The 278006-nt window shown below is 43.2% G+C and overlaps 1 protein-coding gene and 1 pseudogene across 2 annotated transcripts; one reads left to right on the forward strand and one right to left on the reverse strand.

The window, feature by feature from the left end:
* Window positions 1–21205: 21205 nt before the first annotated feature.
* On the reverse strand, window positions 21206–208014 carry HCN1 (hyperpolarization activated cyclic nucleotide gated potassium channel 1). Its single transcript, XM_082241872.1, has 8 exons — window positions 207488–208014; window positions 177906–178329; window positions 95953–96114; window positions 77891–78109; window positions 60756–60902; window positions 49068–49308; window positions 31248–31412; window positions 21206–25655 (listed from the first exon to the last, which is right to left on the reverse strand). Exons 1-8 carry the CDS (start codon window positions 207886–207888, stop codon window positions 24823–24825), a joined length of 2592 nt encoding a protein of 863 aa, XP_082097998.1. The 5' UTR covers window positions 207889–208014; the 3' UTR covers window positions 21206–24822.
* Window positions 208015–253889: 45875 nt separating this feature from the next.
* On the forward strand, window positions 253890–254838 carry LOC309542806 (small ribosomal subunit protein uS5 pseudogene; annotated as a pseudogene). The gene has a single exon. The product of its transcript is annotated as a small ribosomal subunit protein uS5 pseudogene (transcript).
* Window positions 254839–278006: the final 23168 nt, after the last annotated feature.

Consider the following 278006-nt stretch of genomic DNA (forward strand, 5'->3'; position numbering starts at 1 on the left):
CTTCCAGGTGGGGACTTGTTTTCATCACTTCTCATAATTATACCTGCTTATTGGTCCGTGTCCTTTCCCAGTGTACTACTTTTTAAAGCAATGTGAGTTTTAGCTTACATTTGTCCATTTGATTTAGATTAATTAGACATGGTGCTAATCCCTTCCAGATTATGAGCTGAAAAAAGTGCATGGGGAGGGGGTCAGGTTGCCTAACAGCTGCATTTTGTAGGTCCCTGACACATCACATCTGAGTACTGTCAGGTCATTCCATACACACCCACATCTATTGGACTTGAATAGAATCGACTAATTTTTTGAATTGCAAAAGGAAGTACATTTTTAAAATAAATTGGAGTCTGCTGTGTTACACCCCCAGTTTAGTGACAAAAGACCAATTGATTTTCAGGCAACAGCTTAATGAGTTCACCTAACTAGCATGATAAGCTCATGAATAAGTTCCCAGTGAGATAGATGATATATATGTAATATAATAAAATCACTAAAACATTTCCCTACTTACCTGACTATTTTGGGAGTATTTTGATCCCCAGAGATCACGAACTATTTCTGTTTCTAGCTTTGCAAGTGTGGCTGTTTGAGAGGCTCACGGCATGTACAATACATAGATCATCCAGGTTGTAGAGTCCCAAATGTGTCTTATTTTATGTACTAAAATATATTTGCAGGCTTGCAGTTTATACTGCTGAGTGGCTTTATAATATCAAAGGCATGTACATGCAAAAGTTCGATGGGAGTTAATAACTATTGTACAATACACTTTGGGCATTAAGAGATTATACCTTTTCATAAAGAAAAGCACCGTTCTTTCACAGACAGGTAAGCACGGGACATGGACAGCTCTAAGAGCATTTAACTGGCCCCACTGTGGCTCAGTGTATGGAAATGCCTTTCACTTCTTCTTTTTTTATGCATAATTTTTATTAGTTTTACAAAAGTCACAGTACATAACAAACTTTATCAAAACTCATATCTGTTCACTTAAAGAAAATAAGTTGACTTCCTTCAGTCGTTCCACGGATCGTCCAAAATAACATTAAAACAATAAATCCGCATTTCCATGTTTGTAAAGCCATAAGTCATTCTCAATCAGCCATTTTCTTTTGGCCTTACCCTTTACCTCTTACAGAGCTCCTTGGAAACCTACTAGTGTTGTCTGTTCATCGATTAAGCTTTCCAGATATTTCGTAAGACTTTCCCAATTTTCAACAAACCTCTGATCTTTTGTATATCTGATTTTACATGTCATCCTGTCCATCTCCACATATTCTAATAATTTACTTCTCCATTCCTCCGTTGTTGGAATACTCTCCTGCTTCCAATTTTTTGCTATTAGGACCCTTGCTGCTGTTGTTGCGTATTGGAACAATTTGTAGTCTTTCTTCTTAATTTCCTTTCCTACCATACCTAGCAAGAACGCCTCTGGTCTTTTATTAAAGGTATATCTTAACATTTTTTTTCATCTCCTCATATATACTTTCCCAGAATTCTGCAACCTTTGGGCATTCCCACCACAAGTGGTAGAAGGTACCCTCCCTTACTTTACATTTCCAGCATTTATTGCAGGATCCATACATTTTGGCTAACTTAACCGGGGTCAGGTACCAGCGATAGAACATTTTCATTAGGTTCTCCTTGAGTAACACACAGGCCGTAAATTTTAGGTGTTGTTTCCAGAGTTTTTCCCACTCTTCAAAATAAATGTTGCGGCCAAGATCTTTGGCCCAGTGGGTCATTACCGCCTTAACCTCTTCGTCAGCTAAGTTCCAGTCCAGTAAGTACTTGTACATTTTTGATAATATTTTTGTATTGCTCCCCAGAATCTCAGTTTGAAACCTAGAGTTTTTGTCGGCATAGCCTTTCTCTTTTACGTCTTTCCTAAACATATCATTTATTTGGTGATAGTGTAGCCAGTCGTATACTTGGGATTTGACCTGATCGTAAGGCCTCATTTTCCATTTTCCTTCCTCCTTCATGAGCAGTTGTTCATAAGTTGCCCAATTAGTACCCATATTAACCTTTTTAATGGCCATTACCTCTAATGGAGATAGCCATTGGGGTGTTCTGGGTTCTAACATCTCCTTATATCTTTCCCAGACCTCCAACAGGGGCCCCCTGAATATATGATTCCCAAATCCTTTGTGGCCCTTCTTCCGCCCGTGCCACAGGTAAGCGTGCCACCCATATCTGTTGTCATGACCCTCTAAGTCTAACACTTCGCCATCTTCTAGTTTTATCCATGTCTTTATCCAGCATAGACAGGATGCCTCGTAATATATCTTCAAATCAGGAAGGGCGAAGCCTCCCCTTTCTTTCGTATCCGTCAAAATTTTAAATTTTACTCTCGGCTTCTTCCCCTGCCAGATGAATCTGGAGATGTCTCTGTGCCAGGCTTTAAATATCTTAGTACCCTTAATAATCGGAATATTTTGAAAGAGGAACAGAACTCTTGGGAATACCGACATTTTAATTGTGGCTATTCTGCCCCAAAATGACAGTCTTAACCTACCCCACGTTTCTATGTCTTTCTTAACTCCTTTCCATACTGTTTCGTAGTTGTTTTTAAATAGATCTATATTTTTTGGCGTTACCCATATCCCTAGGTATTTTACCTTCTTTGTTACCTCTATTCCTGTTTCTCTTTGTAATTCCTCAATTTCGGCTGCCTGCATGTTTTTAGCTATTATTTTTGTTTTTCTTTTGTTTAATTTGAAGCCTGCTACCTCCCCGAATTGGTCAAATTCTCTGAGTACCTTTTTTGTTGAGTCTAATGGTTCTTCCAATGTTACGACCAGATCGTCTGCGAAAGCTTTGGTTTTATGCTCTTGCTTGCCGACCCTGATGCCTTTAATTTCTTTATTGTCTCTGATGGTTTTTAGTAGTACCTCTAATATCGTTATGAATAACAGTGGGGACAGTGGGCATCCCTGTCTTGTTCCCTTAGTTACTGTTATTTCTTCCGTCTCTACGTTATTTATTATTAATCTTGCTTTTTGTTCCGTGTATATTGCTTTTATGCCGTTGGAAAATTCAGTACCCACTTCCATATATTCCAGTTGTTTCAATAGGAATTCCCAGTTCACGTTGTCAAACGCTTTTTCAGCGTCCACGAATAGCAGTAAGCCTTGTTTATCGCACCTTTCTGTTAAATATTCTATAATGTTTATAATATTTCTTAAATTATCCTTCATTTGCCTACCCGGCAGGAAGCCGGCTTGGTCTCTATGGATGCTGTTTAACAGAGTGGCTTTAAATCTTCTTGCCATGACTCCCGCAAAAATCTTGTAGTCTACATTTAGTAAGGAGATCGGCCTGTAATTTTTAATTTGTTCTAGTTCTGAATCTTGCTTTGGTATTAATGTAATCAATGCCTCCTTCCACGTCTCCGGTATTTCTCTTTCCTTCAAAATATTATTCATTACTTCTTGTAGAGGGTATAACAGAACCGATTCCATCTCTTTATAATATCTACTAGTGAACCCATCTGGGCCCGGGGCTTTCCCATTTTTTAAGTTTTTTATTATTGTTTTTATTTCCTCCACCTCGATCGGAGCATTTAATTTCTCTTTATCTGTCGCGGGGATCTTATTTATATTCTTGGATGTTAAATACTTCTCTATTTCCCTCGTCTTATTCTTTTCTGTATTTCTAAAAAGTTCTCCATAGAAGTCCAAAAAGGCTTTCCTTATTTCTTTGGGTTTGTTTATCTCTTCTCCTTCCACCACTATCCTATTTATCGTATTCTGTTCCTTTCTTTTTTTCAATTGCCAAGCTAATATCTTCCCCGTTTTATTGGCATGTTCGAAGTTCCTCTGTCTCAGTCTTTTAATTTTCCATTCTATCTCTCTGTTTATCAGCATTGTATATTGGGATTGTAGAACTTTAATATTCTCTTTTATTTTCTTATTTTTTGGGTTTTCGATTAATTTCTGCTCGTTCTCTACTAGTTGTTGTATTATTTCTTTTTTCCCTTTTTCCCTTTTTTTGTTCTTAATTGCACTCTGTTGGATGAAAAATCCCCGCATCACCGCCTTTCCTGCGTCCCATACCACCTTAGGCTTTATGTTATTGCCCAAATTATCTTCAAAGTATTCTTTTAATCTGTTTTGAGCCTTTTCTGCTACCTCTTGGTCATCCAACAGATAGTCCTTCAATTTCCATCTAAATAGTCTGCTTTCCTGCTCTTTCAATTCCATTTTTGTTGGGTTGTGGTCTGAAATAGTTCTGGCCTGGATCTCCACCCGTAGAGATCTTAGGACTAACTCCTTCGAAACCCATATCTGGTCTAATCTTGAGGATGAGTTATTAGGTTCTGAGTAGAAGGTATATTGCTTTTCTAGTGGGTACTTAAACCTCCAGCCTTTCACTTCTCACTATTGGAAACATTAAAAAAAGATTGGTGTAGCTTCACTAGAAAAATGGAAATAGCAGAGAAGTTCAATGCTTTATTATTATTATTGCTTTATAAGCAATTATAATCAAACTCTTCTGCTCCCGAAGAAAATCACAGTATAACCAGTATACAACACCCCAGCCAATAAGATATAGCAAACAATATATAAAAAGCTGATGACATATGCAAGAATCCCAACCCACCTCTCACCTGGTGTCAAATCAAGTGCTTGGTTGCATTTGGAAACCTGTGACGACTTTCACGCAGGTGAGTTCTACTTTTAAGTTCTCAGAAATTTAAAATCTAAATAGGAAATAATACCCAAGTCACAGAACAGCCTCCATCCATGCCTCCAAAACCAGCCAGCCCTTTCCTCCAGTCCTTTGTTTTGTTTACAATCTAGTTTGATGAAGAGTTGAATACTACTTTGTAATATTTAGATTTTCCTGAGTAAGGTAGATAGATCCCTAATGTGGGTTCAAGATTTTCTCATATAGCTTAACATAATTGTTAATGGAGGCGGGGAAGTACCGGTATGTTTCTCAGCTTTTGAAGTCTTCGGAACCACTGCCACAGACAATTAAAATGACTATGGGTTATAATTATTCTTTTAATCAGTGAGGCTGCAACATTGCAACAGCAGCTTCTTCTTTGGATTTATTACTGAAACAACATGTGGTCCTTCTTGCTGTTCTTGCCAAGTAATGAGTTCACTGGCAACTTTAGTACATTAAGGTATTAATGAGCTTTCACTGAGCCAAGTTAGACCATTCATTGAGTTCAGCCTCTTGAAATTCTGTGTGTACATTTGGTTGTTAGTTAGCATCTAGGAAGGGGTGGCTTTCCCCATTTCATAGCCCTATTGAAGCATTCTCCATGTGCAGTGGAGGCTGCTCCATTAGGGCAGATGAGGCGCTGCCCCACCAACCTCATTCTGCCCTCAGCCAGCCTGCCATCTTACAACCAGTCCCAGGAGTGGCACTGCCAGCCAAAAACACAGGAAGCTACTTCATACCATAGGCTCCATCAAGTTCAGTGCATACACATTGACTGGCAGTGGCTCTCTAGGATTCCAGATGGAGGGCATCCCTAGCGCTACCTACAGATGCTGGGGAACTGAATCTCTACCACTGAGCTATCACCAACTTCCTCTTCAGTCTCACTTGCAGAACTCAGCAGGGAAGAGCACTTCCTGTCATTGGTTCTAGCGCCACCTACTGTCAGTCTCCCTGCCTTCCACCCTATTAGCCCCAATTAGCATCAGTCACCGCAGCCCATATGTAAGACCTATGCATGGAAAGGGGGGACAGGGAGACTGTGCTGCTGCCACTGAACGATGCCCCTGGCCCCACCCTCTGGAATTTTGATAAGGAAAGATCTTTGCTTGAGCATTTTTGGGCAAGTGGAGCCCCAGGACACATGGAAGCTTATGCATGGTCAATGTTCCCTTTACACTTACCCACATAGCACCTAGTAAGCAGCTGAGCAATATAGAACTGCTACCAAGGATTAATAATGGAAAAAAGTATAGGAACCTAGGAATTCACCTGTTACGTTTAACTTTATTACTCATTATAGAAACAGGCGACAGTTTAAAAAACTGACTATTATCTAGATTTTTTATATATTTTAAAAGAAATCACATTTCTGCTCAAGGCTTTTAGCTTACTTAATGATTCTTCCATTTCTTACCATGTTAAGTGTGATCTCAGAACGTCCCCTTCCCATGAACTATGCAGTAGCACCAAATTTATTTTTTAAAGTCTGTACTTACTACTTGATTAAAAAAAAAATCCCTGTGGCTATAAATTCCTAGTCAATCACTATGGCACTCTATATTTTCTGTGTCTTAAAGACTGCCTGCATGAACTTGAATTTCTCTATTGGAGGATATACTACCACAGAGTGGCAACAATAAACGCCTGTTTGCCTGGAAACCAGGGGATCATGGAATCAGGGGATCCTATCAATGATCATGGGAAAATATGAAGCTGCATTCTGTTGGGTCAAAGGGTTGGTCCTTCTAGTTCAGTATTGTCTACACTGACTGACAGCAACTTCTCCAGAGTTTCACATAGGAGTCTCTCCTAGAACTGAATCTGGGACCTTCTGCATGCAAGACTGAGACTCTACCACTGGATATTAGCCCTTCATTAGGATGAAGTGAATATTAGGTAAATACTCTCTTACAAAAGAGAGTTTGTAGGGCAGCAGTTGAAGAAGGAGCAAAAAGGGTTTTCTTGTGTGTGTGTGTTTCTTGGTGGCTGATTAGCTGTTTTCCCTGTGTAAAGGTCAGAGGGGGCAGGGTTTCTGTTGAGGCAGGGGATTAGCTGTGGGAGGAGCTTATCAGAGTTTGTAGGGCAGCAGTTGAAGAAGGAGCAAAAAGGGTTTTCTTGTGTGTGTGTGTTTCTTGGTGGCTGATTAGCTGTTTTCCCTGTGTAAAGGTCAGAGGGGGCAGGGTTTCTGTTGAGGCAGGGGATTAGCTGTGGGAGGAGCTTATCAGAGTTTGTAGGGCAGCGGCGCGCGCAGTTATACCCATCTTTTAGATTTAGGGGAGCTAGTCTCAAACGTTTGTTGGGGGAGACCTAGGGTTTTTTTTGTGGGGGAAGTTATTTGTCCTGTCTTCAAGCTTTTTATGATGGAGGACCTCTGTAGCCACCCCCAACAACACGATCTCATGATGGAAGGGGAGGGAACAGCTGCAGTCGCCTGCGATTCCTGCGCAATGTTTGCCATCTTGCCAAAGGTTGCAGGCAGCTTTACCTGCAGCAATTGCATGTTGATTGCCCTATTAAAAGACAAAGTCCAGCAACTGGAGGAACGTGTAGCTACGCTCCAAAGAATTAGAGAGCTGGAGCTCTTCTTGGAAGCAACAGAGCACACCGTCCCCACCAAGGAGGAGACAGGGGACTCCCCTGAGAAGGAGGCTTGTTCACCAACACAGGAGCCAGATATATGGAGAAACGTGACTCAAAGAAGTAGGAGGCCCAGGGTCCACTCTGATTGTCTAGAAATACACAATCGCTTTGAGGTCCTCTCCCCTAGCATGGAAGACGAAGAGCAGACTCCATTTGAGGATCTCTCCCTCATTACAGTCGATCAGGTATATGAAGACGAGCAGCAAAGTCAGTCCTCAGGGAATGTGCAGGTGACCTTGGAACGGACAGCTCATGGAAGAACCCCGACCAAACCCAAGAGGAGGCGTGTAGTGGTGATAGGGGATTCCCTACTGAGGGGAACAGAAGCAGTGATCTGTGGGCCTGACAAGATGTCTCGGGAAGTGTGCTGTCTCCCCGGGGCTAAGATCCAAGATGTAACTGAACGACTGCAAGGAATCATAAAACCCACTGACGAATACCCCTTCCTCTTGGTTCATGTGGGAACCAATGACACTGCAAGCAATAGCCTCCAGAAGATCAAAAGAGACTACGAGGCTCTCGGCAGGAAATTGAAGCAACTAAATGCACAAATTGTCATCTCGTCTGTCCTCCCAGTTGAACGACGTGGCCCAGGGAGAGAGGGGAAAATAGTGGAACTGAACAGCTGGCTTCGCAAATGGTGTAAACAGGAACGGTTTGGATTCTTAGATCACGGACTGCAGTTTCTTGAAGATGGACTTCTGGCAAGTGATGGGCTGCACCTCACAACGGTTGGGAGAAATGTTTTTGCCAAAAATCTCAGAAACCTCATCAAGAGGGCTTTAAACTGACTAATGTGGGGGAGGGAGACAGTGCTCCTGAAGGTAGGAGTCTATCAATTAATGAAGATGATCATCCAAATGTCATAGACCAAATGGAGCAAACAGCACGCGGACCTAGTGGTGGGAGGAAAAAATCCTTAAATAAGAGACACGGGGGAATGATTAATGGACTTCAATGTCTCTACACTAATGCGCAAAGCATGGGAAATAAACAAGATGAGCTTGAGCTCTTGGTACAGCAAACTAAATATGACATAATAGGCATCACTGAAACCTGGTGGGATAAGTCCCACGATTGGAATGTAATAATGGGGGGATACAATCTATTTCAGAGAAACAGACCAGACAAGAAAGGAGGAGGAGTGGCATTATATGTCAGGGATGTGTATACCTGTGAAGAGATCCAAGATTTAGAACCTCAAAGCCAAAGTGAGAGCATTTGGGTCAAAATTAAGGGAGAGAAGAATAACAGAGACCTCATTGTGGGAGTTTACTATAGATCCCCAAGCCAAACGGAGGACATAGATGATGCCTTCCTGGAACAGATGGCCAAGCATGCAAAAGGAAGGGAGATAGTAGTAATGGGGGACTTCAATTACCCGGATATTTGTTGGACGTCAAACTCAGCCAAGAGCATAAGGTCAAACAGATTCCTCACTGGCCTTGCAGACAACTTCATTGTCCAGAAAGTGGGAGAAGCAACAAGAGGAACAGCCATTTTAGATCTGGTCCTAACCAATGTTGATGACCTGGTTAGTGGGGTAGATGTGGAAGGATCATTAGGCGCGAGTGATCATGCTCTTCTGAAGTTTACTATACAGCGGAAAGGAGCAGCCAAGCATACTAGGACTCAATTTCTTGACTTTAAGAAAGCCGACTTCATAAAACTTAGGGAAGTGCTGGGTGAGATCCCATGGACAGCAATACTAAAAGGAAAGGGAGTTCATGATGGCTGGGAGTTTGTTAAGAGGGAGATAGTAAAAGCACAACGACAGGCAATACCAATGAGACGGAAACGTGGAAGGTGCCTAAAGAAGCCAGGGTGGCTATCTAAAGAACTTTTAACTGAATTAAGATTAAAAAAGGATGTGTACAAAAAATGGAAAAGGGAGGAAACCACCAAAGAGGAATTCAAACAAATAGCCAGCACGTGTAGACACAAAGTCAGAAAAGCTAAAGCACAGAATGAACTCAAGCTTGCTAGAGAGGTTAAAAGCAACAAAAAAGGCTTTTATGGGTATGTCCGTAGCAAAAGGAAGAACAAAGAAACAGTGGGGTCACTCAGAGGAGAAGATGGTGAAATGCAAACAGGGGACACAGAAAGGGCTGAACTCCTCAATGCCTTCTTTGCCTCAGTCTTCTCCGATAAAGAAAACAATGCCCGACCTGAAGAATTTGGAGCAAATGATTCAGCAAAGGAAACACAGCCCAGAATAACTAAGGAGATAGTACAAGAATATTTGGCTAGTTTAGATGTATTCAAGTCTCCAGGGCCAGATGAACTGCATCCAAGAGTATTAAAAGAACTGGCAGATGTGATCTCAGAACCACTGGCAGTCATCTTTGAGAATTCCTGGAGAACAGGCAAAGTCCCGGCAGACTGGAGGAGGGCAAATGTTGTCCCTATTTTCAAAAAGGGGAAAAGAGAGGACCCAAATAATTACCGCCCAGTCAGTCTGACATCAATACCAGGGAAGATTCTGGAACAGATCATTAAGCAAACAGTCTGTGAGCACCTAGAAAGGAATGCTGTGATCACCAATAGTCAGCATGGATTTCTGAAAAATAAGTCATGTCAGACTAACCTGATCTCGTTTTTTGACAGAATTACAAGCCTGGTAGATGAAGGGAACGCAGTGGATGTAGCCTACCTTGATTTCAGCAAGGCATTTGACAAGGTGCCCCATGATATTCTTGTAAAGAAGCTGGTAAAATGCGGTCTTGACTATGCTACCACTCAGTGGATTTGTAACTGGCTGACTGACCGAACCCAAAGGGTGCTCATCAATGGTTCCTCTTCATCCTGGAGAAGAGTGACTAGTGGGGTGCCACAGGGTTCTGTCTTGGGCCCGGTCTTATTCAACATCTTTATCAACGACTTGGATGATGGACTCAAGGGCATCCTGATCAAATTTGCAGATGACACCAAACTGGGAGGGGTGGCTAACACCCCAGAGGACAGGATCACACTTCAAAACGACCTTGACAGATTAGAGAACTGGGCCAAAACAAACAAGATGAATTTTAACAGGGAGAAATGTAAAGTATTGCACTTGGGCAAAAAAAATGAGAGGCACAAATACAAGATGGGTGACACCTGGCTTGAGAGCAGTACATGTGAAAAGGATCTAGGAGTCTTGGTTGACCACAAACTTGACATGAGCCAACAGTGTGACGCGGCAGCTAAAAAAGCCAATGCAATTCTGGGCTGCATCAATAGGAGTATAGCATCTAGATCAAGGGAAGTAATAGTGCCACTGTATTCTGCTCTGGTCAGACCACACCTGGAGTACTGTGTCCAGTTCTGGGCACCACAATTCAAGAAGGACACTGACAAACTGGAACGTGTCCAGAGGAGGGCAACCAAAATGGTCAAAGGCCTGGAAACGATGCCTTATGAGGAACGGCTAAGGGAGCTGGGCATGTTTAGCCTGGAGAAGAGGAGGTTAAGGGGTGATATGATAGCCATGTACAAATATATAAAAGGATGTCACATAGAGGAGGGAGAAAGGTTGTTTTCTGCTGCTCCAGAGAAGCGGACACGGAGCAATGGATCCAAACTACAAGAAAGAAGATTCCACCTAAACATTAGGAAGAACTTCCTGACAGTAAGAGCTGTTCGACAGTGGAATTTGCTGCCAAGGAGTGTGGTGGAGTCTCCTACTTTGGAGGTCTTTAAGCAGAGGCTTGACAACCATATGTCAGGAGTGCTCTGATGGTGTTTCCTGCTTGGCAGGGGGTTGGACTCGATGGCCCTTGTGGTCTCTTCCAACTCTATGATTCTATGATTCTATGAAAACAAATGCACCTTCGCTCCAATATGGTAGCAATCAATAGCTCTTATCCTACTTCCACTGAAAACTCCCAAGTGTTCCTATTACTATGCTCACAATTTTAAATGAGAATGGTGAAATTAAACGTTATGCAGCATTCTACTGCTTGAGGCAGTAGTACCACCTTGCTGCTGCTGCTGCTTGCCCCACCCAGCCCACTGCCTCTGCCACTGGAAAAGCGGCACCAGCTTTGGTGGCAATTTTGGGCAAGGTCTTGCCCCAAATCAGCAACGATGCCAGCGCCACTTCTCCATAAGTGGTGGTAGCAGTAGGGCAGGCAGGACACCCATGTGGGTGGCATCTTCAGGGCTTCCACCACCTGAGCTGGTGGTCTCACCCCATCTAATGGCTGCACCGACCCTGCTGTACAGAAAGTGTTAAATGATTAGCAATGGAGTGATTGGAGAGGGCTTTTTTTAATGGGAAAGTTAAAAATGGTTCAGCTTTTCAAAAATTGAACCCACTATTTGCCATGAGGAAGACAAGACAAGATGCAGTACAGTCAAGATTAGCACCATCTCTTGTTTCTTTCCCTATCATTCTTCATCAATTAATGAGAAAATAAATTTCATTCAAACATTATCAAAAGAGAAGGCGAAAGTCCTATGGATGAGATGCAGGGCTTCTACTGTGCTTACTTTACTTTTGAGGTGGCTGAAGGGTGCTTCTGAGTGTCCTTTTTTTCATTCTACAAATCATCTCGCTAGTGGTCTGCACTCTGCAGCCTCCCCAGGCGTCTGTGCTTCAGTGAAAGCCCAAGGGAAGATACCATGAGGTATCATGTATGACTGCATCATTCACGCAGGCAGATAGCAGCAATAGGACTAGCCCTGAATGGGAGGTGGATACCAACTTTAGCCTCCCAAACCCCCTATTTACTGCACCTGCATATGGAGAACAGGAGCTTGTTGAGGAGCTCCACCTGTGGAGACCAAGATAACATTGGGCAGCATTCAGTTCAGTTTTAATCAGAGCAGATCGGGTCCTAGTTAGGCCCCATCTGCACAGAACATTCAGGGCTGCATCATACCACTTTAAACAGTCAAATCTCCCCCAAAGAATCATGGGAACTGTAGTTTGTTAAGCTCTTGAGAGTTCTTTGGAGACCCCTATTCCCCTCACAGTTCTCAGAGAGGTTCCTAGGGAAGTCTGGGAACTGTACTTTTAACTACAGTGGTTAAGTACTTAATTCGTTCCAGAGGTCCGTACTTAACCTGAAACAGTTCTTATCCTGAAGCACCACTTTAGCAAATGGGGCCTCCTGCTGCTGCCGTGCCGCTGGAGCATGATTTCTGTTCTCATCCTGAAGCAAAGTTCTTAACCTGAAGCACTATTTCTGGGTTAGCGGAATCTGCAACCTGAAGCGTATGTAACCTGAAGCGTATGTAACCCGAGGTACCACTGTGTTTTCATGTTCACGCTGCTCTTTTATTGAAATTTTATTCCTGTCATTCTAGAAACACATTGTATACTGGCTAAATTTTATTTTAACATGTTGTTGGGTTTGTTTGCTTTACATTTTAATGTTTTATCCCAATACTTTATTATTACTGTTGTTTTCTGTTTATATTGTCTACCACCATGGAAAATGGACTGGGTACACACTGCAACTTTACTATGTATTCTTCCCCTCAAAGAGCTAGTTATTGCTTTTTGGGAATTGTAACTGCATGAGGGTGAAACTACCGTCTCCAGAATTCTTTAAGGTTTAGTATGTCCACAGCCAAAGTCTTACCACACCAGCATGTACCTGTACCAACATTCTCCCAGTCTTCCAGCTGCCTAAAAAGCCATTGAAATGGCGGAAATTACAGCAATCCTTTTCCTCCATGTATGCATGTACTTTCAGTTTTACATGGGGCACATGTGTAAGTCTGCAGATGAGGGAATGTGGCAGCGCTGCATGTTTTAGTCATTCCAGAGTACATGGATATTACGAGAACTTGCCCCCCCCTCTGAAGTGCAGTTGCAGTCCAGTCTAATGGGGCATGCCAATTGGAACTCAAGAAAACACTATTGAAGGAGGCTATGCTAGAAGAGTGATTGGCAGACAAGAGCCTGAGGGTGTAGGAGGCTAGCTGTGACGTCAAATTCTTGTGCCTGGCTGGAATTCACAATTTATTCTGCCCTTGAAAGTCAAATTAGATGGTCCATTAAATATGCAATCGTATGTGAATATAGAATTGTTTGAATAGAAAATATGGATTCAACACCTGCAGCCCTCTCTTCCTTGCAAATCACAGGAGGATGGACAGAGTGGTTAAACCTTTCATCGACCTCATTTTCCTGTTCTTTGCCACAGAAGGCAAACTTCAGAAAATTAAAAATATGCAAATGCAATCAGGTATTTTAACATAGCACCTGAGGATGAAGGAGCTCCATTTGTGCATCAGTGAAAAGAGAGAGCTAAAATCTTGCATTGTCATAGCTTTGGTTCATTTGTTTTTAATGATGGTGTAGTAGATTTACTAATCCAGGTGTACTTTCAGGAGTAGATCTTCAAAAAAGAAGCAGGAATCCACTCTCTCTCACACACACAGCCTTTGGGGGGGGGTATATACAGACATTAACCTATTCTTTTTGATTTGTGGTATTAACTCCCACTGCTTTAGCTTCAAATAAATAACCCCCATGTAACAATATATTGCCCTAAAATGGTTGTTTTTTTTTAATTAAAAAAGGGGAGTGGTGCATGAAATAACTATTCCAGCTGCAGAAAATTCTCTATTCCTTTGCATTTCAACTGCCACTCACTGAATCATTTACCAGAAAAGTCTTCCTAAATATGGTTCCTTGGCATTTGCAGGAGTTTCGTTTTCATTTTTTGTATTTTAAGGTATAAATTGAGTTACGGAAATTCATTAATAAATGATACGGCCAACCCATAAAAAAATATAACATTTCATTTCCATGTTCCATTGATGCTACAGGCTGGTCATTTTAATGACATATTGAAGGCCATTTGCCTCAGGTCAGTTTGGGAATCTCACCAATGCATCCTTTGAATGGACCACAAAAAGGCTGCGTATCCTTTAAATAACTATTCAGATATTTGAATATAATATAATATAATTGGTGTATTGAAAAATGACAGTGTGAGCTATTCATATCAAGAAAGGGCAGAAACATTCAGGGCTTAGTAAGATGTGAAACACAAAGTGTGGGCAAAAGACTTAAAACATACAAAGCCATGAGCAGGTTGCAGAAAGCGATTAAGAACAAATGGTTCAATTTTTTTTTTGAACACATTAATACAAACAGAAGAATAATAAATTGGAAGTCGACTGCTTAAAATTAATGAACCTAATTTCCCCAGTCACAATGTGTGACACTGTAATGAATTTTTGAAATAGGTCTGAGCCAACATGCCCTGTCCCCAGTTTTGGCACCTGATTTCGTGAGCCATGCAGTGCTGTTGGGATCAAGCTTGAGTTGGCAGGAAAAAAATGGTGTGTGTGTGTGTGTGTGTGTGTGTGAGAGAGAGAGAGAGAGAGAGAGAGAGAGAGAGAGAGAGAGAGAGAATTGTGGGGACCTGGGTTGAAGGAGGGTGGGCCTCCCCTTTGCACCCAGACTTTGGAAGGGGGGCAGGGATGCTAGCATAGTGTAGAGCTTCAGCTGAGGCTCAGAAGGCCTTTAATGAGCTCAGGGGTGGCGGGGCACCCAACAAAATATCAAAATACAATAACCTATTAAACAATAAACATTAAAAGCTTCCCTAAACAGGGCTGCCTTCAGATGTCTTCTAAAAGTCTGGTAGTTGTTTTTCTCTTTGACATCTGGTGGGAGGGCGTTCCACGGGGAGGGCGCCACTACCGAGAAGGCCCTCTGCCTGTAAGCTCACTTCGAAGCGAGGGAACCGCGAGAAGGCCCTCGGCACTGGACCTTGGTGTCTGGGCAAAACGATGGGGGTGGAGACGCTCCTTCAGGCATACTTCAGGTATATAAAAGCTTGGTGGGAGGCATGAGGAAACTTGTTGGGACATTGTAGGTGATTCCATCCACTTTTCAAATCCTTACACTGCTCCTGAACTCCTGAATTGTCACTCCTCTGCACTGTGCCTGCTGCAAGAGCTGTGGGAAGCGATATTCACACTGGATCACTAATCTCCACGTGGATCTGTCATGGATGCTTTAGCTGAGATTCCTGCACTGCAAGGGCTTGGACTAGATGACCCTTGAGTCCCTTTCAACTCTACAATTCTATGATTGTACTGTAGGCCAAGGAGCTTAGGGGTAATGTACCACATCGCCTGCTACTGATCACTTTAGACACCGTTGGTTGGATCCAAAGGCTGCATGGGACGTGAATTTCCCCTTCCCCTCACTTCCTCAGAACAGCATACCCAAAAGTTCAAAGTACTGTCCTGAACTGCATGGATTGAGATGGTTTGGTTCAGGTAGAGATGGAGAGGTTTGGTTCAGTTCACACTGAATGGAGAATCTACATAATTCACACTTTCTGAAACAATATGTGAACCAGAACACAGCCATCCTTTCAAATTTTCACTTCTCTGAATTTTGCAATGAAATTCTCCAGCCAACTGATGTTTTACAACAATGCATATCCTAGGGTAATCTCTGCATTGAAATGCACATTAGTGAAATGATATCAAAATGCATTATTGCATTTGGTGTGTAAAATCGCTTTGCAGAAATGCAGATATTGCATAGAAACACATGTCTATCAGGATAAATTCACTGATGAATCTTCATGAGGTCTTTTAAAAAATCATAGTCTGCTATGGAGATGTGGAGAACTGAAGTCTGGGGAAATGAAAAATTGAAAATGACAGATCCCCCCAACCTTAGTCACAGGAGTTGTAGTAGTGGGAGATGAAAATGGCCTCAAATAGAGCAGAAGCTCCCACAAAGTGCCTCCAGTTCCCCTCTCACACCACAGTCCTCGTGTGCTCCAGCCCAGGCTATTCAGGGGTGCACCAACCATCCAGATAGGCTTTTTCAGGGAGATAAGGGGCTGCAGGAGAGAAGATATGGGAAGGCTGTTTGCACTTCTACTGAATCCATTGGCTCTCAACACACATTCCACACACAGATACCCTACATCAGAAACCAGGGAAAATCAGGTTTCTAGAATGCAATGATACTTGGGGTGGGGGGGTGGGGGGGCAGAAGCAACTTTGCATGATGACAGCAAAACAATCCAGTGTTATGGGAAATGGTTATTAGAAAAGACAAATGCTTCCATTTACAACATGCATCACGGTAATGGACTTTATGAATCATTATGTCTCAGTGAGCTAGCTTGGTTCTCAACCTTTCTACCATCCTTCATATTGAAACATCAGTTTTTCCCAAAGATCCCCCAAAACTAAACCTACAGGTGGTGGTGGTGGTTATGATTTTACTTTGGTAGGCTGGGTGCACCACAAAAATACATGAAAATGGCCTTTCTAAATAACCTATCTCAAATTCCAGATATGCTACACTAAGTTAGTATTTTTCTCTCCCATTTTCTATTACAGTGTTGGGGAAATTGTAACCTTCCAACTGTTGTTGAATTTTAACTCCCATAAGCTCTAGCCAGTGTACAAATGGTCAGGGTGATGGGTGTTGGAAGTCAACAGTCTTCCCACCACGGTTATGTGAAATATTGGTTACAATGAGATGTAAGCAGTGAAATTGTACACAAAGTTACAACCAAACACTTGAATTCAGAAAGTATGAGCCAGAGGTAAGCAACAAAGATGTGCAATGCTTAGATGGGTCTACTAAACTGGCTGTTGGCATCTTTTGCTGTGGAGGAGGACACATCTTCTTGTTCATGACCTACTTATACCTGAGCCCTAGGTCAGTAGAGAACATGGTTTGTAAGCAGATGGTCTCATATCCCAGGCAATTATAGATCAATGATCTCAGGTAGTGTCAGGGACTGTGCTGAGGAGGGCTGCACTGGGGAAGAATGGTGGGAGCCACCCCCTCGTCCTGATTCTGAATCTTCCCAGGAGCAGGAGGACAGTATAGATTTGGAACAGTGGTTTGCAGAGGGGCATAGTTCAGAAGGCAGAAGCTGCGAAATACTGGATGGGGAACAGCTAGGAGAAGAAACACTGGAAGAGAGAGAGAGTTAACAAATTCACAGTCTCTGGACAACATTCACCCCCTGTCTCCAAAGTCATGGAGAGCTCAGAAAATGTCAGAACAGAAAGCGGAGAGGCTACAAGCTCAGATTACAAGACATAGGAGTGACCCTTAATTAGGAGTATTGCCATTTCTAGGAGATGTGTTCTTTGTTCTCTTGCTGTGATTATTAAAGATTCTAACCGGTAAGACGTTCCTTTCATTTGATCTTCTTATCTACTGCCATGGGGGGGGGGGAGGAAGCCGATTCCCCAAAGCCTGACAGGTAGCAAGACTGGGGGTGATCTATGTAGCAGCCAAGCATACTAGGACTCAATTTCTTGACTTTAAGAAAGCCGACTTCATAAAACTTAGGGAAGTGCTGGGTGAGATCCCATGGACAGCAATACTAAAAGGAAAGGGAGTTCATGATGGCTGGGAGTTTGTTAAGACGGAGATAGTAAAAGCACAACGTCAGGCAATACCAATGAGACGGAAACATGGAAGGTGCCTAAAGAAACCAGGGTGGCTATCTAAAGAACTTTTAACTGAATTAAGATTAAAAAAGGATGTGTACAAAAAATGGAAAAGGGGGGAAACCACCAAAGAGGAATTCAAACAAATAGCCAGCACGTGTAGACACAAAGTCAGAAAAGCTAAAGCACAGAATAAACTCAGGCTTGCTAGAGAGGTTAAAAGCAACAAAAAAGGCTTTTATGGGTATGTTCGTAGCAAAAGGAAGAACAAAGAAACAGTGGGGTCACTCAGAGGAGAAGATGGTGAAATGCAAACAGGGGACACAGAAAGGGCTGAACTCCTCAATGCCTTCTTTGCCTCAGTCTTCTCCGATAAAGAAGACAATGCCCGACCTGAAGAATTTGAAGCAAATGATTCAGCAAAGGAAACACAGCCCAGAATAACTAAGGAGATAGTACAAGAATATTTGGCTAGATTAGATGTATTCAAGTCTCCAGGGCCAGATGAACTGCATCCAAGAGTATTGAAAGAACTGGCAGATGTGATCTCAGAACCACTGGCAGTCATCTTTGAGAATTCCTGGAGAACAGGCGAAGTCCCGGCAGACTGGAGGAGGGCAAATGTTGTCCCTATTTTCAAAAAGGGGAAAAGAGAGGACCCAAATAATTACCGCCTAGTCAGTCTGACATCAATAGCAGGGAAGATTCTGGAGCAGATCATTAAGCAAACAGTCTGTGAGCACCTAGAAAGGAATGCTGTGATCACCAATAGTCAGCATGGATTTCTGAAAAATAAGTCATGTCAGACTAACCTGATCTCGTTTTTTGACAGAATTACAAGCCTGGTAGATGAAGGGAATGCAGTGGATGTAGCCTACCTTGATTTCAGCAAGGCATTTGACAAGGTGCCCCATGATATTCTTGTAAAGAAGCTGGTAAAATGCGGTCTTGACTATGCTACCACTCAGTGGATTTGTAACTGGCTGACTGACCGAACCCAAAGGGTGCTCATCAATGGTTCCTCTTCATCCTGGAGAAGAGTGACTAGTGGGGTGCCACAGGGTTCTGTCTTGGGCCCGGTCTTATTCAACATCTTTATCAACGACTTGGATGATGGACTCAAGGGCATCCTGATCAAATTTGCAGATGACACCAAACTGGGAGGGGTGGCTAACACCCCAGAGGACAGGATCACACTTCAAAACGACCTTGACAGATTAGAGAACTGGGCCAAAACAAACAAGATGAATTTTAACAGGGAGAAATGTAAAGTATTGCACTTCGGCAAAAAAAATGAGAGGCACAAATACAAGATGGGGGACACCTGGCTTGAGAGCAGTACATGTGAAAAGGATCTAGGAGTCTTGGTGGACCACAAACTTGACATGAGCCAACAGTGTGACGCGGCAGCTAAAAAAGCCAATGCAATTCTGGGCTGCATCAATAGGAGTATAGCATCTAGATCAAGGGAAGTAATAGTGCCACTGTATTCTGCTCTGGTCAGACCTCACCTGGAGTACTGTGTCCAGTTCTGGGCACCACAGTTCAAGAAGGACACTGACAAGCTGGAACGTGTCCAGAGGAGGGCAACCAAAATGGTCAAAGGCCTGGAAACGATGCCTTATGAGGAACGGCTAAGGGAGCTGGGCATGTTTAGCCTGGAGAAGAGGAGGTTAAGGGGTGATATGATAGCCATGTTCAAATATATAAAAGGATGTCACATAGAGGAGGGAGAAAGGTTGTTTTCTGCTGCTCCAGAGAAGCGGACACGGAGCAATGGATCCAAACTACAAGAAAGAAGATTCCACCTAAACATTCGGAAGAACTTCCTGACAGTAAGAGCTGTTCGACAGTGGAATTTGCTGCCAAGGAGTGTGGTGGAGTCTCCTACTTTGGAGGTCTTTAAGCAGAGGCTTGACAACCATATGTCAGGAGTGCTCTGATGGTGTTTCCTGCTTGGCAGGGGGTTGGACTCGATGGCCCTTGTGGTCTCTTCCAACTCTATGATTCTATGATTCTATGATTCTATGCCTCAGGGATTGGAGAGCTGCTTCCAATCTAAGTACACAGAGCTGATCTAGAGGGACCCATGCTCTGACTCAGTATATGGAAGTTTCACATGTATGTTGGGCCCAAAGTCTCCAGATATGCGAGAATGGCATTTTAGGTTTGTTTCCAACTAAGGTCTACAGAGAGCAATCCTATTGATACTACTGCCCATTAATTCCAGTTGGTCTCCTCAGAGCTCTTTGGAGTCTTCTCAGACGGTCAGCCCATCATTTGACAAATACATGAGTGAATCTCATCAGGGAGCCAGAAAGTAGAGCTTCTGCTAGAGCTTCATTTCCCTGGAGCTCAAACTGCAGTATTTTGTTAATGGGAAATAGTAGTTACCCTGTCAGCTACTACCTAGCCAAGTTTTAGCTTGGTAGACCTGCAGGTCCAATTCTCAGTCAGCCGTGAAACATATTAGGGGGCATCTCGAAGGTAACTCAGCCTAATTCATGTTTTAGCACAAAATGTTTCACTAGGAGTTCTTTGAAAGCAAGGTTGCGTGCACTCTGAAAAATATATAGGATACGTGAAAGATAGGAACATGTAAGGTTACCTACTTGTTTCAATGAAGTTATACCCATGTGTTCAAAAGGATTTATGTGCAGACCAGTCCCATCCATTGAAGTGAATGGATATATTCCTTGGTGTGATTTTCAAAGCACCTGCTGCAATTCAGTGGACTGGGTAATTACTTTTCTGATTCTGGAAGTGTTTGTAGGCAGATTTAGATGAGACAAGTGATACTTTCTTAATTCACAATCAGATGTAACTGTTTTAGAACAGGAAGTATTTAACTCAACTTTCAGAGTAAAAGCCATGTTAGTCTGTTGCAGCAACAGTAATCTACACAGGCTTATGTCGTAATATATTTCCTTGACTTCCCATGCTACAAGACTCTTGGTTGTTTTAACTTTCTAAGTTTATGATTCATAACCAATACAGTGGTACCTTGGGTTACAAACACTTCAGGTTACAAACTCCGCTAACCAAGAAGTAGTACCTTGGGTTGAGAACTTTGCCCCAGGATGAGAACGGAAACCGCACAGCGGTGGCATGGCAGCAGCGGGAGGCCCCATTAGCAAAAGCGCACCTCAGGTTAAGAATGGTTTCAGGTTAAGAATGGACCTCCAGAACAAATTAATTTCGTAACCTGAGGTACCTCTGTACATATCTTGTTAAGTATGCATACAACTAGAGTATACAAATTACCCAGGCCTTTATCATTGTAACATGACTCTCCATAATTGAACCAGTTATATTTCCCCATCTTAGGCCACCAAATAACATGTTTTTCCAGGGGTGGGGAAAATCTATGTATCTCAGAAATTCTATAATACAGAATGTGTTTTACAAAATTTGCCACACATTCATTTGACAATGTAAGAAAACATTTAGGTTCACATCGAAATAACATGACATACCTTCGTGGAAACACCACAGATCAAATAAAATATTCATGTTTTTATTGTTTTATATTTTTGTTCAATTTATTAATAATCTTTATATTTATATATATATTTATGGCTTTGAGCAAAGACAAAAGAAAAAAGTCTAACTCATCCCTGATCACACAGTCATTGTAAGAATCAGTTTGATGTATATTGTCTTTTCAGCAGCAACATGATCCAATCTCATCATAAATACATTTCATCCTATACAGATGCAAGGTTCCATATTTAAGGGCTTAGTTATATACAGAGAAAAATAGGTTGATTCTCAAAATAGCAATGGATATTCTTTATACAGTATTACAGAAATGAAAGTCATTTGATTCGTAACCTAAATATATATATATACACATTCATACATACATATATGTATATCATTTTATACCCTGTACCATTTTTAGTTAACTTACAAATCTTAGATTTTGCCCACTCTATTACAAAGTCATTAAAAAGGTTTTTTTTAATGGTTTCACTGAAAGACCATGTATGTTAATGTTTCTTTATAGTACTTAAAATAAAATAAACATATGTATAAAAATAGTTCACTACCAACTCCATTATACTCCTATCAAATGTAAACCTTGAATAGTTTTAAGGACCAGAATATGATCGTCTTAAATTGGATAAAATTTATTATCAGTATTAAAATAAAGTTAGGGTTCTATTGTACCAAAAAATAAATGGTCTTGCAGTTTATCCATAGCGTTACATTCCTTGTATGTGATTCATGACCACTCCCATTTAACCACCATCATCATATTCACGGAATAAATTACATCAATAACTTTATTTCAGTTGGGAACGGGGATTCGCTAAAACCTTTAAGTGTGGTTTATCCATGTAGGCATTTGAAATAGCATCAGAGAAAAGGCATAACAGGCAGAATGACTTTGGGCGGCACTCTCGAAGCTACCCTTCCTTCTACAGTGGCCTCATTGGGGACAAAGAGGCTCCTGTAGAGAAAGGACTCTGTACACTTCAAAGACCACCAACTTTGAACACCATCCGTTGGGGTGTCTTCAGAATAAATCCCATTGGAATGGATGCATCTTGCACAGGGAAAACATTCCTGGTGGGTTGTGTTTTTCACTGGAATTAGGACACACTTAACCTTCAAGTGTATACGAAAGCGCCACAACATACACAGTTGCAAGGTGCCATCTTGTTCTTCCACTGCTCAGTGATGTCAGTACTAATGGGCATGTTCTCTTACCAGGCGTTACCCATTTTGGGCTGAAGGGATGGGCAGTGTTGTTTGCACCGCCATTCAGAATGCAGTTCATTTACGGCATGGTCAGCTTAACGGTGGCCCTCCCCAGGCACTATCAATTTGCTAAGGGGCTTCCTTTGTGGGGAGGGTGGCACAGGTCTTGTACAAGTTCCTCCATGTCTGCTTCTGAGATGGAGGATCACATCAGAAGGAAAGAATGTCCCAGGGAAAAGGATCAAGGGATTTGCTGCAACGGGTGCTCTATCAGATTCTTATATACGCTGCACTTTGTAGCTCCCAGTCTAACTACCTGGATCAGAAAGGATCGACAGAGTTTTCTAGCATAGCTTATGTGGGCAGGCAGCAACACATCAAGCCCTGGTTTACATATTACTTACAGCAACATGATGTTCACCATGCCGGGACAGCTGCTCCCAGCAGGAACATAGGTTCTGTCCTATTGTGAACCAGACTGTTGGTCTATTTAGCTGAGCATGGCTGGCAGCAGCTCTCTAAATCTTCATTCCAGATGTGGGACAATCCTACTCCTGTCTGGAGATGCCAGGGATCAAGAACTTTCTGCTTAGACAGAAGATGCTGAACCACTGAGCTACAGTTGCAGGAATGTCTGCAACTTCTGTTCCACACAATAAGAGAAAAGTGTACTGTTATGTTTCATGCTAGCAAACCCATCCCCAATGCTACAAGCACTAGGAGCGTGGTAGGCAACGTTTGACTGGGGCCTGAATCAGAACACTGGTCAGTTGGAAAATCCTTCCTCTGGAAGCACTTGTAAGTCGTATGTTAACTTGAGAAAGGAAGCAAAGGAAAGAAAAGGTTTACAAAACCGTATGCTTTAACCCTGCCTTCTGTTAATGACTCCCTCCCTTTTGTGCAGACATTAGAAGAAGAAAAAATTAACCTCATTTCTACGGTTGACAATACATGCCATAGTAGAATATGCTGTCCAAATTATTATAGTACACACTGAGCAAGTTGTGCATTCCCAAACAAACAGGATGCTATAGTATACTTATTTCTTGTTTGTAAAATATCGTCACAGTCAACTACAGAACTACAGTGAGGACAGAGAACACACCTGAAAGCCTAACCGAAGCAGTGATTGACAAAATAATTCATTCAAAAAATCAAAACAAATTCACTTTTAGTTATTAACTACAGATTTGAAGTCAGCATTATAGGAAATGAAATGCAGAAACCATCCATTCACATTTATCATTTTCCAAGTTTTAAAAAGACACATTTGGGCTTTTCCCTAAAACGGCTGACTGAAGCGATGAGTTGTACTGGGGTGCAGGGTGCTTTTGTTGTTCATTTTTGTTTGTTTGTTTTCTGCTAAAAATAATAAGAATCCAAGCATGCGTGGAATATTTTCAGACACCACCTAGGGCAATGAAGAAATAGGTGATGGCATTGGTGAAATACACAGAGCAGGATCAAGCATATAATTTTGCATAAAAACACTGCATGTAAAAGGAGCATTGTAGGTCTCAAGCCATTGCATTACAGTTGTGTTGCATTTTATATTTCGTAAAATTTTAATTTTTTATATTTTGGCGTGAAGAGTTGCAAACTAAATTTCTAAACAAATACTTTGCAATGGTACACCACACAGGAGCTATTTTTGTTTTTGTTGTTGTTGTTGTTATTTGGGTCTAAAAAGTTATTTACAGTAAGATTAATGAGTCTCCACTAATTTTACCCCCCAATATGAAGATAGAAGTCCACCCAGCTTTCAGAAAGAGGAGAATGATTCTGAGGTTAGATTTCATCCAAAACAAGCAGTACTGCTAGACCTTTTTCTGTAGACAGGAAGAATTTCATTGATCCTTCAATCGAAAACCTGAATGTAAAAGCACCAAAAAGTAATCTGGACCTCTAAAATGGGAAATGTGTCTCAATTATTTTTGTTTAAGAAAAGTTAAAAACTACTGTTTGCGTATTCCAAGCTAATGGGTGCATTATGTATGGATTTTTATTAGTATTATTATTGTTATTATTATTTCTGTGTGGCTTAGTTCCTGGAATTATTAATACTGCCTTTTAATGTAGAATAAAAACAGGAAATCTCTTCATATTTCTAACCAGGTTAAAAATAAATAACATTACAACCACTGTTTTTAGACTCATTTTAACAATTTCTAAGAAAGGAAGACATGAGAGGCCATTTTGGAGTTCTCTTCTCTCTCTCTCTCTCTCTCTCTCTCTCTCTCTCTCTCTCTCTCTGATGTCCATCTGTCTCTCTGTCTCTCTCCATACATTCAAGGGTTCAATTTGTCCAAAGTGCTCCTTTTCATTGTAGACAGCTGGGATCTATTGGAAATCCTGGGAGTGATCTCAGTTTTATGTCAGTCTCCGCTTATTTGAAGTCTGCATGAATCATAAGTTTGAAGCAAACCGCGGTTTATCGCCCTCTAGTTCCGTGCTTAAGACTGCGGAAGAATCCCTTTGCAGCGTGGCAGCTGGTGGCGTGGGCCCTCGCATAGGTGGAATTGCGCCTGAAGACATCTGGCGGAAGAGGGCCACTCTTTGGGGGACAGTGCCTTTGCTCCCAGCCTGGATGCCTGTGCTTTGGAAACCGGAGACGGGCTGTGGAATGGAGGCTAAAGATTCTCCCACTGTCGGGTGAGGTCTAGAAATCATAGTGGAAACCTCGTGGGGTAATGAAGGCTGTGAGGCAGAGAGGGGTCTCACCTCTCTCGTCAGACTAGCATTGTGAAGAGCTTGCGTACTCTTGTGGATATCACTCTTCTGTGACCCACTCGCCATTTGCTGCTGTTGCTGCTGCTGCTGCTGCTGCAGTTGCTGCTGTTGCTGCTGCAGCAGCGACAACTGTGAAGCTGTAGGCGTTGCATACTGAAAAGTTCGGCCGGCTAGAGGGCTTTGTACCGGTGGGCTGCAGACTGCGGAAGGGTAGGAGCAGGGGGAGAAAACGGCAGCTTGCTGAGGCGTCTGTGTGCTCGGCGTTGGAGAATTCAGGCTCATCACAGAATACACAGGCGGGGATTGAGTCCTCATCTGCATCGAGGGGGCAGTGGTCAAAGGACTCGAATTCAGGGCTGGCATTTGCTGCAGATTTGCCGTCCCGACTGCCTGCACCATCTCCCGGTCGTGTTTCACTATCTGTTTCAAAATTTCGCTCTCCTGGTTGTTGAAGACACCAGTATTGAGATCTTTTTGGAATTTTTGCAGCAGAAGCGAATTCTTCTTTCCTTTGTGGGCGAAACGGACACAACATAGCATGCAAGTTAGCATCTCTCTGGTCACCTGGCAGATCATACCATATCTATCTAGCTGTCTGTCTGTCTCTTGCATCAAGGCAATAAGGGAAATGGTTAAAATAGCCAAAAGACTTAACATCAGCCACATTCTTTTTTTATATTCCTCAGATTACGTCACACTATAAGAAAAATAACATGGGGGGTGATCAGGCAGATAGATGAGGCTATCCAAAATGGGAATAAGCTCAATTCTCAGATGCTAGAGTAACTGGGATCATCACTACAGGGCAGGTTTAGCCCCCTCCCCACTTATGTCTTCCATTGCATCCTTTCATTTCCCCCCATAGGAAATACAATAGCAACCATTCACTTCTATAGTTCAGGTTCCTGGGAAACCCACAAACACAGCATGAAGGCAATAGACTCCTCTTGCCTGTCCTTCCCAGCAACTATGATTCAGTGGCGTGCTGCCTCCTAACACAGATGTTCATGTCTAATAGTCATTAATCCCCACTTTTAAGGAACATGGGTCACTGCTGTGATGACAGTGTCGTGCCCCATAGTGCATATAAAGACACTATGTTAACTGCTTTTAGTTATCTTATGTGTAAATCTCCTTGAGATGGCTATTTACAAGGAAATTAATAAGTCGATGATGCTGTTCATAATACTACTACTCACAGGCATGATGCACATGAAATGAAAGCAAAAACCTGTCTTGCCCTCGCTGACAAGGGTTTGTGTGTGTGCAAAAGTGAGCATGAATGCACAGCCAATTTTGCACAGGGCGAGCAGACACTTACTTATGAATCACCTATAACCATAAATCTCTAAGAAACTTACAACAAAATAAAATACAAAACAGCATACGTCATAAAATAAAGCAGAGTATTAAAAGTGGCCAGATAAAAAAGAATGTTCCGGAAATGCTTGCTGAAATAAAAATGGTGCACCAGAATCCAAACGATGCCAGCCTCTGATTTGCTCTGCATCCTATGAAATGTTTGCATGAATATTTACATGGATTTGAAGCATCCTATGAACTGGTTAGCAGTCCTGTCCCCAGAAAACCACTTAACACACTGACCACCATCGTGATGAGCATTTTACTATTTGCTAACGATAAAGGCCGGTGCCTGCTAATACTTCAGCATTTTACTCCTATTATTGTGGGGACCGGTTTGACTCTTAACGTGCAAATATACTTTGCAATCCAATCATGACAGGTTGCCAGCAGTGGAAAGGAAAGGAAATGAAGTAACTAGGTTGTGTTAAAAGAGTCTCTCTCTCTCTCTCCCTCTCCTTGTTGAGCTGCCCTAATTTTTGAAATGCCCAATGTGTTATGTAAGTTATAAATACATGTGTCCATTTAACACATTTCCTGGAACTAATTATTAAACATTGCTTAAGTAGTGACCACCAGATTGAGAGTAGTAATCTTTCCAAATGGCTGTGAACTAATATGAACTCAGGGGATATTATGTAGTACCTGGTTGTGTAACACAAATCACTGCAATGCAAACTGACTATACTTGGTTTGGGTGCTGCGGAACGTGAGATCTATATCATCCACTGCCCCCAAAGTAAGTCTACAGGCCTCAAAAACAACTTGCATGACTCTTGAAACAATGCCCTACAGCTTCAGTCTAAACAGCAGAGCAAAATCTCATACATTTGAATGCATTTGCAGCAATCGCCTGAATTAATCTGCAGCTTGAATAAACAGCACTGCTTTGGAAACTGAAGATACATTCAGCACCTGAGGGCCTTTTTTCCATGCCCCCTCCAAGGGTGGTTCGGAGGCTGGCAACATGAGAATGAGCCCTTCTTATGAAATGCTCTCCCCAGGGAGGCATTCCTGGCGCCACCACTATCAGCTGGCAAAAATCTTTCTTTTTACCTAGGCTTTCATCCCTTAAACTGGAGGGTTTTAGATTTTTGTGGCCTCCTTTCAGCAGCTGGGATGCATTTGACCTGCCTTTTTAGTAATAACAATTAATACTAATTTTATTATTTGTACCCAGCCACTCTGGGGGAGCTTCCAGAACATATAAAACATCAAACATTAAAAACTTCCCTATACAGGGATGCCTTCAGATGTCTTCTAAAAGTTGTGTAGTTCTTTATCTCCTTAACATCTGAAGGAAGGGCATTCTACAGGGAGAGCACCACTGCTAAGAATGCCCTGTTTTGGGGTTTTCAGTTTGTTTTGGTTTTTATATGCATTTCAAGCTTTGTGAGTTGCTTTGGGTTACTTTTTGTTATATAAAAAAGAAGTAACCCACCAATTGCAATGAATGATAATACTAATAAAAATTCCTACAGGTGGGGTGGGGTGGGGGTTGGTACATGTCTATGAACCTTGGTGATCATCTGGATAATTTGAGGATAGCGAAATGGTGAATTTCCAGCTCAAAATTTGGCCTTGCTGATTGTCTCCATGCTGCTGGTCTGTGGTGGTTCGAAGAATATTTCTGACAAATTGGTGACGTACTGCACAGGTCTGCCACGTTTGCCAACTTAAAAACAGCCTTGATACTGTATTCACTAGGCTAGCCATAATTCACTAAATCCAAGCCATACACAAATATGGTCCTATCATTTTGGCTCACAGACTCAGAGACCCTCCCCCCCTTGACTATCTGTGCAATAATGACCTTTCCTAAGAATGCTGCTGACAGCCTCTATACATGATTAATAAACAATAATAAGCATGACTTCCAAACTTAGATTCTCAGGGGATATGTGAGAGCCTCGGATTACTTAAATTTCACTTACACTTTCTCTTTTATAGCAACACATCTCTTATTCATAAATCAACATGGCCATTTAATGGAATGGAATGGGATAGTGGGCTGCATTTATTTTTTTAAGGTTTTAAAAGTATTAATATTTGATTTCGGCCACTTCTCTGCAGTATCCGTGGCTCTTTATTTAAAACATTTATAAGCCACCTTACTATTAAAAGGAATCAAAGTGGTGTATAAAAGGAACGGAAAAACAATAAGAATGGCAAAAGACAGCAGAATAATCATGACACTCTCATAAAACTTAGCATGCGCTGCACTGCATTGCAGTGATTCTGCTCCTACCTATGGGGCTGTGTCCAGCGGTGACAATTGGGAGCCACTGTTCGGCGCCATGGGAATTGACCTGTGGTGTCCTACAGGGCTCCATCTTGTCACCCATGTTGTCTGACATCTATATGAAGCTCCTGGGAGATTTCATCAGGGGATTTGAAGTGAGATGTCATCAGTATGCTGATGGCACCCAGCTCTATCTCTCTGTTCCATCTGAATCAGAAGCTGTGGAGTTCTGGACCAGAGCCTAGAGGTGGTTATGGTGTGGATGGGCGCCAATAAATGGAAATTGAATCCAGCCAAGATGGAGGTATTGTGTGCCGAGTTCTTGAGTCCGGGAAGTGGAGAGGTGTCCTGTCCTAGGGTTGCTCTCCCCTGGGAAAGGGCAGGTTCATAGTTTGGGGGTGCTCCTGGATCCAGCATTGTCATTCGAGGTGGCCTCGGAGCACCAACTTCCAGCTACAGCTAGTTCGCCAGCTACGACCTTTCCTGGAGAGAAATGACTCGGCAACAGTGACCCAAGCTCTGGTAACCTCCAGACTGGACTATTGCAATGCACGGGGGTGGGGAGGAGAGAGACTCGGAAACTGCAGCTTGTACAGAATGCAGCAACCAGACTGGAATGGCCAACAGAACTCATGTTGAGAGAACGGCACTAGGTACCTCTTTGCTTCTGGGCCCAATTCAAGGTCTTAATTTTGACATATAAAGCCTTAAATTAATTGGGTCTAAAATACCTGAAAGGTTGCTCTCAGAGCTCTGTGGGACAGTGGTGTGGCCCCCAGACTTTGTTACTTGCTACATTTTGCTGTGGGCCTGGCACCAACTCTGCATATATCTGGAGTCATGCAAAAGATTGTACCTTCCTTATTCTCACCCTTACCTCTCCTAGTGTCTCCAATGCTTCTTGCATGCTACTCTTGCCTTTGCAAAATGTTTTAGAGATTCTGCAAAAACTCAAATGGTTAAGATTCAGCAAGACTCTTTTATAGGTCACAAGAAGATCTGAAAGCAAGTGAGCTGTCCTTCCTTGTTTTCATCTTTCCACTGCAACATGCAAACATGTGGGGAGAGTCATGTACCAAAGGACTAGGGGGTGCAGGGGCTGCAGATGCAGAGAGCTGCAGGGTTCTCCTATTTCACCCATTACAACGGATGGCTCATTTGTGCAAGCTGAAGTATGCAAACTAAGCAATGTTGAACAAAGTAGTAATTCATGTCGCCCTGGAGCAGGGATGGATGGACCCATTAAAGTCTGGTCCACATCAGTTCTCCATGGGGACAGAACTAAGTCCATCAAATTTCCATGTGGATTTTTAAAGGGAAAATTATTAAAAATCCACAAAGAAACACAAAGCTGTTTTTTAAAAAAAAGTACTTCCAAGGGTGCTCCATTGCAGTGGCGTAGCGTGGGGGGTGCAGGGGGGGCGGGCCGCACCGGGCGCAACATCTGGGGATTAGGGTTAGGGGGCGCAAATCCACGGGTTAGGGGGCGCAAATCCACGGGTTAGGGGGCGCAAATTACTTGCCTTGCCCCGGGTGCTGACAACCCACGCTACGCCACTGCTCCATTGATCTAAAATATACTTCTTTCCTTTAAACTTTTAAAACAGGTAATCCACCACCTTTTGTGTTTACATGGTGGCAGCCATGAAAACTTCCTTATAATTCCTTCTGAAAGCAACAGAATGTCATTAGGTCCCATTGCTCCCCAGGGGACTTGCTGTATTGTATTCACGGTATACAGCAACAAGCAGCAGCACCAAATGCTAGCCACTCCAGACTGTGTGGAAAGAAGGAGGAATGGAGACCACACTCTTGGACTGCTTCATAGAGGGACCCTCAGAACAGTGGATTCTGAAGTGAATCCATGATCTGATTTGAGTCATGATCTGCCCAGCTTGAATCAGTTGTGCCTGCTTAGAAATCTGAGTTTGGTGGATTCCTCTTCTGACCCTACCTTGGAGCTTCAGAAGGATGGGTGCGGCAGCCAAAATAGTCCTGGGGGAGGGGAGCTTTTAACATGCAGAAAAGTGTGGCTTTGCTTCCTTCCCTCCTCCTCACACACATATACACATGCTATCATGCCCAGTCTTCTTCAAACAGTTATCATTATTGGGTTGGCCCTATTATTTGGCAGAGAGAGGTATGTGCCTCAGATAGCACATGCTGGGAAGTTGGGGAGCGGTAACAAAGTGCGAAGAGGGCAGAGGTGTGTTTGTGCGTGTGCCACACAGTCTGCCTTTACCCCGCTAAGCAAGCTAACTTCCGCTCCCCTCTGGTGCAGTGTATGGGAAAGTCATCTTGTCCTCAGGCCGCCAAATGCCTTGGGTTGGCCCTTATTTTTGCATTTATTTACTGTAGTTATTTATCCCTCCATACCTTGAAAGATACCACTACATTAGTAGAGCACAATGTTTTAGTTTTCTTGACCTAAAAGACAAATACTTCTGTGGCTGGTGCTATATGAACAGAAAAGGGGGGGGGGACACAAAAAACATACCTATCCTATCCAGCCTGTCAATGGCTACTGTTTCAAAGGCTCTTCTCATCATGGGGTATTCCTCCAGAACCTCGTTGAAGTTGTCCACAGAGAGAGAATACAGGCGGCAGTATGTGTCAGCTCTCACACTGGCGGTGCGGCGGCCCTTGGTCAAAAGGCAGATTTCTGGGATAAAGGGAAGAACAAAACACAGGAAGGAAAAGAGATGAAATGGTTTAAAAAGGCAACTGATGAGTGAGCGGCAGCAGCAATTCAAACCCAGCTCCAATATTTCCTGCAGTTTTGTAAGCACCTCATGCCTCTTCACTCAGGCTCATTTCGTTAGGTTTATTTCCTGCCATTTCAATCTAGGCAACGACCAATTTACACATGTCCAGTTGTTGCACAGCCATGCATGCATGCATTGTGACTACCCGGAAGTGGCTGGAAAAGCAGGTGGAATGGGCCATCATGCATGATGACCCAGAAAGCAACCGGGTTGCCTGTATAAAGACATTATATTTTTTTACCCCAGAACAGGGCTAGGAATGTGTGGCCCTTCAGACGTTGATGGACTCCAGTTCCCACCAGCCCCAACCAGCCAAGTCCAATGCTCAGGGATGATGGGAGTTGTAGTCGAGCAACATCTTTCCCATGCATCCCCTTGTATAGAAACAGCAAAGTGCAACATTTTGATAAAATAAAATGCCTGCATGGAAATCAAGATATTTAGTACCTGCACTAAATCAGAAGGCTCCGAGCTTTTTTCTTACCAACCTCTCTCAGTAGATGCAGATCCCATACTGCGCTCAGCCTATTTTGCTGCTCTAGGTGGATGTTCCTCTTGTCACTGCCCTCCTTGCGTTGTCATAAAGGAAGCTAACATGCTCCCTTCCTCAAGGGTCTGCCCCACCAATCACACACCTCTTCATGTGCTCCATACACATGAAGAACGTGTTGGGAGATGGGACACAGGTGCTTTTTGCCCCAGGCTTCATTGCTCTGGGGTGGAGGAATGGAGAAATGTGTGTCTCCCTCATATGTTGCCCTTGTGATTCTGTTGCCTTGGGACTTAACTCATTGAAGGGAGGCTTATTTCCTCGAACCACCTCTTCCTGCTAGCACCATTTCCCACACTATTCTCAAGGTTTCCCCAACCCCCAGCAGCAGATTTCAAGGTTGCAGCATGACTGCAAGGCAGGAGGGGAAGCCCTCTTCCATGAACTTGAACTCCATTCCATTTGTAGGAGGAAAATTAGGAGCTACTGTGTTCCGAAGATGGACACCCACCACATCTCCCTCCAAAGGACACACATTTCCAGGATTTGCACATCTGGACCCAGTTGTGATTAGCATACTTACTGTATATTAAAAAAAGGATTCAGCTAGCAATACAGAGGCATTCCCAAATGCTAGCAATCACATTATTAGCTAGAGATGGCATCCAAATGAAATTTTCAAAATTGGAACTGCGCTGCCAGATTTGAATACCACTCTGGTAGAGGCTCTGGTAGAGGCAAACCCTGCTTAGAACAGTTTATTGACAAGTCCCTGTGCACACAGCTTCATCAACAGAGCGAAAGAGGATATATATATCATTTTGTGAATCGTTAATATGAGGATCACACTAAATTAACTTGAGGTTATCATTTACTATCACTTTGGGAATCCCTGCAGCTGAAACAGTGCTGTGAAGAACCATTGGCTCATGAGCCCTGTGCCATTTCTTGCAGGAAACTTGATCCCACAGGACCAATATAATTCTGTGTGATATTAATGGCCGCCCTCTGGTTCTGGAGGGGGAAAAACATTGCAAGAGAGGAGGGAAACTTCTGGAATTCATATAGAAATCTTTTCACTTTTCTATGAAACCTCTTAAAAGTTTGATCGCGAAAAAAAGTTAAATAGCAAGCAATTGATATCCTGGAAGTGGTTAACTAACTAAAATAGCTACTGTATATGGCTAACAGAGCAATCCTATATCCTTGAGCTGTGTTCCTGATAGAGGGATACAATTGCTTCTAAACCCCTTTGTCCAAGTGGAACACACAATGCTTGAAAACACACACACACAGACACACACACACACACTCAGTTGAAATAATATTGGAGGGACTCTTGTCAAGGAAGATGATAAACTGGACAAAATTCTGTGATCGCTCAGGAGTTGATCTTGCCCCTGACAACAGAGTGACATTATACCTGCAAAATAGATGGTGTTATAACACTAAGTCAATAGAGTCAACAGAGAACACTGGACATCTGCCCTCATGTAATTTTCCGAGCTGTAACATTGTAAAATTCATTCGTCCTTAGTCATTGGCTCACACCACTTTCCTCTGCAAAAATGCTGGCTCCCTTCACAAAGATATCAATACAAGAGTCCATGGTTTAATTTATTTTTATTTTTTTTCCTGAGTGGACGTTCCTAAGTGGATTCAAATTCAGAAGCCTCAGAGTTCTCTTTGTAGACTTCCTACCCATAGTTCCATGAAGGCACCTGGTGATGCGCTCTGTGTTTGTGGGAGACATTTGCACAGGGTTGCATGGCATAAGGAGCCCATTTGACTATCTACACTTGCTGGTTGTTATCTTCCGGGATTGGCTACTCCGGGAGCGCAATCTGTGGCTGGAATTGTGATTAGTGGGTGGTTGAAAAAATTCCACAAATTCCTTGGGTGTATCTGTTGGCATCAGCGCCAGCTCCAGGTTTTTGTGGGACCTCAGTGGCTTTCAGAGGGCTCACCAATTCCTCATTTGCTTGCCCTCTTCCTTTGGGCCCAATCCATATAACCACAATTGACCTTTAAACCACCCAGAGGCAGAATCTGATTGGCTTCATTTATAAATCCTAGCAGAAAATTCAGGCGTATCGTAGGAGAGATTTAAATGAGGAGGAGCTCTCATCAATCTTATCTGACAGCTTAGTAAAAGGCATTGCATGGTTCTTAAAAAAACCAAAAACCAATTAGGGGTGAATTTCTCTCTCTCTCTCTCTCTCTCTCTCTCTCTCACACACACACACACACACACACACTAGAATTTGTGGATAATGAACATTCTGAAAGCAGGACACCTGTGTGCATTTTTGATTAGCCAGTCACCTTAATGATTGTCCATATCATTTTCAACGGTGTTTAATGTTTAGATGTTGTACACCAACTAGATATTTTATGATTTCGTGGTATATAAATACTTATAAATAAATAAAAATAAGCAATGAGTGTGAATGCTAGACGAGACAGAAGATTCAAATGAGAAATATAAAATTATCTTAAATATTTAGATGATCCATTATGTTACATTTTAGGTCTAATGAAAGTATGGGGAGCCCATGGTCCTCTAGATATTCTTCCAGGATTCCTGACCAATGGCTGTGCTGGCAGGGGCTGATGGAGGTCCAATAACATCTGGCGAGTCAAAGGTGCTGTTGGGGAGGAGTCCAGGGTTCCCTTCAGCAGAATGAGCAGGAGGGCCCACAGATGCAGCAGGATTGGCTCACAACATGGTGAAGGGTGCAAAGCATTTCACATTATCATTTAAAGAGGTCATTCTTTCCATTTTGTTGCACCACTTTTTAAATGTCTCTCCCCGCCCCCCCCCACAAGACTGGAGAGCAGAGTCTTTTGTTTAAAATTTAGCTAGAACACCTGATTTTTAAAATATGCTGTGTAACTAATAAACATTGTCACTATTGAATCACACACATTCTCTGAGCTCCCTTCATTTCATTTCAGTTTTGCCTACTAATCATTATCCCAGTTAGGACAATTTTACAATTCTATTTTAGCATGCTAGCAGGGAGTTCTCAGAAGGTATGTAAAATATTTCCCCCTCAGTCTCTTATTTTGCCCTTAACTCTGCATTCTGAGTTCATTCCTTCGTTTGGAAAGGGGAATCTTTTAAAGAGAGATGTATTGGAATTCCCCGTGTTAAACTGAAGCATATCTGACTTTTATCCAACGGGTGCTTATTGTGCTGCGCAGAGAACTGTAATTTACTACAGTGATTCATGCCTGACGGATTGGTTTTTGAGTCTTGTGTTGCATTTCGTGCCTCACCTGCTCTTTTATAGCTACTTCAGAATTAAAGGTCTGCAGGATTAAAAGAGGAGGATCATAGCTCACTGATAGAGCATCTGCTTGCATGTAGAAGCTTCCAGGTTCAATCCCTGGGAATCTCCAGGCAGGACAGAAAGAATCCTGCCACTGTCAGTCTGTGCAGACCATACTAAGCTACATAGACTTAGTATAAGGCAGATTTCTGTGTTTACACAAGGTTTGGTATATCCTGAGTGAAGAGGGCTAGCCAGGAAAATGACTAGGTTACCTAGACCTCTAGGTCTGTATTGTTTGATTATACAGTGGATGCTCGGGTTGCGAACGTGATCTGTGTGGCACGCACATTTGCAAGCTGCAGCATTCACAACCCGCGTCTGCACACGTGCGGCTTGCGATTTAGTGCTTCTGCGCATGTGCGACCGCCGAAACCCAGAAGTAACCCGTTCTGGTACTTTCAGGTTTTGGCAGTCCGCAACCCGAAAAGACACAACCTGAAGCGGCTGCAACCCGAGGTATGACTGTATTTCTAGCTTTCTTTTTTTATCCTGACCCACTTAACTATGCAACTCTCATTAAAATTTGAGCCAAGCTTTTCCTTTTTTTTTTGCTATTGTGGGAACACACTTCTGTTTGTGTGTGCATTTGTGCTCTCAGTTGCCCACCTGGCACTATGTCTATTTCTCATCCAAGTCCTGTACGCCAGAAGGAAACAGGAGGAAAGAACCAAGGGTACGTAGTTTCTTTTTTAAAAGGTTCCAGAAAACTGTGTGGTCCTGAACCAGCCTAGAAGGTGCAGCTCAGAGAAGCTCTTGAGGCCTGGAAAGGAGGGTGTCACACAATCCTTAACAGAGCTTTGCAACTGAGCTAAAGCTGAGACACAGCCCTGTTAGACACTCTACAAATGGCAGCTCAGTCCATGCAACTGGCAAATAGGATAGCCACTGACACATCACCAAAAGAGAGGACAAATGAGGACAGAGATTTATTTATTTTTTAAAAAAACAACCCAACATGTACGTATGCTAGATTACATGTATAAATGCAAATTTAGAAATGATGGCCGTAAGTTAAATAGAAATATATCTCACTGCAGTGGGGAAGGCTGTGATCCGGTGATACTTGTGGCTGCTCAGCCTGCTAGTTGTTGACAGGCAACTTCAAGGGCCCAGGTAGCTCAGCTGGTGGAGCACGAGGCTCTTAATCACAAGGTCGTGGGTTTGAGCCCCATGGTGGGCAAAAGATTCCTGCATTGCAGGAAGCTGGAGTAGATTACCCTTGTGGTCCCTTCCAACCCTACAATCCTATGATTATATATTCACCCTTCTTATGAGTCTTTATATAGAAGATTCCTTCAAACAGAACTCTCCAAGCAGAGAACTGTAAAGTAGAGCACATGGCTATCTGACTGGTCCACCACCTGGCTTATAGATAACATGGACTGGGATGGGGGAGAAAGATTCAGAGTATATGGATGGAATACATTTTGGCTTGCATGTCATCTCAGTTGGGTGGGATCGAGCTTGATGACATTGGTCTTGCAAATTGCAGGGACTGCACAGTGACCTGCCTCAAAAGGTTCAGTGGCTCCTGTTAGATGTTCTGTGAACTATCTTAGGAATGCAATCTCTTGGTGCACTCTCTCTCTCTCTCTCTCTCCTCCTCCTCCTCCTCCTCTTCATTTTCAATGTGATTTACTTAGCCGTTGAATTCAAGATTCTCCTTTGCTGAACACCTGACACGAAATGCAACATCTGACACTAAAACCGAAAGACACAAAAATTTAGCTACGCTCCAATTAAAAATTATGTACTAGCATCATTCAATGGCAGATTTATTTATTTTTTAAGTTACTTGGTCTTTATGAACAACTCCTCCCATGAAAACTGCTTTTAAAAAACAAGAAGGTTGATCACTTTCCTAATGGGAAGAGAAGCATCTGAAGACAGCAAGGCAATGCTAAAAAGCATCAGTTTATTTCCTCAGGCCAAACTGCATAATGACAATTACAGGTTTAATTAAAAGGAAAAAAGTCATGATTCGTGCTGCCCCTAAAACAGATGGCATCACATATCTCCAAAGCAAATTCAGTCATAATGCCTTTGGAATGTAGAATTAGCGTTCAGCTAAGCCTGTGTCAAGGCTTTCAGTAAGAGGGTAGGACTTCTAGAGGTAAGGTAAAGGGACCCCAAACATTAGGTTCAGTCGTGGCCGACTCTGGGGTTGCGGCGCTCATCTCGCTTTATTGGCCAAGGGAGCCGGAGTACAGCTTCCAGGTCATGTGGCCAGTATGACTAAGCCGCTTCTGGCGAACCAGAGCAGCGCACAGAAATGCCATTTGCCTTCCCGCCGGAGCGGTACCTATTTATCTACTTGCACTTTGATGTGCTTTCAAACTGCTAGGTTGGCAGGAGCAGGGACCGAGCAACGGGAGCTCACCCCATTGCAGGGATTCGAACCGCCGACCTTCTGATCAGCAAGGCCTAGGCTCTGTGGTTTAACCCACAGTGCCACCCACATCCCCGGACTTCATCTACAAATCATGAATGGAAATCTGAGGTGCAGAAACTAATTCAAGTTATGTCCCCATCTTCCTCCATATTAAGTTTGACAAGAGCAATACTGAAACTAATGAGAAAGAGCACCATCCCTTAGACTAGTTCCAAGTAAGAAGGCAGGCCAATGGGGGCTAGCTGAGAACAGACTGGGGTTGGTAGGGCCTTTATGGACCAGCCTCCACTGCTAAGCCAACAGACATTACCCTTACAAAACCAGTAATTCCATTTATTATAAAATTTATATGCTGCCCTTTGTTAAAAGACCACAGTTATGGCACAAGCGCAAATGAAGAACTAAAAGGGTGCATGGAGCTATTAATTTTAAAGCTTTGTATAAGGAGAAACATATTGAACGTCATCAGCCCTGGTCCTAGTGGTCATATCAGCCAAAGATACTCTATGAACGCCATCTCAGTCCATGCAACTGGCAATTACTCCATAATGATATTTAAGGAACACCTGAGCTCTCAAATCTGTTTGTCACAGATCATTGCAAAGTTTACCAATAAATAATGGCACGGACAATTCTTTTTTGTTTTCCCCTCCCTCTTGGGTGTTACAGAGCGGCTGTGGTGTGGTGGCTGGACTAGGACTGGAAAGATCCATGTTCCAATCCCCCTCAGACATTAAACTCATGGAGTTACCTATCTAACAGGGTTGCTGTAAGATCAAAGTAGGGTAAAGACCACATAGACTGCTCTGATCTCATTAGAATAAAGGTAGGATATAAATGAAACATAGGGAGTTGTTGTATTTTATCCCAGATTGCTGCATTCCAGGGGGTTGAATTAGATGACCCTTGGGTTCTCTTCCAACTCTATGCTTCTATATGGATTGGCCAGACTGCTATACATTTTTCTGCAGGAAGGTATGTATTTATTGTCCTGCCTCCTCCAAGTGAACCCAGGCCTTTTCTGTCATCTGGTGCAGAATTCAAATTATAGGCTGTAATGAATTATATCCTTCCAGCTGAGGAAAGCTGACTTCAGCTTTAATTTCTCAGCAGGGAGCGGGTGTTTCATCATGTACCAGGCATATTATGTTGCTGTCTAAACGGGCAAGCTGTTTATCTAGGCCATATGGTAGTTTTCAGCAGGCAAAGGAAGAAGAGGACTCAGCCAGGTCTATCTATCAAACAGCCCAGTCTTGCTTCCCATTGGCTGTGGGGTTCAATGGTCAAGCTATAAGTTCTTTGTGGTGGGAGGAGGGAATCTAAGAAATTATTAAATTCTACTGATGTTGAAATCATTTATTGATAATTCTTACGACCCTCCATTTCATTATGGATTAAAGACTCCTCGAGAATTCCAAGCAAACGGATCTCCGCTCACACTAAGTAAATGGCTGGAGGATTCAGTCAATCACTTTTCTAATACGCACATCCTTCTCCCTTACAGAGAAATGCAGCTTTGGACTCCAGCATCTGTCACCAGTTCTCAGCTCTGCTTGCTCATAAATCTTAAGATTTGTACCCATCAACATCAGAAAGGGAGAGCAAGAGCCCAAATGGAGCAGACCAATGCTCTGTCTAGTCCAGAATTCTGTTTCCCACAATAATATGCCATATTTTCTGGCATAAGACGACTGGGCATATAAGATGACCCCCAATTTTCCAGTTAAAATATAGAGTTTGGGGTATACTCACCGTATAAGACTACCCCTCTTCCAATGCACACCAAATAAAAAACAACAACAACAGTCGCCAGTCCGGCTCGTAAATCTGCTCCACTTCCCAGTGGCCGGGGGTGCACTTAATGCTGTTGTTGGTTCCCTGCCTTTGTTGTGAGCCTTTCTTTTCCTTTTACTGTGGGGGCTGCTTGGGCTGAGGCAGCGGCCATGTGTCTAGTTGCTGGGGCAATGCAAGGCTGCCATTTTGGACCACGTGGTCTACTACCAAGAGCAGTTAGGGTCATTCTGTTGCTGATGATTGGGGGAGGGGCTTCTGGGGCCAATTTTCAAGCGTATTTCTGCTTCATCTAGAGAGCTTGGTGCCCTCTGATTTAATTTGCTGTCGTTTTGTCCTTTGGTGGGGAGTTGCTGCAGGAGCTGCTGCTGTAGCCGGCGTATAAGACGACCCCCAACTTTTGAGAAGATTTTCCTGGGTAAAAAGTAGTCTTATACACCAGAAAATACAGTGTGTGTGTGTGTATCTATATCTCTATATCTATATCTATATATATCTATATATAGATATATATAGATATATAAAACAATTCTGCCGAATCAGGCCAAAAGCCCATCTAGCCCAGCTTCCTGTTATCACAGTGGCCATGCAGATGCCCATGAGAACCCCGCAAGCCGGACTTAAGTGCAACAGCTTTATATTGTTTGTATTGCCCCTGGTAGCACATAAGGTGTCCTTGTTTTATCTCATGGAGGTGAGCCACCAGGGCCAACCCTACCATTAGGCAGAGTGAGCTGGCTACCTCAGGCAGCAGATCTGGGGAGTCATGAAAGGGCAGCAAAGACATCCAATGTGTTTCATATAACCGAGCAGTGGTTTAATATGGTCAACATTTCAAACAAAATGAAACACGCAGCCAAAATATAATGTGCTTAAAGTTAACATGGTGGGTCACAGCTTTCGTCATATCCATTTTTGCAGTATGGCAAAGTGTAAAAATACATAACTGTGCAAAGGAAGCCGTGTTGGTCTACCATAGTCAAAATAAAAAAATTCCTTCCAGTAGCACCTTAAAGAACAACTAAGTTAGTTCTTGGTATGAGCTTTCGTGTGCTATCTGAAGAAGTGTGCATGCACACGAAAGCTCATACCAAGAACTAACTTAGTTGGTCTTTAAGGTGCTACTGGAAGGAATTTTTTTATTTTGTGCAAAGGAAGCACAGAATGGCAGATTGCATTACAAAGAACAAGGCAATGCTGAATTTGTTTTCACTAATCTTATGCGTTATGATGTGGTGACTTCAGAGTACACAGAGTCTAATTAAAAGGGATTTTCTCGTACATAATGCAATGTAACACTGCTTCCCAGTTCATAATTTTACAGTACTGATCTAGAAAACAGAGATAGCTGCTCCTCTAAACCAGGGAGGAACTTCATAAGCAGATAGGTCAAAGTCTTTAGCAACCTAAACAGACTGAAAGGCAATATCCTGTTCTGATATGGCTACATTACTGTCAGAAATCATGCAAACACAATAAAAAAATTAAAGATAATACAAAAAGAGGAGTGCTGGTGCCCTGATATACTGCAAGCAACAGCAAAATGCTTAAACTTGGCTCTTTTGCCTAGTCAGCAACCCACACCCAGGCAATACAGTTATGGAAGCAAAGCTGTAATAATTCATAAACCATTCCTTTGAAGGGAGAGGGAATTATGTTGCCTGTAGGTTGGCTTAAACAGTTTGGAGCTTGCAGTGTCCAGTCTTATTTTAGAAATACATTAAAAATCCAAAATTCAACTATTATCCATTTGCTATTCAAGTTTTGTCCCTGTCCTCCTCCGTGCTAAATCCTACAAGGGCAACACTGAGATGGAGAAGGAAGAAGCTGGCAGTCAGTGCCATCCCATTGACTGGTTTTAAGGAGGAAGGTAGAGAGGTGATGGCAGGTTGAGGCTGGTGGGACAGTGCCCATTCATGCAGATGCACCAGCCTCCATTGCCTTTATGTATGGAAAATGTTCCAAAATTACAGTATACAATTCCAGCAATCTACACAAACAGTTGGATTTTACACTAGTTTAGCTTGGTCAATGTCAATTCATCCCCTCTTCTCCCCAAATTCCTAAATCCTGCAAAATAGATTTACCACTTTTTTTCTTTTTCAGACCTGCGTAGAACTGACCGCTGCTTGTATAGGATTGCACTGTTGGTCAAGTTGAAATCTGATGTGATAGGTGCACACAGCTTGTGTGAGCATTCTTGCCCCTGATGTGTACGTACAAAAATGTACTTGAAACTATAGCATTTTGGCTCTTTTTTAAAAACACCACCACCAAACCAACTCACTGCTCTGGTGTTAATTTAAGTACACCCCCTCACATGTAACTGCCATTAGAAATTGAACAAGCAGCAGGAGCTAAACTTTATTAATTACAGATGTAGGTTTAATGACCCAAAGTATCCATTTGCCCAACCAATGAAAGTAGAAGGTTAGGAACTGACCAGGAACAAGTTCTTCTGAAATACTTGCGTTATCCAGAGCAGTGTGTGTGCACTGGGGTGAGGGGATGCAGCAGAAACTGAAAGCTCATACTGAATGAACTCTAAAACAGCACACCATTTAAATTAGCTGGAAAGAAAGGGAAGCAATTTAGATGCATTGTTGTTTAAAATTAATCACACAGCCTTCTCAGTGAGCCATCCATGCATCAAGATGTGATGTAAAGGGAAATATTTAATGGAAAGTCATTATGATGTCTATTAAGATGGAAGGGATCGCTGGTGCAAAGGATCCTTCAAACATTGCATTTCTGCTCTTTTACTTCTTAACTCCATTGTTTATCCAAACATAATTCTTAACTACTTAATGTGTCTACCTCAACTGCACTGTAAAAACAAAACAAAACAAAAACAAAACAAAACGTTCCTCAAACTTTTGTGTAAGGATCCTTTAAAATATCACCGAGGATAACATCCTAAAGACAATAGTTGGGTTGCAAATAAGGTAATCACATAATGAATAGTGGTCTGTGTTCAGGAAGACTTCTGAGATTACAGGTGTTGCACAGTTTCGTTTTTCTTGTTGTGCAAATAAGAATGTTTTCGGCTTAGAATACTTGGCTTAAATATGAGGTGAGAATTGAGGCTCTAAAAGTTCTGCTCTGGCTCAGATTTTAATAGAAATTGAGAACTCCTGCCCCTCTGCTATCAGAGATGGATTTAGGGGAGGGTGCAGAGCCTTGGAGATGCTGCGACTGTTATTTAGAATGGAGCACAAGAGGTGAGGGTGCACTGAATTTTGGCACTGCACAGGGCGCTGCTGAAATTTTAGACCCCAAAGTCAGCCACCACTGCTATCAACACACACACACCTCCAAACTCCCTCTCCCACCCATGTGTCTTTCTTGCTACTTAGATGGTGATTCTGTCTCCTGCTCTCTGCCTCTAACACTGGGATAGAGAACTGTTTCAGCCTGAGATTGTTGCATTTCCTCGCAGGCAACTTTCTGGAGGCTGCGTGCAAGTGGAGAGTAAGGCCAGAGGCCAAGGCAGGCAGAGCAATGAGTGTGACTCTTCGCTTTTTACAGCAGGCTACATTCTAGCCATGCAAAGACCAGAGGTTTCCACATACCTTCATCTCTCAAACCGAGAAAGGTATTATCACAGTTCATGGCGGGAGGGAATCCTTGAAGGTACAGGTCAGGCCTGGAGTGCCATGTGGGAATGTACCAAGGGCTGGTGAGAGGAATGGAAGACCACATTCGACCTCTGAGCAGAGGTTCACCACCCCTGCTCTAGTGTACTGCATGCAGTGAAGACTCTGAGAAGTTCCAGGTACAATGGAAAATATCATTTTGACAGCACTGTTCACATTTGTTTGGAGGGAGGAAGGCATTTTACAGGGGAAGCAAGATTCCCAGTGACCTCAATGGCATCAAGGGCTAAATGTGTTATGATTCGGTTTTGTATTTTCCTGCACCGACCAGGCTTGTTTCTTTTTTAAAAAATTAAAAATCCAAAGTGAAGGATTTGATGCAGTTCTGAATCATGGGATTCAAGAAAGACATTAATACCATGCCTAACTGCCAGCCAAGTCTGAAATTTCACCCAGTAGTTTTGCCAACAGATTGCTTCCTGCAACAGGATGTAACTTAGTAAACATTGTGATAGATTAGCACCCATTTTAAGCTAACCAGAAATTAGCTGTTGTTGTCGGGAAACTCAATACATACCACCCTGTCTAGTGTAACCAGCTGCAATTAGGTAGTCTTTGTACAGACATACATTGAACTTTGAAAAGATCGGATGATCATCAATTAGCAAGTCTGGATAGGAGAAGGGTTACCGTCAACTAGCAAGTCACATATAGGAAAGGCTTGACCAACTGCATGATCCCTTAAGAATAATGATGAAAGTGTGCAGCACAAGAGGTTTGTTCCTTTTATAGCATGGTCCAAGATTAGAGAAGAGGAGATGTCTATTGGGACTTGAGTCATTGTGGCTGGGGGCAGGCTACATTCATGGATTAAAAGACATAGCTCATTCTTCCTTTATCATTTAGCTATGTATTTCTGTATGGATAAGCAAACACTGTGGACTTTTACAATACACTGGGCCTTGATCCTGCAATGGAATCTTGTACACAGAAACCAGACATCTTAGCTAGATTGGAAAGGTGCATGCAGATAGCATGCAGATGTATTCAGATTAAAAAACCTGCAATCCTAAACATCCAACAAGCGTTTTATGTAAGATGGAAATACTGGTGGTAAAAAGGAAGGCCCAACTCGGTGCGGATGCTCAAAATATTGTACTTCTCCTGAAGGAACAGGTGTGTTCTCTGGTAAGGCTCTTTGGCCCAGTTCTGCCCTCAAGTAGATAAGGATGATCTTGTCATTTTGAGATTAGCTTATCCAACACACATTACATGGCGCTGCTCTTGAACGTGCCTAGAGGTTTTACTTGGTACTGAATGCAACAGCCCCATATTCTGACTTCATGGCACCAGTACTTTAACAATTGCACTGGCTTTCCACCTGCTTACAAGCCCAGTCCCAGGTGTTAGTTATCATGCCGATAATGGAGAAGGGCTGTAGCGCAGCGGCAGAAAACCTGCTCTGTATGTGGAAGCTCCCTGGTGCAACCCCCAGCATCTCCAACTACAGCTGGAAATGTCCCCTGCCAGAAACTCTGGAGAGCTGCTGCCAGTCCGTGTGGGCAATATTAAGCTAGATCAACAAATGACCCTTTTGCTCATTTTGGGTTTTTTTCCCTCCCCCCCTTTCTTTCCCTTTTCTCTCCCCTTCTCTCTTTCTCTCTCTCTCTTTTTTTTTTTTGGGTGTGTGTGTGTGAGAGAGAGTTTTTTCCCCTCCCCCCTTTCTTTCCCTTTTCTCTCCTCTTCTCTCTTTCTTTCTTTTTTTTTGGTGTGTGTGTGTGAGAGAGAGAGAGTGGGTTTCTCTTTTTCTTGCCTTTTCTTCTTTCTGACTTTGTTCTTTTTCCAACTAAGTATCTGGTTATCTTAGTCTATTATATTAAAAAAAAAAGATATTTTGTAATGGGTTCGTATTTTTGTATAGCTACGAATAAGTATCAGTGAAGAAGTTATAAAACAAAAACAAAAACAAACAAGTAAGCAAATAATCTGGCTTGGAATGAGGAAGTTTCCTATGTCCCTTCCTATGTTCAAAGCCCCAAACAGTTTGGGTCCAGGATATGGGAAAGATTGACCTACACTGCATGCAGCCTGTAGTCATGTATGCAGACTGTATAACATATAAAACCTGCTTTGTTGGGTTTTCTCTTATAAGAGTCGCTTTCTTCATCTGCTTCCCCCTACATGGGGAGAAGCTAGAGAGGGAGGGAGGAAGTGGGGTGATTTTTAACAGAAAAATAGCTATGGGGAAAGGATTAGCAACAACCCTCCCCAAGGCTGCTTTGGGGTTTTTTAAAATAAAAAAATAGTCAGGTGAAGGATACATGAGACTGCATGTCACATCTAGTGTGGGCTGAAGAAGCAATGAGGGGATTCAGCAGCAAATGACACACAGCGAGGAACAAAATGAAACAATTGCAGTATTTATCCAAAAGCACTCTATACTTGTGGGTGGGTGGGGGGAAAACCAGGGCCTGTTGCTGACCTGCTGGCAAGACTGCTGTTCCGCTGAATTCCAAATCAACATTGCTATAGTTACATGTCTTTCAGTTATTAAATGCAGAGGGATAGGCTCGTATTCATGTGTTGGGCATTTCAACTAGCAGGAAGTAAATGGAAAATGGCTCTTTATCGCAAAAACAAAACACAACCCATTAAAAAAAGACAAAGCAAACAAATATATTGCAGCATATATTGCAGTCCGTGCACTAGAATGCACTTCCATCAGATACAAAGCTGTCAAAGGAAGACACACACACCCCGCCTGCCCCCCGGCCCAAATATACATATATATTTCACTACTTTAGGTATAACTAACTGAAGTATATGTAACTGAAATAATGACATATCCTCCCTTTGTTTATTCCGGCCTCTATGGCCCTCTCCTTTCCCTCAGGTTTCCTTTGTGTCTATTTTTAGATTGTAATCCCCTCAGGGTAGCGACCTGTCAAAGCTATTCTTTGCAAAGTGCCATCTTCATAGATGGCGCTGTACAAATAAACACATACACAAATTGAGAGAGAGAGAAGGAGGCACAGTGAAATTTGTAAATGGGCTAAAAAAACAAGGCAGAGTCCAAATGCATACAAGGTAACAACAGACTGATCCATTCCTAAACAGTCACTATGGTGACTAAGATAAGCTGTGCTTATTGTACTACCTGCACTATGCTAATTTGACATCTCTAGTGGTGAAGACACTCAGAATCCCAAGCGGGAGAAGCTGGTCTATTAAGAGCAAATGGGGCGCTGTCCCACTAAACTCAGCTGGCCTCACCTATCTATCTTCTTCCTTACAACCAGCTCAGAGGGTGGCTGTCAGGGACTGGCTGCATGAGGAATGGTAGTGGGCATTGCCGGCCCAAGAGCCCCCCAGGGATGAAACAGAAGAAGACGACCTAGACCCAGGACAGTAATGGTAGGACACAGGGGACCAGTTCGCAGAAGGGACAAGCTGGGAGATGCTAGATGCAGGAGGGTTTGAGTGATCAGGGAGGGAGGGGGCGTCAGAAGAAGGAGGCCCTTTCAGGGCAGGGTTCAAGGCAGAGAGTCTCAGTGTGAGTGCCGACTCAGACAGGGAGGGGTCAGAGGTTGCCCCTGCTGCTCAGGAGCTGGACAGTCTTAGTCCTGCTGGCTCTCCTCCCCCTCTGACACCCTTCGCTGACATTGCTGAGCAACGGGCCAAGCAGGACAGGCGCAGAGAAGAAGTCCACCCCCTCGCCGCAGTCTATGGCTGCTTGGGAGGGATCAGGAGTGAGAGGCTAGAGGGGGAAGGCGGAGTCAGTGGTCAGTTCCAGCAATGTCTTCAAGCTAGGTGAGATGAGCCACAGGGACTCTGCTGTGTTGTTTACTTTCTGTGAATAAAAGCTAATTGCATTCCATGTCTCAAGTTCTTTCCTGCTCTATGAATGATTTGTATTCGCCTGACAGCTCCTTGACTGCCTATCAGTTTCTTCCTCCCACAGCCTCAGTGTTGCCCTTGTAGAATTCAGCAGGGAAGACGATGGGGTCAAAACTAGATTGGGCACCATGTAGGAGATTATGCTCTAAGGAAGGCTAATATTGTGTGAGTTAAAAATGAAACATACAGTGGTACCTCTATCTGAAGAAGTGTGCATGCACACGAAAGCTCATACCAAGAACTAACTTAGTTGGTCTTTAAGGTGCTACTGGAAGGAATTTTTTTATTTTGACTATGGCAGACCAACACGGCTACCTATCTGTAAGTGGTACCTCTGGTTATCAACTTAATTTGTTCTGTTCTTAACTAGAGGCGTGCTTTTGCTAATGGGGCCTCTTGCTGCTGCTGCGCCGCCGGCACACAATTTCCGTTCTCATCCTGGGGCAAAGTTCTCAACCAGAGGTACTACTTCGGATTAGCGGAGTTTGTAACCTGAAGAATCTGTAACCTGAGGCATTTGTAACTCGAGGTACCACTGTACACTTATCAGATTCATTATCAAAATTGGGCGGTTTGGTGCGTGCGTGTGCTAGATAAGTTATATTGCTCCATTCTCTTAGTTAGAAGCTATTAAAACTCATAAACACAAATGGATAGGAGACTTGACAAGAAATGGCAAGCCTATCTCTGAGGTTTAATAAAAATGAAAGCATTCAAAGATTAAAGCTATTTCCATGCAAAATAATATTATGCTAATTGAATCTTTGCACACCTAGTCTCTCCTAAGGCATGGAAAACATTTATTTGTCATTAAGCCTAAGTATAATCAAACTGAAAGAGAAGTTGTTGCAAGATTGCTCTCTCTCCCCGTCTCAAGAAGTTATTACTATGTTGACGTAGGAGACCGCCAAAAGTACTATCTAAAGAACAGCAACACCTGTAAGACATCTTTCTCTACTGCTCTAGGGAGCTTCCAGATCCACTGTCCTTGCTGCCACACACCAGCATATGCAACATTAAGTATGGTCACTGCATACAAACAATCATGAAGAAGCCAATTGGTTGTACTGAACATCACATGGGCAGTATTATACAGTGGTACCTCGCAAGACGAATGCCTTGCAAGACGAAAAACGCGCAAGACGAAAGAGTTTTCCGTTTTTTGAGTCATTCCGCAAGACGAATTTCCCTATGGGCTTGCTTCACAAGACGAAACGTCTTGCGAGTTCTTGTGAGTTTGTTTCCTTTTTCTTAAAGCCGCTAAGCCGCTAATAGTCGCTAAGCCACTAATAGCCGTGCTTCGCAAGACAAAAAAACCGCAAGATGAAGAGACTCGCGGAACCGATTAATTTCGTCTTGCGAGGCACCACTGTACTTGTGCAATGGAGCTTCCCTTTCTTCTCTTCCCTCTTAAGCCCCTTCAGCTCCCAAATCTGCTCCAGAGAGTCCCCCCCCCAACATTATAGAGCAGATCAGAGGACAGGGAGAGCTTCCTGGGGAATGAGAAGAAGTGCCATTGTGCATGTTCCAGTGGTACATAAAATACAGTTGGAAATAACCCAGTGCAGGTCCTGCCATGTTTCTTTCTGTGCCAAACAGACATCCATGTGCTCTGTGACTGCATATAAAGAGCATCATAGTGAGTTCACGCATGCATTTGTCAGTGATGGCAGCATCAAGCAATGACTTTTGAAGACCACAACCAGTCATTTCGTATCAACCACTGTCCCCCCAAAACACAATGTTTTTATACTTAAACATTTTTCTGTGAACCATTAACCAATGAGCAATCAAAATCCTGTGGAAGTGTGAGTGAACTAGCAAATCAGGACACAGGCCATCCTTCTTGGCAATTTAGCAATGAGTGCAGTAGAAAGCTTTCAGATGAGTTACTGTATCCTGTTGCCACAATCCTCAAGGAAGGAAGAGAAAATATACCCAACAAATGTGCTATGTTGTCTTCATAACCTTCCTGAATCCAAAGGGTTTAATCTGCATTCACTCCCTCTATATATAAACCTCAAGGCATGCATTTCCTTTGTACTCACCTCCAAAGTAAGAGCCATCTGTCAACTTCATCTCTTTACTGGATTTAGTGATAACACCGGCAACCCCATGTTGAATGAAATACATCTTTTTCCCCACAGCCCCTTCTCGGATAATGTAATCTCCAGGCTGGAACACCTCAAACCGCAGCTTGCTCAGCATAGCCGTTACAAAATTTGGGTCAGCATTTGCAAAGAGAGGCATTGTGGCGACAAGCTTCCGGCAGTTAAAGTTGACAATCTCCTAAAAATGGGAGGAAAAATAATTGGGGTCATCACAAAGGCATGTTCAGATGGAAGGAAATTAAATGGAAAAGTGAGAAAGACACAGAATCATGTGGCAAGATCGAGAGGCAATCTAGTTCAGACATCTAGCACCAGAAAACTATATACACACAGCTACTTGACTGGCAAGGAAGAAGTTGAAGTTAAAAACACAATGATTCATTAGGAGTGTCTTCTGTGTACACCCAACAGAAACGAGTGGCAGCTGTGTTAGGAGCAAATATGTGCTTTTGTGCATGCCTTGTTGATTCAGATTTGCCCAGAAGTACTTCCTGGACTGTGTATGTGCAGGCGCACTTATTTCAATGCAGCAACTTTACCAATGAAAATTTTTAAAAAATAATAATTGCCGATCCAAACAAGCAAGTTGTCCAGAAAAAAGGCAGGAGGACCAACAGGATTTTGTCACCTCTGCAAACTCTCTCTTTTAAAAAAACTGCATCAAACAAGCAGCAAATATTACCTTAGCAATTACCACTGTGTGGATAGAAGATAGAAGCAGTCTGGGGAGTGATTAAATTATGATGATGGCTGCATCCCACAAGCTGGTTAAGTGGGAGCAGTGGGACTTCAGTCAATTTAGTCCTTTTGCCTACCGAACAGAGCTAAAAAGGCATAGTGGTATGAAAGGGAAAAGCAGAACAGGAATCAAGTCATTCTAAGCCCAAAATGCATGGCGTTGAGGACATGGAGTTGCCAACAAGGGACGAGGCATGCCACTCATCCTGAGGACATCTACTATGGAAAATGAAGACAAAACAAATTGTTCCAAATAATGCTTCTTTCACAACCCTGCCGCTTGGATAAGGAAGGTCAAGGATAATGTGTTCGTCATGATTCTGCAAACCACAGGATGTGGCACTGGATGCCAGTTTCCTGTGACTCCCAGATTTCATTTTTAAAATAAAAGGACATGCTACAAAGGGTACACGGAATTTCTGGTGACAGCACAGAAACCAGAGGAACTGCTGAATGTGTGGATTTCTAATAGTTTTAGGTTGGGAATCTTCATTCCTTCATTTCATTTTGGGGCACTTCCAGACTGCCAGTTTTTTTGTGGGAGTGATTCAAGCACATACTCAGAAATCAAAGTTTGTGGAATTGAAGTGGATTAATGCAGTCTGCTGCCCCAGGACAACAAATCCACATTAAAATAAAAAAGGAAAAAGGAAACAGACTTTTTTTGCAGGTAGGAAAGTGATAGAGAAATACACCCAAAAATATGGAATCCATGAATTATTAAAAATCCCCATGCAAACTATTGCATACTGCTAACAAATCAGATTGAATTGATGGCTACTAGCCATGATGACTATGTCCTGCCTCCACAGTGAGAGGCAACAATGCTACTGAATGCCATTTGCTGGAAACTGCAGGAGGGGAGAGTGTTCTTGTGTGCAAATCCTACTTGCAGGTTTCCCATAGCATCTAGCTGGCCACTGTGAGAACAGAACGCTGGGCTAGAGGGGCCTTTGACCTGATCCAACAGTTTCTTCTTATGTTCTTCTGTCCTCAGAACTCTCCCAGCCCTCACCAGCCCTGCTCCTGTACTTCAGGAGATTTTGCCTGTGTCCTTCAGCCTTATGAATGTCTCTTGTTTGCTTTGGTGGTGGGTGGAGAGGTGTGTATACGTGGATGGTAGAAGCCTCTGCCTTCTGTATGAATGGAATGTAGCCTATCGTAGAAAGGCAAGAGTCATACAATCATATAATTGTAGAGTTGGAAGGGACCCTGGCAACCATCTAATCCAACCCCCTGCAATGCGGGACTATGCAACTGTCCCATACAGGGGTCAAACCTGCAACATTGGCATTTTCAGCACCACACTCTAACCCAGGTTCTCTCAAACTCGGCTCTCCAGATGTTTTGAGACTACAATTCCCATCATCCCTGACCACTGGTCTTGCTAGCTAGGGACCATGGGAGTTGTAGGCCAAAAACATCTGGAGGGCTGAGTTTGAGGAAGCCTGCAGCCTAACCAATTCAGATCCATGGATCTGCCCACTTTGGCCTTTGTTTCCCCACCACCACCACTGGTTTGTGGCCCTGGAAGTTTGCCTAAGAGGCAATGTGGCCTGGCTCCATCTCCTTAAGTAACTCATGTGGCCAGGGAATCTTAAAAAGAACATTCAAATGACTCAAAGCCAAGACTGGCTAATTTACGGGCCTATTACAGCCTGACATGTCTTTTGTGGTGAAGAGCATTTCAATTACGTTTATCTCACCTAACTTATAAATTAATTATGAGCCGAAGATCATTTCTGTAAGAAATAAGACTCCTCTGCCTTCACCAAGAAGTGGTTTGAATTATTCTGAAACACGCCTGCATGTTAATCACCACTTCTGCGATTCTACCAAAGTTTATTTTTATAATGCCTGAGCAGTCTTCGAGAGCTGGACATGAGGTCTAATCTCTTCAAGCCAGTGACTCAGATGCTGCATATCGGCCAGAATGACAAAGTGCCACCATCTGGCTGTGGAAGGGGGACATCAGGTCTCCTGGTGTCAGCCAAGGTGGAATGATGGCAAACCGTGCGAACTTCCTGCCGGGGGGGGGGAATGCAAAAAATGTTGTAAGTGTCAAGGCACAGTGCACTTAATACTTTGGAGCTAGACAGATAAACACTGCATTCAAATAGAGTTTAACAAAATGATCGAAGCTGCCACCCTGAGCTCTTTTGTGCACAGTGGAAGTCCATTCTGGTATTATTTCCTCCACTAATCAAATTGTTAAAATGTGTGCACTAGAGCAATATCAACACACAGGGGGTCTTCACCTGGAAATCTGGAAATTCTGAAAATCTGAAATTCTGATAATCTGAAAATCTGGCAGGACTGTCCAGTTCTGGCCAAAGGAAGGAATGGCAATGAGGCCAGCAAGAAAGCAGGCCAGAATAAGTCAGATGACACATGCTGACTCCTCTAAAAGCTTTTGGGTCACCCTTCCTCATGTGCATAGTGTCACCCGGACTTTGGAAACCCTTCCCTTATAGTAGATGTGGGGAACATCAGGCCCAGGGGGCAAAGGTGGCCCTCCAAGCTTCTCTCTCTGGTCCTCAGTGTTCTCCTGATGCCTTACTTTCTCTCTTGCCTCTCCCTTCTCCCAAGCCACATCCGTCACTAGCCCTGATTCACACACCCCATTTTTGTCTGGTTGGGATGTGTCTGTGAACACTTCCAACTCTGTGATGCTGATAGTGCCTCTTTCTTGCCTTGAAGGAGGATGGGGAGGGGGAAGAGTCCAGGTAGAAACTAACCAGCTGTGTAAAGTTGAACTGTGTAAAGCCCTCCTTCGTGGGCCTCGTCCTAGAGAGGTCCAGGGGGTGGCGACCCGAGAACAGGCCTTCTCTGTAGTGGGTCCCCGTCTGTGGAATGCTCTCCCCAGGGAAGTTCACCTGGCGCCTTCATTATACACCTTTTGGCGCCAGGCAAAAACGTTCCTTTTTAACCAGGCCTCTGTTTGATTTGATTGACATCCTATGTCCTTTAAAAATGTGGGGGGGGGGAGTTTGGGAGGGAGGGGGGGTCACTGAGTTGTTTTTATTTTGAGTATGTATTTTGTGGTTTTATGTTTTGATTTTGTTCTGTGAAGTTATAGGGCGGTATATAAATTCAATCAGTCAATCAATTTCACATTCATTGCTCCACCCACTTTTGCTTTTGGCCTTGCCTGCTACTGGGATGCAGCCCCTGGAACACTGTCAAGAAAAAAGTTCAGCCCTTGGTCTGAGAAAGGTTGGGTAGCCCTGCCCTTGAGGCACAACTAGTGCCAAGACTCTGGTCATTTCAACACTAGGTGACAAATCCCTCATTTGCCCAGGCTTTTCTTTTCTTTTAAAAAAGTTATTAGGAATTATGTTGCTGCTGCAGATGAGAAGCCCAGGTTGTGCTTCCTGGGTATTTTTAATGCTGCTGCTTGTTTGTTTGCTTTTATAAAGCTGTGCTGAATCCGGCTTCATAGTGTTATCTTTGTTGCTGTTGCTCTTTTATTGCCGCACAATCTGCCCTGGGATCGTGTAATGAAGGACAACCTAGAAATCGTCTTGTCCATCAATGAATAAAATATATGAGCAACTGGGAGAGTTGCTCTTGCTGGGTACAGCTAGCATATGATACATAAATAAGTGAAATCACCATTAAGAAAGAACTTCTGGGCATGATGGGAGTACCACAGGGCACTGGAGAAGACAATGGTGTGGGCTTGTGCATTTTTCAGTTCTCTACTTTTGAAATGGATAATATATTCTACTGCTTGAAAGCTAAACGTATGTTCTGCCAAAACAATACCAAGACAAAGGAAACTTGGGGACAGCTTGACCTTAGCCACACCCAAAATGGGCTAGCAAAACCGAATCTTAACTAAATCCACCCCCTGCCCCACTCTGTGTTCTTAGGAATACTCACATAAGATGAGAGGTTTTTATAACAAATCTCTTTTTACAGTGCACGAAAGGTTGAAAGCAGGGAGGTTATATCCCAAATACCAATTATGTTCTCTGAAAATGAAGTGTCCCAATGTTCTATATTCTACAAGGAGACGTGATCTGTATCTATTTTCAGCCAACGTCTTCTCACACTACAATCTAAAAATAGGCCGGCTCTGAACTTTAAATAATGGCTCAGAAAGGGTATTAACCTCTTTCTCACAAGTTGGGTTTGCTGTGCTGCTATAGCTCTGTCACAACTTGCATTGTAGAACTGCAGCTGTCTCCTACCTTGAAAAAGCAACCGGGCTATAATTTTCTGGGGCTGATCTGATCTGATCCGCAGAGCTACAATGGAGCATGCAATGGCATGCAATGGGAGATGCTGAAGTATCCAGTGTAAGGTGTTCAGAATAGGTCTGCCCTACAATGCTATGTATTAAGGCTTTGTCATGGTGATGCAGAAATAATACCATCCAGCTTCTAGTGTGTCACTTCTTAGGGATGGGGAGAAATTTGATTCAGTTCACATTTGATTTGCACTTTCCAAAACAAAGCGGGAATGAAATACAGCCATCTTTTGAAATCCATTCTTATCTGAATTCTGCAGTGCAATTCTCCAGACAAGTAATTACATAAATGCGTACATTGGGGTAAAGCGCTCATAAACACGCATATATTATTGAAAATTAAATACATAAATGCATTATTTTGGGGGGAACTGCTCTGCAAAAAAAAAAAAGTGCCGTTTTGGCAAAATGGCATGCATACATTTACAAGATAAAGCTACACTACACTAAAATTCTGATGAATTCTCATGAGGACTTTAAAAAAAATCACAGCTGACTTGGAAATGTGGAGAACTGAAGGATAGATAATTGAGAAACCCAAATTGACCAATTTAAACTTCCATAGTCACATCTAACTGTTGATAAGGCAGACTGGATTTTGATCAAAGTGTTGCTTTCCTATTACTTGGACATGCAGAGAATTCAAGTACTGCTTAGAAAACAGAACTCTGCTGGATCTCAGACCCAAGGTGCATCCAGCCCTCAACCCATTTCCCTTGAAGATGGTTTGGAGGCTGCAGCTGGTGCAGAATGACTCTGCTCAGTTATTGAGTGAGTTATTTCCCATGATCTGGGTGCCTATTTGCTATGGAGTCTACTTTAATATACTTGTTTTGTCTTTGTTGTTGTTGTTTAGTCGTGTAGTCGTGTCCGACTCTTTGTGACCCCATGGACCAGAGCAGGCCAGGCACTCCTGTCTTCCACTGCCTCCCACAGTTTGGTCAAACTCAAGTTAGTAGCTTCGAGAACACTGTCCAACCATCTCGTCCTCTGTCGTCCCCTTCTCCTTGTGTCCTCCATCTTTCCCAACATCAGGGTCTTTTCCAGGGAGTCTTCTCTTCTCATGAGGTGGCCAAAGTATTGGAGTCTAAGGATCTGTCCTTCCAGTGAGCACTCAGGGCTGATTTCCTTAAGAATGGAGAGGTTTGATCTTCTTGCAGTCCATGGGACTCTCATGGGTCTGCATGTCTTATGCAGCCCTAAATGGTTTGGGATCCAAGGACCCAACTGAGTGCCTCTTCTAAAATGTGTCAGCCTGGCAGAAAGGATCTGTGGAGGAGGCCCTCCTTATAATCGGACACCTGAGAAGTGTGCAGGGGGTGGGGACCTATTGTAGCACCTTCTCAGACGTAGTGGAACTCCCTGATTCTGAAGGTCCATTAGGCTTCTTCCTGATATTGGGTCTATAGGCTGCTTAAGAGTCACCTTTCTCATTCAAGCCTTTGAGTGCTTGTGGGAACAGCCTGATTTGGTCAACAGTCTGTAAGGAGTATTTTCTTCCTGCTGTTGGTTTCCATTTTCTGTATTTCGAATGTTATTTATATATTTTTGTAAGCCACTCTGAGATTTTGTTATGGAGAGCCATATAGAAATGAGGAAATAAATAAATTTTTCGTTGATATAAATTGGCTTAAATCCAATTTATAGCAACGAAAAATTTATTTATTTCCTCATTTCTATATGGCTCTCCATAACAAAATCTTTAAATGATGATGATCATTTATTAAATTTCTATATTGCCCTTCATCTGAGGATCACTGGGCGGTTTACAATATAAGAACACAAAAATACACAACATTTTAACAAACTAAAACAATATCCACCCCAATTTAAAAGGCCATAGATTGTTTGATAAGCCTAGGAGAAGAGGAATGTTTTTGCCTGGCAATGTGTTATGGACCAGGTTAAGTTTCATTTGGAAAGGGAGATTTAGGATCTGAAGAGCTTTTGTAAGCAATATGTGTAGCTGAAATGGTTTGGTGCTATAATGGCCAGATGCGACGGGGTGTGGGGGTGTGGAAGAGATTTGTTGCTTTCAAGACGGTTGAAGTGTCACTCAGAGAGACCTTTATATTTATTTTAAATGTGTAAAATAGTTACAAGGAAGACTCAAACAATCTGGGCAAACAATTATTTAAAACCCCCAAAACAGGTTACATCTTTCCCCACGTTTCTGATTAGAGGGACAATTCCACCAATAACTTAATGGATTAAACTGTAGTGTTGTGTACTATGCAATAACTATCTTATTATCCGTAGGAACAGTGGCACACACGGTTCCCTGCACAGCTTTGAAGTTTCTTCTTCAGCCCTATGAAACAAACTAATGGAACCAATTATAGCCTGGGTAATAGTCAGGCACAAAAATCTTTCATCATATTCAAAGTGTCAAGACTTTCTGTTCATATTTTTTTTACAGGAACTTGGAGCTGCTTTAAGGAACTGCAAAGAACACTTCTGCGACCGATGCCATCCCACTGCATTACTTGTTATTATCTGCAAGAAGCAAGTAATGATGCCCACGAAACCCCTGTGAGCAAGGTCAGTTAGTAGAATGCTATTCTCCAGACAGTTTAACAATAAGGCACATCGCCGGAGAGAGTTCCTGGCATTTTTTATCCTAGCATTCATGAGTCTGGAAATCTTATCACTTGGCAATGGGGCACTAGTCTCTTATTGTCCCAGTGTTATTTTTTCATGTTCCTCGGAACACAGTTGCTTCCTCCTCCTTGGCTTTTCCCCTTAATTAAAAACAACAACACACACACAAACCTATGGGATTAGCTGTGTGTGATGCTAAATGTGCCACTGCTAATCACATCTGGGTTTGGGTTTCTTTTTTTGAAGGGAGTGAGGAATCTCAGGACCAGCCATGGCCCTCAAGTAATCTCCCAAGACTTCACATCCTGCCTGGACTACATGCCCACTTCGTACCCATCTTGAATGTTTTTGCCTAGCTGGAATGAATCCTTTGAATGCCTCTTGGTGGCACAAAAGATGGAGATTGGTCTCTCTGTGTGTGTCACCTAATGTACAAAGGGAACATTCACATCTGCTCCCAACATCGCCAGCCCAGAAGGGAATATATGAAATAAAAATCTGCTTTTATTTTATTTTATTTATTTTTGTCCCCCAATCCTTTCATTAGCATCAGCATTTATTTAGCCACAATTCTTGGTATGGCATTTTCTGTCAATGCTTGGCTCCGCACATCTGCTGGTACTGAGCCACCCGCAGTTCATTCAACTGCTTCCAACTTGTCAGCATGACCAAGCCAGTTGCTTCTGGGCTCAAATAATAACCTGGGTGTCTCAAACATCCTTTTTTTGTTTTGTTTTTCTCCAACATGTTGTGCAGTTTTCCTCATTTTGGGATAGAAAACAGATTGTTTTTCATCCCCATCCTGTTAAACATCATTGATGGCATATGGAAATTTTAAATTTAGGGAGACATTTGTGCCAGCATTTGTAGGTTGAATTGTTGTTAGAATCATAGAATCATAGAATCATAGAGTTGGAAGAGACCACAAGGGCCATCGAGTCCAACCCCCTGCCAAGCAGGAAACACCATCAGAGCACTCCTGACATATGGTTGTCAAGCCTCTGCTTAAAGACCTCCAAAGTAGGAGACTCCACCACACTCCTTGGCAGCAAATTCCACTGTCGAACAGCTCTTACTGTCAGGAAGTTCTTCCTAATGTTTAGGTGGAATCTTCTTTCTTGTAGTTTGGATCCATTGCTCTGTGTTCGCTTCTCTGGAGCAGCAGTAAACAACCTTTCTCCCTCCTCTATGTGACATCCTTTTATATATTTGAACATGGCTATCATATCACCCCTTAACCTCCTCTTCTCCAGGCTAAACATGCCCAGCTCCCTTAGCCGTTCCTCATAAGGCATCGTTTCCAGGCCTTTGACCATTTTGGTTGCCCTCCTCTGGACACGTTCCAGTATGTCAGTGTCCTTCTGTGTCCTCTGGACACGTTCCAGTTTGTCTGTGTTGTGGCTGCTGTTGCTGTTGTTGTTGTTACCCCACCCACCACCCTTCACCAGAAAATTTCAGGTCAGGTCCCAGTGATGTAAAATACATTATTTAAACAGTTTTAAACAAACTATTCTAAAGTCAGTTCAAGTCCCAATGATTTCAAAGATAACTGAAGGCAACTGGTTTTGGGGGTCTACGCAAACTTTTTCATTTAAAAAACAACAACCTGATGAGGAAATCCAAACTCCTCTTCCTCCTCCTCCTCTGACACTCTCACTTCCCAGCCTGTAGCTTTTCTTCCTGCTTCTAGCTCACAACACAGAACTCTCAACTCAGGACTTTGTCTCTCTAACTACCAGCTAGTCGAGGGAGAGGGACCCAGTCATATGTCCTCTGGCACCAAACCGCTTCCTTTATTCCTTTAATGGCCCATTACCTAGGCTATCACATCACCAGGAAGCTAGCCGTGTTATTTTAGGACTTAGAAGCGGGGCCCAGGCATACAGCCTACCCACCCAAACTCATAACACTATAATACCACACTATCTTAAGAAGCTTTGGGGAGACCCCAGACTGATTGATAAGGAACAGCCCTGTGGAACAGCCTTGTTTGGTGGGAGCTGTTCTTTAAAGGGGGAGACAAGGCTGAGCAGAGCCTCTGTGTTGGCCAGGAACACCCTTCCCTCAGATGGCATGGGGCTTAGGGGGCCTAGGAGGTGGATATCACACTCCTCATCTGCTATTTGTGAGAACTAGGGCTTAATCAGAGATCAGCTTCTCTGTGATCCTGTTCTTAAGTAATGTGATCAATGTCATGCCTGTTCATAACATGCTCCTACAGTTGGCTTTGTCAAGTTTCCACAAACATAATTAAAATCTCCCATCAGTGATAATTATGCATTATCATCAAATGATTGCTGTGGTCCTCAACCTGAGCACAGTCCTGCATTTAAAAGTTTTTATGCAGTGAAATTTTTTAGAACAACTGAAATCATAATGCAATTACAACAGGAACAGCAATGACCTACTGTAGTTAATGCTGCATAATCATTTCAGTTCTCTTGCTCATATTTTCAGAAGCTCACCTCTTGAGTAAAGCATTTACATGTGTTTTTGTTAGCTCACTCATATATTTTTTTCCTAGGGTCAACTTGAGGGGGGAAATATGAATTGTTGCTCCTTGTGTGCAAGAGAAATACAATTTGTTATCCAGTACATGGAAAGTGTAGTTTGGAAAGGTTAAAAAATGTTGGCATTAAGCACTACCAGGCATGGAAATTTTAGCATTTGTCATTCCATATCAGAGCTTAACAATTAATGAGCGTGACATTTTGATAATGCTAATAGCAAATTCATGCTTATAAACAAAGAAGGAATTTATGCTGCAGTCACCATTAGTTGGATAAAATGCAAAAATATTGAGCTTGTCGAAGCTGCGAAGTGCATTATTTGCTGGATAAGTTGAGATGACCCAGTTCCACTTGGTTTGTGACTTCAGAGTCTATTGACCAACCCTGCTAGTAAGAGTCGTCAACAGGCTCATCTCAGCTATCTGCCAATCACCCATTCCCACCACCCTTCTGAGTAATACCCCTCCCCACCTTCTCACTATATAGAAGGATCTGGCAACTTCTGTTTCAGTATCTATATCTGAAGAAGTGTGCATGCACACGAAAGCTCATACCAAGAACTAACTTAGTTGGTCTTTAAGGTGCTACTGGAAGGAATTTTTTATTTTGCCTGCTAGTAAGGTGAGACTTTCTTTTAGAGAAGCTATGCTGATTCTTCTTCAAGAAGGGCTGAGATTCCCCAACCTCTTTCATACATCACTTTTAGCCACCACAGCTGTGCTTAACTGTAGCTTAAAGGCAAATGTACAGGGAGGAAAGAATGGCCATTTTAGTTTTTTCCTGCTCCTGTTGCTGCAGCACTACTGGGAGCTAAGCCATGATTTGGCTTAACATTCTGTCCAAACTCAGGTTCATGGTTTGTCTCCACCAAACAAACCACAAGTAGTAGGCCAAGAAAAAACAGCTTGTGGTTTGTCTGCAGAGAGATAAACCATAATGTGGATGTAATGCTGAGCCAAACCATGGCTTAGTTCCCAGTAGCACAGCACAGAGGAAAAAGCAAAGCAGCGAATATATTTTTTTCTCCCTCTGCACTAACACACTGTATGTTCACTTTTAAACCACTGTTAAGCTTGTAAAGTGATTTGTGAACGTGGCCTATTTTTAAAAAAGAAATCTGGTCTTAATATTGTTTTCTTGGGTACTAGGGCGGAGTGGAGGAACTGGGATGATAAGTTTGCTGAATTTTCCCAGGTTCATGGTTTTTCAATCGTCTTCTTAAGAAGGGTGATTTTAGCAATACATTACATAATAACTGAAATGTCATAACTGAGTTGTTGAGAAGCAAAACAGAACAGTAAACCATATTTTAGATAAACATATCATCGCAATAACTTTTTAGTTTGCCTGTTGTGTCTAATTGGAGACAAACTAGCAAAGTTCTCCCGACCCAAGCGAAATTCAGAAAAACTTCAGGGGCTCTTTAAAGCCCATCTCAAATGAAGGGTGTACTTTTCATGCACCTGAATTGTTCTCAAGCTCAGAATGAGGGAGAAACCCTCGCAATATTGACATCCTTACCTCCCTAAGTGGGTCGTTGAGTTCATTGAGAATGCTATCTTCATCGAAGATCTTTCCCTGGTAACGGTGTTCATAATAATCATGGATCTTCTGGCGCATATCGGCAGGTAGTTTATGAAACGACATGTACTGTTCCACTTGCTTGTACTGGAAAAAGAGGAAATGTAAAAAAAAGTATATTAATGCAATAGGCTTTTAAAATATAATGGGGGAAATCCATAATGAGTGAATTACTAACATCATAAAAGAAAAAGGCAAATGTGTGGCTATTAGCAGAGGGAGTGAAAGGATGATAATAACTGTGGTTTCTCCCTTGCTTTGACACTACACAAATTTTTGAGGGGATAATTCAGAAAAGACTTTTTGTTAGCGCACTGTGTGGTCAAAAACTTCTTTCTATATAGCCTGGCTTTTGAACTTTTCCCCATGTGGGAAACAATGGCCTCTTGCATTGGACCCATGGCCATTTGAATATTTGCCATTGAATGCCAGAACTCTTCACATGAGTCATGTTCATGTTTTAGAGCAGCCACACAGTTCACGTGGGATCCCAGTCACGACTGCTGGGCCTCACTAGAAGTCCAGAAATGACCTGGAACACATGTTGTCTTTTCCGCCAGCTGAAACCACTACAGTGATGGCTAATGTGTTCTTCAAGCAAACGTATCGTCTGTGAGACCTGTGGCTCAATGGGTCCATGTGCCTGGCTGTTAACCAGAAGGTTGGTGGTTTGAGGCCACCCAGGGACAGCTGCAGGTAGGACTCCTGCATTGAACAGGGTTGGGCTGGATGAGCCTTGGGGTTCCTTCCAACTCTGCAGCTCTATGTCAGTGATCCTGGCTGAAGTGATACTTGAATTTGGGGTGCCCTGACTCATAAGAATATAGGAAGGAAGTCAGGTCAAGCACAGTATTGTCTCCATTGGCTGACAGCACTTTTTCTAGGATTTCAGATAGGGATCTTTCCCAACTGCAGATTGAATTTGGGACTCTTCCATGCCACCTATCAACTCTACTACTGAGCTGTGCCTTTCGGCACATACCGCATTAGCCACTAAGCTATACCAGATCTGTATAAAAAGGATAATTACATTCTCATAAATGCATCAATGTATCATAATTATGTAATATAAAAGTATATATCTGGGATAAAATATGTTTAGAAATGTGTATATTGAGACAAAAATGTTGAAAATACACATTTAATCCTTTAAAAAATACATATTTAAATTTAATGTAGAAATAGGATTACATGGATTTGTGAAAGAATTTATTTCTATGGAATGGAAAGAGACTGATCTATCCATTCTTACCTTCACCCAGCGGTAGCTGGAATTAAATGCTGGTTGCAGGTGTAATGTTCGTCATTAAGTCTATGAAGACTGAGGAGGATTATCTGGCTGTTGCATTCAGTTCCCAACCCCTGGCCTAACCGTCCCCCAACATCTGAGATTCCTAATGCCAATGCTGAAAACCATAGGAGGTATGGCATTTCAAGGAGCAATCCTGCTTTAGTCCAAACATTATAGATTTTAGAGAATCAGGGGAAGATCACAAGCAGATCATGTACAGTACTCACTAAAATGATTACTAAAAAATTACTAACCTCACAGAAGGATGCTGTAGAAATGAAAAGGCTAAAACATATTCGTATATTAAAATCTGCATTTTCTGCTGCCTGAAAAATGCAAGCTGTAAACAGCAAACACAGTAGAGCTGTTTGCTGACTCATCCATAATAAGATTTATTTTCAAAAGGGATTAAACCGAAAGGTCATTATGAAGGAAGGTCACTGTTTAGTCCTCAGCACCAGATGTTATAAAAGCAGTATATTTGCTGTCAGGACATTGTGGCTGATATTGCACTAATTACCAGGGGTGGATAGCTGCCTGCTTTTGATTTGTACATATGAGCCATGTTTTGTGGTAAAGGGTTGTTGTTGTGTTTTTTTGTGTGTAGCTAATTCAGGAAGATGAACCTAGTCCTTTGGCAAAACACATGAGACCTACTACCAAGGTTATATAAGAGAAGGTGAAATAACCAAAGGGGTAAGATTTTCATCTACGAGCCCTTCTGTCAAATACCTTTAGCTGAATGCTTTTACACTACAGAAGTACAAAAATTTCCTGTATGAATCAGTTGAGTATGTCCATGTGTCCCTAAAAGCTCTTCATCTATGCAAACAGAGAATGTCCGGAAATATTCTCCTTGAAAAGTTCCTAGCAGTGGCAGCTAGGAAAGGACTGGGTCCTACAACAGCCTAACCCCTAGATCCTTCTGAGATGATCTTCAGCTGGAAAAACCTGCCCCAGAGACTTATCTTTTTATAAACTGCTTTGAGGTTTTTGGGGTTTTTTTGTTTTTTACAATCAAGCATTGTATAGATTTTTATGAAATAAATAAAATAAATTCTCAAATCCACCCAAAACCGAGTCCATGGCAGAGAACTTGGTGCAGTCTGTCAGAGTAAGAATGGATTGTCAGCAGTGAACACCAGACTGGTTTAATATCCCTGAGACATCAGCTCACCTTACTCCTAGGTTTCCAACTGAGGAGTCAGAATCAGACCCCAGAACAGGAGGGGCATAAGTTTCCCCATCCCTGCCTTATAATCTTAGGGAGTTGGGGCTCCAGGTTTAAAGGCTCTTTTGGACACTGCATAGCAAGAGCAATGCTGGGTCAGACCAAAGGCTGAACCTGTTCCCACAGTGTCCAACTAGATTCCTATGGGAAGCTCACAACTGCCATTCAGAGACATACCACCTCTGATGCTGGAGCCAGTACGTTGGCATCATAACTAGTAGCTGCCAATAGTCTTGTCCTTCATGAACATGCCTAAAATACTTTGGAAGCTACCCAAGTTGGTGGCCATCACTATAACCTCTGACAACGAATTCCAGCTTAACTGTGCAGAGTTTAGCGCTGGCCTTCACACCAAGAACGCCACTCTTATTCACAGAGCCCTTGCAAGGAGCTATCCCAGGTACTTCAGACCTTGTCACTGGTTGTTGCGCACGTTACCCTATCCATTTAACAACCCAGCTAATTTTAGTCAAAATCATCTTGCTGCTGTAACCCAGCTACTCACGTCCGGCTCCTTCTACCTATTCCTTCTTGCTTCTGTTTAAGTGTCCATATTGGCGTGCACATGTCTTTTATATCTCAGTATCAATACCCAGGTAGAAAAGGTCGAGCAAAATGCCACCCCAAAGTTTATAGTTCGGTTATACCTGCTTAAAGTAACAATTAATTGATAATTCAACACACATGAACACTTCAAACACATGGTATGTTGAAGAAAATTATTCAATTAGTCTACTGAGCGAGTGAACCACAGCATGAGAACATATAGGACAGGACCAGGAAAAGCCTGTATCTGTTGGTGGAGGTAATGTCTGGTCTAATCACCATGACATTCAAGCTTTGACCACAGAATTAGTGTTTATAACTTTTCTTTTCCTGCTTGGTTCCCCAGAATTTGACCTTTACAAAGCAATGTACGCCTTTTTCAGCTGCACTGGTAGCATTCTAGTACATGACAGTCCAATTAATTGCTTCTGCTTAAGCCATGCCTTTTGTACTCTTATCCACATTTCTGCCTCTTGGCAGATTACTGACCTAAGAGATTTGAATTAATACACTTTAACAAGTTCCAATCCTAGCTTTGACCCATTTCCTTTCCTTATCCTTTGCATGAGTCGGATAGCCAGTCCCCTGTGCATTGATCTGTGATCTTCTGTCACCTGTTCAAATCCTCCTTTGTTGCTTGTTTCTTTGACTGCGCTCTGCTTTGCAACTGAATAGCCTTCGACCCACATTCTTAGGTGAAAGATAAATAATAAAGGTAACAAAGCTTGGAACTAAGTGATTCGACTTGCTGGAGCCAGGTCTCAAAAGACATTTGTAGGTATTATACCTCATTTACTATTTTGTTGGCCAACCTAAAAATCTTTTGATCAGCCTCAGACACTAAGAGTGATTAACCTGAGATTTAATGACACCAGTTTTAGCTATCTGTTCAAAGCCTTTTGTTTAAATTGCTAGGAAAACTAAGGACACTATCTAGCTAACTTGTTCCATCAGTGCAACAATTTCCACTTGATCAATGGAACCCACCCCTACCTTGAAGTCCTCCCTAAATCTGTTCTGGGGCGAGAGGAGGGGGATGGAAGTTCCATTGTGAGTGCATACACACACACACACACACACACACACACACACACACTTTTTACCATTCTCTTAACCAAACTATCTGTTGTTCAGAAGTGCTACATATGACCGTAATCTCCCAATAAGCTTCTATTGTTTTTGATGATTTAAAAAAACCAATTGGTTATGCCCCCTCCCCAATCTGCTGAAGACTAGGCATGAAGGGAGTTGGACTCCAACAACATATGGAAAGCCACAGGTTTGCCACTTCTACTTTAAATGGATCACTATGTTCACAAAGACAAATCAACAACAAAGAGGCTGCACAATCACATCAATAAGTCCAGGTCACATCCTGCCAATATGACCAGAATGTATTGATGGCTAATGACTGTAGTTGCTTCCCTGGTTCATGATGATGGTGCTTTCATTACTTAATACCAAGGTATGTTAACAGCAGGATTTAGGAGGAGTTTTCCAGCCTTCAGTCAATGAGTTTTTGCAGAACACTTTTTAAAGATCAGAACTCTACTTTTTTCCTGCTCTTGGAAGATACAGGATAAAAATGTGAATGCATTCTTGGGTGTATATGCCCTTCATATGCAGCTGTATCTCACTGGATAATTTGTGCTTTAACAAGTCTAGTGTTCACAGAATTTACAACCCATATTCTGTTCACTGGGGAGAGTACTTAGGACTTTAACCAGCTCCCAGTGAGAGCTCAGTATATAGCCTTCAATTGGCTAACAAGTCAGATATTTTAATGCCCAATTAATATCCCTATTGTTCTGTTTAAGAGGTGAACACTGACCCCAGGTATCAGTTAGGTGGGGAATGGAAATAATATCCTGCACTGAAAGTAGGACATGTCACACAGGATTAGCATCAGATGTGAGGCCAGGTGCTGTTGTTGCTGAGCAAATGCTCTAGTATATGTCTCACAAAGTCAGATTATAGGGGATACTAGGCCGTCTCAGGAGATAAGGTGCCCAGGTGGCAATGGGTTGGGCCCTAACATTAGGGAAGTAGCTTCGCTTGTTTTCCTTTTGTGGGAGTTGCCTATTTGGGAGAAATGGACACAAATAGGCAATTTAATCCACATTAGACCCCGGTGAAGAGGCAATTGGGAAAGCAGCGAGTTGTGAGAAAAAGAGAGAAAGAGACTTTGAGTAAGTCCCCTACCAAGCTAAGTCTCTTTCTCTCTTTTTCTCACAACTCGCTTCTTTCCCAATTTCCTCTTCTTCACCAGGATGCTCAAGCTATCACCAGCCTTGTTGTGGCCAGGAGCTAGCCAGCAATGTTCACTGGTAATGTAATGAACAGCATTTGAAACCCAGTATGTTGACCCTGATTACTGAATGACACAAACCCTCATTTGCTTACCTGGTAAGGATCAAATTCATATGCTGTTTGGTAAAACAACAACAACAACCCCAAAAGCCTTATTTGCTAGGTTTATTTGATGTTATATATGTTCAGTTTTTCTCCCAATTCAGGAATAAGGAGATCTGTACAGAGCTGGGCCTAAGTGGGATGTTTTGATTTTATGTGTTGGCTACACACGCTGTGGGTTAAACCACAGAGCCTAGGACTTGCCGATCAGAAGGTTGGCGGTTCAAATCCCTGTGACGGGGTGAGCTCCCCCTGCTCGGTCCCTGCTCCTGCCAACCTAGCAGTTTGAAAGCACATCAAAGTGCAAGTAGATAAATAGGTACCGCTGCAGCGGGAAGGTAAACGGCGTTTCCGTGCGCTGCTCTGGTTCGCCAGAAGCGACTTAGTCATGCTGGCCACATGACCCGGAAGCTGTATGCTGGCTCCCTCAGCCAATAAAGCGAGATGAGCGCCGCAACCCCAGAGTTGGTCACGACTGGACCTAATGGTCAGGGGTCCCTTTACCTTTACCTTACACATAATTTGCAGGTGTTCCTTCTTGAAGAGAATTGAATGTTCAACTGTGGCTCCAAAGTTGTTTCATGGCGGGTGTATCGGAATAGAACCTACAACACCTATTTGCCTGGTTATGGGTTAGAAGACTGTACGGGATCCTGTTGGGTCTGTCTAGTCCAAAATCCTGTTCCCACAGTGGTCCACCAGATACCTATAAAATCCTGCAAGAAGACATGAGCACAACAGCACTCTTCCATTTGTGATTCCCAGCAACTGGTGCTCAAAGGCCTATACCTAGCTATAATGAATAACAGCAATTGATAGTCTTATTTTTCAAAAAATTGCCCGATCCTCTTTCAAGGCTACCCAAAAAGAGGCCAAACCCTGAATTTCAGCTTTGTTGACTGGCCCCAGGAAGGCCATTATGGAAGGTGGGAAAGCTGATAAGGATGATATCTGAAGACACTGCCCCGCTTCCATGGAATTTCAGCATGAGGTGGGGTTTTTTATTACTTCAAAGTAAATTAAGTTATGAGCATTGTCTTCTATATTAAAAAAATAAAATAAAGCAAACCACTGACTCCATGGGAACAGACCGAGAACATGAATCTTCTTCAAAAAATTCACTCAAACTTAATTAATTTCTCAATCATTGTAACGGAAATGAACAATAGTAAGACATTGTATAAACTGGTTATTGAGATGAAATGTTTAATTACTGAGCAGAAGTTAAATGGTATTATAAAAATTCTTGGAAGGTAATTAGTAAGGGGTCCTGGATGAGGGAATGAGCAGGCAGACATGGCAAGCAGAAGACTGCTCACAGTGCTAAAAATAATAACTGCATTTCTCTGTTGAGAAAAAAAAGGCAGTGAGACCATCAAACCACCTTTGACAAACAGTTACAATTATTATTAGCTTGATAGCTCTAAGTATGTGCATAGCCTTCCTGGCAGAAAATAAACCAAGTAAGATGAACCCTTTTGCTGAGGGAAGGGATGGGAAGTAAAGGTAATTTTTTTTGGGGGGGGGAGTACTTGGAGCGCATGGTAAAGGTTCACATATAATGCTAAACCATGCCTAACTATAATGTCGACCATAGTTAATAAACCACAGCTAAAACAGAGACACTTGGCAGACAATCACTTAAACCTTAGCTTTCATCACAGAATAGTTAATAGTACCAATGAGAGCAGCCGAGCCCTGAGAGCAGTTTAATTCTTTTGCCACTCTTCACTCGCATCTCTGTAGCTTTTGGGCAGTGACAGTCCTTCACCATGGTTAAGGAGTAGGTCAGGATTTGCACATAATGCTAAACTATAGTTCACATTAACTAAGCTTTATAAACCAGCTATAAACCTTGGTCGACAAGTGGTTTCTGGCCATAGTATGGTTATAAGCCATAGTAAAGCTGCTGTGATGGGTTCGCGCATACTGCTAAGCCATAGTTTAGTGTTATGTGAGAACCATGCCTTTCTGTGATAGCCTAACTCTTAGCCTGATATGTCAGTGCATCAGATGACATGAAGCCATCTAGTGGGGTGGGGAAAAACATACCTCATTTCACATTCAGTCAGTCATGAACAAGCTGTTAATCAAACCAAGTAGAAGGTATTTTGGTTATACTTGACAAATATCCCACAATTTAAAGAAAATGACCCCTCCTGTGCTAAATATAGGGCCGGCATATGTCCAGAATTTCCTGGACATATCTGGGATTCATCCGCTGAAAATACTGCCCAGGTGGAATTTTCAGAAATTGGTTAAAATGTACAGGAAAATCTAGGTGTATGGCAGCTCTTATTGGAAGTTTTGATTTTTTTGTGAAATTTCTAAAAACATTCTTTTAAAATAGCTCAAAAACTAATTTTTTTTGGGGGAGGAGCTTTTGCTATTATTACTACTAATAAACACCAAGGTAAATAAATATAAGCAACCTTCTTATTTTCCTTTACTGTTCAACAGATGGTACAATTAAGAATCTCAAGGCACAAGCTAAATAACTGTATCTAAATAGCACTGAAAGAGAACACCCATTAAACCCAGATGACTAAAAAAAACTTTTAAAATCATACTGAGGTTTTTTGACATTGATCATGCATCAGCCACACCATGAAATAGTTTTGATTACTCACATTATTTCACCCAGAGTGACATGTACTATAATTTCAGCTATTTCTTAGGCTGAATCAGTAAAATCGTTTTATATGAAGAACTGATTGGAGGACTGTTATCGGCCAAATGGTATAGTTATGCCATTTAACTGTGACTCTCTATGTTCTTTAAATACGGAGTTATACAAAGCAATGGCCTGGGATCCAGACTCACTTACAGTACAATCCTAACAATGTTTGAGGTCCAATCCCCAAAATCTCCAGGTAGGGCTGGGAATTTTTCCTGTCTGAAAACCAGAAGTCCACTGCCATTTTGTGTAGAGAACACTGGGCTACATGGACCATTGGAAAGATTCAGTATGAAGTAGCTTCCTGTGTTTCTAAGCTTTGTCCTCTAGCATTGCTGGGCAATGTATCAATACAACATCTAAATTGGTTTGAAGTCCACATCGTGGTAATGGTTTCACAATATCCAACATGACAATATATCATGAATCATGATGTGTGTGTGTGCAGGGCTGGATTTAGGTTTGATGAGGCCCTAAGCTACTACAGGTAATGGGGCCCTTTATATGTCCAGCTGTCCTTTGTCAACAACAAATTGTCACTGTTTTTTTGCATTGAATATATGCTATATGGTAATTTATGGATCTAATACATATCTAAAGCCATTTGCACATGTTGCCATGCAGAATGTAGGAAGAAGAAGAAGAGTTTGGATTTGATATCCCGCTTTATCACTACCCAAAGGAGTCTCAAAGTGGCTCACATTCTCCTTTCCCTTCCTCCCCCACAACAAACACTCTGTGAGGTGAGTGGGGTTGAGAGACTTCAGAGAAGTGTGACTGGCCCAAGGTCACCCAGCAGCTGCATGTGGAGGAGTGGAGATGCGAACCCGGTTCCCCAGATTACGAATCTACCGCTGTTAACCACTACACAACACTGGCACCCTATATATAGAAATGAGCAAACCAGTGATATTTTAGGGAGCAGGCTAGCAGGCGGGGCCCATTACTTACATCATAGGAGCCTGCACAACACAAAACAAAACACTGTTGCTGTATGTAGGTTTTATTTTATTTGTTTTTTATCTTGTATTTTGGAAATGTACATCTAGGTTTTTTTTCCTTTAATTTTTTTGGGGAGCCCCAAGAGAGTGGGGTCCTAAGCAATAGCTTGTTTAGCTTATAGGTACATCCAGCACTGTGTGTGTGCCAAGTAAAAATGGGGGGGGGGGGAGACGTGAAGCGGGTCATCGTGATTACTGCAGCCCTTGTAGCTTTGTACTATAAAATAACAGTTGTAACGATGAGTTAAAAGTAACTAAAAATGTGTCAGTTTTAGACTGCTAAGTAGTAGCTGTTGCCCAGGACATTTAGCTGGTTTATCATGATGTTGAAAACCAGACATCTCTCAGCCCAGACCAACATAGGGAATGGCAGACTCGTAAAGTGAGTGACTTCAGATATTCTGCTTCAAGCTCACTCTTACAAATGATTGCCTTCTTGCGGGAATACTGTAAACACTACGGTGACTAACTCACAATAGATCTCAGCTCTTCTTCTGTGAACTGGAAAATTGAGACTTGCGATTTTCTGGTTCATGGAAAAGAAAGGGCAATCTAGTGTGAATTAAGTTGCTCTAACATCACACTGCTAATGGAAACAGACCACTAGCATGAGAAGGCATTTTGTGCGATTGGTGCTAGCTAGATTATTGCAACTGATTTGTTGACAGCACTTTCTTGCTGCAGCCTTCGCCCATTTTACCTATTTTTCTTTCTGTACAACTATAACTCACTCCAATCACCTCCTTTATGGATCCTGCTATGTTAGAAGAAATTAGTCACCGTGATTTGAGTCTAGGCCTACCTAAGGTTCCTGCTTTAATGGAAGATACTATTGGCAATGAGTGAGTCTTTGTATGCAGAGTTTTCAGTTTAGAATATTCTTCCTACATGCTTTAAAGAGTTGGTTTAAGATAGTATATGTCTTTAAAGCAACTTTTTCTCTTCCAGGGATATTTGATAGCATTCTTTATAATCACACGTGTGTACCGTATTAAGTGTGGATTGCTCCACTATAACTCATCTTGTCACTTTCTCCTACTTATTAATGAGACACTCTCCTTACAGTAGGGCTTTTACATAAGGGAAACTGCCTGAGGTAATTTATCATAACTAAGCTGACACAACAAACTCATTTGCCTTTCACTTTCTCACCTTCCTTGTATTCTCTCCTTGCATTTCATGTTAATTATAAAGTATTATGCAGCAGTACTTAAGTAAGAGATTGCTTCCCATTGACATTGTCATGTGGCTCAATGGTCCTGGGACCAAACTTCCCACTGGTGGAAAGATTTTAGGGCTTCCTTTGTTTCTGGGTGTTTTACGGTCACCCAGATTTTGTCCACTACACATCAAAGGGCAAATCCCACCAATAACTGTCATTATTTTACAATCTTCCATGCAAGTGTCTCAGAATTTGCATAAGGTTTGGTCCAGACAATATCTAGCATCTGATTCACTCTTCCTAATGACGTCAATGGGACATGACCTCCAGAAATTGGTCATGTTACTTTGCTCACTGTGTTATACACACATACACTGCACAAAATAAAAATAGATGCATCAAAACACTTCCCTGGTAAAAATCTTTAGACTATAATAGAGATAATTTTTTTACACACTGTACTTTTTCAACAAACCTTTCAGCAGATTTCTTTTGCTGTGTTTCCCCCTTCCCCCGCTAAACTGCCACAAATATCAATCATGCAATATTATATTTTGTTTCATCTTGCATCTTCAATAGCATCAGAAAGCTTCGATTCTGCTTTGTAGGAGATAAGGCACAGGCTAAAGGAGTCGTCCACGGAACACTTCTACCGGAAATATTAACTATGTGCTCTCAGCAGTCAACAAGAGCCAGCAAAGCACACCAAGGATCAAACTAATGCTTTGAAATACAGAAGTGAAAAAAACAAATTAATACTTCAGTGAACCCAGCAATATGGATCACAGTATTGCTTTACATGTGCATGGACACTGAGCGGAAAAGGGTAGAGGAAACACAAGATTTTCCACCAATCTCTCAGCCTGCCAAACGACAGCAGGGAACCCACAGAGGGCTGGTTAACACACATGTTTATTGCTTGATGATTGCAAGGTGATGACCTGCATATATGGATCAAGCCTTCAGCGATGTTATCACAAATGTTTTTCTTTCCAGTAACTTGACTCTCATTGTTCGAACATATGCAGTTGTGAATCATGAAGTATACAGTTCTCTAGCATGGAGCAATGAAACGATAGGCATGCCATGTATGGGTTAGAGCTGAAGGCCTCTAAGCGCTCCTTTATTTCTCGGTATTGTACTATCAATGTTCAGGTTGCCTCAGATACCAGTTAATTCCAGACTTTTTCGACCTGAGACCCTCCAGAGGTATGGGACTACAACTCCCATCAGCTTTATAGTGCAGCAAAATCTGAAAGGCACCATTGTAGCTACTCTTGGTTTGTAAACTGAACCCCTGGTTCCAGTCTTAGCAAATGTTTGATATCTGAGCACTCAAGTCTTCTATTTCATTTCTGGCTGGAGAGTTTCAGGATGGACTTTGCTAAAGCATGACGATTAGTATGCAAATATTCAGCAGTACACCAGAGAACTATGTATAGAGTTGTTCACACACTGGGCTACCGAGTTTTCAGCATGTAGTCTCATTGATTTAGGGGGAACTTTGAGATAGCATTGTGTAGCAGTTAGAGGACTGGACCAAGACCTGAGAGACCATGGTTCAAATCCACACTCAACCATGTAGCTAACTTGGTGACCTTGGGCTTATCACTGCCTCTCAGTGTAACCTACCTTACTAAGCCATTTCTCACCTTCTCACCCCTTGCCTTTTCCTGTAAGACCTATTACAGTCGTTAAGAGTCGTCAACAGGCTCATCTCAGCTATCTGCCAATCTCCTATTCCCACCACCCTTCTGAGTAATACCCCTCCCCACCTTCTCACTATATAGAAGGATCTGGCAACTTCTGTTTCAGTGTATCTGAAGAAGTGTGCATGCACACGAAAGCTCATACCAAGAACTAACTTAGTTGGTCTTTAAGGTGCTACTGGAAGGAATTTTTTTATTCTACCTTACAGGGTTGTTGTGAGAATAAAATTGGGAACAGGGAGAATCATGTATACCACCTTGAGCTCCTTGGAGGAAAGGTGGAATATAAGAAGAATAAGAATAATAAACTTTCCATTAAAAACAAATGACCAAATATATGCCCCCAATTGCTCCCCCGCCCTATTAAGAGCTGAAAAATTGGTTCTAAACTCTTAATCACTTTGTATTGCTCTCCCATGAATTCTTTTGGGACCAACATCATAGAATTATAGAGTTGAAGGGACCAGAAGGGTCATCTAGTCTAACCCCTTGCAATGCAGGAATCTTTTTTCCAATGTGGGGCTCAAACCCACGACCGTAAGATTACGAGTCTCATGCTATACCAACTGAGATATCAGGTGGAGATGATAGGCCATCCTTGTCACAAACGCCTCCAATCTCAGCAGCCTGAAACATGGTTTTTTAAAAGCTTGTAATGTGTACTAGAACAGGCTGTGCACACGTAGATCTGCAGGATTGCAACCTTGGGCTTCTTTCATTAGGAATCTCCCAGTAAAAGGCAGCAGGTTCAAGCACATACACAGAAAGATGCCTGCAAAGTTAGATTCCCCGTCTAACTTCTTTCCCACAGAACTGATTTAATTTTGCTATGAAAAAGCTGCTGTCTTCGCAATGAGCTTACTGTGCATTTTCCTGTGGAATACTGTGAGAAAACCACTGCATGTCTCAAGCTGAAAGGACGTTTTACAGGAAAATTCCCATGACAAAGAAAATGGGGTGTGGGGAAAGGATTGTGCTATTTATCATCTCTAGAGCAGGTAGAATCCAGGAGAAAAACAACTGTATTTATACATGACATATGTATTTTGTTTGTATTAAATGTCTATACCATATTTTGGGAGGGTTATTTGGAGAATTGCAACGAATATACAGAGAATATTGGGGATGAAAAAGAACCAATGATCTTCTACAAGAATACCACAAGCATAGCAGAAGTCACTTGCTCACTCCAACAAACTAAGGCTGCCAAGAATTCTGGCTGTTCAGAGCTGTCTATGAAAAGAATCTGAAAAAGCAGGGGAAGGGAGATGGTATGGAGGAATGTTGGAGGAAAAGGGGTGAGCACTCTGCATGGTGTGTGTGTGTGTGTGTGTGTGTGTGTACGCAGGCATGTTATTGTGGCCCACTGCTCCTTTGTTCAGCATGCTCTAGTCCAGTGGCCATTTGAGTTGTCAGCCATTGTCCTTTAATCTGCTTTTGTCTCCTGCAAATTCTGAACAGCTTCCAGCCTTTTGTCCATTCTGCAAACTATCTGAAACCATCTAATTTCGAAAAGTTCAAGCGGACTGTTCAATGGCTTCAAATTACTGAAATATCAGAGGTTGGGAACAGAAGACCTCTGATACCAAAGGGTCCTGAAAACAGCCATCAAAATCTTGGGCAGGTGGATTTTGTTGGTTGAAGCTGTTCGGCAATTCTGACATTTGCATCATGCAAGCTAGCCTACATAAGTTTAATACTAAATGCAGCTGATGGATTATTTCCCTAAAGCAGGTGGCACCAAAGTGATTATTACTATCAGTTTGCTCAAGTATCTGTCAAAGTCGAAATCTATTATGTGGCATGAAATACAAACGCTAAAAAATAAGGACAGAAACAAGACCAGAAAAACAACAGCAGCACTCTTCCTTAGTACATTTTGAAATTATCTGGATTTCAAGACAAGAAAAATGCATCCAGATATAAAAGAATCCCAGCACCCTTTTATCATAGAAATACTGATAATTCTCCTGATGGATTTTATATCCTCCTTTAGTCAAATAAATGTTTACAGGAAAATAAGCCTATTTTTAACATGCAGAAATGTGGTGACAGAACAGGCAGCAAAGAAACCTAGTCTTTGAAACAGCCATTTATCCTCTTTGTAAGCAAAAGAGAATAATCCTTATCAGAGGCTTGCATGATACTCACTCAGTATCATTCAGTGCATTCATTTTTCAGGCCCACAAGGGACACAGGGTGAAACAAAAAGAGCAGTACTAGAGCCAAAGAAACAGGTGATGGCTTCTGTCTATCATTTCAACTTTAATATTTAGTTTTTCTATCTGAACGGTAGATCCCAAGAGACTCAAAATAGATAACGTCTTAAGATAACCCAGCCAAAATATGCACAAATAAAAGGGCGTCCTCTGCAGGCAGACTATGCATTATGTAATTCTGGATTTGCAATCAATGGACATGGTAGAGGTAGTCTGCCCTATCAGATCTTAATAGCAAGAGTCTTCCAGTGCCAGATATCACAGAGGGAATGTATGGAGAAACCTAATACGAACTCCTGGCTCTCAAAGACCTTCAAAAAGCATAAGGGCGATTTCAAACATAAATCTCAATTGCCTAATGATTTACATTTGTTTTAATTTATATATGATAACTTTCCACCAACAAGTGGCCACCAAGGGTTGACTTGTGGAAATCAAAATATTACAGGATTTTCAAAATTCTGGGGTGGGGGGAATACTTATTCACGACAAAGAAAAATAAATAACCATTTAATTCAGTGTTTCCTTTGTTTATGTGAGTGAAACGGGTAAATGAAAATCTAATTTAATGGTTTACTTGCTCTTGTACAAAAAATGCAATTGTTAAATGCTACCTGAGTTTGAACATAAGGGTATTAATTCAGCTTTCATACAAAGTCGGGAAAGCCAGTATTTAGTACCGTTTACTCTAAATAAATGTTTCTACAAATTTACATTTTCTCTTGCACTACACTGTGAACCCACATATATATTGTCAAGTCGTAATCTTTTAAGTAACAGCTGATGAGTATTAAAATTTAAAGAATCACCCAATACTAGCATTCTAAAATCCATGATTTTCTCAAGCCAAAAATCATTTGTACTATAGTATTTATAGAAACATCACATTTCTGAACACTCTCAAATCAAAATCAAAAACATAATATAAACATTACAAGCAACAGAAAACATTTCAAACACTACTAAAACGTTTAAAAGGCCACATAAAAATGTGTCTTGTTAACTTTTCTAAAACAGAGAGGGCAGGAACCAAAGGTAGCTCTGAAAGGAGCATATTCCACAATCTGGGAGGCACACAGGAGAAAATCCTTTCATGCACACCATCAAGAGGGTGTCTTACAGGTAGCAGTATCCTAAACTAACATCTCAAACCGAGTCTCGGAAACACTGGCAACTAGCACAGATCTTTCAATATTGGAGTAATATAATCCTGATGCTGCCTAGTAGTTGAGCAGCTGTATTTTGTACCAAATGAAGCATCTAAACCAGTGGTTCCCAACCTTTTTTTGGCCATGCCCCACCTAAGCATCTCTAAAATCCTGATCCCCCCCATTGACATATAATTCTTATTATTCAAAAAGTGAACTCCTGTTCATGTGGAGGAAACCTAAAAGGTCATTAACTTGGTCTAACTCATTATCAAATTGGCCCTCTTAAAAATCAAATTGACCCCCTGTGGGGTGTGCCCCACGTTGGGAACCATGGATCTAGACACTCTTCATGGGACGGGGAACAATGCAGCAGTCTAAATGTGTTATAACAAAGCATGAATCTGGTCTCCAAGCTTGATTCAGCTCTAGCATCTTCTCCTTTGTTCAGATATTTACTTTGAATGCCAACATCCAACTCAACTACCTGCCATTGACAATTCTACATCAACCCTCTGTCTTCACAAACCCTCATTACTGCATCCCTCTCCCGATGAAGATACTATGATTAGGTTTCATCTGCTGCTGATCAAAATGCCTACTGCTTTAGGTTCTTTTGTTCCCTCCCCATTTAGATCAACTGAGCCTTTTGTTAACAGAAAGTTTTATATTACCTTCCTATTTTCAGTTCATTCCCTCATTGAATTTCCTGCAACCTTGTTGATCGAACAGTATCTGTTGCCTCAATCCCCACCCCGCAGAATCTCCTTGCAATGTATTATAAACACTTTATTCTTTAAAGCTGGTCTTTTGCCCACATTTATTCCCTCTATTTATAAGTATTTTCTACTGTATAACTGACACTAAAGCAAAATAAATTGCAGGTATAATCGTTGGTGGCTGTTTTTCTCCTTCTAATCTACAGAGGGTGACATTCCTAAGGAAGGAAATTACATTTTTCTGATTCTTATACACATATACACTGTTTGTCACAACGTAGTATAGGACAGGACAACTGGATCAAATCACACAGATAATTTCAGTAGGAAGCTGCACACAAAGTTCAATAACTTCTTATGTGTCACAGGATGGGTTTAATAAGTATTTGGAATGTACAATACTTGATTATGAATACTAAGAAATTCTCACAGATGGTATTATCCTCCCTGCCCCAGCATATTCTCTGTGGCCTTATCCTCTTGGTTAGCACATAACATTTAGCCATGGTTTATTCAGATATGGCTGTTTGATCATCCAAACCCTACCTACAGGTTTAACTATATTTTGTTTCCTGTCAACAATCCACGATCTGAAGCCATGATTTGTCATTGGCTTATGAACCTTAGTTTGTTTTAACTATGGCTTGGTGCAAATTTCCTTAACCATAGTTTGTTTGGCTATTTCACCTCAGCAGTTCCCCAAGCTACAAACACGGGAGGCGACAGCAGCTAGAAAATAAGGCAAGCTTTGGAGAAATAAACCACGGTCTACTTGTGGTTAGCTCATGGTTTGGTCAACAAACCATGGATTAGTGTTACATGTGAACCAGGCAATTATCTATCATTTCTCTCTCTCTTTCTTATCTGAACAGATTCTGTGAAAACTCCACCCCACAAGATTTAACACAACTTATTAACTAGAGGCTTTGAAAACAAAAGTCGTATTTCAGAGCAAATTACCTTCTCTTGGTACTGACGCCGTGATGAATCCAAAGACTGAATCAGGGCTGTTGCATGACCCACAAACATGGCGTAGCAGGTGGCCCCCACAATCATACTCAGCATGGTTATCCAGAGATCCGACATACTGACAGGGGCTCTGGCTCCATAACCAATGCAAAGCATGTGGCTCATGGCTTTGAAGAGAGCATATGAGTATTGTTTCCCCCAGGAATCATTCTGCAACAGAGAAAGGTAACAGAGAAAGGGTTTGAGTCAGCTAGGGCAACAAAGGAATCTGAGCCTATGTCAGAAGAAGATAACTTATCTTGAAGGAGCATCCTTGCAATACATAACTCAGAAATGTTAAAAGGGATATTCATTATCACTACATCGTCACAATAATGCCTTTGAGGATGTCAGATATCGATACAATTGCACAGAAAACTGTTTCACACATTGGATTTGCTTACCAATATTGTATTCTTAAGCTCACTGGGTGAAAGGGAAAGAAAAGAATACGTTCAAGGCCTTGGGATCAATGTATTTAAAATAATAAATAAATAAATAGGTACTATTTTGATAACTAATAAGATAGCTTTAAGGGACGCGGGTGGCGCTGTGGGTTAAACCACAGAGCCTAGGACTTGCCGATCAGAAGGTCGGCGGTTCAAATCCCTGCGACGGGGTGAGCTCCCGTTGCTCAGTCCCTGCTCCTGCCCACCTAGCAGTTCGAAAGCACGTCAAAGTGCAAGTAGATGAATAGGTACCACTCCGGCAGAAAGGTAAACGGCGTTTCCGTGCACTGCTCTGGTTCACCAGAAGCGGCTTAGTCATGCTGGCCACATGACCCGGAAGCTGTCTGCGGACAAACGCCGGCTCCCTCGGCCAATAAAGTGAGATGAGCACTGCAACCCCAGAGTCGGTCATGACTGGACCTAACGGTCGGGGTCCCTTTACCTTTACCTTTAATATAGCTTTATCCTTCATAGAATGATAGAACTGCAGAGCTGGAAGGGACCATGAGAGTCATTTAGTTCAACCCCCTGCAACGCAGGAATCTTTTGCCCAATGTGGGGCTTGAACCCACAACCCGGAGCTCTACCAACTGAGCTCCACATTAGCCAGCCTTCCCAAACCTGATGCTCTTTGGATGTTGACAACTACAATTTCCATCTGTCCTCACCATTGTCCATGCCAGCTGGGGATGATGGAAGCTGTACTCAAAAACATCTGGAGGGACCAGAATGGGGAAGGCTGGCAATAAGTAATATGTTCCAAACCTCTGACAGTGCTGATTACATGGCTAAAGATGGAGGGGTGAACTGACTCCCCAGCCCTTCCTTCCTCCTTCTCTGAACAGGGAATTGGCTGCAAAAGCAGATAGCAGAGAATATCTGTTTAGCACTGTGTGCGGAGTCTAAATGCAGCAACCCGGAGTCACCCATGCCTCAGACTGCTGAAGCACAGGATAGGAGATGACCTTCTTGTAATTTACTCAGTCAGAGATCATGCATGGATTTCCACCATGGTGTGCAAAGGATATATGGACGGAGGTTTAGGTAAGTGTGGGTTTTCTATGATTCAGGTGAATACACAGACACATCCCCATACACTTTGGTCCAAAGCAGATGGTTTTTAGAAACACGTAATCCAAACTGTAAATCTTTTATTTCCACATCGACTTTTAAAACAGGGCTATTCTGTTATTTTGTTAGCCTCCTTCCTGCCAAAAGCGCCTACAAAAATGCAGCTTTTTTGTTTTGTTTTAAAATCTCTTCTGCTCCTCAGAGGAGCTGGAGGAAGCATGCCATCTACCTTGGAAAGGGGGCATTTAATTTCTTATTTGACATCGAGTTTATCGCTGGCTTCAGCTTAGTAGTAATCCATTTTAACTGATATAAATAGAAAAACATTAATTTGAGGGGGGAAATAACCTATTAAAGACAGTAATTGTGGCAAATACGAAAGCTGTTTATCCAAGGATTGATTATGTAATAAAGCTTGAGGATGTCAGGAAATCTTCACGTTTGTAAAAAGCACCGTTCGCTGATTATTTGCAATTAGTCTACCAAGTCTAAGCCTTAATTTATAGGTCTTCCTTAGTAATCAGTGTTTAAATACAGTGCATCTTCTGTGTTTAAGGGTCTTTTCTATGCTGCTTAGTCAAGGAATACTGCCTCCCACACAGAGGTCCCACACAGCAAAAGATAACCAGGATGAAGCTAAGATGCAATCCAATATCCACTAACTCAGTGGAGCTTACTTCTGAAAAGGCATGCAGAAGATTTCAACGACTAACAGAGCAAGCAGCGCGACTCAATTAGTTGTAACTGACTTGTTCTGTTGGAAATATGTTCTTTTTACAATAAGTATATTATCAGCTAAAGCGACACCGTCATTTTCCTATACTGTGCCACTTTAAGGCTGCAGGCAGGCAATTGCATGTGCGAACGCTTTCCTGGAACAAAATAATCCTGTTTGAAAAAATGTCTCTGGGTATGTCACTGAGAAGAATAAACTGAATGTTTCTTCCTGGCATGTTAGGTTTCTAAGTTCAGGGAAGTGGGCTTCCTCCAACCCTCCTTGCATGGAAACAAGGCAGCTCAGTGGCATAATAATAATAATAATAATAATAATAATAATAATAATAATAATAATAGTGGTGTTGGTGCTGACCTTTAAAGCCCTAAACAGCCTCGGTCCTGTATACCTGAAGGAGTGTCTCTACCCCCATTGTTCAGCCCGGACACTGAGGTCCAGCTCCGAGGGCCTTCTGGTGGTTCCCTCCCTGCGAGAAGTGAGGTTACAGGGAACTAGGCAGAGGGCCTTCTCGGTAGTGGCACCCACCCTGTGGAACACCCTCCCTTCAGGTGTGAAGAAAATAAGCAGCTATCCTATCTTTAAAAGACATCTGAAGGCAGCCCTGTTCAGGGAAGTTTTTAATATTTAATGCTGTACTGTTTTTAACACTTGATTGGAAGTTGCCTGGAGTGGCTGGGGAAACTCAGCCAGATGGGCAGGGTATAAATAAATTATTATTATTATTATTATTATTATTATTATTATTATTATTATTATTATTATTATACAGGTGCAAACTCAACACTGAGGGAGACCTACGTTTCTGATCAAAAGACTCTCTAGGTTGCTGACCACAGCCTGAGAGAAAGTAGAATTCATTTCCCCTCCTTCAGTATTCATCATAAACATTGGTGTATGATATGCATGGCACCTAAGTGCCCTTTCCCATCCCACCATGCAAAGGGACATGGTTAAACTGGGGAGACAGAAGAGGAAGTGGAGGCCAGGAGGACTGGAATGGCTGAAAAGCACCTCTTTGGCCATGTCTTTCATCTTCAAAGGCAATGCAAATCTTTCACATGGATTAAGGGTCACTAATGTGGCGCCTGCAGATGCCCATGTGACCACCACTACCTCATATGCTGCCTGTGAAAGATCTGTGTAAATGCTCCCTCCTCAAAAATCCACAATACGGAAGAGACAATTTGCTCTTCCTGCTCAGTTCCTGTTTCCAGTGGCTTCACATTTCCAGCATTCCCTGAACATGCTCTCATTTCATTGGATGCCAGGCCTGGCCACTCAGCTGTTCAGAACAGATTGGTGAACCCAGCAGCGGCTGACGTAGCTGCCTCTTCCCTCATTGATGGGATGGCTGACTGGGGAGTGGATAGGATATTCCTGTACCATTTTGTAAGTCCTATTTCATGTGGCAACCATTGTGACACCCCCACAGCAACCATTTTCTGATATTACAGAGAGAGAGCCAGGCAGGCAGGCAGGCAGGCAGACATTTGGGACTGGTGCCCACAACACCTTCTTAAAATTCCAAATGTGTCCACAAACGCCGGTTCCCTCAGCCAATAAAGTGAGATGAATGCTGCAACCCCAGAGTCGGTCACGACTGGACCTAACGGTCGGGGTCCCTTTACCTTTACCTTTACCTATCTTTACCTTTACTACCCTTCATAGAATGATAGAACTGTAGAGCTGGAAGGGACCACAAGAGTCATTTAGTCCAACCCAATGCAGGAATCTTTTGCCCAACGTGGGGCTTGAACCCACAGCCTGGAGCTCTACCAACTGAGCTCCACATTAGCCAGCCTTCCCAAACCTGATGCTGTTTAATGTTGACAACTACAATTTCCATCTGTCCTCACCATTGCCCATGCCAGCTGGGGATTCCAAATGTGTCCACTGGCCTAAAATGTTTGGTGACCTCTGATGTTGTTGTTCAATTGTTCTTTAATCCACAGCCTCACCCTCTGATACCTTTTATTTTATTTTTTTGCCAGGACAGATGGCAAGGCACGCACTCTTTCTAGTTTGAGGATGGATGATTGATTCATCGTCACAGGTAGAAATGTGCATTCGCCATCCTCAAAACTACAAGGCAGCCACCATCTCAGGTAACCATCTGTTGTTTAATGGTGTTTTCAAGTTTTGATGAAGTTATTCCTGGGAGTTTCTCTCGTCAAGCAAATCAGCTCTGTTGCCACACAGCAACTTCGTCCCTTAGGCAAGGCTTATCATCACTCATCCATACACCCACATTTGGATATAAATTGATTCAGAAATTTTGAAGCTTGAAGGTTATTGCCTAAATGGGGCTTTCCTTCTCTTGTTACGCCAGGCTAGTTCCAGCTGTCACAGCCTGGTGGTGCAGGTCTGCAGAATTATTGCCCCAAAGCAGATGCTTCTGCTTTGCAGCAAAAGGGAAAATAAATTATTGGCTGTTTCCAGTGATATTTTGAGCACAAATGCTTTGAGTTTTGTTTTTGCTCTGAACACAGCAGCCTCATTCTTTTCTCACAGAAGGATTTGCAATATTCATTAGCAAAGCAACATTTTAAGGCATACTGGGTTTTCCTTTGAACTGAAGCTGGTTCGGCAGTAGTATTTTTCAAGAAAGTACAGAATAGATATAGATGGTGGCTAACGTGTGTTCACAGCTTTAAAAGAAACAGTAGTGGGTTTCTGGATATAGTGCAAATGGTAACATGCACAGCCTCAGTCTAGAATTCTTCTCTTTAGTAAATTAAGAAAATGAAGTCCCTTATATCTGCAGAATTTTTTCTCCTCTTGGAATTAAAATCCTTCTCTCGGAATGTCTCTGTGACTTGTTAGAAAGTTAGCTTACTTCTCCTTCCTTGTCCTCTTTTGTTAATTAAAATATTGAAAATAGAGCGTCGTTAGTAACTGAGACATTATACAACAGACTACTGCTGACAGATTATGGTCAAGCCAAGTTTTGACTTGGTAACAGTGGTGATCTGATAAGAAAATAAAAACAGATGATTCCTAAGTTTTATATAGTAACAAGTCTTGGAGACAGACAGTTGAAGGAGTGAAGTGATATAAACCTGACTAGCTATTCCACAGCATGTTCTCTCTCTAAGAAGTGCAAATGGAACCTCCAAGGCAATGGAAGCTGTTTACAAAAAAACTGTGGGGGTGGGGGACATCCCTCAGCTGATGCATACTTTCCACAGCAAACAATGCATTTTGCAGAAATACTCGGTATACAATGTGGAAACCACCAAGTTTAAAGCACCTCCTGTGCAGAAACAGTCTTTATGGAAATTTACATTTCCATGCCCCAGGAATTCACAGCAGTAAGATGCTGAATGTAAACATCTATGCTCAAGCCAGTGGATCAGAGGAACACAGGGGCAATCTTATAATCTCAAATTGTTTTTTTGTGAAATTAGCCAAGATGGAAGCATGTTAAACACAAGCCTTGGTGTTTTTATGCATGCTGTGATCCTACCTGCTTTACGTTTTAAATGTAGCCATTCACCTTGTTGTATGTCCTGACTGTTAGCATTGGATGATTGGCAAAAAGAGTTGTTCCCTGCCTTAGTGGGTCCTGAACCACTTTCTCAGGGGGGGCTGTGTACCTGTCCGCTATCTGGTCCTGCCTGGGTGCTGTACAGTGGGTACTCTCTTCCCTTTTCTTAGTGTGTTTTACTCTAGTTATAAGCAGCTCAAGAGGAGATGGACCCTTGGGACAAAGGAACTTGCCTTACACCAAGTCAGACTCTTTGTCCGTCTAAGGTAAAGGGACCCCTGACCATTAGGTCCAGTCATGGCTGACTCTGGGGTTGCAGCGCTCATCTCGCTTTATTGGCCGAGGGAGCCGGCGAACAGCTTCAGATCATGTGGCCAGCATGACTAAGGTGCTTCTGGCGAATCAGAGCAGTGCATGGAAACACCGTTTAGTGTCCGTCTAGTTCAGTATTAACTACTCTGGCTGGCAGCAGCTCACCATGGTTTCAGGCAGGGGACATTTCTAGCCGTACTTGTGAGATGGCAGGAATTAAAGTTAAGACCTGCATGCAGTGCAGGTGCTCTATCACTGAACAATGACCCTCTCCTGCCTACAGAGATGCCTGGAGATTAGCAGAAGTGGGTTCATGGCTGCCTGTGCTACTGGGACTCATGGAAAGGCAATTTTCTGAAATAATTGTGTGTGCTGTGTGCGCATGTTGATTCAGTTGTTTGTCTCCTTGTAGACCTGAATTCATTGGTTACTTTTGTCTGTGGGCAGCAGGGTGGACTTTGCTGGTGTTTCCATGAGTGTGGATCCAGAGTTGGCCTCCACAGTCACTTACGGACTCATTGTTAAAACCGTGTTTATGGAAGACAATCTTACTTGGCTATGAGTGATCGCCAAAGAAGAAGAATACATCTCCTCCCCCCTTCAAATTATAGGCTACAGGATAGCTTGGCCCAATATCCACTTTGCATCATTTATATATCTCAGAGCCAGTCCTTAAGAATTCTACAATAATTACACATAGCATATATGCTCTTTGGGGAATCTCAGGTCTGGTGGCCAAATGCAGCCCTCTAGACCCCTCTTGATACTCTCTCCAGGCTACACCCTTCACCGCTTTACACCCTTAATGTTTTTCACCTGCTTGGATTGTGTCCTTGAATTCTGATAATGCCTCTTTCTTGCCCAGTTGGAGGAGAGAGAGGGATCCTTAGAAACTAGTCTACTATACACAGGCAAATTTACATTTGTTGCTCCACTCACATTTGACTCTGGCCCTGCTCACTACTAACATGTGCCCCTTACAAGGTTGCCTGGAATGTGCCCCCCTGGTAGAAAAAGGGTCCCCTGTCACAGTGTAAATAGCATAATGGTAATGCCACTAGAAAGTGCAGAAATGCTTAGCAATCATTTCAAACACCTTTCTGAACGGAAACATAGCATATCTATTCACATCTCAGCACCAAGCCATGGTGTTCTGATTACAGGATGATCTACAAAATTACTCTGCAGCGCAAATATAGAATCCACCTGCTAGTCTTCTTTAAAGGAAAACTACATTGGGAGTTCTAAAAATGTAAAGATGTTAATGTTGTTGCTTAATTCTGCCATTTCACAGGAAGCAAAAATTGGGGGCAAGAAAACAAGGTAGGGAATGTTTATTCTAAGTATTTAATACGGCTCTTCAAGCATATTCCTATGGCAGTTTTTTTTAAAAAAAGAATAAAACAGATAGCATGTACATAAATAAGTTTTTTAAAAAAGGTAAAAGCCACAAAAACTATACAGGCAGTGATAAATAAATTAATCAGCATGGTTAAAATTGCCCCTCAAAATCTCAGGGAATAAAAAAGGACAATATAATGGATTCCAGGCAATGATCTCTAGGGACTACAAATGGAATGCCCTATCATAGGTTGGAAAATCTCCAGGAAAAATTCACACAGCCTGGATAGCTCAGCTGGTTAGAGAATGGGGCTGATAACACCAAGGTTGCAGGTTTGATCCCCATAATGGACAGCTGCTTATTCCTACATTGCAGGGGGCTGGACTAGATTATCCTCAGGGTGGCTTCCTACTCTACAATTCTATGATTCAATCTCATTCCTAAAGCAAGCACCCATTGTACTTATGCTTCTGTGTTCATGTGTCATTTCAGTTGCAGTTAGTGGCCTGGTTCACACGCTATGCTAAGCCAAACTATAGATTAAGCAAGCATGTGGGTACCGACAAGGAAAATCACAACTCGTTTTCCTCTTCCTCCAGTATTGCTGTCATCACTCTACCAAAAACTAAGCCATGGTTTGGCTTAGTGTTATGGGTGAACCTGGACTTGTGGTTTGTATCACTCCCAACAAGCCAGATTTGTTCCAGGTTTACTGCTCATGGTTTGTCTGGGGAAAACAAACCACAAGCTTAGGTTTGAATGGAATACTAAGCCAAACCATGGCTTAGCTCCAGACAGTGGCAACAGGAAGACTGGCAGAGGAGTAAAGCAGCTGTAAATTTCTTTTTGAGTACCGAAATATGTGCTTGCTCTTGCTAAGGCACTGTATTTGGTTTAGTGCTACGTGCAAACAAGACCAGTAAGTTACTCTCTTTGGTTTCAGGAACTGTGTGTTCTTTCTATTTAAAATGGCATTCTGCTGTTGCAAGGCCTTGGGAGAATTGCTAAACCTGCATTCTACCTACAACTCCCGGGCCTACAATCTAAGGAACAATTCATCATGATGTTGTTTCTGCAAAGCCTCCATTCATTTCAAGGAGACTTGCATAGGAATAGAGTTTTGCAAAATGAGTTCTTACATCCCAGTCCCATGTGTTAGATAACTAGCAAAACTGTTGCAAAAGTAGGTTCCTGAGATACATATGTTGATGCATTTCTCTACAGGGAGCTATTTAGCCATCACTAAAGAAAGAAGAAAAACAGAGCATATATGGAAACTTAGAAAGTACATAAAATGCCAGTTTATTCTCTTTATAGCCATCATTCTGCCTCTTTTACCCAGAGAAAGAGAAAAATGCATTGGAGGGACTCAACTTCCTCTCATTGACAGCAGTGCTATAGCCATTACCTGGGAGTAAGCCCATTAAATTCAATGGCCCTTATGTTTGTGGGGCCAGGCTGCCAACAGCAACAGAAAAAGAGATTGTGTGCGGGGAAGCTAAGCTACTGCAAGCGAGTGTCCCAACCCCGAGAAACTGTTGGAAAGTATATGCTGCTTCTGGGGAATTTCAGCAAAGTTGTCCCAATTTCTCTGCCCCTAAAACACAAAGGGAAATTTTGAGAGGCCATTTGCACACAACTCTATTTCACAAAGCAAAACAATCTTGCTAGCCCTAACTCTGGTGCAAGAATCACTGGGATAAGCATCGTCTCCAAAACCACCTAGTACAGTACTTCCATATAAAAGGTTCTGGTGATGGAAGCCTTGTCCTCTGAACTGATTGGTGCTATTCCCATTACAGTGGTAAAGGTAAAGGTAAAGGTACCCCTGCCCGAACGGGCCAGTCTTGACAGACTCTGGGGTTTGTGCGCCCATCTCACATCTATTGGCCGGGGGCCAGCGCTGTCCGAAGACACTTCCGGGTCACGTGGCCAGCGTGACAACGCTGCTCTGGCGAGCCAGAGCCGCACACGGAACGCCGTTTACCTTCCCGCTGGTAAGCGGTACCTATTTATCTACTTGCCCCCGGGGGTGCTTTCGAACTGCTAGGTGGGCAGGCGCTGGGACCGAGCAGCGGGAGCGCACCCTGCCGCGGGGATTCGAACCACCGACCTTTCGATCGGCAAGCCCTAGGCGCTGAGGCTTTAGCCCACAGCGCCACCCGCGTCCCTCATTACAGTGGTACCTCGGGTTAAGTACTTAATTCATTCCGGAGGTCTGTACTTAACCTGAAACTGTTCTTAACCTGAAGCATCACTTTAGCTAATGGGGCCTCCTGCTGCTGCCATGCCGCCGGAGCACGATTTCTGTTCTTATCCTGAAGCAAAGTTCTTAACCTGAAGCACTATTTCTGGGTTAGTGGAGTCTGTAACCTGAAGTGTATATGTGCAAGATAAATAGGGCTGCTTCTAAAATTCTCCTGCTTCAAATTTCCACCTGCATTTTGGAGATCCACATTAGCTGGTTTTGTTTTTGAAATGAAACAAATGCCTCTGAGATTCTCCATGGTTCCATAACTGAATGTTCACAGAGCACTGGGCATGCTGAGTTTGCCCCACATTTTTGTTCTCTCAGTTCTCTGATAATTGATAATTTGCATGTGTGTGTTACTAAAATACAGCAAACATCAATCGTGAAGTGGTTGGCATCCATCTGTCTCTAGGGTGAAGTCAAACTGTTGGAGAGTTACAGTGCCTGCTGTGGCTGTAGAGACTGATATGAGAGAGACATGTTTCATTGCAGCTGGAGCAGATGAAGTTGTCTGGTTCTGCTGCTGCAGGTGTACCATGGCACTCTCCTCATCATTCTCACACAGCAAGCAAAAAGATAGTCTCCTCATCATTCTCACACAGCAAGCAAAAAGATTAAATAATAAAAAACCCTTCCTTTTTCATATGGAGGAAAGCTATTTAGGGGGAACCAACAACATAAACACCACCAGAAAATGAAAATGGAAACTCTTCCCCACACTTTTTTTTCCACTGGTGGGGGTGAGGGTGAGGAAAGAAAGAAAGAAAGAAGAGCTTTCCAGTTCTTTGTTATGTTCTTTGTTTACTTTGCAGCTGGATCTATGGTTGTCTAGCCAGCTGTGGGGGGGGGGCAGGGTTCCCTCCTGGATTGTTAGCAGGCTCTGCATAATTAGCTGAGCTCTAAGTGGAAATATATGGGTCGCGGGTGGCGCTGTGGGTTAAACCACAGAGCCTAGACCTTGCCAATCAGAAGGTCGGCAGTTCAAATCCCCGCGATGGGGTGAGCTCCCATTGCTTGGTCCCTGCTCCTGCCAACCTAGCAGTTCGAAAGCACATCAAAGTGCAAGTCAAAGTGCACGTCAAAATGTTGGCCACATGACCTGGAAGCTGTACGCTGGCTCCCTCGGCCAATAAAGCGAGATGAGCACCACAACCCCAGAGTCAGTCATGACTGGACCTAATGATCAGGGGTCACTTTACCTTTACCTTTACCTTTAAGTGGAAATATACCAGTGAAGCTGAAAAAAATTGCTGGTTTGTGCAAGGGCTTATCTTCATTTCTTATGGTTAGGAGGGAGAAAGGAGACAGCAAACAAAGCTGGAGACACCCGTGCCTGCAAATTATCTGCAAAGTATCTGTAAAGTATTGGTTCAGCTGAGATACCCCCTGGGAAGCTGTTAAGTCCCCACCTTTTGTTCACCAGTATATTGCCTTGTTGAAGCACATATCACAATGTTATTTCAATACAATTCAACTATATGGCAATTTATTGCACAGCCTTAATATATTTTTGTAAAGTACCATATTTTTCCAAGTATAACACGCCCCCCCCCCGTGTATAAAATGACCACTATTCTGAGGGACACCAAATTAAGGAAATGGGGGTGGGATTGCCCAGGGTTGTTGAGCTTTTTTTGGGGGGCGGAGAGATCACCTGCCTGACCCACAATGCCAACTGCATGCTTCACCGAGGCCACCTATCATCTGCCCGCTTGCTGCCAGCTGCCGCCAATGACCCTCCCAATTGTCGCAGCAGCAGCCAATCATCAGCAGACCTTGCCACAGCCACCAATCACCTGCCCAATCGCCGCTGACAATCTCCTGCTTGCAGCTGTCACCAATCACCCGTCCCCTCTCTGCACTACCCGTGTATAAGATGGCCACATAAAAAAAATTGTCTTATACACAGAAAAATACAGTATTCTGTTTTTAGTGTTCTGTTGGAAGCCACCCAGAGTGGCTGGGGAAACCCAGCCAGATGGGCGGGGTACAAATAATAAATTTGTTGTTGTTGTTGTTGTTGTTGTATCAAGATACTGTTTGCTGTTGTTTTACCAATGTGCAGGAGTAATGAAGGGATGATTGTGTAGGGAACATTTGAAATAACTGCCCTCACATTTTGTAGATATGCAGCCAATTGTTCTATATCAGGTGTGTGGAACCTGTGGCTCTCCAGTTGTTGGTGAATGCCCAGCAGCTCTGGCCATTGGAGCAGGAGAACTGAAGATAGGAGTCAAAGACACATGTGCAGATATTTGCTTGAATGCTGGAGATTTTTTCTGTCTTGTAGACACTGTCCTCATCTGCATGTAGCATGAAGTCAAACTGTGGTTGCAGCTCCTAGTTTATCTGGGGAGAGCTAAATCACAAGCCTGGGTTCAGATGACATACTAAGCCAAACCATGGTTTAGGTAAGTGTAACACGGCACCAGAGTGATCAGAGGAGGAGAAAAGTAGCAGCACTCTCCCTTCCAGGAGTCCACATGCTTTCTGACTTGTGCTAGTCCATGGTTTGGTTTGGCTTATCATTACATGCAAACAGGGCCATTCAATGGAAATAAGTCCCAGTTGTTTCCTTGGCCTTTCACACAAGTCTGCCTGGAGTTGCAAACTGAAGGTTAGACTCCTAGTTCTTACACAGTTTCAAAGGTAGCTGAGCTGTGCCTACTTCTGCTGTCTTTTCTGTGGCTCTTTACTGAACACAATACAAAATCTGCTCCTTTCATTCAGACTAGCTGGTTTGGCAGTGCTTTTGTTCCTTTGGTTCAGGCACTTGGTTTCTTCAGCAGTTCAGCAGGAAATATGCACTTTTTAGTTTCCAATCTATGCAGAGCGGAAGCCACAAAAGCAGCTGCACAAAGATTGCCAAGACGTTCCAGTCAGCAACTCGGTGACCTACTTTTTATTAGAGTAATTACATTTTTGAAGATATGTCACTATTTTGTCAGGAAAGCTGCACTTGTGAAGCGTCAGCAAACATGCCATTTATCATTAAAGATGTTTCTGGATGTCTACAGTCACTTGGCTGTTGTGAGACTGGCATTGTCACAGTGAGACATCAGGAACAATATTCCAAAATAGAGGAAAAAACCAACAACTAGCAGATGAAAACATGCAGGTGCAGAAAACTATCTATTTTTACTCATAACACTTCTTCTTTTAAAAATAATAATGGATGGGAAGAGTTGGCTTGGGGCAATTTGGGTAAACTAATAATAAAACTAGTTTTTAGTTGTTATTGATTGATTTCTAGACATTTATGGCCGGCCCTTCACCCTGAGGGTTACATGCAGGTCAATGCAATTTAACAATGTAATGTATTCCATTCACAAAGGTCTGTGAACAGAGGTGCCTTATATGTAGTAGTAGTAGTTGTTGTTGCTATAATGATCACCATCATCAGGAGGGCTGATTATGCAATTAAATATCCAATCTATAATTTAGTTGGGCTCAGCTCTAGAGTCTGTTGGAAATGTAATGCGAAGAAAAAAAGTCTCATGAGACATTTTCCCAGAGAAAACATTCGAGGGTTTTTTAAATTTTATTTCACACACCCCCCCCACGAAAAAGTAGCTCCCTTTACAGCATTTTATCCACATATTCCCCATCATTTTTGTGCATGTTAACAACAATTCTGCTGCCAACACATAATACCCTGGAACTAGGCTAGGTCCTGGGCATTGTGGAGGACACAAAATGGTGGTTAGGCTGCCACATGTACGTACAACTTTGAAACAAAGAAAAAAGCTATGTTACTACCACTGCTAACGATGAGCTCCTCCCTCCAGAAACTTTAAGATAATCTCCTCTCCTCCTTGGCAAATAAAAGTAAAATGGTCCTGTCTCTTTCCCAACAAATAGGATAAAGAATTTCAAGCAGACATTTTTGCACAGCTCTGTTTTCAAATGTCATGATGATCAACAAGTGTGCATGCCCCTTGGTAACCTCAAGGCTGTATTACTGCAACACACGCTATGTGGAGTTATCAGTAAGGTTGGTCTGGAGGATGTAACTAGCGTCAAAAGTGGCAACTAAGCTAAGCTGGTGGGGGCAATCTGCCAGCATGTAACATCTTGTCAGTGGTACCTGCCAATCTGTTACTGGGCCAAGTTCAAGGCTTTAGTACTAATATCCAAGGCTATCTACAGCTTGCGATCAAGATACTTGAGAGACTACCTTACTCTTTACATGACCGGTTGGCCACTGTGTTCTGCAGGATAGTTGCTTCTTTTAATTAATTAATTAATTAATTTTTATTATTTATACCTCACCCTTCTGGCTGGGTTTCTCCAGCCACTGTGGGCAACTTACAACATATCTATTCAGATGTCTTCTAAAAGTTGTGTAGTTCTTTATCTACTTGGCAGCTGAAGGGAGGGTGGGCACCACTACCAAGAAGGCCTTCTGCCTGGTTCCCTGTAACTTTGCTTCTCACGGTGAGGGAACCACCAGAAGGAGGAGGAGGACCTCAGTGTCTGGGCTCAGTGATGGGGGTGGAGACGCTCCTTCAGGTATACTGGGCCGAAGCCGTTCTCTAAAATGTCAGAAGCCCACTCCTCAGTAGCTCACAGCAGGACTTCCAGTGTGACTGCCTCTGTTCTGTGGAACAGCATCTCTGCTGAGATACTATAAAGACCCAGTGCTTGTGATTTCTGACTAAACATCAGGAAAAACTTTCTGAAAGTGAGAGCTGTTGGGACAGTGGAACAGTCTCCTTCGGGAGGTTGTGGACTCTCCTTCCTTGGAGGTTTTTAAGCAGAGGTTGGATGGTCATCTGTCATGGATGCTTTAGCTGAGTGTGATGGCCTGGGATTGGGACTCAGAGGCTGAACCTGAGGAATCCCAGCCTACACAGGAGTCCCCGCCTCCAGAACCAGCTGAGCCGGAGTTGGGGCATGAGCTTGAAGAGTCCTCACCTGCGCTGGATCCTCAGGTGCAGGCACCAGCTGAGTCTGCTCTGGCCCCTGAGGGGATGGAGGACCCATTGCCTGCAGGTGCTCCTCTCCCAGCCCCGTCAGGGTAAGAGGAGGTTGCCTCTGGGTCTGGTAACCCTCCAGCCTCTCCTGAGCTGCAGAGGCTCAGGGCAGAGAGGTGGAGGGAACTAAGTTCCTGCAGGAGGAGTGCTCGCCTCTAGGCCAGAAGAGGCGAGTCACCAGAGGATCAGGGCCACCCTATGCCTCGGGGGAGATAAAAGCCAGTCAGCCCCAGTCCCAGGTTGTGGGAGCAACGTTGTTGCTAGCCTGTTCCTGCCTGTACCCTGTCCTGCACTTCTGCCAGAGTTCCTGACCCCACCCGACTCCCCGCCTTGGACTCAGCTACAGCTTTGATGGATAACCTCCATACCGGACCATCAACCTCAGACTGGACTCGGACCTCACCTCTCGGTAGCCCCCAGGACCAGCACACTGAGATTCCTGCATTGCAGGGGGTTGGAACAGATGACCTTTAGGGTCCCTTCCAACTCTACAATTCTATGATTCTAACAGAGCAGCAGCAGCAATGGGGCAGGGAGCAAAGAAGAATCTGGTCCCACAATCAATCCCACTGTTTTCTTCTTTTCTTACACCATTACAAAGAAACAAGTCCAGACATCCCCCCTAGCAAGCTTATAGGTCCTCTTCCCAACTCTCTTTCATCTACTTGAAAATAAACCTGACAATGTGCCTCCCATTCCCCTATGCAAGACTTTCATAGCAATACAAACATCCATTGGCAGAATCAGGATGATCATTTGCATTATCTTCAGTTGTCCAAAAAAAGGAATAATTGTGGGGAATGCCCCAATGAAAGAGAAGTTAATAATTTAGCACATTTTGGAAGCAAATGGTTTTTTATTTTTTTTGCAGAAGTATAAAATAATAATTACTTTGTGTAAGAAGGGCATGAACAGTAACATCAATCAGATGCAACTTATAGGGTCATAAATGTTGATGGTTCATAGCACATATGCTAGGCTAAGAAGGCATGTTGTACATTGGTAGCGTACTGCAGAGGCAGGTGAGTTATGGAGATTTCACTTTCCCTGAACTGATCATCCATCACTGATCATCGCTTACAGACAAAAGATAACAGGTTCAAGGCGGTCATTGCTCTGCCCATGGAAAGCAACGTTTCCAGATTACTTCTTATTTGAAAATGCTGAACTTTCTTTTAACCCATTTTTAAAATAGGGCTCATTGTGCCAAAACATGAATCACTCCGCATTTAATCTGGGCACATAAGCATAACTGATTATTAGACATTCTACTTGGAGAACAGCCAGTCTTAGAATTCTTCAAGGATCTCCCCCTACATCCATGCCTTTCATTATTTAGTGTCATCTCCCAGAAATGTCAAAGTGTCAGAAGTACCTAAGGGGGGGGGGGGTGAGATGTATTTCTTTTTTTAAAAAGCTGTATACCACTCAGAGTTTCCTTTTCCATTTTTTATTTTTTATTTTTTTTGACAGCCAAGTTTTTCAAAAGCTGTGTAAAAACTTTTGAGTGTCTTGCATAGAAAACTCAAAACAAATAACACAGGTATATGGGCATCTGACAAGGGTGCCAACAGGACATTTTCTGAACTGCGATGGGTGGATAAACACTCCAAATAAATACACAAACATCCATAACTAAAATCTGAGAACACGCCTTCCATTTCTGGAAGATCTGATGACTGGCTGGGCCTGATCTCTGAGAAGCTTCCAGGTCTACCACTCTATTGGTTCTCAATGGATAGACCTGAGGCCATCTGCAGATGAACCTGACATCCAGACAATATATTTGCACTCACAGCTGGAACCTTCCATTCTTTCCCTGGCTCTCTTCACCTCTGCCCACCCTGCTGCTACAACCAACATCACTGGCCAGCCTGGGTGGGTGGAACAAAACCAGATCCAGAAGTCTCGTTTCTTAGAGCTTGCAGCTGCATGACTCACCAGGTGGCACAGTGGTCAGCAGTTCCTGGGGGCAAGCCATCAATTACCTTGGGTGAGAACACATTTAGCCAAATACCTGAGTCATCTGCTTCTGCAGCGCTTCTCTTTCTCTTCTTTTTTTGCTTTAGGTGCTATAAGTCGGTTTTACAATTGCATCTCTCCACAACCCATTGTTTCCTCAAGTCTATGGGCATCTCTGTCATTCTCAGCTGGCCTCTTGCAACCCAGCACCCACACATCTCTCTTCATCAATTTCCTGGAAACTATATGTCATTTTCATCAGATCCTCAGGAGCTTCAGATTCTTAGAGACATGCCAGAATATTTCACCTTTATGTTTTTGGTGTTGACGATGGGGAGCTTTCAGACAAAAGATCTCCATTTTAATGGGAGGCAGGTGAAGGTTCAAAACAGAGTTGCATTCTCTCGTGGGCAGCCCTCCAGGGGCCACCGCATTGAGTGGGGACAGAAGCAGACATGAGCAGAGTAAAAGATGTGACTCTTACAGTATACAGTGCACAGCAAGCCATGTTTCAGCCACAACAACTGAAGTCTCTACACCCATCCTCCCTCCACCTACGCATTAGGTGCATAGAGGCATTATCAGATTCCAAGGACTAATCCCAGCTGGGCAAAAGCACTCAAGGAGGGCATAGTTGGGTCAGTGAGAGTTATGGCCCAGAGAAAGTCCGCAGGGATGGACAGAATGGACTGGAGAACTGCATTTGGCCATTGAGCCTGAGATTCCTCATCCCTGGTTTAAAACACTTTGGACTTGCTATGAGAGGCCAGGGCAGCTGCATCTATTCTAAAGAGGTTATATCTCTCTCCCTCTCTCTCTTTCTTTTTACACAGTACTTTTTCTGCCTAGGAACAGCAGCCACTGAAGTGCCCTGGAATAGCAGCAGCCGGCAGACAGCTGGACAGCAATGTTCTTCCACAATGCATTGTCAGAATCTCTCTGCATTGCGCCATAACATTGTACCAGTTGCATTGTGGGTGGGAAAGGCAGAAATCGGAACAAGCAGCAGAGAAAAGAGAAGGAGGGAGAAGAAAAGGGATGGAATGGCAGGCTCAGCGGGAAGAGGGAATCAGAACCAGCGGGCAGGTGAGGAAAAGGAAGCAAGACAAAGAGAAATGATGGGTTGACTGACAGGTCTGGCAGATTCCCCTGCTTTCCTCTTGGCTCAGAGGAAACACATGGAAATTCCCAGCATGGTTGCCCAGGGACACATCGAAACATTTCACTGCACTTGCCACTTGATTATCTATTGCTGATGTCTGGTCCCATTATCATCATCATCATCATCAGCCAAAAAACAACCTTCAAAACCTTACTAGCAAACTGTACATACTGTTGAAAAATAACAGGCTCTGAATATATGCCTTCTTCATTACAGCTCTTAAAAGGACGTTTGAAAAAACACAATGAAAAATGAACAATACTTACAACCATACCATTTAGGGACACCCAGCAATCGTGCGGGAAATCCTGGAGCAATGGTACCAAAAACTGAAGGCAACCGTCCCAGTGGCAAAGGAGGAGCATCATTCCAATCAGGTTGAAGATTCTCACGACAGCGCTTGCAAGATCATATGTCATGTGGAAAATCTGTAGAGAAAATTAGAAATTGTATGACAATGGGACCAAAACCGTGCAACTTGGTGAGTCCTCTCTTGTCAAGGCAAGTGATCACTCTGAATCTGTTTCGATTTTCCTTTAGCTTTGTATGCTGCCATGATACCTTGGCAGTTGAAGCAGGGTCTAGCAGCATATTTCATCAACAGAGAATAAAGAAAATCCTCTAGAGCCAGGCAGCTGAAGAGGCCATTCAGAATTCCATTCAGAATGGCCATTCCACCATTCAGAATTTTTTCACAATACTTGAGGTTTCTTTGGTGGACAAATTGGCCTGGAAAGTATTTTCTGTATGCACTAAAGGAGTGATGGGAACGCTGCGACCCTCCAGATGTTGTTAGACTACAAGCCCCAACATCCCTGACCATTGGCCATATGGGCTGGGGGTGAAACAACATCTGGAAGACCACAAGTTCCCTGCTGTAACGAAAGTATGGTTGAATGGAAACTTCCATCTCTCCCAGTATTTAGATGCACAGGTGCAAATGTCAGCATGCTCCATCCACACAGTTCTCCATTTCCGATTTGGGAATGGCACAAACTTCATAAGGGTGCCGTGCGGTCAAAATTTGCTGAGTCGCTACATGGTTGCAACAATACCGGAGGCAGGATAGTGTGCATTGATTCTAAACACAAAAGAATAAGCAGTAGAAGAACAACATTCTATAACATATTTTGTTTTACAAAACATTATGCTGTTATCAAATGTATCACTGATGATTTCAAAGTATTTTTAGAAATATTATTTTTTGTCCTGTGAATTTGCTACTATTGTTGTTGGGGTTTCCTGTCTAACTTCTGTAATGCTACCGCAGTGTAGGTCTCCCTAAGGCAATAGCTAGGTAGGGGCCTGACAACATGCAAATGTTATTTATTAGTTGTACAATTGCGGTTGCCTCAAATTTCTATCCAAAGCACAGTGTTCAGTGCTCAGGAGAAAGCAGCTTGAATGTATCCACACCCTGCCTTCCGAAGGAAAATATAGAGATGCACACACACTGCCTTTATCTTGTTCAGCCCAGCAACAGCTTCACTTCACTAGTAAGTAATATAGCCATTTTGCGGATGAGAAAACTTACTAACAGAGCAATCCTACTGGGTGGAAGAGGAAAGTGTACTGGTGGTCGAGCCACCAAACCCAAATCCCTGCCTGGTAAGCCTGATATTCCTACCCTGCCCCAACATTATCCTAGAATGCAAACCGGCGGTAGGCCCTATGCCATGTCAAACACCGTGAGTGGTGTCCATTAAAGTTTTCGTCATTATAAACCCACTTCAGCCCATGTGTGGTTCTTGGTCCTATGGCTAACCCCATTCCACACAGCCACTTCTCCCTATTAATAGCCTCAAATAACTAAAACCAACCTGTAGGGCAGCAGTCAGAAAGAGGTGAACAGGTAGAACCGAAACAGGTAGAACTCAAGTAAATAAATAACTTCTGAGCCAAGGGTGTATGGTGACCTTTTTCTAATATTTGAAGTGAGGATGGAGGCCAAATCTTTTCTCATTAAAGGGACCCGTCAAGAAGACATTCATGGCCCAAACTATTAAACCTAGAAGCCTAAATGTCTGGTCTGGTCCATTTTTAGGCACTTAACTATAACTGGCTGGCATTTCAGAAACACTTTCCAAATCCAATTTAACTCTAAGTCAGACCCTGCAGGTGGTGAGCACCTTAAAAAAAACAAAAACAAAACCAGGCCACTTATATATAGGTTGTTCAAATCATGCTGGAACAAATCTTGGTTGTTAGCTGTGATGAAAATGCTTCAAATAAATAAATAATTTCATGGAATGTGGTTTTAAGAGACCATTTTTCTTTAATGAAACTCACAAGTTTCTAATTTTCCAAAACGGTCAACTAACTGCTCTATATACAGTTCTATATAACATCGCCATCACTGCCCTAACTTATCGAAACTAAAACATACTCTCAATGCAATGGTGATCAGTATTAAGCAATTGTTTCATCAATGACAGTTTTGAATGGGTTTTGTGTGTTTTTTAATTCTTGAACAGGAGCTGATTGCCATAAAAACATCCCGGTGATAGATAACTCTGTTGCTATAAAATAATCCTACGCTGTTCAGTTCAGCATTACAGTGAACATTTGCAGGAAAAAGAAAAAGGAGGGGGGGGAATCACAGGTTACTTAAGAGAGTGTTAAGATAAATCCTACTAAATACACACACACACACACACACACACACACACACACACTGCCAGCTACACTGAGGTACTCTAATATATTTATTTAATTTGGCTAATTAATTTTTCAAATTGCAAGATATAACTCACATTTGTAAAAAGCAATATAGTTTTTTAACAAGAACAACAACAGCAGATTGGCTCCTGTATAATTCATTACCATTCACTACAGTTGTCAAATATGTCAATCTCATGACAGGCAAAATCTTGGGGGGGGGACTCTAAAGCTGAACCCCTTACATTGTGTTCCTAATACAAACTAGACCTTTCTTATAAACTTAGTTAACTGTATATTGTAACCCCTTTATATCACTTTGCTGAAAACAACTTCAGCAAAAGCTGAGAATGGATCAGCAGTGATGCTGATGGTTATGAGAAGGGATTGGCCTCTGAAGTCAAAGAGGTTCATTGCACTATTATCAGTTTCATTCACACTTGATTAATAATCCCTTTTTTATTCATAGGTATATACTAGGAAGCCACTTTGTGCCTAAAATACTTTAAACATTGCAAAGCTCATCCTGATCGTTTGGCTTCATTTGAAAGACATATATCCTTGCATTAGTCATGTTCCTTAATGACACTGTATGGTTATTCATGCTCAGAGCAAACCCACTAAAATCAATGTACTTAACTTACACAAGTCCCCTAATTTCAACAGGTCTGTTCTGAATATGAGTAATGATGAGCAAAGTCATTTTGTGGCTCCCAATAATTCCATACAAAATTAGTTCAGGTTTTTTTGAGGGCAGCTAAGTGCACTCTTGCACTCTGATGTGGAAACTAACTAGATACATGGAATAAAACATATGTGCATTTTAATTAGTTTTTAACATCTGCACTTTAACCCCCTCACCCCCCAAAAAAATACTAGCACAATTTTGCTGCTGAACATATGAACAATATGCAGAGGGGGGGCAGGTTTATACATGCTATTGTCCCCATCTGAAGTTTGTAGTAGAGCCTACACGTGTTGGAGCAACATCTGAAAAGCCAGATAACTGATTAGCCAGACCATTGCATTCTACTACTGCAGCTTGCAAAACCTCTTCAAGACCTCAGAATCAGTCTTCTACTCCAAGTATTCCTTAAATGCTTAGAGTAGAAGACTGACTCTGAATCAAATCAGCATTACCCTTGAACTATAGTGCTTCTTGTGTTCCACAGTGAGCCATTACATTGCTCATAATGATTGCATGAGATTAGAATGGAGATTACCAGGCTACTAATGGACATATCAATAACAGAGAACGTAGCCACTCCACAATTACTGATCTATGAGTTGGACAGACAAGTTTTAATTTGACAGTTCCGCCTGAGATGCTGTGATCTTGTATGGACCCACCATCTCCATGGGGCCCAGGCAAGTCTGCTACAGGTTCTTTTTATTGTTGTCCAGGCAAGTAGGTAAATCAACACTTCCTATCTCTTTCATGCAGATGATTTTGCTTCTATCGAGCAAGAAGCAGACAACCAAAGAGCAAAGGAGAGACCGTCCAGACATGCCTCTTCTTCAAGGTGTGCTGCAATCGGTCACGGCATGTGCCATTTATGGTATCACACACACTGCAGGTTGCCACCCATGCACTAGAAGCTATAAAAGTTAACAAGGAAACCTCTTAAGCCATTTCAGCAGATTCATCTTGTGCTCTAGATAGGCAGCATGTCAACTAAGCAACTATTGTTGACACTTGTGTTCTCAGCAAAAGATCAATAGCAAACTGTTGGCCTGATTCGACGTCTGTTGAAGACAAATGGACTTCTCTCATTGACGTCAGCAGAGTCAAGTCTAGCCCTATTGCCCTATATAGTTTGTAACTCTTTGCTAGGCATGAAATAGAAGCTGAGTCTGAGAACAAAGAGCATGTAAAACAGCTGCTGAGTGCAATATTTTATTTTACCTGGAAGGCAGCAGTGTTTGTTCAACTGAATCCTTATATATACGGTTAATTTTCAGTATATTTCTTTGGGAAACTAATCTTTCTGCAAAAGAAAAAGTGGGTAGGCATATACAAGACTTTTAAATCTGGTTACATGGTTTATGCAAAGCTGCTAATGAGTTTAGAAAGCTTGGATTCGGCTAAACTAATGATGAAGGGGAAAACACCAGAGAGATTTAATGAAGTGCACACTAATTTTAATCAAACGTGTATCTGGAAAACATGAGCTGAAGGCAATCAGTGTTTTGTGTCCTTTTGAATGTGTTATTTTTTTTTTTCTAAACTAAAATTCAGTGAGTATGGCATTGAGTTTCATTGTGCTGGCCTCATTTATTCCACAGCAAGACTTCCTAACCCCAAATGGACTGTGAACGAACAAACGAACGGATGCACACACACACACACACAGACACACACACACACACACACACACACACACGAACATGCTCACCAAATCCACTATTATTGCAGAGGTAAGGGGAATATTAAGCATGGTTAGTACAGATGCAGAGAGAAGTACAAGATTCATTTAGAAACTAGGTGATCCATTTGGCCACAGGGATACCACACTCATAGAGGCAGTTAATAGTGATCTGTAGAGTTGAGTTCCACATGTTGGCCTCATCTGGAAATAATAGTAAGCAACTCTTCCCACACTCCGCTTCACTGGATGACCCTGGATTCTAGAATTATGAGAAGGGGGAGGACTGCCCACTTTTTCAATACCATGCATTTCAATACCATTGCCTCCTTCACTCACCCTTCTCTACACAGAAAACCCCAAATATTGTGAGCCTCCATCATAGGGAGATCCTTGAACATTTTGGTTGCCCTATTCTGCATATTTTACAGCTCTACAACATCCTTTTTTGAGCAGAATTGTACGTAGTATTCTTAGCACGGCTGCAAAGGTATTATGATTTTGGCTGTTTTACTTTTGACCCCCTCCTTAATGATCCCTAATGTGAAATTCAACTTTTTCACAGAGGCTGCACCCAGGGTTGTATCTTCCATTAAGCTATCCACCATGACCCCAAGGTCTTATTCCTGGAGAGTCACCACCAGTTTGGAACTCATTAGGGTACACTTGAAGTTCGAATTCCTTCCCCCAATGTATATCACTTTATACTTGTTTATATTGAATAGCATTTGCCATTCTAATGCTCAGTTGCCCAATTTTGAAAGATAATATTGGAGTTCCTTGAAATCCCCCTTTTCTTTCAACCACCCACAACAATTTGGTGTCATCAGCAAACATGGCTACTTCATTAATCATCTCTAACACCAGGTCATTTATGCACAAGTTAAAAAGCACAGGTACCAGTACCTATCCTTGGGGGGGGGGACCCCCCCTTGGGGACGACAACTCCCTTTTATACTCATATACTTGCATATAGACAAAATTTTGAAAAGTTCAGTACAGTGGTGCCTCAGGTTAAGTAGTTAATTCGTTCCGGAGGTCTGTTCTTAACCTGAAACTGATCTTAACCTGAAGCACCACTTTAGCTAATGGGGCCTCCTGCTGCTGCCGCGCCGCTGGAGCACGATTTCTGTTCTTATCCTGAAGCAAAATTCTTAACCTGAAGCACTATTTCTGGGTTAGCGGAGTCTGTAACCTGAAGCCTATGTAACCTGAAGCGTATGTAACTTGAGGTACCACTGTACAATAAAATAGCTTAACAGAATCTGCATCTAACATTAAAATACTGTTGTATAACATTCACAAATCCTCGTGGTTTGTTGCAGAAACCTGGCTACTATCTCCATCTTATCCCCATCCTGAATAAACATTAGGAAGGCTGCCTTACAGTACATTGGTCTGATTTCCACTCCCTACTAGCAACCAACTGACTAATAAACTTAGATCAAATTGTCTGATACAAGGGGCAGTGCAAAAAATAAAATAAAAAATCTATATGACTCTGTCCACTTTCCACATTTCTTCACTGGGGAAACTGAGGATTTATTCTGCTTCCTGGTTTTTTAAATTGATCTCAATGAGGGTCCCCACCTGGAGATGCTGGGAATTGAACCTGGGATAGTTTGGAAGGCACCCAGTTGGAGAAGGCTGGGGCAGCTCAGTGGAATAAAACATGTTTTGCATGCAAAATGTCCAAGGTCCAATCCATGGCATATCCAGATAGGACTGAGAAAGTCTCTGTTCTGAAACCTTTGATTGCCACTGCCCGTCAGAGGAAGACCAGTCTTCCTCAACATGGTATCTTCAAGATGTTTTGGACTACAACTCCAGTCATCCCTGATCACTGGCCATGATGGACCAACAGTAAAAAAATAATAATATGGAGGGCACCAGATTTAAAAAAGGATGTACTGAATTAGATACACCAAAGGTTTGTTTCAGAATAAGGCATCTTAACCAGGTAGGACTATATTCTAGATAAAGGAATAATGGATGTAAATATAATATGGGCAATTGCCAGGTGAAGTCCAGTGGTGCTCTTTTCCCTCTCTGTTCTAACTGCAAGGAAGGATGCAGCCCAGATTAACTTTTTACCAGTAGCAAGAGTTCAGGGATGATATTCTTTCCTCTCCCATAGCCTGCGTTTGCTCTCAGGCATGAACAATGCCAACGACTTTAGTGACCAGCACTGCAAGAATTAATTACCCAGACGTCTTGGAAATGGATACATTCCAGGGATGGTTTAAACATGAGTTGCAAAACAAGAAGTCGCTCCAAAAAATCTTATCGGGTGAAGCCAGAATCTAAACAAGTCTACAGGGATCAAGTCTCCCAATCTCTTACAAGGGCTGCAGGAATATTAAGGAACATGGTTCATGATAAATTACCCTGAACATTACTCACTGTGACAATGAAGGATATGCTGGGTGCCAAATGAGCAACAGAGGAATGCCCCTTGTTATGGAGAGTTCCACATGAGTCAACATTTGGAGCGATACAGAAAATAGCCTGTAAACCTTTTAGCTGCCTTCAAAGCTTGGGCTGGCAAGAATTTCATGAATCTAATGTATTTGGCCGAGAATGAATCTAATGATTTTTTTGTACCATTTCATACTTATCCATCTTTCCTCAGTACAAAAAGAGAGCACTTTTTTTGTCAATGTCAGGGATGAGGAACATGTAGGTCTCAGGATGTTGCTGGAATTCAACTCCCATCAGCCTCAATAAGCACAGTCAACGGCCAGGAAAGATGTGAGTTGTAGTCCAATAACGTCTGAACAGCCTCAAATTTCCCAATCTTGCTGAATGCGCTTATCTAAAGAAAATGCTAGTGGCCATAACTTTTTAGATCTGGCTATTCTCTCATTTCCATTAACAACAAAAACTAAGATTACTTAAGGATGGGAACAAACAATAATAACATTGTTTACTTTCTCTGAAGCCATTCATTGTTTTGATAAATTCTGATCATATCAGCTCCTATTTCCCCTCTCTGACAAGCTGTAATCCTTTAAATATTTCCTCATACACAAGTCCTTACATATTTTTAATCATTTCTGTGGCCTATATAGCTCTGATTTTCTGTAAGAAATGAGGTGAGCTGCACTCTCCAGATGTCACCATAGGTTAAACAAATCATTATTCAAGGTTAGAATGCATTCCATTTGTTGTTGTAGTAGGATCAGAAAAGTTGCTCTTTTCATTTTATTGTAACTAGAGGGCAACATAAATCTCGCCATATTTTAATAGGTCTCAAAGTGCATCATAAATCATACATCTAAACCAACAGTTTTGTCTTTAAAATGCCATCTAAAGAAATGCTCAGCTCACATAAAGGGCTTGTGCTAGTTCCATGGAATTTTTGAGTATCCCACTCTCCTCCGAATTGCAGTTACCAATTTCTTTTTAACTTCCTCTCAGGTTCAACATTAGTTTATAACGTAGCATGACAGAGGGGACTTCCACTAGCCTCAGAAGTGTGGGGAATGGTGGTCCAGAATGAACTTTCTCTCCAACACCATGAGTAAGCAAACTAAGGCCTGGGGACCGGATCCGGCCCAATCGCCTTCTAAATCTGGCCTGCGGACAGCGTGTTTTTACATGAGTAGAATGTGTCCTTTTATTTAAAATACATCTCTGGGATATTTGTGGGGCATAGGAATTCATTCACTCCCCCCCCAAAAAAAAATATAGTCTGGCCCCCCACAAGGTCTGAGGGACAGTGGACTGGCCCCTGATGAAAAAGTTTGCTGACCCCTGTAGTTCTCTCCCCAGAGGTGCATCTAGCATCTTCAGTATATCATTTTTGCTGAAGATGCACATATCTGCCCCAGCCTTTGGACAGCTAAAATGTTTTGTTTTGTGGGATGAACCTCTTTTGTTGAATTTTCTGTTCTGTTGTAGCGGGAACAGATTTTTTTTCTATCTGCTTTTAGAATGTCATATTATATGGCTGTAACCCATTCTGGGACCCTTTGGTGAAGGGTTTGGTTAGAAATAAATAAGGAAGGGGAAAAAACGGTAGTACATTTCACTGTTACTAATGTTATTACGCAAGATTATATTGCCTCTAGAAGTATACAGCAGGAATTAAATAGATTGTAAATTTACAATAATATGAATCTTAAAGGATGTTTTTGTATAGTTTAAGTGCTTGGAGAATCTTCTGACTGGCAGTACCCAACCCAGAATCATGGTAGGTAATTCAATAAAATAAAAAAATTATCAGGAAAGGGGTTCAAAATACCTTAATGTCCTTAATCTATCCTTAATCTATCCTTCCGTCATATTTTAAACACAGAGTACTATTCTAGGAGCCCAATCACAAAGAAAGAAAGAAAGAAAGAAAGAAAGAAAGAAAGAAAGAAAGAAAGAAAGAAATTGTAAATCTGAGAAAAGTAGATAAAAGAACAACCTAATGATAAAGGCTTTATTGTTGTTGTTTTTATTTTCATTTACATCCTGCCTTTCCTCCTGAAGGAGCCCTGGGTATTTTCTCCTTTTTTAAAAATAAATGAGCTTGAAGCCTGATATTAATTAATTAATATTGATTCATTATTTTATTTGCTTATTTACTGTGAAGAAAATTGCATCTAGTGGTGCAACTGACACTTATAAAAGCTTTTTGCGAAAGCTGGGCATATTTTATTTTCTAATCAGAAAAAATTGTATTATGTGGAAAGCAGAAATATTGGATTTCATACTTCCATCATTTTATCCCCTTCAGAACATGAACGGCTAAATCTAGAATAACAGCAAGTTTTTATAAATAACCCGTTTTAATCAATAGCTTTTATACAAAGGCACAAAGATCAAATCGTCAGTAAGTTGTTTTCATAAAACAAATGGCTATCGGAACTGGAAAACAAAAATTCTAAAAAGTATTAGACGTGCTTCACATTAATTCATTGCGGGGAGAGGGGTAAATTTTTACTAAATGAGCTGAGCAGAGGGGAACATAGGAAAGTGACCTCCCTGCGCTGCTGTTGGTGAGGCAGACTGAGACGTCAAAGCAGCGATGTGGTCAGTGTGGCATGTTTCCATGGTGCAAACCACACTTTTGCCTTGCTTCTCCTCATCCCAGGACACCACAGCAATGGCAGTGACAACTACTGCTTTTTAGCTCTTAACAGACCACTGGTCCGTGTGGTCCCTAGGGTGGGTGTGTATGCCTTCTATGTTACAGAGGACAGTCATGTATTTGAAGGGCTGTTAGAGGTCAGTCCTTTTAAGGGGTGGCCGATTCAAGCAAAATGTAAAGGTTGAATCTTGGACAGTAGACAGAGCAAATACGCCTGGGCACAGTTCTTCCCTAGAATGGGGAGATGGGTTGCATTTCTGCTTAAATTATTGTTTCTAAATTTGCATATATGTATGTGCATATAAGGGACGCGGGTGGCGCTGTGGTCTAAACCAGAGAGCCTAGGGCTTGCTGATCAGAAGGTCGGCGGTTCGAATCCCCGTGACGGGGTGAACTCTTGTTGCTCAGTCCCTGCTCCTGCCCACCTAACACTTTGAAAGTATGTCACAGTGCAAGCAGATAAATAGGTACCACTCCAGTGGGAAGGTAAACGGCATTTCCATGCACTGCTCTGGTTCGCCAGAAGTGGCTTAGTCATGCTGGCCACATGACCTGGAAGCTGATTTTAAGTCCTTCTTTCAAATGCATAAAACGCTGGTGGTGAGTCCCTCCCGCCCCAAAGACATGGGCATTGCACATTAATATCCCACTCTCTCCATGTAGCTACACAGAGCAGAGTTGTTGACTAACAAGAGAATTCACTTCTTTTTTTAAAAAGGACACTACCTAATCTAGCAATATGTCACTTTAGAAGTATGTTACTGTAAAGGTAAAGGTAAAGGTACCCCTGCCCGAGCGGGCCAGTCTTGACAGACTCTGGGGTTTGTGCGCCCATCTCACATCTATAGGCCGGGGGCCAGCGCTGTCCAGAGACACTTCCGGGTCACGTGGCCAGCGTGACAAAGCTGCATCTGGCGAGCCAGCGCAGCACACGGAACGCCGTTTACCTTCCCGCTGGTAAGCGGTACCTATTTATCTACTTGCACCCGGGGGTGCTTTCGAACTGCTAGGTTGGCAGGCGCTGGGACCAAGCAGCGGGAGCGCACCCCGCCGCGGGGATTCGAACCGCCGACCTTTCGATCGGCAAGCCCTAGGCGCTGAGGCTTTTACCCACAGCGCCACCCGCGTCCCTTATGTTACTGTAGCTGCAGTTTAAAAAAATCATCACTGAATTTCATTGGAGGGAGTTTCTAAATGATTTTAAGTGTTTAAATAAAGTTCCTTTAGCGTCTAGTAATATTTACAGCTGGAGGGACGCGGGTGGCACTGTGGTCTAAACCACAGAACCTAGGGTTTGCTGATCAGAAGGTCGCGGTTCGAATTCCTGCGACAGGGTGAGCTCCCATTGCTCAGTCCCTGCTCCTGCCCGCCTAGCAGTTCAAAAGCACGTCAAAGTGCAAGTAGATACCTACCGGCGGGAAGGTAAACAGCGTTTCCGTGTGCTGCTCTGGTTCGCCAGAAGCGGCTTTTTCATGCTGGCCACATGACCCGGAAGCTGTCTGCGGACAAACGCCAGCTCCCTTGGCCTATAGAGCAAGATGAGCGTGCAACCCCAGAGTTGTCCACGACTAGACCTAATGGTCAGGGGTACCTTTACCTTTATGTGCATATATATAAACACACCAAGAGACATATTAGCATATGCAAATGTACAGTGTGCATCTGTACCCTCTTTTCTTCCTAATTTGGTGCTGCGTTTCATCTTTTTTTTGCTGGTGTGTGTGTGTGTGTGTGATGTGTCCAGGCTCAGCTGCTCAACTTTACCCTCTCCAAACATGTGAAGGCCAGAGGGAGAAGATGCAGCATCCACCTTCTCTAGCCTTGCCTTCTCCTTCTGGACAGTTGTGTCAACTACGTTGAGCAGAAGTAAAGGTAAGTGAGGGGTTGCCAGGGGCCAAATGGGGCCCTTCAGGTTCTCCCCAGGCCATACCTCTCACTGGCCCTACTTTTACCTTGTGGTAATTCCTTTCGCTTGCCTGGACGGAGGGATGCCTGAGTCTTTGTCAAACTCGACTGCTGTACAAAGGTCAGATTTACATCCTTAGCTTCACACACGAAGGGAAAAAAGCTTCCTTATCCCCAAGTTAAGTGAATGAGTAGCAAATAATTGTAGAGTTGGAAGGGACCACAAGGGTCATCTAGTTCAATCCCCTGCAATGCAGGAATCTCAGCTAAAGCATCCATGACATATGGCCATCCAACCTCTGCTTAAAAACCTCAAAGGATGGAGAGTTCACAACCTCCTGAAGGAGACCATTCCACTGTGGCAGTCGCAAAGAGGAGATGGGCCCACTTAGAGCTTTTTTGCCCAAAGTCCCTCCAAAACCTGGAGCTGGCACTGCCTTAACATATATACCTCAGGTTTACTCTCAGCCTGCCTTTATCTCTGAGAGCCAGTGTGGTGTAGTGGTTAAGAGCGGGAGACTCATAATTTGGGGAACCAGGTTCGCGTCTCTGCTCCTCCGCATGCAGCTGCTGGGTGACCTTGGGCCAGTGACACTTCTCTGAAGTCTCTCAGCCCCACTCACCTCACAGAGTGTTTGTTGTGGAGGAGGAAGGGAAAGGAGAATGTTAGCCGCTTTGAGACTCCTTTGGGTAGTGATAAAGTGGGATATCAAATCCAAACTACTACTACTACTACTATTCTTCTTCTTCTTCTTCTTCTTCTTCTTCTTCTTCTTCTTCTTCTTCTTCCTCCTCCTCCTCCTCCTCTCCTGCACAGGTGCTGCAGTTTGGGCTGCATAAGCTCAAGGCTGGGAAGATCTGAATTGGTATTTGTATATACAGTAGATGCAGACAAAAGTGGAGCAAGACATTCTCAGTTCATCTTTGAATAACATATTAGTGAATAACTGGCCTGCTTCTCCCCAAATGAGAAATGTACCTAACCAGTGGGATGCACTGCATGTCCCCAGAAATGGTTCAAAGCTAATTTGGGCCTTTCTTTCTTGCGTCTTGACTGGACGATTCTAATGCTCCCTCAGCAGATCTGCCAGAAAAGCTGATTAACAGATTCCAAGTAATTCAAAACCTGCCTGCTAGTCATATAACTAATACCAAAAACCATATGCACATAATTCAATCCCCAACATGCTGCCTTTTCTGCGAATTACCTTGTGCATTTTATTACTTTGCAACAGTACAAAGAACAGAGATTTTAAAACATTACATTCATTCCCCCCTCAGGTATTTAATCTTTTTAATATTTTTTTTACTGCACTTTTGGGATCAAATATTTCATTTGGCTATATGTTATGGTGATCAACTGTAATCACAGCGTAGAATAACATCTGTATGTAGATACAAATAGGAAACTTTTCTGGGAAGCAGAAAGTAGATGTTAAATTTTTGATTAAAGCCAGATCTCAACACATATCATTGCTTAGGACCCCTTATGATATTAAATTTTGAGATATAGGTGTTTAGAGAACTTCAGCCAGATGTTTAATAATGATTCCTTATATTTAGCCAGATGTTTAATAATGATTCCTTATATTTATCATTTGTAGAATTCTATTTTCTGCTTTTAGTAGGATGCTTGAAAGAGGAAACGGACCATTTTCACATGCGCTGGCATTTAAACTGATGTTTTGTATTCAGGTATCTGTACCAGATTAAATAAAATAGTGTAAAAACATAACATGCTGACTTGGCAGTTGAACTATTCCTCCATCCAGCCCAGAACTGCATTCTCTGACTTCCAGTGATCTCTGGAGTGCGATCGATCCCATAAACTGGAAATGTTAGAGATTGAAGCTGGGACCCTATGTTTGCAAAGCATTTATTCTACCACAAGCTTAAAGATCCTCCCTATGCCTTCACTGCTGATGCATATGGTTTTCTTCTTTTTTAGGAGGAAGGACATTCATTGAATGACTGTAGACTTCCATCTTTGAAGGGTTCAAGACTTTAAAGGACTGGACAAAACACATTAGGCAGTCCCAACGTTTTCTGCCTGACTGCACTCACAAAATATAAACCTTTATTGTGCCATGCAGTGATGAAAAGGTAAATTGCCGCAACAGGAAAATTCATTTTTCCCTTATAAGACTACAGTTTATATTCTGTTTTGGGCTCCCCCCCCCCATATATATTTAAACAAGCTTGCACCAATTCATCCAATACTGTGAGAGGGCTGCATGCTGTTTTGCAAAACTGTTCAGAAATTGATAAGATGATGACGTACGTTCACAAAAACACTGAGCACGATACATACATTAGGCAAAAACTTGTGATGATTATATGTATATATAAATTGCTAAAGTTACTGATTACACAGTAATATTGCTGTGCTTAAACCAGACAAAGCTAGAGTCACTTCACATGGATATTATGCCGTGCCATGCTTTTGGAAATCAGCTGACAACTGCAACACTGAATGCCTCTTTACAAAGCTGATCATGTGCACATGCCACCACATACCAGACTAGACTTAGTTTGTGTGTGCAGAGTCAAATGCTGCCTCTTATTGCAAGCCACAATGCTTTGAAATCTGGTACCTGCAAACAATTGCCTCACTATGAGCACAAAGTCCTAGCATGCAAGATGCCAACCAAGTGGCCATAGATTATTGCCTGTGAAACAATCCATAGTTTCTCAGATAAACAGTGGTGCTGGGTGGAAGTGAGGGGTGTTGAGCTACCATATTTTTCGCTCTATAACACACACCAGACCATAACACGCACTGTCAGGGGTTCAGAAGCAGAGACGCAGAGAAGGGTGGAAACAGAGAGCGAGGGGGAGGAAACCGAAGGGAGAATGAGTGATGATGACGACCCGAGATCTCCAAGCCTAAGCAGTGAGTCAGAGGACTCCCAAAAGGGAGCCCCAGTGAGCAGAGCAAGGGGGGGATACGGGGGGACACCCCAGGAGGAAGGGAACAGAGGAGATTCAGAGAGCAGCAGCTGGAAGTCGGGACCCACGCTCAAGACTGAGAGCAGCAGGGAGGAAGGCAGCCAGGCATCGGGTTCCGGAGGCCGTCAGCAGGAGGGAGGGCACGAGTCAGGGGTGGTCACGCCCTCCTCAGAGAGCGAGGCAACGGTCAAGAGGAAAGTAGAGAGTTGGGCGCGCGCGCCAAGTTCAAATGCAGCGGAAGCTGGAGCAGTAAGCAGCCCGGAGAGTGAGCCAGGTCCCAAAGCCCGCCGAAAGGAAGCGGAAGGATCAGGGGGGTCAGCGTCAGAGGAGAGTAGAAGGGAGGAGTCCCAGGGGGGCAGAAGGACCCAGAGACGTAGGGAGAGGCGAAGGAGGTGGAGCAAGGCTAGGGTATTAAGCTGGTGTGCAAGAGGCGGGGACTCAGATGGGTCTTCGCCGACCTAGGGCAGAAGGTGTAGAGCTGCACGCTGCAGTTCGGAAATGAAACCTGTAACTCAATAAAGACTTTTTTAAAGTGGACGCTGTGTGGCGTGGTCCTATGTGAGCTGGGACCTGGCAGCAGCTCTGACAGTAAGACCCATCTCATCAAAGCTTCAGAAACCTGAAACCTCGCAGCGGGAGCAGAAGCCGCTAGGGGAGGAAGAGGGGTGTCTGTAAGCAAGCTCACAAAGGTTAGCAAGATGACGGAAGAACAGAGGATCTCCGCGCTGCAAGAGGCAGTGACCCAGTTGTCCTCAGAGGTATTGGCTTCCAAGAAACGGGAGGAGGAGACTACAGCCGCCTACAGAGACCTACACGCCAGGTTTGAAATGCTTGTTAAGCAAGGGCAACCGGGACCCAGACCGGAGGGCGTGGGATTGGCACGGAGAGCAGGAGGGCTTGTGGCTCACTTCGATGGGACTTTGCAACAGTACCCTAATTTTAGAGCAGACGTAATGTGCGCACTGCAACTGCTGGCAAAAGACTTTAGAGATGAGGAAGAGAAGGTGGGGTTCATATTGTCCCATTTGCATGGGGATGCCAAAGCCTGGCTGCGCAATTTGTGGAGGGATAAAGATCCGGCGCTTCAGAATGCAGATGCCTTTATCAAAGCGATGGATGCGTGTTTTTTGTCTACTATTGATGTGGATCTTGCCAGACGGGAGATTCATGGACTAAAACAAGGGAGGGCGAGCGTCCGGCAGTATCACGCCCGATTTTTTGCGCTGGTCAGTGCTTTAGAATGGGATCGGGATTCGCCCCCTGTCAGAGACCTCTTCTGGGAGGGTCTAAGTTCTGCGGTTAAGGATGAAATTGCAAGGGGGGAGAGGCCCCGAAGCACGCAGGAGGTGGTCCAAAGGGCGCTGACTGTGGGGGTGAGGCTGGAAGAACGTCCATGGTGCAGAGATGAAGGACGTGGAGGGCGCGAAGCAGCGAGAAGTTTCTCTTTCGTTCCGAGGGAAGCAGCGCGTGCGCAATCCACACCTCCGCCAGGAGGGGGAGGGGAACCGATGGAGGTTGGAGGTGCAAGGGCTCAGTCAGCAGCCAGAGCCCTAGCACCGGCAGCAGTGAAAGCGAAGCCTCCTAGAGGGAACAGGAAGTGTTACATCTGCGAGGATCCAGGCCATTTGGCGAAGGAGTGTCCCCGGAGGCTCCACAAGCACACTGCAGCCTCAGCAATGGTGACTGCAGCAACGCAGCAAGGAGAACCACAGCAGGGAAACGACGATGTCTGGCTGGAGACGGAGGCACTGGGGCCCAGCCAGACGCATCTGTGAAGCAGTCCCCAGCGATATTGCAACCCACGGATCCCCTCCCACCCAAACCAGTAGTGCAGCTCACAGCGTCTCTCCAGCTACCCAACGGCGTCACTATCGAAGTGCCGCTTTCTGTGGATTCTGGAAGCAACGCAGACTTTATAGCGCAGAGCTTTGTGGAGCAGCACGCTATACAGCTATTGCCTGCCACTCTGCCCCTGCAAGTCGTCACAGTGGATGGCAGAGAGTTGCTAGGGGGGCAGGTGGTGAAGCAGACGCCACCAATGGTGATGCGCCTTGGCAACCACAGGGAAGTCATCAGTTTTAATGTCACCCAACTGTCGGACACGCCCATTGTGTTGGGCATGAGTTGGCTGGACAGGCACAGTCCGACACTGGCTTGGTACCAGAGACAACTGATCTTCGGCTCCTCTTATTGCGCAGAACACTGCATCCTGCCCCGACGGGAGGGAGAGGAGGAGGAATCACAACTGCAGTTGGGAACGTTGCAAGCGGTCCCCCACAAATACGCGAACTTTTTGGAGGTCTTCTGCGAGAAGGAGGCGGACAAGCTACCCCCTCACCGGCCATATGACTGCAAGATTGACCTCCTACCGGGGGCGACGCTGCCGAAGGGGCGGCTATACTCCATGTCTGAAGATGAAATGCAGGAACTCAAACAGTTCATCAAGCATAATCTGGAGCGTGGCTTCATCAGAGAGTCCAAGGCAGTGGGGGGCAGTCCCGTTTTCTTCGTGAAAAAGAAAGACACGCCCCAAAAAAGACTCGTTGTGGACTACCGCCTTTTGAACCAGATGACCAAACCGTCTGATTACCCCATGCCCAGGATTGACGACCTCCTCGCGACGGTGCGCAAGGGACGCGTGTTCACCAAGTTGGACCTACGAGGGGCGTACAATCTCATCCGCATGCGGGAGGGCGATGAGTGGAAGACGGCCATGTTCACACCGCTGGGCACCTACGAGTACAGGGTTATGCCCTTTGGATTACAAAATGGCTCTCACTGTTTTCAAGCTTTTATGCATCACGTGTTGGAGGGACTCCTCTACAAGACATGCGTCTGCTTCCTGGATGACATCCTGATTTTCTCGGACTCGCAGCAAGCTCACGACCGAGACGTGAGGGAGGTGCTCAGCAGGTTGCAACAACATAGACTGTACGCCAAGCTGGAGAAGTGCCAGTTCGACACGACGGAGGTGGATTTCCTGGGATACAAGTTGTCGGACAAGGGGATAGCCATGGACAGCACCAAGGTTCGTGCGGTATTGGATTGGAAGAGCCCGCGCAACCGGAAGGAGGTCCAGCGGTTTGTCGGCTTCGCCAACTTCTATCGCAAGTTTATCAAGGGGTTCGCGATGCAGACGGCAGCAATTACGGACACGCTCAGCTCCAAAAAAAAGAAATTCATCTGGACGGAGCAGGCGGAGCAGTCCTTTCAAGCGCTCAAGCATCTCTTCGCATCGGAGAAGCAACTGCTGCATATCGACCCCAGTAAACCGTTGAGGGTAGAGACAGACGCGTCAGACAGAGCCGTGGGAGCTGTTCTGCTGCAGCGAGACCCGCAGGGGGTGTGGCGGCCGGGAGCGTTCTACTCCAGAAAGCTCAGCAAGTCGGAGCAGAACTACACCATCTGGGACAGGGAGTTGCTGGCCATTCATGCAGCTTTCAAGGCGTGGAGGCACTTCCTAATCGGCGCCAAGCACACGGTGCAGGTCTGCACGGACCACAAGAATCTGGAGCACTGGCGCACGGCTCAGTTCCTGAACCAGAGGCAGATACGTTGGGCGGAGTTCTTTGCTGACTTCAATTTCCGAATAGAGTACGTCCCAGGCGACACCAACATCATGGCGGATGCACTGTCCCGAAAACCGCAATACCTAGAAGAGGTGACGCCAGCGGCGGCCATGCACATCTTCGCACCGACGGCGTGGGCGTGTGCCTCAGCTACAGTAGACCTGGATGCGGTGCGACGTGCATTGCGGGACGACTCATTCGCACAAGACAAGATGGCGGAACTGCTCAGAGGCACGGCTACCACGGACGAGTTCCAGGTGCGGGACGGCTTGCTCCTACGCAAAGGGGCTGTCTATGTACCAGGAGACGACCTTCGCGCCAAGGTACTGCAACAGTTGCACGACGCACCCACGGCCGGTCACTTTGGCACAGAGAAAACGATGGAATTAGTCGCGAGAGACTTCTGGTGGCCCAGGCTGAGAGGGGAGGTCGCGGACTACGTCGCGAGGTGCGACACCTGCCAGAGGGCCAAGCCGGTACACAGACCACCGGCGGGACTGTTAGAACCGCTGCAAACGCCGTTTGAACCGTGGGAGAGGGTGGCCCTGGACTTTGTGACGGATTTACCCAGCTCGAGAGGCAAGACAGCTGTGCTAGTGGTGGTGGACTTGTTCACCAAGATGGCACATTTCATTCCGTGTGCGAAGGTGGCCACGGCGGAACAAACCGCCAAACTGTTCATAGATCACGTGTTCAAAGTGCATGGCCTGCCACGGTCTATCCTGTCCGACCGCGGACGCCAGTTCATCTCGTCTTTCTGGCAGAAGCTGATGGGTTTTCTAAATGTCAAGGTCAATCTGGCATCAGCAAGACACCCGCAGACCAACGGGCAAGCAGAGAGGGTCAATGCCATCATGCAGCAGTACCTGAGATGCTATGCCAATCAACAGCCTGCGACGTGGGTGGATTACCTGCCGCTAGCCGAGTTCGCTTACAACAACACGAAGCACGTGTCCACAGGAGTGACGCCGTTCTTTGCCAACAATGGGAGGCATCCCAGAACCTTCCCGGGACTGGAGAGAGTGGGGGAAGGAGAACCACAGACGGCGGACGCGTTCGCGTCAGAGCTGCAGGCGGTCCACGATCAACTCAGACGGCAGCTGGAGCTAGCTAAGCACGCCTACAAGGTGCAAGCTGACAAGCACAGGCGGGTTGGCGAAGTGATCCAAGTGGGAGACTGGGTCTGGTTGGCAGCCCACGCAGTGCCGACCAGGTCACTTGCCAAGAAGAAGTTGGGGCACAAGCAGATCGGTCCGTACCAAGTCGAAGCGCAGATCAACCCGGTAGCCTTCCGACTGGCGCTGCCGGAGGGTTCCAGAATGCATCCGGTGTTCCACAGGTCGGTGCTCACTCCCTACAAGGCACCTCACAGGTTCCAGGAGCCAGGGACGGCGCCAAGTCCGCTCCGGGAACGGACGGAGACGCGGGGGGTGAAGCACCAGGACCACATCAACGAGGTCACGGAGATTTTGGACTCCAGATGGGGGGAGGAGGGAGTCGAATACCTCTTAGCCAGAGAGGGCACCCGGGCCAGCGCCAATAGCTGGGTACCAGACTACGCTTTGGAGGAACCCCTGCTCAAGGACGAGTTTCATGCCCTCTTCCCACACAAACCCATGCCAGCGAGCTTCTTCGACGACTGGTTGTTCACACCCACACTTTCTTCCAGCACGTTCCATGGATTCGACTCAGAAGGGGAACCCGCACGGAGCACCCGTTCCCCAGAAGGTTCACCGGCAGGTTCGGCATCAGGCATCTCGTATTGGTGGGACGATCGACCAGAGGAGCAATGGCGCAGGAAGTGGCGGGAGATGCCAGGTCGAGCGACCGACGCAGAGACTGACATGGACGTGTTCGGGGAGGACCTCGGGTTCGAGCACGGCGGTACAGAGATGGAAGAGCAACAAGTCAACGTCGACGACCGCGAGGGGGAAGACTCGGAGGTCTTCAGTTGGCGGCCACCCACGGGGAGCGACCTGTATCCAGCATTCCCTCCCATGATGATGGAGCACCCAGCACCCACACCTGACAGCGGGGAGGGGGGAAGGGGGGGCTTCGAGGGGGGGATGGATGTCAGGGGTTCAGAAGCAGAGACGCAGAGAAGGGTGGAAACAGAGAGCGAGGGGGAGGAAACCGAAGGGAGAATGAGTGATGATGACGACCCGAGATCTCCAAGCCTAAGCAGTGAGTCAGAGGACTCCCAAAAGGGAGCCCCAGTGAGCAGAGCAAGGGGGGGATACGGGGGGACACCCCAGGAGGAAGGGAACAGAGGAGATTCAGAGAGCAGCAGCTGGAAGTCGGGACCCACGCTCAAGACTGAGAGCAGCAGGGAGGAAGGCAGCCAGGCATCGGGTTCCGGAGGCCGTCAGCAGGAGGGAGGGCACGAGTCAGGGGTGGTCACGCCCTCCTCAGAGAGCGAGGCAACGGTCAAGAGGAAAGTAGAGAGTTGGGCGCGCGCGCCAAGTTCAAATGCAGCGGAAGCTGGAGCAGTAAGCAGCCCGGAGAGTGAGCCAGGTCCCAAAGCCCGCCGAAAGGAAGCGGAAGGATCAGGGGGGTCAGCGTCAGAGGAGAGTAGAAGGGAGGAGTCCCAGGGGGGCAGAAGGACCCAGAGACGTAGGGAGAGGCGAAGGAGGTGGAGCAAGGCTAGGGTATTAAGCTGGTGTGCAAGAGGCGGGGACTCAGATGGGTCTTCGCCGACCTAGGGCAGAAGGTGTAGAGCTGCACGCTGCAGTTCGGAAATGAAACCTGTAACTCAATAAAGACTTTTTTAAAGTGGACGCTGTGTGGCGTGGTCCTATGTGAGCTGGGACCTGGCAGCAGCTCTGACACGCACGTAGTTTTTAGAGGAGGAAAACAAGAAAAAAAATATTCTAAACAAAATAGTGAATATATGATTTTTGTGGTTCATGCTGTGGCCACAGACATGTAATCTGACAGTGAGTTTGGAGTAGCCCAATGCAAAAACCCTGAGGATCCATGTGGATCCATGCTTTGTAACCACGGAGGAGGGAAGGAAGGGGAACCATGGATCCTCTGCTCACGACTGCAGCAGATCCCCCCCCCCCGCCACCCTCAGGCATTCGCGCCATAACACGCACAGACATTTCCCCTTACTTTCTAGGAGGAAAAAAGTGAGTGTTGTGGTGCAAAAAATACGGTAATTACCTAGCGCTACATGGTGACTAGGAAGGACCCTCTAACATGACTGGAAAGGCTGATTGATGGAAGCAGAGGCAGCAGGTGGGCCAAAGGCAGGGTAGCGCCACCCCATGATGTGCCCACAGCAGCCTCTTAGACGAATAAGTGGCGCTGCCGACCTCCTCCCGCTCCTAGGAAGGAAATGGCGGAGGCTCCCCTCTGGGGTCTCCTAGGCTCTGCACCAGTCTGGCACGATTCATTGTGGGCCCATTTTCTCCCCGTGATGGCCTTTGATTCCCACTTCAACCATCAGGTAAGGTTGATTTGATTCCCACCCTTGTTCCCAATGTAGATTTTCACTCCCCGCTTGCTCCCAGTGTAAATCCTCCTCTTGTTCCTGATGCAGATCTTCACTCACTCCTTCCTCCTTGGTGGTGGTGGGACGTTTTGTGGTTGGCCTCAGGTGCCAAAACATCTTGGACCAGCCCTGGCCAAGGTAACTGGCTAGTAGCTCCCCATGTTTACAAAGCTATGTTCTCCAGAAAGAGCAGGATTCCATGTCATCCCAGTCTCTACAGAAGCGATGGAGAAGCTATTGCCATCCAGAAATTGCTGGATTACAACTCCCATCATTCCTGACTAGGGCTGATGGGAGTTGGATCGCAACAGCAACAACTGGGGAGGGGCACAGGTTCTGCACCCCTTCCCTAAGCAGTAGCCAGAAGGTCCTCCCCCCATTATGCAAAACAGATCTCTTCTGTGCTCATGTTCCACACACAAAAAAGAAATATCTGCTTCAACCAACCTGAAGTTCAGAAATGCCCAAGTTTCTGGGAGCTCATCTGGACATGTAAGGCAAAAAGCACTGACACCCCCAGGAAGTGGACAGGCAGGACCAACAAATTCTAGTTTTGCCCTCTTCCTCATCCCTGCTCAGTTCTACAGTGGCGGCACAGAAACAGCACAGAGGAGGAAGCCTATTGTTCTTGTTCTTACTCTTATTTCATTTCACTTATATACTGTTTTATATTTTAAATAAAACATCTCCAAGTAGTTTTACAGCACATTAAAACATAAATGAAACAATCCAGAATAAAACACATTCAAGCTTCAAGGAAAATATTTCAGATCCTTCTCTAAGTGACATTTTGCTTTCCCCAATTCATTTACCTACTAAATTTATATAGCTACATCATAGTTGGTTGTACAAAAGTAGGCAGGTCGGGGCTGCCTGAGGATAGTCTGAGGCTGGATGTAGACACATCAGGAAAGCGTTTCAGACAAATGCGTTGTAAACCTCAAAGTGAGAAATCACGTTGGCGAAAGACGGAACTCCACAGCGCCATCTGGTGCCACAGTGTTATAACGCATATAAAACAATTTTTTTTTGCTAATGTAGCTGAGTCCTGAGGTCCCCCCATTCGCCCTAATGGACCAGACTGCATTGGATATTACCCCACCCCTTTTTTGTATGCCTGGTAATGCCTAGAATCTTTCCTGCCCTTTTAACAGCGTGGAGGAGCTATGCTTTAAAAACTGCACAATGCCTTCACCGACACATTTATACAGGTGAATGCACTAAATTGTAAAACACCCGCAAGCGCTCTGCCAGGAACACTGCTGCATAGTCAAGGAGATGCTTCTGATGATATAGGAGATCTATTCCCGCCTCGAAAATCTATGAAACAGCCTGTAGTTAATGGCTCTAAACAAATTCAAAAGCAATCTGATTTGAGCAGAGAATCACGTTAAGAGTCTGCCAGCATGTGCTCCAATGAGCTTGTCATTCTAGCATTCCAGTTAAGGGAGTACTGAATCTAATGCTTGCATAAAAATATATAATAAATCACAGAATCTTAAAACAGGCCACCTCACCCAGCACCCCAGAATTGCTCAATATCAGGTGGCTTTTAGTGGAAACTCTTTCCCAGTTAGTCCTTCCAAACATTTTGGGACACAGGAAATGGTTACAGCTGTGTCACCCAGCCAGGGCCGGTCCACACACGAGGCAGGGAGGGTAGCTGTCTCGGGTGGCGGAAGTCCAATAAATAGGTGGCACCCTTACAGGTGCTCTGCCTGCCCTGACACCAGCAGAGAAGCAGCACCCATTTCTGGTGAGATCTTGCTGAGATCTTGAAAAGTGCACAAGATCTCAGTGAGATCTTGCCGGAAGACAGCGATTCACAGGTGCCGCTATGCAACACAGGAAAGGGATGCTCGCCTCAACCAGCAAAACAGGCTGTGCTATCCCTGCACTCTTTTTCCATATGACATCTGCTAACAGAATCCTTTTTTAATAAAAATAAAAATAAAACAAAAATAAGGAATTCTCTCTGAAATTTCAAAAAAAACAACCCATTATTTAGGATGGAGAATAAACTGCAATGTTTTGTTGCTAGTCCCACATATACTAGCAAAGTTATGGTGCTACTTATTCCCTGCCTTTTATTTTGCTTTTTGAGTTTTGCTGCAGTGGAGACGACATTTTTTTTCTTACTGAAATTACGCACAGAGACTATTCTCTCCCCCCCCCCCGCCCAAATATCAAAAGCACTTCTATAACAAGTTATTCTTGCATATTTATAATGGAAATTATCCCCTTTAATGTGTTGCTTATCAAGGCAAATGGCTTTTTATTGAAAGGAGGTGGGTGGAAGGGCTCAAACAAAATCTACTGCTATAAATGGTATAGCAGGTATTTTGATACAATAGTGGAAAAAATAAGCATGCAATCATTCATGAATATTTTACATCCTGTAATGTCAAATAGTGTCCTGCAGAATTCTTGAGCTTTACACTGGCCACATTCATCCTCCCCGGTGCAGGCTGGAACCTATTTTTAGACACAAAAGAGTTCAAACTGAAATTATCCTCCTGTGTCTGGGTTATTTCAGGATATATAATTGGTGCCCCTGCCATTTCATTTTTAACCAATTTGTATTTAAAGAACCATAACTGCTTATATGCCAATCTCTTTCTCTCCACCATAAAGGAAGCTTTACGGTGCTATCTCTTTGGAAAGATACAGGTCATACCCGAACAAAGAAGTTACTCTAAAGATCTCACATCTATGAAACAGTCTTAATATTACAGTCTTAATTTCACAGGCTATTACTCGGCCATAATAATAATAATAATAATAATAATAATAATAATAATAATAAATTATTATTTATACCCCGCCCATCTGGCTGGGCCTCCCCAGCCACTCTGGGCGGCTTCCATAGAAACCAAAAATACAATAAAATATCACACGTTAAAAACTTCCCTGAAATATCGTTGAGCAGTGCACCATTCTGCATAGACGGCAACCTCTCTTTGCAACTGTGCTCATGAAGTGGGAAAAGCCACAGCATCCCAAAATACGTGAGCTTGCAACTACAGACACATTTAATGTTTAGAGAAGTTAGCAAACATCTTCAGGTATATCCTGTGTTAAATTAGGGCCAAGATAGAAGACCACCTGAAAAAGGCGCTCCCATTAATAGTTTGCTTCTTGGGTGTCACAAACACTTGTCTACCTCTAATCCTTCTCTCATTTACACACCTGACCTCAACACGATACAGCCAGATTTATTTATTTAATCTTTAGCAATCATTTTCTGCAGTGAGCTCAAGAAGAAGAAGAGTTTGGATTTGACATCCCGCTTTATCACTACCCGAAGGAGTCTCAAAGCGGCTAACAATCTCCTTTCCCTTCCACCCCCACAACAAACACTCTGTGAGGTGAGTGGGGCTGAGAGACTTCAGAGAAGCATGTCTAGCCCAAGGTCACCAAGCAGCTGCATGTGGAGGAGCGGAGACGTGAACCCGGTTCCCCAGATTACGAGTCTACCGCTCTTAACCACTACACCACACTGGCTCACACTGGCATGCACACTGGTAGCATACTTCGTTCATTCTCTCTCTCTCTCCCCCCCCCCCCGTAGAAATATAGCATGGGAGTTGAATGCATGTGAGCTGTGCCAAAGCAAGCAAACAAGCATGCTCCAAGCAAGCTGCCGGCGAGCTCTGCAAAGGCTCCTTTTATTAGCAGAAGTCAACAATTGGAAACAGTAGCGAAACCACCCTGAACTTAACATATTTGCATCAAAGCACATTTCCAGCGTTAGCAAATACACATGTCAGCAGGTGCTTCCCTCAAATGTTCCCCTGATGCTTGATAATGTCAGTTTCACCTGTCCTGCTCCAGCCAAACAACATGTCTAAGCAAACAGTTTGCGAAAAAACAAAAGGTCAAGGGGAAAACCCTGTCTTCTAGCCAAGAAGGCAAAAGGTCAGAGAAAGGAAGAGTAATGCTCCTCAACCAACATACTGTGGCACATGTTTGTGCAATGTTTGCAATATGGAGTGTTACCCCTACACACACTCCCTTTTTACAGCATCCCTTTGATGTGGGATGGTGGCTGGCTCAAGGTCACTCCAGTGAGCTTCCTGGCTGATACTGCAGGGTTCTTTCAACTGCTCAGGGAATCTCCTAGGCGTGGAGGGGGCTCATGGATCTTGGTCCTCAAACTCATGGAGGGCTCTAAACTGTGTAGAGGTGACCCTTCTCCTTGAGTGTCGGCTTGCATGCAGGGAGACTGAACTCCCCAACAGGGCTAATGCGCTTCAGAGGATACAGGTTGAATTCATACCAGCAAAGAAAGATTTCAAGTTTCCACACTACTGACTTCTTCTCTACTGCGCAAGCACTGGGATCCATCAGTTTCAGTTGCCACATACTGCCCCCAGGAGTCCTGTGTACCCAAATCTTACTGCAACTGCACATTCAACAATAAATAGAACTTTTTTTCTTCTCTTTTTGCACTTGCAAATGTGAGGTGATTCGTGAGGAACTCTAATTTCAGCTGTCTGTTAAACTGGGAGGACTTTTGCTCGTTTACAGAAGCGGATTTAAGATTGTTAAGATAAGGCTCAAGCAGCAGAAACTCTCGAAGGAGAATGACATTAATTTTGCACCATGATGTTACATAATGTGAAAAGCCTAATTTAGTTAAATCTCTTTCTGAAACAAAAAGGCAGCATTTTTTCTTTTCTTTCACAGAAACTGGCAGCATTGGCTTAAATGCCATAATTTGCCTAGTAGGAAGGGCCTGTCTAACTTAGACCAAAGGCCCATCGAGTCCAGTATCCTGTTCTCATACTGGCCAAGCAGAAGTAGACAGGAGGTGGATTGGGTCCTCTGGCCCAACAACAAAAGAGCACACAGATTTGCATCCAATTTGCTTATGCTTTATATCATAGGCAAATTCGTACCCTCTTTGAAGGAGAGGAAGGCAAAAAATAAATTTCCTGAAAGATATAATATGACCAGGTTTTCCCATAATTGTATTTCCATCCTATTAAAAAAAGTTAGCCTGTTGAATTTATTCTTGACACAAAGCTGTCTAAGTCACAAAAGTCGTGATCCCTCCAATCAACCTACATCAAAGTCCAGTTTGGAATCTCTGCACTGGCTACAATCTTCTTTTCCTAAATGCCTAGCCTAGAGGCATCTGGGGGAAGAACGAGGAATTACACGTGCTGCACACCTGCCCATCTGACAATGGAGTCATTGGAGATTAAATCTAGCTATCCAGTTATAAAGAATATGCATTTTTGATGCAAGCTGAAGTGGGTCCATCAAAGTCCAAGGGCCTTGGCATTTGCACAGCCATGCTGATGATGCTGACTGGGCTTGATGCTTCAGTTGTACTTTGAACAGGAGAGAGAGAAAGGCATTAACTCTTTATGAGATGTTCCTCTAGCTGTTGTGGCCCCGTCCAAGTCCCGTTGTTAAATAAGGAGGAGCTAGGAGTCTCTGAGGAACTCTTGCCTGATGCTCACAGAGTCCAGAATCCAGATGGAGAACAGGAAGCAAGGTTGGGCCAGGAACTACAGGCATTGTTTCCAGCATCTGACTGCTGCTGAGAGCTCTGTTTAAGGCAGCCACTTCCAGCTGGTTTTCATCAATGCCTTCTCCGCTGTGAAGGCTGATCAGCTGCCTTCTCCCCCTTCAGACTGCTGTTCAGCAGTCGTAGCCAACTCCTGGCCCAGGACACTAGTCTTGAGTCAATTAGTTCAATGTGGCAGAAGATAACATTGCCAAAAGGCCAATGAAGATCAAAGACATGTTTTCATTACCCATATGTGAAGGTGTATTTCACCTCTCCCTGGACACACAACTGATTCAGGAGCATGTGCCCGTGAGGTGTCTTGAGGAGAGTTCTCCTTTTGAGGATTCCTGGTACCCTTTCATAACTACCTCTCGAAAGCTATACTTATCACATGTTTTCCAGTTATCCTCATTGTAATCCTGCAGACAGACAATGCATACAATTCTGCGTCTTTGCCAATGGCAACACAGTTCTGGATATGCTGATTAAGAGCAGGAACCATTTAGGGCAAATTGTGACCTTCTGAATCTTGGTGAGAACTTTACCATGGGGGAGATGCATGAGTCCTCTTGGCAGTCATTAGTGGATAACAAAAGAGTGACTCACTGCTGCTTTTGTGTAGCATGTAAACTGCTGTTTAGAGGCATGGTTTTTTAAAACACACACACACACAAACAAACAAAGGAGTTGACTTCATCAGCTGAAGCAAGTGAATCATAATTGATCTTTAAGGTGCTACAGGGTCCTCTGTCTATACAGTGGTACCTCTGGTTACGAACTTAATTCGTTCCGGAGGTCCATTCTTAACCTGAGGTAGCACTTTAGCTAATGGGGCCACCCGCTGCCGCCATGCGGCCAGCACATGATTTCTGTTTTCATCCTGAGGTAAAGTTCTTAACCCGAGGTACTACTTCCAGGTTAGCAGAATCTGTAACCCAAAGTGTTTGTAACCCAAGGTGTTTGTTACCCGAGGTACCACAGTATATACCCACAAACCTAGAAGAAGAGTTTGGATTTGATATCCTGCTTTATCACTACCCTAAGGAGTCTCAAAGTGGCCAACAATCTCCTTTCCCTTCCTCCCCCACAACAAACACTCTGTGAGGTGAGTGGGGCTGAGAGACTTCAGAGGAGTGTGACTAGCCCAAGGTCACCCAGCAGCTGCATGTGGAGGAGCGGGGAATCGAACCCGGTTCACCAGATTACAAGTCCAATGCTCTTAACCACTACACCACACTGGCTCTGCCTATGATGGCAATGCTAACTTTTAAAATGCATGCTCCATGACACTGAGTGACATTGTCTCAAAAACAACAGAATGTGAGCTCAAGGAAAAAGTTACAGCTCATGTGGCAAGATACCCACTTGCCATAAAGCAATAATAGCTCCTACCTGCCTGGGGCTATATTAGAACACTCTGACTTTTGAGCGGCTGGAATATAGGCTATTCTACAAAGGTTAAGAGCCTCATCCATTGCTTCACCCACTTTTAAGGTAAAGGTAAAGAGACCCCTGACCACTAGGTCCAGTCGTGGCTGACTCTGGGGTTGTGGCGCTCATCTCGCTTTATTGGCCGAGGGAGCCGGCGTACATCTTCCAGGTCATGTGGCCAGCATGACTAAGCCGCTTCTGGTGAACCAGAGCAGCGCACGGAAACACCGTTTACCTTCCCGCCGGAGCGGTACCTATTTATCTACTTGCACTTTGACGTGCTTTCGAACTGCTAGGTTGGCAGGAACAGGGACCGAGCAACGGCAGCTCACCCCGTCGCAGGGATACGAACCGCTGACCTTCTGATCGGCAAGTCCTAGGCTCTGTGGTTTAACCCACAGCACCACCCGCGTCACCCACTTTTACCCCTGGCCTAATCCAGCCAGTGGCATGCAGCTCCTGGATTTGCAAGTTGAAAAGTGTCATTTCGTGAACTTAGCACTTCACAACAGTCTCAGAATCTACAGTCCTGCAATACAACAAGAACTGGATACCGATGCACCATGGCTATTCTCTTCTCTGCAATCCTCCCAGCAGTCATTCCTCCTCTGGTCACTGCTAACGGACTGTGTGTCTCCAGGCACTGTGGTCATCTACAAGGGATTCCCATGTGGCACGTCTTAAAAGTAAGTGTCTAAGATTTGTAAATGTGGAGATACCAGGCAGCCACTATTGTTTTGCTGTGATGAACCAGCCTGATTCCACTTCCAGTATTTTACTGCCTGCCCATGCACCTGGGGGTGTGGAGAGTCATTTGGATGCCAGTAGCTGTGACTCCAATCTCTCACCAAAGCTGCTGCTTGAATGATTTGGATGTTAAAGTTCAAATTATGAAACCAAGCAATGATTTTGGTAAGGAATCAGTTTGGTTGGCAGCAGCTACAATTTAATATTCATGTGAGTAATATGCATAGGGGCTAATTTATTGGGACAAATTTCACAGCTCCAGTATCTACTCACTAATGTCCAAAAAGTGGAGAAACAAGTATTTTTTGGACTTCCATGGATTTCATTTGGAACTGACAGCATTCATAGCTGATTATCAACATCCACCAAGTTTTGGACATTCCCATCTGCACCGAACCTTTTTAGTTTGAAACCCTGGAGGCAGAGCCTTCGTTTGATACAAGACAATAATGTATGAAAAACAGGATAAAATCAAATAACTATCAAATGAAGAATGTTGTTCATTAAACATTTAGCTGTATATTGGGACTGAGCAATACTGAGCAGGAATAGCAAACATATTACACTGCGATTACACTTTTCAGTCAAAACCACTCCTTTCCTTCCTTGTCACAAATTGTCAAAGCTCTGCATTCTCACTCTGCCCCTTGATATCATTTATGAATGATTTGAAAAACTGATTCCCGCAGTAAAATATCCAGCATTCTGCACTCAATTCAGAAGACTCTGCACTGGCTTGTATAATGTGCATCCTATTCCCTCTATTTCTGAAATAATAAGAACGGTGGGTTTTTTTATTTAAAAAAACAGACACACAGAGATGTAAAGTAAGGGCACGGTGTCGTGGAAACATCTGAAGGATTGCTGGAGATTTCTGCCACAAGTACCTGAGTTTCTGCAAATATTTCAGCCAAAAATCACTTTGTTAGACATGGACTTCATTCACTTAAGCACTCTAAATATTTAAGTTCCCATAAGAGTTTCTAATATTGGGACTAGGGGTGTTACTTATTTTTCTTTCTGGCACATAAAGGCAATTTCAAGAGGCCAAAGCATCATGCAGAACAATGTACAGACATTTAATTTACAGAAACATGCACATTTATATTGGCATGAACCTACTTTCAACACAATGGGAAACACCCATTGTCTTTTATGAAGATGTTGAAAAGCAATGGGCGTAGGACAGAACCCTGTGGCAGTGTGGCACCCCACTTGGCACTTAGTTCCAGGTTGATGAAAAATCATTAGTGCACACTCTTGGGGCTCAGTCAGCCAACCAGCTACAAATCCACCTAACAGTTACCTCATCCAGCCTGCATTTTACCAGTTTCTCCACAAGAATATCATGGGGGACTCTGTCATAATCCTTACTGAAATAAAGATATACTCCATCCACAGCATTCCTGATCCACCAAGCTTGTAGCTCTACCCCCAAAAAGAAATTAGTTTTGTCTGGCATGACTTGTTTTTGACAAACTCATGCTGGATCTTAGCAATCACAGCATCCTTTTCTAAGTCCTCACAGATGGACTGGTTAATTATTTTTTTCTAGGACCTTTCCTGGTATCGACATCAAGCTGATCAGTCAGTAGTTACCTGGGTCTTCCTCCTCCTCCCTTTTTGAAGGGGGGACAACTACATTTCCTCACCTCCAGTCTGCTGTGGGGACCTCACTTATTCCCCAATAATTCTCAAAGGTTATAGACAGAGTCTCTGAGATTACATTCACAAGCTCATTCAGTAACTTTGGGTGCAGCTCACCAGCCCCTGGAGATCTGAATTCATTTAAAGCAGTGATGGCCAAACTTGGCCCTCCAGCTGTTTTGGGACTACAATTCCCATCAACCCTGACCACTAGTCCTGTTAGCTAGGGATGATGGGAGTTGTAGCTGGAGGGCCCAGTTTGGCCATCACTTATTAAAGCAACTAGGTGTTCCCTTACCATCTCTTTTCCTATCTTGGGCTTCAGCTGCCTTCTTGCAACATTTATTCTGTTATCGCCAGGTTGGGCATTGCTTTCCTTTTGGTTGAAGGCAGAGGCAAAGCAGACATTAAGCAGTTCCACCTTCTCACTGTCACCCAATAGCATTTTGTCATCCTCTCCACGCAAAGGACCTACTACTATGGATGAGCTGCTGTTTTGCTTTTTCAGGTGCTTTGATTACTGTGCATAGTTATTGCTCATATTGTGCATTAAAATTATTGTGCATACTTTTCATCAAGTTGTGCACCACCCTGAGAAGGAGGAAGGCAAAGCAAGGGAAGAAAGAATATGTAAATAAACTCACCAGGACAGTTGCAAACTGCTCAGAGGCAAACCTAGACTATCTTTTAAAAGCCGTACATGAAAGCCTTCTGAGTGCATCAGATGCTACTGGGAGGTGCTGCCAAGATTGGGTTCATACAGGTTAAGCATTTGCTGGATCTTCTCCAAGGCTCAGGGGCAGTAGCAAGATTGATGCACTAGGACAGGTACAGTGGCATAGCAAACTTCAAGCGGGGTCGTTAACCTGAACATTTATTTGACTAGATCAAGATGCTCATGGAAGGAGCAGAGGCTAGTTAAGGTCAGGCACTAAGAGCTCAATCAGCCAGCAAAGTAAGTGGGCAGCATGCGGGAGTAAAGTGCAACAATAACCTTCTGCACTGGCCATACCTGATAGCTGCCCTTAGAGCAGTATTGTTAGTCAATGAACTGCAAGTATGGCGAGGGAAAGGCCAGGGCTATGGAGTGCCTTTGCTGCTGAAGCAGATATATCTCCCTAGGAAGATCTGGGTGCCGGGTGGTGCAAGAGATGCCAGTGGTCTTGACTCTTGGTTCACTGTCCACCATCTTATTTTGGTGGCCATGGTTTCTTCAAAACAACAGCACACTGGATGTTGGTTTCCGCTATGCTCATTTTTCAAAGTCTCTGTCTCGGTGCTTTATGCCTAATTATTCGTTGCCCAATATAATACTGAGCATTAGCTCCAGCAGCTTTCTATTGAAAAGAGCAGAGAGGGCTTATGGAAAGCCACAATTTGGAACTGCATGATAATTAATCCAAAACGGCCAGGGAAATAATGCAATGGAATCCTATATTCAGAAGTGCCTTGCTTTCAAAGACTTAGGTCCACTTCATGTATTAAAACTCCACATGGAGGCCACAAAAAACACCTTCACATTGGTGCTCCATGCAGGGTTTGTAACAAGTAAGTCTCACTCTGTGCATCATCCCAACTACGGAGAGTCTTTGTGTCTCCACCACATGCATCTAATGGCTGCTTCTGCCAGCATTAAGATTTTATATGCAATTTTGCCAGGGAAACATTTTAAGAATCTTACAAGAGCACAATGTAAAAGTGCTTTTAATAACAGCCATAGACCATAATGTATGATGCAGTCCTTACTATAGAAACCGAGATGGAGGATTGAACAGATAAACTAGCAGACTCATACCTAGTTAAATGAAACAAATTCTCTCTTCAATGCACCTTCTGGGGGGGGGGATCCCTTTTATTTCACATCATTTTTTAAAAAATAATTATTCCACTTTATTACAAAGTTTATAACCCACTTCTCATCACAAGTGATCCTGGATCAGTCGCAACAATGTAATATACAACATAACAGTTAAAATTCACCAATGCAGCCCTTTAACATCACTCTGCTGGGAAGAGCTGCAGCTCAGGATTAGAGCAACTATTTTTATATGCCGAAGGCCCCAGGGTGCAATCCCTGGTGTCTTAAGAAAGACCCCTGCCTGAAAGCCTTGAAAAGCCAGCCCCAGCCAGTGCATGCAATACTAGAGATGGGCTGACTCAATATAAGGGAGCTTCCTATCACCATCATCATCCTGATCCTCATCAAAATTTATTATTTCTACCCGCCCACTTGGTTGGGTTTCCCCAGCCACTCTGGGTGGCTTTCAACAGAACATTAAAAACAGAATAAAACTTCAAGCATTAAAAACTTCCCTAAACAGGGCCGCGTTCAGATGTCTTTTAAAATATATCATAGAATAATATAATTGTACAGCTGGAAGGAACCCTGAGGATCATCTAATCCAACCCCCTGAAATGCAGAAATATGCAGCTGCCTCAAATGGGGATCGAACCAGCAGCCTTGGTGTTATCGGCACCATGCTAACCAATATCTGCCCAACAAATTCCCATCTCCAGAAGGCTTGTTCAAAGGCCAGAAGTAAAGGAACTGTCCTCAGGCAGTGCTGAAAGATAAACAGACAAAAGAGTAGGCACCTGCCAAATTTCTGATGGATGGCTGTTCCAGAACTGGGATAACATGGGGAGAAAGCCCTCTGGTGGGTGATGGATTTCCTGATCTCAGTTAATGGAGTCACTGCCAGAAGGGGAACTGATTTTTTTGGGTGAGAAGAGGAAGTCAATACAAAAACACATGTGTTTCGGAAATATTAGCAACATCAGAATACTCAGCATGCCGAAACTACAGTATATAACTAGCGCAATATGAAGAAGCAAGGTCTAATGCTGTCACAGTGGAACTCGCTGCAAGTAATTCACTTTGCTGTCAATTATTCTCCCCGTTTGTGCAGTTCAGTCACTGCACAGGGAATCGTGAATTAACAACTATAGCCTTGAAGTGAAACAAAGCCTACCTTCAGGCATGTTTCAAAAGGACTTGTCAACTAATTGGTGTTTGTCTGATAGGCTCAGGATGAAAGTTTAGCCTTGCAGCATCCATTGGCCTAATCTCCTAAAAAGCAAAGGAACACAGGAGGATCCAAAAAGGTGATATCCAGAATTTATTTTCTATATGTGCCAAAATAGTAAAGCTTAGAAGAGGAGGGGTGAAGAACTCTTTTCAGCCTGAGGAGGTTCTTACGCCTTCCGGGAGCTTTCTTCCAGGGCCTTCTTGGTAGTGGCGCCCTCCCTGTGGAATGCCCTCCAACCAGATGTCAAAGAGAACAACTACTACCAGACTTTTAGAAGGCATCTGAAGGCAGCCCTGTTTAGGGAAGCTTTTAATGTTTGATGTATTACAGTATTTTAATATTTTGTTGGAAGCCACCCAGAGTGGCTGGGGAAGCCCAGCCAGATGGGCGGGGTATTAATAATAATAATAATAATAATAATAATAATAATAATAATAATAATAATAATAATAATAATTGCCAGTGATGGATTAAGCCAGGGGCAAAAGTGGGTGAAGCAATGGATGAGACCAGGCATAGGCAAACTTGGCCCTCCAGATGTTTTAGAACTACAACTCCCATCATCCCTAGCTAACAGGACCAGTGGTCAGGGATAATGGGAATTGTAGTCCCAAAATATCTGGAGGGCCAAGTTTGCCTATGCCCGGATGAGTCTATTTTCTTTGTGTGGCACGCTATGGTCCATCCATTCAAAAACCAGAGGGTTCTAGCACACCCCTTCAAACACATTCCTCCATCCAAGCAGATAAGAGGGTCACAGTTCAAGGACACAGACAAAAGCATTAAATGAAGGCTGGGGAGAGGGGCTGTGGTCTAGGGCCATTGAAAGAAATCTAGAGGCATCTGTCCACTGCATTTCCCCAGTGCTGCCTTTGAAGGAGGTAAATAATATTTAAAGTATGCATCTTCTGTATTACGCTATTTGTTTTTGGGCATTTTAATAAGGTCCTGTTGATGCCCCAAAATGCTAATGAACTTTTCATGCAAAAAAAGAGAGGAAAACTCGCTCACCAGGCAAATTTGTCCCAAATTCCCTCAGCTCTGCATCAGTGGGGCTGGGTTCTATAAATATCTTTCTTTGCGAAATGTATCACGTTTCAGACTGCAAAGTCAAATTATTAAACCTGACATTCCATTAAGTCCGCTGGTGCCACAGTTCCTGTTTAATATTGGAGTTCTCTTTTCTAAGTTGCAATCTGTGGAAACACTGCAGCTTTCATCTCTGAACTCAAATGCATCAGGGGTGCTCCTATATGCTAAAATTGTCAAAGCAAAAATCACTGGAACTATTAAGTGATCTGCGGCAAATGGCATTCATTTTCTGCAGCGTGACTTATTGTCACCATAATAACATGATTGTGCAAAATGAATATTCAGACAACTCCCAAGCTCTCTAATATTCAATATTACCTCCAGAAGCTTACAAGGCTAATAGAGATAGATAGAGATAGAGATAGAGATAGATAGATAGATAGATAGAGATAGATAGAGAGAGAGAGAGAGAAGAGAATTTCTTCAAAATATGTGGACATTATTATTCAAGCACTATGGTAGGCTTTGGCAAATGGGTGCCTTCTAGATATTCTAAACTACAAATCCCATGAGCCCCAGCCACCATAGCTGGGGGTCATAAGGGAAAGGTCATAGCATTTCATATGTCAGTGCACTGAGAGTAGGTGGTCATTTGTGGAACAGAGTTTTGCAGTCTTTTTCCTTCTGCTGCATTCCCTATTAAGTCAAAATTGTTACTAAAGGTCTCAGGAATGCTGTGAGAAGTGGGGCAGGTGAGGGCAACCCAACTACAGATTTTCCACCTTGTCCCTATTAATAGTGGTGGGATGGAAGGCAGGAAGACCAACAGTAGGTGGAGCCAGAGCCAATAAGAGGCAGAACCAACCCATTCTAGTTCTGCCATCTTGTTCCCCCTGCTGAGTTCCAGAATGGCAACTAGATCCCTCTTCCCTGGACCTTATGGCTGGGAGGTTGCCTGCTCTTGATGCGGTTATACTCCCACTCAAGGAGCTGGTATGTAGCTTGGGGGTACATGCTCATCGGACCAAGATGGCTTCAGCATATTACACAGATCCTGGCCCAATTGCGTTGGCTGCCCATTGGTTTCCAGGGCCAGTTAAGGGCTGGTTTTGACCTATAACGCCTTAAAAAAGCTCAGGATTGCAATACCTCAAGGACTGCCTCTCACCATATGAATTGACCCAAACCTTGCAATCATCATCTGAGGCCCTTCTTAATGTGCCTCCTCCACAAGACATCAGGAGGGTGGCAACACAAGAAGGAGCCTTTTCTGTGGTGGCCCCCCATTTGTAGAATGCTCCCTTCATTGCATATCTTTATTTGCCAGATGAAAACATTTCTTTTGGCTTATTAAACCATCTATGGACTTTTAAATGTGTTTGTGGAAGGGGGTGTATTGGTTTCTTTTTACTTAGCTTTCTGTTATGTATTTTGTGTTCTTATTTCAGATTTTTGTGTTGTGAACTGCACTTTGATCTTCTGATGAAGGGTAGAATTGAACAAATTTAATAATAATAATTATAACTTTGAGGCTGAGGAAGAAAGCTTACAGGCAGTTCTGTGAGGAATGCTGCATGGGAATCCAGTACAGTGGTACCTCATGTTAAGTACTTAATTCGTTCCGGAGGTCCATACTTAACCTGAAACTGTTCTTAACCTGAAGCACCACTTTAGCTAATGGGGCCTCCTGCTGCTGCCGTGCCGCTGCTGCACGATTTCTGTTCTCATCCTGAAGCCAAGTTCTTAACCTGAAGCACTATTTCTGGGTTAGCAGAGTCTGTAACCTGAAGCGTATGTAACCTGAAGCGTATGTAACCCGAGGTACCACTGTATTGCAGAACTGAGCAGGTAGATAGACTACATGACCTCCAAGATCTCTTGCAGCTCTAAGATCTTACGATTCTTCAGTTCTATCAATTCCCCTTCTTATCACGCAGTTCTCCATCAGTACTCCATGCCAATGCCCAACAGGGCTTGTTATGCATTTCTAAAGGTACACGGTGTGATCAAATTTAGGAAGAGAGGTAAATTATGTTTTTTTCCTCACTTGCTTGACATTTTAACATTGGCTCACAGCATTAAACCTCCGTAGGGTTTTAATGCATGTAGCATTTAAAAAAATAAAAAATAGCCCACCTTAAATTCTAAGTTCTTCCTTAGAGAACAGATGCCAGTGACCTAAATTGAAGTTCTGAACTTTCATTTAATCTTCCACAATTTCATCCTGCCTGCAGCTTGTCTGAATACTTATCTTTACTTCACTGCATATAATTCCAGAATTATAGAGCAGCTTTATAGAGCAATAAACACACACGCTTTGGTAAATAAAAATAGATTGATAGATAGATAGATGACAGCATATATAAAGCAGGGGATCAGATTGACAGCAAAGGCCAATTGTTTTGCAGCACTGCAAAATCTCACACTGTTTGGCAGCCGATGGAAACAATACAGGACGGGACCTTTTCTTCTTTCTAAATTGCATTGTCCCCCCATGAACTAAATGGAAACGTGCCGTACATGTCAAAAGAAAGCATTTGAGCCATTTGTCATGTTGCTTAAAAAAAAAATATCAATGCACAGTCCAAGTTTTCATTTTCCTAGTACTTTTCAGCAAATGACTGGGTTTTTTGTGGAGTTTTTTTTTTTTTTAAATACAAAACACTGACCTTCAGTCTCAATTGTCCAATGGGTTCCTATGTTTTGACTGCACTATAGAAAGTGCCATGGTCACAACTGTAATGAAGGCTGCATTTGGGGACTGCCTTTGAGCTCCTGTTATTTGATTTTCAGACATTTAACACATTTTAATCCTACATTTGGGTTCTTAAATTTTTCTGCTTACACAATGCAACATCACCTCCTACTCCCCATATCATTCCCAAATCAGCTCTGGAAGACTAGAGATGGGACTTCCAGAACAGATTTAATGGGTGCATAGGGAAAGTAGATGGGGGCAAGGGCCCATTCATTGTGCAGCCAAAATCCTTATGCTTGCCAAAATTTTGTTGGATAGCATCCTAAAAAATTAAAAATCAGTGGTTAAAATGTGTGCAGTTTTGGATTGTTCAGTCCACCATCTTGATTCAAAATGGTACCCAATTGTATTCAAACATAAACCAAAACTTTGACCATATCATGCAAGATTTGTTTAGAGTATCTCAAGAGGTCTCCAAACGCACAGCAAACAACTTTCCAAAACATGGAATGTATATGATACACCCACATACAGAAGCGTTAGCGTAGCCATGTGTCCTACTTCACAGTCACCAATATGAAGGACGTTCACTATTTTTAGAGGCAAATGGAATTCTTCAGAAATGCTGCCATTACAATGTCCATTGCAACTATTTATTTGTTTGATTTATCATGATTTATAAACTTTTTAATCAACAGCAACTAAAACCCTCTAAACAGTTTGTGCAAAATTATATAAAAGATTTGTAAGGAAATGCCACAAATCAACAGACTTTAAAAACAAATAGACATAGTGGGACAGTTTCAACTATCACTACCTATAAACTTCCCACACCTCCTGCTCCTCTGAGTAAGTTTCAGGCTGTTCCTGGAATTTATGTCCCATGTACTGTTGATTGTTTCAATTGCTTTTATGTTATTTGGTTATGATGGACTCAAATATGATTGCAGGCCATTCTAGAGGAGGATGAATTCTTTTGAATGTAAGAGTGGCATACAATAACTTTATGAAGAGAGAGAGAGAGAGTTCTGTTACAATGATCTCGGTTCCATTTTAGCTGTAAATATTAGTAAAGGTAAAGGTAAAGGTACCCCTGACTGTTAGGTAGAGTCGCGAATGACTCTGGGGTTGCATGCTCATCTCACTCTATAGGCCGAGGGCGTTTGTCCACAGGCAGTTTCCGGGTCATGTGGCCCACATGACAAAGCCACTTCTGGCGAACCAGAGCAGCACACAGAAACGCCGTTTACCTTCCCGCTGGAGTGGTACCTATTTATCTGCTTGCACTTTGACATGCTTTCAAACTGCTAGGTGGGCAGGAGCTGGTACCGAACAACGGGAACTCACCTGATTTGAACCGCCGACCTTCTGATCGGCAAGCCCTAGGCTCAGTGGTTTAGACCACAGTGCCACTCACATCCCTCCAGCTGTAAATATTACTAGATGCTAAAGGAACTTTATTTGAACAGTTAAAATCATTTGGAAACTCCCTCCCTCCAATGAAATTCTGTAAATTTTATTTTTTATTTTTACTGCAGCTACAGTAACATACTGCTAAAGTGACATATTGCTAGATTAGGTAGTGTCCTTTTTAAAAAAAGAAGCGAATTCTCATGTTAGTCAACAACTCTGCTCTGTGTAGCTACATGGAGAGAGTGGGATATTAATGTGCACTGCCCATGTCTTTGGGGCGGGAGGGAGTCACCACCAGCATTTTATACATTTGAAAGAAGGAAAACATGACCTATGATGTAGTCTTAAGAAAGGAATATATTGGAAGAAATAAGAGTCCCTTGCTGAGCAAAGAAGAAGAAGAAAAGAAATAGCTCTCTGCCTTGGTTAAAGCTGCTCTTCAGTGTCCAATAAAGAAATCAAAGAAGGGGGAAACTGTAAATGGGTTTATAGATGCTAGCAGGCATAGGCAAACTCTGGCCCTCCAGATGTTTGGGACTACAATTCCCATCATCCCTGACCACTGGTCCTGTTAGCTAGGGATGATGGGAATTGTAGTCCCAAACATCTGGAGGGCCAGGGTTTGCCTATGCCTGCTACAGAGCCTTTTGTTGTTGTTGTTGTTTAGTCGTTTAGTCGTGTCCGACTCTTCGTGACTGGGTAGAGAAGGGAGAAAGGATCTGGGTGCAAATGCTGCACCCACATTATGGGGACACCTCTATTCATTGAGTGTGGCTGCTTCCCTTCCTCACCCCCCCCCCCGCTATTACTGAAGATCTTTTTTTATTCTAGCAGGCTTTCATTTTATGATGCAGATAAAGATTTTTTAATGCTGCTGACCCTGTCTCTTTGTTCTAATGATTTTATATTGTTTCTCTACAGTGTGGTGTTCTATGCTACAAGTTGCTCTGCATGGTGTTTTTACGCTGGTAGGGAAGATAGAAATTGTTTTAAACAAACGAACAAACACTTGGTGTCTGCCAACCTAAGGCCTGGGTGCAAACCACAACAGAAATGCTAGGATGAAACTGAAATACCATGGAGCATTACACCTACGCTACATACTAATGGGCTGCTGTTGACTGACCTCTATATACCAACTGGACTTGATGCTCCTACGAGGATGCTTAGTATTGCTCAAGACCTGATACCTTCCTGCAAAGGGGAATATTCAGGGGGCTGTATAACTTTCCACCAGCAATCCTCTTACCTTCAGAAAGGGTATGGGGAGAGGGCTTTCAGGACATCTCACAAACCAAAGTTTCAAATTCTTTTTATTCCCCAGCAAGGAATCTTTGGAATGGCTTTAGAGTGGGGAGTACTGACTCCACAAACCCAATCTCCCAGTTTCTGAGTTTGGCCAATCCTAACAGCTTCCAAAGCCTCCTTGTTCTGCTTAGCATGCACACCACAGAAAAGAAGAAGCTGTGGTTGGTATTTGTTGGCACAGTAGAGCTAAGTTGTTACTGGACTATTGGATCTATGGCAGTGCAACTGGTTGACCAGCACTGGGTGTGCAGCTGAGGAGGGTGCCTTCTCAAAGCCTGTGAGGGTCCTAGAATCTGCCTTCCTTCTTCCGAAAGTTGGGCTTTGGAAATGAGGTGGAAGAGCTCTAGGACCTTGCCAGAGTATTGTGTCTCCTTTCCAAAGCCCAGCTTAAGCCAGCACTGTGAGGGCTGGGAAGGAGGGCGTCAAATGTTGACCTTGCACAAGATGGCATATTAGCAAGATCTGCTCCTGCTTGCATCAGAACTATGCTTCAAGAATCTGCTCACAGATGAGAGTGGGATCCAGTGGAATGGAAGGAAGGAGAAAAATTTTATTGATTCCCTCTCCTCCTGCTAGGGTGGCCATGTGCTCTACTTTACAGAGGACAATCCAAAATTTTGAAGGGCTACCAGGAGACAGTCCTCTATTGGAAGGTGTCCTGTATTTGACAGCTGGCTGGTCCGGTTCTGGTTTAAAAATAAGGAACCATAACAAGGGCAGAGCAGAAGACATTGTTTACCAACAGCAACCACTTGTATTGCTGTTTCAGTTATAGTAATTCTTTCCAGTGGTGGCTGGTGTTCATTGGAACTGGTGGGTCTAGCAATAGGTGCAGCCAGAGCCAGTGACAGGAAGAGCCAACAAATTTTAGTTTTCTCCCCATCCTCCTCCTTGCTGAGGTCTACAAGGAGGTTGGGGACAAATCTCAAACTAATTGGCTCTGCCTGTCATTGGCTCTGGCTCCACGTATTGCAGTTGAGACTAAGGAGGAAGAAGCTGACAGCCAGAATTACCCTCTGGACTGTTCTAAGGCAGGCAGGTGAGAGATACTTGAGTGCCCTACTTGCCCCAATGAAAGAGCCTCCACCAATCATTTTTAAATTTGTATCTGTACAGTGGTACCTCAGTTTAGGGACGCGGGTGGCGCTGTGGGTTAAACCACAGAGCCTAGGACTTGCCGATCAGAAGGTCGCGGTTCGAATCCCTGTGACAGGGTGAGCTCCCGTTGCTCGGTCCCTGCTCCTGCCAACCTAGCAGTTCAAAAGCATGTCAAAGTGCAAGTAGATAAATAGGTACCGCTCCGACGGGAAGGTAAACAGCATTTCCATGCGCTGCTCTGGTTCGCCAGTAGTGGCTTAGTCATGCTGGCCACGTAACCCAGAAGCTGTACGCCACCTCCCTCAGTCAATAAAGCGAGATGAGCACTGCAGCCCCAGAGTTGGTCATGACTGGACCTAATGGTCAGGGTCCCTTTACCTTTACCTTTACCTCAGTTTAAGAACAGCCCTGTTTACAAACTATTCGGCTTAAGAACTCTGCAAAACCGGAAGTAGTGTCCCTGTTTGTGAACTTTACCTCAGTCTAAGAATGGAAGTCAAATGGTGGAAGGGCACCGGTGGCGGGGGGCCTCATTAGGGAAAGCGCGCCTCAGTTTAAGAACGGTTTCGGTTTAAAAACGGACTTCCGGAATGGATTAAGTTCGTAAACCGAGGTACCACTGTGCATATAAATTGCCTCATGCAAATGGGTGTCTTCTTCTGCCCTCTTTTTTCACGATGCAAATCTTTCCCGCCCACCCCCCTCCATGGAGAACTGGCCACTCTACCGCCTCCAGCTATGAACACTTCCTCCATCCCTCTGAAACCTATTTTCAGGGAGTACAATGGGCAGCAGGGAGAACTGGTGAAAATCATCTCTCCTCTTTCTGCAGGTGGGAGCATCCTGTTTTTCACACACAAAACCGAAGCCATGTGAGATTACCACACATGGCTGTATGTGAAGGGCACCTATTTTTGAGTGGAATAAAATTGGAACTCAAAAAGAAACTGATTTGTCAAATTATACTTGCCTAAAGAAGCAGTCAGGCAAAAGAGAGTAGAAGTGCGTACACATTGTGCAAATGTCACATGCGTGCAGACTCATGCTGTGGTGAATTAATTGAAAAACTGCAGCATGCATTAATGCTGGCTCTCCCCCCCCCTCCTAGCTACTGTTCAGCATACTTATCACAAGCCCCCATATAGTTTTCTAAAGTAATTTGCAAATGTTTATTATTCCTTCCGAACTGGGCATATATGAATAATTTTCGTTAAATGTCTTGCACTCCCTTCTCCCAACCTTTGTTTGTTTCTTCTTAACAATTTGAACGATGCAGCTGGGACACAGGAAACTTATAAGCAGCAAGAAAGGAAAGTGGGAAAAAATCCAAACTTATGGCCAGCACCAGAGGAGAGGCAATCAGAACCCTCTCAATCAGAATCTTGCCTGCCCTCACTTGCCACCTCCCAAATTACTGGACTTATGCCATTAACATATAATGTTATTTTTCTTTTAGTGATCTTAATATATGAGACATAGCTCAATCAGAAGTATACTTTGGCCCTTCTGTGCAAACCCCACCCCTATTATTTTCCTGGTGTGTACTGTTTCCTAAACTAAACCATGAATATCCCATAACCAGCAATTCCTGGATTCAGATCCAACTGTTAATGTAAACTTAATTGAAGGAAATTTGCACAGCAAATCTTTGCCCCGCCTCCAAAATCAGCATTTGGCAAATTTCCTGCTCCCTGAATTAGAGCTGAGAATCATTATTATATAAATTGTTGTTGATGTTATTTGCTAACAGTATTTTAACTGCTTTTCTGGCCTCAAGATGATCTACAACATAAAAATAAACAATGACCAGGTTTGCATATCACAGTAAACAATGGCTTAACAGGACCTTGTGAATGTGCTAGCTTATGAATAGGCGCTCACATCCATTTTGCTCCTTCCTGGTCCTTTTAGATTGTTATGGTGGAGCAACTAACCAAGGTCTGGCTTAGCATGTGTTCCAAACCTGGGGCCATGGTTAAGTTCTCTGCTTTCTAACCATGATCCATTAGGTGTGCCGCCCGGATAACCAATCATTTGAATTAGGCTTGTTTCAAATAAGCCAGTATGTCAGGTTCAGATGAGATATCAAGCTGTGGTTGATCAAATTCAGAAGTAAACCTTTCCAAAATCCTCTTTGTGGCTGCACCGAAGAAGGAAAGGGAGGAAGAAGAAACAAGCACAAGGTTCACTGCACACTAAACTATGATTTAATGTGGTGTCTGAACATAGCTAGCAAGTAAGACAGGCAGGTAGCATAAGCCGTTCCCAAGAATTCAAAAGCTGAAGAAGTTTTCAGGATAACAGGAGCCAGCACAGGACAAGGAGCAAATTAAAATTTGGTTTGCATGAAGTGCAAATTAGCAATAAAGTGTGCATCAAGACGATTTGGGCTAATATTTCAAGCAGCCCTTATCTGCTGGCATTCAATTTTCAGAGGCAGGGTACTGTTTACACAGTTTTGCTTGATGAGCTGAAGTACATACTGAAAAACTTAGAGACCTAGGTAATTACAAGGCAAACGAAGTATTTTGTGGCACGAGGAACAGAGGCATTGGTGAAAGGTATTATGCTGTCCCAGACGTCTTTGTTTTACACAGATATTTGATCTTCTAATTACAAAAGGGTAGGTCTTGTGCAAATATCAGAGCAACCATAATCCATCTTCTTTCTTAGTAATTTCATCTACTGCTAAATCTGACCTGTTTGTTTTTATTATTAATAATGCTATTATTCGTTCCAGTTCTCTTGCTGGCTGGAAGCTAAGTGCATCAGATATCCAGATTCTTCTTTCAATAATTCATTGCCCTATTTACTAAACATCCACTTGGTGCAGGAGAGTCCAAATCTACCTGCCTTATCAAGGCTGTATGGCAGCACTGTGCGATAGATAAGACTTGTGAAATTCCCGCAAGCCTGCCAGTTATTACTGTTTGATCATTAGACTGGTGGTTATTGGGAGCATGAAGTTTCTTTATCTTAGCAATTCCTTAAACTGTGGCAGTAGCAGATGGCATGGCAGGGCAGTGGCGCTCCCATATCAAGGACTGATTGGATGAGGAACAGTGGTGGGAGCTAATTTGTATGTGGATTGCTGTTTCTGCATGCACCTTCATCTACACATCCGTGCTTTCAGTTTTATGCCTCTGAAATCCATCCTGGGTGTTTCCCATCTATGCTGGTAAGCAGCAGCGGAGGAAGCCACTCCGGTGCCTGGGGCATTGCAAGCTGCCTATAGGGGCAGGTCGCAGCTCAGGGCCTCCGGAGTCTGTCTGCCTCCTCCCACTCAGCCGCCCTACAGCTGGGGGGTGTGTGTAGGCAGCAGGTGGGCCGTTTGGGCAGCACAGAGCCTGTGTGCACCCAAGCCACCACATCTTTCCTAGGAGAGATGCGTGGCACGGTCGCGCTGCAGGCCCCGCGGTGAGTGTCATCTGGCATTTTGTCACCCCCCCTCAGTGGTGACACCCAGGGCGGCCCACCCCCGCCACACACCCTTCCCCCGTCCCTGCTAGTAAGCAGTGCTTGATGGGATGAATTTGTCCAATGTGTGAGGGGGGGGGGGAAATTGTATAAGAAATAACAATGGAAATACAGTTGTTTTTTGGCATACCATACCAGATTACGTTGGCACCTCGGGTTACATACGCTTCAGGTTACATACGCTTCAGACTCCGCTAACCCAGACATAGTACCTCAGGTTAAGAACTATGCTTCAGAATGAGAACAGAAATCGTGTGGCGGCGGCGCAACGGCAGCGGGAGGCCCCATTAGCTAAAGTGGTACCTCAGGTTAAGAACAGTTTCAGGTTAAGAACGGATCTCTGGAACGAATTAAGTATGTAACCCGAGGTACCACTGTATCACAAAAAAGCAGTAAAATTATAAGGCTGTGTATCACTCCAAACCAGAAGAGGATTTCAACTCACTCACATGATCGGCTACGAGTGTCTTTCTTCCCACCTCCTGTACCTACAAGGGCAGTTTTTATTCTGATTTTTAAGAGCTGCTTTGCGCAAGAGCAAAATAGCTGTTTAAAAGATTAAAAAGTGTGCCTCCAGCAACAACTGGTGGAAGAAGGCAGGCTGCATCTTTCCCTCTGGGCTAATGGAAACAAAACGGAAGTGAGGGTTTTGTACCCAGAGAAGTGTCACCACACAGGAATAAACTTTGCCCACGCGATGCACTTTAATGCATCCACAATCAGGTAGCATGCAATTCTATATTGGATTTTGTTCCCTTATTGGATTATCGGGGAAATCCAAATTTAGTGGGGGGGGGAGTGCAGGCTGCCACTTGCATCATGCGGATGAAGAAAAACCAATACAAACACAAAAAACTCCAGATCCACATTAAACTCTAGCGTGGATGAGCCCAGGGATTTCTCTCTCACTGCATTCAGATTATGGAACGCCTTTCCCCACGAACCATGGGTGGACATCTCCCTCACTATTTTGAATCAATTACCAAACACCATTTTATTCCAGCAAGCTTTTTTAAAACAACAACATGTCAGATAATGGTTTTACACAAGATTTTAGATACTATTCCTGTCTCCTTGATTGGTGGTTTTACATTATGTGTGTGTGCAAGCCTTTTATAAATAAATAAATAAATAAATAAATAAATAAATAAATAAATAAATAAATGAATGAATGTATGTTTTAATCAGCACTGGCCATTCCATCAGGCTAATTCGAACCATTTCCATTCTAGCTGGTCATGGTAAGAACTGTAACTTTTAAGAACTGGTGCTTGAATTCGCTTTTCCCCACCCCACCCACTCTTTTAAAAAAAAAATTATTGTTGTGTCTTTTAGACCATAAGCCTAAGGGCAGGAACTGCCTTGGTTTATTTACTGATCTGTAAGCTGGGAGCTGGTTTGGCTGAAGAATCACAGAATTGTAGAATTGGGACAGGATTATATTAGCTGTATGTTTTAGGAAACAGACTGGATTAGGGGGGGGGACTGGTTTCATTTAAGCTATGATTCTATGAACCCATTTTGGTCTGTTAATTAAATTTTGGGCCGAGCAAGCTAATAAATAAATAAATAAATAAATAAATCTCTGCCCTTTAGAATTTTTATTCCAGACAAAGGCTAAACTGCAAGTCAGCATGAGGAGAAGAAGCTACCCCAGAACGTTTGGTAACAAGCTGTATGCTATATGAGTTCTAAGACAGTTTTAGTGTAAAGTATTTAAATATGCAATGGATAGGAGAGTAGGGGCAAGAGCATCTATGAAACTTGCATAAGGCAAGAATCAGGCTTTTTAACAGAATGGGAAATATTTAATGTGCTCTTCCTTCAATATTTTAAAAAGCAAACGTTGGGTGGCCTCAGGCCAGCCAATGAATTCACATGGCTGAGCTGAACCATATTATAGTGTATATATTATAGAAATGGAAGAAAGAAGAGAGTTCGAAGGCCAACTTCCTTAAACGGCTCAGGACTGCAATATCTCAAGGAAGGCCTCCCCCCACATGAACCAACCTGGACCCTGAGATCATCATCTTAAGCCCTTCCTCGTGTGCCACAAGAGGCCTGGAGGGTGGCAACACAAGAACAGACCTTTCCCGTGGTGGTTCCTTGCTTGGGGAATGCTTTGTTCAGAGAGGCTCATCTGCCATCTTCACTTCATACATTTAGACGCAAGGCAAATGCTTTTCTCCATAACCAGACCTTTGGCCTTTAACTATCTGTGGCCTCTTAGAAGAGGACAGGATGCTTTAAATATACCCCCCCACCCCCACACACCCAACCTGCCTTGGTTTTATTGTATCTATATGGGGTTTTGTTTGCCTAGTTGGTTGGTTGTAAGCCAGTATGGTGTAGTGGTTAAGAGCAGTGGACTCGTAATCTGGTGAACCGGGTTCGCTTCCCCGCTCCTCCACATGCAGCTGCTGGGTGACCTTGGGTTAGTCACACTTCTTTGAAGTCTCTCAGCCCCACTCACCTCACAGAGTGTTTGTTGTGGGGGAGGAAGGGAAAGGAGAATGTTAGCCACTTTGAGACTCCTTCGGGCAGCGATAAAGCAGGATATCAAATCCAAACTGTTCTTCTTCAGGATGCTAGATGACCCTCAGGGTTTCCTGCAACTCTACAATTCTATGATTCAAAGATAAAGCGACTAACAAACTTAATTAATTAACTAATTAATTAACTGACAATTCCCCAACCCTACTAAAGTACAAATGCCTTATGCCATTACATTTCCTGAGCTGAGTCAAATCCTGGGCATTCAGGCAGATGAAACACATTTGCCATCTGTTTTTATAAAAGCCACACTGCATTGCTTAAGTGCTTTTTTCTGGGGGGGACGAGGGGGGACGCATACCCCTAAACATTTTGTGCATCCAAGTTTGGCCTCATTGAGGAGAAGTATTTCAATAGTAGGAAAATGAGAGTACCCCAATCATTTTTAGGGGGGGGGGAGCACTGATTGGCTGTATGAGATCAGACCCTCCAAGCGTCCCTATTTTCCAGGGATGTCCCATGTTTACAGAAGCCATCCTGGTTTCTGTTTTGATCTCAGAATGTCCTGCTGCTCCTTAGGGCATCCCTATTTTCACCAGAGAAATGATGGAGGGTATGGAAAGACATCCCTATTTTCACTGGAGAATTGTTGGAGAGTATGGAGTTTTCCGACCCCTGAGCCATCTGAAGGCGGCCCTACACAGGGAAGCTTTTTTATGTTTAATGTCTTATTATGTTTTTATATATGTTGGAAGTTGCCCAGAGTGGCAAACCAGTCAAATGGATGGGGTATAAATAGTAAAATTATTATTAATACTACTACTAATAATAATAATAATAATAATAATAATAATAATAATAATAGGAATGGGACGTCCCTATTTTCATCAGAGAAATGCTGCAGGGTATGTGAGATCTTCTGCTTATGGTTAGGAAATGTGGTTTTGTTTGTCTGCTTGCTTGCTTACATGACTCCACTTGTCCCAGCCTGCCCAGAGTTCAGTCAGGGGAAGGTGTCTGCTTGCAGTTAGCACCCCTCAGGCAGGAAAAAAATGCTTTGCATAGTCTTCTCTCTGAAGTGCTAGTTCATGTGGCTATTTATGTGAAGGAGCATTCAAAAATCTGCTCCATGCACACCTCACCTGTAGTTTGAAACGATACATATTTAGATTACCACCACCCCATTCTTGATGCTACTGTATATGCCTCTCACATTTGCTAAGACTGTGATAAATAAAGAGGAGAAAGAAAACCACCAGGTGAGTTTTATTAAGGCAAATATAGACGGAAATGCTGAAAGCAACAGAAAACTGGCAATCCCCGCTGTTTAGAAATCCATACAGCAAGTAGTTGCTGCTGTACAGCTAGACGCTATGGCTTAGATCAGGGTGGTACCACCTCTCAGACCAGGTGGGCCACAAAAAAGTACCATATTTTTCGCTCTGTAAGACGCACCAGACCACATGACACACCTAGTTTATGGAGAAGGAAAAAAATAAAAAAAATCTGAATCTCAGAAATCAGAACAGCAAGAGGGATCGCTGCGCAGTGAAAGCAGCAATCCCTCTTGTTGTTCTGGCTTCTGGGATAGCTGCGCAGCCTGCATTCGCTCCATAAGATGCACACACATTTCCCCTTACTTTTTTAGGAGAGAAAAAGTGTGTCTTATAGAGCAAAAAATACGGTATTTTGACAGAGACTCCACGGGCTACACTTTGAATTAAATTTCTATATCATTAACTAAAGTGTTTGCAATATAGTTAATATTCGTTAATATACACAGTATATATATAATTAAAAACACAATTTAATATATTTATTTATTAAACAAAATTAATGCATAAACTTAAGGCGAGTCCATGACAGATAGATGCACAGCACGGAAATGTGGAAGAATTCAACCCCTGGGGAAGTTGGAATGGGAGCCAAAGTGATCCCATGCTCCATGCACATGAAAGCTCATACCAATAACAAACTTAGTTGGTCTCTAAGGTGCTACTGAAAGGAAGTTTTCCAACTGCGCTTAACACAAAAATGTTCTGAATATAAATTTGTTAGAAGTCTGCGCCACTCTATGCAGCGCGAACTCCTACACTGTATGCACCATCTGTGAAGGAGTTTGCAAGTCGTAGAATCCCAGAAGTATAATTGAAGACCTAAGTAATTGAAGAGGCTCATGGCATTAGGGGATCTTTGCCTGATGTGTTACACGGTTACTGGGAGGATGATCTTAGCGTGGGAGGAGATTGAAAGATGGCCAATAAGCACCATACGCCAGTTTACAAATCCCGAGACTTACATAAGTTGATGAAGACAGGCTCAGGGAGAGGAGGAGGAGGGAAGAAAAACAGTAAGCAAGAAGAGGAAACGCTACCCATAGAGCAAATTACTTGTGGAAGGGGAAATTGCTGCTTTTCCTTGAAATTCACAGAAGGGAGAGCATGATCCTTTTTCTGGTTACTGATTCTCTCTCTCTCTCTCTCTCTCTCTCTCTCTCTGTGTGTGTGTGTGTGTGTGTTCACACAACTGATGAGGTATGTTTGCACTGTGCTGTCAAGCAGCTATACTTCCAAGAAACAAACCTAAGCTGTTGAGGGGTGGAATAATGTTAAGAAATGAAGCCTTTAGACTGTGATGGGAAATCTGCAGCACCACAAACACTGTTGAACTCTAACCAGCCCCAGCTAACATAGCTAATGGCTAGGAATAATGGGACTTGTAGTTCAACAACATCTGGGGTTCCCCCATTCCCACCCACTCTACACTATGCACAAAGCAAGTGCTAGCCCAGCTGTAGGAATAAGTGGATAGAAGCAGAGAGGTGTGAAGGAGACTTCATTGGGAAATAAGTCCTTCTGTGTATGTGTGTGTGTTGAGCACATGTACTGATGCATATCAATATTTTGCCTACAATACCCAAACTTCCAAACTTGCACTACAACATCCTTCCTCAACCCAATGCCTTCCAGATGTTTTGGATTCTGTGGACAGGGTTCAACTCACTAGCCCCACCAGCATAAGCCTGCAGAAAAACTTACGCCAGGCTTCCTCAACCTCAACCCTCCAGATGTTTTGAGACTACAATTTCCATCATCCCTGACCACTGGTCCTGCTAGCTAGGGATCATGGGAGTTGTAGGCTAAAAACATCTGGAGGGCCGAGGTTGAAGAAGCCTGACTTATGCTAGTGTACTGGGACCCCCCCCTTCCACACGTATGCCCCCATGCCCCCCAAAAATACAATTGGCTCACAGGTGGAGCAGAAGGCATTGTTCACTCAGGCAAACAGAAATGATTGCTTTTGATGGGACAGTCTGCTTAGCACTGCTTTGAATTCCTCCCCATTTCTCATCAACTCCAGCCAGAATAGTCAATCGTTAGGGAAGATGGGTGTTATAGAATCTAAAGCATCTGCGTGGCACCAGGTTCAGAAAGTCTGCACTACAGTTTATGATTTTTTTAAAAAAAACCCAGCACATATGCAGATGTCTGCATTCACTTAGGTTGAAAGGAGAACACAGAAATGGGAGTTTGACAGATGTATGTCTGAGAGGCGTTTGTTAATCAACAGTCCCACCAGCTGGAAAATAAAAGTATCTCAGACAGTACCGTATGGAAGGAATATCACAACTGTTCAGTTTTAACAGCATATTATTTTAATTAAATATAAACTAATGGACAATTTTGCAAGCCATAACACAATGTCATGGTAGGGACAGAGTTATACATAGAGAAGGACATTCTGGATGACTGCTCTGAGAGAACACTAACGTTAAATTATTGCTGAAAGGCTTTTGTTTTTCAAGATATAGTCTCAATTATACCTATCAAATTGCTAATGCACTCTTTTGTTGGTGGATAAAATGAAACATGGAAGCTGTCCAACATTAGCAAGCATGAAAAGGTGACCATGGATAGTGGTAACACACTTTGCTAAAATTGTTCTGTTGGGCAACTAAACTCTCCTTTTAGTTACCTGGAGGGGGAACCCTCCCCCCACTATTAATGTGAGAAGGATTGCTGTTATTGAGAGGTGAGAGGGTTATTTTAATTGTTTTGTACTCATCAGCTATTTAATTGCACATGCTGTATCAACATCTATTAAGGGGCAGGTGAGCACAGAGTGAGCTAATAGACGTGAACCCCTTTGTAGCAGCTGCAACCAAAGAAACAATTTTAATTAAGCCATATCCTGATACGATGGCATCATGCAAACTGGTCGCCTCATTTGCAGACAGAGAAGGGCCACAGCTCAGTAGCTGAGACTTATGTCAGTTGATGCTTTTGCATAGTTTCCCAGCTGACCCACATGCTTTGCATATACAAGGTCCCAGGTCAAAACTTCCAGGTACAGCTGGGAGAGGCACAATTTTAAGCTGGATGGACCAATGATCTGACTCAGTATACAGCAGGTTCCTAGTCTTATCTATCCTGTGAAAGAATATGAAATCTAGTGTAACAGTGCTGGCAAATACTGGGTCTTAGATCAACCCAATTACCCATCTGAGCCAGCAGAACTTGCATGTACTTTAAGCAGTTATCCTCCTCACAAATTCCTCCATCTGATACCATACCCTCTCCTTTTCCTGTGGAATCATGGGGAAGATATAGTCAGTCCCTTCTTCCTTCACTCTCTGTAGGCACCTCTTGAAAAACACCAGGACGCACCACTTAAAACTCTGCCAATCTCCCTTCCTCTACCTTCTTGTGCAAAGACACACATCCAACCATGGGCCTTTAGATGCTTTCATTCTGCTACATGAAAGGAATCTTCCTCCACATGTGGTGATGGCACTATGTATCGTGTGTGGCATGACAACTCTGCTTTAGCATAATAAAAATCTTTGGACTTTCTTCAGAGAGCAAAGTTTAGACTAGACTTCATACTAAAAAAAAGAATGTATAAAAAGCCCTCTAGACATTTTGAACAGTACAAAGTTACAACACAGCATGTGGGCATTGCAACAACAACAAAAACGGAAGATTTGAGTTTTCCTTTATTGCCCACAGTCCATCCTTGGGTTTCTTCTTCATGTGGGCAGTAAGGAAGAATATGGTTCCAAGAGACCTCACAGATGGGTAGCATATGTTTATCTGGGTACCTCCCCTTGCACTGACCCAAATGAATACATGACTACATCCATCATTCGTGCTATTGTGAAGCTACACCTCCATTATCTCCCCCTAACTTTAGGCAGTACAAGTTGAATATGTAAGTGTTGTTGGCGATGCTGCTTTTGCACAGCAAAGAAGAGGAATGAGTATCATCATAATGTCACCTCATCTCATCGAGTTGAAAGGGACCCTAAGGATCATCTAATCCAAACCCTTGCAATGCAGGAGTATGTAGCTCTTCCTTACCAGGATCGAACCTGCAACCTTGGTGATGTCAACACCATGTTCTAACCAACTGAGTTATCTTTACAGCTAACCTAATTGAGGAGATTCTATGGGAGCCCAGGGCAGCTTTCAGTTCCACAGAACAAACTCCAACCATATTCTATAATCACAACATTTCACAGGTTTATATTTCTTCAGATTCTCCCATTTTAAGAAAAGAGTAATAATAATATGGGTGGACCTCAACTAAGTTTTACTTGGATCAGGCCCACCAAAATTAATGATCTTAGCTATAGCCTTTCTCACCAAGAGTTTAAGATTATTCTTGTTTGTTTTCATTTTGAAGTAGCAAGTTATCATCAGCTCCCATCAGACATGCACTTAACCTTCATGGAGATATTTGAGTGTGAAATGCCAAAGCTGAAAAACTTCCACACAAGTCTGCACTTATTTAACCTGTGTGTGGCTTTTACAAAATCAAGAGAGACAGAATAGCAAGACATCACTGTGATGTTATGATCTGATCAGAGCTGCTTCACTCCTCCCTGCTAGCACTGGGGAGAAACAAACCACAATCTCCAGCTTAGAACTAGATCCAAACCAGAGATCACTGTTTGTTTGGTCCAAGATCTTCATCCTTACAGGCCACAATTTGATATGGTCAGAATTTGATTCTGTGCATGCAATTTATTTTTACTCTGGCTTGTATTCAATACAGGGCTCTCAAAATGATGTTCATGCAAACAAAGTGTGTGTGTTGGGGTGGGAAGAAATCACAGAAATCACCTGTCACTTATTTTGATGCCTGCATGTCATGTGACAGGCAGCTGTTTGAGGGACTCTTTGAAAAGTGAGGTGAGGGCAGGGTTGGAGAAAGACATACGGTAGTCATCCTGTTGTAGCTGTGTTTCTTTTGCTGCCTGCCAGCATGTGGGGCACACAGCTACTTAAGAGGGGCCTTAGTTGAATATGAGGGTGGAGAGAGGATATGGTAATGTTTTCTTGTTTCTGCTGCATGCCATATAGCAGGAATTGTCCCAAAGTTGTTGGGGTGTGTTCTGAGCCATCATCAGCATCATTATATAAAAAAATAAAACCTGATTGTTCCCAAGGATTTTGCAGGGTGGGGGAATCCATTTCAGAGGCATCGTTATTACCATCACCTTTTTCTCCAGATTGGTCCACAGCACTCTGTTTTTGCGTGTGTGTGTCCAAATTGTGTTAGGAGCTGGAGTCAAGCATAGGCCAGCAATAAAAATACAGTGAAGTTAACTCTTTATTCAAAGCAACCAAAACAACTTAGGCCTAGTGATCACAGCAACTCTTCCTAGTACATCTCGCCCCAGTGAGGCAGTTAAAAGGACTGAAGGAAGTTAAAAGGACCTTCCCACAGCTACCTAAGTCCCCTCCTCTCCAAGCAGCAGTAGACTGTATCTGTGCACAGCCAACCTCTCCTCTGCCCTTTTCATTTCTCTGTGTTCTATGAGACAAGGATGGAAGGAAGTTGGTTGCGGCAGGAAGGGGAGACTCCCTGGATTCTTCAGCAGCCAATCTCATCACTGCCTCTTGGCCCCCTCTTCTCCAGTCTTCTCTTCTGCCCCTGAGTCTGGACTGCTCTTTGCCCCCAGCCTCTTTCTACTCACTAAACCCTCCAGTCCCTTCAGCTTCCAACACCTCCTCCTCCCAGACTTCTCCCTCTTCACTATCTGACTGATCATCATCATTCCACCACCAATTCCCGGGCTCTGAGCCTTCTTCCCTTGGGGGTTTCCCAGCTGATGCTTCTCACTACTCCTCTTCATCCAGCCAGTCCTTGACAGTTGTTTGGGGAGGGACAGCACAGTACAAAAGCAGAAACATTAATAACACCATGCCTTCATACACCTCTAATTTTGACATAGTCACATTTGTTAAGTTAAATGAATAGCCTCCTCTCCAAAAAGGCCTGTACAAAGGAGCCTGCAGATCATAAATTCACCACTGCTTGCAAGAAATGATAATGAGATAATTTGCTTTGATCCAGCAGCTGCTGATAATTCAACACTGCCTACCTTTTAATACAGTGTGTTTAAGTTTCAAAAGCTCCCCCTTCCCAGGCAGGTTAATTACTCTAATGTGTTTATCTAGTTCTCTTAACCATAATACCCTGGTGTCACGTGGCTGGTATCGCTTTAAAATAGAACAGATTAAACAAATCCCTTTACTCGCCCTATAAAAATAGTGGTTGTGTGCTTTTGTAAATGTGTGTTTAATGGGTTACCTATTGAAATCCAAAGGCCTGTGTTTGCATGCTTCTTGATGAAGTGCAAGATAATTTAAAATGAAAAATTTAAAAAGTGCCTTAACCAACTTGCAATGGTAAATGCACGTTTTTAAACAACAACAACAACAACAACGCACAAATTACATGTTCAGGTGATACCTTTATTAAAGAGCAAGCAAAATGCCACAAAATAATGAGCAAGCTTTCAGTTCCTCCAGAATTCTGCATCAGTCCAGACGTTAAACAAAGCAGGAGTGGGGTTGGAGAGGGAAAGGGTGGCTGGAGGCTGAAACTGCAGAGTCTGCAGTTAGTCTCTTAAAATAGAGTGTGGGCAAAGAGTGCAGGCTTAACTAGATTAGGCTTTTGCATGGTGTGTTATGCAGGTTTCAAGTTGCACCTAGAGCTGCCCCTAGGATTGTTGATGATCCCTCATTTTGAAAATATAAAATCCGTATGTTACCCAGTAACTTAGCAGCACTGGATCAGATCAATTGCCCTCTAGTTCAGCAACCTGTCCTTACAGTGGCCAACCAAGGAAACTCACAAGCAGGACCTAAATGCTTTTTGTTTCCTATAAATTGGTATTCAAAAGTATACTGCCTTATCCATGTTTGATTGTTACCTATAATAGGCTATGCTCACGCTAGTGGCTTGCAATGCTGTGTGGTCATTTCCTGCATCTCCACCAGCCTGCTATGTTTCCAAGTTGCTTTCTCCTGCCACCAGGTTCACATCAGAGCACAGGTAAGGATTCCTTCACCCAACTATGTTTTTCCCTGTGCCAAGTGAAGCTGTCACCTGTGCATGCAGAAAAGCAGCCTGAGCTGTTCGCACAGCAACAGAACCATGGCTTCTGTTTTCCAATCAGATGGAAACTAAGTTCGAGCAAAAGCACATCAAACAGAGGTACTCCTAAAGCAATGGGATACAGATGGATTGTGGCTAACGTCATGCGTGCTTTGCTTGTGTGGTGACAGCACACTGGAGCCATCATAAATGGTAATGCAGCCATGCAACATGGAAGCTATGTTGGTCTACTTAGCCAAAGGAAGCCCCCTCCCCAAATATACCAATTGAATTGAAATGGGTAAGTTTCCAATGGAAAAGGTGCACATTTTCTGTGTTAAAAGAAAACCTGGAACTCCCAGGGTTCGCGTGACCATTTTCTGAGAGGTTGGGCATACCCAGTGAGACTCCTTCCTTTGAATGCCAAAATAAATAATTGCCTATGCACGTTATCTCAGTTTTAAAAATGGTTTGCTATGGGGCACAGCGGGATTGCTGTCTTAAGGAATGCAAGCCTCTAACCACACAAAGACATGCAGAATCAATTGTACCCATTTTATTATTTTTAGATTGATATCACACCGTGTCAGCCAACCGGAATCTCTCAGCTGGTTACATTTCCATTCCATCATTTTAGTTGGTCATTGCAAACAACTGAAAGACTTGCTGGAATGCCAAGACTGGCTGCAATCTTGTGAGTTGGTTACAATACAAACAAAAAATAAAGTAACCAGCAATAAAATGAAATGCAGTTTCAGCCCCCTGTTAGCATTATTGAAAAGAATGGTGACTAATACAAGTGAAAGCCCCCTGGGAAAATCAGTGGCAAGGGGAATAGCTTGATGCTACGTAGGAGACAGAGAGATGAGTGAATATGACAGTTTTTTGTTTTTCCAAACTTAAGTTCATTTCTCCCCATTACCACATCAGCCTTCTTTTTAAAGCTGTTATGAAAATCCATCGGCATTTTAGTGTGGAATTTTTCTTACACATTCCTTCTTTTTTTGTATGCAATTTTCCCTAATATTCACATTTTCACAAAGAAATTTTCTCTAATACAATGCATTTCACATGGTTGTTTTATGCACATTTTATCCTAGTATATGCATATTTGTGTGCATTACTTAGCTGGAGAATTGCATTGCAAAAAAATCAGAGAAGTGTGAATTTCAAACAATGGCTGGGGTTTGGTTGGTGTACCATTTCAGAAAATACGGATTTGGCAGCTTCACTTTTAAATGTGAATAGAATCACATCTTCCCCACTCCTAAGGAAATACTAGAGAAGAAACAACAGCAGCCTGGTCCTCCCATTCACTGGAAGAGTCATACATCACAATTCATGAAACTGAATAAGCATCAAGGCAAACCACTTCTCTTATCCCCACTTCCATTACAAAGAACTTGATTTGTATTTCAGTGCAAATATCCTGGCCAAAGTTACACATAACAGCCTAACAGTGGAGCTTTGACATGTCGGTTAACAACCCAGAAAAATAAGACAGGATTCATTTGGACACAATGAGAAATTCTGGCTTAACACAAGTCAGGATCTTCACACTGAAGCCAGCACACAAAGTGAGAAAGCAAAGCAAGAGGTTCTTAGCCTCAATGCTCATTTCCAGTTTCATAAACCATGGTTTATGAAGCCTCGGTGATAATTGAAACCAGGCTTATCTCTGGCCCCCATGTTTAATAAGCTATGAAAGCCACATCTACTATTTGCCAGCATACACAATGCTGATGCAGCCGGACTCTGACTGCCAATATTTCAAATGAAGATCTGAAAGGGAAGAGCATGTAAAATATTCAAGAGGCTGTGTGAGCTAAATTGCATAACTATATCTGGATCCCAAACTTTCACACCAGAATTTCTGCCTATAGCACAGGTTTAATATCCTTATACTTAGCAGAGTTGTGGTGTCTAAGTAGCAACATGTCCATCCTAAACAGTGATTTGCCGAAACGAAATGGATGGATGGATGGATGAATATGCCTATTGCTCAACTTAATTCCAGAAACAATGCCAGGTGAGGTGGCGCAGCAGGAAAAGTGTGTCCTGCATTCATTTTTGAAGAAAGGATTTTCCGTGTCCAGACAAATGACCCACTGAGTCTGGTGGTGGTTAGATGTTGGGCTGAGACCCAGGTTCAAATGAGGGGCACTGGAAGCTGGCAGGTCTTTTGTGTGCATGCATTTTACAAGCATGGGAACTCAAATCAAGATATAACAGGATTTTTTGAGTGTGCACACACATGTACCAATCTCTTCTCAAGAGGTAAAACAGGGACAAAAGACAGAGGGGTCCCCACCCCCAACCAGTTAAAACCAGAAACAGGTTCCAGAAAGGACTGTCCCTGGGGGGAAAGGGGCAGTTGGAAGTAAGATACCAACACAGACAAATTTTTAACAAGAATACTTTAAAATGAAGAAAAGAAATTTATCCAGGGAAACAGACTGAGAAGGCTACTCAACTAAATCTAATCACTCAACAAGGCACTTCAGGTAAAAAGATCCAGACAAAACAAAAAAAAAGCCCTAAACGATATCCAACAATGTTCCTGTGCAATCTAATTCCACAAATTCTTTCTTGAAAACAGTTATTTCTAGTCATCATCTGAACCTCTTGAGTAATCAGTCTTCACAGTTACAAATGCACAACATTATTTCATGAAGTGTTGAAGCTTCTTTTGAAGACAGGATTTTAATGTATTACGGTGCAAAAGCCCCAGATCAGATCAAACAAAAGTGACCCATTAGTCAGTTTGTTCTTATTTTGAATCCCAAAGGTTTTTTGTTTTGTTTTTTTCATTTTAAATACTCCCACTTTTGTCCTTGGATCTTTTCTTGGTACCTATGACCTAACCTTAGTATACATGCTGGAAGGCAGGGCAGACTGGACTGAGAGAACAGCAAAAGGAATAAATAATCTCATCCCCATCTGCGCTGTAATGCTCATCCTAATACTGCTGACCTGGCTGGATGTGTGTTTTGACACTGTTCATCCACATCCTAGACCACCTATTCTTAGATGTTCAGATCTACATCTGAACTAATAGTTACTCAAGCCAAGAGCAGGCAGTCTTCAGTCTTCTTGGGTTTACCTTGTGTGTTGTTGTGTCAACAGAACCCCAGCATCTACCAACCAGAGTCAGGTGCAAAAGATATATTAAAATTAAAGAAAACATTGCTTGTGAGAACATTCTGACAGTGGTGGCTGGTGCTCATTGGGACTGGCAGGGCAGAAGGCTAGAAAGCCAACAGCAGGTAGATCCAGAACCAGTGATGGAACATATCCACAGCACTTTATACCAATTTAACAACAGCACATGGAAGTCATATGGAAGATGGAGCAAGTTTGTTTTCTCCTGCTGTGGAGGGTAGGACCCGAACCAGTGGCTTCCAGTTACAAGAAAGGAGAGCCCAAGTAAACATCAGGAAGAGGTTTAAGACAATAAGAGCTGTTTGACAATGGAATGGTCTCCCTCGGAAGGTTGTGGATGGACTCTCCTTCACTGGAGGGTTTTAAACAAAGGTTGGATGGCCACATTTCATGGGTGCTTTAGTTGAGATTCCTGCATTGCAGGGAGTTGGGTGAGATGACTCCCAGTCCCTTCCAACTCTACAATTCTATGTTTCTATGATAACACCTAGCCCTGGTGAGTTCATAGTGAGGTAAGATTCAAACCTGGGCGTTTCTGGTGCAGGGATCACTGCACTACATCTACACTCATAGTTATTTGATGCAAGGGGTGTGTGTGTGCAAGTAATGGGTAGAAAAAGTTCTATAATGTAAGGGAATGAAACATCCCACCCTATGCTTTTTGTTGTTCTTAAAAATCTGCTTTACTCTTTTTATTGACGGGGCCAGTCCATCAGATTCTCAAAAGCAGTTTACAAAGCATTTAATATGCATAGCTTAAAATCAAAATGTAGTAAGAAAATGTGAAATATGTCACACACCACATCAAAAATCAATACAAAGTCAGAACAACCAAGATTGAAGCCAACTACATTGAAATCCTAAATGGCTGCACACAGGCCAGACAATAGATGTCAAGATATGGAACAGTAATTACAATCTAAGATATTCTTTTCATCCCACTCTAAAGCAACTCCCTCCTATTCAGATTCTGTCTTGCATTCATCTAGGTTTCTGCCTTTCTAATTTAGCTGGACATTGACAATTTTCATGCTGATAGTACAATGAGGAGGAAAATGTCAAGTAATCTGTACAGCATATATACTCAAAGGGCAAATAGCACAGAGAAACAATTGATCTTTCCCTGTTTAATACTGGCTTCACCTTCTGCCCAAATGCCAGAGGCTACTTGGTGCCTTTGTTTAATCCTTGTCCTCCTGCAACATTTCACACAAAAATTCCACAGCAACAAGATACAATGGAACTTTGCCTGTGTGCATTACAAAGAGATTTGTTCGCAAAGCAGCAACAGAACAGAACATCTTGTCCTTTGTCTTGCTTCAACCAACCCTCTTGTATCTACGTGAATGTTTTCCTGTGGCAAGAACGTAAATGTCACTGCTACATGGAGAGGGACATGCAAGGCTGATGAGGTGCTCAGCTGCTTTCTTAGTTCTGTTATGTCTTCTCATTGATGCATAGCTGCCCTTCTCCTTGCAGGAATATTGCAGGTACTTATCCCATTTTTCTTAATCGGGTTTCTTAAAAAGCCACTCACCTGGCTGCTTATGGTGAACAAGGGGTACCTCAAGGTGACCCAGCAGGGATGCATTTGTAAGCTGTTAGAGGCTTAGCTTGCTCCTTCCCCCACCCCCTCCGGTGCCATTAACATGCCACGAAATAACTGAAAGCAGGAGGAATGCATAGGGCAGGAAAGACTTATCGGCAAGGCCACTTAAATTTTTTGTGATTGATGAATTTTACAATCTTTCCATAATTTCCTGAACACATCAATAACTCCGGGCAATGCAGTCATTAAAAATACCAATTTAAACAAGCAAAAGCAAATAGATAATCACAAAACCTTATCTAAAGCATCTCTCTCTCCTTTTCTAATATTTCTTTAAAGAAACGCAAAACATAACGACAGAAGACAAATTAAGAAAACAAGGTCCTTTGGGTATTTATTCATAGGCAGCCTTTGCAAAACATCCCTTTCTGCCTTTGGCTTGAATGTTCAACCAGGACTTAACTTTTCCTCCCACTGGATTCTTCTCCCTCAGATCTGCAGTCCTTGTTAATAACATTTTCCCATCTGCCACTCACAGTTCTGTTTCCACCACCACCACCCAGACACTTTCAGAATCATACTATTTCCTCTTGTTTTATACAAGAACATTGCTCAAACAGTGGACCTTGGGCCACTTTCGGGTGGCCTCAGCCAGGTAGACCTCAGTCTATCCAGTGTCTTCTCACTTCTGCCCTGCTCCCAAGCCATGGGATAGCCTTTTGACTGGACCAATGCCAGAATCAGCAATTACTTGTTTTCCGAGGAAAGACAAAGGAGTTGGAACGGGGTGGAAGGCCAAAGGCCAAAGGAGTTGTTGAAGGAAACTAGAAAGTGATATAAAAGCTTAATATGTTCCTGAATTATTATTTTTTAAAGTGTTTTATCATTTGTGTGTTTGCTGCACTAGAATCCTCTGGCAGGACGAGTGGGGTATATGTTTAATAATAAAATAAAACAATTATTACTACTATTATAAAAAGGTAAAGGGACCCCTGACCATTAGGTCCAGTCATGACCGACTCTGGGTTATGGCGCTCATCTCTCTTTATTGGCCGAGGGAGCCAGCGTACAGCTTCCGGGTCATGTGGCCAGCATGACTAAGCCGCTTCTGGCGAACCAGAGCAGCGCACAGAAACGCCGTTTACCTTCCCGCCGCAGCGGTACCTATTTATCTACTTGCACTTTGACGTGCTTTCGAACTGCTAGGTTGGTAGGAGACAACTATTATATAAAAATGCAAAATCAAGCATAGAACAAAATCATCACAGAAAATAGGCATCAAATACAGAAGAAGAGATAAAAGGGAGGCCAGAGATATTAGTAATACATTCCAGACTTTTGTTATAATGGAAATTATAACAAGTCTATAAAAATAAAAGCACCATTAGCATGGATGTCCCTCATTTCCCAGGGGGTGGGCCAGCAAGTTTCTGAAGCTCTGTAGGTATTCCTGTTTTATTATATTATCCACAACCATTTATAGGATGAAGGAGTGGGGGAGAGATTGGTTATGTTTGTAACGTGTCCAATAAAATCATATCAAACAAAAATACTGTAAATTTGTTCTTTTTTTATTCCTCTAGAGGTTCTCAGCTTATATGCTTTAAAAGAAAGAAAAAAGCAGGACTGATTCCCATATATTTGTGTACCAGTAAGAAATATTTGGTCCTTTATCACTATCTTCAAATACTTTTAGAAGAGCTAGTTGTGGGCTGGATGTTATGTTACAATTTGTAATTGTGTTATTCTCTTAAAACACAGAAAGCCAGAGCTTTTGTACTTTTCCACCATTACACAAGAACCCACCTGGTGGCATCCTGCTGGCAGGGATATAAATTTAATCATACATACATACATACATACATACATACATACATTTAACAACAACAACAACAAACAGGAAATAGAAAGGGAAGGGAGTAAAAGGACCAGGAAGGAAGGACGAAAGAAACTGATGGAGTGGGAATAAAGTACAAACTCAGTGTGAAAGGAGAATAGGAGGAGAAATTACTTTTTATAAGGTATCTTCGAAGGAAAAGGAATCATGGACAGAGGATTCCAGGATACATCATGGCTTATTTTTGTACTGGGGTGTTTATATTGCTGTATAAAACAAATAACCACTCAAAAGTTAAGCACACAAACTGATCTTGGTTTCACTGACAGTAGGAGTCCACATGCATATTTAAACAAATCTAAACTATGTATCTGTAATTAAATTTTATTTTTAAAATGAGTCAATAATTCCTCACTAAAGTTCTTTTTTGTTTATTTAGTATTCAGCTACGCTCAGTTCTCTGTTAAGTTGGTACGCTAATCCTAAACTGCAGTAAACTAAAGATTGATATTTTTAATTAGCAAATGCCAGCTGTTCATAGTGATAGCAACATTAAAGTTATGGAGAAAGAAATGCAGTGTATTGAGATTATACAGTAAACAAATTGGGAATATTAGACAAAACCAAACAAAATTGCAAGGATAAGCCTAATTGGTGCTCAAACTATACTCTATATTATTGTTATTATTTTCTGATCAACAGAATAAAATATATGACGTTCTGAACATGAATGTCAACTGTACATGAATGGGTTGAAAAGGCTCAGGGATAGTTTTTAATAGGATGGCCGATTAACAAAGAATGACCACTCATAAGCAGTAAATTGCTTAAGTGGAAGGGAGAAGTCAGAGAAGGGAAGGGTATTATTTGGAGATTTAATTTTACAGCTGTGTTGAACCAAAGGTGAAATGCTCCTAAAGGTCTGCAAATGCCATCTTGGTAGTCCAGATAACCCCAAACTAACTGGCAGTTGTTGCAAGAATGATTCACTTGCTTTAATACATGCTAATTGGCTTGGTTTGATGCTATGCTTATCTGTGGGCTTGGGGTGCTGGGCTCTGAGCCCAGAAAGGGGAACTATCTATAAGATTTGGGCGTTTGCCACCTATGCCCTCATCTGGTCAGGTGAAGCAATGGAAAGTCCTGGCCTAAGTGACATATGCTGCTTTATGTATAAAGAAGGTATGAATGTTTGCATGGCAGTGGACCTCTCACTGTTGCAGTGTCCATTTGTAAAAGCTGTGTGTCTCTACAGGCCGTGCAGTAAATCTACATTTCCTTCTTCTAATAAAGCACTAGAACTGATCACTCTCTCGTTTGTTCACATCCTTCTTACATATACCTGCCCCAAACCACTCCCACGAGCCCTGCTTTAGGCTGGTGGATCAGGGCAACATTTTCCAGGGACAGTTCCAGATTTACAGAAGGATCCTGGTTTTTAATTTGATCCCATAATGTCCGCTTTTCCATAAAACATTCCCATGTTCATCAGAGAAATGTTGGACGGAGTTATGTGACCCTCAAGCCAAGGAGATATAAGGAGCAGATACAACCTTTAGAAGACATCTGAAGGCAGTCCTGTATAGGGCAGTTTTTTAACGTTTAATGTTTCATTATGTTTTTATTTATGTTAGAAGCTGCCCAGAGTGGCTGGGACAACTCAGTCAGATGGCTGTGGTACAGGTAATAAAAATTGTTATTGCTGTTTTGTTGTTGTTGTAATCATTATATAGTGCTGGAGGAGAGACTTGAGAGTCCCATGGACTACAAGAAGATCAAACCTATCCATTCTTAAGGAAATCAGCCCTGAATGCTCACTGGAAGGACAGATCCTGAAGCTGAGGCTCCAATACTTTGGCCACCACACGAGAAGAGAAGACTCCCTGGGAAAGACCCTGATGTTGGGGAAGATTGAGGGCACAAGGAGAAGGGGACGACAGAGGACGAGATGGTTGGACAGTGTTCTCGAAGCTACTAACATGAGTTTGACCAACCTGTGGGAGGCAATGGAAGGCAGGAGTGCCTGGCGTGCTCTGGTCCATGGGGTCACGAAGAGTCGGACACGACTAAATGACTAAACAACAACAATCATTATTAAATAGGACATCCCTATTTTTATCAGAAATATGTTGGAGAGTATGCAATAAACTTTGAGAAGTTATGTGGCATAAACCAGTTGCACTACTTACTTGTCTAGCAATGTAATTAATCCAAATCCTGACAAGTGATCAGAAATGGGTCTCGTCTACAATTCCTGCATACAGTAACTGATTATCCATTTGTTTATGATCACTTGGATCCATATCAGTATCTCTACATCAAAACGAAAGCCAACAGGATATGATGTGAAGCAACAGAGGAAGCAACAGAGGAAGTCAGAACACTGGTCCATCTGACGCAGTTTTATCTGAGTATAGCAGTGGCTTTCCAGGGTTTCAGCCAGAGGTGTTTCCCAACCCTTCCAGAAGATGCCAAGGATTGAAACTGGGTCTTCTGCATGCAAAAGCAGGTGTTCTACCACTAAGCTAAAGCCCTTCTCTAAATAGAGTGCTGGGCTTGGACTAGGTTAACTTGAGTTCAGCCATGGGCAAGTCATAGTTCTCAGCAGCACCAACCCTGAAGGATTGTTTTGAGAACAAGAAAGGGGATATCTCCACGTACAAGTTACATTTGTGATAAAGGATATTCATTTATATTCCACTTACTCAGCCAGCAGAAAGCTCAGTGGTCAATAAAACATAATCACCAGAGTATTTTGCTACCAAAAGTTATGGCCGTGGCACACTATTATTCAACTAGATCCTGTTGAAGCCATTAGGATAAGTCCAAGTCTTGCCCAAAATGTTCTACTATAAATTGAACAGATTAAAGTGCAAGTGTTAGGCAGCTTTGACGAAATATCCAACTGCATTAGCGCACTTTGCATTTCTCTTCAAAATGTTCAAATTATCTTAGCTTTATCCCAGCTCTTTCTTGTAAGCTATAGCCAAGCCACATCATTTGAATGCCTAATAATCATCTCCAGCTCCTCCTGAACATATTCTAAGGATAACAGAAAAAGACCTTGAGGAGATTAGCATAAGAGATACATGGATAAATTTCCAAAGAAACAACGAAGTCCTGTTCCTTCAAAGATTATCCATCTCTATTATGCTGATCACCTCGAGGCCTTTTTCCATTTGCAAGTTCTCCTTAAAATACCTTCTTGAAGAGATGGTTGTTAGACATTCAAATGATGTGGCTGAAGCAGCACAGAGTTTCTGTAGCAATGACTTTTACAATTGGCAACACTGATTTGGTAAAGATACTGGCAGTGGTAATTTTTTCTTAACATATACTTTTTGCTATTTTCCTCACAGAAGATTCCCTCCACTTTCTGCAATGATACACACCAGATTTTCTTTGCATGGATGAGAGAGAGAGAGAGAGAGAGAGAAGGAAGGAGAGAGAGAAAAGAAGAGAGAGAGAGAAGAAAGAAAGGAAGAAAGGAAGAAAGAGACTCTTCTTCCATACTCAGTAGCAGTAAGAACGAGAAAGTGAAGGCACGAAATGAAGATTTGCCTATCCTAAGAAACTCAAAATAACCCCCTCTGTCTGTTACAGAACCATATGTACATTGTACATGCTTATTCCCCCTGCCATGCCTGAATCACCAATGTCAAGAGGCTCTGAATCAGCAAACCGAGTGGGGTGGGGAAATTGGCAGCAGGTTCTCTTTTAATGTAATATTTTGAAGAGTTTCCCTGTGTGCTATATTCCGAGCAAAGACCAGTGGTAATATCTGGCTATCCAAATGAGAACACCATTAAGCAGCAGAAGTAGTGATTGAAATGTGGAAAGCTCTAACAGCATCATAATTGTTCCAGGCACTGTAATGCTTTTAGCTGTTCCTGAAATGGCCTATTATAGAGAATCCATGCTCACCAAATTTAGCGTGGACAGAAAAGCTGCTGTCACTTGGAGCATTTCGGGCCTTTTCTCCATTCCAAACACAGACAGAAATCTGAGATGAGGCAATGAGTTGCTTTAACTGTCGCAGGCACTTCCAGAAAATCAGTTATTAAAGTTGTTCTATGTCCACTTAAATCAATTTATGAAGGGCAGTTCAAAAACCTATACAGATATACATTTAACGGAAGATACATCATTCAAAGACTGCAAATATATATATATGTACAGTATATGATTTTCCATTCTCGGGCACATAGAACGATAGAATTTGTAGGGGGCATGTTGACCATTAAGTCCAACTCCCTGCTCAAAACAGGAAATCCAAAGATAGAGCAACAGCCGGCCACTGATGCATCGCCAAAATGACAGAGTGCATCATCATCATCACACGCAAAAGACTCACACACAAAACACACAATTACACATAAAATTTGCATATGATAATGTTAGTGTGCCTATGAGTAGGGAAGAGAGAAGCAAAATTAGAAATGATTACTATAATTTAAACAGAAATGCATCTCACCACAGCAGGGAAGACTGTGACCAGCTGACAATCTCCTCAGTCTACAGTCTGGGTGCTGACTGTTGATGGGCAACTTCAAGAGCCCTCTAGCTCTCCCTTCTTCTTCATTTTTACCTTTAAACCAAGGTAAAAATGAAGAACAGACAGTCCTTCAAATAGACGACTGTCCTCTGCAAAGTAAAACCTATAACCACCCAACAAATGGCTGTCTATCTTCTTTGATGACCAATAGTGAGGGAGAGCCCACCTCCCCACTAAGTAATTGGTTCCATTGGCCAACTGCTCTTACTTGCCATCAAGTTATTTTTCACAAAGTTCAGCTGAGCAATACCTTCCTATAACTGCAGCCCATTAACTCTAGACTGGCTGGGGGAGCCCAGCTAGCCGATGCAGCTCTTGGTAGTCAGAGAGGAGCACTGGGCCAGGCCACACTGGGAGCACCTGCATGGGGGTGCCTGGTTTGCGCCCCCTCAAAAATTGTGCACCCGGGACCATGGCCCCCTTGGCACTCCCCATACTACACCCCTGGTTGGACTACTACTGTTATCAGCCCTGACCATTGCCCATGGTGGTTGAGGCTGATGAGAGCTGGGAGTCAAACAACATCTGGAAGGACCATGTTGCCAAAAATCTGGGCTACATCATGCTGCTCTCATAGTTGTGACTTCTATGTTGCTTGAGAGACTGCTGAAGTGGCCTGAATAGCTGCTTTCCATGTTTTCACTGTAATATTTGTGGAGGCTCTCAGGGAGTTAGAAACTAGCAAGGTCAAACTCCCTTTGACTTGGTTCAGTTCACTTTTTGAAACCCTCATAAGTTGAACTTCACCCTCGTCGTGAAGAGGGAATGAGTCAATGAAGTGAGAGCAAGCTTTCCATCATCAGATCCCTTCTTGTCTTGTTTCCCCATGTGGTCCTGCAGCCAGTTCAAGAAAGGGGGCACAGTGATTGAGGAAGGGAGGTTTCAGTTCATACAATCCTTGCATACAATTAAATAGTCTTTTGCATGTAAAGCACATGCCACTGCTCTCTTTTCATGCTGACGGAAGCAACATGTGTGGTGTAGTGGTTAAGAGCGGTAGTCTTGTGATCTGGGGAACCGCGTTTGCGTCTCCGGTCCTCCACATGCAGCTGCTGGGTGACCTTGGGCTAGTCACACTTCTCTGAAGTCTCTCAGCCCCACTCACCTCACAGAGCGTTTGTTGTGAGGGAGGAAGGGAAAGGAGAATGTTAGCCGCTTTGAGACTCCTTCGGGTAGTGATAAAGTGGGATATCAAATCCAAACTCTTCTTCAGATTTCATCCATGCTTCAATTCTGCACCTCCAAATGGCCGCTACACATCTCCCACATATGCAGAACAGTCTCAACAAGACTCTCAAAGCAAATACAACAAAGGCCAAAAGACAAGAGTACAATAAGAACCAAATCAATCAATCAAAACAATGTTACCACTGAAACAGTTGCTGGCATCCATCTGTCTCAAGAGACAATAGCGTGCGCCTTTAGGGGTGAAGTCAAACCGCTGTGTTAGCAGCACCAAAGTGTTTTCTCCGGGGCACAAGCCTGGGCAGTGTGTATGGAGGTCCAGGGCTGCCCAGATGACAAGAACCCCTTCTTGGCCTCGATGATGTGGTCCAAAGGAAGGCAGAGAAATACGTTTGGCACCAGCTTGGCTACAAGAGTTGCTGGAAAGAGGCACACAAGGTGCCGTCCAGCCGTCTTAGGGACTCTACTCCGAGTTTGTGTAGGCTTTACTCCTTGGTCTTTTCTTCTTCCGAAGATATCCAGCAAGGCAGTGGAGGTTTAGGATCAGAGTTTTCCTCCTCCTAAATAGGCTACCTTCCCAGGTTGATGAGCTTCACCCGCCCTTCACTTCTCTCTTCAGCACATGCAGAAACTGCCTTCCTGTGAAGGCCTGGGATTCAGACTCGGAGGCTGAACCTGAGGGATCTCAGCCTGCACAGGATTCCCCACTTCCAGAACCAGCTGGGGCATGAGCCTGAAGGGTCCTCACCTGTGCTGGGTCCTCAGGCGCAGACATCAGCTGAGTCTGCTCTGGCCCCTGAGGGGATGGAGGACCCATTGCCTGCAGGTGCTCCACTCGCAGCCCCGTCAGAGGAAGCGGAGGTTGCCTCTGGGTCCGCTTTACTGCCAGAGCTCCTGACCCGCCCTGGCTCCCTGCTTGCAAGCCTGTTCCTGACTTCACCCGACTCCCTGCCCTGCACCCAGCTCAGCTGCCTCCACATTGCACCTTTGACCACGGACTGGACTTGGACCTCGCCTCTCGGGTAACCCATGGGACCAGCACACTTCCTGACCATTGGACCCACTATTGGTCTCATCCACGCAATCCGTTGGAGCCTGTCTTTGCATGGAGGGGGAATCAATAGGATTAATCCCCCCCCCAAATAACCAACTAACAAGAAAAAGAACTTTTCAATAGTTTTCTTATTGTTTAAATCAGAGGTTCCCAAATTTATTTGGCCTACTGTCCCCTTTCCCCAAAAAAATAATAATTACTCAGAGCCCGCCTGGAAATCAACCTTCCTAAGATCTATCAGCAGACTTGACCACTGGTTGGTTATAACTTGCATTTTGTGTGTTTATTTGGAAAATAAAGTAATCACTACAACTTTAACTCTGTGTTACATCAGTAAGCGTCATTAAACAACAATTTCAATATTTTCTCAATCTTCTCTTCTTCTTTTCTGCTTCCACTGACCCCTTATTTTTATTCAATGCCCCCCCATTGCACCCGGGGCTACTACCCCCCCCTGGATCATTCCAGCACACACACCCAAGAGGGTCATAGAGTCCACTTTGGGAAACACTGGTCTAAATAATAAAAGTTCATCTATTGGATTTCTTGTTGTTAAGATTGCTATTGGAGGGGGCAGAGTTCCATCCAGGATTATTTTCCATACCGGTAAATATTTTTTATTGTAACATCTTGAAATTGAATTAATGCCCTGAATGGAGGTGAAGCAGTACCAGGCCCTATTCAAGAGTCTAAATGGTATGGATGATTCCATGTAAGTTTGTCTTTCTCATCCTCATTAACTGTGGCAGGCAGATTAGAATGCACATTTTCCTCAAAACAGCTCTAGTCCATTGTTCCTAGGATTCAAATCTGACTCAAAATAGAAGTTGCAATAAAGGAAAGATTTTTGACTCCTACGCATGACATTGCACCTTGTTCCTTTGTGACATTGGGGGAAAGGCTGCAGCTCAGCATCAGAGCTTATGCGGAAAAAAATCACAGTTTAATCTTTAGCCTATCCAGACAGCTCTGCAAAAGTCTCCCACATGAAACTCAGTTGGAACAAGAAACTGCTTACCTGTTGGCAGTAGGGCAACAAGGATTAATGCTAATTGCCGTATAACCACCCCACAATTAAATCAGAATGAATACTCAGCAAAGATTGGGCATAGTGTAACCTCTGTGAAAGCAAGTTAGGATGAATGCTCAATAAACAGGTCCTGCGAATTTATTCATCTGCCGAAGCCCCTAGTAAGCATCACCCTGCTCATGGTCTCGCAAGTACAACTGAGTAAGTTATGTGTGTGTCGGTTTGTGTTTGCATATGACAGGCACTCATTTCGTCATTTTCATCAGATATACAGCGCCCAACAATCCTGTATCTTTCAACAAATATTAAACACACATACAGAAACGCTTCCTAAATGACTACGGGTCACCTTTCCTCAAAGTCAAAACGAGAAGATGTCTTGTAAGCATATATTTTATTACGCTAGTCAAGAAAGACATTGTCACTGAAAACCAATCTTGCTTTGTATTTTCAGCCCTGGAAAAGGGATCAGAAGACCCTGAGCAACAAATTCAGCAGCATGTTCAACATTAGCACTGACATTTCACAACTCTTGCCTTTAAGCATCGAGAAGAGACTTTCTGTTTTCCAAGATATATCTGACAAATCGAGGAAAGGACGGAAGGTTGGGTGGCAGAAGGATGCTGCAAAATTAATGTCTGCTGGCATATTTTGCTTCATGCAAACAGCTGACTGGAAAGTACCTAAGCATATCTGCAGTTAGAATGAACCATAGCTTGGACCTACATAGCAAATGTCAAAATGTAACAAAAATGTAGTAGTCAATAGATTTAACTGAATTAACCACACATATTTCAGCTTTAGTGTGGAAGCACAGCTCAAGGTTTCACCACAATTGTGCACTTTTCCCTTAAAGCACCAAATTTACACCATTTATCCATAGTGATGGTTGTCAGATATTGGGGAATTTGGCATTGTCAATGTGAGTTTGTGCACAGCATGCCAGTCATGTCCCTAATTTAAGAAATGCCAACCACAACCTATAATAGTACACTATAGTTTCTAATGGAATTGGTATGCAGAGTTCTTTCTAAGGTATGAACTTTCCAAACAACTCTTGCAGGTTTTGCAGAACCCAAAACAGCTAAGCAACGAGGTAAAAGGGGAAATGGAGTAGAACTGATGAACAATTCCAGTTCAAAGTATTATCCAATACTGTCATACAATTAAACAATAATGATATCCTAGTGGTTTCTACAGGGAATGCCTATAGAACATTCGGAGGACCTACAGAGAGCAGAATTCAAGATCTTGTTTTTGTACACTTGTATGACTAGTTTTGAATAATAATGTGACTAATATGGAGATAATTACTATTTGCAACTCTATTTTGTTTGGAGATCGACACAAAGGTTTCCTTAATGTAAAAGGTTTGAGCTGATGTGCTCTGTGGTTTCAGAAAAGAAGTTCCATTTGTGAACAGAAAAATACTCAGTTTATTCATTCAAAGTATTTCAACCTGCCCTTTTCAAAATCAGAGCAGTTTCCAACATTTGAATTAGTGCAGGTTATAGAACACCCAGATTAAAATCAAGTTTCAACTAAAGGAAAATGTATTTAGCTGTTTTCTAAAACCAAATGAAGAAGGAGGGAGAAAGGTTGTTTTCTGCTGCTCCAGAGAAGCGGACATGGAACAATGGATCCAAACTACAAGAAAGAAGATTCCACCTAAACATTAGGAAGAACTTCCTGATAGTAAGAGCTGTTCGACAGTGGAATTTGCTGCCAAGGAGTGTGGTGGAGTCTCCTTTTTTGGAGGTCTTTAAGCAGAGGCTTGACAACCATATGTCAGGAGTGCTCTGATGGTGTTTCCTGCTTGGCAGGGGGTTGGACTCGATGGCCCTTGTGGTCTATTCCAACTCTATGATTCTATGATTCTAAGAACCTTGGCAAGATTCCCTGCAGAGGAAGTTCAAAAAAACAGGGTGGAAACATTGCAAATACCTCTGACTATAATCCTATGAATGCTAGGTTACATCCAACTAACATACTCAGAGCAGACTCATTGAAATTAATGGACCCAAGTTAGTCATGCCCATTAATTTAAATGGGTCCCATTTTGCACAGTGGGGCTTATTTCTAAATGAACTATCACCCTTTATCCACACTATTGTTGCCAATGCCCATCCCCAAAGACAAGGCCTTTGTGGGTTCAAGGGCTCGTTCGTTGACGCTGGGTGTCCATGTCTCTCTTGGCCATTCAGAATTCGCATCAGCTGCATCACCAGTCCAAATCAGTTGCAGTAAAAAGAAAATCCTGTTTTGCTTTCTTGTCCCCTCTGCACTTCACTGCTCTTTCTGCTTATCTGAGTACACAGAGCAGGTGAAATAATTAACAAAACTACATGTCACGTAATTTTACTGAAGTTTAACCTTAAATGGTATTAGCTAAATAAATCAAGAAACACATTTATTTTGCCTTTCCCTTCTTGTGTCCTCTGCTTAATGTGAATTAACTCTGTAGAGAAATGCTTCACAGAAATATGGAAAAATGGAATGAGTCAATTATGCAAGCACATCTAATCAGTGTGCTAAGTGAGCCACTGCTAAGGTTGGTAGATTTATTCATGTGCAAGAAAAGTTAAGGTTTGAGCCCATAAGGAACTAATCTTTATGAGCTAAATTTAACCACCTGATCAATATCTGAATGGCTTGATAGAGCAATGTATTCACAGAGGACTTACAACTCTTGTTTTTAAATAAACACACCAGTGCATTAAGTCAAACATTGTCCTTCCCCTACCAGAATCACTCATATAAACTCTATATTATAGCCTTGGATGGACTCTCTCCATCTATTTATTGTACTTACATCAAAACAATTCCAGCACTTCAGATATTTGCATTTCTTTTGTCATTTTATAGTTTCATATCTGAATAAGCAGGTGACTATCCATTCCTAGTATTATCCCTCCCTCCACAGAATCAGTATGCTTATATATATATTACAGCCACCCCCTATCCTCCAATATAAAGGACAGAGAGTGCTATTATGCTTGTGTCCTGCTGGTGGACTTCCCATGGGCATCTCATTGACCGCGGTGAGAACAAAATGCTGGAACACAAAATCCAGCAAGGATTTTCTTATCTTCCTGGGTTCAGAACTGCATAATTCAGTGGGCTGTATCTGCCTAGGCTTCCTCTATACTGGTGTATATTTGATGGGTATATCTGAGGGAGCAGAGGATCTCTTCCCTCTGACATCTGAACAGTCTGCTGCTCTCACCTGTTCTGTGCGGCATTGGTGATTGATGAAGGGCATCAGTGCAAATGATGCAATGATGCAAAACGCCCACTCCCATGTCCTTGGACTATGATATTGTTTCTATTGTTATCTTTTTGGATAAGGATGACAAGCAGCATACTTATTAGTCAATGCTTCTGTACTCAAAACTGCTGTGAAAATAATACACATCATTTTGGGCCAGGAAACCAACATGCTTACAGTGAATACTTTGCATTACATACAGTTAGGGCTGGGGGAGAAATATGGATCTGTGGGCCAAAATAAATCAGAATCTAACTAATTTGAGCTGGAGCCCAACATGTGAAGTGCCCCACATTGGATATCCCTGGACTACATCAATATTGCACTGGTCCAGAAATGCAGTGCTTGTGTTCTTATCTATTTCAAGCCCTATCACTTAATGCTCCATTGTTATTTGCCCTTCATGCTATTTGATGATACTGCCTTTGATATGCAGCCTACTGTTTTGATTGCTAAGTACATATTTCAGGAGAAAGCAACACTCCTATTTCTGTTTCCATCAGGCCACAGCTTGTCATAGGGGTTAGTGGCTGAGGTGCAATTTTGTATTTTGAAGTGTTACTTATATTGGGTAAGCCATATTTATTCTGAGAACAGAACAGCAATAAGATACTGTCAAGATTGCGTGTGAAAAGATTTGTGGTTTCAAGATTACAGGAAACTGCTGAGGATCAGGATGGAAGTCTAGACAGAAATCTGGGGGAGTGACACTCCGTGTCAGATCTCACACCAAATTGTTTGACCTCTCCATATCCTCAAGCTTAACAAGCTTATATAAACACAGATGCAGCACACACAAATCAGAGCATTCGGTGAACCCCAACTGCTCAATTTAAGTGAATGTGTTAAAAGGGGGAGAGATTGCAACTGATGCTCATATACAGTGTTTTTTATTTTTATTTTTAAATAAATGTTTTAATCTACACATAGAAAACCTATCAAATATCAACAATACTGAAGCCAATGTACAAATATACTTGTGGTCTCTTCAATTTATACATATTGATTTATCACAATCATCTTGAAACTTTTGTAATATATTAAATAAATGTTATACATCTGTGAACGCAAGTGCTCTAACTTGTGAACCACCATTCTCAGCTGGTAGGCTGAAACCTACAAAAGATTGTAATATGTTTTGGCTCGCATGGCAGCTAAAATAAAATACAATTTGTGGCAAACTGCAACTCGTGGGACTGCTTCAGCTAACCCGACAGAAACCTACATCCAAACTGAACAAACTTTGCGGGTTCAGTATAATCAGGCAGCAGCCATGGGAATCTCCATGCGCTACACTATGTTTCAGGCAAGTTGTCATTATTCCTCAAAGAACTCCCATATCTGGTTAAGGATAAAGCAGAAGAACTTTTTCCCCTGCTGCTCCCAACTGCAGGACTAGATCTCCTGAGTTACAGGGGGATAAATTTTGATTCACTTCTTGACGGTAAGAGCAGTTCAACAATAGAATCAATTACCAAGAGGAGTGGTGGTCTCTCCTTCCTGGGAGGTCATCAGGCAGAGGCTGGGTAGCCATCTGTTAAAGATGCTCAGGCTCTGCTTTCCCTTCATCAAGCAGGTGGCAAGTGGTGAAGTGCACCTGTCTCTCTCATCATGGACTTCCAGGTGGGATTTAAAAACATTCCAATTCACCCAGGCATCTGATGGTTGAAAGATTCTGTACCTAGCAACCTTGATATAATTAGTTGTGAGGGCATGTGGCTTTTTAAAATGTTTGTTAATGTCCTTCACTGTTTTTATAGCTTTACAATAGGTTTTATTTTGAACTTTGGTGTTTGTTCTGCTTCGTTGCTAGCTGCCTTCGGCTCCTTTAGGAAGATGGGCGGGATAGAAATTCAATAAATAACAACAACAAATGCATGGTCCCCTGAAAATGGATAATTCAATGAAACCACAAGAAATGCTCTAAAACTGAGATCCAAACAGTGCATTTCTATATCACAGAGTTAACTTTTCAACTGTGTTGTGCATCTTGAAATCCCTTTACCGAATTCCAAAATGGCGCGTGCGCGCACACACACACACACACACACACACACCGGCTTTCTTGAAGTGAATAAACCTCTGGATGTGTTTCAGTAAAAAAAAAAACTGCACTCAAAAAAACAGAAACATCCTATGGGCATCAGCATTGCATAACACAGGCCTTCCTCGGCACATCTGCATTTCATTCTGATCAGCAGCCTGGTGATATAAAATAGTGCTCATTTGTTTAAATGTGTTTCTGCACTTTTCTTCATGTAAAAACCTATGAGATTTGATAACTTTTATGTTAGCAGAGATAAAAGCCAAGAGCCACAAAGAGACTTAAAGAAGTACTCCACATTTAAAAAACAACACAAGAAGTAGACAAATCAAAGAGTCTTCACTCAACATCAGAAATACATGAATCTCAGTGTCAGGTGAGTCTTCTGCACTGCAGAATGAGACAGCACAATGGAAAGGACAGCAATCACCTGACCTGAGTTGGTAGAGCAGCTCAAAGGAGAAGCAACAGAGGCACTAACTGCTGGGGACCCAAACCCTTTGAGCCCCCCAAATTTTGGGGGGAAATCAGGGCCAAGTACAGAGCCAAGCGCAGCATGACTTTAGTGGCCAGCTCCTTCTCCTCCTCTTCCTGCCTCCGCAACAGCAGGAGGAGCCACTGGCCACTGAATCTGTGCTACAACTGGATTTGGCTCCACCCCCTGGCTCCTCTGACATCCTGAAGCGATGTCAGGACATTGCACGTGCAACATTGCCCCTCCCCATGTTCCTCACAAGTTGGCACCTCTGCTGAGGAGCACCTCAGTAGCTAGACAGGTTTGCGTGGGAGAAGGCAGTCTTGTAGGCAACCCAGCCCCATCCTATGAGAGGGCTTTATAGGCCAAAACTGGCACCTTGAATGGAGGCTGGAAATGGATTGAGAGTTGAGGGTGGTGAGACATCAGTTGGATAACCCAGGTGGTCAGAGGGTGGTGCTGAAAACAGCAAGGTTGCAGGTTTGATCACCATCAGGGACAGCTGCGTATTTCTGCACTGCAGAGGGTTGAACTAAATGATCCTTAAGATCCCTTCCAACTCTACGACTCAATGATTCAAGATGCCCTGAAGACATGCTTTATTTGAGAGCTGTCCAGTCCAAGATCAGGAAAACTGAGCAGGCACAAAACACCTTGTGCCTTCCCCACTACCAGTGAGATATATCTTATTTAAATTTCAATTATAGTAATTTAAAATTTGAATTTATATATAAATTACCATATGCACACTTTATGCAAATTCAGGCCCTCTTTTGTGGCGATGCATAACTGGTCCCCTTACGGTCAGAGCTGGCACACCAATCTTAGATAGCAGGTTCTTGAAAATAAAGGCTCCAATAGCACCTCCAGGATTTCATTTCATTTCACAAGATTTGTATACTGCTTGATTGCAATAAAACCCCAACACAATTTGAAATTATCAGCAAAAAAAAGAAACTATCCAAAACATCCAAAAACAGTTAATAATAAACTAAAACCAGATTAAAACATGTGGCAACATTCTAAATGTTTGGACTATGAACCTGAACCTTCTGGGCACCTGAACCTTCTGGGCAAATGCAACTGCATCCAAAAACAGGCCAAACTCTATTACTCAAGGCACATGAATGGTGGATGCTCAATCTACTGGCTCTCAACCAGTCTCAAACACGGACTTTCTCAACAGGCCCAAAGAAAAACACTTAGATATTTCGTTGTTGTTGTGGTGGTGGTGGTGGTGGTGGTTTAATAAACTAACTAAGGTATTCCAAATGATTATTAGCAGAAAACCTGGAGGTAATCAGAAAACCTGGAGGTAATTTGTCCTGATTCAGTAAATTAGGAGAAGTTCAAGATAAAATTGCCATCGTTCAATGACAGAGCATCTGGTTTGCATGCAAAAAGGCCCCAGATTCAATCCCCGCTATCTCTAAGTAGTAATGGAAAATATTGTTGCCAGAAATATTCAAGACTGCTAACAATATCTCAGTGAAAATTCAATAAAACAAAAATACCAACCTTAATGATACAAGCCAAAATCAAGTCCTATCTGGCAGAGTGCCATGGCTCAGTCCCCTGTATCTCTAAGCAGCACTGGGGGAGACTCTTGTCTGAAACTGTGGAAAGGCACTGCCAGCCAGAGTAGACATAACTGAGCGGGATGGACCAAAATTCTGACTTGGTATATGGCAGTGTTTTACGTTTCTTGTGTGAAAGGTCAGCCAGTGCTATTTAGCATTTCAGATGGCATTTAAAATGTGTCCTTTTCCCTTTTAAATTGTCAGGCTTTACAACAACATGAGGATTTCTCATGCACCCCCAGAGTTCTTACCCATATGGGATTTTAACTGAGGGACTAATTATGTGTATTTTTTCTGAGCAGATTCATCAGCTGCACATTGCCAAATAATGTTGTGTGTTCCATAATGGTAAAATAGACATATAGGGCAAAAAAAAAAGAGAAAGTATTTCAGATACATTATATACACTGTGTTCAGGCAGAGCTGTGCTGCTGATTAACAATTGCTGGAGCCAACACAGAACACCAAAAGCAACACAACCCACAGGGAGCAAAAGTTCGGCAGAACTTTGCAACTGCACCTTTATCTGTACATTAATTTTCAAGAACTTTTTGCTGGGTGCATGTGCAGCATCTATTCTGCTGCTAACATAAAAAATAAATAAATCCAGAACTCTTGGCAGAATCAGAAATCAGGAGAACCGAAGGGACACTGGGATGTCAGAACAATACAGTGGTACCTCGGGTTACATACGCTTCAGGTTACATACGCTTCAGGTTACAGACACACCTAACCCAGAAATAATACCTTGGGTTAAGAACTTTGCTTCAGGATGAGAACAGAAATCGTACTCCGGTGGCGTGGCGGTAGCAGGGGGCCCCATTAGCTAAAGTGGTCTTCAGGTTAAGAACAGTTTCAGGTTAAGAACGGACCTCCGGAACGAATTAAGTACTTAAGCCGAGGTACTACTGTAATAGGTATGTGGATAAGTAACAGAAATCTAACAAGAAGAACAAACAGACAATCAAATCATTGTGATTTGTTTGTTTGTTTTGTTTTTTGGATGGGAAACAAAATGTAAACCCCTTTGTTTTCCTTTTTATTGCTAAAATACAGGGCATGTGTGACATTTGGTTATTACTAGGGCTTCTTTTTTTCAACCAGAACTCAGTTCTGGCATCTTTCAGGTGAGCACCATTGACATTCTAAGAGAACAAGGGAAGCGTTCATAGTGAATTCAGCCATAAGCAGACAGTAGAGTAAACAGACACCTTGTGTTAATAGTTTCTCAAACTGAAAGTATGCATCAATTAAATAATAAAAAAGATCTCCTCAGAGGAGGGGCAATATACAAAAGGAGCATTGGCCTCAAGAAAATGATGGGGAATATTACTTATTACTGATTTCCCCTCGTATCAAACCCCCACAGGATTTCAAGAATCGTAGAATTGTATAGTTGGAAGGAACCAAAAGGGTCATCTAGTCCAACCCCGCTGCACTGCAGGCATATTTTGCCCGAAGTGTGACTTGAACCCATGACCCTGAGATTAAGAGTCTTGTTTATGAGAATGAAAGTTATATCTATCAACAGACAGATCAAGCAATACCCATTTATGTATTCCTTAATTCATCATTGTTTGTTATTTTATAGTACATTTAGTCCTTCATAATGTTAATACATAAGGGCATCCTTGTGCAAATTTGTAAAATCAGTACTTATAAGTCCTGCCAAATTATCCACAGCATCTTATTTTACATGTCTTTTGCTCTCATTTCTTTTGACAACCACTTGCTTGATTGAGCGGCTAACATAGGCTGGCATTACCTATGCCAGTTCAGATTTATATTCAATATGCTGAGGGCTACAGCTGCATCCTTTTGCTAATGAATAATCTGAGGAGAAAGGCTTCAAGGCTGCTCGTTTTAATACCTTGGAATTCCTGAATACCCCTGTCAACAGCTTGATATTAAATGAGGCAGAGAAGGAAAATAAACCACATATGTAAGTGTTGTATGGAAAAGTTAACTTCTCTACTGAGTCGTATCACCAAAGCAAACAGAGTAGATCCACTGAAATCAATAACATCAAATTATTATTATTTTATTACAGCAACTTCAGGTATGACTTAGGCCCCATCTGCACTCTGCATTTGGAGCAGTACCATACCACTTAATAAACAGTCATGGCTTCCCCCTTAAAAGTACCGGGAACTGTAGTTTATTAAGGATGCTGTGAGTTAGGAAACCCTTATTCTCTTCCAAGACCTACAATTCCCAGAGTAGTTTAACAATCAATCTTTTTTCTCAGGGAACCCTGACAATTGCAGCTCTCCGAGGAGAAAAGGAATCTCCTAATTCTCAGCACACTTAACAAACTAGAGTTCCCATCATTCTTTGTGAGAAGCCATGACTCTATAAAATAGCATGATATTACTTTAAATACATAGTGCAGACGGGGCCTTAGTTGGATATCACCTCTTGCGTCTGTATTGGTCAAAAGCATGCATTAACCTTGAATCATTTATTCATAGCACCTATAAATTCCCTTCCTCTCCCATAAGATCAAAGTTATGTATTAAAAAAGAAGACATTAAAACCATGTAAGGAATAGGGAAAGAGGCAGCATGGAATAGCAATAGAGAAATAAACAAAAAACAACAACATACTGAACCTCTCATCCAACTTTCATTCAGAAACATACTTTTCATACGTAGTTATTATCTAGGCTGCAGTTATGAGACTCAAGAAGAAAACAAAACTGATCCAAGTTGCTGACTGGGGTTCAGCATGGCAAACTGGTTAATGCCATTTACCTCAAATTAGTGAATGGACACGAATATTTTTCACTTCTTCAAGATCTTCACCAAATCTTATTTACTGCCATTAGAGTTGCTTGTCAAAATTCAGTTACATTTCATGGGACCACATACATTACACAGTTCTTTTCTTTTACTACATACAGTGGTATCTCAGGTTAAGTACTTAATTCGTTCCAGAGGTCCGTACTTAACCTGAAACTGTTCTTAACCTGAAGCACCACTTTAGTTAATGGGGCCTCCCGCTGCTGCCGTGCCGCCGGAGCACGATTTCTGTTCTCATCCTGAAGCAAAGTTCTTAACCTGAAGCACTATTTCTGGGTTAGCGGAGTCTGTAACCTGAAGCGTATGTAACCTGAGGTACCACTGTATTGATGAAATTATTTTCTGGTCCTGCTCAGTATCCTCAAGGATACAGTATCCCCATGGGGACAGCGAAGCAACTGCACATGACTCTGCTCCAATGCACACTCACAATTCTATCTGCTTAAGTTAAAATAATATGGCTCACCTCAATTCACTACACTCATCACTTTTCTTACTGAAGAGATCGAGGAAGATCCACTGAGGAAATGAGAAAGGACTGTGCTCCCCACTGGCTTAGGGCTACTACCGCAACACACACACAAACACAAGACCAGTTCAAAGGGATCATGGGAAGATTGCCACTAGCTTATTACTAAAGTGATATTTGAAATGACTATTATTATAAATATGAACATAGGAAGAGTCTGCTGGTTCAGAACAGGAGCCCATCTTGTTCAGTCATAGGAGTAAACTCCTAAAGGCCAAAGTCCCTTCTCCCCCTCCAATGAAACACTTAAGCCGCCCTCTGCCAGTTGATGGGTATTGCCATTCAAATGGTGCATGTATAGGGCTTACCTCTCTCCCTCAATATTTTATTCAACTTGACGCCCTTGAGTCCAGCATCCCATTCTCACATTGGCCAACCAGATGAAAGGAGTGCAACAGCATTCTTCCCCCCGCCCCTACATTTTCCAGCAACTGGTGTTCAAAAGCATACAGCCGCCAACAATGGACAAGCCACTACAGAAAGTAGAATTATTACGTGAAACAAATACCAGTCAGACTAATCAAGCTCTTGCCTTGAAGAGTGCTGACTGCTCATTTTAGCCTTTCTGGAAAAGTCCCCCCACCCTGCTCTTGTTGCCTTAATACACGTATCCTGAATCTTTATTTAGTTTTTAATAATACTGCTCAGACATCATTAAAATAGCACAGAGTAAACAATAGTGGACAAGATAAAATGCTACACCGCACCCAACAAGTAACCTTACCATTTCCTATGTGTAATCAGAACTATGAAGTCTCAGTTGGCTGCAACATCTCAACGCAAGATCTTTTCTTTCTTTTTTAAAAAAGCACCCATTTGATGAATATACAAAAGGAAAATCTTACCTCTTCCCACTGGTGAATGTATCTTATTAATCTTGAAAGCCGTAATAAACGCAGCAGACTGAGGATTTTTGTGAACCTTACAATACGAAGTGCTCTAGCAGTCTTGTAGACTTCCGAGTCCATCCCTTTTTCTACAATGAGAAAGATATAATCCACTGGTATTGATGAGATGAAGTCAACCACGAACCAGCTCTTTAAATAATTCATCTTGATGACTTTGGGGTCCAGGATTATCTCAGAGCTGTCCTCATTAACAGTGCCAGTTCTAAAGTTCATGATCAAGTCCAACAGAAACACAGTATCTGATGCTACATTGAAAATAATCCACGGTGTGGTTGTCTGCTCTGTGAAGAATGTGATCCCAACAGGAATAATGACAAGATTGCCAACCATCATGATAAGCATTATTAAGTCCCAGTAAAACCTAAGAGAAGATAGAAAACACAATGATTGAACAAAGCAAAAAATACTATTTTCTTGCAGTATAATTAAATTGTATATTGTAAGGCTTTTAAAAATTAGAAGAGATGTGATTATAACACAGATAACCATCAACATGCTGTCCTAGACAGCAGAGCATATTGGTAAATATCTACTACATTCATGTTTGTTGAATGAAGTGCCCTTACCTTCAAAAAGGCCGGAGACTTTTCTTGGTCAAATGCACGGACGGTACAGTGGTACCTCAGGTTAAGAACTTAATTTGTTCCGGAGGTCCATTCTTAACCTGAAACTGCACTTAACCTGAAGCACCACTTTAGCTAATGGGGCCATCAGCTGCTGCTGCGCTGCCAGAGCACAATTTCTGTTCTCATCCTGAAGCAAAGTTCTTAACCCGAGGTCCTATTTCTGGGTTAGCGGAGTCTGTAACATGAAGTTTATGTAACCCGAGGTACCACTGTATAGCCCAATGCGGTCCCCTCCAGATGTTATGGAACTACGACTCCTATAAGATCATATTATTGGCTCTCATTGGAACCAATGGGAGTTTTAGTCCAAAACATCTGGATGGCACCAAGTTGGGAAAGGCTAGCATTTAACATTGCCATTTACATCAGATTGTCTGTGTTGGATTGAGGAAAAAACACAAGCTTTAATCCCATTGACTAAATTTTAAGTGAAGGTAGCTAGCTTCAGTATAAATGTGCATGGGAGCACAAGCCCAGGCCCCACTCAATAGAAGGAGCAGGAGAATTGCCAAGTGCAGCAGGGCACATGAAGAAAAGACATGTGGTCATCTCAAGAGTCCAGGGGTCCTGTAGAAACATTATGTCCAGAATCTAAAATTACCTGACTCAGCCACTAGGCTAAACAAAGCAACACTCTCTTAGTACTGCTGCTCTTCTGGAAAACTCTGCTTAGAATACCACTGGTTTTTAGCAAGTGTGGGGGTTTTTTAAAAAAAAAAATCTCAGAAGACCTTTGAATGACAGGTTGGTGGATTGAATTCTACTGCTATTTCCTGTTCAATGAAATAAGCTTTAAAGGAACACTGTTGTTTAAAAATATTAAGGATCCCTGACATCCATGTGTGATCTGAACTAATCAGAGGGCATCAGAATACTGAATTCTGCACCCACTGTAAAACTCTCTCCTTGAATAGCACAATTGCAAAACACACACTCATATGATTAGGAGAGATTAGTCATATGATTAGGAGAGATCTTTTTGATGGGGATTACTTGTTAAGACAAAGGGAGAGAATTCCTGCTATTATATCCAGAGAGTATAAGCAAGTTCTGCCATTCCTTCCTACCAGTTGATTGGCATATAGAATAAATGCAGCATTGTGCTGAAGAATTAGCTTATCATTCCATGGCATATTTGAAAGGATGAGTTGCATTTGGTAGATTTTTTCCCCAGCCTTCCTGTCAAAACCTATCAATGTGTTTACATAAAAATGAACTGGTGCCTGCTGTTAATCATGAACACTTTGGCAGCCCAATGAAAGTCTCCCTCCAAATGCAAAGCCAAAATGTACCAGAATAAGCTTAATGACAAATGGACAATATATAGCCTGCTCCCGTTTTTATGTATCTTCTTCTTCTTCTTGCTTTCCAGCCCATAACACATGAGTAGGTAATATATAGCCTGTCCACTGAGAAAATGGAGCACTTATGCTCAGTGGAAGGCTCTTACAGAGAACATAGGCACTGCCTTATACAAATCAGACCAGTGGTCTGCCTAGATTAGTTTTGCATATTCTCTCCAGCATTTCAAGCAATAATATTTTTCAGCTCTACCTTCAGATGCTGGGACTGAGACATTTCTGCATGCAATTCATGCACTCTACCACTGAGCTATGGCCTGTCCTCAGGTGTTGTGGCCATCATCCATGCTGTGAAACACAGCATGTATGACACACTTTTTAGAGTATTATAATGTTGCTATGCTATGTTTGCCAATGTGCATGATGTCTAAAAGAGCCACTAACCCCACAGCCACAACAAACAAGGTTCACTCAGTTCTGGGAAGCAGCCTGCTAGGCAATGTTGCCCATCCTTGCACCAAAACCTAAGGGCCACATTGTTTAATTTCAATTTCAATAATTTCCATCCTATACCCAGATGTACCTCGAGGTGGTTCACAATAAACAATTGCAAACCATGAAATATAAAGTTGCAAATATAAACAAGCAATTAAGATAATGTTCACTGGAATAAACGTTATCTATGCATGCAAGCAGTAAATAAAAGATAATATGGAGGGAGGAACCAGATATGCCATATTGATGTCCTTGGTGGGAAATGTGGCGTAATAATGAATTGTGTTCAGAATAACTGCGTGGAAACAAATTATATTATAATGTTGGGATACATTAGCCATTAAAAAAAAGCATTGCAGGACAAAAGCAATTCCTGAATTGTAGAAACATTTGGGCAGTTTATGGAAGGCATTTTTAATAGAAACAGGGGTTTAAAAAAGGTTTTGATAACAAACTGCCCCATCCGCAAACAAGATCTGCTGCATCAGTAGTCCATCACAAGCTATTTCATTATACCAAAAATTCACGATTCTTCTCATGATCCTGGAGAACAATAATTTCCACAATAAAAGTTGGCATTGGCCGAAACACCTTTCAAGTGTAATCGATACACTTCATATACATTATTTTAATTAACATGTGAAAACATTTAGGGGCTGAAGTAAAAGCTTGCCCCTTTTCAACCTCTGCAATGTCAATAGACCAGGCTTCTGCTTCTCGTGAATTTTTTGTTTTCACTTGAAGGATGCTCTCTCGCAAAAGGGAAATGCACCGACACATGCACAAACTCAGGAATTTCAACTCATCAGTATTCAAGTGTATCTTTAGCAATGAACACCACTCATAGCTAATGTGAAATCGGGGCCTATCTAAATAACAGTCAAGGGCTTAACAAACACCAAGTAATTAATGCTGTTACGTTCACTATACTGTGAAGTGTTACATAACCCCAAGTGACATTATATTAATACAGAACACATTAGTGAAGGGCACACACACACACACCACAAGCAGGAAGGTTTTCAGATCAATTTCCTATAGTTTACTTCCTTCCTAAAGCCAAATCTTTACACTTGAAGTTCCAATTAGAACAGGCACCCCCAGACTCGGTCCTCCAGATGTTTTAGGACTACAGTTCCCATCATCCCTGACCACTGGTCCTGTTAGCTAGGGATGATGGAAGTTGTAGTCCCAAAACATCTGGAGGGCCAAGTTTGGGGGTGCCTGAATTAGAACAATTGAGCCACTTTCCTATCCCTACCAAATTGTTTTATGCTGGAGAGAACTGTCTTTCACACCTTACTTTAATAATAAAAAGTACATTTATATAGCACTTTAAGGTATTCACAGCATTTCACATACATTCTTCCACAAGCAGTAACATTTGTCCCTTTTACAATATAATGCTATTATGCATGTCGACCTAGAAGCAATCTCCATTGAGTTCAACGGGACTTACTTCTGCATGAATGTGTATACAATGTGGGGCTGCAGAGTGAGAGGAATTGCTGGCAATTGCTTTCCACCCTATTCCGCTGACAGAAACCTTGCCATTAGCTGAGCAACATCTATGGATGCAACCCAGTGCTGACAATTTTAAGTTAATGGGATTATTATTATTATTAATTTAACTTGGCTGCATTCAACACTTCCTGTTCTCAATAAATGCTGCGGAAAGATTGCCAACTCGCACATCTTATGGTGTGGGCCATGTATCTGCATGCAAAGAAGCTTTGTCAAGCTCCGAGCCAAAGCTTGCCGCTTCATGACTATTGCAGAGTGGGAAAGGAGATGTCTCATCGCTAAGCAATTTTCTGCTTTTAAAAACGTGCATTTTAAAGGAATGTAGGCTTATTATTTGCAAGGCCATGTATAGAGAAAAAGAACTGGTAAAATGTCAACTTTGTTCATCGGCACTGACATTCAAATTATTTCTGGGGGTTTGTAGATACTACACTGTCCTTCAATATTGATCAAATTATTTCACATCTCAATGCAATATGGTATTTCATGGCATGCTGTAGGGGAGTACTTTTAACTCTCAAATCTCTTGTGTTGCATTTTCTCTAGGTTTGGACTTCAGCAGTTCATCTGCGGTCCCTGCAACAAAATTCAATATGTGCCCAGACGTGTGCAGATACAACCCTGTTACCTGCCGTAGAGTCACACAGGGGGAGGGGGGAACCAGATTTTTGGCACATTTTGCCTTTTGGTTGCCCAAATATTCTCTATCTCTCTCACACATATGCACAACCAAATCATCTTAAAGAAAATGTCACCAAATGTCTATCTCCCTTCTATTTGGTCTAGAGTGAAATTACTCCTTAGCCAACAGGCTGCAGGCAGAAGCACATTAAATGCCTGAATGACTCTGGTATAGAATTCAGCCACCACTTTTTCATTTCCTGGTCCATTCCCATGGCTCTTGCAGAAGCTGTGATACATAGAAAATAAAGCCAGGCATAGCACATAACATGTGTGTCTTGGACTCTGCAGTAGGGCTGGGCGATGTATTGATACATCGTCCAAAATAAGTTTGAAGTCCACATCGTGATAACGGTTTCATAATATTTGGCATAGTGATATATCGCGAAGCACAATGTGTATGTGCTTTGTAAAAAAAAACACAATATGGGGAAAACTCTGAAGCCAGTCATTACTTCTCTCGTGATTCCTGCTGCTCCTGTTGCTCTGTCCTATAAATTAACAGCTGTGACAATATGTAACAGTAAAATGTATGTACAATATGTAACAACAGTTGTGACAATATGTAACAGTAAAAATGAATCCGTTTTAGACCCCTAAGTAGTAGCAGTTGCCAGGATATTATGCTGTTCACCTCTACAGTTACATCCCATGATATAGAGGTTGTGATATACCAGTATATTGACATGTTTACCTGGTGATATATCACAATGTTGAAAACCAAATATCACCCAGCCCTACTCTGGAATCTGAGCCACTACTTGAGTACAAACTGTAGCTGAGAAGCTGCTTTCAGATATCAAACAAGTTTTCAATGTGCACATTTGCACAGATCATCACCACCCAAGTATACTCTCACTCTTCAAATCTTCATTTCTTCCCTCCTCCTCAACTTCAGTGACACTCTTTGTTTCTTAAAGCCTTGTATCCCATAGGCTAAATCACTGGGAAACTGATTTAAAGGCACCATTCAAACAAGGATGTGGAACCAGAGTATGATTCTGGTCTGTTGCTCTAGTTTGGATGGAGCCTTTAAATCACAGTTTCTCAGTATGAACTTCTGTGGTTTAAGACACTGCATGAGCTGCCCTGGATCATGGCACAGGGAGGGATGGGCAAGAAGGGTGACCATTCATTGACCATACATTCCCTTTATATATATATATAATAATATTTATTAGTTTTCCAACAAATTGAACACAACACTACAAAAAACCAAAAAAAGAAAAAACACACAACAATACAATACAATACAATACAATACAATACAATACAAAAAAACCACTGCCAAACACTAAGATACAACTAACAAAACAAAACAAAAACCATTTAAAATACAGTCCAATTTCAATATCTTATCTTTCTTTCACTAATTTCCACGACCTCCTCACACCTCCACTTCTATTAATTGTTTCAGCAATTCCTTTCCATCTTCCTCTGTTTTCTATCCTATAATTGTCTTAACACGTTCTAACCTTATTTTTCTCTTTAATGCTCTATTAATACTTAATTCCTTATAACATTTCTACTAAAACCATATAACTTCATTCCAACATTTTTCTAACATTCATTAATTTTACAATATTCCTGTAAATAGTCTTTAAACTTTTTCCAGTCTTCTTCCACCGACTCCTCTCCCTGGTCTCGGATTCTGCCAGTCATTTCCACCAATTCCATGTAGTCCATCAACTTCATCTGCCATTCTTCCCTGGTGGGTAAATCTTGTGTCTTCCAATACTTCGCGATGAGTATTCTTGCTGCTGTTGTTGCATACATAAAAAAAGCTCTATCCTTCTTTAACACCAATTGACCGACCATGCCCAGGAGAAAGGCCTCTGGTTTCTTCAGAAAGGTATATTTAAATACCTTTTTCATTTCATTATAAATCATCTCCCAGAATGTCTTAATCCTTGGGCATGTCCACCAAAGGTGAAAGAATGTACCTTCAGTCTCCTTACATTTCCAACATTTATTATCGGGCAAATGGTAGATTTTTTCAAGCTTAACTGGTGTCATGTACCACCTATAAATCATTTTCATTAAATTTTCTCTTAGAGCATTACATGCTGTAAATTTCATACCTGTGGTCCATAACTGTTCCTAGTCAGCCATCATTATGTTATGTCCAACATCTTGTGCCCATTTAATCATAGCTGATTTCACCGTTTCATCCTGAATGTTCCATCTCAACAGCAAGTTATACATTCTTGAAAAATTCTTAGTTTTTGGATCTAACAATTCTGTTTCCAATTTTGATTTTTCCACCTGGAAACCAACTTTTTTGTCCAATTTATATGCCTCCATTATTTGGTAATAATGGAGCCAATCTCGCACTTTATTTTTCAATTTTTCAAAGCTCTGCAATTTTATTCTGTCTCCCATTGACCATACATTCCCAGGTCAATGAGCCATGCTTTATCAGACTAGGACTGTGACATTGAAACCAGGCACCTGTGTGTAATTTCCACTATGGGCATTTCTATTTAAGGATAATCAAAGGATAAAAACAAATCAAAATCACCTGGACGTCTGTCAATTCTTTCCTTCAGTGCACTCCATGAAGTACAGATTATGGCACTCAGCAGTTATCCATTTAACCTTGCAAGCTTTAGCATTACAAATACCATTATTGCCAATGCATTTAGCTTCCATTTAAGAATATTTATCCCTAAAGCAAAGTACTAAAGTCTCAGATATGCAAATGCTTCCATTAATTTTTGTCTTTTAAAAGTGAGCAAGTGGAATCAGAACTGCGGAAGCAGCTCATCGCTAATCATTTATAACATAATTTTGAGTGCAGAATCAACCTTCACTGGCCGTGTGCCACACTTAAAAAAAATCAAAATCAAAATGTAATTTCTTAGTAGCTACATGCACATTAATATTTTTCCCCTTCTTCATGAATTTGCTCTTCATTAGCACCATCAAGCATTATTTAATGCCTGAAACTTGCTTGGGCAAAAGGGTACAACTCCGTGTTTGCTTCAGTTCTGTGAGAAGAGAGTGAAGAAGATGAAGCAAAGTTAAATCAGATCAAGCACAAAATGCATGGGCAAATAATGGATGTTTGCATAAGGAAAGTGACACCAGAATTTGATTTGCCAATTTATAAAACACCATTAAGAAGCAGAAAGCACTACGCACTCCATTATTACATCTGATTAGAGTCGCAGTTTGCGACGTGGTAATTTTTACAGCTCAGAGCTAAATATTTAAGAGCCATGTTATCAGACATTTGAGGGGGAGAACTGACAGACAGATCCAATGCTCATGAACGGTCCCAGAAGAGCCTGCGGTCACGAGCCACTGCCCCATCGAGTCCAGCATCCTGTTCTCACAGTGGCCATTTGCCTGTGGGAAAGCCAAAGGCAGGATCTGAGCACAATAACATATTCCCCTCTGTGGGTTCCAGAGAAGGGACCATGAGGGTCATCTAGTCCAACCCTGTGCAATGCACAAATCTTTCGCCTAACGTGGGGTTCGAACCCACGAACCTGAGATTAAGAGTCTCATGCTCTGGGGACTGAGCTATGCCTCAAGCAACTAACTATACAATCACGTTTATAGCCATCTGCCCTACACCCCCTCCCAAAATTAATCCCCTCTTCAAGCAAAAAGAGGCTTCTAAATATCAATAATTCAAATATGTATATATACACCAGGAACAAAGCGGAATTATTTCACACAATCCTGTTCCACCAGCACAACCTATACGTATTTTGGAAATGCATTCCGCTCTGCCGTCTGCACTCTCTGAAACCCTTTGAGCAAAAATTCTCTCTGATCCCTGAGAGTTCAAAGTATACCTAGTTCCTTAATGACTTTGCACAGCACTGCCACAGCTGTTCCTTTGCTTCAGACGCACAAAGAACAGGTTAAAGGTGGCCGTGGAAAGTGTTTCCCTTAAAGTAAGTTGCCCATAGCTGCCGCTAACTGATAAGCTGCTCTTAAAATAAGCACTTGGCGAACCTTAGGTCACCGGCACTAGTGACCCAATACGTCTCTTCCTTTTTATTATGTTGATAAACAACTTTATCCTCAGTAGTTAAAACTTCCCTTTTCTACATCTTGGCATATGAAGTTGCTGCACTTTAAATCAAATTTGTATTTCAAGTCTCTTGTCTCTGCAGACAGTTTTCTTATCGTTATCATCATCACTGTTAAAAATGCTTCTATCAAAACAGTACGTCAAGCGCACAGAGAGAAAACAGGGGACGCTAATAAGGACCTTTTTGCAGGTAACAGTGCAAATAACGCTGAAATTAAAACGAAGGGGGAATGGTAGGTTGCATTCCATATTTGGCAAACAGTTATCCAATGAGTCAAGGGGAAACTGTGGCCTTCCAGATGTGGTTGGACTCAGCCTCCCATCAGTCCCAGAACGATGTGAGGGTTGGAGACCAACAACATCTGGAAGGCCGCAGATTCCCCATCCTACACCAGGCATTCAGAAAAAATGCAGCTATTCTGCCAGCTGTCCACCTTCATCGCTTAGGAAAGGAGCTGCGTCAGGTTTGTTTTGGCAGAGCCAATCTGGTTTAGTGGTTAGAGCATTGGGCCCTTAGGATTCCTGTTCAGCCATGAAGCTCACTGGGTGATCTTGGTCCAATCGCTGCCCCTCAGCCTCGCCTATTCATAGGGTTGTTGGGGGGGGGAATGAGGAGTGAGGGAACCACAGATGCCATCTTGACCTCCTTGGAGGAAAGATAGGGTGTAATACAATTAAGTAGAACAAATTAAATGTAGGTGGCAGCCAACATGGTAACCTCCAAGTGGATTTGGGACTCCATCTCCCATCCTCTGTGACCATTAGCCAAACTGGTCAAGGCTGCTGAGAGCTGAAGTCCAACAACATATGCAGAGAACCATGTGGACTACCCCAACTTCCTCTTAATATTTAGGAACTTGTCACATACAGAACCTGCAATTCTTGTTCATTTAACTTCTCTCCCCACCGCCGCCGCCCCCCAAGACACTTCTGATAACTATTATCAGAAGCTGGGGACAATTACAGTGGCAGCCTCAAACGACACTTGCAAGATATATTGCTTCCCAATCAGGATGTTGCTTCTAATTTGTACTTACGATTTTTCAAAGGCATTTCAGCTACCTTGCAACATCCACAGATTTTCAGTTAAGTGCTCATATTTAGCGGCTTTCCCCCCAAGTAATAATACCTTTATTGTCAATGTACAACCTGTGTACAATGAAATTAACCGAGTACAATATTCTTTTAGCCACTTTGCATATTTCTGGTTTACTGAGCAGAGCTAGTTATCTACATTTATTTATTTGGGGTCCCCCCCCCTTTCTACAGCCTGAGCAGCACACTTGGCACTGAAAACAAAATCTAAAAACAGGTCCGTGGCCAAAAATGGCTCCTATTTTATGTAAGACAGGGGCAGACAAAAGGAGATGAACGCTGAGAGGGAGAATTAAAGGCATTTTTATAACACGTATCAGAAAGTATCGCCAAAATGAAAGGAATACAAATGCATCACATTTATTTCAGCAGCAGTGCCACGTTCGAATCTCAGAATGGTCTAACAGACATAGATTATTTGCTTCGCTGCTACGCTCCTTTTCTTCTGTATCAAAACGAGGACAGCACTTTAAGTGTGTGTTTAAAAGATGAGCAACTGGTGCACCTCCGCTACTGAATATGGCTTTAGCAGACTTTAAACCAGAAATATCAAACACACTTAAATGTCAGATTTGCAGGACCACTGAACAAAACGGAAGGATAGATTGTATCTTGGAGACATGGAAGGATTTTTCTTTCTTTCTTATAAATCATTAAGCCTGAAACAAAGCCCAACAGTCAAGACCGTTAAATAAAATTAATAAGGTTTAAAATTAAGTAGAGTTTTAGCAGAGGGTCCCTCTAGGGACTTTTCATCTGACCACATTCCATTTTTCCTCTTTCTGCAGGACTCTCCACTTGAGCAACTCCAACTCATTAGAGCCACAGGCAGAAAAGCCAGAAAACCTGGGAGACCTGAGTTCAAATGCCTGTTCTGCCATGAAACTCACTGGCAACCCAGTCAGATGGGTGGGGTAATAATAATAATAATAATAATAATAATAATAATAATAATATGATGCTGTTACTGGGTGACCCTGGTCCGGTCAGTGTCTCAGTCTTACCTCCTTCACAGGGTAGTTGTGAGCATAAAATGGAGAAGAGAACTATGTATGTCACCTTCAAAGCTTTGGAGGAAAGGTGCTGTATAAATGCACTACGTTGGAGGTATGCGATGTTAGGATTTGTCCCTCAATTCACCTATTCCCATCATCTCCTCCTTGCAGCCTTAAAGGTAAAGGTAAAGGGACCCCTGACCATTAGGTCCAGTTACGGACAACTCTGGGGTTGCGGCGCTCATCTCGCTTTATTGGCCGAGGGAGCCGGCGTACAGCTTCTGGGTCATGTGGCCAGCATGACTAAGCCACTTCTGGTGAACCAGAGCAGCACACAGAAACACTGTTTACCTTCTCACCAGAGCAGTACCTATTTATCTACTTGCACTTTGATGTGCTTTCGAACTACTAGGTTGGCAGGAGCAGGGACCGAGCTAAGGGAGCTCACCCCGTTGTGGGGATTCGAACCGCCAACCTTCTGATCAGCAAGTCCAAGGCTATGTGGTTTAACCCACAGCACCACCAGCAGCCCTTCCCTTCCAGCCTTATATCCTACAAATAAAGGACCAACTGCGCTAGCCTTCACCAAATCGTTTGTATTTGCTCTACTCTATTTGTTCAAGTACTGTACACTATATTTTAAATAACAGCTGAACCAAAACAAAGGATGCGAGTTAAATACATAGGCTGAAATAATCACATCACAGCAATCAAAGTCCTAAACATGATGCAGTATTATGCAGAGATATGCATAACTTGAATTTTCCAAGTTTGCTTATTAAGACAGAAAAGTCTCTAGAATTCTAACTAACTAATTTAAATTCCCTGATTGGCAGCTAACAAGTCTGTCAGTGGATTGACAAGCAGGGTGCGTTTCATCACCACAAGAAGGGAAAGCATGGGTAGGCAAACTAAGGCCCGGGGGCTGGATTCGGCCAAGTCACCTTCTAAATCTGGCCTGCGGACAGTCCGGGAATCAGAGTGTTTTTACATGAGTAGAGTGTGTCCTTTTATTTAAAATGCATCTCTGGGTTATTTGTGGGGCATAGGAATTTTTTTCCTTTCCTTTTCAAAATATAGTCCAGCTCCCCATAACGTCTGAGGGACAGTGGACCGGCCCCCGGCTGAAAAAGTTTGCTGACCCCTGGCATAGAACATCAGAATACTGCAGATGATAACAACGTGGGACCAGTTTACCTGAGAGATCGCCTTACACCTATATGCCACGTGACCACTTTAATCTGCAGAACTGGCACAGTTACAGGTGCCAAATAATACCTGCATTTATAAGAAATCGGCACTTTGGAACTCCCTGGTCACTGATATCAGGCAGGCATCGCTGCTGTACTCTTTTCAGCACCTGCTAAAAACATTCCTGTTAGGAGAACCCTACCCAGACATGCAGAATGTTGATGTGCATTTCAATCTGCTTTTAGTTTATTTTTGGTTTTATTTTTTATTTTAAAAATTGTTTTAAATACAGTGGTACCTCGAGTTACAGACATTTCAGGTTACAGACGCTTCAGGTTACAGACTCCGCCAACCCAGAAATTGTACCTCGGGTTAAGAACTTTGCTTCAGGATGAGAACAGAAATCGTGCAGCGGCAGCGGGAGGCCCCATTAGCTAAAGTGGTGCTTCAGGTTAAGAACAGTTTCAGGTTAAGAACGGACCTCCAGAACGAATTAAGTTCTTAACCAGAGGTGCCACTGTAGTTGTTTTAAACTGTTTTACTGATAAATTTATTGTTTCTTTCTCTTTGCGAACCATTTTGAAGTTTTGTTGTTTTACCATCAGTGTATTAATTTTATGAAGTAAACAAGTAAAATAAACAATGCGTAGTTTCAGGCCTTACCCTTCGGCAGGAGCACTTAAATTTGCAGCGTGTGCATTTGGTTTTCAAATACTGGTCCATGGCAACATTTAAATTAACAGCTAACCTGCCCAAATGAAGACAATATTATCTGCGAGGCTATTGTGCCTGCAGAAAGGTGGAAACTGAATGCAATCCTGCACGGTAATCAGATACTGAAACATTGCACGGGAGAGGAATGCAGCCAGTAAATTGTGACAGGGGTCTGGTTGGAATCACTAAATCTGTGAATCATCATAAAACTTTTCTTTCTTTCTTTCTTTTTTGTTGATGGGGCGGGGCAGTCAATCAAGGCAAAAATTACCCTGAAGAAGCTCTGGTGCAGGATGTGATTGCAGCTTCAAGTCAAAGCATGCCAAAATGCATTTATCCCATTTGCCAGGCAGGCAACCCCTGCGATTCCTACATCAGAGCAATCTATTCCAAGTACCACTTCAACAAAGCACATCTACAGAGTCATGACATTCGAGTTCACAGTTCCAGAGAGGTGGCTGTGTTGGCTGTTGCAGCAAAATCAACCAAGAGACTTGTGGCAACTTAATGACTTGACAGATATTCTTATGGCACTGGCTTTTGTTGAACATACTTCATCAGATGTCATGATCTTGAGTTTGGGGTATGCATATAAATGGTTGGAGGTGGGAGACTGTAAACTGTGAGGTCAGGAGGAAATCAAATGCCAGAAGTACAGGTGGCATATTTTTAAATTTTATAATTAATAGTGGACGTTCACTGGTGACCATGGACCTCCAATGTTAATGAGAAGCATGGAAAAAAGCCACCATGGAGCAGCTCCCATGGCACTAAAGATGAACAGTCATGGCTATGGAGGGAGAATTGAATCCTTTCCTCCCCTGATGTGGTTTTGAGGAAAATCCCTCACCTGAAGAGGGGGGAAATCTCCTATTGGCGAGTGCCTCCTGCATAGGTGGGTGGGAAATGGAAAGAGGCAAGATGTCGTCACCAGCAACATCTGTTTAGAGCTTCTCCACATATGTCAGAGTCACCTACTGACCTGCCAAGACACTAACAATAGGGATATGGCCACTTCTGCATCCCTAACAAGTGCACAGTTTCTTAATGACACCAACATCACTGTGCAATACAGATGCTTGTTGTTGTTATTGTTGTATGAAGGCATTAGGATATTCAGGTCCAGTTACCAGAAGCTTCTCCTTCCAGTTTCCAAAGCACTTTGTGTTTCTCCTCTGGAAGTTGCCCTATGCCATGGTGAAAATCTACATCACCTCCATCCCATCCCAACTTCTCCACCTTCTGCATATAAACCTCAGAAAATGTGGTCCTCCCGGAGGCTATTTAAGACCTGTGTGTCTTGAGGGAAGGTGGAAGGCAAGATGTCCAGGTCACTAAGCTTGTACCTTCAGCTCCTGAAAAGACCACCAGTCAGCTTGAGAAGACTCTGTTGCTCTACATTTTATATTATTTATATGTTTTAGAAATGGCAGAAAGACAGAACAAACAAATGAATAAAATGAGGAGTTTCCTGCTGTTGCCTTTGGAAGTGCAATTTTCATCAAAACCACCACAGGGGAGGAAATGGTTGAACTATAATTATAGCTGGTATTTTTTAGCATAAGCAATGTATATTAATATAATGTTCTGGGCACACCTATGCAATTTTGTCTGAACCTACTCTACTCATTGTATAGATTGTATCAGGGTTTCATTCAGGATTTCCTGAACCTTTGGGAGCCAGAGGCACATTTGGAATTCTAAGGTTGCGGGCATCACAAAATACCCATTTTACAAGGGTAAAATTCTGACAAAATTCAGAACCATCACAAAAAACCACACACCTTCAAATCCAAATAAAATATTGCAGGAGGGACAGACAACAGCCCCCCCCCAAAAAAACCCCCACTTTAAAAATAAAATTGGGGTGGACAGAGAAGCTGGCAGGTGCCACAGGGGTGTCTAAATTAGAATTCATCTTCTGTTAGCATATACTTCATGAAAACTATCTATTGGTAACCTTGGGAATGGCAGAAATGACACTCAATAATTTTTGTCTTTAATTTGCTTTGCTACGTCTAGCACGAGACCTCTAGGAATTAGCACTGAACACATGATGAATTTCAAAATTGAGTTCCAGCCTCCAGGGAAAACAGGTCCAGGGAAAAGATGGCTGAAAGGCTTGAGACAATTAACAAGTCGTCTGCTGTACATTTAATTCACACACACACACAAACACATGCACAAATGAAACTGGGTTGAGCATTTCTCTCAAAAGGTTTGGTGGTGCCAATATGTATCCTTAAACCTCTAAGTGGATTGGAAAGCAAATACCTGAAGGAGCCCCTGTATTTGGGTTTTTCTCCATGTTCCATTGCCTAGCACAGCCTTTGTCTACTGTGGGTTTTTAGATGTTCTTTCACTACAACTCCCATCATCCCTAGCCATCCCTAGAGAGATTATGGGAGTTGTAGTTCAAAAACATTGGGGTAGGGGGCAAGCTTGAGAAAGGCTGGGTCCAGGCCTCTTTGAATGGTGCTTCAAACTCCCTTCTGACCACCCCCTCACTGGTCCTGCTTTGTAGGCTGGAATGTGCCCTTAATTAATCAAATTTGTCTTAATTGTTTAACCAGTTCTACTGTTGATTGGTTTTAGCTGCCTTACTCTGTTAAAACTGTATGTTTCTCATGGTGTGTTTGATGATGATGATGATGATGATGATGATGATGATGAACCACCCTTTATAAAGAGTTCCTAAGGTGCTGTACAACATTAAGAACATATTTTATGGAACACAATAATAAAAACGTAATAAAAAGCATAATAACAGACAGTATAATAATAAAATAATCATAGTAACAGTCCCCCACCCCTCTCCCACAGCTTTAACAGGACATAGAATTATTTAATGACTGAAGGTCTGGGTACAGAAGAATGTTTTTGCCTGGTGCCTAAAGACATTTAATGATGTCGCCAGGCACATATCTCTGGGGAGAGCATTCCACAGTTGAGGAGCCACCACAGAAAAGGCCCATTCTTGTGTTGCCACACCCACCCACCCAAACCTCTCAGGGAGTGGGGACATAGAGAAGAGCCTCAGATGACAAGCACAAGGTCTGTGTTGGTCTGTGTGGGGGAAGGTGGTCCTTAAGGTATTGAATTGCTGAGCTCTGTGGGGCTTTATTTGTTGCATCCCGTCCTGCTATCCGTACGGATGCAAGACTGCTTACAAATACAGTCGTACCTTGGATCCAAAACGCCTTGCAAGTCGAACATTTTGGCTCCTGAACGCCGCAAACCCAGAAGTGAGTGTTCTGGTTTGTGAACGTTCTTTGGAACCTGAAAGTCCCATGCGGGTTCCGCAGGTTCTGATTGGCTGCAGGAGCTTCCTGCAGCCAATCGGAAGCCGCACCTTGGTTTCCAAATGTTTTAGAAGTCGAACGGACTTCTGGGATGGATTCTGTTCAACTTCCGAGGCACGACTGTATTTTTATTAAGAATGGGAGAAGCAGGAGGTGGTGGTGGAAGAGTAAACCCAAGCTGTGAACCTGAGTTTTCAGGGGCAGTGTAACCCCATCCACCATGGGATGGATCCCTATAACCCAATCTGCCTTTTGACTGACCATGAGCAGCTCTGGCTTGTCTCAGTCGAGCTTCACTCTTATCCAGTCCATTACTGACACTGGTTTAGCACCAAAACACCCTCTGATTTAGACAGCCTTCAACTGGAGGTACTATGGGTCAAACCTTCATTATGAAGCATATTTCTCTAAACAGCATGTGGGCCTGTAGGGGTGGGAAGGAACTGGTTGTTTTCGTCAAATAATCCTTAGCCAGCGATTTTAAAAATAAATAAATCAAGGAGGAGCATATGTATGTTGGTGGTCTGCTAACCGTTACCTCTGAAGGGACTCGTCACACAGAGCTGCAAAACTGCTTTCCAAGCCCAACCAAGTTTTAATAGTGGAGCTCCAGCAGCAAAAGGGACTAGAAAAAGCCCTGTGTGCACAAATTAGCAATAGTAGTATTTTCCACCCACTACTGAAAAGTTGGCAGAGGGGCAGGCTCAGTGGTAACGTATGCAATTGCTGCGTTGCACTTTCTGTGTCAATGCTTCAATGTGTGTCAGCAAACTAACAGAGAACTGGTGTTTGCAGTGTCAAAACACGATGCATAAGCAACACAGGACCTGTAGAAGAAGACTTTTTTGTACTTTCAAATGAAACAGGGGTTGCTATGCCTGTTATTCACCATGGATGTGTTCAGAAATGATAACTGAACCCAGGCACAGTGGTTTTCAGCCAGTCAGCCGTGGCACCCTGGAGTGCCCTGAACGATAGACAGGTGTCCCTCTTTCCTTCATCCCTTTCTTGTGTCTCTTGTGTTGCTACTTCCCAAAGATTTGCACAGCTGTTTGTTGCAGCAGCCCTGGCTACCAGCTCCCCAGGCAAATGATGCCTCTGGGGCAAGCCAGGGAGTGCTTCCCAGGCCCCAGTGGGGAAATGTGAGGAGGCACTTCTCTTTGGGGCAGGGGCTTCATCAGCTGCTGCCCAGAGGACTCCCAAGGACGGGGTAGAGGAGAAGAGGCTGAGGGAACATTCCACAAGGGACGGTGTTTGAAAAAGGGTGCCAGCCCTACAGGCAAGGAGTGATATAACTGGGCTCCTGAGCCCCACAGGGGTGCTGCAGAAAGAACGCAGTTGGTCAAGGGAGCCGTGGACTCAAAAAAGTTGAAAACCTCTGCTCTAAAGCATCAAGAAGACCTCTATATCACTGCTGTTGCCAGTAGTATGGAGGAGGAATTTCTTCGGCATGCTTTTTGCAGTAGTAGACCAACCCGATCTAAAGCTCCCAAACTTGCTTGAAGATGAGGACACAGCTCTCATTGCACATTTAGCCAGATTTGCAATACACACACACACAAGCATGGACACACACACACACTTTACTTTTAAATTGCATTCAGAATGCATATATTACAGAACACATATTTTTCGTAAAATATGTGTACAGAATCTGTACAATTTAAATGCAGACCTTGTTTATTATTTATTTATGAGAGTCTTTCTAAACCGCCAACTCATTAAAAAAAATCATGTTGGTGTACAATAAAAACATTAAAACATCATAATAATCATAAAATATGGAACACATGACCAAAGAGGAATCAGATTAATTCTCTGAAAACTCTTGGCAGCACAGAAATGTTTTCAGTGGGTTACAAAATATCAAAACCATAGGTTTCTGTCTGATTTGTAGCCAGTGATAAGTAGGAAACGGGCTACAGCTCAGTGGTAGAGCATGGGTTTTGAGTCCAGAAGGTTAAATCTTAGTGTCTCCAGTTAAAGGTATAGGGGAAGAGGACCTCTCAGTCTGAGGCCCTGCTGGTCAACACAGAAAAGATTAGCTGAGGTCAGGCTTCTCCATCTTGTTGCCCTCCAAAAAATTTTGACTTCTACTCCTATCAGTCCCAGCCAACTTGCTGGAAGTCCAAAACACCTGGAACACAACAGGAAAGCAGGGCTAGATGGACAAATAATCTGCCCAAGCATAAGGTAGCTTCCTATATTGCTAAGTTTCAGGGCTAAAGCAACTGAGAGCTCCTTTTCAATTTCAGCTTCTGCCTGCCCATTAAATATAAAATCAATATTGATCAGATTGCTTGTTTGTTTGTTTGTTTTTTAGTTTTACAAAACAAAATCTCACATCATGGCATTATACGGGCATCCTCAAAATTTGGCTTTAGTTCTCTCTCATACCTTCCTCATCTCTTTCTGAAACAAACTTGGCCTGCCCACAGATACTACGGCCATCTCTGTTTTCCTCCTCTGTCCTACCCCACAAACATACAATGCTGTCATTTCTCACCAACACCCTCCTGAGCAGATTTGGGACACTATCTCTCTAGCTTTGATAAGTACCAGTCTGAGCTGCTCCCGTTCTCAGGAATCCCTTCTTCCCCCTTAAGGAGACATGCACAGTCCTCATGAACAGTTATTCTCCCTCTCTTCCTGTGTTTGCCTGTCTCTGAGGTTAGGATATTGAACTTTCACTGAAATACAAAGTAAGCTCAATGCACAAAAAAGATCCATGTCTGATGGTAGATTCCTGTCATAGGCAATTTTTGGGTATGAGGAGGAGGTTGCTGTAGATAAGGCATTTCTTTTTTTATTCAGGTTGTTCTTTTTTCACCCAACTTCCAGGATACGACATTTGCTGCAAACTCTGAAAGACCTGCCGCAAATCTCAAAAGCAACGTCAACTGCTCATCCGTATGTTCCTGGCAAGGTCATTTACAGTATATAGATTTATCCAAGTCTAGAAAGCTCAATATTCTGGAAGAAGGAGGAGCTAGAGGTTTGGGGAACATGCATATGAATGTTCCCAAACGCATGCATAATTTAGTTCCAGATGTGCATGTAGAGAGCCACAAATATTCCCCATCCTCCCTTAGACCGACATACATCAATGCCCCATTCCAGCAAACACAATCTGCATACAGAAAGAGGGTTCTGCAACTAAATCCGCTGTACTCACTTTTCCAAGGAAACCTACTGTGTCCTTGGAGGACTAAGTCCAGAAACATGTTTCACAAACCACATTTCTGTGCATAAAAATATAAGAGCCATTCATACAGAATGTGTAATATAGGAAAGGTGCAATTCTCACATTTTACAGTGTCGGGGAAAGATGGCGATCCAGCAGCACTGATACCTACCCTTTTTATGATCCGCACAGTTATTTTTATGACTAACTATTAGGTTAACCACTTAGGCTGCAGCCCTTTAGATAATTTTCCCTGCTATATTCCACTGAAATTAATGGGACTTCTGCAGGTGTAAATTGTCTGAAGGTCTCAGACTAATTTATAGCGTCATGGCCATTTTTAGTAGCGCAATATCAATCAATATAAGCTGGAAATGTTAATTGAAGGCAGACCTCACTCCTTGTTCTCTCCTTGGGGAGAAAGCGAGAAGGGCATGAGCAAGAGGGATTTTCTAAGTTAAAATTCGTTTTGCAGCACATGCTGTTGTTGTGAGGCACAAGATAATCCCTGTCATTTCTGAAACTGAACAATAGTGCTTTTATGCTTTCTGTGCATACTAATTGATGTAGTAGGAGACCAGGAATGTATTATTATTTCAGTAAGTAACAGTAATACAGGTGTATCAACATTGCTTTTCCAAAACATTCTGAGTAACTGTGAAGTCTCTGTGTATGTTGACAGCAGAACAAACTTCCTTGGAAGGTTTGGAAGATTGGAAGGCCTTCTTTAAGGTTTTCAACCTGAGTCTGGGAAACCACCAATGAGGGATGCTGTGGCAGCCAGCATTTCCAGCACTATGGTTCTATTAGAAACCTACTACCAACAAAGGTCCGTATAGTTAAAGCTATGGCTTTCTCAGTAGTGCTGTATGGAAGTGAGAGCTGGGCCATAAAGAAGGCTGATCGCCGAAGAATTGATGCTTTTGAATTATGGTGCTGGAGGAGACTCTTGAGAGTCCTATGGACTGCAAGAAGATCAAACCTATCCATTCTTAAGGAAATCAGCCCTGAGTGCTCACTGGAAGGACAGATCCCGAAGCTGAGGCTCCAATACTTTGGCCACCTCATGAGAAGAGAAGACTCCCTGGAAAAGCCCCTGACATTAGGAAAGATGGAGGGCACAAGGAGAAGGGGACGACAGAGGACGAGATGATTGGACAGTGTTCTCAAAGCTACCAGCATGAGTTTGACCAAACTGCGGGAGGCAGTGGGAGATAGGAGTGCCTGGCGTGCTCTGGTCCATGGGGTCATGAAGAGTCGGACACGACTAAACGACTAAACAACAACAACACTATGAATGAAAAAGTATTTAAGAAGTCAAGGCCCAAATCTAGTTTACGCTCACACAAGTGCATATACTTGCCCAAAGTAATTATTTAAACTTGAGTTTTCTTTGACCAGCTAGCTCCAATGTCATATCACAATGCAGTTTGGAAACCTAAATCTAAAGAACTCTTGGACAGACAACACTTCTTTGGGCCTTGGTTAATAAGAGTTATCGCACCAGGCAGTGTCACATAAGGAATGCAACATTTTGAAATTATTAATGAGGACTGTGCGAGGACGAAGGAAAACCATTCTCGCAAAGTGTTTCTAAATTTTATTTATTTACTTATTTAGAAGATGCACAGACTGCTTGATCAAAATAAAACACAGATACAATCCACACAGCAATTAAAAAAAGAAAATATCCATCATTAAAAACACAGATAAAATTGGTAAGACTCTTCAAACAAATACCAGTAACTAAGGATAAGCTATTAATCAATGTGCATGAGTTTAAGCCAGAAAAGTATTCCTTTTAAGCCATAAATAAACTGATTCTTATAAGGCTTATTGTGATAAAGGAGGAACCATGACTTAGTGGAAAAGCACATGCCTGAGTAGAATGCGTCCTTAAATTCTGTTAACGCTTCTTGCCTGCCTGGATGGAAGATGGAGGGTGTGTGCAGACAACAGCCTGCACTACGAAGGTAAAATGCGCCCCTCAGAAGTGCCCAAATGAGAATGTGCAGCTCAAGCTGCAAAAAGGGTCGACATTCCTGGTTTAAGACATGCAAACTTGTGTGTTGAGTATTTTGCTTTTCAGTCCAGTTGAGAATGGCTGGGGAAACACAGCCAGATGGGCAGGGTATAAATCATAAAACTATTATTATTATTATTATTACTATTACTATTATTGTATTAAGGTCTAGTTGCCTAAAGGAATATCCTTTAAACATATGAATGGACCCCACCAATGGTCAGCTTCTGGATACATCTACAATTTTCTGGCAGCAACAGAAGCAAAACCAGTTCAAGCACTCATCTGAAACCAAAATACTTGCACAGGTGGAAGTAGAAATAATAATAACGAGATGTCGGTATTCATAATTTGGTAGTATCATTGTGGTTACCATCACAATGTACCAGTGAGTAGTGTCACACAAGAAAATCACAGGGTTTCTACCAAGGGAGCCTTTGTGCAAGAGAAAATGGAGACATGCAGCTCCAGCGGCACAACTGGATTGTGAAAAAATACGTGGAACCATTCAGACAAAAGATCTGTCAGGCCGCTTACATAATCATTTCTTAATTGGATATTAATTCCCTGTAGAATGGCACGTTCTCTTTGGACTTACTTTGCAAACAAATAAATAGAATCAATTTATTCACTCTGCCATAGGGTGTGTGCACATACAGGGTGAGTCTTTTAAAAGAGGCCCCATGGAACATGTGTACTCTGTACCCAGGGGGCCACTTTTAAAGGACTCACCCTGTATATGTATGCATACACATACATGCACGCGGGTGTCTATTTCGGGCATCCGAAACCCACCTAAACTCATGCTACAAACATTGTTAGGCTTTAAGGTGCCCCAGGAGACTCTTGATATTTCCTTTGAGCAGACTACCAGGGGACAAAGAAACTGGCCTTTGATGGTGCAGCTTATATAACACCTGCAAAATCTTGTTCCATCAGAACACAAAGCAGTGATGGAGCACAGGAGCCCTGCAGCAAAATAGGCAAAGCAAAGTTGCTACAAATCAAAGCACAAGAAGAACTACAACACCAACAAGGAAAAAAACAAACCCATTATGTATACCACCTAAAAGAGCTTATGGATTAAGTGGTTTATAAATCTTTTTAAAAGCCACCAGGATGCCAAAAGAAAAACAGTAATCCAGCAGCGGCCACTACGTTAGTCATTGATCTTTGCACAATAAACTGCTTTGAGGGTTTTTTTTTTCCTTTTACAATCAAGAAGTGTATACATTTTATCAAACAACCAAACAAATATTACTACTACTACACACAGGAAATATAGGACCACAGCCTATATATAACCAAAATGCATATAATTGCAGGTGACTATTTTCTAGATATTTTGGACTAGACAACATTTTCCCCCCCCCATTTCAATACCACCAATTCCTATAAAATATGTATGTTATACATACATTTACTGTACTCCTGTAGCCAAGAAAGCCTGAAATGTTTCCTTAGAGTACACTGTTAAATACAGTGGTACCTCGGGTTAAGTACATAATTCGTTCCGGAGGTCCGTTCTTAACCTGAAACTGTTCTTAACCTGAAGCACCACTTTAGCTAATGGGGCCTCCTGCTGCTTTTGTACCGCCACTGCACAATTTCTGTTCTCATCCTGAAGGTATTATTAACCTGAGGTACTATTTCTGGGTTAGCGGTGTCTGTAACCTGAAGTGTATGTAACCTGAGGTACCACTGTATATGGTCACTTTGTGCTATGTAAATTATTTTGGTTTTCTCTTACTATTTTGTGGTTCCACTCTCACCCCAATTGCTAATAATTTAGCAAATGGAAACTTGCTGGAAATGGGGTGGGGTGGGGCAGGGGCTACAGAAGGAACATTTGTTCCTCTGCTCTACTCCATTCTCACAATACTGCCTCCCTCTCCTGCAAACAGCCCCCTGTGAATTGTCACACATGAAGCCAAACACCCCGCACTGCACAGGCACACCTCCTACTGTCTCCCACAAAAAGGAACCCTCGCATATAGGTCCTATTTTCTATGTTTCTTCCACATCCTCATCCTACTCATGGCTCCTTCTTCTTCTTCCTCATCCCATTTGCCAGCCCAGAGAGCGATAGCCAGGAGCAGATGAATTAAATACCAGTTTGCTTGCTCTGTGGTCAGGAGGCTCAGCCCTAAGATGATGAGTTGATGCTTGGATTGAGCTGGTAAATGAAGTAGCATGAGCTTTCCACCAGCCCCTCGCTTAACCAGCTGCTTCAGGAGCAGGATCACTTCTAACACATACAGCAGGGGATGTTATGCTGATGGAAACAAATGAAGCAGACCTGCATGCCTGGTCACCAGCTCAACGCAAGCCTCTGCTGCTCAGGGCTCAGATGGAGGGAGTACTCAGCTGTTTCAGGCTCTGGGGAGAGCAGTGGAACAGAGGAAGCTGCCTTCTACATCTAGCTAGGTATTGTTGACTCTCACTGCAACAGCTCTCCAGGATTTTTTTTTTTTTTAAAGGAGGGACATTCCCAGCCCTACCTGGAATCTTCTCCATGCAAAACAGATGCTTCCCCAACCTGATTAAGAAGCCAGCTCTGGAAAGCATTGACCATGGATTAGCACTGGTGAAGGTGTTTAACATTAACCATGGTTCAGCCTGAACCATGAAGTGTTGCAAGATTTGCATCTGAGAGGGAATAAATGCATGGCACACACCAGGTCTTTCTTAAATTGTCTTGGTTTCAATGGGACTCAGCGCTTCTTATACAGTTATCTTCCACTGAGATATGTGGCACATAGATTTGCTCCTGTAGGTGCAATTCGTTGGGTTGCGCCCACCAATCAAGAGGACCAGAACAAGTTGGAATGGGTGGTTTCACTTAAGAGTTACTAACGGAGTGTCCAGGAGAAATACCCCACAATAGAGCAAATCTGTATTAACAGCAAAATGAGTTGCAAGGTTTTATGAATCAGCATTCATCAAATTTCAGGGGGGACGGGGACAGAGCTAGTTATTTCAAATATTATATGAAACCAGTGAAGATGCCCAAACACCATTATGGCATCTGTAGTCGCCATCATCTGGAGGTACATGCCTGGGGATCACTGGATCTTGACTGTTTTCACACACTAACAACGCATTGTGTAGAATTCTACCTATGATATTTTATCTGTACAATCATAACGAAATTCAATAACAAAGTATTGAAAAATATGAATTTTGAGCTGTCTAACCCCATAATGGCAACTATACATTCTGTTTGGCAACTGTAATCCTGGTTTAGGGAGCCTTTTAGCACCTAGCTCATGTATCTGAGTTTCTAACACTGTGTAATGAAACCAAATGATACGATGGAAGTCTGTGGCTATGGAGGGGAACAAAAAGTCTATGCTATATCCACTCCTCCCAGGTAACATCTGAGGTCACAAGTCATGCATCTCTCCCATGAGGATCTGTGCAAGTCCAGGTACACATTTAGCTTAGGGAAGATATCCATGTTACCACTTCACACCCTTGCATGGAAACATGGAAAGAGGAAGCATGAATTAGCCACACATCCTCCTTTCTGCAAGCCCAGTTAATGTCCAAAGATATGCGAAGATCACATTCTATTCTTTGCAATATATCCTTTCTCATGTGCATGAATAATACCAGTGCCTATTAGGTATAGGAACGTCTTTCTTAGGAAGCCACATTCCCAATTTTAAATGCACAAGTAGGCCACTTCAAGAAACCCATGGAAATTTCCACCCTTCGCAGACAGACATATTGTTGCCCTCATCCAGATACAACCTTGCTCTCTCACCATTCATCTCTCAGACTCAACACTATGCATTTTCTAAGAAACCCTATTAAACCCATACGCAGGTCCCTTCAACCTTCTAGTGCGGGCAATGAAATCCCGGCAAGATGGAGCTTCAGGTGGATCAAAACCAGGTTGGCAGGAAAGCTGGAAGATAACAGACAGGGGACGTAGATTGATCTGGAACTGATTTTATTCAGCACAGTATGTATCATCAGCACAACTCATTTCATTTCTATCAAAATTCATTTAGTTCATAAACATAGCATCCAGGTTGATTTACATTCTATAGTAAGTGTAGAAATTTAATCTGGCAATTATGCATGAAGGTAACTTTGCTAGTATGAAGACTAAGGCTATATCCAAACACAGTTGCTTCGTGCCTATATGAGACACAAGAACTGTCAATGGAACTACATACCAAAAGATTCATTCACAAATACAAAAGTGGTTCTCAAAAAATGCTCCATAGTGTTGGGTCTGCAAGATGGACCCAGGTTCCTGACAGTGGTCAGTTCTGAAGTGTTAAGCAGGTTAAGCACAATGCCAAACTTGTTGTTTCACTGTGTGTTCCCATTCATTCATTTTCTTGAATAGTTCATTGTTGCCAGCCCAGAGCAGATCCCAAATAACTGCAAGGGCAGAACTATTCCATACTCCAGTTCCTTTTTGTACACATGCAAAATACATGGTGCCACCATCAAGATATACGTGTGGTGACATAAAGTCTATACCCTGGCCTTTGACACCTGACCCACCCTATTCAATTGACTGTAAATTGTTCAAATTTAATTTAATCTTGTATTTTTATGCTGTTGGAGCTCACTTTGGGACCTTATAAGGATGGGATGGGATGGGATGGGATGGGAAGGGAAGGGAAGGGAAGGGAAGGGAAGGGGGGGATCAGCAGCAACCACCACCACACAGATGTGTTGGCTTGATCAGGAAAATGACAGGGTACCGATTCCATTTTCATGACAGTAAACGCTGATCATTTTAGCATACACATACATAGCATTCACAACCGACAACACTACACACACACTTTCAAAATAGCATACCAGAATGAAAACCATAGTTCAGCCCTAAGAATCTCTTCGCATAATTGCTCACTTCCATTTTTTCAGTGAGACTCCCAGAGGTAAGGCAGCTCATTGGAATAGTATTTTGTGGCCATTTGTCTCTGTCCACAATCACCAGGACGTACTGATTTCCTTAATTTCTTAAACATGCCAATACACTATGTATCCATTGTTTCTGCAAAGCACAGGCCATAAATAAGCTTTCCCCTCAAATTTGCTTCTTTTTCTTTTTCTTTTATTATGTATTTTGTATTCTCATTGTGTATTTTTCTGTTGTGAAGCACCCTGGGATGATGATGATGATAATAATAATAAGAAGAAGAAGAAGAAGAAGAAGAAGAAGAAGAAGAAGAAGAAGAAGAAAGGACAGCTGAACTGACTAGTATATATTAAAATGCCAGCACTATCATAGATTAATAAAGACAGGCACTGAATTACCACCAACTGGTAAAGCTCAAGGACTGTTTACTAGACACCACTTTCTCACATCACCTCCACAAATTCATATATATATATATATATATATATATATATATATATATATATATTTACCACGAGATGCTTGGTCCTATACAGGAGCATTTTTTCACAGCATCTGTAAGCAACTCAATATTTATTACAAATACATTTTACATGAAAGGATTCCAAAGCAAACAATCCCTTAGTACGTTAAGATGCCTTGGTGCTCTGAGTATACACAATGTTTGCATGGAAATTCATGACCTAAACATATGACACCTTGCAATTAGTAAACAATATGCAAAGGTTAATTGTATTAGCATCTTGTGCAAAACTATACACATTTGAATAAAGCGATACAACAATCTTCGGAGATGCATTTTTCTATTATATTGTGTGTAGCTATCCTTTTTCAGATTTAAATGGCCTTCATGCCCATCTCATTCTATGCTTCCTGCAATCTATCTCACGCAAGGCACAACTGATTCTTTTTCATCTACCTGACAGATCTCATGAATATGAAGACTGTTCCAAGCCAACTATGAATGGTCTGTCTCAGAAGGTCAATGAAACTTAACACTGCTTTCTCCCTTATGACATCCTCTTTTACACACATGAGAAGGGAAAACTACATCTGCTACAGGATATATTGGAGCAGACATGATGTATACTCTGGAAATGACAAGGACACAGATTCCAAGGTTAAAGCTGGGATTTCCAGATGCATTATTAGTCAATACCCTGGATAGCTCCCAGTTAAGGATGGTGCATAAATTCTACTAGTTAATGCTATTTCTCCCCACATGCATCCCTCCAGCACATAACAGTATAGCTCAAGGAGATACCGCGTTCTGGATGACTTTCAAGCACCAGGTAAATTAATAAGGACAAACCCCACTCTGGCCAAAAATCATTAAGCAAAATCCCAGTTGCCCTCAATCCATGTAATCCTTTTTTTTCAGGTTCCTGCTTTTTTTATCAAGCTAATAGCACAGCCTTTCCAAAAGTATTTGGGAAGAGAGCTAAAAATGTGCAGTCGTCAGACAAAAAAGCTTTCACACGCATATCAGACTGAGCGACAATAACAAGCAGTGCAAATTTTAACTAAGAGCCCGAATCTTACATGTTTGTGTTTTTAAACTTCCCATGGATATACCATGACTCAAGACATAAAAGCTTTCATTTTAAGGGCAACACACACACACACACACACACACAGAGAGAGAGAGAGAGAGAGAGAGAGAAAGCGTCCTATTTCTCTCTGTCTTCTGTCTTTCTGATTTGCTCGTTTTCTTGTCCTTTTCTGACATACAGCACTAAGACAGACTGAGGCATGAAGGAACCAAAGTTTTAATAAAAGAACCTAAAGCCTTGTGGATGCATTTTTTCCTGAATATAGAAGGGGTAGATGGAGATTGTGCCAGATGACCCTACCCCCTTGACACAACTCTAGTCCACACAATGGACAGAATAGCCACATAGAGACTTAAACATATAGGCCCCATTCGCAAAAATCATGCATACACCGTTCAGAGACAATAAATGCAACACGTTGGGTGTGCCAAAGAGGCAGAGCCAGTTGGCAAGATTACAATCTTCTCCCCTGCCCCAACGATGTATAGAGAAGAACATCTGCACAGGACATTAGTCAAGGTCAGTTGCACTGTTCCCGTAGCCAGCACCATACAAGGATTTTTTAAATGAAGCAAAGGGTGTTTATTCTCCTGGGACAGCTTGATAGGGAATAAGTCACCATGACTTTGGATATTTAAAATAGGAAGGTACGTATTTTAGATGTTTGCAGTTTCTGGGTTTGAGTGAAAACGGTATTCCTCAATTTTAGTTTATCCTGCCCCAGTTTCCACGCAGTTCTTCCAAGATAGCCAAAACGATTACCTTTTCCTTTGAAGATGCAAAAATTATACTCCCTAAATTAGGGCCCGGGGGAGAGAATCAAGCCACATTTCACACGCTTGGCTTGCCAAAGATATATTTTTTTTTCCTGTGCAAAGCTCCATTTTACTGGAATGCCAAAAAGTGCCCCATGAAACTTGCAGCATCCTGGGAGGGGAGGGCTCCCTTATATCTTCCACCTGGAAAAGGGATGTGAGAGTTGTCTTTAAGTGCAAATGGAAAATAATCTAACCTCCATCTCTGAAGGTCAGTGACATGTCACCTGGGCAAGACTGGAAGTTGGGCAGTAAGTAGCATTTGTGTTTCTTCTATATAGACGAGAGTTCAGTGGAAACAAGTTGGGGGTGAGTTATTTCATGGTGTTCAGTACAGCCGATGGAAAGAAAGTCTAGTCTAGGAGTGAGGGACCTCCAGTCCTCCAGCCAGTGTTGGACTCCAGTGCCAATCAGCCACACCCAGGATGGCCGATAGTCGCCCAACAACTTCTGGAAGGCCACTGGCTCACTGTCCTTCCAAAAATGGAGGGTTGTGGGACCCTGAGGTTCCAAGAACTTGGGGGAAGTCTAAGGTTACAATCTTGTGCACAGCGCACCTGAGTGGAGTGGAACTTACTTCTGAGCAATGTTACCAATGAAACAAGAAGCCAACCTGGGCTTCTACGCATATGTGTGAGCACTTTCAAAGCTCTGTGGGCAGAGCCTCTTCAATGCTCCCCATTCTAGCACTTGGCATGTTTTTTTCCTGAACACCAACGAAGACTTTGCAAAGGGGGCGGGCAGAGGAAATAGGTTGGAGGGCATCAAGCTCAGGAAAATTGTCATTCTTCAGAACTCTGAGCTTCTGTTGAAGTAGGTTGAGTGGAGACAGACAGAGGAGATAGGAATATTTATTTCTTCCAGAGGGTTCAACTTCGGCTACCCACTTCAGGGACTGGCATCAAAATTGGGCACCAGAGCATCACAGACACTCAAAATGCCCAAGCAGCACAAGCTGATCTTTGGGGAGGCAGAGCTGACACATGCCCCGGTTTTTGCGCGCGCGCGCACCGTGACCAACAGAAAAATCGATTCCCCGACCCACCCCAGAAAATAACCCCAGACGACCCCGCTCGCCCCTCACCTGAAATCGCTGTAGGGGTGGATGATCCAGAAGCCTGCAGTTTTAACCCTTTCCTGCTCCTTCTCCACCGCCTTCTGGCTGCCGAACATGCGGAGGGAGAATTTGTTGACCCCGGGCTGCAGCATGGAGGTGAACTGGCGCTGCATGAAGCCGTATTGGCGCCCGGCAGCGTCGGCATCGTCGAAGCCCACCGCCGGCTCCTCTCCGCCGCCGCCGCCGCTTCCGCCGTCCACTTTGAAACACACCGAGTTGCCATGGTCCTTGAGGCTGCCGCCGCCGCCGCCGGCTCCCGGGCTGCCCAGCGCCTTGTCCGCCGCCGCCTTGCCCTGGAAGCAGGCGTTGGCGCTGGGGCTGCCGTCGTCGCGGCTGCCGGGCGACGAGCCGGGCTTGCTGCCCTCCATGCCTCTGCCCAGCGAGCGGCCGGGAGGCGGAGGAAGGGAGGTGGCGCGGGAGAGCGAGCGAGGGAGGCAGCGCCGGCCAGGCGAGCCGGCTCCGTCTTGCAGCGGCGGCGGCGGCTGCTGCGACTGCTGCCCGCCCTTCAGCGGCTCCTCAGCCCCTTCTGGCGCGCCTCGCGTGGCAAGGGGACCGACGGGAGAGGGGAGGAGGGCTGAGCCAGAGGCAGCGGGCGGGCGGGCGGCAGGCTCCCTTCGAGCGCCCTCTGCCGACCGCAGCGGCGCGCTTGGGCCCGCTTCCCTTCGCTTGACATTGAGCGACCCGGACGAGCCCGGGAGGAGGGAAGGAGGGAGGGAGGATGGAGCGCGCCGTTAGGCAGCTGGCCTGAGCCAGCGTTTCCTCCTCACATCGCCGCTACCCAAAGAAAGGGACCGGGGCTCCCAAGCTGGCTTCGCTTGCACAGATTTGTCTTCCAAGATCGCTCCTCGGTCCCGGTGCCTTTAGCACGAAGGACGGCTTCCGAGGTTGCACAGGCATGGAGATGATACCCAGCTGGGGGTTTCGCCTCGCAGACGGGGCGTCCTCCCGGTGGCGTTTGTAGCAACCGGGCGCCCTCCCCCCGGAACGAGCTGTTCATTGAGCATTTCACTCCCCCGGTTTGTCCGCAGCGAGGGACGTTAGACGACGTTGGCGCGCTGATGAGCACTCGCCTGCTTGGGATGAGGTTAGATGAGGTCGCATCAAGCGTCGCGCGCACACAGCCAGTTCCCAGCAAGTGTTCCTGTCCCCTATCGCAAAAGCCGGATCTTTCCGGGGAAGGGGGTTCATTTATGAGTTTATTTACAACAAGTGCTTAAGTATCGCCCCTCTCATAAAATGACAGCGCACATGCACACAAAACACATTCAGTGCAGGATATAGGAACAACATGGGAAGTTGTCTTATACTGAGTTAGACCTCAGGTCTATTTTAGCACATCCCTGCACTCCCAATCTGTTCTGCTGTTTCATGTACAGTACATACATAGAGAAGCTGCAGTTGCCCATATCTTCCCAGCACATGAGGCACATTCAACCAGCCATCACTGCAGCATCTCACACTGGCCTCTTGTTGTGTGAAAGAGCCATCACAGATATATGGAGAGGTGTCACCCAAAAGATGAAGACTTCTCTGTTTCTCCAAAGGCAGAAGGGTAGAAATTGCAAGGAAATGGAATCCAGCTGAGTATTAGGAGAAGGATCCTAACAGTAGGGTCTGTTTGACAGTAGAACAGTTTGCAAACTTGTAACCCACCAAGGTAAACACAGCCCATCAGCTATATTTTGTCAGCTGCCAGATGTTTGGCAAAATGCTGCCTCTGTTTCCCACATGTGCCCACTTGACTGCTTCAATTGGTGGAATTGTCACAACTACAGGTGCCACATAATACCTGTTCCACATTTGTAAGGACTTGGTCACTTAATGTGGCTGCACCTACACTTCGGAACTCCTTGCCAATCAAGATGAAGCAGGGACCTTCACTCTAACCTTTTTTGGCGCCTGCTAAAACATTCCTTTTTGGACAAACCTATCCTGAAGCTTAGAATGTTAATCTGTTTTAGCATTTTAACTTCTCTGTGTTTTAAAGTACGGCTATAAATCTTTCTTTATTTTTTACAATCAAGCGCTGTGTAACTTTTATGAAATAAATAAATAAAATAAGAAAATGGTCAACGAGAATCAGCGCTAACCCTAGTAGCTATCAATATTCAGCCCAGTAAGAACAATAAAACCACATAGGCTATTAAAATCCAGACAGCAACATGTCATATAAAGGATCCAACACAGGTATTGAATTATAAATCTCCAAATTCTTTCCAAGCCAGCCTGGATTTATCCTACATTTCCTATATATCCTGGAAAGCCAGGTAAACTTTATTATCAGCCATCCTGGCCCGTTAACTGGAGTGGTCCCAGCAGGAGATTCACTTTGATTGCACCTTCCTATTTCCTGTGAAATACTTGCAGAAGAGTTGAAGTATGGATGAGTAAAATTTATAATAATTCTAAGAGTAGAGTAAGTTAAGACAGCTAAGCTGCCTGGCTCAGTCACAGGAGAAATCACCGAGGTTTGTGTTTTATTGATGTGATAATTGGTTATGGCAGTGGGAAGTAGCAGCAGACTTTAGGTACTGGACTACAGGAATCATTGGTGCAGCAGAGATGATCGTAGAGTAAATTTGCTCTTTGGAAATAGCAGCCCCACTGCCTGGGAGCTGACTCAGTACTTAGAAGGTTCACCATCCAGAACATCTCTGAGGGCATAGCTATGTGGAGGAAATAGCATCTGGCCTGTCATATCCAGATGCAAAAAAGAAAGAAAAATATGTCTATCCCCTTTCTGCAAGCGGACACTACAAAGCCATAGAACTGTAGAGTTGGTGCACGAAGGGTCGGCTAGTCCAACCCACTGCAATGTAGGAACCTTGCTCACAGCCGTCCCTGGTGGGGCTTGAACCACCAGTCTTCTGGTTAACAACCAGATGCACTGACCCAGTGTACTTTGTCCATACCACTGTGCCCAGTGGTGCTGCTCTGTGTGGAGGATTTTCCTTCATCTGAACCACCTCAGTGTCTGTTATGTACTGAGCTGAATCCTAGAACAACAGGATCCAGAATGCAGCAGTCTGATTGGCCCGCAGGAGCCACCCAATCCAGCTCCAGGTGGAAATGAATCCACAACCTGATTGGCTCACAGGAGAAGCCCAGAATTAGCCCATTGTGTACATAATGTATATATAGCTAGACATTTTGGGGAAAGTTTCATTCATTGCTACTATGAGCTGAATAAAGAGCATGAAATTCACACTCAACTCCGAGTATATTTTGGTGTCATTACTTAGTGCAAAGAATGGCTTAAAGTACTGGGATGAGCTGCATTTCTAAGCCACAGTGGTCCACTGGATAAGGCTGGAGGTCCATATCATAATCTTAGCCTACTTACTACAAGTCTGGCCATGTTAACTGGCTGTAACTGAGGACCTGCTCATCACTCCTTATCTCTAAAATGGAAAGAAAGGGGTTGCAGGATACTAAGAGCAGTGCACTTCACAAAGGCTCATTACTGGTCTATTTATTTATTTATTGACTGATTTACTTCACAATATATACCTGCCCTTCAGTAGAAAGATTTCCAGGTCTAGTGTGATTGATTAATGAGATGGGTTTAAAAAATAATAAATAATAAAGCAAGACCATTTGGGTCCCTTAGAATTAAATGACACCCAAACACTTAATCTAGGTCATATTTACATTACAAATGTGGCAGTGCTGTTTTGCTATATTCCCAGTGAGTGCATTGCAATTGCCATTAGTTGTTGGTCAATTGGCTGGCTATTCAGATGATTTATGTCATCCACACAGTCCCTGTAGATATATATTTTAAAAGCTCAATCTTCCAGTTTGAAAGCCAGAAATAAAGTTCTAACAAGCTGCAGAGCGTGACCAAGGCAACAGTCCAAAGCTATGTGGAATTATGAACAACAACTTTTGACTTTCTTGTTAAGTATTGTCTTGGGAAGATGCTCTCCTTACCATAGAACATGGGAACCTGAGAAGCGTCTTGCTGAATCAAGCCAAAGGCATCTTCTTGTCACACTGGCCAACCAGATGCCTATGGGAAGCCCTAAAGCAGGATGCAAGCACAGAGGCGCAAGGATACTTTAGACAGAAATGCATGTACGAAAGAGGAAGGAATTTTATGGATTGCTCATTTCCCAGCAGAGCATTTCCAAGGTCATCCAGATCTTCTCTCCCGACTTCTAATTTTCAGAATAAAGTTGGTGATGTACAATAACACTAGACAGAGAAATCGGGTGAAAAGAGTTTACTTTTTCTGCCAACCACCCTTGTCTCTTCTTCACACCAACACTCACAGATTCCCTGCCTTGTCAAGAGCTGAAGCCAGTGTCAGATGCAAGGGATGTGAACAAGTTGTCACAACTTTTTCTTTGCTTAATGTCAGGGAACTGACATCGGAGGAAAGGGAAGTGGTAGGGCTCCCAGAGACTGGGAGAGAGTCAACAGCTAAAGCAGGGACCAGTAGGGGGAGCGCGGGGTCTCTGGAGGAGGATCTCAGTAATGCTGAGAGAGACGCAGCAGCCCAGGCAGGAAGCAGAGGGGGAGAGAAAGGGGTGAGAGACACTTCGAGCGAAAATAGCGGGGAGGTGTCAGAAGCAACTGCAGGGAGACCTATGCTTCGCCGGAAGCTGTCACGTCGTGAGTCCAGGAGACGCGTTTCCGTTAAGGAACTTCTTTGCTGGAAGCGCTTCCGCAGACAGCCACTGTCGGACTCTACAAGTGACTAGAGCAGACATGTCTGAGGAGCTCTGTCACACACAGAGGTTTGTGGGGTCGCACAAACTCTGAAGGGGCACTATTTTAAGCACAAGCAGCTAATCATCCCCTGACAGCAGTCCGACAGTCTCTGTACGCTGCCTGTGCAGGAGAAGGCATCATGAGCGACCCAGCAGGAGCCGGAGCCGCAGGGGGTGGAGCTGGTCCAAGCTTGGAAGACAGATACCGAGCATTGGAGGTCCAACTTGCACGGCAGACGGCGAGGCTCGAGGAGAGGAGGGCTCAAGATGCAGACAAGAAGGGGAGAACCACTCAGTTCCCCAGAAAGGTACCAGGATTAGTGCAGAAGTTTGGGGGGGACCCCAAGGATTACCATGCCTTTAGGACTGAAATGCAATATGCCCTGAATGTGCAGTTTGATGAGTTCCCTGATGAGGAATCCCGAGTTGCTTTCGTAATTGGGCATCTTGAGAAGGGGGCGCGGGACTGGGTTCGACCCCTGATGGCAACGCACAACGATATCCTGAAGGACGCTATGAAATTCTTTCGTGCAATGGATATCATGTTCTCCAGCGATATTGAGGAGGGGGGAGTGCGCAGACAGCTAATGGCTTGCAAGCAGGGAAGCAGATCTGTCCGTGAGTACTGGACTGAATTTACCATGCTGATTCACAGATTGGGGTGGGATTTATCGGCAGCACCCATTCAGATGCTATTTGAAGAAGGTCTTTCTTCAGCTGTGAAAGACGAGCTGGCCAGGAGCCCCAGGGCGGTGTCTATGGATCAGCTGACCAAATCTGCGCTGACCATTGGAACGCGCCAGGAGGCTAGAGCCTTGGAGAGGCGGGAAGGGAGAGGGGAACGTTGGAAGGAGTTACGCATTCCAGACATTCCTGAGCCAGCTTTCCCGCCGGCAGAGCCGATGGAAATCGGAACAGCCCGCGCGCGCGCAGTTTCAAAGCCCAGTGAGGGGGCGAAGAAGGAGGGAAAGGGACCCCGGAAATGCTATCTCTGCCAACAGCCAGGCCACTTTGCCAGAGTCTGCCCCCAGAGGAAGGAATGGCAAGGGATGGTGGGAACTGTTGAGGGGGAAGAGCAGGGAGAAACGGAGCAGGTAAAAGCCAACGCCTGGTTGCCAGCAGGGCACTGCAGCCAGGCCAAAGAGCAGTGAAAGTGCCCCTTTCCCAAGTGCCAGTGCCAGAAGCTCCTCGACCTGCTCTAGTGATTGAAGTGTCGCTAGAGTTGCAAAATGGACACCCCCTAAAAATAAAGGCGCTGTTGGACTCAGGCAGCTCCTGCAATTTCATGAGCAAGGAGTTTGCGGCTGAACACCAGATACAGACTATCCCCTTAAGCAACCCCCTGCAGGTGACCACGATCGATGGCAGAGAACTGTTGGGAGGAGGCGTCAGCTTGCAGACCATCCCAATGATAATGAGGGTGGCAAGGCACACAGAACTGATAGCGTTTAATGTGGCCACCTTGGGAGGCGCTCCCATTATTTTGGGAATGAGCTGGCTAGCCCTACATGATCCGCTGGTGGGCTGGCATCAAAGAGTGGTTTCCTTCGGTTCCGCACATTGCTTAGAACACTGCAGGGGGGAAAAGGGGTCAGCAGGGGCCCAAGCCACCCTAGCAGGGACGGAAGTGATGGAGAAGGGGAAGGTGCCATCACAGTATGCTGATCTCAGCGACGTGTTCAGCGAGAAGGAAGCTGACCAACTACCCCCGCATAGGCCCTTTGATTGCCAGATCAATTTACTCCCTGGAGCACAGCTTCCTGTAGGCAGGTTGTATGCCATGTCAGACAGGGAGATGCAGGAGTTGCGAGCGTTCATTGACAAGAACCTGAAGAGAGGCTTCATCAGAGAGTCCAAGGCAGCGGGGGGTAGCCCAGTGTTTTTTGTGGATAAAAAGAACACGGACAAGCCGAGACTGGTATGTGACTTTCGGGCCCTAAATGCAGTGACAGAGCCGGTGGTTTTTCCTATGCCCAGGATTGATGATATTTTGACCGGGGTGCGAAAAGGAAAGATTTTTACAAAGCTGGACCTAAGGGGGGCGTACAACCTGATACGTATAAGGAAAGGGGATGAATGGAAGACCACCATGTTCACCCCTTTGGGGGCATTTGAATATCTCGTTATGCCTTTTGGATTACAAGCAGGCTCCGCGTGTTTTCAAGCCTTTATGAACCATGTACTGGGGCCTTTGCTCTACAAGAATTGCGTGGCCTTCTTAGATGACGTGTTGGTGTATTCGGAGAATGAGGAGCAACATGTGAGAGACGTCAGAGAAGTGTTGAGCAGGCTGCATGCCAACAGACTGTGGGTGAAACTGGAGAAGTGTCAGTTTCATACCAAGGAGGTGGAATTCCTGGGGTACCGCTTGTCAGACAAGGGGTTGGCCATGGACCCCGGCAAGGTTCAGGCGGTGCTGGAATGGAAAACCCCCAAGACTAAGAAGGATGTGCAGAGGTTCCTAGGGTTTGGAAACTTTTATCGTAAGTTCATCCGAAACTTCGCTCACCTGACGGCGCCCATCACGGACTGTCTCAGCAGCAAAAAGAAGTTTGTTTGGACGGGGGAGGCGGAGCGAGCGTTTGAGGAACTGAAAAAGGCCTTCGCCTCTGACGAACAACTTCTACATGTGGATTTACAAAAAAAGCTGAGGGTCGAAACAGACGCTTCTGACAGAGCCATAGGGGCGGTGCTTCTTCTGCAGCCAGGGAAGGAGGGGTCCGAGTGGCGACCGTGTGCCTTCTTTTCGCGAAAGCTGAACAAAGCGGAGAGAAACTACACGGTGTATGACCGGGAACTTCTTGCGATTTATGAGGCCTTCCGGAGATGGAGGCACCTACTAATTGGTGCACAACAGAAGGTGCAAGTACGCACGGACCATAAGAATCTAGAGTATTGGAGAACTGCGCGAGTGCTCAACCAACGGCAGTTGAGATGGGCCCAGGAGTTCTCCAAATTTAACTTTGAGATTTGTTACGTACCAGGCCAGGAGAACGTTAGGGCGGACGCTCTATCACGCAAACCTGAATATTTGGAGGGAGAGGGTGCACCCGAAGAGACCCATGTCATTCCCGAGGATCGCTGGGTGTGTGGGGCGGCACTGGTGGGGCTAAGGGAACTGATAGAGGGAACGGTGCAGGATGAATATGCCCAGGACAAACTCAGGGGTCTCAGGAGGGAGGGAGACAAACCCGGGGGTTTTGAGGAGAGAAACGGGGCGTTGTACTACAAGGGAGCGTTATACGTACCTGAAGGAGAATTGAGGGAAAAGGTACTCAAGCAACTGCACGATAGCCCCACAGCAGGGCATTTTGGGCAACACAAAACCATGTGGCTGGTTACCAGGGAATTCTGGTGGCCCAAGGTCAGGGAAGATGTGCGGGAGTATGTGAGAGGGTGTGACCGATGTCAACGAGCCAAGGGGGAGAGGCGGGCACCGGCAGGTTTATTAGAACCACTACCCACGCCGGAAAGACCATGGGAGGCAGTGGCAATAGATTTTATGACTGATCTGCCCAGGTCCAAAGGGAAGACAGCCATTATGGTTGTGGTAGACCTGTTAACCAAGATGGCCCACTTTATAGCCGGCTCACATGCGGTCACAGCAGAAGAAACCGCTAAATTGTTTGTGGAAAATGTGTTTAGATTGCATGGTGCCCCCTTGAGGGTGGTTTCGGACCGAGGGAAACAATTTACTTCCAGGTTCTGGAGGAAGCTCATGAGCTTATTGCATGTAGAGGTGAATTTCTCAACTGCCCGTCATCCAGAAACCAACGGGCAGGCGGAAAGAGCTAATGGTGTCCTCCAGCAATATTTGAGGTGTTATGTGAATGACAGAGAGAATGATTGGGTGGAGAAGCTGGCGTTGGCAGAATTTGCCTATAACAATGCGGAGAACGTGTCCACGGGAATGAGCCCTTTTTTGGCCAATCACGGGTGTCATCCCCGAGCCTTCCCAGGGGGGGAGGGGGAGAACTGGAGCGTTCCAGCCGCAGAACAGTTCGTTGAAGAAATGGAAGCGATCCATCGCCAGCTCCAACTTAATTTAAACAGGGCGAAGGAGGAATATAAGAGGCAGGCAGACAAAACCAGAAGGGAAGGAGAAAGCATTAGGGTGGGGGATCAGGTGTGGTTGTCCACCCAAGGGTTACCATTTAAAGGAGGTTGTAAGAAGTTAAGACCCAAAAGACTGGGCCCATTTGAAGTCACGCAACAGGTCAACCCAGTGGCTTTCAGACTCCGGTTACCTAACCACATGAAGTTGCACCCAGTGTTCCACAGATCATTGCTGTCACCGTATATAGGGGACAGAGAGGGGAGGGTCAATAGGGGACCAGCTATGGAGGAAAAAGAACACAGCTACCATGTAGCGGAGATTCTCGATTCCAGGTGGAGGGGAGAGCAAGTAGAGTATTTGGTACTGTGGGAAGGGGAGCCGGAGTCGGAAAACACCTGGGTCAGGGCAGAGGATGTAGATGACGAGGTTTTGATTGAAACTTTTCATCAGAGATTCCCTCGGAAACCCCAGCCAGTGGCGAGGTTCCGGAGGGAATACTTCGCCACCACCGACGAAGAAGAAGAGTTGGAGGGGTTCGCTGATTCCGAGGTGGAGGAGGATTCAGCGAGTCGGAACGAAGACCGATGGAGGGAAATGTTCGAGACGTCGGAAGATGAGGAGGATTCTTTTAGGGGTTTCAGCTCCTCACCGCCCAGAGGAGAGAGTAGGGGCGGGGGAGAGGGGGGCCCTGGAGGGGAGGTGGATGTCAGGGAACTGACATCGGAGGAAAGGGAAGTGGTAGGGCTCCCAGAGACTGGGAGAGAGTCAACAGCTAAAGCAGGGACCAGTAGGGGGAGCGCGGGGTCTCTGGAGGAGGATCTCAGTAATGCTGAGAGAGACGCAGCAGCCCAGGCAGGAAGCAGAGGGGGAGAGAAAGGGGTGAGAGACACTTCGAGCGAAAATAGCGGGGAGGTGTCAGAAGCAACTGCAGGGAGACCTATGCTTCGCCGGAAGCTGTCACGTCGTGAGTCCAGGAGACGCGTTTCCGTTAAGGAACTTCTTTGCTGGAAGCGCTTCCGCAGACAGCCACTGTCGGACTCTACAAGTGACTAGAGCAGACATGTCTGAGGAGCTCTGTCACACACAGAGGTTTGTGGGGTCGCACAAACTCTGAAGGGGCACTATTTTAAGCACAAGCAGCTAATCATCCCCTGACACTTAAGAATATAACATCAGCTGCTGACAGATCATACAGGCTTATAAGGAGGCACAAAGCACATGGAACAAGATAATGACCTTGAAATATTGGAATAGTCTACAGACAGTCTGGCTTGGGGGTTCTTCCACATGGCAATTTATCGTGAACTGCTCAGGCATGCAATTTTTTGCAGAGTCCACACACAACTTCATCTTGATGGCAGTGTGGGGCCCTTTTCATAATGAGGACCATGCTTTCTTATGGGCAACCTTCTGAGGTCAAAGGGCAAGGTGGGTGGGACCAGAGGCAAAAGTGGGTGGTGCAATGGAAATGGCTTTGTATGGTACATTCAAGCCACACAAAAAGGGGAGAGATCTGGTCTGCTAAAGCATCCTGGATAATGATTAATAAGGTTAAGCAACTTTGTCCCCACATTTGATTCTGCAAAGGGATGGTAATTTTAAACTCTGCTAACTAGACATTCAACTCACACAAGTGAGTAAGAGGAAGGATAAATAATAAATGATATCCTACCCTACCCTCCAAATCCACACAACAAAATTGAGTCCTGGGCCTGAGATTACACTTGATTTGCTGTTTCCATATGGCTTTTGCTTGAAGTTGATGTGTGATGTGGAGTTGGGCAGCATGGAAGCACTAGGCTGCAGAATCACATAATGTGCCATGACAGGGATCCAAACAGATCCAATCAGTCTTTTGACCACTGGACTATGGAAAATCTCTTCCTAGTACAAATGTGTTGGGTCTCTCTCTCTCTCTCTCAGATCAGAACGGTTCACTGAGCTATGAAGTGACCCTGCTGGTGGAAAAGGAGCATGATAAGAATGCAACCGCGTGGGTCACCTGCCATGGAATGACGTCTCCATAAAATATAAGTGACTGTAGAAAATCACAGCATCCTCCAAGAAGGTTCTCCACCTTACTGTCAAAATTCCAAATTGCTTCAAAACAGGAATTGAATTACTGCTTAATCATGTCTGGCTCACAACTGAAAATTATCTAGCTCAAAATATGCAAATATATTTTGAGATGAGCTTTCTTGAAAACGGTCATCTTTCTTGCAGTGTAAATCAACAATATGTATCACTCAAAGGCACCAAAAGCAGGAAAGACATCATAGAAGCATAGAATTGTAGAATTGGAAGGGGCCTTGAGGGTCAGCTAGTCCATGCAGGAATCTCAACTAAAGCATCCATGGTAGATGGCAGAGATGGATTTAGGGCAAAGTGACTGGTCACTGAGCAAATTAAAAAAATAGTTTAAAGAAAGATAGGAGGTCTGTCCTCAAAGAGAAATTCATGCCCTGGGATGCCTTCCTGTAGTCACTACCGATGTTGGCACCCAAGAGGCAAAAAGTCTATATTTCATAGGTTTTTCCCATTTTATCTGGCTGTAATTTATTCCCCTTTTCATTTCTGGCTACTATTGCCTGTCTGAACATTCCCTCCTGCAACCTCCCAACCGCAGACGGTTTTTCATTTTCCTTTGGTGTGCTGCACACTGAAATATATTCTTCAAGGTGATTCATAGCACCAAAGCAAGACGGGAACAAGCCAAGAATGCACTTTCCAGGATGGCAAAACATTAATTTGGCTGTAGGTCTAATGACTTGGTATGATCGAGCCACATTTCTTGTAAATTGGAATTGAAATGCCATCCCTATCATCATTATTTTTTTAAAAAAATATTAATTAATTAAATTTGTATACAGCCAATGACAGGGTGCATCAGAACATAAATATACAAAATGAGAACACAAAATATACACAATTAAACAAAAACAAAAAACATCATGCCTCCTCATGACAATTTTGGCATAATCTGCTGCTTGGCAGAACTGTGTGGTGCTATGGGGACATCATCAGCTTCCTTGGCTCTTTGTCAGTCATGTTGTATGTGTCTTAAAATGCTGTATCACCACATTCTAGGACTACAGAGACCCTCAGGTGATACAGCCCAGAACCACTGGCATACATAAGCTTGGGACCCACTGTGATGCTGTAGATGGAAGGAGCTCACATCATTGCCTGGTAAGACCATTGCAACCAACAGTTGAAACCCGATGAGCCTTGCCATGGCCTGATGATTATCATATTGTAGTCACATGGAGGTGGGCTTTTTCACAGAGAGCACTGGTGTTTTGGAATGCACTCCCTGATGAAATATGTGAGGCCCCATCTTGGTATTCCATGGGCTTTAATCGCTGCGTGGTATCAATCGGGTAGCTTTATGGTGCATGTTACTTATGGATATTTTAAAGTCTGTGTAATGGGATATACATAAATACATGAATAAATAAGCCTATGAAGGCTTGTTGATGTTTGTCCAGTCCCCTCCAGCTTCCTCCAGCCTTGGCCCAGTACACCTGAAGGAGCGTCTCCACCCCCAGCGTTCTGCCTGGACACTGAGGTCCAATTCCGAGGGCCTTCTGGCAGTTCCCTCCCTGAGAAGTGAGGTTACAGGGAACCAGGCAGAGGGCCTTCTTGGCACCTGCCCTGTGGAATGCCCTCCCATCAGATGTCAAGGAAATAAACAACTATCTGACTTTTAGAAGACATCTGAAGGCAGTCCTGTTTAGGGAAGTTTTTAACGTTTGGTGTTTTTAATATTCTGTTGGGAAACCCAACCAGATGGGTGGGGTAGAAATAATAAGTTGTTGTTGTTGTTCCTTTCCCTGGTCTGCAAAAGGAGGGAACAAACTCTTTTCATTCCATCCAGGCCTCTTCCATTTCATTCCTGCAGATCAGTGAGAGGGCATTTAGCTTCATTATTGCCATCCATTGCCATCTCCTTTGCCTCCAGTTCTTTCTCCACAGAGCGAGTCCCTGCCATGGGTCGTTGGTCATTGGTAGACATCAGGTTCTGAAGCAGAGACTGAATGGCCACTTGCCAATGATGCTGTAACAGTATATTTCCTGCATAGGGAAACACTTAAGACTAGATTACCTTTGGGATCCTTTCCAGGGGAAGCAGAAGAAGGACAGGTGTTCAAATGGCAAGAGATAAAACAAAAAGATTCCATTGATCTTGCTCCATTTCCCTAGCATAGGATGCTATTTCAGTCATAGTTGCAGGGAACTCTGCTTGTGACAGAACTGTTAAGGCTGGCAACATAGGATTGGGCTGTAATGAAAGGACGGATATTTCATTTTTAATATGCCGCTCTATTGCTGTTTATTGCTTCTATTGTGTGTCTGTAAGCGGTTTTTCAGAGGCGCTCCATAAAATAGATTTGCTTCCTGCACAATCTCAGTAAAAAATATGCTTCTTCCAAACAGTTGGACTGGGACTTCTGAACAGCTGGTGAGTTTTACAAAAACTGAAAGAGACAGGGCCATGGCTTCTGGAAGATTTATTGGCCTTGCTTCCCTCCTGCTGTAGAATGGGTGGGTGGTAGAGATCATGCTGGGGGTTTTTATTGCCCAGGTAGCATTTTTTGTAGATGTCACTGGGGAGAAGGTTGGTTCTCAGTGTTAGAAATATAAAAGCCAAAATATAAAATATCTGAATAGCAAACATTATGAAAATCACAACTTAAGTATAATAGCGTTCCTATTTAATGTATCACTTATAGTGTAACTATAACACCTTAGGACAAACTCTTAAGTTCCCTGGCAAAGTGTCCAAGACTGGAGGGGACTTAAGGGAGTTGCAAATCTGGAAGGTGCAATGATGGAGAAGACTGTGTGGGACTCTTCAGGTTTGTTTCATTAAGGAGTCATATTCTGCAAGCTTGTAGCACCAAGATTTTCCTCCTGTTTAAATCCCCTTCTTGTCACTTTAACCCATTGGTTCAGATCCTATTCTGAAGAGTGGTTTAGCAATCAATCCCTCTCCCCTGTGAACTCTGAGAATTGTAGCTCTGTCACAGAAATACAGTTCTCAACACTCACAACAAGCTACAGTTCCCAGAATTCTTTGGGTGGCAGTTATGCTTGTTGAAATTGGTGTGTTTTTTGTAAGGCATAGTACACCTGAGGCCTTAATCTTTATTTTTTCCTCAATTTTTTTAAAATTGATTTTCAACATTTATCACAAAAATAACATAACAAAACACACAACAAAGAAAAACACACTACACTACAACAAACTAAATACACACACACAAAAAGGATATCTCTTCAAATATCCAGCTCTCATCACATTGATAACTGACTTCCTCAAGTCCCCTCTAACTGAATTTCATTATATCTCCTGTATAACAGTTCTCCAAGTTCATATTTCTAATAAAATTAACTCCTTTCATTTACTAACCTCTTCTCCTTTATTGGTATTCTAATCCTTAATATTTACTACCACATATTCTTATTCTACCCCAGGCCTATTTATTACTTCCAAGAATTTTCTATTTATCTCTGAGGCCTTAATCATATATCTTTGCTTTTCTTATTGTGAAGCTGATTTTGCATGTATCTGCTTCCCAATATTTTATCCCTGCTCTGAGACCTACTATAGTGAAAAATAGACTATGACAATACCTAATAAATAGATGGGGAGGAAAACCTTTAGGGATAAGAACACCCTTCACCCCCCCCCATTTCAAAAAAGTGGGCCCACTGAGGGCATAGCATACTCAGTGGCTGCAGAATGCTGACAGAATACTGTTGGGGGGGGTACATCAAACTGGCAGGGAAGAGAAGGGAAGGAAACAGAGTGACGAGAATCTTGCCGCAACATTTTGTTGCAGGCACTTGTATCACTTGATATCTCCTCCTTCTTATACTTACTTATATTATGTCTTCTTCCCAGAACCAGGACTCAATATAGCTTACAAAATTAAAACAAATGGATAAATCGCAGAAAGCTAAAACAACAAAAACAAAACAAAGCATAATAGTTAAAAGTAAACCATAATAGAATTTAAAAAACACATATCTAATAGTAAAAAATGGCAAAGCACTATTAAAAGCCCTTTCCTTCAAAATATTCAGCTCCTCAGAGTCCATCAGAATAAAACAGCCACAAAGAAGGCCGGCTCTTAGTTGATTAGTCAATACTTGGCGACTTGCAATTGAATAGATGGTTGAATAGTTTAAAAACATTGTGTTGGTGATGATGTGTGAGGATATGAGCCTTTTTCTTGCTGCGGCATTTGAACTGTGATGACTCATTTCCGCATGCAAGTAGTGACTTGGTCCTGCAATCATCAAGTAATGTGCATTTATATGTGAAGCAGCCCTAACTTCTTCACGTGGGATGTGACAAGTGCTATCTCAGCAGGTGATACCTAAAAGAGGTGTGCATTCAGTTTAGAATGAATGACTAAATTGAACCAAATGGGTTCACTGAATATATCTTCATTCTGAACTGTTTCCATGGAATTATGAATGAGCATGCTTTTCATGATTCCATTCATACCCATGTACCATTGAGGAGTGGGAGGGGCCTCAAGAGCAGCAGGAGCTGACACTGGCAGCCTCTCCTGGCAATCAACATTTTCCCCAATGTGAATTAAAGAGGCATTGTGGAAGTGTGTGTGTGTGTGTGTGTGTGTGTGTGTGTGTGTGTGTGTGTGAAAGAAGCTACCAGGAGTGCCTGCCAAGTCAGCTTTCCAGCTGCCGCTACAGCAGTCTTCAGAAAAAAGAAAAACGGAACAATAATCAAAGGGGGGAGGGAATCTAAGGAAAACAAAATGAATTGGAGAAATGAAGCATCTAATGAATGAATGATGAAACAAATGCAATTTCTACGAGGGAATAATGAACATGATGGCTTAAAACCTACATAAATGGCATTACAAAATGGGGGAGAATTGAAATTGCACACCCTAAGCTGGATACCCAGATATATGCCCGACTGGCCTCCAAATCCCAGCAAAGATGCAGGGACGTAATGCTCTCCCCCCCTTCCTTCAGCCATTGACCTCTCTGCATGAAATATTCTCCCAGTTTTCTGGAGAGCAGCAGGATGGTATATGGAGGGGAGCTTGGTAGGAGATAGAAGGAAGCCGGCTTCCTGATATACCCCTGCATGAGACCCTTGTTGTTTAGTCGTGTCCGACTCTTTGTGACCCCATGGACCAGAGCACGCCAGGCACTCCTGTCTTCCACTGCCTCCCGCAGTTTGGTCAGGCTCATGTTTGTAGCTTCGAGAACACTGTCCAACCATCTCGTCCTCTGTCGTCCCCTTCTCCTTGTGCCCTCCATCTTTCCCAACATCAGGGTCTTTTCCAGGGAGTCTTCTCTTCTCATGAGTGGCCAAAGTATTGGAGCCTCAGCTTCACGATCTGTCCTTCCAGTGAGCATTCAGGGCTGATTTCCTTCAGAATGGAGAGGTTTGATCTTCTTGCAGTCCATGGGACTCTCAAGAGTCTCCTCCAGCACCATAATTCAAAAGCATCAATTCAGCCTTCTTTATGGTCAATTCTTTATGGCAATTGAAGTAGATCGATAAACTGGAATGCATTCAGAGGAACATACCCTCCAACATCCTGGTGATAAAAATTGAGCCCATCATCCATCATCAAATTTTCCCCTTGAAGGGGTAGATTTGTGTGTGTGTCCCCCAACACACACACATATGCCTTGCCTGATTTGGACCACCACCCCAACCCATCTTCTCCCTTCCCCTCTGCACCCACATTTGCTGCTCACCCTTTTCACCCAGCTGCCCACTCCCTTTTCCCAGCTGCCAAGGACCCTGCTGAACTCCAGCCCCATCCCTCTACTTCACTCCACTCCTCGCCCCCCCCAGCCCCTTTCTAGTGAATGCTCCTGGTCACACTGCCTCCATTGCTTACTGAGCTTGAGCCTCCCGCCTCCCTCCAACTATCCCAGCCCTACCAGTGGTCCTTACCCCTAGGAAGACAATCACCCTTCCCGGCAAGAGCATTGTGCGCATCCGCTGCCTCCGCTCCAGCAGGGAAATGCCTCCATGAATGTCCAGAGAGAATAGGGGCACTTGAAAATAGGGGGATGGTGGAGGCCCAATCTAAGGTGCTGTGGTGGAAACAAAGGAAAGACTGGAGGAGATGGGGATGTTTAACCTGAAAAAAAATACAAAGACCCCATCTGCACCATACATTTAAAGCAGTGCCATACCATTTTATCCAAGTCATGGCTTCCCCCGAAGAATCCTTGGCTCTGTTAATAATAATAATAATAATAATAATAATAATAATAATAATAATAATAATAATAATTTAATACCCCGCCCTCCCCAGCCAAGGCCGGGCTCAGGGCGGCTAACAAGCAATAATAAAAACAAGTTGAATGAAAACAACTTAAAAACAAGATTAAAATACAACATTAAAATATTGAAACATTAAAATATTAAAATGCAGCCTCATGACAGAAGGAAAAAGAAAAAAGAAAGAGGAGGAGGGAATCAGATTGGCTCCAAGCCAAAGGCCAGGCAGAACAACTCTGTCTTACAGGCCCTGCGGAAAGAAATCAGATCCTGCAGGGCCCTGGTCTCATGAGGCAGAGCGTTCCACCACGCCAGAGCCAGTGTTGAAAAGGCCCTGGCTCTGGTTGAAGCCAATCTAACTTCCTTAGGGCTCAGGACCACCAAGGTGTTGCTATTTATGGACCTTGAGGCTCTCCGTTGGGGTATACCGTGGGGCATACTGTTAAGGGTGCTGAGAGTTGTTAAGAGGCCCCTGTCACCTCACAGGGGTCTTAAAAAACTGCAATTCCCAGGATTTGTTGGGTGTGTGTGTGTGTGTGGAAATAGCACTTTAAATGTTTGGCCTGAAACTTCAAAACAGCAGAGCAGGTGAATCACTCTGAGTCAGGAAAACTCTTGCCCTTCTAAACTTGCTCCCTTTTGTGCTTAGATGCTGCTGCTTTGGCTACTTAATGAGCAATGTCACTTGAAGCCTGAACATCAAAAATGGAGGAGATGATGCATATATGCTCATCCAGCTCTTGAGCCTAGGGGATAGCCATCTAAACCAAACATCCCAGCTGACATGTTTTGACACTGCTGATGTTGTTCTCTAGGGAGGGCACCCACTGCTCCCTTCCTCACCCTGTGCACGTTTGCTGGATCAAGCCCTTGGTAAAAAGAAAACACGACTGTCGTCTCCAACGTAATTAGCTAATAGGCTTCCAGTTCTCTTGCTGCTGAATCACTGCTGTCTGCATTTTCCTAATGCTCTCTGGTCCCTTAATGACTTTCTCCATCTCGTCTTTAGGCTCCCTCGGCCATCTGTGCAACTCCATTTAGCATTCAAGGAGCAGCCTAAGAGCTGCTCATGTGACAAACTCTTTGATTAGCCATATATATTTTTTTCCTGCTCCAATTTACTAAGACATGAGATGATTGATAATCATTCTTGCCAGAATTGTTCCACTGGAAATGTAGGAAAGGGGTGACAGTGACGGTGGAATTCAGTGCGTGTGTAGGAAAGGCAATTGTTTGTTATTTCTAAGAGCTGGTTTACATGATTACCACCCAGAATCCAAGAGCCATGGTTGGCACTGGTCCTGTGCATCTCCTTCTGTGACAAGCATAGAGAAACTCCCATCATCCCTGATCATTGGACATGCTGGTTGAGGCTGATGTGAGTTGGAGTCCAACATCTAGGGTGCTACAGGTTTCACACCCTAGTTGTTGTTGTTTATTAAATTTTTATAACGCCCTTCATTTGTAGATCTACCAAGAAGACCCTCTGCCTGGTTTCCTTTAACCTTATTTGTAACAATGAGGGAACTGCCAGAAGGCCCTTGGTGAGGGATCTCAATGTCTGGGCTGAACAATGGGGGTGGAGATGTTTCTTCAGGTATACAGGGCCAAAGCTGTATAGATGAGAGCTGCTTCTCATTTTTGATTGATGCTTACCCTACTTGCTATTTAAAGGATTTTTCTTCTTAAAAAGTCGTCTTTCAAATCCAATAATAAAGTAGTTTCCAAAAAAAGAAAGAAACCAGGGATACAGTTAGTTCTAATGAAATACAGCTTCCGTTATCTGAAAAACGATGCTGAGAGGAATTTATCAAGCTAGCTAAGGAAATGAATAATTCATTTCTCCCATGTAGATAGTCACTTTAAATAAAGATTTCACTTGCTGATGAACGAGTGTTTATAGATGCTAGCATGTTTCTATTACACAAATCAGGGGGGGGGCATACATTTCCATTCTCTCTCCCCACCCCCACCCCAGAATGGTCTTCATTCTGAACATTCAGATATCTTCTCCATAACTTCCTGAAGATTATGGACACAATTTCTGCTACACAAAATGAAGGGAATATGGACAAGGCTCTCTTTAGGTTTTCATATACATAAGCAGGGACTGTCATGTACTTGTGCTGATCCTATTATCACACTAGCAGTGCACATCTATATAACAATTTACTATTGTAATGACTTAAAATTTACTATATACAGTAACTACTTACAATTAAGCCTCAGTTCAAACGGACCTGTTTTCTCTGATCACTCAGTAGCAGATCGCGGGGCGGCATGGTGTGCACATAGGGCGGGCGGGGGGGGGGAATCCCCTTGTGCTGGGGCTAATCCTTACACTGTCACAATAATTTAGCTGACTACCACCCAAAGAGTTGGGAGAGCTAACTACTGAACTCCAATGCCGTACCAATCAGATATGGCTGGTAAATCCACAGCTGGAGTCCCAACATAAATCTACTCCATGGCTAGATGTGGCTAAGAAAAAGAATCTCCTATCAGCACCAATGGAGACTTTTTTTCTGATGCTAATTGCAAGGGGCAGGGATTTCTGCCAGGACTGTGGCTAGAGCAGGAAGGAATAAATCTCCTTCCCGTATGTTCAGTCCCAATGAAAATTATCCCTGTATCTGTAATTAAACAATGGGGGGACAGGTGTCATTCCCTGCTACATATTAGCATTATATGTCGTTTGGAGCGATTTATCAGGAAAAACAAATATGCCCCCGGTAAACAGCCTTGGAGCATATGCTTTTGCAAGTTGTGTTCATTTCAATGGTGCTTCTGTTGTAGGAGTTCGTGACAGATTGTTCCCTTAAAATCTTTCACACATTAGCGATCTGCCAATGAAAAGGATGGGGAAGATTATTCATTTGTCTCAGACAGGACCGTTCACATCCGTTTTTCAGTGATGCCTCCCAGATTCAGATGTCTGGCAATTAGGTGGCAATTGGCATTCATGTGCTCCCCTGATCTAACGAGTGTGTTAAATACTTTGCTTCTATTTCTGTTCATTCACCACATTGCCATTCCAAGAGGCTGCATACTGATTACTGCACCTCTATTTTTGAATGAAATAATAGCATCCATCTATGTAGTAGTACAGGGACGCGGTTGGTGCTGTGGGTTAAACCACAGAGCCTAGGACTTGCTGATCAGAAGGCAGTTCGAATCCCCGCGACAGGGTGAGCTCCCGTTGCTTGGTCCCTGCTCCTGCCAACCTAGCAGTTCGAAAGCACGTCAAAGTGCAAGTAGATAAATAGGTACCACTCTGGCGGGAAGGTAAACGACGTTTCTGTGCGCTGCTCTGGTTCGCCAGAAGTGGCTTAGTCATGCTGGCCACATGACCCGGAAGCTGTATGCCAGCTCCCTCGGCCAATAAAGCGAGATGAGCACCGCAACCCCAGAGTCGGTCACGACTGGACCTAATGGTCAGGGGTCCCTTTACCTTTACCTATGTAGTAGTACACTTTGATCTTGGAGCTCATCTGCCTGGGTTTGTATTCTTATTCTTGGGAGAAGGGTTTCTTTGAATGAAATAACATTATATTTTTGTCCAGTGGGGTGGGGGGCAGAATCTCTTCCAGGCATGGTTGGTCTGAATCTTCAATGGAGCCCCAGTCTATTAGGGCAAATGCATCACTGCCCATCAAGCTCTGCCTCTCCTCAGCCAACCCCCACCTACCAACCTCTTTACTTACGACTAGTCCACAGGGTGACACTAGGTATTACCTTCCTACAACTCATAGAGAGGCTCCTATGCATTTTAGAATCCTGATATTCCATGAGTAAAGGAGGTTCCCTGCTGATACATTTGCTCTCGAATTTTCAAAAGGAGAATCACTGTTCTGGATCTGTGGGTGTTAAATGCTTGGGCTTAATAAACATTAGGATTTCATTAGAACTGGTGACAATAAACAAGGTAGCAGTGGCAAAAGCAGGGTCAGTGCATATTAGAGGGCAACAAGGAAAGTGTTAAACTGTCCAGCGATCCTTTATGAATGGATTTCCCAAAAGAGAGCATTGTCACCCATTGTTTCAGAGGTAGGCCACATTAAAAACATAATTAACTCCACTAATAGTGAAGAGTGGCTCTCTAGAGGACCAGCATAGTCAGTGACCAGGAATGGTTGAAGCTGTAGTCCAGCAAGATTCGGAGGGGCTACAGCTTTACACACACACACACACACACACACACACACACACACACACACAGACAGACTATATCAGCTGGTTGTCTTATTTGAAATGCACATTTCAACACTATAGAATAATTTCTATTATGGTGTTTTTTTTCCCCAGCTGTGAAGGGGGTCTCACTGAAATTGCTATTCTAGAATGCTTCTGTGCGATACTGTGTGGGTGCACGAGAGAGATATGTCAAGTTCTTGCCAACTCTCTGGCGCTCTGTTTAATGCAGCTGCTTGCTGGAGCCAACATCACAGAAAGAAGCTGCAGGCACTTACATGTTTAGCCAGGAGCAACAGAAAAACCAGCCATTTAGCAAACGTGCAGATTTGATTCCACTGCATTGTGCCTTTTGCCAGCTTCCTTAGCAAGGATGCCTGCCATTGGCCTCCAGTTCACATCCCAAAGAAATATATTTGCATAGGATAATTGTGCTTAGGGGCAAGTGAGTGTTCCAGTCCTTCTGTGTTCCCATTAACAAGAACCCTCCTCAGGGACTCTCCATGAGGATTAAGTAAATGGGCAAGGGGTGCTTGCATTATCCCCACCCCATCAAATTTCAAATCACCCTACACACACACACCACTTTTAAAGGGACAGTGTTTGAACAAATGCTTTTAATGTGCATAAAGATTATTATACAGTTATACAGAACCTACAAAGTGTGATCTTGAGTTGTCAGTAGCAACTCAACAGTTTGATTTTTCAAAGATAGTAATTTCAATCCTTCTTTCAAGCAGACATGCTAGATGCTAAAATCATTAAATTGTGCTAAGAGAATATTATAGAGCCAAATAGCTGGCCAGAGTTCTTCTTTTTTTGTCCTAGGCACAAGCACTAAATTCTCCTAAGCCGTTTATTAAAAAGACTTCAGTTTCCAAATACTTGGGTTAGGGGGTGCACTTCTGATCACACTTTATGACATGCCATACTCTGTTGTCCCTGCTGCTAAATCAATTTCCCATGCAACATTCTAAAGTATTTTAAAAGGGGTCACTCATTACTCCCTTTTGACATCTGATCTCTTCCAAAGTGATCCAACATCCAAGATTCAGTGCATTTCCTTTGGTTCTGTTCTTTCTTTTAAAATATGGCTTTTTGATGCTGTTCCGTCTTAGATGTCCAGTATCCTTGTAATAACAATAAAAATGTGAAGGTACTACGCAGGACATCTGAACAATATATTTAATAAACTCCCTGGGGAAAACTTGAGCAAGAAAAAAAGGAGAGTGCATTTGCTAGCTCTTTTCATGTCTATACTGAAACCTCTGCTTCCTTGCTGTTACTTTAGGTGTTAAACAGAATTATTCTGACCTCCACAACACCCCTGGAAATTCAAAATCTCTCTTTTGGGTTCAATGAAAAAATTCAAGGGGAGGGGGAAGATAAAAGACTCATGCCAGAATATTCATCATCATTCTGCTAGACCAGATTGAAAATCTCCAAGTATTATGCGTACAGTGGTACCTCGGGTTAAGAACTTAATGCGTTCCAGAGGTCTGTTCTTAACCTGAAACTGTTCTTAACCTGAAGCACCACCTTAGCTAATGGGGCCTCCCACTGCCGCCGCACCGCCAGAGTATGGTTTCTGTTCTCATCTTGAAGCAAAGTTCTTAACCCGAGGTAATATTTCTGGGTTAGTGGAGTCTTTAACCTGAAGCGTATATGTCAGGGAACTGCCATTGCAGTCAGGAGTGGTGGAAGGGCTCCCGAGCGATGCCGGAGAAGGTACCAGCAGGAAAAGAGAGGACTCAGTGACCGGGGAAGGAAATCAGCGTTACACCAGGGAGAAAGGCGGGCAGAGGCGGGCTTCGGAGGGATGGCTCCAGGACTCTTTGCCCGAGACCAGTGGGGAGAGCATTGGTCCTCCACTGCCCACACCCACCCTGCGCAGAAGACTTCCGAGCAGGGAGGCTAGGCGGAGACTATCTGTCAAGGAACTTTTATGTTGGAAGAAGTTCAGGAAATGCCCACTGATGGATTCTGCCAGTGACTGAGACAGACGCGGAATCAGGACTGTCCAGCCAGGGAAAGGTTTATGCAGGCAACCTCACCGAGAGTGGCGGCAACTTACGCACAAGCAACCCCCAATTCCCATTACAATATATAACCTGAAGCGTATGTAACCCGAGGTACCACTGTATTTTAATCAGTATAAACTAGTGTGTAAGTCAGGGGTAGGCAACCTAAGGCCCAGGGGCCGGATGCTGCCCAATCTGGCCCGCAGACGATCTGGGAATCAGCGTGTTTTTACATGAGTAGAATGTGTGCTTTTATTTAAAATGGATTTCTGGGTTAATTGTGGGGCATAGGAATTCGTTCACCCCCCCAAAAAAAATAGTCTAGCCCACCACATGGTCTGAGGGACAGGGGGCGGGCCCACAGCTGAAAAAGGTTGCTGACCCCTGGTCTAAGTCCTTTTGTACATGCAAGCTGCTTATGACCAGTGCTTTTTTCTGGGGGTACACAGGGGTATGCATACCCCTAAACATTTTGTGAATCTAAGTTTGGTCTCATTGAGGGGCAGTATTTTGAGTAGGAAAACGAGAGAACCCAGTCCTTTTTTTTAACAACAACAAAAAAAAGTTTAGGGGAACTCTCATTTTGACTCCAGAAAAATCACCATTTTATAGTTCAACTCAGGAAAAATAAATAGTAAATGGACAAAATTACAAAGATTCACAAAATGTTTAGGGGTATGCGCACCCCACGAAAAAAAGCACTGAGAGTATCCCTAAACATTTTTTAAAGAAAAAAGGCACTGCAAATAACCAATTGCAGGAACATGAGTTACCCCTTTACTCCTAATGATAGTACAACCACTTTCCAGTTTAGAAGGACACCCCGCCCCTATCAGGGAAAGAAAAGAACATTCTGGAACACTCTGGAACATTCCTGCCTAACTACAGAACAGCCTTATGGGCATATACCCCTGCCTGCTTCTCCCATGCTGCACTGTTGGCAGACTCTGCTCTCACATTTGTGAGACTACAGGTAAAACTGTGCCAAGGCAAAGTGTAAGATGCAGTGGTTAGAGAGTCAGGCCAAGGGATCCGGGTTCAAATGCCCACTTAGCTAAGCAGATCACTGGGCAGCTGTGTTTTATCTTGTACGTTTCTGTCGTGAGCCACCCTGGAATCTGTGGGTGAAGGGAGGTATGCAAATTTAACAAATACAGTGGTACCTCAGGTTATATACGCTTCAGGTTACAGACTTCGCTAACCCAGAAATAGTACCTCGGGTTAAGAACTTTGTTTCAGGATGAGAACAGAAATTGTGTGGTGGCGGTGCAGCGGCAGCGGGAGGCCCCATCAGCTAAAGTGGTGCTTCAGGTTAAGAACAGTTTCAGGTTAAGAACGGACCTCCGGAACGAATTAAGTACTTAATCTGAGATACCACTGTAAATAAATACATTTTGGGATGGCTACTGCCTTTTACCCTGAGCTACCTCACAGGTGGCGGTGTGGGTAAAAGGGGGGAATAGAGAGCTACCACCCGCTCATCCTCGGAGGAAGGATGGAATAAAAACATAATGAATTGATAAATAAAACACCAATAAGTGCACTTGACTGCCACTCCTTCTCATACTTTGAAATTGACTTGCGACACCATTACAGCCCAAGCAAATGCGTGAAGGAAATGTGCTACCTCCAAGGATGGCTCTGAGCACATTTTGACAAATGTTTTAAATCGTTTTAATGAGAAAAAACTGAGTACACGCGGGAATACAAAAGACATCAGCAAAGGCAATACAAAGGAGGCAAACGTTCTAATTTCCCTATGACTTGTTGCAAACATGATGGACTGTAAATAATCAGCAAATGTGCAGCAGAAGCTGAGCATGTCACTTTCAATAACGTCAAACTCACAGCAACGGCTCTGTTCAGGGGCAGAAGAGTTCACCACCTGTTTTGCTCGTAAGTATTTGCATACAGCCAATTTGCCTTTCTTTGGTTTCCCGCCTGGGGGCAGGGGGTGTTTGTTTTACATTACAGCCATTTGTATGTGGAAATCAAATACTCCTTCTTCAGAAGAGTCTTTGACCAAAGACCACTCCTAAGACCAAATTCATATTTGGTGTATCTTTAGAAAGAAAAACTGCTGCAAAATTTCAGTTGCGCAAACACTTCCCGAACTCTATTCTCTTCATTATGTGCAGTACCTATTTTCTTTTTCTTTTTAAAATAATTTTTTATTGCGGTTTTATAATTGCAAATTCCATATATCACATGCCAACATCCAATCCTACCTTACAGTTACATTTACAATCTTCTTCCTCCCCACCCGACTTCCCTTAACTTCCCCTTCTGGGTTGTTACATTGTTTGTTAGATTCTGCATGTATATATACTATTACAGTGGTACCTCGGGTTACAGACGCTTCAGGTTACAGACTCCGCTAACCCAGAAATAGTACCTCGGGTTAAGAACTTTGCTTCAGGATGAGAACATTTTTTTTAATGTTTAATGTTTTATTACATTTTTATATACGGTATGTTGGAAGCTGCCCAGAGTGGCTGGGGCAACCCAGTAAGATGTGTGGGGTTTAAATAGTAAAATGACCTTTATGGAATGGTATGTCCCTATTTTCATCGGAGAAATGTTGTAGGGTATGGGCTGGTTGTGAGTTCAAAGGTGAGCAGGTGGGGCTGGCCAAGGGCAAACCAAGGTTGGTGGGGGGCAGTGCCCCATTTACCCTAATGGATGGGCCTCTGCTGCTCTTCAGGAAAATAAGTTTCCATCCCTAAATCTCAGGATATACCCTCATTCTAGAGTACCTGAAATAAATGGTTGATCATTTTTACTCTGCTCCTTATTGTATATAAGAAACTGGTAGACTAAGCTGAGAAATCTGTATTGAATGCAAGACATAATATTTTGAACAGCAGCTGTTACTCAAGTGGAACAGAAGTTGGTAGACTTTTTTATTTTTTTGCAAGTGAAGTGTTTAGTTCAAGCCCAGATGCTGCTGGTTAACACACAAGTTTTTTCCTGTACGTGTGCATTCCAAGTGGTGCACCATTAAAATCAGCCAACACCATCAGTTAAAGCAGAAGTCGATAAAACAAGCCCCAAACAGACAGCAACGGAACAATAAGGCAAGGCAAATTCTGGAGCTCTGTAACTGTCCAAATAAATCTGTTTTAAGAGCCTGCTTAGGGACAGATAAAAGAAGCAACCCAGGAACAGAATGTCACAATAATAAAACAAAACAATTAAACCTTTCTGATAACTAATAAACTAATTAAATCTTTCCGATAACCGCATATTCAGTCTATGTGTCAATTTATACTTGCTGTTTGGGTGGCCCTGTGTCCTACTTTACAGAAGACAGTCTTCTGTTTGATGGTGTCCTTTATTTGTAAGCTGTCCAGTCCAAGTTAACTTAAAGATAAAGCACCATAAAAAGGAGAGCAGGATTCTTAATAATAATAATTTATTATTTGTACCCCACCCATCTGGCTGGGTTTCCCCAGCCACTCTGGGTGGCTTCCACAGAAACCAAAAATACACTAAAATATCACACATTAAAAACTTCCCTGAAGCCTTAAGATGTCTTCTGAATGTCAGGTAGTTGTTTATCGCTTTGACATCTGATGGGAGGGCGTTCAACAGGGCGGGCGCCACTACCGAGAAGGCCCTCTGCCTGGTTCCCTGTAGCTTTGCTTCTTCCAATGAGGGAACTGCCAGAAGGCCCTCGGTGCTGGACCTCAGCATCCAGGCTGAACGATGGGGGTGGAGACACTCCTTCAGGTATACTGGGCCGAGGCCGTTTAGGGCTTTAAAGGTCAACACCAGCACTTTGAATTGTGCTCGGAAACGTACTGGGAGCCAATGTAGGTCTTTCAAGACCGGTGTTATGTGGTCTCGGCGGCCGCCCCCAGTCACCAGTCTAGCTGCCGCATTCTGGATTAGTTGTAGTTTCCGGGTCACCTTCAAAGGTAGCCCCACGTAGAGTGCATTGCAGTAGTCCAAGTGGGAGATAACAAGAGCATGCACCACTCTGGCGAGACAGTCCGCGGGCAGGTGGGGTCCCAGCTTGCATACCAGGTGGAGTTGGTAGACAGCTGCCCTGGATACAGAATTGATCTGTGCCTCCATGGACAGCTGTGAGTCCAAAATGACTCCCAGGCTGTGCACCTGGTCCTTCAGGGGCACAGTTACCCCATTCAGGACCAGGGAGTCCTCCACACCAGCCCGCCCCCTGTCCCCCAAAAACAGTACTTCTGTCTTGTCAGGATTCAACCTCAATCCATTAGCCCCATCCATCTTCCAACTGCCTCCAGGCACTCACACAGGACCTTCACTGCCTTCACTGGTTCTGATTTGAAAGAGAGGTAGAGTTGGGTATCATCTGCATATTGATGGACACCCAGTCCAAACCCCCTGATGATCTCTCCCGGCGGCTTCATATAGATGTTAAAAAGCATGGGGGAGAGGATGGAACCCTGAGGTACCCCACAAGTGAGGGCCCAAGGGTCTGAACACTCATCCCCCCCACCACTTTCTGAACACGGCCCAGGAGGAAGGAGCGAAACCACTGTATAACAGTGCCCCCAGCTCCCAGCCCCTCTAGACGGTCCAGAAGGATGTTATGGTCGATTGTATCAAAGGCCGCTGAGAGATCCAGCAGAACTAGGAAACAGCTCTCTGCTTTCTCCCTAGCTCGCCAGAGATCATCAACCAGCGCGACCAAGGCAGTTTCAGTCCCATGATGAGGCCTGAGTCCCGATTGGAAGGGATCCAAATGGTCCGCATCCTCTAGGCGTGCCTGGAGTTGTTCAGCAACCACCCGCTCAATCACTTTGCCCAAGAATGGAAGATTTGAGACTGGGCGATAGTTGGCCATACTGGCTGGGTCTATATATGTTTTTTTAAGAAGCGGTTTAATGACCGCCTCTTTCAGCGGATCTGGGAATGTTCCCTCACAGAGGGAAGCATTCACCACCCCGCAGAGCCCATCGCCCAGCCCTTCCCGGCTTGCTTTTATTAGCCAGGATGGGCAAGGATCAAGGAGACAGGTGGTTGGTTTCACGCGTCCAAGCAGCCTGTCCACATCCTCGGGGGTAACAGATTGAAATTGATTCCATGCAACTTGACCAGACAGGTCTCTAGCACTCTCCCGCCCCAGCCCTGCTCCCACGGTGGTGTCTAGCTCCTTCCGAATATGAGTGATTTTATCTGCAAAAAACTTTGCAAAATCGTTGCAAACCAGACATGGTGAGATGTCTGGTGCTTCTATTTAATTCATGTGAATTATTTCCAAATTGTGTCTGTACATATAAATTACTATATGCATATTTTATGCAAAGTGGTGTCCTGTTTTTTGATGGTGCAAATTCCCTTGTTTGGGGACACGGCAAGGGGATGGTATTCACAATATACAAAATACTGCTCCAAAAACCCACAAAGCTGCTCGACGAAATCTAAAAACAATGGGAGGACAGCATAGGCTATGAAATTAACCTTACCTAATGCACTAGAATGTGGTCTAAACCTCCCTTTAAATCCATCTCAGCTAAAAGAAAAGAACTCACCCTGAAACTCACTTACAGGTGGAACCTAGCACCACATAAACTAGCGCTGATACACCCAGGAGCCTCACCAAAATGCTGGAGAGGATGCACCTCCACAGGTTCATACCTCCACACATGGTAGGAGTGTCCCAAAATCCAACTCTTCTGGACATCAGTCATACAAGAAATGTGCAAAATAACTAAGCAAGTATTAGAAGTCACCCCAGAACTGGCCTTACTGAACATTTTCCAAGATTACAATGCCCACTCACATTATAAAGAGCTCATAACCCACCTACTCTGAGTAGCCAGAAGCATCATAGCCAGACACTGGAGGGACCTGTCAGGAGTAAGCATGGACCAATGATATCAAACAGTATGGGCAACAGCCTTACTAGAAAAACTAACCAATAAACTGAAACTGACACGGGGACAATAGCAGAAGACGCCTTCACTCCAGTATGCTCTTTCTTCCTTCCTTTCTTCTTACTCGTAGCTGAGTAAGATTGTCTTCCATAAACACGGTTTTAACAATGAGTCCGTAAGTCACTGTGGAGGCCAATTCTGGATCCACATGTCCTTCCACAGTGGGGACATTAGTTTCCGGGCCTAGCCCAACATGACAACAACAAGAATCCACCGACTACATATGAATCGATCTGGCTAACTTGACCCACAAGCACATCTCACTACAAGCACATCTCACTACAGCCAACTAAAGGCAACCAACCACATCCTAGGCCACCCCCAACCTCTCTCACCACCAAGAAAATAGAGCAAGTGAGTAGAAAGAAAACCCACACAAGTGACGCTGACACAAAACCCTACACATACACTAAGTAGAAGAATAGAAGCACTGCCAGCCCACCCCACTCCCCACACCCTCCCTCCCCTCTTCCCCCCTCTTTTCTTCCCAACCTAATACTGAACGCAACACTGTTGTCTCACAACAACCACTGTTCTGTAAAAAACACAACTTGAAAAAAGAGACAATGAACTTATTTTTGTAAACTTATTTTTGTAAACTAATAAATCTTTGATAATTTTTTCCCCCACACTCCCACCTTTTTGGGGGGCATCACCCACCTGCCATTGATACTCTGAGGGCAGAAAAGGCCAAAATGACATTTCCCAGGGATGTGTTGAGGAGAGACTGGGGAAGGCTTTGGATCTGCTGGGTATAAAGCCCTTCCATTTCCCAGGTCCACCAATGGGATGGAGGGAAATGTACACTAATCCTTCATCTCCTTTTTAAAATCTCCAGCTGGCCCCCACTTTCTGCCCTTGCCAGCTCTGGATAAGGCAGTTTTACTGGCAAAGATTTTCTCTCCCTTGTCCTCTTTGGATCGCTCTGCCAAAAGGGCTGCTCATATCTAACCCAAGTCCAGCAGACTGTACGGTTTATTTGGAACATTTCTTAATATATAAAAATATCTCTGAAAGCGGCAGCAACAGGCAACTTGAACAGCAGCAGATGTTACAAAAATCCAAACCGTTGCATATTCAAATGTTCCATTAATACAAATTTACTATAGACCAATATCAATTCCTTCTGACGCACCTCTCTTCTCAGCCTCCCAGTGCCCAAACAAACTCGCAGCTCACCCAGAAAATATCATAAAGAAGGGGGTTTCTGGAGCCTGCAAACGTCACCCTAGTCTCTCCCTCCAGACTTGCTTTGATGGGCAGGCACCAAGATTGACGCGGCTTCCTCAAACTGCCCACAGCTGTGTCCTGTTCTACAGCCAGCTGCCCTCTTCACACCCAGTTCCAGTTGACAGCAGGTTTTGATAGGTTTCCCAGTAGGTCTCAAGGATAGCAGATAGGATACCCCCTCCACTCACAGCTGATTGCTTGGATTTTCTGCCCATTTCTGTTCCTTCAGCTGATTTAAGATGCAGCAATACTATTTCTCCCTTACTATTCCTACATAAAAGGAAAGTCAAAGTATGCACGTTGGAGCAAAAAATCTTAATTTCACATAGACACGGACATGGAGTCTGAGCTGGAGGGGATGGACCTTAGGGTCATAGTAGATAGCTTGATGAAGATGTCAACCCAGTGTGGGGTGGCTGTGAAGAAGGCAAATTCCACGCTAGGGAGCATTAGGAAAGGAATTGAAAATAAAACTGTCCAAATCATAATGCTGTTATACAACTCAATGGTACAACCACGTCTGGAGTAATTTGTACAGCTCTGTTCACCTAATCTCAAGAAGGATATTTACCATGGAACCGCCCTCTCCCCAGGAGGCAGTGATGGCTACCAACTTGGACGGCTTTAAAAGAGGATTAGAAAAATATGTGGAGGAGAGGTCTATCAATAGCTACTTGCATGGGACACAAGTAGTGCTGTGATCTAAACCACTGGGCCTCTTGGGCTTGCCGATCAGAAGGTCGGCGGTTCGAATCCCCGAGATGGAGTGAGTTCCCATTGTTCTGTCCTGGCTCCTGCCAATCTAGCAGTTCAAAAACACAGCAGTGCAAGTAGATAAATAGGTACCATTGTGGCGGGAAGGTAAACGGCGTTTCTGTGCACTCTGGTTTCCATCACAGTGTTCCATTGCGCCAGAAGAGGTTTAGTCATTCTGGCCACATGACCTGGAAAGCGGTCTGTGGGCAAACACCAGCTCCCTTGGCTAGTTGCCTTTGACTGGGGTCCAGTTTACCTTACCTTTACTAGTCACAATGGCTATGCTCTATACCCTCCAATACGAAGCTGCCCAAAATCGGGACACAGTCTTCTGTGGCAACACTCCCACATGAGTCATGTGACCTACATGAGATCATGCCCCCCACAAAAAAGGCTTTTGGGTGGAGGGATGTACTGGGCTGTGGGAGAGGGAAGTGAAGGGATTAATTGAAATTGTTAAAGATTGGTATAGTATTTAAGAGATTAATTTTTTTATAAAGGTTCTATAAGGAAAGCAGAAAGCAGCAAGAAATATCAAGTAAAAGTATCAGAGATATCAGTGTTAAATGAAAACAAGAGACTTATGGTTTTGTTACATATGATTTTATTTTGGAGTTGTCTGCTTATTTTGGAGTTGTTTGTTGTAAAGAATGTATATTATGTGAATAAAATGAAAATGAAAAAAAAGGCTTTTGGGGAGCCATGCAATATTGTTGCCCCGAGAGAGTGAGGCCCAAAACTACAGGGCACTGCAGTGGTCAATTTGGCTGCCATCCTCTCAGGAGAAACAACGGGATGTCCCAATTTTTCTGGGGCAGTTGACTGGGTATGCAGTTGCTGGAAGCGACAGGAAGGGACAGGTCTCCTGTGCTCATATTCTGCTCCCTGGTTTCCCACGGGCATCAGGTGGGACACTGTGAGATCAGGATGCTGGACTAGATGTGCCCATTGCCTTGATCCAGAAGGCTATTTCCCCATCATTATGTTATTTCCAGGATATGGAAAGGAAAGACCTCTCTCTGAAGTGTTGGAGACTCGCTGCTAGCTGTATCATTCAACACAAAGTTTGACGAGGTGTTTCTTTTTCTCAGTATACGCTTATGGTGAGATGTCTCCTGAGATCTTGCCAAATTTCATGTTTCCTGGCTCAGAAATATGAATCTCAGCATGCACATAAATAGAAGGCAAATGCTCTTCACTGGATTAATTTTTAATCCAAGGCAGAGAGGGGCAAGCCCTTTCCCCAGCCTCATTTCCATTCACCTCCAAGGCTCCTCCCTCTTCCCTTCATTGCTGTTGTGGCAGTGCGAGAAGAAGGGAGAGAGGTTTCATTACCCTATCACCTGATGACTCAGCGCTATGGTTCAATGTGCGTTTTAAAATATTGTTTGATACATAAAATATTGCTTGCCAATCCTGATATACTATGACTTTTTTTCCTGCCTTTGGCCAGTTGGCAGTCACACTTTAAACACACGCACACACATACACACACACAAATAATGCAACCCCCCCCCCCTGAAATGGAATTGCAACCTAGAAATCAAATCCTTTCTAGGCTCATTTCACGCAATATTACTATTTTACCATCTCACCATAGGGATAGGGGACAATTTCAGTTCTGGAGGGTAGGCCCCAAACCAATGGATTCAGGCTACAAAAAAGGAGTTTTTACAAAGTACCGTATTTTTCGCTCTATAAGACGCACCAGACCACAAGACGCACCTAGTTTTTGGAGGAGGAAAACAAGAAAAAAAAAATATTCTGAATCTCAGAAGCCAAAACAGCAAGAGGGATCGCTGTGCAGTGAAAGCAACAATCCCTCTTGCTGTTCTGGCTTCTGGGATAGCTGCACAGCCTGCATTCACTCCATAAGACGCACACACATTTCCCCTTACTTTTTAGGAGGGAAAAAGTGAGTGTTATAGAGCAAAAAATACGGTACTTAAAGAAACAACAAAATGAACTGGACTCCTTGGCAGGTTTTGAATAAACATACAGAAAATTTTTATTGGTAACATATTGATAGAATAATTAAGGATTTTTACAGTTTTATAATATGCAGAGAATAACATGTGCTGAGAAACCAGAGAGAGAAGCTGAGGGAAGTCTGGGGGGGTAGGTTTTCTTTTTGAGGGAGGGGGGTGGGAAAAAATGGGGGCAATGAGGATGGTGTATTTTTGATAAATTGTTATGTTGAAATTCCTAATAATTTTTTAAAAGAAAGAAAGAAAGAAGTTTGAGAGTAAGAGCTGTTTGACAGTGAAATGGTCTCCTATGAGGTTGTAGATTCTCCTTCCTTGGAGGTTTTTAAGCAGAGGTTGGATGGCCATCTCTCATGGATGCTTTAACTGAGTTTCCTGCATTGCAGGGGGTTGGACTAGATGACCCAAGGGGTCCCTTCCAACTCTACAGTTCTATGATTCTATGTTTCCAAAATCACAGAGAGGAGAACTGAGGCAGGCAGTGGCGTAGCGTGGGTTGTCAGCACCCGGGGCAAGGCAAGTAATTTGTGCCCCCTAACCCGTGGATTTGCGCCCCCTAACCCGTGGATTTGCGCCCCCTAACCCTAACCCCCTGATGTTGGTGCAGCCGGCCCCCCCTGCACCCCCCACGCTACGCCACTGGAGGCAGGCACAGCCTACCTCAAGTGGAGGTTCACCGGGCAGGGCAAGTTGTTTTTCTACTAAACTTTCCCATGCTTTCCTCTGTCTTTCTACTCCATTTAAAATTTAATCATGTTTTCCCTATATATTGCCTCAGAGCTCACAATGTCAGTTTGAACAAACCTTTGTTTTATTCCTTTTGATTGCTTTTTTCAGATCAAAGTCCCTTCCATACTGCTTCCAGAAAACTATGCAAAGTAAGGGGAAATTTGTCTGGGGCTGTTTTCATAGTTTGCATTTTACACTTGGGTGGTAAACAGTGTTGGTTTTTTATTAATTTTAAAAAGGGAGAGAGAAAGGAAAGAGAGACCCTTTTATCGTAAGGGTGATATAAATTGGATTTTTTTTCAATGGATTTTTAAAAGAAACAAATACAATTTGGAATGTTACAACACCCACCAGATGATTCCAGAAGTTCTGGAATTATTATAGCAATTCCAAAAGAACCGCTATACAGTGGAACCTTGGGTGATGAACGTAATCCGCTCCAGAAGACTGTTTGACTTCTGAAACATTTGACAACTGAGGTGCAATTGCAGGTCAGCAAATTCCTTTTTTAAAATGGAGAAATGCGCCTCAGAAGCCGTTTGACTTCCGAGGCACATTCGAAAACAGAAGCATTCACGAAACCAGAGGCCTTCCTCCTAGGCATTGTTGGCCAATCGGTGTTAAAGAAGGATAGAATTTTCTTTATGTACGCTACAGCAGCAGCAAGAATTCTCATCGCAAAGCATTGGAAGACACAAGACCTACCCATCTTGGAAGAATGGCAGATGCAACTAATAGACTATATGGAGATGGCGGAAACGACTGGCAGAATCCAAGATCAGGGAGAAGAGTTGGTGGAAGAAGACTGGAGGAAAATTTATTTGCAGAAACACTGTAAAATTTTTGAATGCTGATGACACTGAAATGAATTGAAGGGGTTCTAGCAACAAGGCAAAAAGTATGAGGGGATTAATAATAGATAAACTAATAGGATATGAATTTGCTGAACCAAATTTAAAAAGGGATATGAAAATGGGAGACGTGAGGAAGTCAGGAAAATAAGTTAACTAAAGTGGAGAGATTAGGAAAGAGGGAAATTTTGTTTTTCTTTTATATGTGTTTTTTTCTTTTTTTCCTCTTTGTGTTTAATGTTTGTATTTTTGTATTTTGTATTTTTGTATTTTTGTATTTTGTATCTGTTTTGCTTTTGCTTTTTGTTTTTTCTAAACTTTTCTATCGATAAAACCTAATAAAATATTATTTTAAAAAAGAAAGAAAACAGAAGCATTCACTTCCGGGTTGTCGGAGTTCGGGTTCCGAATTGTTCAGCTTCCAAAGTGTTTGACAACCAAGGTTCCACTGTAACAAGTTACAGCATGAGTCACGTAACACCTTTACATATCTCAGCCTTTCTTAGCTTGGGGCCTTCCAGATGGTGGCTGAGGCTGATTGGAGTTGTAGTCCAAAACCACGTTGAGGAAGGAAAATATATCTTATAGTAAATACGTCTTGCATTTTGAAATCGTAAACATGTTCCTGGGTGCCACTGGAAAGTTTCTGCATTCAGGTGCTTCATTTTCACCATTCCTATCCTTGTTGCCCTAGTGCCTGCTATGCTTTCATCTTGCTGGCTGGCTGTGTTGCCTAGGGCTCATCCACTTTTCCCTGTGCCTAGAAAGCATGAGTCACAGCTGTTGGATCCTGAGCAAGAACCCGAAGGCTGAGAGGGAGGGTATGCCTGAGTTGATACTGATTTTTATATATTAGCAGTTTTGTAGTAATGTAATGTTTTTATAAATAACTGTACTTTTGTAATAATTTGTTTAAGTTGTCTGTTGTTAGTTCAGGTTTTTTTGCACACCATTTGGAGATATTTTTAATATATAAAGTGGAATAGAAATTAAATAATCAAATGAAATCAAACCAGCCTTCTGTTCCCTGCTGCCCTCGGGTTTGGCAGAGCCAGAGACTTCTGTTCCATTGCTAGAGCTTAAGCAAGAGTTAATTACCAGTCTGACCAGGTTCTGCACATGGACTGCAGGGAAGGCATCTTCCGTGACCCATCAAAAATCAATGTGCAGTTCCTCTGTCAATATGAACTGCACAAGGGCACGATGGGGAACTCATAAAAGAAGGTCCTGTTTGTATGCAGCCTTAATGAGCAAATGCATTGCGAGGAGCTGAGTTCGCTCATTAAGATAGTTTGTGTTTGTTCTCATATGCTATCCTTCATTTCTTAAGCCCAGGGGTCAGCAGACATTTTCAGCAGGAGGCCGGTCCACTGTCCCTCAGACCTTGTGGGGGGCCGGACTATATTTTGGAGAAAAAAATGAACGAATTCCTATGCCCCACAAATAACCCAGAGATGCTTTTAAAATAAAAGCACACATTCTACTCATGTAAAATCACGCTAATTCCTGGACCATCCACGGGCTGGATTGAGAAGGCGATTGGGTCAGATCCAGTCCCCAGGCCTTAGTTTGCCTACCCATGCTTAAGCCCCATCAAGCCCAATTTTTTGAAGGATTTCTTCTGCTTTTATGACTCATACTAAAAGCCCATCCTACCAATTCCACTTTGATGATATTAAGTAGCATAATAGTCTTCCTTCTAGATCATGAATAAGCACATTAGTTCTGCCTTCAGCCTGAGCAGCTCTACCTTCCCAGTGATTAGAATGGGCTTGTCACTTCTTCTCATTAGCTTTGTGTTTGAATCAAGCACAGTTGGTGGCAACTTGCATAGCTCATGCTGAAAATATTATATTGATCCCTGGAACTCTGTCTGCTGAAAGAAGCAACAGCATTTTCTGCCTCAACGAGTATGTATCTATGTGGTGAGCTTTGCTTGCGACAGACACCTTCTGTTAACACTTTGATTGTAATAGCCTGCTGCAATTTTCTCATTGTCACACTATTGGTGGGGGGAACCTGACTGTTAAGTGGTCTTTCCTATATCTTCTGTTTCATCATTCACATTTTCCTTGCTATCCAATATTCCACTGAAAATATTTACCAAGCTTTTGTGGTTGGGGTCCAAGGGATTGTGGTCTAGCAAAAGATGATGAATGTTTTGACACTGTTGCATCAGAAACATTGATGTGTTGCACATATAACAACAGCTGTCAAGAAGCTCAACACACAGTCCAACACACACTGATCATTACATTCAGAGGGACCCATGTAGGACTATTACGTTTCTTCCCAAGGTACTTTGGAGACTATAGGTTTCCTTGTGAATCAGAGTTGCCTAACAATTCTCAGCATCCTTAATCAACTACAGTTCCCATGATTTTCTAAGAGAAGCCATGCCTGTTTAAAGAGACATGATACAAGTGCCCTAGAAAAAACCGGGACATCCTGTTTTCTTATACAAGATTGCAGTGGCCATTTTGAGTGCCATGGTCTCGCACAGTCTCACACTGCACTTTTGCCCCCCCCCAAGCAGTTTTGCGGTGGCCACGCTCTTGCGTGGTGCCAAAAAATGTGTGTTTTTGGGTGCCATGCAAGATCTCACCTCCCCCAAAAAGTGCAGGTCAGGTGACTCACCCGGAAGTGCCTCCTGGAAGATGTGAGTTCTGGTTTTGGGTTTCCAAAAGTTGGACAGTAGATGATACTGCTTCCTGCGTGTAATGCAGATGGAGCCTTACCAAAATGCCCCGTGTTTTCTATAATTTGACTTCTTGTGTCAACAATCCTCTCTGTCACTCGCCCAAAGACAATACAGGAACAAAATGATTTATCAAGAGTAGATGCCTGCAAGAAGAAGAAGAAGAAGAAGAAGAAGAAGAAGAAGAAGAAGCAGAAGCAGCAGTGGTGGTCTGGATAATCAAGGACCACTAAGTGTCTGTGAGACTGGCATCTACCTTACTGAAGCTGGCAGACCCGTTAGCATGATTTCATGGTTCCAGTTACAGATGGGTAGCCGTGTTGGTCTGCCATAGTCAAAATAAAAAAATTCCTTCCTGTAGCACCTTAAAGACCAACTAAGTTAGTTCTTGGTATAAGCTTTCGTGTGCATGCACACTTCTTCAGATACACATGATTTCATGGTTTCTGTAGTGAAACTGATATTCCTGAAAGGGAAATATCAAAATGATGATAAAAACGATGATTAAAAGCTATCCCTTTCATCGTCTCTTTGTTTCTACTCCATTTTTATGAGGACTAGAGACTTAATGGATTCTCAAATGAGACTATAAAGTATATGGAATGCATGAGCTATGTATTAACGTGAACAAGTAATACGACCTTTCAAAGCATATATACTGGAGCCATTTTCCACTGGATCCTAACAAAATAAATTAAATCCAACTTTCTATTTTCAATTGACAGTCTGGAGATGAGATTGTAGAAATGTTAAAAGATCAGTCAGTGAGGTAAGAAAGTCACTTTTTCAAGTCCTGTGCTTCTTTTTCAAGGACAGTGTGGAAAGGGCTGCATGTCAGAAGGCAAATTGTGAAACACTGCACAGTATAGGATTTTAGCACCAAGTATTTTGTCTACGTGAGTGAATGACTGTGGTGTCTCTCCATATGCATCTTGATATTATGAAGGGTTCAGTGCCTCCTTGCATGACCTTTGGCTGGTCACTGTCTGTTAGCCTAGCCTACTTTACAGGGTCGTTGTGAAGAGAATCATACAAACGGGTTTCAACACTTTTTTAAAAAAAAAAGACAAGATATAAATGTGATAAATGAAAGCATTAAATAGTCATGAAGGAGATCTACCAGTGCAGACAGGTGTTTACAGAAGAATCTTCCTAATCTTTTTTATCCCTTTTAAAATAAAATAAAAAATCCAAGCTGAACAGTCATCTAAACTGGCAACAAAACAACTAACTAAATATTGTCTGAACTTATCCAGCCAATGGAGCTTTCTACTTTCTTCTGGGAAAGGAAGCAAAGACTTGGACTTCCGGGTTAGCGCCTCCGGTAATGGCTGAATTCCTCTGATCGGGAGGAATTCGCTTCGTGGAAATTAGGGTCTGGCTGCCACGGCGAAGGTGGGGACCCACAAAAAATCACAGGCGGGAGAAGCCTGTGAACGTGGGATTCAGCTGGCACCTTTTGTGCCTCCCCTACTTGCGGGGAAACCCAGTTTCGGGGATCCGGAGCGACGTGGGGTGAGTGGCGCGGTGCTTCGAATTGACTGCTTCTTTCACGGAGTGAAGCCGCATTGCTGTTGCCGGAGAGCGCTGACTTTTTCCTGTGGACAATTTGATTTTAAAACAACTACCCGTGAGTAGAACGGAAAATTGGATTTTTAAACGTCTTAATTTGGTACCGAAACGGGGAGGTTTCAAACAGGAAGTCCGCCTTCCCCTTTTGTATATAGACTGAAGCAAAAAGGCTGCAAGCTAAAGTCTTGGAAAGCTTTTTACAAAGGATTAAACTTCCATCGGCTAAAATCATCAAACCCCCCTTGGAAGCAGGAGGAGAGGGGGGAATTTTTAGACCACGTAAGCCTGCAGGAGAGAGTGAAGAAAGTCAAATTACCACCGCTCTGAACCTGGAAATGGGCTGCTAGTAAGACTGAAGTTTTGGATATGTTCATTGACTGTGAATAGATCGTTTGTTGACAGTAAGTTAAAGAAGAGAAATGCATTGTTTTCATTGTCTCCTTCCGCGTTTAAAAAGGAGTAAATGTAATTGAAAATTGAAACTAACTTTATTGTTTGAACCGTGCTTAAAATGATTGATACAAATAGAAACTGTTTCCCCCTAGAGGAAGTCTTTGTAATTGTTATATGAGCTGAGCTGGGGGAATTTCCAGCTGTAAGACAAGACCGTGAGAATCTGGGATTGACCTTGGACCGTTAAGAATGTTGACAGAAGAAGCCTTAGTGGTTGCATTATGTAAGATTAATGACTCACTGGAACAGCTCCATAGGAAGATGGATGTGATGATTATAAAAATTGATAACTTGGAACAAAAAGTGACTAACTTGGGACAAAAAGTGAATATTAATACAGAAACTATCCAGGAATCGATACAGGGATCTACTTTGACATGGCAAATTAAGGAGAAGGCGGGGGAGAAAGTTGTTAGAGCCCCAGCCTCGTGGATGCAATTTGATGACTAGAAGTTGATGCCTTTTATGACTGAATTTAGAGAAAGCCAGACTTTGAGGATTGGAGTCCCGCTTGGAGTGGAGAAGGAAAGTTGGATAGATCCCTTCATGCAGGGATTTATTGACCTTTGGGACCTGGACTTGGGTCAGGAGGAGACTGGAGTTGTGGGGACCGCCAGACTTGGAGGAACTTTGAAATACGACTGGAAATATCTTGTGAACTTTCCTTTTGACTATGGAGATTTGGCTGATTTGTCGAGAAGGAATAAAAACATTGTTAGGTGGGAATTTCCCCAAGATCTACTTTTCAGCATCAAAGGAAGGAAAATAAGAACAAGATCAGGAGAAGACAAAGTAAAGTGCATGTATAAATATGAAGAAGACCTGCAGAAGGGACTTGGAAAAGAGTTAAGAGCCTCGGACAGAAGATCACCAGGTTGATGGACTATATGGAATTGACGGAAATGACTGGCAGAATCCGAGACCAGGGAGAAGAGACGGTGGAAGAATATTGGAAAAAGTTTAAAATCTATATATGGAAATAATGTAAAATTAATGAGTGTTAGAAAAATGTTGGAGGGAATTATACGGCTTTAGTAGAAATGTTTTAAGGATTTAAGCATAAATAAGTATTATAGTATTAATGGAAAATAAGGTTAAAATATGTTAAGATAATCATATGACAGAAAATAGAGAAAGATGGAAAGGATTTGCTGAAATAATTAATAGAAATGGAATACAAAAAGGGAGGTGAGAGGAGGTTGATGAAACAAGGGAATGAAAGAGAGGATATTGAGATGGTATGATGTGTGTTTTTTGAATTGTTTATGCTTTCGTTTTGTTTAATGTGTTAATGTTGTGTTGTGTATTGTTTATATATTGTATTGTATGTTTTTTTCTTTTCTTCTTTTTTTCTTTGCTTTTCATCTTTTTGTAAGGTTTAAAAGTAATAAATATTTTTTTTTTAAAAAAAGGAAAGGAAGCAAAGACTTGCCTATCTGGTACACCAAATCACCCCATACTTCTTCATGACAAGGAAGCAAAATCCAAGAAAATAGGAGTGGTTGTACTGGAAGATGGGAATTAGTGAAACTCATTGAAGCCGTGACAGCCTATCAGTTACTTAACTTTGGTACTGCAGCCTACTGGAACACAAATAAACTATGTCACACAGACATGAAATGATGCATACTGACTCTGCTTTTTTGTGTGTAGCTGTAGATAATAAAGTCATAATTCACCAGGAAGCCAATACCCCATTGCTGGATGGGCCAGGCAATCTTTATTGCAGACCAACCTTCACTTTTAAGAGTTATAAATCAGATACATAATTTTACTCCTCTGAACCTCCTCCAAACAGAAAATCACCACCAACAGCCATTTGAAACTAACTAATCACACTGAAAGCAATGGTCTGAACAATGCAATGTTTTAATATACTGCAAATGTTTACAGTAGATGAAGCCTTGATTTGCTATCACAGTGAAATAGCTTTCTTTTCTTAAATGTCAATATCCTCAAGCTGGGAGAGTGGAAGATACCAAGTACACAAGGAAACATTTGGGTGCTGTATAATGATTAGCAAGGATGAAATATAGCTGTGTTTGTTTATATCATATCTTAGGCTACAGTCCTGTACTACCCATATACTTGGGAGAAAGCCCCATTAAAATAAATACCACTTACTTTTGAGTGAGGGAGTATGAATAGAAACCAGCCAACTGCATAAATGTAATATTCACATTCATTGCTCTGCTCACTTTTGTCACTGGCATATAGTCTTTGGTTGGCTGCCCAGAAGGGAAGGTGGTCATCTAGCTGAAAAGTTTTCCCAAACACGTGGTACTTGATCCATATTTTCTTTAACAGTAGGTGTTAGGCATTCAGACCTGCAACCTCCTGCTTGCAAATAATAGAATCACAAAATTGTAGAATGCAAAAAACTCAACTAAAGCACCCATGACAGATGGCCATCCAACCTCTGCCAAAAAACATCCAGGGAACCACCTCTTGTGGAAGTCTGTTTCACTGTTGAACAGCTCTTATTATCAGAAGTTCTTCCTGATGTTTAGTCGTAATCTCCTTTCTTGTAACCTGAATCTATTGGTTCATGTCCTACCCTCCAGAGCAGAACAAAACAAGTTTGATCCACCCTCTATGTGACAACCCTTTAAATATTTGAAGATGGCTATTATATCTCCTCTTTACCAGGCTAAACATACCAAACTCCCTCAACCGTTCTTCATAAGGCTTGGTTTCCAGACCCTTGAGCATCATGGTCACCCTCCTCTGCACATAGTCCAGCTTGTCAATATCCTTCTTAAATTGTGGCACCCAGAACTGAGCACAGTACTCCAGGTGTGGTCTGACCAATGCAGAACAGAGCAAGACTATGACTTCTCTTGATCGGGATACTACTCTTCTGTTGATGCAGCCTAGAATAGTACTGCTGCTGCCTCACACTGTTGACTCATGTTAAATCTGAGCATTTCTAAGACTCTTAGATCCTTTCCCCATGTACTAATGGCAATCCAGGTGTCCCTCATCTTGTATTTGTGCAGCTGGTTATTCCTCATTGGCTACCCCACCCAGTTTCATGTCTTCTACAAATGTGATGAGCATTGCCTCACCTTCAACAAAGTCATTTATAAAGATGGTGAACAACAATGGGCCAGGAGAGAACCCTGTGGCACCTCACTTGTCACTTGTCACCCTCTACCCACCAGTGTGATGAGAATCTGTTAATGAGCACTATTTGAATTCGTTCAGTCAATCATCTACAAGTCCTCCACTTGACCACTGAGCTATGGCCCCTTTCTGATTTAATTTCAAGTGAGACCACACCATTTGAAAATGTGGCCCACAAAACTGTAGCAATACATATTTTCCTCATCTTTTAAGTTAATGCAGTTTGGAAAAGGGCAAGCCAGCATGTTGACTTGCTATAACTCCTCACTCAATGGCTCCTCACAAATGCCACCCAGAGCCTGCTGGAAGCATACCTGGTAGAAGTGCTTTAGCTGTCCCCATTTTCTCCTGATGAGTTAATTAATCTCAGCTTTAATTACCAAATCATCTTTGCCAAATGGGTAATCAGCCTCTGCAGCTGGCTTAATGTCATCTCTTAGAGAAGCGGCAGCAGATGAGCCGATCTGACTGCATCTTACAGCCTAGTCTGACTTGAGGTATTTGTGTTGAAATATATTCATTTGCTTCCATGTTCATTTCACATAGAAAGAGATGCCACCCCAAACATAACAGGTCGCTCCTGGTTGCAACTTAACTCTATACACTGTTTATCATTCTGTTAAAATTTTGCCCTACATATCTGTGCCACATATATTGCAATGCCTATATAGATAACTCTAACTTATGTGCATTTAATTTGTATGCATTCAGTTTTACACATTTGGCAAAAAATAAAATAAAATAAAAAGCATTAAAAAGGGGGTGGAAAGTGGACAGGTGTCAGAAGCGGTAGCCAAGAGCAGGTCAGCAATAAATCAAATGGTGTCAGTGAAGTTATCTCTTTATTCAAGGAAACAAAGTCAACTCAGGAGGCCAAGCCTAGTGAACACAGCAACTCATCCCGGTAGATCTTGCCCTTATGAGGCAGTTGTGGGGACTGAAGGTCCCCTCCTATCCACAGTTCCCTAAGTTAGGGTTGCCATATTTCAAAACCAGGACACCCCAAAAGCTTTTTATAGGAGGACCCCAAAGTTGTTGAGCACAGTTTTTTCATTGACTTGTCTAAGATCCAGGACAAAGCATCACCTTTCAAATTCTCCACTTCTGAGACTTTGTTGCCATATCTGCCTCTGCTCCAACCTCTTCATACCACTTCTGGTTCTGGGAGACCAGCAGGTAGACGAGAACTCCAGCCTGGCTTCTTTATCGCTGCCTCTTGGCCCCCCTTCTCTCTAGCCTCTCTTATCATATATGCACGGTGGGCGCAAATACACATCACAACAGTCTCCTAGTATACAGGTCTTCCCTTCTTCCAAACACCGTCCATCATAATGATAGGCAGTTTGCCACTTAGCTTTAATCACTGAGATCTCCTGCTTGCAGAAGCAGTTAAGGTGCTTCTCTGAGATGTCACTCATAAGAATAAGTTTCTGGCAGAAAAACGTGAGAGTTGACAGGAGAGAGAAATCCTTGTTACTTCCCAGAGACCTGAATGTATTCATAAAGCAGTTTCGGGACACTGTGTTTGCCACAGTGGATGCTCTATTTAAATCAATTCAATACATAAATAACTCTTCAAATAAAGGCTCCTGCACTTCCTCTCTGCAAGAGATTGTGTTTGGCACCGGCCTAGTCATGTCTCACACTTAATGTACTGCGCTTCTCAGAGCAAGTAGCAAAACTAAATTATTTCGTCTGTGTGGGGCACTCGAAGGAAGCAAACTGCAGCAGCCTGTAATCAAAGCTGAAGGGTGGGGAGGCAAGAAAAACAATTCCAGGAAATAAAACAAATGCAGAAGGGGAGAAAATAGATTTGGAAATATGAGAAGGGGCAGGCGGGGGAAACAGCTCCAGCTGAGTGTTTTTTGGACTGGAAGAAAACACGGTTCTTTGATTCAAAGCACATTTTGCCAACAAAGAGCTGCAGATTTTGGAAAAGCTGTCATTTATTTATGAGCAAGACATAACTAAGAGAAAGGGACTGCAGATTGGGAGTGCAAAGACACTTTTTTTGTTGTTGCAAACCATTGTGAAAGGAAATGAGTTTCAATCGTTTCCCTACTTCCTCCATTATCTCTTAATACTATAGGTGTTGGGTGGGATCCAGCTAGCTTGCTCCATCTGCTCAAGGATTTCCACTTACTCAGTGGAGCTTTCTCCCTTTCTCTTCTCCCCACAAGCGCTGACTCTGCACTCCCCCCAAATTTCTCTGGAGGGTTGGAGGAACCCACCCCTCAAAACTGCCTTACAGGGAAAGGAGGTGGGGTACAGTTCAACTACACCAGTGGGAATCCTTACATTGATGGAACACCCTGTGCTTCAAAGTAGCAGAGGTCTGTATAGTCAAAGCTATAGTTTTCCCAGTAGTGATGTACAGAAGTGAGAGCTGGACCATAAAGAAGGCTAATCGCCGAAGAATTGATACATTTGAATTATGGTGCTGGAGGAGACTCTTGAGAGTCCCATGGACTGCAAGAAGATCAAACCAATCCATTCTGAAGGAAATCAGCCCTGAGTGCTCACTGGAAGGACAGATCGTGAATACTTTGGCCACCTCATGAGAAGAGAAGACTCCCTGGAAAAGACCCTGATGTTGGGAAAGATGGAGGGCACAAGGAGAAGGGGACGACAGAGGACGAGATGGTTGGACAGTGTTCCCGAAGCTACTAACATGAGTTTGACCAAACTGTGGGAGGCAGTGGAAGACAGGAGTGTCTGGCGTGCTCTGGTCCATGGGGTCACGAAGACAGACATGACTAAACGACTAAACAACAACAACATATATTGAACCCATGAGGATTGTCCCTGACCACCATTTATTACATTTAAATGCCGCATTTTCCTCCAAAGAGCTCAAGGTGGTGTACATGGTTCGCTCCTCCCTCATTTTACCCTGACAACGACCCTGTGAGTTAGGTTAGGCTGAGAGTTGGCAACTGGCCTAAAGTCACCCTGGCTGAGGGGGAATTCGAACTCTAGTCTACCAGGTCATAGTCCAATACTAGCACTCCCAAGATTCTTTGGTGGGCATCCTGTATTTTAATATGGTGTGTCTGCAGCCTAAATCAGCTAACACCATGTCACATACTACAAATCCCAGTCAACTATCAGTTGACCATGAAGAAACTGATTTGGGGGATTTCACATGCCTTTCTTCCGAGTAGGCAATAACTAGAAACCTGCAGGAATCAAAAGCCTTGTTCAAGGACCAGAAAGCAGAATCATGAAGAAAATATTTGAAAGTGTGTTTATGTATATAATGTTCCACCAAGAAAATGATATATTAAAAAATGCACTCCATGCCTAATTGCAGGTCGGCCTCTTTTAACCTACTCTTAATTGATTTCCTGGCAGTATCATAGTTTATGGTTCTCGGTTCATGTATAACCAACCCACAGCTAGACATTGATTCACAGTTCCTCATCCAATTATTTTCTTTGTTTTTGCTGTTCCGAGCAATAGTCGGAGCATTTTCTTAACTGCTCAAGTAACATCATTAAAAATGAAAATGCTTACAACCCCAAAAGCTGGGTCTGTTCTCCTGGGTTGTTGCCATACAGATGAATGGGTTGATGAGTGGGGTTGATTCTCAAAGTGGGCATCACTATGGGCAGAGCAACATAGTATGTAGACTGTGTTCATACTATATACTGTAGCCAGTGCTTTTTTTCCTAGGAAAAATGGTGGCGGAACTCACTGCCTCAGTTGTCACCCTAGACGCTGCTACTGCCATCTTGAAACCAAAATTATGTGACATGATGCTGGGCTCACGCTTCTAGTTGAGAACACCAAATGGCGGATGACGCCGGTGCTACAGGAGGGGCAGGAGGAACTGGAGCAGCTGCAGGTGGAGGAGCTGCTGCCAGGGGTGTCTTCCAAGGAGGCTTTGGCAGTGGAGGCCGTGGGCGTGGGAGAGGCCATGGCAGGGGACGTGGCCGAGGGCATGGAGCTTGGGGCAAAGCTGAAGACAAAGAATGGATTCCAGTCACCAAACTTGGTCACCTAGTAAAGGACATGAAAATCAAGTGTCTGGAGGAGATTTACCTTTTCTCCCTTCCAATCAAGGAGTCTGAAATCATTGACTTTTTCCTGGGCTCATGCCTGAAGGATGAGGTTTTGAAGATCATGCCTGTTCAGAAACAAACCCGGGCTGGTCAGCATACCAGGTTCAAGGCCTTTGTGGCAATTGGTGACTTCAATGATCACGTTGGTCTTGGGGTCAAGTGCTCCAAGGAAGTTGCCACCGCGATCCGTGTGGCCATCATTCTTCTGAAGCTGTCCATTGTGCCCGTGAGGAGAGGCTACTGGGGAAACAAGATCGGCAAGCCACACACTGTACGTTGCAAGGTAACAGGTCAGTGTGGCTCTGTACTTGTGCATCTCATCCCTGCGCCATGTGGTACTGGAATTGTGTCTGCCCCAGTTCCCAAGAAATTGCTGGTGATGGCTGGTATTGATGACTGTTACACATCAGCGAGGGGCTGCAGTGCCACCTTGGGCAACTTTGCCAAGGCCACCTTTGATGCCATCCCAAAGACCTATAGTTACCTTGCCCCTGATCTGTGGAAAGAGACTGTGTTCACCAAATCACCTTATCAGGAGTTCACTGATCATCTTGCAAAGACTCATGCTACCAGAGTGTCTGTGCAGAGGAAACCAAGCAGCTGCTGTGACAACTACCTAAAAGATGTAGTTTAAAATAAAGTGACCAAGAGTGATTTTTCAACCAGTAAAAATAAAAGAAAAAGATGCTGGGCTCGCCACCTGCCACTCCCCACCCACCACCCACTCAGGCCATTTTAGTCACAATCCTGCTTGGTGACCTCCTTTGCTGGGTGAACAGACTTCTTGTGCAAAGCAGGGCAAAAGAGCTGCCGGAATTGCACTCTGGTGCATTGTAGCAAGGGGGGAAAGCCCTGCATATATTTAAAGCACATTTAAAACACATGACTTTCCCAAAAGAATCCTGGGAGCTGTAGTTTGTTGGTGCTGAATAAGATATAATCTTTGTTCCTATCCCTTTCTTTGTGAGTTCCATACTCTCCCTTAATCTCACTTTCTATAAATTTCTGTGATGTAAGGGTCATTTTATCTTTAGAGCAGCGTGTTTTGATGCATCAATGATTATTTGCTGCCAGCATTATTGTTATTATTTAATAAAATTCCTACACTGCTTGATTGCAAAACAACAACAACAACCCTCAAAGCAGGTTACACAAAGATAAAACAAGAAAACAAAGAAAAAACTACAGCAATACTTTAAAGCATACAAAAGTTAAAATACTAAAACAGATTTTAAAATCACCTCAAATTTCTAGTCATCTGGGCAGACTCGTCTAAACAAGAATGTCTTTAGCAGGTGCCAAAAAGAGTACAGCAAAGGTTCCAGCTTGATCTCAAGAAGCAGGGAGTTTGAAAGTGTAAGTGCTGCCATAGTAAACAATGGACTCCTTACAAATTCGGAATGGGCATTACGCATCAATTGTAGTAGTGCCAATTCCAACGATTAAAGGCATTGAATGGGCACATGTGGGGTAAGATGATACTGTAGGTAAGTTGGTCCCAAGCTGTTGAGGGCTTTATATGCTAATAGTAACACCTTGAACCCAGCCCAGTAGCAAATTGGCAACCAGTGCAGATCTCTGAGCCTCGCCCCTGTCAGCAATCCAGCAGCAGCATTCTGCGCTAACTGCAGCTTCCAGATCATTTCACATTGTACATTTACATGCCATTGTACCTTACTTTTTATAAATAATCTTTATTAATTTAAATTGCACACATTATTTGTAAATTATTTGTATATTTACAAATAATTTACAATCTCATACTACAAAAAGAAAAATAAAGAAAAAACAATTAAGAAAAAAAGAAGAAAATACAGAAAAAAGAAAGAAGAAAAAGCAAACTTACATGCATAAAAAAACTTAATCTTCCTAATTAATACTTAAATAAACACTCAAATAAAAAAGACTTCTGCCATTGTACCTTACTGTCTACTTAGCACACATGTTTTCCTTCCCTTGCAATAAACCAATCTTTCCCTAGCTCTTGGTGTGAGTTGTTCTTTACTGGGTATAAGGGTTGAAATAAACACACATTTAAAACAACACACACCTGCTTCTTACTGAAGGGTATGCTGAGGTCCTCACACGGATTGGACATGTATGAGGGTTCACACATACACGCACAACAAGCGGGTGGATAAGATTAAACATCTTGCGTAAGTCCATTCAGTGAGCTCACAGCTGACCTGCTTTTTGAAGTAGCGACTGGGACTGCTGAAGAATCAAAATGAAACAGTGCTTTTAAAAACATCCCCAGAACAACCCACCTATCCCAAAACTATAAATGCTATTGAGGGGGGTGTGATATAACCAGCTCATTCCAGGATCTGCTGGAAGCGACACAGGGAGGTGTCGGAGACGTTTCTCATTGTGTAACACATTAATTAATTTAATTAATTAACTAAAGCAAACTTTCCAAAGCTGCCCGCAGTTGGCAGACTGAGCTGCATTCAGCAACCATTTGCTCCCTGTTAACGTAACACTCCCAGAGGGCACCGTCTGCGATTTATCCGATGCCTTTGAAGCGACAGTACCCATTGATTAACCATTAAGCACTGCAGTAAAAACTGCTCTCTGTGTGTCGTGCAATGGAGCAGCCGATGTAACACAGCAATTAGAGGGAAGGGTAGTACATGGCTGCTATTAGGGATGGATGGATCTGTCAATTTTGGTTCCTCTCAGTTTAGTTATTTTTCCAACGCGAAGTTCAGCTTGCTGCATTTCTGCGTCAGTTTGCTATTTCTTTTTACAGGAAAAATAAATAAATTCTCATAAAGGTTTGTCAGCATTTTAGTGCATAATACGTACAGTATTTGTGTGTATGCAATGGTGCCTAATATACACCTGTCTACCCTTATAGAATACATATTTGCAAGATGTTTTCACAAATATACACCTTTTTTTTGCACACTTCTCTTAATATATATACTTTTGTGCTCTCTTGTTGGCCAGGAAACTGCAGTGCAAAATGTGAATTTCAAAGGATAGCTGTGTTTTGGTTCCCCTGTTGTTCTGCAAAGGGCAAATTAGTAAGCAAAGCAAACTGAATTTCTCTCTTGCCCTCCCCCCCCCCACCAGTAGTGTTCTATAGGGATATAGGGAGATGCCTTATGGTGGGCCAGATCATTGGTCCATCTCCCTCTGCATTGACCTTTTCCTTCAAAATTATAGGATGGGCTTCATATTACAGCTTCACCAATTCCTTCATTGGGTGCAAATATTTTATTTTCCATAGAAACAGGACTCCGTTTTTACACCTACATACAACACATTTAATTGTTTTCCAAGGCATGGAGGAGAGGGAAAAGGGAGAGCGGGACATTCCGGGATCCAATCAGAAACCATTACAGCTACTGTACTTTCAGGACTGTCCCTGGAAAATTGGGACGCTTGGACACTCAGGTCTCCTAATGATTTAGCTTAGTACCGTATTTTTCGCTCCATAAGACACACTTTTTCCCTCCTAAAAAGTAAGGGGAAATGTGTGTGCGTCTTATGGAGCGAATGCAGGGGGGGAGGCAGGCAGGAAAAGCCCCCAAGAGCCACACACAAGGTCAGTGCGGCTCCCGCGGGCTTTTCCCCAGGAAGGAGAAGGGACTGAATGTATGGTGTGTCCACATCCAGCTCTTTGGAAGAATGCAGAGAAAGTGAAGTGAACACTATGGTTTAGCTCTGTAATACACCAGCCCATTTTATGTAGGCATGTTTTTATCTAGAGAGGCAGTACTGTAAAAGTGGTGTAAACACATCAAATCCATCTCCAAAGCTTTCTAAACCAAAAGGTGTTTTTCCCCTGAATGCAAAGAGTCATGAGGCTGTTTTCACTCTCTCTCTCTACTTTAGCTCCAAGAGTCCCTAGAACAGTTAGGAATATCTGGAAGGCAGCAGATGAATTTTGAACAAATATTCTCTGAGCTGTCAACAAGATTTCAGCATTTGAATGTCGATTTCATTCTGATCCAACATTACAGTCAAAGACGGCAATTCCATCGCTGTAAAGTAGTTATGTCTCCCTGATTACCATCTGCGGCAGACACAATTTCAAATCATCCCCATTCTTTTATATTATCTTTGCTGAAAAGGAGAAGTCTTTGTTAATCTTACATTAAAGTTGGCAGTAGAATGATCACAAAGGGAAGCAATATGAATGGGGACAGGGCAGCATCAAATTGTGGCACTCATAAGCACAAATATCCCATGTTACAAAAGAATAGTCCCAATATGTTAGTGACTTTTATAGGTATTGATGTGGTTCTATAGGTTCTGATGGGGTTCAGAGTCACATGTAGTTACAAGTCCAGCTCCAAGGGCCTTCTGGCAGTTCCCTCACTGCAAGAAGTGAGGTTACAGGGAACCAGGCAGAGGCCTTGTCAGTAGTGGTGCCCACCCTGTGGAACGCCCTCCCATCAGATGTCAAGGAAATAAACAACTATCTGACTTTTAGAAGACATCTGAAGGCAGCCCTGTTTAGGGAAGCTTTTAATGTTTGATGTTTTATTATGCTTTTAATATTCTGTTGGGAGCTGCCCAGAGTTGCTGGGGAAGCCCACACAGCTGGGTGGGGGCATAAATAAATTATCATTATCATCATCATTATCATTATCATTATCATTATTATCCAACTGGGTTGATACAGCTTTCATGTGCATGCACATGAAAACTCATACCAATAACAAACTGAGTTGGTCTCTAAGGTGCTACTGGAAGGATTTTTTTTTAATTTTGTATAAAGCTGTATACACATGTGCAGTGCTTTGCACTGATATTGCACAAATGGGGGCTGGGTCAATGGAAATGGACCCACTTCCTTCTCTTGCATGTAGCCAGGAGGAGGAGTTGTATGTACAGGGCTATATTAGCATTGGAAAGGTTTTGAGAAGAGAAGGGAGCATGCTATAGGGGTATTTTTCCAGCCTAGCAATATTCACATATAGGCTCAGTCTTCCTATTATCACCAGTCACTGTGGAGCATACTCCTTGTATGAGCATCTCTCAAGAGGAAACTTGTCCCTTTCCCCTGAGGAATGAACTGCCTCGCTGTTTAGAGAAAACGAACTCCAGACATTCTGATATTTAACCTTCACCTCCCATGAGCTCTAGCTTCAGTCAAGTATTTAAAATACTGCCTCTAAGTTACCTCAGCAGTCGCTTCCTTGTTAAGAAAAGGCATGAATGCATGATTAAAATATATCACTGAGGCTTGCTGATTCTCTGTGAAAAATAAACCAGCTGATGAGAGATTCTCAGACACGCTTACTTATCAAAACAAAATAGGATTAGAATTTGCAATTAACTGAAAGGTTTGAGTGCAAGCGTTTGGTAAGACTCCTGTGTAGGTGTGAGAAATAATAACCTAGATAAAATTACAGAACCAGCACCAACTGCCAAATAACACGTTCCTCACACCTGGTTCGCAGTGTTGACTGCAAATTCAAAACTGCACTGATCCTTTGGGTTTCTCAGAATTCCTGAGCAGTGCCAGGTACAAAGCTGTTGGCTTGAGAGCTAGATCACAGGACGCAGTGATTTTGTGATGTTACAATATCCTTTGTAGGAACCTTTGTAGGAACACCTTAGAGAGAATGTGTAGTGGTACAAATGTAACTGTTCTTTTAAACAAAATTGAGAAAACAACAATTGGGGGAGTGTTTATTTTGTTATTATGCCTTACTTTATTATTGCATTTACATTGCAATTTTCTTCCAGAAAGCTTGGGGTTAATGAGAAGCAAGAAGTGCAGAGCAAGGGTTTTGTCAAGGCCAATGACAGGCTTGTATAGTGATATATTCTTTTTGGTCTAAAGTTGCTATTCACATCACTTTTGCATTGGCAAAAAAACCTTGCAGAGGTTCAGGAACTTTTAAATCGTATTCCTGAAGTATGGGGATTAATAGCAGGATAACAAAAGTGGACTTGGTGAGCCCTTATGCTTGCTAACAGACTTATACTTTAAGCCTTGAAGGATAAATACCCACCATCTATTATGCAATACTCTGAGAGGCAAACTGCTCTGGCTACATTCTAACATATTTCAGACGGATGTCAGTTTCATGTTGATACGTGGGTTTATATGAAATTCAATGATTAGCTTAGGATGCATTTATTGATGGCTACTGTATCCATGCTGTGACCTGATTGGGTGTGTGAGAGAGCGTGTTTGTTACTATTAACATTATTAATAAATTATTGTTTCATTTTTATAATTCAAATTATTATTTTATTTCTTCAATTACTCCCCCTTCTATTTTTGTTAAAATTTAAAATGACAATTTTTAAAAAGACCAATGACAGGAAAGTTTGTTTCCCTTTTATGAGATACAAAATACTGTACATGGAGGGAGGGGAGAAGATATTAAGTGTGAAGAAGGAAAATAAACAGCACATTTGCATGCTGGAGTGCAGGCAATGCCACCTCCGTTCACAGTTGTTTATAGCAGGTTGTGTGTAAAAACTGGTGGGCCTTGACATAAACTAAGATGCAAGCGTAAATTTATCCAAACCTCTGTGACGAACACACTGTAGTATGCTTGTATGGGGGGGGGCAGAGTAGTAAGACGGCTGTGCCTTGTTTACCACCTTCAGAACAGACTTCCCCTAGACACTCTGTGAAGTTTATTTCCCCTCCGAACTGACCAGTTCAGTTCCCACACTGAAGCTGAACTATTTGCCAGCATTGGCTTGTTCATGCATATATTCACCCCAGCGATGCCCTGTTCTGTTTCGCTGCTTGAGGCCAAACACCACCACTGAAGCCTTGCTTACTGGGGTTGAGCAGCAGCGACTTCTTCCAGTAAGATCTCCCAGAGCTGCACAAGATCTCATGAGATCTTGCTGGAAGAAACAGCCACCATGCCATCCCAGTGGCGGCAGAGGTGAGCAGGGCAGAACCTCACAGGATTCCACTTCCTGAGGCTGCTATTTCAGATTACCTGATGGGCAGGCCAGCTCTGTTTCACTCTCTGAAGTGTGAGTGTGTCTCTGTGTGAATATTCCCAGATAGCATAGCAGTTCAGATAATAACTGTGGGGTGGAGGCTCAAAAACTACACCATCAGGCTGTTTGTTGTTTACCATTTGTGAATAAGGTCGACTCATTTTGTTCTCGGATTTGTCCTACAGAAAGGCAGCATGTGCCAGAGATCTATCTATGAAGATTGTTGACAATAAGCCTTATGGCAATCTTAAAAGCTCTTTGCTACATTTCTTTGATATATTAAACTGCAGGTGGCTTATGCAGTTAGGCAGCCCGGCTGCTGCAAACGGTCATTAACAGAGCTGCAAAGATTTAAATCCAAACAACCTGTACAATGACAACATAATTTTTTTTATTCCCGCAGACATCACACTTCCCGTATATGTGCATCCTCTCCATCTCTTGAAATCAAGGCTGTTAAAAAACAACCCAACCACATTCTACATTCTCTAGCAGGATATAACTCAAGAAGCCGTGCACTGATTTTACAGGTAGGTCAGTTATGTAACAGGTACATTTGAGTTCGGGGGAAAGATAATAATCTTAGCATGCCTATTTTGCTTTCCCCATCACTTTGGGCTTCAAAACTCCAAGTTCCTGCTTTCCTGCTCCCTTCTTCTTTGATTGTCATCTCTGTGGTTTACAGAGGCAGGTGGAATCCCTTCAAGGCCAAATAAATGAAACAAGCAAAATGGGGTTGGCAGATTTTTGATTTATTTCTTCTTCTTTTTTACTTCTCAAGGCAAACAGGAATGTAGTGTCCCCTCAAACCCTACAGCCTCTGCCTTATAGGTCATCCACATCCCACTTTAGGACATAGCAAATGCGAGATTATAAGGCATTATTTCTCAGTGTGCAATTCTTCCGCTCTAGAGACACTGCCCACCCCACTTGCCACAGTGTCCCCATAGCTATCTGTGCCACTCCACATAATAGTGAATCTACTCCTTTAATGGATATGTTTTTGTTTTTCTAAAAGCTGGAGTCATTTTACAGAAACGTGTTCAGAGCATCCCTGCTGGATCAGACAAAAAAGCCCATCTAGCTCATGGGAAGAATTTGTTTCCATAGTGGAAGCAAATTCCATTATATGGGATGTTGCTATTGGAACGAAGTATAAAAGCAATTCACCCACAAACATTTGTGTGTTGAGGTCCCCAGGCCACCCCGAATAACTCACACAACACACAGAATTTTTGTTTAAGGTTTTTGGCATAATTTTGGCCACAACTTTATTAAAATACAAAAAATGTGAGTGGTTGCTTAGGCATTGGTTGCGACTATCTGCCCCCCAGTGGGGGACAGACTGACATTTCGAAAGCCTGCAAAAGTCAGAAAAGGGGAATGGATTTGGGGGTAGCGACGGAGCAGGGAACCTGCCCTCAGCCTTCCCCAAATGCAACCAGGGGCTCTTGCGTGGCCCTAGCCCCTTGACAGGGTTCGGACAAAAGCAATAGTGAGCCCCTGTATTCCTTTAATGGAATCCCTTGCAGCAGCAGCAGCATTAGAGGAGCAGGCACAGCAAATCCATGCCCCTCAACCAACCAAACCATAAACCAATGCCTAACCGCAACCTTACAAGTTGTGACGATTTGCTACGCAGTAGGCAAAAACCAAAATGGCCCCAGCCAATCAGCCAGATGGACAAAATTCCTACAGGGCCCCTGCCCCAAGAGCAGACAACCCCATGACAGGCATAGCAAGGTCAAAGCAAACAATCCTAAATATGGGGGGGGGGTTGGGCAATCCGATGCACGGAGCGAAAAGAGGAAGCTCTACGCCTCGTGCAGGGAGTTTTAACATTTCTGGCTGTCAGTCATCAAATTGCAACATTAACATCTTCCCAACCACAAGGGAAGCCCAATCACAACAGTGGCCAATGATCAATTTGCCCGCCCCACAATTTTGGAGCGTCCTGTCGGCCCCCACCACAACACGTGCTCTCCATGAAGGAGAACACGCTTTGTCTGATATGAGCAAGCTTCCCTTTGTCATATCTTCATCAGTATCTCCATTATCAGCAGTCTGAACAAAGATAGACTAGATGTTTGGGCAAACTGCATGCTGGGAAGCCATTTCGTACAGGTGAAGTCACCTTACACTGAGTCATGCCATTGGTTGATGTAGCCCAGTGTTGTCCACTTAAACAGAGCCTCCCCAAGAGTCTTTTCCAGCTCTGCTAAAGTTTACTGTTAAGCACAGTTTAAGATTTATTTGGGTCTCAATAAATTGGGGTGGGGGGAGCAGAATTGCTGTAAGTGGTTTGTGTGCATATTTTGGTACCTGCAGATCTCAGTGCCTCTCCTTCCTGGCAGAACTCCTGGCTGCTGCTGTAATGTGAATACACTGAATTACTGATAATGCTTAGATGCTCGTTCTAGCAGCATTTCCTATTGTTCTGTCTGTTGAATCGCTGGTAATCAGCTTGCTGGAGCTTTCTAGCAGAGGACAAATAGAATGACTCTTGACAACAACAGATGGCAGTAAATGAAAATACAGGATGAGTGGCAGTGACGTGTTTGTTTATTAGTTGCAAGTTTGGATATTGAGAATTATTTTTGAGTAAAACATTTGCTTTGAGAAGCTGCTCTTTAGAGCTGTTATGTATTGGGTTTGACACATTTTATGTTACAAGGCGCATTCTAACCAATCGTATAACCGTGCTGCGGTGTGGTCTTGGGCCTCTGGCATCCGGCGGGAGCTCATCAATCCCACCTTCATCGCCAATGTTAAATGTTCGGAAAAAGTCAGAAGCCCAAGGCAGTATAAGTTCCTCAACTACGTTTATTTAACATTTGTCAGTGACAACAGCTCACTCATAGGAAAACAAGAACCGAACTGACTGGACAACACAATAATAATGCTGAGCGTGAACTGACCATTGACAGTTGAAAGCGCATGCACTTACTTGCCACTAGAAGGCTCGTCTACCAACGCTAATACGATTGGTTAGAACACGCCTTGTAACATAAAATGTGTTAAACCCCAATACATAACAATCCTCCCCCAACTTCCTAACAAAAGGAACAAACTTAGTCATCTCCCCCCGCCCCCCAAAAATATAGTCCAGCCCGCCACAAGGTTTGAGGGACAGTGGACCGGCCTTCTGAAAAAGTTTGCTGACCCCTGGTTTTATGCTTTCTTAATGGAAATCTCATACTCCTTACACCTGAATTTTCTATAGGCTAAATACTCTCCTAACTTACCTTTTTAACATAAGTTTCCCAAGACTTTTTTTTACAGCTTTGAAAATACAAAGTGTGTTTGAATTCCTTTTTTTCTGCCCCCAACCATTACACTACTAGGAACAGTTTGTGCCGGTTTGTGGGAAGAACATTGTCATATAATATCACAACATTTCATATCACACCTTCTTTTCTTTTTTTCAGGACAGAAAGAATTGCCCCAGCGTGAAGTCTTTATCATTTGAGACTCGGGCAGTTTTCACAATGGGTATCTACTCCATGCCTCTGAAAACTGATAGATGTATCAAGTCTTGTTAAGATCATTCATGGCTTATCATTGCAGAAAATGAGAAGCAGCTGAAAGAAATTGTCATGGTGTCATAGGCGTGCACAAGAGGTGTGCCCAGGCATACCCTAATGTTTATAAAAATGGGGAGAAAGGGAAGCAAACGGAGAAAGAGGCAGAATTATTATTTTTTAAGGCCAGAATGGAACTTTGTTGTCCTTATTTGTTTTGTCATTTCTCTCCTTCCTTTCTTCCTTCATTGAAATAAATGAATAAATCCCTGGGTGTACAGAGTATGACTACATAGCTTCTATAAGAGTAGCAACCTAATGGCAACCTTCCTAGTATGAGTTTATTTTAACAAACTCCAAAAGCTTAATATTACCTATTACAATATTTTTTATTCCCCTTCTCCATCTGTCTTTAAGGCCAGTTATTTGTAGAACATGTTGAAGTCTAACTAGGAAAAGACTTCATAACAATGGGTGGAGATACTCAAGCCCATCTTTAGAACTATAAATACACAGAGGCCTTATTATTCATTAATTGCCAGATATTCTCCTATTACAGTTCTTGACCACTTGGTTTATCTGTCAGACTACCTAATGGAAGCATATTTTTGTGTTGAACTAAAGGTGAATGCACACTAATCTTTGCTTAATTGAACGGTGTGAATAGAGTTGATCTAGAGTTACCTTATCTAACCCATTGGAAAACTTGTGTAATGTCTCTGAGAAGACTTAGCCTCTTAATATCCGCTTTGACCTTTGTGACACTGGTTATTCTTAAGTTCTCACAAGGTCTGCACACACACCCGCCGCACAGATATGTTGTGTAAGGACTATTTAGGTACAAAGGAATATTTACAGTGAAAGCCTAGGCATGCATACTTTAAAATGTCTTACTGAGGTCTCAGTTACAGATAGGTAGCCGTGTTGGTCTGCCATAGTAAAAAAATTCCTTCCAGTAGCACCTTAAAGACCAACTAAGTTAGTTCTTGGTATGAGCTTTCGTGTGCAGCAGAGAAGCTGCTGAATTGCAACTCATTACCAAACTTAAAACCATGGAGAGACCTGGTCTGAACAAAGACATTGGATTCTTATTTCATTATACATGACTAAGCCATTTTTCACCTTCTCACCCCTTGCCTTTTCCTGTAAGACCTATTGCAGTCGTTAAGAGTCGTCAACAGGCTCATCTCAGCTATCTGCCAATCTCCCATTCCCACCACCCTTCTGAGTAATACCCCTCCCCACCTTCTCACTATATAGAAGGATCTGGCAACTTCTGTTTCAGTGTATCTGAAGAAGTGTGCATGCACACGAAAGCTCATACCAAGAACTAAGTTGGTCTTTAAGGTGCTACTGGAAGGAATTTTTTTATTTTTACTGAGGTCTGTGGGGCTTACTCCCAGGTAACTATGTTTCGTACTCCAGCCTCAACTGCCTGTTTTAGAACAAACTATAGGTAGGACAGCTCCTTCACTCAGTAGTGATCGGTGTTCATTGGGACTGGCAAGGAGGGAGGCAGGTGAAGCCAATGTCAGTCTGAGCTAACTAAATCTAATTTGACCACTTTCGCCTACCTGCTGAGTTATACAAGGACTTCTTCGAAAGAGTTCTGGGAGCTGTAGTTTGTTAAGGCTGCTGAGAATTGTCAGGAGACCCCTATTCCCTTTGCAAAGCTACAATTCTCAGATGCCCCTGTGAAAAAGGATTGATTGTCAAACCGCACTGGAAACTGTAGCTTCGGGAACAAAATAGGGGTCTCCTAATAGCTCTCACAGGGACGCGGGTGGCGCTGTGGGTTAAACCACAGAGCCTAGGACTTGCTGATCAAAAGGTCAGCGGATCAAATCCCCACACCTGGGTGAGCTCCCGTTGCTCGGTCCCTGCTCCTGCCAACCTAGCAGTTCGAAAGGACGTCAAAGTGCAAGTAGATAAATAGGTACCGCTCCAGCAGGAAGGTAAACAGCGTTTCCATGCGCTGCTCTGGTTTGCCAGAAGCGGCTTAGTCAGGCTGGCCACATGACCCAGAAGCTGTACGCCGGCTCCCTCAGCCAATAAAGCGAGATGAGCGCCGCAACCCCAGAGTTGGCCACAACTGGACCTAATGGTCAGGGGTCCCTTTACCTTTACTAATAGCTCTCAGCACCCTTAACAAACCACAGAACCCAGAATTCTTTGCTAGTGGGGGGAGCCACGACTGCTTAAAGTGGCATCATAGTGTGCGAATGTGGCCTAAGGAGGAGGAAGCTGATAGGCAGTACTACCACCCTGGGCTGGTTTAAAGTAAGTACGCTGGCAGGTGGATTTGCCTGAAGGTGGTGGGGCATTGCCCCATTTGCTCTAATGGAACAGCCTCCCTTGCCTTGGATATGGTGTGTATTAGTCAAAAAGTATTTATTGTTGATGAAGAATCACCTACCTTTGTAGAGGAAGGGGGGGAATCTATATGGATTGCAAAAACAGCTGCCGTCCTCCCCCAATATCTAGGTCATGTCTTTCATCTTTTATGCAGGTGCCAGATTTGAAGATGCAGCTTGCGATCAAGGAAGAATAAGGAAATCGCCTCAGGAGGCAGATGCTGAAGAACAGTGTGTGCATGTGTGTGCGTGCGCATGCGCACCCCCACACCAGCTATTTATCCAGAGCTCCATGGATGTTTCCCACTGTTGGAGATCAGAACTACTGAGCTCCTCACGAACCACCTAAACTAGCACACTGCCTCCAGGCAAAGGTGAAGGGCGCTGTCCCATTGCTAGTGCTGAATTAAGATTCAGCCGCCAGCCCAGTCAGAGTCTGCAAATGGAATGGATGCCAGATTATTATTATTTATAATTAATTAATTAATTAATTAATTAATTAATTAATTTTATATACCGTCCTTTATCCAAATATCACAGGATGGTTTAATATATATATATATATATATATATATATATATACACACACACATACATAACGTAATAACAATAAGCAAACAAAAACAGCAAAACATTTAAAATGCCTAAGATTGTTTAATCAGCCTGGTCATAGAGGAATGTTTTCACCTGGAATGCAAAGTTATGCTAGGAAGGCACCACGTAAGCCTCACTAGGGAGAGCGTTCCACAAATGGGGAGCCACCACAGAAAGGGCCCGTTCTCGTGTTACCACTCTCTGGATCTCTTGTGGAGGAGGTGCACAAAGAAGGGCCTCAGGTGATGAGTGCAGGGCCCAGGTCAGTTCATTAAGGAGAGAAGTGGTCCTTGAGGTACTGCAGTCCTGAGTCATCTGAGGCTTTATAGGTCAAAACCAGCACTTTGAATTGTGCCCGGAAACAGAATGGCAGCCTGTGCAGTCCTTTGCCTAAGGCAACAAAATACCTTGGGCTGCTCCTGAGTGCAATCCCATGCACCCCATATTTGCTCAGAACTAATTCTAGCTATGTTCAATGGATGGCAAATGTGGTGCCCTCAGATGTTGTTGTACTATGGGAATGGAGTCCAACAGCATCTAGAGGGCACCATGTTGGATACCCCTGCTATAGACTTCTTCTTCTTCTTCTTCTTCTTCTTCTTCTTCTTCTTCTTCTTCTTCTTCATTATTATTATTATTACCCTGCCCATCTGGCTGGGCTTCCCCAGGCACTCTAAGTGGCTACCAATAGAATTTTTAAAACAATAAAACATCAAACATTACAAACTTCCCTAAACAGGGCTGCCTTCAGATGTCTTCTAAAAGTCAAATAGTTGTTTATTTCCTTGACATCTGATGGAAGGGTGTTCCACAGGGCGGGCACCATTACCAAGAAGGCCTTCTGCCTGGTTCCCCGCAACCACTTCTTGCAGTGAAGGAACCTCCAGAAGGCCCTTGGTGCTGGACCTTCAGGTACACAGAGCCAAAGCAGTTTAGGGCTTTAAACATCAGCACCAACACTTTGAATTGTATATTAGTATATATTATGCTGTATTCCTGCAACAATTATATGCAATGCTTCTGTTATCTTCCCCCAACGTTTCCCTCCATTCTGTCCTTGATCCCCCCCCCCTTATTGTAATTTATGAGTATCTAATCTGTGCATCGGATGTGTTATTTCTTTGAGAATATAATCAGTTTTGTGTCATATTTTCCCATTTTTTTTTTAAAAAAAAAAGCAGTGTAACTTTCCATGAAAAGAAAAAGATAAAAATACAGAGTAGGAAAAAGACAGGGGTGAACACGGATGCTTGCTGGACGGAGGCCGATTAGTTTATGTAACAGGATCTCAAGCTTACCCTGCATTCATAGAGATGAAAAAGGAGAGATAATCAATATCTATCCTGAACAAATGCTGTTGCTGCCATCAGCCTGCATAACTACAATGATTAAACCAGTGATGCACTTAAAAACTGGGCTACAATCCTGCAGATTGCAGCCAATTTATATGGCTGTTACCATACGTCGAAAAGTCAGAAATAAAATCTATTTAATTCAATGACTTACTAGCAGGCAAGTAGAGTTAGGATTGAAGCCTCACTGTATTTACAAATAAAATGACAGTTTGATTAGGAAGCTTACAGAGAGAGTAAGATTGACTCTGCTTTTCCAATTATTCTAATTATAATTCTGCATAATTATGTCATGCGTTCCCCAGTATGGTAGCATGCAACACATTATTACTGTCTTTCTATGTCTCCTTCCACACACCCCACACACCCTGCCTGTATGGAAAACTCTATGTGCTAACATGGAGATGTCGATCATTACTGATGAATGCTGCATCTTAATTTAATTGGACAAAAATTATGAATCTTCAGGGTCAGTTATTCCAATAAATAAATGAAAACTCAGCTATAGACTTAATTGACAAGAGAGCCCAATCCTTTACATGTTAGCTTAGAAGTATGTCCCATTGTTTGGTGGGTGGCGCTGTGGGCTAAAGCCTCAGCGCCTAGGGCTTGCCGATCGAAAGGTCGGCAGTTCGAATCCCCGCGGCGGGGTGCGCTCCCACTGCTCGGTCCCAGCGCCTGCCAACCTAGCAGTTCGAAAGCACCCCCGGGTGCAAGTAGATAAATAGGTACCGCTTACCAGCGGGAAGGTAAACGGCGTTCCGTGTGCTGCGCTGGCTCGCCAGATGCAGCTTTGTCACGCTGGCCACGTGACCCGGAAGTGTCTCCGGACAGCGCTGGCCCCCGGCCTATAGATGTGAGATGGGCGCACAAACCCCAGAGTCTGTCAAGACTGGCCCGTTCGGGCAGGGGTACCTTTACCTTTACCTTTTACTCCCAGGTGAGCAGAAAGTTGCAGGCTTAGACTGTGTTCTGTGTTCAGAAGAATGTGTGCACATTAAGTGTGTTCCACAGAATGGAGGCAGAAGTGCTGTTCCTATATAGGGTTCCTGATCACAGAGAGGGTTCTAAATGTGTTTGACCAAATGCATTCAAATGTGTTCAACACAGGAAGGTATGGTTGCAGTAAGAAGGTGATGTAGGTGTTTGGTCACTGTGAGATCAGAAATGCTAGGCTAGATGGGTTTGCAGCAAGTTTTTCTTATGTCCGTATGGTAGATAATGGGGAAAAGAAGTGGTGGTGCAGTCAGAGTCTGGGGGGTTTTTAGCTGGGCTTGGGGTGGGGAAAGAGTTGCATTGTGATTTTTTTTCTTTTTTCCCCTTCTCCCCCCAATAATATTTATTAAGTTTCATACAAATACAACACATACTAAAAAACCAATAAAACAAAAATGAAAAAGAAAAAAGAGAAATAAAACAGATAAAACAAATAATAACAAAAGATATAACCACAGACACATAGACAATAAAAATTAATTAGATAATTAAAATTCCAATTTCCTAACATATTACTAGACTTCCTCAAATCTCTTCCATCTGAATTTCCTTGTAATTGAATGTAGCAGTTTCCCAATATCGTTATTCAAACAGCCTTTAAATTTCTTTCAATCTTCTTGATATTCCTCTTCTTTCTGGTCGCAGATTCTCCCAGTGAGTTCAGCTAGCTCCATAAAGTCCATCATCTTCATCTGCCATTCTTCCACAGTTGGTAATTCTTGTGTTTTCCACTTTTTGGCTATTAAAATTTGAGCAGCAGTTGTGGCATACAAAAATACCTTTACATCTTTCTTGGGCAATTCAGGACCTAATATTCCAAGAAGAAAGGCCTCTGGTTTCTTTATAAATGTATATTTCATCATTTTTTAAAATTCATTATAAATCTTTTCCCAGAAGTCTTTTACCTTGGGACAGGTCCACCACATATGATAGAAAGTACCTTCCTTTTCTTTGCATTTCCAGCATAAATGCATTGTGATTTTTTTCTGGGGGAAGAATTTGGTTTGCCAGCTCCAGTTCTTACTCAAGCTGAAGGAAAACATCACTAAGCTGGTTCAAGGCATAAATGTATTAAAATATATCTATAAAATTAACTTTAGTTATGCCGTGCTAAATGTAATGTAATTGAGCAATGTTATTTGCTATGGTGATCTCAACTTTGTTCTTTTAAGGGGTCCAAAAAAGGCCCTTGATAAGCAAACTCTGCAACTGCCATATAGCCCATAGCAGAGATCCCTATGCTGAGCTACTCCCTACCTTTGTGCTACTGGAGGATCTGAACGACTACATACTGATTACAGTTGGAAATAACTTTCCGTTCTATAATTGGGATTCCAAGGTACCTCCCATCCAAAGATGCTGAGGGCATCTGCTGAAACCTAAGTTCTGTGAAATCCCTGCAAAGCTGTGAAACGGTCAGTGTCTCAGAATAATGGGGCCTTGAATGGCCCCTTGGTATGAGGTCACCAAGAGGATAAAACAAGCATGAAGAGTGGATTCTCTCTCTTGAATAGCATCATTATCAAAAACCCAGTTCCTGAGAGCCTGCACACTGAGAGCAGATATTTCCCCATGAGGAGATTGTAAATCCTTAGTTTATCATGGAGTGCCATCACTTATGTTGACAACAGCCATGACAGAGCTATCAGCAGACTCAGGGATAATCTTGAGGCTTGCAGAATTATTAAAATTCATTATGAGAAAGTGGGGAATAAGGTGACGAATGAGTGTGAATGCTGACTGGCTACTAAGAGAGCACTGATAACTGGGTGGAAGGGGCAACTGAATGGAACAGCAGAAATAGGAGGACTGAAGAAGAGAAGCATACACATAAAAAGGCTTAGAGATGAGAACCAATCAACAAACAAGCCATATCATTGTCTGTATAGGTCATTCTCCAGTTCACACTGAAAAGCTATTTTTAAATGTGCCCAGGAGCAGAAGTAAGAGCTGCTCATAGAAATCGATAGAGAAACCCCAGGCTTTAATGTTGCTGGGATTGAGCAACTCACCCCCCCCCGAAAAAAAACCTTGAATGAAGGGGGGAAACCAACACACCCAGGCAAGACAGCATACCCAGGGAGCACACAATGCTGGCTGACTTTTTCTTGAGCAAATTGAAACCCTGAGATGGGGGAGCAAGAATGGAATGGAGAGCTTGTTACATCCGTTTCTGAATTTCTGAATTGAGTGCCAGTCCTCATGTAGCCAAAACAGCATCACACGCACTGGCAGAGGAATGGGAGTGCAGAGGGAGCGGACCGCCCCCGGCACCACTATTCCGGTAGGGTGCCATCGTGGCGGCCTTCCTGGACACACATCGCACACCCCATGTGCCAGGTGCCACAACCCTGTCACGCCCCCAGAACGCACGCCACACACCTGCGGGCAGCGTGCCACGCTCTTGCGGGCGGTGTGTCATGCCCCTGGGATGCGCACCACACACCCCAGGGGCACGTCATGCTCCCTAGGGGTGCCAGCCACACCCCTGTCTGCTCTCCGCCCCCGGTAGCAGAGCATGCAGCTTTGCCACTGACCACACATGCACAGAAAGCTGGTGTTTGCACTAATCAGCTGTTTTTGCTGGCTGGATTTAGTGAACTTGCTTCTTGCCAAATTGCTAGTGGGTGCAGCTGCTAGTTTTCTGACAGACCACCAGTGTGCACACCCAGTACTTTGCAGGGTGTGTGTTATGTACTGAAGTTCTCACTCTGGGCCAGCAGGGGGATACTGTAAATAGTTCTGCAAATGAAGGCTCAAAAGTGACATTCAGTGATTGGCTAGTTACAGAAAATGGTTACTGTTGCATTCTAGTGGAGCTCTATATAAGCAGGCTGACTGAGCTCCTCAGTTCAGTTTTGTTCCAGCTTACAAATAAAGAGCTGCTTTGGAAGAATCGCTGTGTCGTCTGATATGTTCGCCCACAACTTAACAGTGTGCAGTTAGAGTTGTGCTTTTCATGTTAGAAAATAGCTTGGGCCATTTCTGCTCTATAAATAAAGATACTGGCTTCAATATATGTGTGTGTGTGTGCCAGTGTAATTGTTTACATTAGAATTATTATATTTATTAACGTGCTTCAGAGGTTTCTCTCCATGCACTTTCAGTCACAGGTCCCTTCCCTATTTTGTCAGTGTGTTGGAATATCTGAAGGGGGAAGCCTACCCAATACACATGGGTTGTCCCTGTGGACTAGAATCTTATGGAAGGGAACGTTCAGGGTTCCAGTTTATGGAGACAGCTTGCGTGCATTTGGACCTTCCCCTTACAGTGCAAGAGTGCATGGAAGTCAACAGTGCAAGAATGTCAGCAGTGCAGGAATGGGGCTGGCGCCATTCCTACACTGTTGAGCGTATGTGGCCCCACTGTCTCCTGCTGCGATCAAAGAGGAGAAAAGCTTGAAGAGGGCTAAAGTCAATATAGCTTAATTGCAGGAACTTGGGGTGTACCAAAATTGCATAACACTGCATTGCTTAACCTAAAAGTGAAAGGGACCACACTATTTTACAGATCCTCCAGATCATGATATTGCTGTTTTCTTACTTCTCATCCCCAACTGTCAAAACAGGGAACAAAGAATCTGTCTCCGGTTTGTTTCATATAAACAAAATAGCTGGCAGCCTCAGAACTTGCTGTCTACTGGAAACCTTTAATGTGCACACCCAGTTCTTCATCAAAACGCTGTTTTTCTTCCTCTTTTTCCTCAGGTCCACATGTTTGCATGCCTGTAGCTTCTCATCAGAGGCAGAATTCATTGCATACATGAATATAGCAGGCAGGATTCCTTTGATTTCTCCTGGCTCCATTTCAGTATGAACAGTTTCTTTCCATCAAAATAATCTCAGTTATCATTCTCTCTGATTTCAGTGTTCAGGAATGAGCGCTGTTGTTTACATCGCCAAAATGGCATCCCCCATATTGAGAGGGGTCAGCAGCTTAGGGAAACCTCAAATTTTGCAGTAGTATAAAAATAAAACTCTGATTGTTTCTCCCCGGCCAATAAACAACAATAACCCAAAAAACTCCACCACTGTTCAATGAACTCTAAGCATGCACAGTGGTTATATCCCAGTGAACCCTCAGGTTCTTGGAAACATTTATTTTGTTTTCTTGTATATATCTGTATATTTATAGAAGAATGGGAACGACAGACAAGATCAGATAGGCATTACACTACAAATCAGTGACAAAGTCATCACCAGTGTATATCTATCTGTCATCTATCTCAATGTAGATATATACAATTTCAAAATCTATCTTCACTACATGATTTTAACTTAGCCTACCAATTTGTGTTTAGCCCTATTCTCTGGGGAATTGCTTCTACCTGATTCAGTCACTTTACAGGTTCAGTTCCTTCAGTGGGGAATGGCTATACAGCTAGAATCATGCTTCACAAATCAGAAGACATCTCCAGAAAGGGCTGGGAAAAACTCATGCCTGAAACCTTGGAGAGCCACTGCCACTCATTGTAGACAATAGTGAGCTACATTGATCAATGGCCTGACTTGATAGAAGCCAGTTTCCAATTTTCCTACTGCTGTAATATCTGTACACAGGAAATCTGTGATGTGCGAATTATGTAGGTTCATCCCATGCCAACCTTCTCTGGAAGCTTGTGGTCCCTAGAAATATATTAAGGATTCCTCAATAATAAAATCAAGAGTGGCAGACAAGCTATCTTGAAAACCAGCTTGCTCAAAATGGCTGATCTTTGCAATATGCAAGGGCATACTGAGCATATTAGCTGTACATACACACACCCCATTCATTTGGAGTGACAATATATTTGTTGTTCTAAATAAATATATCCCAGTTTCTGTTTTTTCATACCATTTGCTTGCAAAGTGAAGCAGAAACTCAGTGTCAGTTCACACAAGCACTTTCAGCAGTAGCTGACTTTGGGCTCTCAAATTTCAGTGGTTTCTTGTGTGATGCCAAAATTTGGCAATGCCCACCCCCACCTCTCACATTCCATTTTACATCATTTTGGAGTGCTCCCTGTGATGCCCTCTTGCCTCGACACCCAGTGCGAGCAAATTACTTCTGCTTTCGAGGCTGTGGTTGCAGTGTGCAATGTTGATTGATTTTGTTCCATGGATTGCATTGTTGCCAGTGGCAAATTTTGAAGTTCAGGGGCTCATCTTGACAGCCCCCATCACTATGCCCCCAAGAAGAGTTCAAAAATACAGCCAGCTGTGTTGATGCATTGTTATTCACACGCACACAAAGGAGGAAGAAGCAGTGGTACATTGATTAATGCACAATTTATTAGAACCAGCAATCTATGCATAGTTTCCTGGGAATAAGCTCCCTTGAACATAGTGATGCTTGCTTCTGACTGTGTAGACTCAACTTGTAAAACATACTGATGCTTAACAAAAGTACTTCAGCCAGCTCATCTCAGAATGCATCATACCAGATGCCAAGATAGCTGGAATGCTGAGATCAAAAGAGGCGCTCTGGCCTCTGGTCTCAGTTGGAAACAAGACTAGCAATTCAGAACTGCAAAAACAGTAGAGAAATTCCAGGGAGGAGAATCTTGGAAATATTTCTAATATATATATATATATATATATATATATATATATATATATATATATAGACTGATAGAATATTTACAGCAGCGCTTATCAATCAGACTCCCATGGGTGTCATGGTGCATGCAAAAGCATGGTTGTCAGTGACTCCGCCCCCTGTCAGTCAACGTACTCAGCCTTCATGAGGCATTTTTGTGAGGGGGTTTCCCCTTTAAGCTGCTTCTTGGGAGAAAAGCAGTGACAAACCTAGACAGCATCTTAAAAAGCATAGACATCACCTTGCCAACAAAGGTCCGTATAGTTAAAGCTATGGTTTTCCCAGTAGTGATGTATGGAAGTGAGAGCTGGACCATAAAGAAGACTGATCGCCGAAGAATTGATGCTTTTGAATTATGGTGCTGGAGGAGACTCTTGAGAGTCCCATGGACTGCAAGAAGATCAAACCTATCCATTCTTAAGGAAATCAGCCCTGAGAGCTCACTGGAAGGACAGATCCTGAAGCTGAGACTCCAATACTTTAGCCACCTTATGAGAAGAGAAGACTCCCTGGAAAAGACCCTGATGTTGGGAAAGATGAAGGGCACAAGGAGAAGGGGATGACAGAGGATGAGATGGTTGGATAGTGTTCTCGAAGCTACCAGCATGAGTTTGACCAAACTGTGGGAGGCAGTGGAAGACAGGAGTGCCTAGCGTGCTCTGGTCCATGGGGTCACGAAGAGTTGGACATGACTAAATGACTAAACAACAACTCCTGCAAACCTTGGCATTACAGAAGCTCTTATGCATGTCTGATGCCATTTGGGCTACAAAGGTTACAATCACAGTCTGCACACAGGAAACAGAGGGCATGATGCTTGTTTGTTACTCACATTTTAGCCTAATTTTGTTTCTTACAATCTGAGTGAAAAAACCATCTTCAGACTGGGATCCAGCACTAAAAAAACTAACAGCAGTCAGCGAGATCGTACAATGAGTGCATTTCCATGTAAGTGGGGCTCATGAATAATTTCAGCTGGCTTCTGTGTGAATCATCAGTGATTCTTATCCAATACGTAGCGAGAGATAGCATCTCTTAGCAAGCAAAATGCTATCTATCCCCAAAGTCCAGATTCCAAAGCAAGGACAGCTAAAAATAAACTCAGTAGAAGTCAGAACCATTCCCACTATTGTATTTGAATTACACAATCTGTCTGGGTGAGGAGCCGTTTCGGTGTGTATTGTGTATTTTATGATTAGAGTCAGTGTGTAGCAGTTGTGAGTCTCCTGGGGAATTGGCTCAAAGCCACTACTATTTTTTATATTAAAGAAATTGATGCAGTAGCTAATCCGGACACTGGTAAAATCTTACAGGTCAGCCATTGTATACACAGGTGCACAGACTACACTTGTTGAGCGCTATACGAGGATAAGTGTACAAGCGTACAACTCAACTATTTGTCTACACGTGTGGACAGATTGCACACCTCGAATGTAACATGTGAACACCCCTCAGATAAATTATGTTTTTTGATTATCTGCTTTATGGATAGTTTTATGATTATCCCAATTATGGTTATTTTTTTTCAGGTCCTCCACATTTCTTCATTTCCACAACATCCTACATTTCTACACAATTGGAGACTGACTCTCCCTGTTCCACAGTCCAGTTAACTTAGTTCTGATCAGAGCGCTTCAGTTCACTGTAGGTATGTCTTGCCCTAATGAGATGGGAGACTTCTCTCCCTAGACTGCTGCAAAGACTGCTGATTAAGCCCAGCAGTCACTTTCCCCGGTTTGTACAAAAAGAAGTGCACTTTCCGCCTGAGATCAGCAACTTCTTTAACACAGCTGTATGGATGTGGTCAGCTGAACTCCTTTTTATTTATCTACTTCCTGCCTGACAACAGGGATAGTGTATGCCTTGTTAGATACAAAGAGAAGTGAATTGTCAACATGTCCAACTCAGGTTGCCAGTTTTGCTGCACTGCCTTTAAGAACATAAATAAAAGGTAAAGGGACCCCTGACCATTAGGTCCAGTCGTGACCGACTCTGGGGTTGCGACACTCACCTCGTTTTATTGGCCGAGGGAGCCGGCGTACAGCTTCTGGGTCATGTGGCCAGCATGACTAAGCTGCTTCTGGCGAACCAGAGCAGCACACGGAAATGCCGTTTACCTTCCCGCCGAAGTGGTACCTATTTATCTACTTGCATTTTGACGTGCTTTCAAACTGCTAGGTTGGCAGGAGCAGGGACAGAGCAATGGGAGCTCACCCCGTTGCAGGGATTTGAACCACCGACCTTCTGATCGTCAAGTCCTAGGCTCTGTGGTTTAACCCACAGCGCCACTCGCGTCCCTAAAACATAAATACCTGTTTATTAAACCCATTTAGGCTTCAGTCCTATACACACTTGATTGTAATATACAGTTACTGACTCACACTTGCATGCATGAAAGGATTAACTGGAGCGCTGGGCTCAAGTTGCCAGTGGGTGTGGCTTAGCCCCTCTTCTTTTCTCTTCAGGCTTTCTGAAACAAGCAAAAAGCCATGTAGCAATGGGG

This window comes from Podarcis vaucheri (assembly GCF_965113315.1).
Source record: "Podarcis vaucheri genome assembly, chromosome: 11".
NCBI lineage: Eukaryota > Metazoa > Chordata > Lepidosauria > Squamata > Lacertidae > Podarcis > Podarcis vaucheri.

Bases quoted from the DNA above. Each gene is read 5' to 3' on its own strand.
- HCN1 (XM_082241872.1), bottom strand. From the start codon at position 207,888: ATGGAGGGCAGCAAGCCCGGCTCGTCGCCCGGCAGCCGCGACGACGGC. The intron at 49,309-60,755 runs GTAAGGATGTCA...TCCCATTTTTAG, and splicing joins TCAACGACCCACTTAGGGAG to GAGATTGTCAACTTTAACTG. The intron at 25,656-31,247 runs GTATGTTTTTTG...TCGCCCACAAAG, and splicing joins TGACAGGCTGGATAGGATAG to GAAAGAAGAATTCGCTTCTG.